The 288,358-nt window shown below is 40.3% G+C and overlaps 1 protein-coding gene and 2 long non-coding RNA genes across 9 annotated transcripts; 2 read left to right on the forward strand and 1 right to left on the reverse strand.

Annotated features, from left to right (window-relative positions):
* Positions 1–43,239: 43,239 nt before the first annotated feature.
* LOC126336147 (RUS family member 1) lies at positions 43,240–152,432 on the reverse strand. 7 transcript variants are annotated; one of them, XM_049999657.1, is made up of 10 exons: positions 151,840–152,040; positions 135,083–135,240; positions 127,695–127,855; positions 113,515–113,707; positions 105,921–106,036; positions 92,536–92,735; positions 71,568–71,824; positions 50,781–50,943; positions 50,589–50,704; positions 43,240–43,449 (listed from the first exon to the last, which is right to left on the reverse strand). In XM_049999657.1, exons 1-9 carry the CDS (start codon positions 151,910–151,912, stop codon positions 50,598–50,600), a joined length of 1,428 nt encoding a protein of 475 aa, XP_049855614.1. In that variant the 5' UTR covers positions 151,913–152,040; the 3' UTR covers positions 43,240–43,449; positions 50,589–50,597. The 7 variants fall into 7 exon arrangements, with proteins under 7 accessions (XP_049855614.1, XP_049855622.1, XP_049855607.1 ...); XM_049999650.1 differs by lacking the exon at positions 43,240–43,449 and adding an exon at positions 45,836–50,372; XM_049999665.1 differs by lacking the exons at positions 43,240–43,449; positions 50,589–50,704 and adding an exon at positions 43,557–43,769 and having other exon boundaries at positions 151,840–152,432.
* An 83-nt stretch (positions 152,433–152,515) lies between these two features.
* On the forward strand, positions 152,516–154,932 carry LOC126336190 (uncharacterized). Its single transcript, XR_007564908.1, has 3 exons — positions 152,516–152,824; positions 153,006–153,109; positions 154,088–154,932. It is a non-coding gene; the product is annotated as an uncharacterized LOC126336190 (long non-coding RNA).
* A 39,512-nt stretch (positions 154,933–194,444) lies between these two features.
* Positions 194,445–196,140, forward strand: LOC126285006 (uncharacterized). The gene is made up of 3 exons (XR_007551592.1): positions 194,445–194,483; positions 194,582–194,614; positions 196,061–196,140. It is a non-coding gene; the product is annotated as an uncharacterized LOC126285006 (long non-coding RNA).
* Positions 196,141–288,358: the final 92,218 nt, after the last annotated feature.

Consider the following 288,358-nt stretch of genomic DNA (forward strand, 5'->3'; position numbering starts at 1 on the left):
GCGGGGTTTGGGGTTGGCGGGTGGGAGATGGAGAAGGAGCAGGGGTGAGGGAAGCATGGGGGCCAAAACGGGTCACGGGGAGGCGGGAGAGGATGTCAGTATGGAGGGTAGCGCTGGGGGAGGAAATGAGAACGGAATCCCGTCTGCGAGTGTGGAGAGAGATGGGAGCACCAGGGAAGTGTTGGCGGAGGAGGAGGGAGAGATTCCGGGCCTCAAGAAGGGAAGGATCGGGATGGGAGAGGAGGTATTTGTATAAAGGGGGGGGAGGTGGAGGAGGAGGCGGCGGGAGCAGGGTCAGGTGGGGAGACATCCATGGCTTCCTGGGGAGGGGGGGAAGGCGATGGGGAGAGTGGGGCATGGGCAGTGGCCCGACGGGCCACCACCCTAGCTGGAGCTGCAGTGACAGTCTGGGGGAGTGGGGGGAAAGGATCAGAGGGAGAGGAGCGGGAGGAAGAAGCTGGAGAGGGGGCGACAAAGAGCGAGGGCGAAGGGAGAGTAAGAAGAGGAGGGATGGAAAGAGGGGGGTGAGACTGGGCATACCATGTAATGGTGGTGGTGGCGGCAGAGGGGGAAGTGTAAACTATGGTTGTGGTGGTAGTGGTCATAGTGGTGGTAGGGGCTGACATGACGACGAAAAAACAGGGAACAGACAGATACGAAGACGGAGACGGAAGAAGACGAAGACGGATGAAGACGAAGACGGATGAAGACCAGAGTCCCTAGTTGCTGGCGCTGGCGCTGACGCCAACGACGGCTGGCAGGAATGCCGCCGCAGCTGCTGCTGCTGCTGCTGCTGCCGCAGATGTGCCCGGGGCCGGGACCGGGGCCGCCGCCGCCGCCGCTGCTGCTGCTGCTGTTGTTGCTGCTGGAGGGCTGGCTGGCTGGCCGGCTGGCTGGCTGGCTGGCTGGCTGGCTGGACCGCCGCTGCGAGAGGGCTGGCTGGTTGCTGCCGGCTGGACCGCTGCTGCTGGCCGGGACCGCTGCTGCTGCTGCTGCTGCACGGCTGGACTGCTACTGCACAGCTGGACCGGTGCTGCTCGGCTAGCTGGCTGGCTGGCACCTGAAACCCTAGCGTTTCGATTAGTGCGGATACTGCACAATTTAAGGGCGGTAACCTTGCGGAATACCCCCTGAGATGCAGGCTGAGCGACAGGCAGGCGCTTAAGTACCCTATCGGGAACGCCGTTCTTCGCTGCTGCAACCACGTGATCCACTGTGGCGCCCTTACTCTAAATGCGGGCCAGGAGGCGCGCGCCGCCACAGCTTACGGCGCGATGTTGCAGAGACCTCTAGGGGCCTTCGACGTCCATGCCATGTGGCGCGGGTTCAAACTCCGCGGCGCGCGGTACCACGGTACCAGACCATATCCTGACCTAATGAAACTACGATCAGCTCCCACTCTGAAACAATGAGATCCGCCCCAGTATTTACGCTTCGTACCAAATTTAACTCTTTCCCACCCATCACACTCCACATCAGGACTCCTTCCCTCTCCATCCACCCCCATCCCTTTCCCTCTTGAAACCATTGCCCTACCCACACAACACACGACCCCTCACTCTCTGTCTTCCCCACCGACTGTCTTCCCCATTATCCATCCCAGCCCATACCTCTCGTCTCCATAGTTCTCCTATGAAACAGACGCCCGTTTTTCTACTCACACGCTTCACCTCTGTGGAACATACTCTCTCTTCTCATCCTGGTCAGGTACCTCAGATTTTAAGTAAAAGTACAGTGCTTCGGTATTTTTATCACTTTCTTGTGACGTGTTTTTAAAATGTATACAGATCGGTTTTTAAAATGTACGTCTTTGATTTTTAATTTAAAATATAAAATAATCCCAAATTTTGTATTTCTGTAATTCACTTGGCTGAAGAGGAGAGAATTGTACTGCCGACAGCCCATCCCTCACCCATTTTGGGACGAGAGGGAAGAACAAACAGTAAAGAAAAAAAAGTAATCAATTTTCCAGGTTTAGTCACAATATTAACGTGATCATTTAATACAGAATCGAACTTGGCCAAGTTTCTACTTGCCCTAAAGCTTTCCAAAATGGTTTAAATGGCGCTGAGCACTATGGGACTCAATATCTGAGGTCATCAGTCCCCTGTGACTTAGAACTACTTCAACCTAACTAACCTAAGGACGTCACACACATCCATGCCCGAGGCAGGATTCGAACCTGCGACTGTAGCAGTCACGCGGTTCCGGACTGAAGTGCCTAGAACCGCACGGCCACCGTGGCCGGCCCAACATTACATGGTTGGCTCTTAATGGGAGGGTTCTTTTGGCAAGGAAACATACTACGGAAAATACACTTAAGAAAACCAATCTCCGAATCTGTTCTTCCTATACTTGATAAGTATACGAATAAGCATCAGATGTATAAGGGTATGACGACAATGAAGATTTGTGCCATATAGGGACGCTGTTCGTGAGCGATCGCCTTAGTTGCTTTGGCTGTACAGGAGTCACAGCCAAAGCCAGATTTCCATATGTCGGCCTTTTCTGTGTCACAACTTGTACTCATACACACATTATGTAATTCCCATACAGGGGAAGACAGTGCCCATACCTTTGGCCATGGTCCATAGGTACTTCCATCATTCATCTTAACAACACAAGCACTGCAACATCATATTTATCCGCCGACACCGGACAAGCGACTTTCAAGTAAAATGTCTCCCTTATACGAAATATACATAACGTATGTACGAGTATAGGCTATAGACACATGGTCGATGACGTACGGAACTTTGGGATTGGCTGTGGGTCTTGTTCGGATAGCCAAATGGCAAGGCAACCGCTCACGATAGGTGAGAAATCCGGGTTTGGGTCCCGGTCGTTCACAAGTTTTTACTGTTGTCATGCCGTTACACAACAGATGGATGTCCATATTTGCAACTGCGAATACATTTCATTTCATCAGTTGTTTGTCTGCATGCAAGAATATCGTCGTGGCAAAAAAAATCGGACTTTGTCCTCAAGTAAGTAAATAAATATGTAGAAAGTGGCAAAATGTTCTTAAACCTTGGTGGCAGGAGTCTCATTCTAGCCTCCAGCAATTTCTTATAATCGTGCGTACACTGCTTGACAAAAAAAAAAAAGAGAGAGAGAGAGAGAGAGAGAGAGAGAGAGAGAGAGAGAGAGAGAGAGAAGAAGTATACTGAAGACATGGTCGGATGTCAATGTACACTCATGTTCAGAAAAAAACAGAACACCTTGGACAACTAGAGATAAGACGTTCATATTCACGGAACGCGTACATTAGTATGTTCTGCAGGAATGATTAGCATTTCAGTCACCTCGGTAACCAAGTAAAAGGTGTTCTTATTTTGTGTTTCTTTCCTTTTATCCCTTCTCTTTTTTTACAGACATTACTAAGTAAAGGAAACGTAGGTTATTTATTGTTACGACGCAATTCGGAAGTTTATACTCATTTACTTACCGTGTAATATGGCAGATTTTTTTGTACTGCTCTCTGTAATTAACCAGCGGAGTCCGAGACACCGCTAAATAAAGTAGTATATCTCACCTCAATATAAACACATAATTTCTTCATTTATGTGGCCATAGCGTCCGTAGTTGCTTTATAATTCATAAGGGTATTTTTGTTCCGTCGTTGCAACTACTTCAAGTATTCCCCCCCCCCCCCCCCCCCCCCCCCCCGCTGACTCCCAGTTTCATTTTACTCCTCACCTTCTCCTTTAACACAAACTCCATCACACTGCTCTATACTTATGTCCACACATCATGGTTTTCCTCAGAAAAAAAATAATAATCTCCATCGCTAATCCTTCACTACTCTTATACAGTATATAAATACACAGAAACATACTTAAACAGAATCACACACACACAATAATCTAATTTAAAAAAGAATATTCGTAAGTCAAAGACAAAGTAGTGGAAAGGTTATGTTGGGAACACTAAAAAACACAAACATCAACACATACTTGAAGTACGGAAACAAACAGAATATAGTGGTGTGCTTAAAAGTGTGTTGTGAGAAATGCATAGTGGTGCAGAACATCTAAAAACTAGACCAACATTATTAGTGTAAATTATTAGTGACTAACACAGAAAAACAACGATGTGCTAGCAGACGGCATTTCCCGATGTAAGCGAGAAAGCAGCCGAAAAATCACCGTAAGTACAAACCAACCTATTCTTAACGAACTGTTAACTGTTTTCCGATCAAAAAAGCAAAGCAAAATATAAATAAACGTAATTACAGATCACTGGTGATCCTTTACCTCAGTAAAGCGAAACGAGTCTGGTGAAAAAGTCACGCATTTTTGTAGTTGCAACGACGGATCAAAAATACCCTCATGAAACACATAATTGTCGAGCGGAATGAAAAGAATATTGCCTGCCATAAGCAAGTCTCTAACCCTGAGCTCCACGCGCTGAGGCCGCACACGTAGATCGGAGCCATGCCTCAGGGAATTCTTGATTTGGGATGATCATGTACGACATACGTACACTTGCGGCGAAGTACTTCTTCTTGTTCAACATTTGTCATCTACTTTTGTGATATTTCCCGACATTTGCGGACACATGGGTCTCATATTAAGCTACTTGTCTCAACGTCATCTGCATCACTTCAGGGGCTTTTAAGGTGAATAACAATCACTCTCTGTATGTTCCATGTTTCATCACGCCGGCCTCTGTGGCTGAGCGGCTCTAGGCGCTACAGTCCGGAACCGCGCTGCTGCTACGGTCGCAGGTTCGAATCGTGCCTCGGGCATGGATGTGTGTGATGTCCTTATGTTAGTTAGGTTTAAGTAGTTCTGAGTCTAGGCGACTGATGGCCTCAGATGTTAAGTCTCATAGTGCTCAGTGCCATTTGAACCATGTTTCATCGAGCTACGTTGTCTGGTAGTGACACACCATGGGAAAGTTAATTTTGTCCTTAACATTTACACACCAGAGTGTTAAACAGGCCAAATGTAACTTAACATCGTCTTCCTCGTTGTTTCACTGTGTTTTGACACTTCCGCTAATTTATCAGGTGAATAGCACAACAAAAACCTCCTCTCCAGACACTCACGAAACGGTAGTTGAAAGAATTTAAAGAGGCCTTGGAAGCACAAAAGAGCAGGGAATGTGTGGCACGGATTAATTCTCAGCTTGGAGATTTCACTGAAAGCTTTTCTCAACGTTTTATTGCTGTCGATCACCGTCCTCTGTACTCCATTCTTTGCAGCGATTCTGAAGGAATGGGATGGGCTCCGAAATTATCTCTTCTGCGGCCCAGTAGGAAACGACTTATAAAGCTGCAGCGATGAGATGAGAGTCAATAAAACAGAGCGAATTGAAGCCGGTGAAATTTCTCCAGCAGATTACTGTTTGCTCCGCCACAATTGACTTCTCGGTTTATTGCTGCCAGCTCTGAGATGAGAGCCTCTTCTGTGTGGCTGATTAGGGAATATGCCGTCTGCTGTCTGCCCATCAAACGGGATCTAGATTTAACGTTTTACCAAATATTCCTCAGTGGTCATTTTGTGACGGGTGTTCTGTGCTATTCGTAATGTTTGCTCATGGAAGATAGGATCTTACAAAAGCCATAATACCATTTTTATGTCGACAAGCTCCTGTTTTACACAAGTGCCAGATCTGAATATATCGATAATGCTACTGACGAGATGAATGATATGTCTTCAGTGGTAAGATGGATGCAAAACGTGAGACTTAAACTAAATGCGGGTAAGTCCAAAGGAATGTTTGTATCCCATCAGAAGTTAATTCACTACTGGCCATTAAAATTGCTACGACCAAGAAGAAATGCAGATAATAAACGCGTATTCATTGGACAAATATACACTCCTGGAAATTGAAATAAGAACACCGTGAATTCATTGTCCCAGGAAGGGGAAACTTTATTGACACATTCCTGCGGTCAGATACATCACATGATCACACTGACAGAACCACAGGCACATAGACACAGCAACAGAGCATGCACAATGTCGGCACTAGTACAGTGTATATCCACCTTTCGCAGCAATGCAGGCTGCTATTGTCCCATGGAGACGATCCTAGAGATGCTGGATGTAGTCCTGTGGAACGGCTTGCCATGCCATTTCCACCTGGCGCCTCAGTTGGACCAGCGTTCGTGCTCGACGTGCAGACCGCGTCAGACGACGCTTCATCCAGTCCCAAACATGCTCAATGGGGGACAGATCCGGAGATCTTGCTGGCCAGGGTAGTTGACTTACACCTTCTAGAGCACGTTGGGTGGCACGGGATACATGCGGACGTGCATTGTCCTGTTGGGACAGCAAGTTCCCTTGCCGGTCTAAGAATGGTAGAACGATGGGTTCGATGACGGTTTGGATGTACCGTGCACTATTCAGTGTCCCCTCGACGATCACCAGAGGTGTACGGCCAGTGTAGGAGATCGCTCCCCACACCATGATGCCGGGTGTTGGCCCTGTGTGCCTCGGTCGTATGCAGTCCTGATTGTGGCGCTCACCTGCACGGCGCCAAACACGCATACGACCATCATTGGCACCAAGGCAGAAGCGACTCCCATCGCTGAAGACGACACGTCTCCATTCGTCCCTCCATTCATGCCTGTCGCGACACCACTGGAGGCGGGCTGCACGATGTTAGGGCGTGAGCGGAAGACGGCCTAACGGTGTGCGGGACCGTAGCCCAGCTTCATGGAGACGGTTGCGAATGGTCCTCGCCGATACCCCAGGAGCAACAGTGTCCCTAATTTGCTGGGAAGTGGCGATGCGGTCCCCTACGGCACTGCGTAGGATCCTACGGTCTTGGCGTGCATCCGTGCGTCGCTGCGGTCCGGTCCCAGGTCGACGGGCACGTGCACCTTCCGCCGACCCCTGGCGACAACATCGATGTACTGTGGAGACCTCACGCCCCACGTGTTGAGCAATTCGGCGGTACGTCCACCCGGCCTCCCGCATGCCCACTATACGCCCTCGCTCAAAGTCCGTCAACTGCACATACGGTTCACGTCCACGCTGTCGCGGCATGCTACCAGTGTTAAAGACTGCGATGGAGCTCCGTATGCCACGGCAAACTGGCTGACACTGACGGCGGCGGTGCACAAATGCTGCGCAGCTAGCGCCATTCGACGGCCAACACCGCGGTTCCTGGTGTGTCCGCTGTGCCGTGCGTGTGATCATTGCTTGTGTCCGGAGCAAGTATGGTGGGTCTGACACACCGGTGTCAATGTGTTCTTTTTTCCATTTCCAGGAGTGTATTATTCTAGAACTGACATTTGATTTCATTTTCACGCTATTTGGGTGCCTAGATCCCGAGAAATCAGTACCCAGAACAACCACCTCTGGCCGTAATAACGGCCTTGATACGCCTGGGCATTGAGTCAAACAGAGCTTGGGTGGCGTGTACAGGTACAGCTGCCCATGCAACTTCAACACGATACCACAGTTCATCAAGAGTAGTGACTGGCATATTGTGACGAGCCAGTTGCTCGGCCACCATTGACCAGACGTTTTCAATTGCTGGGAGATCTGGAGAATGTGCTAGCCAGGGCATCAGTCGAACATTTCCTGTATCCAGAAAGGCCCCTACAGGACCTGCAACATGCGGTCGTTCATTATCCTGTTGAAATGTAGGGTTTCATAGGGATCGGATGGTGATACGCCAGAATGGCGATATTGAATACACGCTTCCAATGTGCGTTCACCGCGATGTCGCCAAACACGGATGCCACCATCATGATGCTGTAAACAGAACCTGGATTCATCCGAAAACATGACGTTTTGCCATTCGTGCACCCAGGTTCGTAGTTGAGTACACCATTGCAGGCGTTCCTGTCTGTGATGCAGCGTCAAGGGTAACCGCAGCCATGGTCTCGAGCTGATAGTCCATGCTGCTGCAAACGTCGTCGAACTGTTCGTACAGATGGTTGTTGTCTTGCATACGTCCCCATGTGTTGACTCAGAGATCGAGACGTGGCTGCACCATCCGTTACAGCCATGAGGATAAGATGCCTGTCATTTCGACTGCTAGTGATACGAGACCGTTGGGATCCAGCACGGCATTCCGTATTACCCTCCTGAACCTACCGATTCCATATTCTGCTAACAGTCATTGGATCTCGACCAACGCGAGCAGCAATGTAGCGATACGATAAACCGCAATCGTGACAGGCTACAATCCGACCTTTATCAAAGTCGGAAACGTGATGGTACGCATTTCTCCTCCTTACACGAGGCATCACAACAACGTTTCACCAGGCAACGCCGGCAACTGCCGTTTGCGTATGAGAAATCGGTTGGAAACTTTCCTCGTGTCAGCACGTTTTAGGTGTCACCACCGGCGCCAACGTTGTTTGAATGCTCTGAAAAGCTAATCATTTGCATATCACAGCATCTTCTTCCTGTCGGTCAAATTTCGCACCTGTTGGACGACATCTTGGTGGTGTAGCAATTTTAATAGCCAGTAGTGTAAGTTTTGAATCCCACAAACAATTGGTCCACATTGTTCTCGACAATATTCCAATACCATGTCAGGAAACAGTGAAGACCTTCGGTGTACTTCGGATGAGCGTCTCTTTTGGGTGCAAAATACACTGACGAAAAAAAATTGCAGTACCACGACGGAGTTGCACAACATAAACGAAAGATGGGTGTCGTGTTTCAACATCTGAAAGGTGGCATCTATTCAAATTTCGTGCTTGTCGCATAAGAGAGGCGGTAGTAACGCCACTATGAGGCTGCAAATCAGATTTGCTTTAAATACACGCTGTAATGGTCGGGAGCGTTAGTTATTTTTGAGATAGGACGTGGTGAGCTGATGTCAGAGAAGAATCCCTTTAAGACGACAAAGAAACTATTACCAACAGCTAACTGAGTTTGAACGAAATCTTGTAACAGGGCTACGAGAAGCTTTCCTTCTGCGATATTCCAGAAAAACTTAGCAGAAATGTAGCCTCTGTACATGATATCTGTCATCGGAGGTCACGAGAATGTACAGTCGCAGGAAGGCAGGGCTCCAGACGGCTACGTGGGACTATAGAGAGAGAAGACCATTGTGTTCGGCTTATGGCTCTGGCGCAACTTGCTGCATCTGCAGCGGTAATTGGACCAGCAGTTGGTATTACGTCGGCTATTGTGGAATTCAACCGCCTCTCCCCGATGTTATTCAATCTGTATATTGAGCAAGCAGTAAAGGAACCAAAAGAAAAATTCGGAGTAGGTATTAAAATCCATGGAGGAGAAATAAAAGCTTTGAGGTTCGCCGGTGACATTGTAATTCTGTCAGAGACAGCAAAAGACCTGGAAGAGCAGTTGAACGGAATGGACAGTGTCTTGAAAGGAGGTTATAAGATGAACATCAACAAAAGCAAAACGAGGATAATGGAATGTAGTCGAATTAAGTCGGGTGATGCTGAGGCATTAGATTAGGAAATGAGACACTTAAAGTAGTGAAGGAATTTTGCTATTTAGGAAGCAAAATAACTGATGATGGTCGAAGTAGAGAGGATATGAAATGAAGACTGACAATGGCAAGAGAAGCATTTCTGAAGAAAAGAAATTTGTTAACATCGGGTATAGGTTTAAGTGTCAGGAAGTCGTTTCTGAAAGTATTTGTATGAAGTGCAGCCATGTGTGGAAATGAAACATGGACGATAAATAGTTTGGACAAGTAGAGAATAGAAGCTTTCGAAATGTGGTGCTACAGAAGAATGCTGAAGATTAGATGGGTAGATCACATAACTAATGAGGAAGTATTGAATAGGATTGGGGAAAAGAGAAGTTTGTGGCACAACTTGACCAGAAGAAGGGATCGGTTGGTAGGACATGTTCTGAGGCATCAAGGGATCACCAATTTAGTATTGGAGGGCAGCGTGGAGGGTAAAAATCGTAGAGGGAGACCAACAGATGATACGCTAAGCACATTCAGAATGATTTAGGTTGCAGTAAGTACTGGGAGATCAAGAAGCTTGCACAGGATAGAGCAGCATGGAGAGCTGCATCAAACCAGTCTCAGGAGTGAAGACCACAACAACAACAAGAACATTGTGGAATTCAGCACCGACAGAAACAAGGAAGGAGAGAAGTTGCGATAGCCGGTGGCATTAATCCAAAATGATCTGCACATTAAAGTTAGAGGTTAAACGAACACTATTTCCTGAAAGAAAACATATGTAACTTGACACCTGTGCTTCCAGTGCCTGCTACATACAAGTACTTCTTCCACTATTATCACTCGCAGAACGCAGCCTAAGTAATGTCATCCTATTACTCAGTACTGACGAAACTGGGCCACCCAGCGATGGGCGTTTACAGAGGGTGTTGAACGCTGTCTTCCTGGAGGTGTGCCGCTGCCCGCTCTTTCCACTGGCGAGCGTGTTAGCATCTTCTTGATGCCGTTTCGCATCGCTGCGCTGATCGGTGCGCAGTCGATGCCTTAGGACTGACCATCAGTAACAATTAACTACTAGTTTTACCGGTAATTCCCGGCAGTCACTTGACTTGTCCAAAGCTGTCCATCTGCAGTTGACCCGTTTGATGTGTCCTCTTTTTTTCTTTCTTTGTTCTCCTTTTTGAAGCTGTTTGTCCTCCTTTTTAAACAATTGCATCTGGTCACCCTACTTAGGACTGCACAATCCTTCCCTCTCTCCCTCCCCCAAATGTCGCACCGTCGTCGTCTAGGGAGCGATCTTACGACAACAGGAGGGTAGGCAGAAAGCTGTGTCGCGTGAGGAACTGCGAGCCACAACTGGGACTGGCTCCTAGTCCCAGGCTGCGCTCCGACATGTGTCCTGCGCTCCGAGGGGAACATCGGTCGGAAAACCAACGGAAAGGCGCCCACCCTCTTCCTGAGCTTCCGACGAAAAACGGAGAGGGCGGCGATGACTGCGGCGACGGCGCTAGGTCCTTGGCAGGTGCCGGGACGAGCGCTGGCAAGATGATCTGCTACGGCGACGAAGCCGATAGCTCCAGCTCCATTGGTTCCGCGCCCACCGGAAGATCTCAGTAGGTTGCGAATGTGGGGACAGAAAATGTGCGGAAGAATCTTACAATCGACAAGCACGACTCTGGTTCTGATGGCAGCGCAGCAATCCAACAGCGCGTTAAATACGTGCAGGCGTCCAAATTCCGGCGAATCGCCCCTCTCTCCCAGCGCCTGGCGCCACCAAAAACACTGAAGAGAATAGAATCATTGGGCGCAAAGCGATTCTTGAGGAGCGTATGAGGCAGCCGAGGATGAAATGGAACACTGGTAAGGTGAGTGATACCACTGACAGTGCAAAACTGGTCGAAGTCCTGAGCCGTAAGCTATGGTCCTTTGTCTGTAGCCAACACTTTAGGCAAACCTTCCAAGCAGAAAACAGCTGGCAAAGTCTGAATGGAACCATAGGACGTAGTCGAGTTAACAGGCACTTCGAACTGACATTTACTAAAAGAGTCCACAACAATAAGCCGACTAGTGTTCCAGAAGGGAGCAGCAAAGTCAATATGCTCTCGCTGCCACGGCAGTTGAGACTCTAGCCAAAGCGACATTGTGACGTCATATATTCTACGTAGGCCTCCACACCCGGCCAAATGCAGTGCCGACGCACAGACTGTTTTGTGCGTACTATTCCCCAATGTCCTTCTTGGAGCAATCGCGAGACATATTTTCGCAACACTTAAGGAATAAGCACACACAATTGTCCAGAGTCATTTTACAATAAAATCACACTCTGCCGACGAGCAAAATATCGGCGCACAAAAGAATTCTGCGTGTGTTTCACTGAAGGAGGCCAAGCAATATGGATGTAGTGCTACAAAATGTTGAAGTCAGGCTCTGCATCTGTGGCCCGTGCAATCATCCCCTAATTCAGGGAAAAAGTCTGTAAAAGTTCAGTGTCGTGTACACCAGTCTGACAATAAGATGCGGCTGGAGCATCCAATTCGGAATCAGGACCAACATGAAGGAGAGAAAGGACGTCACCATTCATATTTGACGTGGGCAGGTACAATATTTCGTACTAATACACCCTGTAATACTGAAACAATAACAAAGCCCAGCTTTGCAGCTACTGAGCTGTTCATGTCGGAACAGATTTGGACGGATGAAACAAAATCTGAAGTCGCAAATGGCCTGTCGCTTGGAAAAAGTTCCGACCAAACATCGAATGGTGAAACTTTGTCACGCCATAGATAATAGCGAGCGCTTCCTTCTCGATTTGAGAATAGTCACACTAAGTCTTGGTCAATAAATATGAAGTGAAAGGAATCGGCCTGTCCTGTGAACCAAAGCTGTGCGAGATCACAGCTCCGATTCTGTACGAAGAAGCGTCCACTGGCAAAACCACAGGCTCAGCAGGATCGAAAGGAACATGGCGTCTGTCACTCAACAACGAATTTTTAAGTTTCTTGAATTCATCCTGACCGTCTTCGATCCAAACAAAAGGCACATTCTTCCGGTGCAAACGATGAAATGGAGCTGAGATCTGTGCTGCGTTGAGTTAAACCAGATGTACTCGTAGTATGTCAACTTCCGGAGAACTGACTGCAATTCCGTCACGTTCAGCGGGGCAAGGAGGTCCCGAATGGCCAGTAAATGTGATTGAAGAGGATGAACACCTTGGCTGTTAGGAACACGGCCTAAGTATTTAATTGCAGAGTGAAAAAAGGCACATTCGTCCATACGACACTTCAAACCTGCAACTGAAAGTACTTGAAAAAGCGTACAAAGATTATTGATATGATCCTCCAGTCTACATACCGAAACCACAATATTGTTCAAGTAATGTGAAAAGAAAGGAACTTCTGCACGAAGCTGTTCTACGTAGCGTTGGAATAAGGCAGGTTCAGAAGCGCTGCCAAAGGATAAGCGCAAAAATTTGAACAACCCTAACCGTGTGTTGGCCACAAACACTTCCTGAGACTCCTCATCTAGCGGAATTTGCAAATTCGAATCGCGTAAGTCGATTTTTAAAAAATAGCGGCCTGCACCAAGCCTTCCATTAATTCCTCAGCAACTGATAAATATCAATGAGTGTTGTTGCTTCACAGTGGATTTAAAGTCGGCACAGACAAAGTCTTCCAGAAGGCTTTAGCAAGATAACGAAGAGAGAATCCCATTGACTAGCCTGGATAGGAGCAATAACACCATTAAGTCTTGCCATCCTTTAAGTTCATTTGTAGCTTTGTTTCTAAGTGCATGAGGGATGGGATGTTGTCCTTCTTTGTAAACGTGTGCCACAAAATTATTTGCACCGCCAAGTCAGCCAGAAAACATATCAGGCAACTCACCAATCAACTGAATAACACTATCTTTTGGATTTAAAGCACAAACAGAAAGTAAATTGTGCTGAGTACGATGACCAAAAATAGAAATTAATCTAACCCAAATATATTTCCACAGTCTCGAAAACACAAAATTGTAAATATCACTTTTCTGGTGTGAGACTGGAATGTGGCAGGCAAACTACATGTACCAAGCATCGAAATGTCTTGACCGTTATACACAGTACGTTATGTGCAAGATTTTGTCAACTATTGCGAGCCCAACTGTTCGTAAGTGGCACGATTGAGCAATCTAATGGAAGCGCCAGCGTGTAACTGAAGTCGCACACAACGTTCATCAGCTACTAAGATTAAAAGCAGTTTGTTTGACTGTCGTTGCACAGCACTTGGGCAGGATGACGGTACATCCTGAATTTGGTTAGTACTATTACCAGTAGCCAGCCAGTGTGGAAAAAACTACATTCACAGAGTGAGAAGGTGCTCTGTACTTATGAGAGCAAACGTGGGGCTTGAGTAGTAATGGGACAAGGGCGGCGCCACCCCACATTCCACTGTTGGCAAATTAATTTAAGATGGTGCAGCAAAAACTACATTCACAGAGTGAGAAGGTGCTCTGTGCTTATGAGACCAAATTTGGGTCGTGAGTAATAGTGGGACAAGGACAGTGTCATCCCATGTTGCATTGTTGCCAAATTTATTCAAGATGGCGGATCCAAGATGGCTGCGATAGATGTGACAACATCGCAATGACGTCATGGAGGGAAGTTGAAATTTTGGCGGGAAAATAGGTCAACTAGGCTACCTCCACTAACCTAACCCCTCCCTCCCCCAGAAAATGCTGGGAAAATATTGGTGGGAAAAAAGGTCAGTTTGGCTACCTTCACTAACCTAAGAAAATGGTGGAAAAATTTTGGCAGGAAAGGGACTCAATCTGTGCAGGGCTGCTGGATAGGATGGACATAAGTCTTTATTTTTCATGCAGTGTTTATTTAAAGAATTTGAGTTGTCAGGTAGTAGCTCCATCTAGTGTGTTCACCATGATATCCAAAGTCCAATTGACCTACTCAGTACTGCCACAAACGGGTGTGTCGTGCCTCCCAGGATGTAATCCAATATGGCGGTCTGGAGAAAAAAGGGCAGGAATCAACAGGAAACCCGAATCCAGTCACATGTTAGACTTCAACCAGTAGGATGGCGGTATATGGCAACTTCACTGGAGGGGATATAGGGCATGCTCAGCCTCTCTGTGACCTCAGTCTCGTTCAGTCAGCCAGCAGCAACAGCAGCAGAAGAAGGAGAAGAACCATGAAGTGTCAACAGTAGTTGCAACCCAGCACAGCCCTGCAGAAGAGGAAGAAGCTGAAAAATAAGTATCCCTTATCACATCTTTGTCTGTGGTTAGCATTATTATTACTGTTGGTTGTTTTTGCATCTTGGTCTGTATGTAGTGTTTCCTCCTATTTGTTCAGCAGTAGCACTTGACACGTCCAAGCCTGCAGGGTCAGCCGCCAACATGTCGGCCTCTGCGGCCTCTGGACCTGCAGCAACCTCAGCTGCCATCTTGTCAAGACCTGCAACAACCTCCAGCATGTCTGAACCTGTAGCGACCACGTGGGATTTTGTAGCACAATATGGTCCAAATGGCTCTGAGCACTATGGGACTTAACTTCTGAGGTCATCAGTCCCCTAGAACGTAGAACTAATTAAACCTGACTAACCTAAGGACATCACACACATCCATGCCCGAGGCCGGATTCGAACCTGCAACCATAGCGGTCGCGTGGTTCAAGACTGTAGCGCCTAGAACCGCTCGGCCAAACCGGCCTGCCCTGTAGCACACATGGCTCACTTGCTGGAGCAGGACAAGGAGCTGTTACTGTCTGCACCACTCATCGATTTGTGTGATGAGGATATGCAGTCTACTGCCAACACATCGAACACTGCTGGTGGTCTTAAACAACAGTCGAGTCTCCTCCCTAGAGCATGGACATGTGTGTTGTTCTTACCATAAATTAGTTTATGTAGTGTGTAAGCCTAGGGACCAATGACCTCAGCAGTCTGGTCCCTTAGGAATTCATACACATTTGAACATTTTTAACTCCCATTGGAGGGAAATCCGTAAATGTGGGTATAGAAGCATAACTGAGGCTTACAAGCGAGAATAGAAATTGAAAATGCGTCATAGGGTGTTAAAATCACTCTTTCTGATTTCGACTGGGACGAAATATGTCGTGCAGAATCCTACATCAATCATCAGATGACTACAGAGTATTATCCAACTCGTACTCCCCCCCCCCCCCCAACCCCAGACATTCGCCTTACTGGTGTGACACTATCTATTACAACAATGTATGATGACTCTGAACTACGTGTAAAACAGAGTGACAAGTGTGTTTATCTACATCAGACCACAATTATGAACTTAAACGATCTGTATGCTGCACTATGCCTTGCACCGGAGTGATTGAATCGGTGGTTGCTGAGCATAGACTCTGCATACAATGATGTTGTAAACTTCCTACGTGTGCATAGCGTACATGTTGATGATTTGGAGCAGTACCTTTGTTTGCACATGAACGCTGAACCAAAAGAGAGACAGATTAAATGCGCATGTAAAACCCGAGTACTGTGAGGCACCCATTGACTTGAGGGAGATACGTGCGATATTTATTGCATATCAAAAAACTTTATTTGGGAAACATTGTACAGGTGCAAAGAAGAAGATAGAGAAAGAATCTGATGATTTTTTTTTAAATACTGCATCCGTTTAATTATATTTAAATAATGTATGTATATATAATCTCAAACTATGTTTGTGTTTTACTTCATACCTCTCTCATTATAGTCCAAGTATTACGCTTATTAATAGCAATAATTAATTTCACTGCTACACCTATAATGATGCCGCAGCAGCAGACAATTGCCCCAACATCTCCTTACCAGTCGTCGATGATATGAATGATGAAGTTACTCTTCATGGGTGAAATATAAATACCCGATTTCTCTGTGTAGCCAATAGAACTCAGCTGGTTAAATGATGGAGCTATAGTGGCTGCACATACTATTGCCGTCCCTTCAAGTGTATCTTTCTATATATGCCAACTACTTGTCAGTACCTTATGTAGTTAGTATCATGGCAGGGGGGGGGGGGGGGTGAAACACCCTCATCACAAGGACTTTGTTATCGGTGACTGGTCCTGTGAAGACACAAAAGAAGATCTGAAGAAGAAGAAGAACGGAATACTTCTTCCTGATAATATAAGAGCAATTATTGTACGTCAATCCAATTGTGGCAAGACTAATGTCCTCATGACGCTGCTAACACATGTAGATGGAGTCCGATTTGAACATGCTCGTGTATTCTCAACAACACTGTTTCAGCCCTACAGGAGACATTGCGCGGTGTAAAGGGTGTCACATACACCTCATTCAGTGAAAGTGCTGATATCTCCCCACCTGAAACAGCAAAGCCAATCACTGTCATCATATTTGACGATACTGCTTTGGAAAACCAAGTCCAAATTCGAAAATATTTCTGTTTCGGTCGTCATATGGGCGCTGATGAATTTTATGTAAGCCAAACACATTCGAGAATCCCGAAACAGTTGGTTAGGGATACTGCAAGCCTCATTATAACCTTCAAACAAGACAATCTGAATTTGAAACACATTTACCAGGCACATGTAGGAAGCGACATGTCGTTCAATGATTTTGTAAAGATATCAGCTGATTGCAGCACAGTTATTCACATTATGGGTTTCTCATTATTGATAAAACAAGAAAACTGGATGATGGTAGGTACAGGCGAAACTTTCAGGAGTTTTTTGTACATATATCCTGGCAAGAGAGGTGGCTACATCAGTACACTCTGCACTATGAACAAATTCGGGCGGATGTCTAGCTCTCAATCTGAGAGAAAGAGTGTACACAAACAGAACATTCGCTTGTACATGAATGCGAAAATTCAGGCTTTTGTGTATAAAGTTGGAGGTATGGGCAGCGAACTAGAGACGTACTACGAGACTCTTCTGAGAACTGTCAATGCATTAACTGAGCTAGTTAATGAAATCGGTAATAAAGTAACCGACTTAACTGAAAAGGTCGAAGCTATTGAGGGGGAAATATTTGTAGAGGCTCTTGTTGTTGAGAAGGGGGAGCAGGCTCATAATAAGAGGAACAAGAGCGGATAAATAAAGCCTCATGCTGCGGAGACATCTGATTAGTATACACCGAGGTGTCAACGAAGCATATAGATATTCACGGGCGGAAAGCGCTTCGAGAGAAATTGCGGCTGCTAAGTTTAGGGCATATGGATTGACAGCAAACACTACGAGAGACCTTTAAGCCGGTTACTGAATCTCTCAGGCAGCCTCCCAGCAAAAACAAAACCACACGACAACGATGGTGTTGCCATTGACGAATTCATTATCCGTCACACCCCTGGACAGGACGATAGAATGCAGTTTTGTCATATGGTGACATGGTTGGAGACCGTGGGTGTTATTTGAAGACAAATGTTGATGGTGTTGAGACAGAAACCAGCCACAAATTTATTTTCAGTTCCTTTATTCAAAGGGCACCGTTATCGGTTTCGAATCGTTATGATTCATCTTCAGATGTTTCATGCTTTCATTACAACGTTTCTTCCACAGATTAATTGTCCTAAAATATAAATAATACATAATTATAAGCACGCCACACAGTTGGTTGCGTTATGGATTTTCAGTGGATTTGACTTACGTGAAATGTCGGTTTGGAGTCTTTGATTTCATTACATTCGTCCAATAGACGTGAATACATTTCCACTGCATTCAGGCCGATAGAACATTCGGCGTTAGCAGGGGAACGCCGTACATGGTGGGCATACACCCTATAAATGTAACTGATGACACAATAAAGATTGGAGATAGGCGGTTTGAGAGAACACCTGGCTTAATGAATCTTATTTTCCTAAGTTAATGATAGGGAAATATACCGTGAAAAACTGCATTTGACTGATGCACATAAGATCGCAAAAAGACTGAGCAACAAGAAGTATAAACCATTGTAATACCAATACTTTATGGTGAAAACAACAACAGCGGCGATAGTGTTGGCATTGAGCATATAGCGGTGAACAATCGAATCTCGCAGTAGTTCGAGAAATGCACAAACTAGCACGCAAAACACACCTTCGTAGGCATGCTATGACTAAACGTTTGGATGATTTATGGCTAGCTGTTCTTGTGGATATGAGGGAATACTCACATGAGAATAATGAATTCAAATATATTTTAATGTTTATCGATACATACTCCAAATTTGCCTGGGCATTACCTGTTAAAACAAAAACGGGTAGAAATGTCGCGGATGTTTTTGAGTGTTTGCGACAGACAGGGGCGAATCGATGCCCAGACAACCTCCAAACTGATCATGGTGGAGAGTTTTACAATAGGTATTTCAAGACTATGATGCAGCAGTATGGTATATCACTACTCAACATTCACGCACCTGAAGGCAGTATCGTGGAGAGTTTGAACAGAACAATAAAAAGTCGAATGTGGAAACGTTTTAACCTTCGCAGCTCATGCAAATGGAAAGAGATAATTCCTCACTATAATCGAACCAAACACAAAAATGGTTCAAATAGCTCTGAGCACTATGGGACTTAACATCTGTGGTCATAAGTCCCCTAGAACTCAGAACTATTTAAACCTAACTAACCTAAGGACATCACACACCTCCATGCCCGAAGCAGGATTCGAACCTGCGACCGTAGCGGTCATGCGGTTCCAGACTGAAGCGCCTAGAACCGTACGGCCACACCGGCCGGCGAACCAAACACAGCACAATAAAAATGAGACCAAACAATGTTGGTGATAATGGACCCATGTATACGGTGTACTATCGCATTAAAATGCTGGATCCACGCAGACAGAAATTTAATGTAGGTGATTTAGTACGTATCTCAAAACACAAGACAGCATATGAGAAATCATACCTATCGAACCGGTCAGCAGAGATATTTACAGTTTCAAAGGTGCAAAGAACGAATCCTAGAACTTATATATTGAAGGATAGTAAAGGCGAAGAAATTGCAGGCTGCTTCTACACCGAGAAGTTACAGAAAACCTCAGAACAGGATGTGTTTCTCGTGGAGAGAGTCGTAAGACGTCGGGGAAATAGAGCACTGGTCAAATGGCTTTCTCTTTCCTGCAACACAAAACAGTTGGATTGATGCTAACGATTTCCTATACAGGGTGAGTCGCCTAACATTACCGCTGGATATATTTCGTAAACCACATTAAATACTGACGAATCGATTCCACAGACCGAACGTGAATTTAATTGGTTAATACAAACCATAAAAAAATGCACGGAAGTATGTTTTTTTAACACAAAATGGAACCCCGTTAGTTTTGTTAGCACATCTGAACATATAAACAAATACGTAATCAGTGCCGTTTGTTGCATTGTAAAATGTTAATTACATCCGGAGATATTGTAACCTAAAATTGACGCTTGAGTACCACTCCTCCGCTGTTCGATCGTGTGTATCGGAGAGCACCGAATTACGTAGGGATCCAAAGGGAACGGTAATGGATTTTAGGTACAGAAGAGACTGGAACAGCACATTACGTCCACATGCTAACACCCTTTTATTGGTCTTTTTCACTGACGCACATGTACATTACCATGAGGGGTGAGGTACACGTACACACGTGGTTTCCGTTTTCAATTACGGAGTGGAATAGAGTGTGTCCCGACATGTCAGGCAAATAGATGTTCAATGTGGTGGCCATCATTTGCTGCACACAATTGCAATCTCTGGCGTAATGAATGTCGTACACGCCGCAGTACATCTGGTGTAATGTCGCCGCAGGCTGCCATAATACGTTGTTTCATATCCTCTGGGGTTGTAGGCACATCACGGTACACATTCTCCTTTAACGTACCCCACAGAAAGAAGTCCAGAGGTGTAAGATCAGGAGAACGGGCTGGCCAATTTATGCGTCCTCCACGTCCTATGAAACGCCCGTCGAACATCCTGTCAAGGGTCAACCTAGTGTTAATTGCGGAATGTGCAGGTGCACCATCATGCTGATACCACATACGTCGACGCGTTTCCAGTGGGACATTTTCGAGCAACGTTGGCAGATCATTCTGTAGAAACGCGATGTACGTTGCAGCTGTTTGGGCCCTTGCAATAAAGTGAGGACCAAATAGGTGGTCGCTAATGATTCCGCTCCATACATTTACAGTCCACGCTCGCTGTCGCTCTGCCTTTCTGAGCCAGCGAGGATTGTCCACGGACCAGTAATGCATGTTCCGTAGATTCACTCCCCCGTGGTTTGTGAAACACGCTTCATCGGTAAACAGGTAGAACTGCAACGCATTCTCTGTTAATGCCCATTGACAGAATTGCACTCGATGATTAAAGTCATCACCATGTAATTGCTGATGTAGCGACGCATGAAACGGGTAAAAGCGGTGACGATGCAGTATGCGTATGACACTATTTTGACTCAGACCACCGGCTCTCGCAATGTCCCGTGTACTCATGTGTGGGTTCATGACAACAGCAGCTAACACACCAACTGCTTCTCCTGTGACGGGTCTGTTACGGACCCGTTTGCGTGCTACGACCATACCTGTTGCATACAGTTGGCGGTAGATGTTTTGCAATGTGCAGCACGTTGGATGCTCTCTGTCCGGGTACCGTTCTGCATACACCCTGCAGGCTTCAGTTGCATTTCGTCGACACTCGCCATAGATGAGTCTCATCTTCGCCTTTTCAGAGTTCGAATACACCATTGTCACAGTTCCTACAACACTACACTATGACAGACGTCTGGTAACACGGTGTACTACAGTTGGTCTGCGTGCGGAGACGAATGCAGAATAACAATAGCAGCAAGCGCTACATGCGGACACTGCGACAGCTAGACCAAACCACAACAGTGCACTAGAGCCACACTCGTAAACACGGTCGTCATCGTAAACATGTCCCTGCTTGCCGACCATGGCCCGTGTTCGTTACAACACGAAACTGAACGTCGGAGGTTTCAAGCGTCAACTTTAGGTTACAATATCTCCGGATGTAAGTAACATTTTACAATGCAACAAACGGCACTGATTACGTATTTGTTTATATGTTCAGATGTGCTAACAAAACTAACGTGGTTCCATTTAAAAAACTTAGGTTTGTGGTAAAAAACATACTTCCGTGCATTTTTGTATGGTTTGTATTAAACAATTACACTAGTCCCTCTCCTCCCGTTCGGTCTGTGGAATCGGTTCGTCAGTATTTGATGTGGTTTACGAAATATATCCAGCGGTAACGTTAGGTGACTCGAGCTGTATAATGGGGGGTAGCATAATATGTGTGCTAGGAGACGCATTAGAGGAGGTGATGATATTGCACACAAACTGCCAGTGGAATTACACATTCCGGGAAATAACTGTTGTTGACCTGGAACAAAGCTACAGAAACGCTTAGCACGAGCTGATAAGGGGGTTAAACTGTTCGACGAAGCGTGTATAGAACATGACATCGCATACGCTGCAAATAAAGATGTCTCAAGTCGTCACATTGCAGGTAGGATTTAAGCTGATAAGGGCAAGGCGATACGCAGAAGAAAGGATATTGGTATAGGTCAACACACCGTAGCATTTGCAGCTGATAAAACCATGCCTGAAAAGTTGAGTTTACAAGTGATGAATTTCAAGTAAGTTATGAATGGTGTAAGTTGTGTACGAAAGGAGGAGGAGAAGGGCGGGAAGCAGAGCTGTTTGAAGAAATGTATCCTGACAGCGATGTATGCAGCTAAAACGCTCTGAAGAAGAACGATGCGGGAAGAAGAAGAAGAGGATCGGTTAAAGCACCACGAGTTCTACGAATACCCAAGTCGTCTGTAGTTTTCTTCCCAGCCCTCTCCGCGCTCTCGGCGGTAGGGTCCCTCGCTGGTGATGCTTCAGCTATTGCTCCAACAGTCAAGAACGCGCATAACTCCCAAGCGCAGTTAGAAGAGGCAAGAAGACGTAGCCGCATGATGGAAGCCGCAGGCATCAGAGAAGTACTAGGAAAGGGCTTGGCTTATTCATAAATTTAAAAAAAGCTCATTAGCGGTCCTACCAGATCGACCACTCACAAATACTGATCTTCTTAAGTTCGTTGGGAAAAAATTCAACATTCCAAGATTCTGTGGTGTGTTTATGCGCGATACATAACCGACGACTGTGTGAAAAACTAATGAATGTGATATTCTGAATTTTGATGTTGCTGGAGGTCCCGGCACCCACTGCGCGTCATGTGTTAAGAAAAATGCGGATACTGTCTGCTATTGCGACTCATTTAGTGACCTGCAATCACCAGAAGAATTACAACGATACTTCACTCGCAGAAGACGTGTGTTCTACAATTGTCGGCGCTATCAGGTCTTTAATTCACACCTCTGAGGACATCTATGCATCATATTTATCTTGACATTTACAAAGAAGAAGAAGAAGAAGAAGAAGAAGAAGAAGAATTTTAATGAGGAACTTTAAACATTCCTTCATCGGTTGAGGTTCACATGCAATGTGGTTCGCTTTTACGTTAAAAGATCGATCATCTGTATTGCGTGCAAATTACTTCCCGCCAATTTATTTGAGCATTCGTGAATGGAGTATTGCATTGATTTGAATGGAGACGCACAACAGCGTCCCAGATATCACCGAGACTAACAACAAACTGCATCTGTATATTAATGGCGAAAAAGACATTGTGGAAATAGAACCGGGTGCATACGATATCGACGATTTAAACGAAATCTCTAAACAGTCTGGAAAAGTATTGAGCTACGTGCAAACATGAATACACTTAAATCTGAAATAAGGACTGTAAATGCAAAGATTGACTTTAAACAGAAAGGTTCAATAGGGCGCCTATTGGGTTTCACAAAAGGTCATGTTTTGAAAAAGGATCCTAGTAAATTTTACAAGTCAGATCATACTGCTCGTCAGCACAATCGGAGTCAAGTGTGTGATTCATACCATTTGCAGATTATTCACCTCAGTTGCAACAGGGCATAAGATTGTTGAGACTCCTATCAATGCAGTATACCTTCCAATGAAAGTTCAGGCATTGGACTATTCGGAGTTGCGTATTGTAGACCAGAATAATCCATTTGTTGACTTTCGTGATGAGGAAATCATTGTACGATTAGATATAAGGCAGAATGGACGTGCGGTATAAAACCAGTGCATGTAAGCCACAGCATGTCACTTCACTGCCGAACCGCAAAGTCATAACACGTGCAAATTACGAGTTTCTTAAATCAGTTGGCTTGAATCCTCGCAATGAGATCCTCACTCAATATAACCAGTCCAGTAGAGTGTGATGAGCAAATTATATGCCAGGAATTCTTCTCGGATGAACCTTATGCTTCAACCACATTTAACAAGATTGATGGAACTAGGACTGGCACCCAGCACAAGGAGTTCCATGCAGGAGTTCTGTACATTTGGAGGGGTCATTCAAGTAAACTGAAGGCAGTGATGTAGTGGGATCCAAGCTTACACATAACTCTTTACCATTCCTGTTTTAAGAGATACGCTATGAACTCAGTGGGTCTGAGATCAACCGTACATGCAATGTCAGCATAATGTCAACCCTTAAAATATATGTCTCTGCATCACCCACGGATTTGAATGGTTTAGAAAATGTGGGATTATTAATAGATGATCCAGAGGATAGAACAGTTGCGAAGTACAAGCAATTTTCAGTATGCATACCTCTAAAAAAGATTGTGGGCTACTTTGAGGACACCAGGCAGGTTATTAAGAATGCTAAACAGGAACCCATTCGGGTACGGAGTGTGACAGATAATTATTCATACATTCAAGGAGATCAAGAGGAGGATATGATCATAATCAGACAGATAATATGGAAAATGTCTCATATCAGTGTATCAGATGAGGAGCGTCTGAAGTTTTTAAAAGTTCTGAATTCTGGTACATTTCTATCACTAACATTTCACTTGTGGGAGATTTTCAAATACTCAGTGCTACCAACTGCAGTCAGACAGAGACGGGCTATTAGTAGAACCTCTTCGCAACTTGGGACACCTAGATTCATCACACTTGCTTTTCAGACTGAGGGAAGAGGGAATATAGCAAATGATTCCACTGTGTTCGACAACTGCAGATTAACTAATGCCAGAGTCTACTGAATTCAGAGTTCTACTCATATGAAAATTTACACCTGCAGTGGGATGAAAATGTATACAGTCTAGCATATGACATGTATGCGAGATTCCATTCTCCTTGCTATGGAAGTGCTGAGGAAGAAGGAGGTGGGTGTCAATTCATGGAAGTTCAAGTAGCTCTCACCGATCATTGTAATAGACTGCTCGAAACAGAACCTCTAAATGTGCAAATTGAATTTTAATCTTCGGCATATTTCCCAGAAAACACTGCTGCATATGTTCTAGTCCTAAATGATGTGTGATAAACTACTGCCTGCTCACTGGTGTTGTGCAATGAGCTGTATAAATGGACAGGTACTATGCCATGGTGCATTCCACAATGGCATCACAAGGTGTGAACATCATTGCAGGCGCTCAGGGTTTCTTTGATGGTAAGTGCAGTCAGTTTTTATTTAAAGATGTTGCATTCGTGATGTACACAGAAGATGCAGGAATACTATAGACATTCTCCGCAAACATTGCATTACCGATGTCTTTCAAGTATGTGAAGTGTGCTAAGATATGAAAGAGTGCAAAGTGGTTAATGCATTTCTACCATGGAATTCACTGGGATGATCTTGGCATACTCTATATAGATATGGTGACGTCAGTTCAATTATTGGACCAAACAGATGCCATCAGTTTTTGATTGTTAAAGGATTGTTGTCAACAACAATTTTCCATCCTCAATCATGTGGCAACTCTTGCAGTGTTCTTATAGTATATCATGGTGAAACCAAGCAAGGTGGAATTCAATGCTGAATGACTGGAGATTTGAGGGCATCAAGGCCCAAAAGACATCAGAATTCCACACATATTGACACTATGCAGCTAGTCTTTTGCTCCCTGCAAATGGAGAAGTTTGCTGTAATCAGCCATGTGGGAGGATCAAAGCACTCCAAAGCAGTTGCAGCAGTCAAGAAGACAGTGGACATTCATCTTTTTTGTTAGTCCTTGGCATGTGAAGTGTTACAGCTGTTGAGTAATACATAAACTCTTAAAGCCTGCACAACATATCACTGACCTTAATTGGATTTTATTTTCAATGACTGCATTGTTTTTTACCTTGTCATTTTGGTGGTGCATTAGATCATTAAAAGGGTGTTACAATAATGCTTTAAAACATAAGCAAGCAAAGAGGAAAGATCAGGCCGGCTGGGAAACATTGCTGGCACTCAGAAGTGACCAGTAGACTTTGGCATTATAGGTGTACTCTTGCGCAGCTTGATGTAACCTATCCTTTTCTAATGTCAGTTCCGGCAGTCATTATAGAAACTTGCCAATGGTTTTTCAATGAAGAGGGAGGATCGACAAGATATGCCTCACTGTCTTGTTTCCTCTTTAGACGAGGGGGCTGATTTCGTTAATAGCTTTTTCAAAACACATGTGTTTGAAACCAGACATACCGATCTGTTGACAGCCACTGTTCTTCCCCTGGTAATACATACCTGCCAACTCTCCTGATTTAGGTGAGAGACTCCCAGTTTTCAACTTTTTCTCCCACCTCCCAATTATTGCATTCCAATTTTTAGCTAATGATAGTGAAACCTAATATATTCTTTTGAAAACCCATCATTTTAGTTTTTGGCCAATTGTGAAAAGCCCTTTTATCATTAGTCTTTTCAGTTGATGTACCTCTCAGAGTTTGTAAAAATCAGGAAGTTGCACATGACCTGTTGCAGACTGTACATTTTGTAGTACGTATACCGTATTTACAGGACTCTAATGTGTCATTGAATGTAAAGTGCACCCTAATTTTAAAAACTAAATTAATAAAAAAAGTAATTTCAGCACATTACTGGTAGAGTATTTCTGTAATGCTCCAATTTTTTTACAATCCTAACTTCATTTCAAACAATAGTGAATGTATACTTGAACTATGAAAAACAACAATAATTTATTTTTAAGTTACTCATTTGGTAATAAGTGACATTTTCATTATTAAAAAAGAATGCCTAACTTGATTACCTACATGGCATACAAAGAAACACACTGTAAATTACAGGCATTATGCATGATTATTCACTATTATCATCATTACTGGAATCCTTGGAAGAGTCTACATCAGAAACAGATTCATTTCCTCCTTCCCTGCCATCCTCGGTGTCATTCCAGAGCACATCATCTTCACTGTCATATGAAGTATTTGAAATACAGAGTTTCCTGAATCATTGGTGCTTCGATGTGTTTCCAGGCAGCCAAAACTCAGTGTGCAATAATGTTGGGTGCAGCACATTTAATTCTTCCTGTCAGAGTCAGTTCATGATTTGGTTCGCAAAACCATTTTTTGCACTGTTCCTGAATGTAAGCTTGGAAAGATTTATTTATACTAATGGCCATGGGTTGTAATACAGAAGACATTCCTCCAGGAATAATAACAAGGTCACTGGGTAGGCTGTGGATCTTATTTTTTACATTGTCAGTGACATGACCATGAAATGCATAAAGACAAACTATTGATGGTTTCTTGGAAAGGTCACCAGGATGGAGTTCCCAAATGTTTTACAGCCAGCCAAGCATCAAAGTTTCAGTCATCCATCCCTTCTCTTGATTCCAAACAATGACATCATCAGGGAGTAGCTTTCACTTTTTGAGGAGTCTTGGGACTTGTTTTTCATTTGAAGATTAAAAAGGGGAAAGGGTGTTCCCAACTGCTGTGATTGCCACCATTACTGTTATGCACTGTTTTTCGCACCCAGATGTTTTGATGGTAACTCCTTTTCTACCATTCTCATCAATTGTGTAATTATGTGATATATTACACCAAACTGGACTCTCATCAGCGTTGCCTATTTGGCCCATCGAAAAATTCTTCTCTTTCCCAAGTGTGATAACATTCCGCTGAAATTCCTGAAGTTTCTTCTATAAATCCTGTGGAAGCTTTTGGCATATTGTTGTACGGTTTCGCAGATATATGCCCACTCATTTCTTACAGTGATCAACCCATCCCCAGGTAGCCTTACATTTTTGCTTCAGTATATTAAAAGTTTGAGCCACTTCTCTTGCTTTTTTTTATTATGGTGTCACAGGTCACAGGCTGCCCAGTCTTCCTTCTTTCGCGGATGAATTCCAAAACATTTACTGCATCGTCAGGATGTCTTCTTTTGCAAGGTCCAGTGAATTTCTTTCTAGTAGCAGTAGTTGCAAATAATCCCAATTTCTGTTTCTTCCATAAGCAAACATTACTCTCATCTACATTGAGCTCTCTTTGTGCCCTTCTATTAACATATTTTACAGCATAAAGAATTACTTTTGCTTGAAAGTAGCTTCATACAATATTCTTCTCTGCTTGCCTTCCATTTCGTGACTACCTAATGCAAACAGAATGTGAAGTACTATAGTAGGTGAACAAAATGAAACTAGGTTGAGAAGTACAGGAATGTGTTGTAATGTATGGGGCAGTATATAAATTTCAATGAGCAAATAAAAAACAAACAAACAAAAAATAAGAAACATTCCAATGACTAAAGAAAATTTCATCTCTCGGGAGTAATGGATTTTGTTCTGATTCCTGCGAACAGAATTCAGAACTGGAAATATATACCAGCTCTTTTAAGTTTATGACATCTTACACGATTAATTCGCAGATACCATATCTATATTTTCTTGATAGAGTTTAATAAATGTTTTCCTACTTCAGATCACTTAGGGTAAGAAATACCGGTGCACGATTCACATTTGTACTCGAATCTAATGTGCCATCAAATCTTATGCGCACCTAATTTTGAGTACTTTGTACAGTAAAAAATGTGTGTGCTAGATTCACATAAATATGATACTCATATTGCTCAGTTTTGTGCAATGTTTGAACTTGCATTTGTGTGTTGTCACTGTGCCAGTGCTGCCAAATTGGTAGTTTTCCCACAAAATCTGGTGGTTTTGAGTAGTATATGTCTAGTGGCTAGTGGGAATTATAATAAATTTTGAGCATATTATGGTGGCTCTACAGCAAAATTACTTTTAAAAATCACTTGATCAATTCAACATACAGACAATAGAACTATTTAATTTATTAGCATCTACTACCTCTTGATTTTATATCACCTAAACTTTTATAATATACAGTATTATGTTTTCATTTCTGTACTGTTAACCATTCTAGTATTAAGAAATCATCAGCTGGGCACTAAACATGGGGAAAGTAAAGGCACAGTATGCCCAGAAATGTCATGCGCAATAGCTACATGATAGTAAATTTAAATTTCAAAACTGGTTAGAATGAATTTTTGGTGATTACAAAAGAACATCTTGCAAATTTTGATGTAGTACTTTATTAGTATCTTATGCCGTCATATAAGGCATAGTGGCAATTAAAAAAATTAAAATAAAAAAGAACCAATCCAAACAAGACAGCTGCAGTACCCTAAACAAAAATACCTATCAAACTATCAAAACTATGAAAGAATCTTTGAAAGTGAATCAAGCTGAGGGTTCCCTTGCATTTTTGTGCCATTATGCGATCATATCAAGTGGTCAGTTAAGTGAGTTGTACATGAGTTAATTCAGCCTGATGTTGCCTGGAAACTTCAAATACATAGAACAAAGTGTAGTGCAGTTATAAAATACATACTAAGGCCCTATTTTTTGGAAAATTTGAGGCAAGATATCGTTGTCAGCAAGTATATCTTTGTAACTGATGAATCAACAGACATTAGCATGATCAAATTTTTAGGAATAACAATAATATATTACAGTGTTTCAACCAATGTACAATCATTTCAACATTTCTGAAATCAATCGACCTCAAACATTTTCATTCTGTTTTCTTGGAGCAATATTGCAACAATTTCTGTGCATTATTATGTCAAAAAACATCCATTGTTTGCATTTTATAATCTTTATCTGTATTTTGAAACTGTGTGTGTTGTGTGAAGATTTTTTTGTTTAATGATTCATGGTTAGGACATGTTCCCAGTCGAGAATGGAATGGGAGCAGAATACAATGGACAATATTCAGTCAATTGAGTGGTCCCTTCCATTGATAGTTCAGCACCTGTAATGATCACAGCTCGAATTGAGGAGTTTAACATTAAAGATTTTTTATTTAGTATATCCCAAGAGGGGCAGACGTTAACCGCAGATCAACAATCAATGTCTGCTAAAGTGCAATATGTAGCAGCTAACAGTCTATGATAGCTTCCGCATAAGATTAAAAGGCAGTGGAACAAGACAAAATTTCCACTATAGTTCATACTGTAGCAGTAGAACAGGCAAGTTTCTCTGCTAAACAAGACCGTCTTGTTAAGCAGCAGGAGGCACTAGTAACTGAACAAGCAAATATCAGGCTAACTATGCAAGATATTATTGCTATGGTTGAGTCATTGCCTACCAAACAGGATTTTGAGAGTTTGAAGTATGAAGTGCATCAATTAAGCTTCAGCAAAGTGATCTTGCTATGGCAATGGTAGATCTTAAGCTGCCAAGGAGAAATTTCCTGAGAAAATCTCTAAAATCCAAACCAAAGTAAAAGATGTTACTGCAACTGTAGATCCTCTTGTGTCCAAATTGGAACTTGTTAAATCAGATTGTGTCAAAGTTATAGATTAGATCAGTACTTGTTCCATAGATCATGAATACGACACTTCTCAATGATATGGAACGTGTCAGGTTAAAAAAAAAAGGTGTCTACACAAGATATTACATCACAAAAAATATTACGTGACACTTTTTCTTTTTGTGGCCAGGGGGGAGGGGGGAATTACCCACTTACAATATCAAAAAACTCATCTAATGAGTAGTAGAAGGAGTTGCCATTCAGAAATTCTTTTAATTTCCTTTTAAATGCTATAAGACTATCTGTCAGACTTTTGATGCTATTAGGTAAGTGACCAAAGACTTATGTGGCAGCATAATTTACCCCCTTCCGAGCCAAAGTTAGATTTAACCTTGAGTAGTGAATATCACCCATTCTCCTAGTGTTGTAGCCATGTACACTGCTATTACTTTTGAATTTGTTTGGAAGAAGAGAGGGTGACACAGTGTGTTAATCAACAACTGAAACAAGCTGTGCACAACATTCAACTGGCTAATGTATTGGATTCCACAAGGATACAGATTGATAGTGATGTGATAAGCCAACAATTTGGTGAAAAGCTCTCCAAGTGGAAAGACAATACAACCAAATTGATTGAAGAATGTTCCAAGTCAATAAAGGAAATAAGAGCATGTGGTCCTAACACACATTACATTTTCCAATGAACTGAAGCAAAATGTGATGAATTTGGAGTCAGTGATGAGTAGCCTGATGCCTAAGATAAAAAGTGTATATGTGGTGTCTGACCCTATTTATAGTAATATAACACCCAACAATGTATACACCCAAATTTTAATGGAGGAAAAGCTCCTAAAGCATCGGCAGTCCCAAGACTTCTGTCTGGAGAAGAAAACTGTTAACCTCACCATTTTCATTTGCGGGTTCAGAGGTGTTTTACCCTGTGTATGGAGTGATATGCGAAAGATTTCTTTTGTCGCTGGGTATGCATAAGGGGAAGGTAGTTTATGGTGCTCGCATATTATGGAAACCTGTGGTAGCTACAAGGATTCTGAATGAGTGTTCTTGAGTGGGTATTGGTCTAAGGGAATCCAAGAACGACTGAAAAAAAGAGGTTTGTAATCCAGAACCATTTTCAGTCAAGAGTGGGAACTTGTGTCCGTACTTTGAGAAGTGCTTGAAGAAAAGTAGGTATTGAGAGACTCCAGTCCCATAGGTGCATATTTTGAAGATTATTAAGGCAAAGTTACTGGTTGAGATAAGTGAAAAACCCATATATACTCCCAAAGACAATGTCGAAGACTTTGTCTCTGTCGTTGACACCATCAACCTATTAAATGAAGACTTAAGAGCTACAAATAGTGAGAATGGGTCATCGGCTGGTGTAAACTAGAACTTTGCATATCACCCAAAATTGAGCGGCAATAACAATAGTAGAGTGCATCAGAGCTTAGGCTTCCAAGCTCAGCATAACAAACAAAAGCTGAATGGCAGCCAAAGACTGAATGCCAATGTGGTGCAGTTCCACCTTCCCATGGTGAAAAATAAATCTAACAAGTGAAGATTCAACCTGATGCAAATACAAATCAAAATAAGCACAACCAACATAGCCAGAATAATCAGCAGTTCCACAGGAATAATCCGAACTGGCAACCACAAAATATTAACTGGCATCTCCGAATACAAATGACTGGAGAGGGAAACTGCCCATGATTATGGATGACACTGACAAACCCAAAACCAATCCACTAAACTGAAGATGACTGTATTGTGCTCCAGAGAATCAGTCAGGTGCGATGTAAGGGGCCTGGCAAGAGAGTTGTCATGCTCCAATGCAATGACGGACAAAGACTAATAGATGAACTTATGCATGACGTTCAGTGTTGTATAGCCAAGATTATGATCGTTCCTTTATCTGCGATATATGCAAAATCCATACCTTTAAAGTAATTCTTGATACAGTTAAAATGTTAATGCAATCTCTGCAGCACTGTTTGAGACACTGGAAATGACCAGTCATTCCTGTGAGTAATTGTATAGTTATAGGTGCAGTCGGTACCAGGGCACAGAAGGTAAAGATACAGACACTCATTTAATTAAGAATAGTAAATGTAGCAACATTATGCACATTACTAGTAATAAATAAATTAATAGAGGACTGTATTTTGGGTATTGAGAGTATGCGGGATATGGGCATAAAATTCAGCTTCTCTGTGATGAGAATGTGTGTGTGTGTGTGTGTGTGTGTGTGTGTGTGTGTGTGTGTGTGTGTGGAACTGATCAGAGAAGACTGTAGCCACAGAAGATATTGTTAGGGCTTAACAATTAAGCTTGTAAGGCGTTTCAAGAAGAGTGGGAGATCAAATGCAGAAGAGGTTTATCAAGTATGCACATTAAATAATGTTGTGTCTCAAAATATGTCTGAATCTAACTGTTTGGAAGATCTGCAGCACAAACAATTATCAGACTTATTGCAGCAGAATATCAATGTCTTTAGTGAAAAACTGGGTATAGCAAAAGGCTGTGTGTGTAATTTAGAAGTGTACCCACATACTACATATTGCCAAAGTTTCTATCCAGTACCTTGGTGACTTCGACAATCTGTTGATGGAGAATTGCAATGACTGTTGGATTGGAAGCTGACTGAGCCATCCACAAGCACATACTCTAGTCCTTTATTGGTTGTCCCTAAACCAGAGGGCAAAGTTTGGCTAGTTTTGGACACAAGACAGATAAATAAGATTATAGTTCCTGTCTGCACTCATCCAGAAAATATCAATGGACGCATACAGAAATTTCATGGCAAGAAATTCTTTTCAACTTGTGATCTCAGACTTGTTAGTGGCAGATAATGCTTAGCTCTGAATTGCGTAAGTACACAGCATTTGTTTATGCAGGGAGAAGCTATAATTTTAAGGGTCTTCTGTTTGGTTTAAATGTTAGCTACGGTGTGTTTATCCAGGTATTGGATACTATTTTAGGACCTGAACTGCGTAGTCAACTTACAGTTTTTGTTGATGATATTCTCATTTCTACATCTTCTTGGGAAGAACACATTAACCTCCTGGCCAGTCATAAATGCATTTAGTAAACAGGTGTGTCAGGTAACCTGCAAAAACCTCATTTCCACTTGAATGGATCCATTTCCTCAGGCATATGCCAGATTCAGTGAAGATGAGCACCATCAAGAATTTTCCTACACCATCAAACAAGCAGCAGTTAAAATCTTTCATAGGAATGACCTTCTATAGGTGATTTTTAAACAAACAGGTGATGAATGCAGAGCTCATAAACAAGCTTCTGCGAAAAAAACGTACCGTGGATGTGGACAAATGAGTGTGAAGTTGTGTTCCAGCTCATCAAAGGCACTCTTGCAGATGGAAAATTGTTACACCACCTGGATATGACTTTTGAGTTTGGTTTCATGGCTGGTTCATTGAGCATTGGTTTAGCTTGCTGTTTGTTTCAAATCAAGGACATCAATGATCAGCCAATGTTCTGGTCCATAGCTTATGCAAGTCGCTTTTTATCATGTTGCGAGCGCTCCTACAAAACCACAGAATTGGAACCTTTGGCAGTTGTATGGGAGTTTCAAAAATTCCACTATTACTTGGTTGGAGCATGCACTACTGTGTACTGCGATCATCAAGCTCTGACATTCTTGCAACAATGCAAATTACTTCGCACTCATCTATGATGCTGGACCTTGGGTTTACAAGAATATAATTTCACAGTTGTATGCATAAAGGGACAACATAACTAGATTGCAGATGCTTTATCAAGACTACCTGAAGTTTAGAAAATTACCACTGTGGAAAATGAGAGGTAACACAGGATCTTGCTGATGAAAGATTTGGAATCTAGGAGATATTATTTATACAAGTGTAGTTACCTATCTGTCCTGCAGTAACAAGATGATCATTGGACTATGGTTTTGAATAAACCGAGTCAGCTAGACCAAGGGCAGCTCCGAAGATTTTTCAAAGTAGTTCTGCAGAAGGTCTGATACTTCAGATAAGTGTTGCTAATGTATACCACAAGATTACATGGAAAAGCTCATTCTGCTCTCTCATTATGTTTGGGGACATTTTGGCATACTTAAATGTGTAAGCAAGATAGGCAGCTGTTGTTACTTTCCAAATATCAGGAAAAAGAGTTCAGCAGGTTTTAAAGGAATGCAAAGTTTGTCAGCTCACTAAGCCTTGTAACAATGGTACACAAGTTTGATGCACTCCATCATTCCACATAAGCCTCTGTGGGCCAGTTCCAAGGGCAAAAAGAGGTAGTAAATACATAGTTGAGTTTTGGATATGTTTTCTAAGTACGTAATGTTGTATCCAATTCAATCAGCCGCCAGCAAATCCATTATCAAGAAATTGTTTTCTGATTTTATTCCATCTGTTGGGAAGTGAAGAACAATTCTAACAGACAATGCAATGATTTTCATGTTTTATACTTGGAAGAAGGCTTTACAGGAAGCAAATATTACACATGTCATAACATCATGTTACAACCCCAAAGCGAGTCCTATCAAACTTGTATTTAGAGAGTTAAATTGTTTTATGAGACCCTACTGCTCAACGAAGCAAACCAAGTGGATTGATCTATACGAAGACTTCACTACAATTGTAAATAACCTACCGCATACAACTACTGGTTATACTCCGGAAGAATTACTGCTAAATAACAAAGAAAATAATATATGCGGGCAAACATTACTGAAGATACCATGAAATAGGATTTCATGGGAAGAAAAAATTTGTGATGCCTAGCTCAACATGAAAGAGAAAGCTCTTATGAGAAAGAAGAGTCACGATGAGGGATTAAAGAGAAGACAATATTGTAATGTTGGAGATTTGGTACTATTGATATCTCATTCAAGACCTTCACTTCTGGAGAAGAGGACCGAGAAGTGGTAAAGAATATACCATGGAACATATGTATCTTATTATAAAACTGCCACATCCAGGTGCATATCTGGTGGCACATTCAAAGATATAAAAAATAAAGGGTGTGTACCCTCATAAGGATTTAGAAATGTTCTATAAATAATTCTGTGTTTAATTTTTTATAGGTATGTCATGATCTGTGTAACTATATGAGCTGTAAATGGTAGTTAGATAAGTTATGTAATTTGTTTCCTATGATATGTGTTGACAATATGTCACCAATGTGTGCAATGCACTGGTGTTCTAAAATGAGTGAATTTTCAATCCATATGTAGGGATATAACCATGTTATTTATTTATGGTTACTTTCATCATGCTTGATTTTCTTGTTGGTTGTCAGTACTTCTAGGATAATCTACAAATTGTTCTTTTTTGATTCTGTAGGTTATTCCATTTTTTGCAAGTTTCAGATTTTGTGTCTTAGAATTAAGTGAGTTTCATGGGCTCTTTCGTCTCAGTAGGGTATCCTAAGTCTTGCGTTCTTTTTTTTTGTTTTTGTTTTTTGTTTTTGAACCTTCACATCTTTAGACTTTTTTTTCCCGTGCTGCTCAGGTTATCTGCATATATACATTGTTGCTGTTTGACTGCAAGGGTAAAGCTTCAAAATATTATTATATACACGTAATCGTTCTGTAACATTGTGTGTTGTGTTTTGTCGTGATTACTGTCTCTCGTCCTAACCAGTGACTGTTCTGGACAGTAATCTTCAGAGTTGTGTGAAACTGCCTTCAGCAATGTAAAGACTGTGAACTTTGTTCCTGTGAGTTGTTTGAAGCCTGTGTCGCGTCTGTCAACGAAACTTCAATGGAAGTGTCGTCGATTGACAGTGATGTTATGTTTGTTGTGTTAGGCAGACTTGTGTTACTATGCAAAGCCAGTGATCCATCTTGCTCAATCGCTAGTACACATCTGACTGTTTGCAGCAATGTTCTCTGAGGAGTTCTAGAGTCATTTTTGAATGTAACCGTAGATACTCTGGACAACGTATCTGGTGTCGCGGAAATATCTCAGTGTGCATTGTTTTCACTGTGCTGTGACTGTTTTTTTTTTTTTTGTTTGCTGGACACTCTTCAGTGTAAGGAAAAACATGAACCGAAGTGGACTGTTTATACACAGGAACGAGTTGGGTAGAGGTGAAGTTAGCCCATTTTATTTCAGATAGGCACTGTAGTTAGCTGTTTTATCCTTGCTAAATCTTTTGTACCTTGTTATATGTCATGAGAACTTCTATCCTGGTGCTATGAGGCCTTAGTTGTTCCATCCTGCCCTCCAGTCCTTCACTAACAGCTATCCATCTACCCACTTGACCAGCCATCACGACTGACCACCATTCCATCCCGATGTCTTGCAGTTTCTCACCATTCTGCTGTACCATTGTCATAGCACTGTTGACAGCGTACCATTATCACTGCAACATTGACATAAAATCCATATGATTGTCTGTTAAATGAATCTCATATTGTCTGAATAACTCTGTTTTCAAAGACTCTAAACAGTTCTGTGAACTTTTAAAGGATTTTCTGTATTTTTTGTTCCGTACAAACTGATTAACATTTTTTTCAGTATTCATGCTGAAAACCAATATGTTTCATTCAAATTTCCAATGTTTTTGCTAAATATAGTAATTTCAACCAATCTGGTGAGGCCCATTGGGGAGTTTCAATCTCGTGTTTCCCCCGTCAACTGCAGCCGAATGGGTGGGCCTCAATTCCCAAGAAAGTTATTATGATTATTTACGCCAGCTGGTAATGAGAGTTGCTAAGAAAGTACATACAACTCATTGATTTAATGTATAAATACAATATTCATGGACAAACCGTTTAGAAACTTCAATACTTTGAGAATTATGTTATGCCAATTTATGAGTCTGAATAGATGTTGTGGTCACATAAATGTTTTGAAAAACACTTTTGTGACCAAGAGGGGCCTTGTAATGTCCCTACATACTGTGAACTGATGGTTCTATCATGTATAGTAATGTGCTTCTGTTATTTGCGTCGTATCTGTTATGTGAAGTGAAAAGGATGCTTTATTTATTGAATGTGCATAGGCAACACAGACTCTTTTTCTCTTGTTGTGAATGAAAAACACATAAATCTTAATAATGCAGTGGAGCGCTTAACTAATATTATTGTAATATTCTATCTGTGAGTACCAATGGTGATGCGCTACCACAATTGAGACAACAGCGCTCACTTAAATCTTGATTACTTGCCATTGCAGCAGCAGTAACTGATCTAACAACTGTTCTAGACACTTGTTGTCTTATATAGGCGATGCTGCCCACAGCACGGTATTGTGCCTGTTGACATACCTCTCTATTTGAACACGCATGCTTGTATCAGTTTCTTTGGCGCTTCAGTGTAGTTGTTCCATTTGCTTAGTTCTCCAATCTCAGATGGTAATTATTGGGACTGCTTGTAATTTCTGGGTCTGCAGCTATGTACAAATACACACTATCATTTAAGATTCAAAGTAATGCGTGAATATGTTCACTGCTCATTTTATACATGCAATATGTTTTCTCACAGCTTAAAATTTGTTTGAATTTTACACAAAAGGACTAAAAATGTCACCTAATTTGCTGGAAATTACTGAATTTTCACATATTGTAACACCTAATGAAAAGGCAAAACTTCTATTTAATTTTCGTTTAATCATAAGAGTGTCGGTGCTTTTGACATAAAAGCAGTTTTGACAAATTTCAAATTTGTTATTAATTTTAATCTGAAGGACAGTTTTCTATTCATTTCTTTTCATTAGGTGTTACAATATGAGAAAATTCAGTAATTTTCAGCAAATTAGGTGACATTTTTAGTCCTTTTGTGTAAAATTCAAACAAATTTTAAGCTGTGAGAAAACACATTGCATGTATAAAATGAGCAGTGAACGTATTCACGCATTACTTTGAATCTTAAATGATAGTGTGTATTTGTACATAGCTGCAGACCTAAAAATTACAAGCAGTCCCAACAGTTCATATGATGATGTGATGCTATCACATGTGTTTAAAAGATTTGATTCCATGAAAAATATGTTTTATCTTTAAAAGCATTGACGGAAGCCATCACGTGGTCTTAATACAAACACCTTAAAATCAATGTATTTAACACGATTATGAGGTGCCATAAAAGTTTCTTTTAAATTATGATTTCATAATATGTCATTGTCATAGCTATTAGATGAAAACCAATTTTAGACAAAAAAATTTTCTGTACACACTTTACTTCTTTGCTTTAATAATTTAATGTTTTTAAGGATACATCATAGACTTACAGATGTGTGTCAGTATTTGTTCTGCATTTGAAGAGGACTGATATTTTTGTAGCATTTTTACCTGAGTGTTTTACATTGTAATATTCTCCATCTGTGTATTTAAAAAATTGAATAAAGTGACTAAAAAGTTAGCTAAGAGTAATAGAAGAAAATTTCTTGAATAAAATGTTTTTGTCTCAGTTTTTTCTGATTTAGTGTTAGCAATTACAGGATTGCTGTTAATTCAAAGTTAAGAGTCAATGCATTAATAACAACAGAAATCCTTCATCTAAAAATAGCTTCCATTTCCACAACTTATCTGTTTACACACACTTCAGATCATGAATCTTGTAAAGGAGACAACTTGCAGTTCATTTAAAACCAGAAGATCAACAACATGTTTAGGAATACAGAAATCTGTATCCTCTTTTTTTTGTCAACTTATGTCTTTACTTACCCTTGCAATCTTCATAAATCTTGCAAAGGAGACAACTTGCAGTTCATTTAAAACCAGAAGATCAACAACATGTTTAGAAATACAGAAATCCGTATCCTCTTTTTTTTTTGTCAACTTATGTCTTTACTTACCCTTGCAATCTCATAAGTTGTCAGGGAAAATGCTAAAACTTGCCTAGAACTCTGGGAAGTATCAGGGAATTTCACTTGGGAAAACTTGTGGCAACCCTGATATGCTAGAAGCTACAAAATAAATCAATTAAAAAAAAATAGGCACCCTAAGTGGTGGAAGGCATATGAAACCATTGAAAATGAATATGGTGCCATCCCCTGATGGATTTCCAATTAGTGTCAATGGTCCCTTCTTAGTTTGAATTTGCCATGCACCGAACATTCCCATGCAACTGAAAAAAGCACAGGCTACTTCAGTATATCAGAACGCAAAAAAGAGAGGTGCAAAATGATATCTAAATCTACATCTAAATACTTATTCTGCAAGCCATCACACTGTGTGTACCACTACTAGTGATTTCCCTTCCTGCTCCACTTACAAATAGACCACCTATGTCCCTACATGGTGCCAGCTGGATGAACAATGCACTGCAGCATTTCAGCAGACTAGGCTGTGGTGGGAGTTTTGTCAGGTGGGATGGGTAGAGGGGGGTGAAAGGCTGGAGGCAGGGTGAAGGATTGGGTGACTAGCACCTTGGAGGGAGGCAGATTGTTTACCTGGTAGGAATGCATGGAGGGAAGTACACAGTCTGGGCAAAAGATGCATGGTTGTTGGATCCAGTGTTGGGAAGGGCAGACACAATGTACGTGATGTGAACTGGGAGGGAGCGACAGGCTGGAGGAACAAGAAACTGTTGGACTAAGGGTGTGGGCACAGGGGTTACAAGAGATTGGGGCCAGGAAGATTACGGGAGTAGAGGATGTGGGGTAAAGATAACTTCTGCCTGTGTAGTTCAGAGACACTGGGCGTGAAGGGAATGTGCTCAGCTTCATGTTGTCCCACTGGGTGGTCAACTTTGTTCTGGGCAAAAATTTAGTGGTGGCCATTCATCCTGGTGGACAGCTTTTTGGTAGTCATACCAACGTAAAAAGCTGTGCTGTGTTTGCAGCAGAGTTGGTCTATGACATGGCTGCTTTCAAAGGTGGCACTGCCTTTGATGGGGTAGGATAAGCCTGTAACAGGACTTGAGTAAGAAGTGCTAGATGGGTGGATTGGGTGGATTGGGTGGGTCTTACATCTTAGTCTACCACAGGTAAATGATCCCTGAGGAAAGTGGTTGGGAGTGTGAGGATATTGTGTAGGATGGGTGGGTGGTGGAACACCACTTTAGAAGAGGTGGCAATTATCTTAGGTGTGATGTCTCTCATTTTAGTGCATGATGAGAGACAAAGACCTGAATAAGGGTACCGTACAATTGTTCCTGTCCAGGGTGATATTCGCTGATTTTTTTTTTTTTTTTTTTTTTTTTTTTGGGGGGGGGGGGGGTTCCTTTGAAGCTGATTCTTGGAGATGGTGGGAGTATTGGGCATGTGAGGATATCTCATGTGACATCTGTTTGTGGACTAGGTGACTAGGTCAGGGGAGTAGTGTCTGTCTTTGGTGACCTTCATGAAACATTCCACATACTACACAGAGGAATCCTCATCACAGAAGATATGTTGTTGACTGGTGGCTAGGCCATATGGGAGGGATTTTCTGGTGTGGAAAAGATGCAACTGTCAAAAAGCAAATACTGTTGGTAGTTAGTGGGTTTAATGAGGACAGAAGTGTATATGAAGTCATTAGGGATGTGCAGGTCAATGTCCAGGAAGGTAGCATGTTGGGTGGAGGAGGACCAGGTGAAGTGGATGGGGGAGAAGGTATTGATGTTGTGAATAAAGAGGATAGGATATCTTGACCTTGAATCCAGATCATGAAGACATTATCACTGAATGTGAACCAGACTAGGGGTTGTGTGTTTGTGGAGGCTAATAAGGTGGATGTTTTGGGTATTATTGGAATGAGGACAGAAATGGACTCAGAGGAGAAGTTCTGGGAAGGGCCTATGGATTTCTGTAGTAGCTGTAGGCTATGTTGGCCTTCTGGGATGGGATCACTACAGTGCAGCTTGTATGTGAAGGAGTCAGACAGTTGGGCCTTCTGTCAAGTTGTTATTGTGACTCACTGTTACAGTTATAGAGCCTTTGTCTGCAGAGAGGATTATTAGATCTGGATCTGTTTTCAGGTTATTTATGGCCATTCTTTCTTCTTCTGAAAGGTCAGTGTTGCTATGAAGGAACAAAGGGAACGATTGCGAGGCCAAGTTGGAGGTAAGGAATTCCTGGAATGTGACCAGGGAGGTTCAGTGGAAGGAGGGAAGGGTCACAGTTGGATAATGGTATGAACTGAGAGAGGCAAGGTTCAGTTTTGGGATTTGATTGGCTTTGGTTGGAGGGTTTGGTGGCAAAAAAGTGTTTTCACTGTAGGAATGGGGAGAAGGAGAGTAGTTCTTTGACAAGCCCAACATGGTTAAACTTGGGTTTAGTGATGAAAGTGAGGCCTCCAAATATGAATGAAGCTTCTGTAGTACTGTGGTTTTTGATGGGAATGTTAACAATAGCTTTTTGGATTTGCTTGGGTTCCGGGTATTGTGGAGTGCTGGGAAGGAGACAGTTTCGAAGGACGTAATATAGGGGATGCATCAAGGTGGGAAAAGGATGTCAACAGTTTGGACAATTTATGGAGGTGGTGTTTGGAATGCTCCTCAGACCACCCCACCACCTCTGCCTGCTTTTGCTTCTCCCCCCCTCTACCCATCCCACCTGAAACAACTCGCACCACAACCTAGACCACCCAGCAAACTGCAATCCTCTCACTGTGCAGCCTGTCAGCACTATACAGGGGCACAGGTGTGTGTGTGTATGTTTTACTCTGGCCCAAAAAAGGAGTACTCCAAAATCTAGCAAGTTTTCTTTCTTGTATGCATTTTGATGACTCTACACTTCTACTTTTTAGTGAGTGATCTCCTTTCATTCAGAAGTATTTCAGATCTACTATAACTTTCCTACAACCCTTCCATAATCTTTGGGATAGAGTGGGTGGCAACTTAAAACTGTCTGATGATGACACAACTGTGTGCAAAAAATTATCACTGTTGAATGACTGAACAGGTATTCAGGATGTCTTCGTCAGAATTTCTGTTTTATGCAATAAACTGTAGCTTACTTTAATAGTGGATAATCTTAAGTTTATGCAGATGGGTAACAAAACATTCCTGTAATGTTTGAAAATAGTATTAACTGCATGCTGCTTGACTTTGACTAAATTCCTTGCTATAATATTGTGAAACAGCATGAAATGGAACAAACACAAAACATCAGTTCTAAGGAAGGAAAATGTCTCATTCTGATGTATTGGGAAAATTCTGAGACAGTGTAGCTCACCTGTAATGAAGACCACTTACAAAACATTTGTGCAACCAACTATTGAGTACTGTTGGAATGTTTGGGATCCTTCCAGGTGAGATTAAAGGAAGATATCAAAGCATTTCAGTGGTGTGCTTTTAGATATTTTATTTTAATTTTTTTCTACTGGCTTCTCCAATCAGTATGAGAGTACTATGTAAGTGCTCCATGAATTTACATGGGAATCCTCAGATGGAGAAAAGACAAATTTGAAGCAAATCGCTATTGAGGAAGTTTGGAAAACCTGCAAATGTGACAAACTGCAGAATGTTTCTACTTCCTCTGACATTCATCTCGCATAAAGAGATATAGAATGACAAAAAAATTTACTCAAATGACGACTGTACTGAATCAGCTATCACGTTTTACAGGTAGCAGGAAAAAAATTAAAAAATAAAGACTGCAATTTTTAATTGCAGTTGACAAGGAATTCTGCTCCCAAACGAAATATCTTCCAAATCAGTGTAGGACAACTTCCTAAAGATAAATGTGGGTACCTAAGTAGTTTGGCAACTACTTGTAGCACTGATATTTTAACATTGCAAGAAACTTACCTACCACCAGAAACTCCCACAACAAGAATTAATAGCTATTCCAGGATACAAACTGACAAGCCAAACAGCAACTGTCATGATACCCTGAACTTAAAAACTTTCCAATCTGCAATGCTGAACACACATACCAACCCAGACTTGTGTATCATTAAGAAAGATACTAATAGTATCCCTCTACCACACACAAAGAAAATACCAAAGAGCTGGACAGATGATGGGTGGATTTAAAATTGTTGGGCACTAAATAGCATGGACACCAGTGCTCTTTCACAAGATTGTTGTGCTGGTGAATGAGCAGTTACTCTTGCTAAAATGAAATCATAGGTCATATAACTAAAGCTCATAGTTTACAAAGTTTCACATTTAATCTCCAGTAAATCTATTCACACTGTTATTACACATTAAAGGAATTAATAAATCATTGCAACACATTAAGATGGCTGATTGATCGTGGAACTAAGAGAATGATCCAGCCACTCACAAACGCATTAAATTGTTGGTATTTCATGTGACCCAGTTTAATTGAAATATCTGATAATAGTAGAGGGTGTAGGTAATAGTTTGGCCGATAAACTTAATTATATGAGAATGACATAAGACGCAATGCTGAGAATGAACCTCACACTAGTACAGTACACGAGCTTTGCTTTTTTTAATGACAGACTGGAGGATTCTCCAATACTGGTGGTAAGTATTTCACAGAATCACAAACAGTGACCGTCATAGTGTTGAGAGTGAAATTACTGGAACAATGCTGGAGAGAAATTTATAAAACAGACAGGGTTGCTGGAATATTTGGCTCTTTCTTGAACATATTTCTACGACACTTTGAGTCTTGTTTTCCTGTAAAACAAATAAGAGCAAAATTGAAGGCAATTAATGATAAGGCATGGATAAATTCTGGAATTAAAGTGTCTTGTGCTAAGAGGAAAGAGTTTTACATAATTCACAAGCACAACTGCAGTAAGATTTAAAACTTCCAAAAATAAGGTAAAAACTAAGTGTAACATTATTAAACAAGAAACAAACACATTATTTCTTTGTCCTTTGTTTATTTACTTTTTTATTTCAGTCATTTTTAGAGGATTTATCCCAAATAAATTCATTATTCTTGCTATTTGTCCACTGCACTACAATCAAGTGGTGGTTAGTTGTGGTCCAGCCTGTGCACAATTAGGAATTGAAAATTTTTCTATACCTGTATCTGAGTCATAGCATTATGCTGCAGTAGTCAAGTCTTGTGGAGAAAAGGTTCTATAGAAAGTGAGAAAAGTGGACCGACTTGTTCAAGTGGACCGACCTGTTCGCCAGCCCTTACTGCTAAGACATTTTAAGCTGTTTAGTGCCTTTAGACACCTGCATTACTTATCACGTGGGTGTCACAGCCTATTAACCTCTCATGAAAGGTGAGGCCCAAGAACCACACTGAGGTCTTAAAATCCAGGATGGTGCCCCTCAATTGGAGTTCTGTATAAGTAAAGGATTAACATGAATGATTAAAATACAGATAAACAGTTTTTTATGTAGAGCACTTAAAACTAGCTGTACCAGCCCAATCCTCCAACCAGTTAGCTGTAGTTGACATGTAGTATTTGTGAGACTGGAGAAAAGGCACATTACTGCAAAGTTGTCCACAAATAAGGAATATTTGCCCGAGTTCCTTAGTGGGGAAGAGATACTACGGATTGCACTAATAAAAAGGGTGACACTCACAACGCTATCCTGAGGAACACCAGGCTACTGAGGGAAAGGGTTGGAGTACGTAGCATCAACTTGCTAATGGTAATATTGTTTAGCGAGGAAGGACTGCAGCAAGATGGGGAGATACCCATGACATACTCATTCAAGTAGATGATGGAAGATATTGCATCTCCAGGTGGCAGCACATACTTTCTCCAGATTGATAAGGATACCAATAAACTAATGTTTATATAGGAATGACTCTCATATCACTCCCTCCAATTGGAAGAGCCTGTCAAGTGTCGACCCGTCTTTTGGAACCAGATTGGAAATGACTGAGCAAAACTTGCTTTTCAGAATCCACACTAGGTGTTCGTTTTACTATCCACTCGAGGATCTTTCCTATGTGGCTACTGATCTGGCTACTAACCTTCAGCCCATATCTGATTACAGAGGCACAGGAGTTCTCTCACCTCCATGCTTAGACATAGCAGCATGCCAAATTAAATCTCATTGGGTCCTTGAGCCATATCATGTGCAGCAGTTAGTGGAGACTGTAGTTCCCATAAGGAGAAAGTGCAGTTATAAGGCTCTGAGTTGTCATATGAAAAGTCTACTCTGTGTTTCCATGTGTTCCCCCATGTTGCTGGAATTAGTGTTTTGCCATCATCTGCACTATTTTTCTAGGTGCTGTTTGGAAGACATCATTATTTAATATGCCACCTTTGTTGCTGGTGTGGAATGGTTAATGGATGTTAAAAATTCTCTCCACAATCTCCATTTTCTCTCCTTGATTACTCAACTAGTTTTAGTCCTCACTTACTAAAAGGATGCAAGACTGCCTAACCTTGTTCTTCTCCTAAAGTGACGTAACACAGTACGTCTGTCCCTAATTGTTAATTGACATTCCTCTTTCCACCAATGAATGGCATTTCTTTTAGACTGAATAGATTATGTAGGAATGGAGTAGTTGTCAGCATGATGTATTTTATGTATATGGATCTGATGTGGCAAATCCCCTGACCATTCTTGTTACTCTATTACATCAGTGTGCACACCAAGTGTCTGTATACTTAATAGTGGAGAAATGACGCAACTCTGCATGGGTACTGCATCATTCTCCATTATGGATCCCACTCTGTGCTCTCTTGCCCTTGCAAAGCCTATTGCGTGGGAAGTGGTCAACAATTCACACTCAAGTGGCCAATTTCAGCCATGGTGCACACATCCCTTACTGTCAGACAACAATCGCTGTTTGCGTAAGAGCCACCTCGATATCATAGTTAAGGAGACATGATCTTGAACAATGAGATGCATAAGAAACTGTGTTATCTTGCATGACATTTAACTTTATTACTCCTTTGCTGATAACTATACTCACAGCACATTTTGCAGACCGTATCTACATATGCCATTGAACATACCAACAACACTATACCATTCTACAACACATAGTTAAAAAGATATGATGTCATAAACACTGAGATGCATGGAAAAGTGCTGCATCAAGCATGAAGTTTTCAAACATTTATTGTTTAGACATTCCAACAGTCAAGTCAACTTAAGGAAATCTCCGACATCTATCTGTGCTTATCACAGCCTTCAACTGAGACATGCAAATGGCTGTAGGCTAAAACAACAGCTGTCTACAGATCTATTAAGAGGTGTTACCATAAACATATTTACAAACTGCATTGTAGACATGTGAACAGCTCCACCCAGCTACAGAAATACTGTGTTTCTTAATTTGGATTATATACTTATACATCTGTAAAATATGTATGTTTCTTTGCATGACTGTTTCATTCTTTAAAAAGTGTTTTCACAAATAAATGGAAATGAATTTTTTCAGTATTACAGTACAAACATATTTAATTTTTTGTTTTCATCTCTAATACAAAACTGTCAAAATGAATACCCGGGCAATGCCAGGTTTTTCAACTAGTTCTACTATACAGTTCTACTGTACTGTACTGTTGATTTCAGTATTACAGTACAAACATATTTCATTTTTTGTTTTCATCTCTAATACAAAACTGTCAAAATGAATACCCGGGCAATGCCAGGTTTTTCAACTAGTTCGACTATACAGTTCTACTGTATTGTTGATAAATTCAAGAACAAGGGGATGTTATGAAGGAAGATTTGAAAAAAACCAAGAAGTAGGAAACTTGGCAGTAATTTAAGATCACAGTGAAATATTGTGTTGCATGTGTGAAGAGAGGCACTTGGAAATATCGTAAGTGAATGTAATTATTGCACCTAAGGAGACGAAAAGCAATTCTCTAAGCAGTTGACAGGAAATAGAGGAATTAGCCCTGATAACATAACATTGAAAAGTACAGGTTATGTGACAACCCAGTAAATGTTATCTAAATAATTCATAGAATTCACATTGTTTGTGACATTTTATTTGCACAGGTAACCAACTTCAGCTTTGTAGCTATCATCAGGTATGTATAAGAGAAATTAAATAGCTAAAAGTATTTTATAATTTATGAAACATGGACATCAATGTGTTACATACAAACAAGAAAAAGAAGGTAGAGAAACAGAGAATGTGTAGCCGTTAACTAAGCACCTGACAAGTGTTTGTGATACCATGTTTGGTCACTAGAGGAAGAGGTGGTCACAGATCTTAAAAAGCAAATTTTTATTGAGAGTAATTACATGTCAGAGAGCTTAGTCAAATACATTTTTCAATTACATTTAACAATCATGACCAAGACTGTGAATTCTACATTTTGTTTAGGTATCAAGGCCATCAATCTCCTTCAGAGGTCTACATGACCTTTTTTTCAAGTAGTACCCAAGTTCAATAAGATGAAAGCTCTTGAACAGAAAATTAAGATACAATTAGTTATTCAACAGGCCTCGATTCAGTACTTTTGGTGCAAACTGCGATGAACCAAAACTTTATGACCACCTGTTTAATAGCCTGTTGTTCCACTTTTCAAACACACCACAGCAGAGCATGGATGCTACAAGTCCTTCCAGAAGTATGTGGTACCACATGTCTGCACACAGGTCAAGCAATTTTCGCAAATTACAGGATGGTGGTTTACAGGCACACAGCTTGCGCCTGGTATGTACTCCAATGGGTATGGATCAGGTACATTTGTTGGCCAACACATCAATGTGGTTTCTCTACGATGCCCCTTAAAACACTGTAGCATGATTTTGACCTTGCAACATGAACACTTATCATGCTAGAAGATGTCATTGCTGTACGGGGAGACCTCAAACATGAAACAATGTAAGTGGACTGCAATAATGTTCATGTACTTTGATTACCACCACAGATCCCATGGAAGCCCAACTCTGTGTATCCCATAGCACAATCCTGCTCTCACTGGCCTGCATCTGTCGTGCAGAGCATATTTTGTGCAGAGATTCACCTGGGTCATGGAGTATAAGGACTCAACCATCAACATAGTGAAACAAGAGATGCTATTCATTCAACAGTTGACTCATTTCTATTGACTGACAGTGAAAATTCAGTGATGTTTGCACACTACAATCATAACTGATGATGTCATTGGGCTAACACAGGAACATGTAGGGGTTGTGTGATGTGGAGCTCCATGTTCAACAATGGCCTCTGAATGGTGTGCTCAGAAACACTTGTACCTGCAGCAGCACAGCACTCTGTCATCAGTTCTGCCACAGATCACTGTCTATCCAGAATTACACAGTGGGGGCTCCTCTGCCCTCTCTTTTGTGATGAAACATTATCGTCCAATACCAAACAGCCTACTCGTTATTTCAGCATCCATCAACCACTTTCCATAGGTGTTCACAACAGTAGTATGCCAAAAAGCAACCAGCTTTCAGAGATTCTCTTTTCCAGCCATAGTGGCACAACAATATGCCCTTTGTCAAAACCACTTTTGTCAGTGGATTTCTGCACTTTTGCTATAATGACTGCCCATTCATCTCTCTTGGACTTACATTCTTTCTTTAGTGCATCACACTCCCGCAACACCACCATGAGACATTCAACCAAGTGGTGGGCAGTGATCATAATGTTTTGGCTCATTAGTGTAGTTTTCATATATCGGTACCAATTCAACATGTGAAAAGGAGAAAAGCCAAGTGCCAACAATGTGTCACATATGTTTAAATTGTACCACTTTTTTCAGTACCAACATGTCTTTTTCCTATGGTCTGCACATATGCATTAGAAACAGGCACAGACGCAACCATCAGAAACAAACTGAAATGCAGCCAAACATTTTTTTTTCACAGCCACATAGTAGAAATAGAAGTAATTTACTTCATGTCATATGATAACATATGGTTCGTATTTATTTTTTTATATTACTTTTCTTGGGCATCTGATTATCTGATTTAATATTTTTTAAATAAGTTTTACAAAAATATTTAAATTGGTTGGTGAGCAATAAACATTTTTAACTGGTTTTCTTTGCATCATTGCTTAGTAGATCACTTTGCACAGCTTCAAAGAAATTATTCAGAGAAAAGTATCATTTGAAAATTACTCATCCAACAATTTGAGAACAACACATAAGCTGTAGTTATTTTAAGAAATGTAGCATCAAACTCTCAGAACTTCAACAATGCCATATTCTGCATGTTATAAAATTGAAGTGTGAACTTCACACAATGATCATGAATATATATGTCTGCAAGCTGTGGCAATCTGAGTGTATGATAAAAGTCTGAGAAAAGTCAGCCTTTCTATAATTTTCTTTCTTCCCATATTGCATTATTCAACTTCCTGTGGTCAGCGGGTTCTACCTGTGGACTTGCGGACCACATGGGATTTGTTGTTCTCAGCAGGTAGGCCTATCATCAGCCATCAGCTTTCAAATGGGCATCATTCCCTAATGGGAATATCTCCCTTAGCCGGTCAAGCTGCAAGGCTACCCATGTCTGCTAGGCCTCAGATGATGAATAGAGAAGCGTCCTATTTTAAATGTAGCTTGTAGTCCCATAGTATTCTCTGCCTTCAAGGCTCACAGATTTCATGTATGTTTAATTCTCCTAAGGTTGGCTCAAAGCTTTGTACAGAAATACTTTGAGTAAATTGCTGTTTGGGAAGGGGGCAGTTTAATGACTCCCATAACACTCCCCCTCCACAAATCCATGCCTGGTGGCATGACAACACTACAGCAGACACGACACATTTCCACATTTCTGGCTAATGTGACTAGTGATTACTATGAAAGTACAATAAAACCCAGACGTTTAGCTGCTTACAGGCATGAATAAATATCAACAGGGGCAGTTGAAGATGTGTGCCACGACCGGGACTCGAACACGGGATCTCCTGCTTACATAGTGGGCAGGGGCACTACAAATGTAGTGTGTGGACAGACAGTTGGGAATGTGGATCCCACGGGGAGCGTGCCTTCAATGGCTCAGACGGTTAGAGCATCTGCCATGTAAGCAGGAGATCCCAGGTTCGAGTCCTGGTCAGTGCAAACATTTTCAACTGTCCCTGTTGATACTTCAGACATGTCCGAAAGAACAGGTACCATCTTCACATAGTGATTATTATGGTTAAACAAGCATAATACTGGACTCCTGCAGTGTCAAATGTGCATAGTGTTCACAAATTTTGCAGCCTTGAGGTAGCAAACTCCAATGTGCATAATATTTTTGGTATTCTGGACAGAAGTCTTATACAGAACTAATTCAGAACTCTGTGGGAAGTGATTACGAGGTAAATGGCGTTTTCAACCAAACGCGTGGCTCACTGATGTTCCCTATGATTCAAGCTCTTTGGTACGGATATTTTACAAGAATATCTGATAATAGTAGAGGGTGTAGGTAATAACTTGGCCAATAAACTTAATTATATGAGAATGACATAAGACGCAATGCTGAGAATGAACCTCACACTAGTACAGTACATGAGCTTTCCTTTTCTTAATGACAGACAGGAGGATTCTCAAATACTGGTAGTAAGTGTTTCACAGAATCACAAACAGTGACCGTCATAGTGTTGAGAGAGAAATTACTGGAATGATGCTGAAGAGAAATTTATAAAACAGACAGGGTTGCTGGAATATTTGGCTCTTTCTTGAACATATTTCTGTGACACTTTGAGTCTTGTTTTCCTGTAAAACAAATACAAGCAAAACTGAAGAGAATTAATGATAAGGCACTGATAACTTCTGGAATTAAAGTATCTTGTGCTAAGAAAAAACAATTTTACATAATTCACAGTCACAACTGCAGTAAGATTTAAAACTTCCAAAAATAAGGTAAAAACTAAGTGTAACATTATTAAACAAGAAACAAACACATTATTTCTTTGTCCTTTGCTTATTTACTTTTTTATTTCAGTCATTTTTAGAGGATTTATCCCAAATAGTTTCATTATCCTTGCTATTTGTCCACTGCACTCTCCATTCATCTACAATCAAGTGGTGGTTAGTTGTGGTCCAGCCTGTGCACAAACAATGGAAATTAGGAATTGAAAATTTTTCTATACCTGTAGCGAGATAATTGTACTATGCACTTACCTGAAGCATGGAGTGCTTTTAAAAAGTGCGCAAATTTTTCACTATGGACTTCATTAAGCTTCTCAATGGCTGCTGCAGTGAACTGATGTGAATCAGGATTAGGTGAAGTAAAGAGGTAACAAAGTGGCCTTTTATTCTTTCCGGGAATCATTCCATGAGGAGGCTGTACAGAAGTTAAACAGAGAAAACTTAATGCTGGTGTACAAAATCTCACTAAAATGTAATGAACATCAGTACCATTGTAAATACCTGTTCATAATTTAATGACTACATCTTACACACAGCTGAATTAAATAATACAGAAAATGTCACTGGTGTTGTGATATAGTGCAATGTTTGAAGGCAACAACCTACATCAACATCCACACACTCTAAAAAGAAAGTGAAGAACAAGGTAGACAGCCGACGTCTGTCTAGACAAGTCTAAAGTTCAGATTTCTCTGGGTTTTCATGATGACAGTCTCACATGGGACAAACTAACATGTGACCATTCATGCTTCATTTCTTTGTATATGCTCAGCACTCCCTATTAGTCTTGTTTTGTCTGGATCCTTGCACAGATGAGCAATATTCTAGGATGTGTAACAGAAGCAATGCCTTCATAGACAGACTGCATTTTCCCATAAGCTCATCAATGAACTGAGGTGTCACTTGCGTTACCTATGACTATGCATATGTGGCCATATTGTTTCACATTGCTATAACATATGATTGTGTGGCTACCATGAGCTGGTTGAACACACTGCACTACGAGTCTAATTCTAAAAAGAATGTGTCTGTCAATAAACCTTGCTGTGGTACCAAGACAAGACCTCACTGTCTGGTACATCGGGAGGTGATGTCATAAAGGTGTATATATAATTAAGGTGAGACAAACAATGACCTCTGCAGAGCAGATGCACACCAGGCTTGAATTATTAAGGGAATTGGCAAAATGCCACAAGTAATAAGGATAATGGGTATAGGGCACTGCATTAGTAGTGCGTGGATAAATTGTGAATTTGGATCTGGTAGGAGGCGTGAAAGGATAATCCATGCAGTTGGCTCAGTGGTCATAGCATCTGCCCAGTAAGTAGAAGACACAGGTTTGAATCTCAGTCTGTCACAAATTTTCAACTTTCCCCACTGATTTCAATCAATGCCGGCTCACAGCTGTCTGTAATACCTTTGTGTCTTAATTCATAATGGCTATTCTTCCAGACATGGCCGAAAGAACAGATGCCGTATATATATATATATATATATATATATATATATATATATATATATATTAAAAATAAAGATTCCAAGACTTACCAAGCGGGAAAGCGCCGGCAGACAGGCACATGAACAAAACACACAAACACACACACAAAATTACGAGCTTTCGCAACTGGCAGTTGCTTCGTCAGGAAGGAAGGAAGGAAGGAGAGGGAAAAATGAAAGGGTGTGGGTTTTAAGGGAGAGGGTAAGGAGTCATTCCAATCCCGGGAGCGGAAAGACTTCCCTTAGGGGAAAAAAAAGGACAGGTGTACACTCGCACACACACACACATATCCATCCGCACATACACAGACACAAGCAGACAAGCAGAAATATGTCTGCTTGTGTCTGTGTATGTGCGGATGGATATGTGTGTGTGTGTGCGAGTGTACACCTGTCCTTTTTTTTCCCCTAAGGGAAGTCTTTCCGCTCCCGGGATTGGAATGACTCCTTACCCTCTCCCTTAAAACCCACACCCTTTCATTTTTCCCTCTCCTTCCTTCCTTCCTTCCTGACGAAGCAACTGCCAGTTGCGAAAGCTCGTAATTTTGTGTGTGTGTTTGTGTGTTTTGTTCATGTGCCTGTCTGCCGGCGCTTTCCCGCTTGGTAAGTCTTGGAATCTTTATTTTTAATATATTTTTCCCATGTGGAAGTTTCTTTCTGTTTTATTTTTATATATATATATATATATATATATATATATATATATATATATATATATATATATATATATATATAAAAACTATTTCTTATTTAAGATGTGATGCACTCATTGGCCATTGACATGTGCTTGAATATGAGGCATGACACTAGTGCCAGCAAACATTTTCTGGTACTACTGTTGGCTATATTTGCTACAGTTTGAGCATAAGTATAATGTGGCATTTATCAACCTTCACTGGGTGATGCAGGTATTGCCAATTTTAGGTGATCTTCATTAAGATCAGTGCAGGTATGTGTTAATCAAATAGTTAACTGCTGTCCATATTTGTACTCTACACTGTTCTATTTTTACATGGTAGCCCCAGCTGGTCAGGACTGAGAATGAAACAGTTGGTTCAAAACTAGTCACCAAAATGTATATACTGCAACTGTGTCAGATTTGTAATAAATACTTCATGAAACGGAAATGTTGCTTGTCCTACATCAACAAAATGTAGAAGCTGCAAAAATGTAAAAAGCACCTTTTTTTAAATTTATTTTTAAACGTCAATTAGTAAAATGCCTATTTCCATAATTTTTTATAACTCCGATTAATGTGACAAATCCATAACAATGATGGACAATCTGTAACACTTGGCAGCCATGCTACAGTATGGAATCAAAGTCTGAATATTAATCATTCTTCCAGCATAGGTAAATGGAGCAAATCATTTGATTCTTTTTGCATTAGATGTTGTCTATGGTGCACCCTAAGGGGCTTATGTAGGTGCCAATTAGATCATGGGCAGTTCCTGAGAAAACCTGCTAAAAGTGTTTTTCACCATTTTTTGTCATAAGCATATCTAAATAACTAACCACAGTAAGTTGCTCAGTATTTTATGGTATACTCGCTAGGCATTTATCTAGAAGTGTCATCTTCTAGTTCCCAAAAATTTTTATCCATCACTGAGAAACATCCCAAAACCATGGTTTTCAGCTGGCAAAACTGAGCCATGGATTAAAAAACAATCATGCACAGTAAATGGCTGAAATTTTTACGATATAAACCTAAGATCCCAATCTATAAAAAACCTTGAAAATTCCATTTCTGAGGTACGAGGACATCTAGTGAATATCTCAAAAACTAAATGCAGTAGCCACCAGAAAGATCGCGGGAGGCGCACATCAGCACGGCGCGTCATGGACAGTAGTTGCCGCAAATAGAATCCCGTCCACCAGAGGGCACGCGAGAATTTGGCCGCGACCTCTGCCAGCAGAACAACAACAACAACAACAACAACAACAACAACTCAGGCAGCACGGGCCGTGCCCAGTCAGTTCACATTGGGCATGCCTATGAGACAGTTCCCGGTATACTCTGAAGTGCGACATAAAATGTGAACCGTGTTACTGCACTAAATATGAGTTGTTTGAATTAAAATATCAAAGATGACATTAGTAGTACTGCTAGGCAGACAAAACACTTTTTTAATTTCGCCTGTATCGAAATTTTATTCCCCTAAAAATTTTCCCAAGGTTTCTGTTTTCCCCAAAAGTTCCTAAAAAAGATTTTTCTGCAAACAAAGGAATGATCTGGAGTCAATGAGCATAGGAACATAATTCCTGGTTTGCTACCACTAAATGGTGGTATGCAGTGCTAGCATTTATTTCTGCTATGTCTGTAGAGTTCCTTCACCAAATGGAGGGCACTGACAGCAAAATTTATGAATTTGTCACACACTATAAATCAGAGGAGTGGCTCTGGGATGATCTGAGTCACAGTTACAACAGGATTCGTTATCCGACTTTGGAAAAATTTGTCTTCAGCAAGTTACACCAGTTGCTGCCATACAAAAGGGTGGATGGGAAAAAGCAAATTTACAATGCTTTCTACAAGGCAGAAATGAATGGTTGTAGGAGACAGCAGTCAGTAGTAAACATGGATGTGGCAGTGAGATGCCCTCACTACATTCATTAGAAGTGGAATTGAGAGGCTGAAGAAGTTTTATTCATTGGGAATGGTACTTTGCTTTCATTTTAATATCAAAATAAAACTTAAATATAAGATCAATTAAACCTATCTTGATTATTTAGTCTAGAAAATATATAAACTATAGTGTTTGAAGACTTAAATCAGGCTTCTAATTTTTAAAATTTCCTGGCAGTGATTACTGAGACAGCCTCTTATCAAGGTAGGCAGCTGTACTGTAGGATAGTTCCAGTAGCCCTAGGATTACCCAAACCACTAGACCCTATATCACAAGTTGAACCTGTGGTATGAGCCCTCGAAAAATCCTGCTTTTATGCTGTGCAGGGTGGATTGGAACATATTGGTAGCACATGCTGTCATATGTATGCTTTGAGTACTGATTTTTGTTGTATTACTTTGACAACTCCACAATCATTGAGAGATGATCCTTGCATCAAATAAATAAATTAATAAACAACTGATCAGACCACTGTCGGATTGTTCACAGATGATGCTGTTGCCTACAGGAAGGGTATTGTTGTAGAAATGAAAAAGACTTAGACAGAATTTCCATTTAATGTAATGGAGGGAAGCCCTCTTTAAATGTGTAACAAAACACTCATAAAAAAAGAAAGTACCTAACAGAAGCAAGTTTCAAAATTAGAGATAACTTACAGAGCTCATCAAATTGTTTAAATATTTATAGATAATACTAAGAAGCCATATGAAATACCTGAAATGGAATGGAGACATGAAATTAGTAATAAAAAAATGAATAGAAGACATGGATTTGTTGGTAGGGTTCTGAGAACGTGTTATGCATCAGATACTAGAGTGAATGATTCTAGAACACTGCTCAAGCACTTTTAGCAGACATGAGAGCAGATATCAAACAAATTCAGACACAGACTGCTTTGATTATAACATGTTAGGACAGACTGTGAAAAAGTGTAACAGCAATGCTCAAGGACATTAAATGGGAACCTCTGGAACAAAAGTAATGTTGTTCTCAAGAGTCCCTGCTGGCAAATTTAGAAAAGGACCAATATTTGAGAAAGAATGTGCACTTATAAGCTGCCACCATCATATGTCTCTCATGGAGATCATGATAATATGATAAAGACAGACAAGAGCACTTCCCAATGCAAATAAACATACTTTTTCTTACTGAATGCACAAATGTAATATAAAAATTATTAATATTGGTACAAAGTATCCTCCAGCAGGCACTGTATAGAGGGTTGCAAAATATTGATTAAAGAAATAAAATATAAAACTGTGATCTTAAAAAAACTCGTGACTGCATTTACAAGCGCACGCGCATATATACACAAACACAAACAGAAACACACACACACACACACACACACACACACACACACACACACACAAGCGGCATCAGAACACACACATAAAAGAAGGTTATAATTGTGCAGCCTTTCAGAGCCAGTGGCTCCTCCTTCTGGCAGATTGGAAAAGTTGCCCAGAACTGCAGCTGAAGATAAACTAACCGAACAGAATGAGAAGGAAAGACCAAAAGAATCAATCTTTCCTTCTCATCCTATCTGGTAAGTCTTCTCTGACCTGCAGTTCTGTGTGACTTTTTAAAAATCTACAACTTTTCCTAGACCTCTCCATTCCTTTTCCTTCACCCCTCTTCCTTCCCCTTCAACCCTTCTGCCCGAAGGAGGAGTTACCAGCTCCGAGAGTTCACCAAATTATAACCACCTTTTATATGCCTGTTCTGCTGCCACTTGGTGAGTAGATATTTTATCTCTCCAATTACATTATATTGTCATAAATTGATTGTTTCTGTTGTTATAAGTTGTAGATGAGTCTTACTGAAATCAACTGTAACATAACCACATTAAATGCATTAAAAATTAACAAACTATTTGCACTGAATGTTTAGTTATAACTTTCTAATGGTTGTATACAGGAACATGACAGAGGTGAGAGTGGGGCAGCGGGAAGCAAAGGAAGCAAGCCCAGCCGCCATATAGGCTTACGTAAGGAGAGGAGCTATGCAGGGGAACAAAGGCATACCTATCTGTGCAGTACTGGAATTACAAACTGCACATCATACTTCTATGAAAACAGTAATCATGCACCGAAGTATACATCAGTTTAAATGTTGTTCATAAACAAAACTGAAATTCCTTACGCATTAACATGGTTAATAAAAATCCTAACTGCAGCAATAAAGTACACTTACTGGAAGGAAAGGAAATAGTATTTAATAGAAATAAAATTTGCAACACAATAAACGACAGACTGTTTTACATATTTACTGAAGATGCCATACTTTTATAAAAATATTTCAAACCACAAGGTCAATTGGTTTCACTGTCCTGATCTTCTGTTTATGCGTCCGATTCTTCCTCACTTACATCTGATGAGGTTGAATTAATGATACTTTCATAAACAGTGGGACTTTTGTGCAACACGAATGTGATGGAAGTTGAAGTAGTGAATTAAAATTTGTGCCACAGCTGGGACTTGAACTGGATTTCCTTGCTTACTAGGCAGGTGTGACATTCGTTATATCACTGAAGCAATATAGTTAACACAGCTGCATGGACTAACCTAGTCCAATGCCCTCCCTAACACAAACTTCAAATCACATCTTCATAGTGTTTTTCAATACTGGAGAGCCTTGGAAATAGTGAAGATTTAAGAAGAGGAAATTAATCTGAGGACGTGTTGCAAACTATACTGCTACAGTGGTGTACTGGCTAGCACATCTGCCTAGTAAGCAAGGAGACCCAGGTTCAAGTCCAGGCCGTGGCAGAAACTTTACTTAATTTCTCCAGCTTCTATTTTTATCGTAGACAAAGTTGAGACTCATATGTCTCAAGAAAAATTTAATTATAACATGAATGTGTTCTTAAATAATACAATAACCAGTTATGTTTCCATACAAAGCAATACAGCAGTAATGAAAGATACAATATAAAGTACTCATATTTCGGATGAAACAGAGGGCACCTTCAAAGAAATCTCAAACTAAATATCTGAAATGAAAAGTCCTCTTTTTCTTCTCAGGTGTTTTTGGCAATTCACCAGGACTATTTTTGAAAACATTATGATCCACCACCTACCCCCATGGACCATGGACCTTGCCGTTGGTGGGGAGGCTTGCGTGCCTCAGCGATACAGATAGCCGTACCGTAGGTGCAAACACAATGGAGGGGTATCTGTTGAGAGGCCAGACAAACGTGTGGTTCCTGAAGAGGGGCAGCAGCCTTTTCAGTAGTTGCAGGGGCAACAGTCTGGATGATTGACTGATCTGGCCTTGTAACAATAACCAAAACAGCCTTGCTGTGCTGGTACTGCGAACGGCTGAAAGCAAGGGGAAACTACAGCCGTAATTTTTCCCGAGGGTATGCAGCTCTACTGTATGGTTAAATGATGATGGCGTCCTCTTGGGTAAAATATTCCGGAGGTATAATAGTCCCCCATTCGGATCTCCGGGCGGGGACTACTCGAGAGGGTGTTGTTATCGGGAGAAAGAAAACTGGCGTTCTACGGATCGGAGCGTGGAATGTCAGATCCCTTAATCGGGCAGGTAGAGTAGAAAATTTAAAAAGGGAAATAGATAGGTTAAAGTTAGATATAGTGGGAATTAGTGACGTTCGGTGGCAGGAAGAACAAGACTTCTGGTCAGGTGATTACAGGGTTATAAACACAAAATCAAATAGGGGTAATGCAGGAGTAGGTTTAATAATGAATAGGAAAATAGGAATGTGGGTAAGCTACTACAAACAGCATAGTGAACGCATTATTGTGGCCAAGATAGATATGAAGCCCACGCCTACCACAGTAGTAGAAGTTTATATGCCAGCTAGCTCTGCAGATGACAAAGAAATTGAAGAAATGTATGAGGAAATAAAAGAAATATTCAGATAGTGAAGGGAGATGAAAATTTAATAGTCATGGGTGACTGGAATTCATCAGTAGGAAAAGGGAGAGAAGGAAACGTAGAAGGTGAATATGGATTGGGGGTAAGAAACGAAAGAGGAAGCCACCTGGTAGAATTTTGCACAGAGCACAACCTAATCATAGCTAACACTTGGTTCAAGAATCATAAAAGAAGGTTGTATACATGGAAGAATGCTGGAGATACTAGAAGGTATCAGATAGATTATATAATGGTAAGACAGAGATTTAGGAACCAGGTTTTAAATTGTAAGATATTTCCAGGGGCAGATGTGGACTCTGATCACAATCTATTGGTTATGAACTGGAGATTAAAACTGAAGAAACTCCAAAAAGGTGGGAATTTAAGGAGATGGGACCTGGATAAACTGAAAGAACCAGAGGTTGTACAGAATTTCAGGGAGAGTATAAGGGAGCAATTGACAGGAATGGGGAAAGAAATACAGTAGAAGAAGAATGGGTAGCTCTGAGGGATGAAGTAGTGAAGGCAGGAGAGGATCAAGTAGGTAAAAAGACGAGGGCTAGTAGAAATCCTTGGGTAGCAGAAGAAAAACTGAATTTAATTGATGAAATGAGAAAATATAAAAATGCAGTAAAGGAAGCAGGCAAAAAGGAATACAAACGTCTCAAAAATGAGATCGACAGGAAGTGCAAAATGGCTAAGCAGGCATGGCTAGAGGACACATGTAAGAATATAGAGGCTTATCTCACTAGGGGTAGGATAGATACTGCCTACAGGAAAATTAAAGAGACCTTTGGAGAAAAGAGAGCCACTTGTATAAATATCAAGAGCTCAGATGGAAACCCAGTTCTAAGAAAAGAAGGGAAAGCAGAAATGTGGAAGGAGTATATAGAGGGTCTATACATGGGTGATGTACTTGAGGACAATATTATGGAAATGGAAGAGGATATAGATGAAGATGAAATGGGAGATACGGTACTGCGTGAAAAGTTTGACAGAGCACTGAAAGACCTGAGTTGAAACAAGGCCCCCGGAGTAGACAACATTCCATTAGAACTACTGACAGCCTTGAGAGAGCCATTCCTGACAAAACTCTACCATCTGGTGAGCAAGATATATGAGACAGGCGAAATACCCTCAGACTTCAAGAAGAACATAATAATTCCAATCTCAAAGAGAGCAGGTATTGACAGATGTGAAAATTACCGAACTATCAGTTTAATAAGTCACGGCTGCAAAATGCTAACACGAATTCTTTACAGACGAATGGAAAAACTAGTAGAAGCCGACCTTCGGGAAGATCAGTTTGGATTCCGTAGAAATATTGGAACACGTGAGGCAATACTGACCCTACGACTAATCTTAGAAGCTAGATTAAGAAAAGGCAAACCTACGTTCCTAGAATTTGTAGACTTAGAGAAAGCTTTTGACAATGTTGACTGGAATACTCTCTTTCAAATTCTGAAGGTGGCAGGGGTAAAATACAGGGAGCGAAAAGCTATTTACAATTTGTGCAGAAATCAGATGGCAGTTATAAGAGTCGAGGGACATGAAAGGGAAGCAGTGGTTGGGAAGGGAGTGAGACAGGGTTGTAGCCTCTCCCCGATGTTGTTCAATCTGTATACTGAACAAGCAGTAAAGGAAAAAAAGAAAAATTCAGAGTGGGTATTAAAATCCATGGAGAAGAAATAAAAACTTTAAAGGTTCGCCGATGACATTGTAATTCTGTCAGAGACAGCAAAGGACTTGGAAGAGCAGTTCAACGGAATGGATAGTCTCTTGAAAGGAGGATATAAGATGAACATCAACAAAAGCAAAGCAAGGATAATGGAATGTAGTCGAATTAAGTCGGGTGATGCTGAGGGAATTAGATTAGGAAATGAGACACTTAAAGTAGTAAAGGAGTTTTGCTATTTGCGGAGCAAAATAACTGATGATGGTCGAAGTAGAGAGGATATTTAATGTAGACTGGCAATGGCAAGGAAAGCGTTTCTGAAGAAGAGAAATTTGTTAACATAGAATATAGATTTATGTATCAGGAAGTCGTTTCCGAAAGTATTTGTATGGAGTGTAGCCATGTATGGGAATGAAACATGGATGATAAGTAGTTTGGACATGAAGAGAATAGAAGCTTTCGAAATGTGGTGCTACAGAAGAATGCTGAAGATAAGGTGGATATATCACGTAACTAATGAGGAGGTATTGAATAGGATTAGGGAGAAGAGGAGTTTGTAGCACAACTTGACTAGAAGAAGGGATCGGTTGGTAGGACATGTTTTGAGGCATCAAGGGTTCACAAATTTAGCATTGGAGGGCAGCGTGGAGGGTAAAAACTGTAGAGGGAGACCAAGACATGAATATACTAAGCAGATTCAGAAGGATGTAGGTTGCAGTAGGTACTGGGAGATGAAGAAGCTTGCACAGGATAGAGTAGCATGGAGAGCTGCATCAAACTGGTCTCAGGACTGAAGACCCCAACAACAACATGATCCACCAAAGGCTACGCATGATTTTTCCTGTGTATGCAGCAGTGCTCGCAGAGGATTTGTTGAATGCAGTAATTCTTTTTGCTCCCATTTCATTTTGCAGCACGCAATCATACACAATATACTTTTGAAATCAAACAATGGGAAATCCAGATGGAATGTAACAATACCAGAGAAGGAAGATGCTACTCACCATATAGCGGAGACGCTGAGTCACGATAGGCACAATAAAAAACTGATCATGGTCTCTGTGTCAGTTCCCGTATTTTTGCATGTTCTCTCCAGAACTTTTCTGATCTTACATCTCGAACTGCGAACCCCTCCCCCCCCCCCCCCCACCCCCAATTTCTCCGTACGATCCCTGTTCACTACCACTAAATCCACCTCATCCAGTCACATCTGCTGTCCCCCTTCTTTACGCTTATCCACCCTCAAACCTGCTACCCACAGTAATATACATATATTTATCAATGATTAGTTATTCTCTACTTTGACCTTTGTGACTTCTCGCCAATTTTAGTGAGTTTTTGCCTTCCACTATCGTCATCTTCCTCAGATTGCATTCCTTTTTCCACCCGTACATTCATTTCGCCCTTTTCGTACTTTTCACATGTATTTGGGTGTTTTTTTTGCATAATTTTTCAGATGTAATTCTACCTTCTTATGTAATTTTTCGCATTTTTGCACCACCATGGATCCTTGCTCCTTCCATCTGTGTCAATACAGAAAACTTTCCTTATCCCTAGGCAGATCCCAGTCCTACATACTGTTCCTGCATTGTTGCTTGGCTCATGAAATCCTCTTTAATGGCCTTACCATCAAATTACCCATCTCTGGTTGCCACCCCTCCTTCCACAATGACCTCCAACTTTTCAGATTCCGCCAATCCTTAGCCCTCACCAAGGTAGTCCTGCAAAACCATATCAACCAAGCCCAATCCTCCTTGCAGTACCTTCTCTCCACCTGCAAAATTCTTTGCTACGTAATCCCAAATTCCTGGAACCCATAACACACATTGAAACTCTTGCCCAGCAGGAACTTGAGCAACATGCACAACGCCACCTCAAAAAGCTCTCCATCCTGTTCACTTCCTACTCCCGCCTTGGAGTACCACTGTCCACCACTTCTAAAACAACCTCCAAACCTCCCCCAGCCCCCTCACAGCTGACAAACCCTGTCTGGCAGACCTACTACACTTACTCCACCCTCCAAAACTCCCTCCCACCACCACAAAGAACCCAAAACCTAAACAGACCTGCAACACGGTCATGAAACTTTCCTCCAGAAGCCTTAGTCCCACAGAAATATCAGTCCTTTCCAAAGGACTCACCTTTTGCCCCACTCCCAAATTCAACCATGCTGGGCTAGTTAAAGACCTTCTCTCTTTCTCCCGGTCCCTACAGTGGAAACATTTTTTCGCCACCAACCCGACCAATCAGACTCAACCAAAGACCAATATTGAACCTTGCTTAACTCAGTTCACTCCCTCATCCAACCATGATCCACCCCCACTGCCTCCAAACCACCCCCTGTTACTTTCCAGAATTTCTTATCCTCGAACCTTGCCTCACCATCATTCTCCAAATTCCTCAACATGCATACTAACCTTACATCTGCAGAAAGAACTGCAGTCCACCATCTAAAAACTGATCCTGATCTTATAATCCTACTTGCAGACAAAGGCTCCACCACCGTTGTTTCGAACCGCAAGGATTACGTCGCAGAAGGATGCTGTCAGCCGTCAGATACTTCCACCTACAAACCATGCCACAGTGATCCCATTCCAGCAATCCAGCAGGATCTCTAGCCACTACTAAAATCCTTAGGCACATCCCAGAACCTCTCCCCAGAATCCATCTCTCTACTTACCCCTACCACTCTCTGCACTCACACCTTCTACATGCTTCCTAAAGTCCATAAACCCAACTACCCAGGACACATCATTGCGGGCGGTTACTGTGGCCCCACTGAGAGAATCTCTGCTCTCATAGACCAACACCTTCGACCTAGTACCCAGAACCTAACCTCCTATATAGAGATACCAACCATTTCCTCAACTGACTCTCCACAGTTCCTTTCCCTTTACCACACGGTGCGCTGCTCATCACTATTGATGCCACTTCCCTGTACACTAACATTCTTAATGCCCATGGCTTTACTGCTATTGAACATTAACTTTCCAGACACCCTATGGATTCCAAACCAACAAACTCCTTCCTAGTCTCCATGAGCAACCATATCCTCAGCCATAATTACTTCTCCTTTGAAGGCATTACCTACAAACAAATCTGTGGTATGGCTATGGGCACCCGCATGGCACCATCCTACGCTAACCTATTTATGGGCCATCTAGAGGAATCCTTCCTAAAAACCCAGAATCCTAAGCCCCTCACCTGGTTCAGATTCATTGATGACATCTTTGCTGTCTGGATTGAAGGTGAGGACACCTTATTCCTTATTCACATTCCTCCAGAACCTCAACAACTTCTCCCCCATTTGCTTCACCTGGTCCTACTCAACCCAACAAACCACCTTCCTAGATGTTGACGTCCACCTCAGAGATGGCTACATCAGTACCTTCTCATCCATATCACACCTACTAACCACCAGCAATACCTCCACTTCGACAGCTGCCACCCATTCCATACCAAGAAGTCCCTTCCGTACAGGCTAGCCACCTGTGGTCGTTGCATCCACAGTGACGAGCAGTCCCTCTCTAAATATACTGAGGGTCTCACTGACCATAATTATCCCCCATCCTTGTACTAAAAAAAATCTCCCGTGCCTTATCTTACCAGTCTCCCATCACCTGCCAAAGCCCACAGTCCAGCCACAGAGGAGCATTCGCCTTGTAACTCAGTACCATCCGGGTCTGGTGCAACTGAATTACATCCTTCACCAGGGTTTTGATTACCTCCCGTCGTGTCCTGAAATGAGAAATGTCCTACCCGCTATCCTTCCCACCCCTCCTAATGTGGTATTCCACCATCCACCGAACCTACATAATATACTCATCCATCCTTACACAACCCCTGCTCCCAATCCCCTTCCTCATGGCTCATACCCCTGTAATAGACCTAGATGCAAGACCTGTCCCATACATCACCTACTCCAGTCCGGTCACTAAAATCACCTATCCCATCAAAGGCAGGGCTACCTGTGAAACCAGTCATGTGATTTACAAGCTAAGCTGCAACCACTGTGCTGTATTCTGTAGGCATGACAACCAACAAGCTGTCTGTCCACATGAATGGCCACCGACTAACTGTGCCCAAAAAACAAGTGGACCACCCTGTTGCTGAACGCGCTGCCAAACATGATACCCCTCATAACAATGGCTGCTTCACAGCCTGTGCCATATGGATCCTTCCAACCAACACCTGCTTTTCTGAACTGTACAGGTGGGAACTTTCCCTGCAACACATCCTACATTCCCATAACCCCCCTGGCCTCAACCCTTGGTAGTCACTGTCCTCACCCACCCAGCTAGGAGGTGGAGATATTCAGACAGTCATATTTTGTATATATGCAATAGATTTGATCAACTGTCAGAGTAGAGTGGAGAAGAGCCTCTTGTAGATGTGGGCATAGTAAAAAAGGAACAGTCCTCATCAGTTACGAACCGTATGTCAGTTGCAAATTCTAACAGAAAGAAGAAGGTTCTGCTGCTAGGTATGTCACATGGCAGAGGCATGGACCAGCAGTTGCAGGAATTGTTGGGGAATGAGTACTAGGTCACCAGTATTGTGAAGGCTAGTGCAGGGTTAGCTCAGGTGACTGCTAACATAGGGGAGTTATGCAGGAATTTTATGAAATAGGGTCAGGTGGTGATTGTGGGTGGAGCAGGGAATAGTATTGATAGAGATGGGGAATACGATATAGATAGGGCCTGGTAAAGATAGCTAGTCAAACTGGTCGCACTAATGTGCACCTCATGCAAGTGTTTCAGTATCATGATTGGCCTTAGCTTAATGCTGCTGTTGGGCATGTTGACATGGGGCCACAGAAGGCACTGATGAAGGAAGGCATGGATCACATTGCAATACTACCAACTGAGTCTATAAACAGATCAGGTTTCACTAGGCATGGCCTGCACCTCAATAGGTCTGGGAAATGGGAGGCAGGCAAAGCTTACAGGTGACACTGTGGTGGATGGTGGTGGGATCACTCATGGAAAAATTCCTGTAGAATTTGGTGTTAGAGCTGCAGCTTTTTAGACTGAAGTCAAGTAATAGGTGTCCCTGTTTAAAGGAAGTCCCCCTAACAAAGGAAGTACCTTCAGAGGAAGTCAGGTACCCAAGCAGAGAAGGAATTAGCATATTACACCAAAATACAGGGTGTTACAAAAAAGTATGGCCAAACTTTCAGGAAACATTCCTCACACACAAAGAAAGAAAATATCTTAGGTGGACATGTGTCCCGAAACGCTTACTTTCCATGTTAGAGCGCATTTTATTACTTCTCTTCAAATCACATTAATCATGGAATGGAAACACACAGCAACAGAACGTACCCACGTGACTTCAAACACTTTGATACAGGAAATGTTCAAAATGTCCTCCGTTAGTGAGGATACATGCATCCACCCTCCGTCGCATGGAATCCCTGATGCGCTGATGCAGCCCTGGAGAATGGTGTATTGTACCACAGCCGTCCACAATATGAGCACGAAGAGTCTCTACATTTGGTACCAGGGTTGCATAGACAAGAGCTTTCAAATGCCCCCATAAATGAAAGTCAAGAGGGTTGAGGTCAGGAGAGCATGGAGGCCACAGAATTGGTCCGCCTATACCAATGCATCGGTCACTGAATCTGTTGTTGAGAAGCATACGAACACTTTGACTGAAATGTGCAGGAGTTCCATCGTGCATGAACCACATGTCGTGTCGCACTTGTAAGGGCACATGTTCTAGCAGCACAGGTAGAGTATCCCGTACGAAATCATGATAACATGCTCCATTGAGCGTAGGTGGAAGAACATGGAGCCCCATCAAGACATCACCAACAATACCTGCCCAAACGTTCACAGAAAATTTGTGTTGATAACGTGATTGCACAATTGTGTGCGGATTCTCGTCAGCTCACACATGTTGATGGTGAAAATTTACAATTTGATCGCGTTGGAATGAAGCCTCATCCATAAAGAGAACATTTGCACTCAAATGAGGAGTGACACATTGTTAGATGAACCATTCACAGAAGTGTACCCATGGAGGCCAATCAGCTGCTGATAGTGCCTGCACACGCTGTACACGGTACAGAAACAACTGGTTCTCCCGCAGCACTCTCCATTAAGTGACGTGGTCAATGTTACCTTGCACAGCAGCAGCTTCTCTGACGCTGACATTAGGGTCATCGTCAACTGCACAAAGAATTGCCTCATCCATTGCAGGTGTCCTCATCATTCTAGGACTTCCCCAGTCGCGAGTCATAGGCTGGAATGTTCCGTGCTCCCTAAGACGCCGATCAATTGCTTCGAAAGTCTTCCTGACGGGACACCTTCGTTCTGGAAATCTGTCTCGATACAAACGTACTGTGCCACGGCTATTGCCCCGTACTAATCCATACATCAAATGGGCATCTGCCAACTCAGCATTTGTAAACATTGCACTGACTGCAAAACCACGTTCGTGATGAACACTAACCTGTTGATGCTATGTACTGATGTGCTTGATGCTAGTACTGTAGAGCAATGAGTCGCATGTCAACACAAGCACCAAAGTCAACATTATGTTCCTTCAATTGGGCCAACTGGAGGTGAATCGAGGAAGTACAGTACATACTGACGAAACTAAAATGATCTCTAACATGGAAAGTAAGCGTTTTCGGACACATGTCCACCTAACATATTTTCTTTATTTGTGTGTGAGGAATGTTTCCTGAAAGTTTGGCCATACCTTTTTGTAACACTCTGTATAAGAGGTATTAGAGATAAAGTTAGTGAACTGCTTGTAGATGTTGACTCTGATGTTACTGGTATATCGAAGCATGACTTAAATAATTTGATAATTCGGAGGCTTCCTTCACAGATTAGCTGGCTGCTTTTCAAGGAGTTCTTTGCACATGGTGACATCAATATAAATTTTTTATGTGATTGTGCAGGAAAAAGGATATTGGAAGGTCTCCTAAACTAATATGATCTGATGCAGCTGTGTTTTTTCCAACCAGGGTGCAGGGGAACAGTAGCCAGCCGCACAGAGTAGTTTTTTTGCATTGTTCGTAACTAGATGTGCATTAGGGTAGTAAAAGGGTGAATGTCCTTTCAGACCATGATGCACATATTTTAACACTAAAAGGTTTCTGTACTCAAACAAATGTTTTATATAATTACAAACTATGTGGAAAACCTAATCCAGTGCCAATAGAGAGGTTTTGAAAACTCATTAAGGAACAGGGGTGGTAGGTTGTTTATAGTGATGATAACATAGATGACAAATATAATGCATTTCTCAACACATTTCTCATGCTGTTTGAAAGTTGCTTTTCATTAGCACTTTCTAAACAGGGTACTAGCAGAAAAACACAGCCTGTGTGGCTGACTAGTGGGATAAGGATGTCATGTAGAACAAAGTGGGAATTATATCAAAATGTTAGAAGTAGTCACAATTAAGCTACAGTAGACCACTACAAACAGTATTGTAAGGTGCTAAAAATGTTATTACAAAGGCAAAGAGTATGTGGTACGCAAATAAAATAGCTAAGTCACATCATAAAATTAAAACCATATGGTCAGTTGTAGAGGAAGTGTGTGGTCAGCACCACAAGGTTGGCAATGTAATTTCAGTTCGTAGTAAAAATATTTCTGTTAGTGATAGTCAGATATATGTACAGTATTTAAAAATCATTTTCAGAGCATTGATGGTAAATTAAATAAAAATTTAGTTTCTATGGGGAATCATATAACTCTTTGGGGAAATGTCTTTCTGAGATTGATATCTGAAATACTTCTCTGTAATACTGACAAGGGGAAGATTGAGTCAATAATTAAATCACTGAAGACTAAGGACTCTCATAGATAAGATGGAGCGCCTAACACATGTTAGCCCTGTACTTAGCCATATTTGTTATTTTTCCTTTAAAAATGGTCAGTTTCCTGAACGATTAAAGTACTCAGTAGTAAAGCCAGTTTATAAAAAGGGAGAAAGGTATAATGTAGACAATTTTAGACTCATTTCTATGCCACCGGAGTTTGCTAATGTTATTGAAAAGGCTGTGCATGTAAGGCTAATTGGTCATTTTACGTCACACAATTAGCTATCAAATGTACAGTTTGGCTTTAGAAGTGGTTCAACAACTGAAAATGCAACATTATCTTTCCTCTGTGGGGTACTGGATGGATTAAACAAAAAGTATGGGGAGTAGCTCACAATTGGTTCATCTCTTACTTTCACAATGGACAGCAAAAGACCTATATTGACAGTGTTGAGAATGGCTGTGATGTGGGGTCTGAGTGGGGCACGGTCAAATGTGGGGGTGCACCAGGGATCAGTGCTGGAGCCACTCCTGTTCCTTATTTATACAATGATATCCCGTCTAGTGTTACACGGAATTCTAAAATACTTGTCTGCTGATGACACTAGCTTGGTGGTAAAGAATGTTGTCTGAAACATTGGCTCTGCTTCAAATAGTGCAGTTCATGACACAAGTTCAAGGCTTGCAGAAAATAAGCTAATGCTAAATCACAGTTAGACTCAATTTTTACATTTTCTAACACACAATTGAACAAAACCTGACATTTTAATTTCACAGAATGGGAACATGGTTAGTGGAACTGAACAGTTCAAATTTCTGAGTGTTCAGATAGATAGTAAACTGTTGAAGAAAGCCAATGTTCAAGATCTTGTTCAAAGACTTAATGCTGCCATTTTCACTATTTGAATGATATCTGAAGTTGGTGATAGTTCAATGCGAAAAATACTCTACTTTGCTTATTTTCATTCGCTTAGGTCATATGGTATTGTATTTTGTGGTAACTCTTTCCATTCTCAAAGTATATTTTTGCCTCAGAAATGGGCAGTTCGGGAAATATTGGTGTAAGTTTGCAAACCTCTTGTGGCCCATTTTCACTAGTCTGGGTATACTGACAATGGCCTCTCAATATATATATATATATATATATATATATATATATATATATATATATATATATATATATATATATATATATATATATATATATATATATATATATAAAACAGAAAGAAACTTCCACATGGGAAAAATATATTAAAAACAAAGATTCCAAGACTTACCAAGCGGGAAAGCGCCGGCAGACAGGCACATGAACAAAACACACAAACACACACACAGAATTACGAGCTTTCGCAACTGGCAGTTGCTTCGTCAGGAAAGAGGGAAGGAGAGGGAAAAATGAAAGGATGTGGGTTTTAAGGGAGAGGGTAAGGAGTCATTCCAATCCCGGGAGCGGAAAGACTTCCCTTAGGGGAAAAAAAGGACAGGTGTACACTCGCACACACACACACATATCCATCCGCACATACACAGGCACAAACAGACATATTTAAAGGCAAAGAGTTAAGGGCAGAGATGTCAGTCGAGGCGGAAGTACAGAGGCAAAGAAGTTGTTGAAAGACAGGTGAGGTATGAGCGGCGGCAACTTGAAATTAGCGGAGGTTGAGGCCTGGCGGATATCGAGAAGAGAGGATATACTGAAGGGCGAGTTCCCATCTCCGGAGTTCGGATAGGTTGGTGTTGGTGGGAAGTATCCAGATAACTCGGACGGTGTAACACTGTGCCAAGATGTGCTGGCCGTGCATCAAGGCATGTTTAGCCACAGGGTGATCCTCATTACCAACAAACACTGTCTGCCTGTGTCCATTCATGCGAATGGACAGTTTGTTGCTGGTCATTCCCACATAGAAAGCATCACAGTGCAGGCAGGTCAGTTGGTAAATCACGTGGGTGCTTTCACATGTGGCTCTCCCTTTGATCGTGTACACCTTCCGGGTTACAGGACTGGAGTAGGTGGTGGTGGGAGGGTGCATAGGACAGGTTTTACACCGGGGGCGGTTGCAAGGGTAGGAGCCAGAGGGTAGGGGAGGTGGTTTGGGGATTTCATAGGGATGAACCAAGAGGTTACGAAGGTTAGGTGGACGGCGGAAAGACACTCTTGGTGGAGTGGGGAGGATTTCATGAAATGTGTGTGCGAGTGTACACCTGTCCTTTTTTTCCCCTAAGGGAAGTCTTTCCGCTCCCGGGATTGGAATGACTCCTTACCCTCTCCCTTAAAACCCACATCCTTTCATTTTTCCCTCTCCTTCCCTCTTTCCTGACGAAGCAACTGCCAGTTGCGAAAGCTCGTAATTCTGTGCGTGTGTTTGTGTGTTTTGTTCATGTGCCTGTCTGCCGGCGCTTTCCCGCTTGGTAAGTCTTGGAATCTTTGTTTTTAATATATATATATATATATATATATATATATATATATATATATATATATTCCTTACTGTTGTTTCTTTTTAACAATATCAGCTTATCCCCAAGAATTAGCAGCTTTCATTCAGTTAAAACTATGCAGAAATCGAATCTGCATTTGGACTGCACTTCCTCAACTCTCATGTAGAAAGATGTGCAGTATACTGCTGCATCCATTTTCAATAAGCTACCACAAAAATTCATAAATCTTAGCATTAATCCACTTGGTTTCAAATTAAAACTAAATAGTTCCCTCATGGGTCATAGCTTCTATTCTGTCAAGAAGTTCCTTGAAAAATTAAGCAGATTCTAATGTTATGTACTGTTGCTAGTGTTTACATAAACTTACATCTTGTCTATTTTTGGGTTCATAAACATTTTATTTTATCTGTTATTACTTTTATGTTGTAATTTCATATTTTGACATGTTCCATGACCTTGGAGATTTGCTCCTCAATTTGATCCTATGCAACTAGACATGTAAAATATAAATAAAATAAATAACAAATCAGATGGCAATAGGTACCTTACACTACACAGTCTGCCAACTGTGTAGCAAAAAAACATCTATTGACTTCAATTCAGCATTCAGGATTAGGAAGCCATCTGCCAACTAAATGTTAACACACTGTACATTAAACTTCTTACTATTACTGATATGCTTGTCTACTGAACATAAAACATATTCAAAACTTAAAACAGTCTTGTGTACATAATGAGCCACATTTCGTTTCACTCTGCAATATATAACTATCATGTAGTACTCTTACACATACAGTTCAAAGGAATTTTCTTCACTATGCAAAAAGTCAAAAAAATAAATAAATAAATAAATAATTATTAAGTGTCCTATTGCGTTTTATAAATGATCTCATATTTGATTTTGACAATAGAGGTTTGTAGCAACAGCAGCAGCAGTAAGAGTAGCGTGTTAGATAATCACTACACCCAAGCACTGTTTTTAAATACATACAAACAGAATGTGCTGAATTTGGTGAACACAGCTCAGGTTCTGATGTAACAGCAATGAGTTGAAACACAAAAAAGTCTCAGCACTGTTAAAACTATGAACACAGCAACAACAGTAAATTTAGAAATAATGAAAATAAACTTACCTCATTATCATAATTAACATTAACCATACATGTTAGCAAATTTGCATGAAAAAATGCCTCTATTACATCACATGGGTTTTCTTTTGGCTTGAAGACAACACTGACTGTTCTGGAGTCTAAATCTGGAATCAACATGTACTTTTTATCATGGAAACGATCTTGCAGCAACTTTATTTTCTCGTAAGTCACTATCTTTCTAGCTACCAAAGTGCTTAAAGATGCACCAAGAATTATCTTGAATCCACACATGTACTGTTCTGAAACAACAAACAAAATTAGCATTAAATGAAAGTGGTTATGTACACTGAGATGACAGAAGTTAACAGGAAGTATCCTATACGTTTTAATGACTGAGTTTGTAATAAAATGTGTGAGACAAATAGCCACATCTTTTGACTGCACTGACTCACAAGCTTAACTTTTTTACAGCACCAACAGACCACAGACCTTAGTATGTAACATAAATTTCAAGTTGATACATCTGCTTGTTCCTGAGAAGCTGTGTTTGTAACAGTTGGACAGGTAAACAGACAAAAAAGGGATCCTGTAAGGCCGGCTTATCCAAGAATTGTGCCTGGCGGGCACCCACAGGGGCGCAAGGTAGTGTAGTTCAGCACCCTGTCCACGACCGTGTGTTGCCATAGGAGAGAGAGAGAGAGAGAGAGAGAGAGAGAGAGAGAGAGAGACAGAGAGAGAGAGAGAGAGACAGAGAGAGAGAGAGAGAGAGAGAGAGAGAGAGAGAGCTGCGGAGTGAGCGAGACCGCACAACACTGCTCTGGACTGTCCCGCGGTCATATCCAACGTAAACAAAATAACAGAGGAAGCGCACCTCTGTGATGATCGGTAAAACAAGCAAACCATTTACTGTCTACGCAAGAACTAATGTTTGTGTGGCAGAATTACTGCGCAAAGCTTTAGGAAACAATATCTAGAACAAGAATCGAAGTACAACTTCTAGTTTTCTGACCCACAGGTTGATTATATTAGTACTGCACATGCACACTCGTCATATGTACAATAGACATCCTCTGAAAAATATATCATTCTCTTAAATAATCTACAGTCATAAATATTCTAATTTAGAAATAATTTTATGTAAGGGATATAGAGTCTCATTCTTATTGTTAGTAGTTACAAGTAAATATTTTTTGTTGTATTTTGTGCTACAGCTTTTTGTATCCCTTTTCAGAGTTTAGAAATCGGATGCTTAGTTTGCTGTTTGTACGTAATAATTTTAACTGACTAAGTTTGAAAACTTATTGAAAATAGAATTAAGGTTATAAAGCTCTTTAATTCTTGCAGTAATTTTTGTTAAAGAAGACAGTTAATGTTTTACACGTTTTTCTTTTTCAAGGAAATGATTTTGTCTAGGTTTGGTACAATATTCCGTGAGACTGCTAACCTCAAAGAATTAGTCAAATTTTTATGTTTCTCTTGTGGAAGACAGCTGTACAAGTCATCCAAAGTTAAGTTTTACACATAAGAAAGCGGTCCTTCAGGCGGATATCGCACTGCAGGTCGATCAACTCTAGTTCAAGTACTTGTGAGATGTCCTCTGCCCGAAGGGAAAACGATTGAACAAATATATCTAAGGCTGGTTGAACCTCACTTATCTCCAAAAATCTGTTTTAAAACTGTTCTTGTAATTCACAAATGATTTGAACATAATCTGAAAAATATACATCTTCTTCAACGCTGTCTAGTGCAGGAGAGTGTCTACAATTCTTCTCCCACAACTGTTTTTCCCATGAAATAAGTTGGTGGTTTTAATGCTTGAATCGACTGCACTAAATCAACAACAAAGTGATTCTCACCTTGGAGTAAAATGTACAAAGTATTTAAATGACCAGTAAGATCACTCAAAAAAGCCAAATTTGCCACCCACTTAGGATCACAAAGTGGTTCTTCTGGAAGTGCTTTCATTTCCAAAAAGGTATTTATTTCGCCCCTCAAGGAGAAGCACCGATGAAGCACGTTTCCTCTGCTCAGCCATCTTACTTCAGCATGGTAGGGGATGTCTGGGTATTCCGCTTCGATATCAGCCAGAAATTCTTTAAATTGGCGATGTGTGAGTCCTTGCAATCGCAGATAATTAACCGTTTGAAGAACTGTGCCCATAAAATTTTTTACGTTGACTATCTTCCCAAAAAGTGCCTGGTGGTGTATCAGACAATGGACTGCCGTGAATTAGGAACAGCCAACTTCAGCTATTTTTGACCTGACGAAACTCAGAAATCCAGTGCTTATACCCCATAGTGCAAGGGCTCTATCCGTTGTTACACTGGTCAGATGTTCCCATTTAAACCCATTTACTCTAACACGTTTCTACGGCTAGAACAATATCCAAGCCCGTGTTTGTGTCTTTTAATGGTATAAGGTCAAGAAATTCTTCTGTGACACGCACATTGTCATCGACACCTCGAATGAATATGACGAGCTGAGATGTGACCGCAACGTCCACGAACTCGTCATGAGCGATAGAAAATGAAATGATTTTGCCACTCTCTCCATTAATTGCTGCTCCATATGTGAGGCCATATCTTCAACTCGGCAAGCAACATGTTTGAAGCAAAAGAGCTATTTTTTCAAATTTTTCAATGAGGTCTGCTGGACAAATACAAGCCGCCGAGTCGACCAGGCAATCCTTGATGAGATTCCCAGCCGCAAAGGGTCTCTCTGCTTTCACAATTCTCAGCGAGCATTTGTAGCTTGCGCGCAAACTTTGCTCACTCGTTTCCTGCTCCTACCACGGCAAAAAAGAACAAATAATTAATTTTGTACAGTCCTGTTTTTTAAAACACTTTTATCATTTTAACAATTGTTTCATTCATTGAAATTCAAATAAAAACTAACACAAAAAGATTGGTTTTAGGTGTGTTTCCCCCAGTTCCTCTGACAAGCAGCCTTAGACACTGGCAAGGACAGCGAAAAGTGGTCGCAAAATATATATTTATCTATTGGAATATTTGCGTTTTAATTAATTGAAAACATAGATCAAACTACAACATATGTTTTCCCATCCATAAAAACACAAATATACAAAAACAAAGAATGACTCTTAATGACACTTTGCTGTCCAAGAGAGCGTTTGTGAAGGGTTTTCAGAAAGTGGCAAAAAATAACGCACCTGAAACTTATTCTTATGTCTGTGCGACGAGATTTAATGCTACCCAAATATAAAAATTAACCAAAAAGAAATGTTCCTTGTTGCTGACAATCTGATATTCGAGAATTGGCACATTGCTAAGTGCCATATCAGCCGGCCGGGGTGGCCTAGCAGTTCTAGGCGCTACAGTCTGGAACCGCGCGACCGCTACGGTCGCAGGTGCGAATCCTGCCTCGGGCATGGATGTGTGTGAAGTCCTTAGGTTAGTTAGGTTTAAGTAGTTCTAAGTTCTAGAGGACTGATGACCTCAGAAGGTAAGTCCCATAGTGCTCAGAGCCATTTGAACCATTTGACATATCAGATTGTAAAATATAGTTTTATTTGTCATCTTTATAAATAATAAATAGTCATATGATAGGAAACACTTAGTTCACAGTGGTTAAACTTAAAATTTTATTTCAGCTCTTCAAGCTTTCACTGGCGGTCCTCTTGCGACAAATTTTCGAACTGATATTTGTGACGTATTAAAATGCCATTCAGTAGAGTACTTTTTTAAATACATGAGGTTCTGAGGACATACTAAACGTTTGGCATGATTTTCGACAGCAGTACAAAGGAAATTAATTTCCCACTCAGGTTTAAATAGTGAGGACACACCGCTCCTCTTTCTTTTTGTCTGCTGCTGTTGACCATCGATCTCGATCCACTGTCGCCCTGACACCTTACGTCTGTTGATCAACGGCTCTGTGTCGTATTAATGCTGCTTGCACAGCGGTCTGTCATCTGCAAGAAGCACGTGTAAAGTGGCATGGCGAGGCGCGGCGGACGTTCCGTAAGGCCAGCTGATCGACACGGCGCGGCCACTGTGACAACATATGAATTCGCCCGGGGTGCTGGCCGTGGGCATTCGTGGGTGCTAGCGCCCCAGGGGCACAGTTTGGACAAGCCTGCTGTAAGGGTTTTTACCAACTGAAGTACTGAAACCTAAAGAGGAAACAATGTTTTTTATGTGGAGAGAAATATAACAACTAAGGGAAAATAAAGCTGAATTTAAAGTTTAATCTAGTATTTGTAACTAAAACTTAATTTAACAGAGTGGAAAAAGAGAACTGAGTCTGGTCATTTATTACTATGCTGACATTCTGTGTCATATATTTGTTGACTACCAGTATGGCCATCTTCCTGCTTTTCATTAAAGAATGTAAAATTTTACATTCTACATTATATGTGTGGTTTTCAGTTAAATGATGATTGGCATAGCCTGACTCTTTCTTTCCTAATCTCCATCTTCTCTTATGTTAAAATAACCCAACTGCCACAGCTCTACCTGACTCACCAACATATACTTTTCCATGGTGCTTGCATGTGATTTTATACACATCCCTCTGTGCCAATGGTTGTAGCGGGTTTGTACTATTGAATAAAAATTTTGGTATGCTATCAGTACTATAAAGTGCATGTCTGTTATTGTGAGATTTTACCTTTTTTCTGTGGTTATCTAACTTTTTAGCAATATATGGACTGATGTACCAGTTTTCTTACTACCGACTGAAAATGTATTGCACTGCTGTAAAATTACACTTTTCTTTTTTTCATAGGATGCTATCAATCAGGGCAGAGCTCCACCTTACAAAAGAAAGATTCTACTTTTGCCAACCATCTTTTAACTGAAGACCACTCATATAATGTAGAATGCGAAGTTTTACATTCAGTTAAGAAAGCAAGGAAGCTGACCCTTCCATAAATCAACAAATACATGATGCGGAATTCCAGCTTAGAATTAAGTGACCAAACTCAATTTCCTTTTTTTTCCTCCATTAAATTAAATGGCTCTGAGCACTATGGGACTCAACTGCTGTGGTTATTAGTCCCCTAGAACTTAGAACTACTTAAACCTAACTAACCTAAGGACATCACACACATCCATGCCCGAGGCAGGATTCGAACCTGCGACCGTAGCATCCATTAAATTACATCTTAGTTATACATACTGTACTAAAATTGAAAATTCAACTTTATTTTTTGTTATTTTTTAAATCTATATGAACATCAAAAGCTTCAATAAAAAGTTTTTGATGGTGCTGAGCTATGGTCATACAGTATTTTTTGAAATAATACTCCACGCCGTTTGACTGTATATTACTGTCTTTTTCTTCTGTACAATCTATATTATTTTTCTTCTGTACAATCTATATTACAGCTGCACACCATCATTGAGTACAACGTTTTTAGACCGTTAACATCATATTGTTATGTACTGTGCAAGATGACAAACACACACTTCAACACATGTGGTTAACATTGATATAAATGGTACAAATTAATGTCTTGCAACACATTGTTGTACAAACATATCATAGCTGGTAAAGTCAGCCACAGTAGGCAAACAAAAGTGTCAGATTTTCTTTTTTAGTTAATGTAACTATTTCTGTGTAACAAAAAACAATGTAGTACTTCTCTATGTAAACACTCTACATGTCATCATTTTTTCCACCTTTTGTATCTTTTGTATAAATTACATCTGTGTAAGCTGAAAATCATTTTACCTGTGTTTGGAACATTTAGTTGTTACCTGACAATAGCTTAAGAATGTGAAAGCCAGTTTGTGACCAAAAAATATAATCCTCAGAAAATTGGCTTATTCTATCTAATATCATAAAAAATTGTAATATATTCTGATGGAACTGTGCTCAAACTAGAGGATTTCTTTGATATGCAACTCTCCCACCATGGATGTGAAATTATCCTGTGTATCATCTGTGACCATGAATGTCAGATCTGCTTCAGAATCAACATATGGCCAGTATGTTAGGAAATAGTATCTTGGACCCCCTACATGTTGCCAGACCCATTACTCCTATATGTTGCCAGATCCATTACCTGTGTGAAATGATTGTGCATTCTCACAAACAAGTTTCCAAAGTACTAGAAAATATTCCATTTCATGTTTGTCAGAGGTTGTAGTTCTGACATGATGATGCAGCTGCACACCTTGGTAGAAATATGCAATGGCATTTACATAGAGCCGTTCCCATGTAATGGACTGGATGCAGCGGTTCAGTTTCATGGCCTGTCCAAACACCTCTGAATTTCTTCCTTTTGGGGACACTTGATAGAACTTCTTTTGTCTGTTTCACTGAGGAATGTGGAAGAACTGGCAGCACACATCCATGATTTTCTTGGAACTGTGGATGCAGCTATGTTGCTAAAGGTTCAGAGAGGTATGATCCAGCGAGTCACCAAATCTTTGAAGATGCAGAGAGGTAGCTTTGGGAATTGACACTGAAGACTATGTATGTTTCTTGAAAAAAATGCTGTCACTGGTAGCATATACAAAATATTAGAAATGGCTGCTCTTACTAGATGTAATACATATATTTAACATCTCCAAGTTATAAAATTGTGTATTGTTTCAACCTATGGCATGAAATTCATTTTTAGCTGATTATTACACTCCATGAATACTTCTGACATGTCCGACCAACAACTGTTATGTCCAGCACCAAAAGAACTATAGTCATAGGATATGTATCATTTAAGAAATAGTGTATACTACACAATTATTGTGCAGACCAGAATTAGAAAAAAATAAATTAATTTCTCTCAGACACACTCAAACTTGATTACTGAAATGCAAAACTCTGCCTGTTGCACTAAATACATGGCTCAGCCACACAGTATTCAATGAAAATTCATGTCATACATGTGATTACTGCAGAAGAATCTAGAAGTCTCCATAAAACTGGATGAATAAAAAATGGCATTTTGCAGAATGCACGGAAGAGTCAACTGGTCACCTTTTCAAATAGCAGGAATTTTATAAGATATTAGTAAAAGCTGAGACCAGACAACATCCAGACAGAACAACAATGCCAACATGCCAACATTGTGTGTGACACTGAGTGCTGGGAAACTATAGTCAGTGTGCTAGTATATAAGGAATACAGATCTATGTGTATGTTAATGAAGGAAATGAATGGATGGGAGGGAACACAGTGCAAAGGAGAAAGCCTACATGTCCACTGAAAGATGCTAGTTGGAATATTCTGTAGAAATATCGGATCACTTGCAAAGATACTGGTCAAAGCACATAGATGATGTACACCAGAAGCCAACCAGTTATGTAATGGGGATCAACAGAATGACAGTATTACATAAACAATTAGTACACTTCCTTAGGAAAATCTTGCACAAAGAATGGTAACAGCCAAACTAGGGAGAATTTACCACCTTGTATGGGAGGAGATACATGGGAAGATATAGGACATAGGCTTGTCGCTGAAGGGATGTATAAGGAAAGGAAAGATAATCAGTACAATAGAAGTGTGAAGTCAGAACAACCAACAACTGAGATAAATACTCTTATGTCAGAAGAAGACTAATTACAGTGCAACAGTTTAGCAAGGACAAACTCAGTTCATTTCCAGAAACTTTCCCTAAATTTTGATACCTCATCCAGCACTGGAAAAATCCTAAAGAATTTGGAAAATAGGATAAGTCTAAATTTAGTTTCATCTACTGCAAAGTAAATTGTATAACAACATTATAGATGTAATGTAATTATGTGATGTACAAAAATCAAGTTCATACATTGGCAACAATTATTTTTGTTAGCAAATAAAATATCTATACCTATACTGAGTGCATGTTTGACCCTGGCAGATTTGGCAAAAAAGCCACCACTGTAGTCTTCACTGTTTACACTTACTACATTGGTTTTCGCTTCAATACAGGCTTCAGCATTAGCATAAACTTTAACAATTGCATAAATCTCACATCCAGATGCACTCACTCACCAGGTACAAAAGCAAACTTGTGTACAGAAAAGCACACCCCTCCCCCAAGCGCATACACAGAAAGATCTATCCAATTATTTTTATAATGAGATAATTACTATGGTAAGATAGAGCAGACTGTTGGGAACACTGGAAAGGGGAAATTAAAGTTTTAATCAACGAAAGCGGAGGCACTGTTTGGTGCACAACACAGGTTACTGAAACATGTCAATATCTCTGGTCCCATATGGAGATAAGGATAACTGTCTTGATTGAGAGCTGTATACAAAGACTTGAAACCTTTATCAATAAATCAGAAAGCATAAAGGATGATTCATGAAAGATGTTTAGGAGATAGCAAGCAATTAAAAATTCAAGCAAAGGCTTCAGACAGACAAAATAGCACAGAGGACAAATTTAAAGGCGCTGATAAAATGTAGGAGATATGAGCAGCTGGTTAGCCACTGCCATTAAAATATTAAAAATAAATTTGATATCTAAAGTCACCGGAAGGACAAGGAGGCCACGTAGATCTAAATTTCTAAACTGAATGCAAGTTGTGTAACGTAAACATGAGAGGACATAAGCATTACAATAAGAGAGAATTACATTAGGTGATACAGCAAAAGGTAAAGAACCTGGAACTAAATTTTAATCTTAAGTTACTGAAATTGTTTCTGGATGTCAGAGAAAAGTAATGGAATATTAACACTAGGATGAGGGTTACTGATCCAACATCTGCCTTTATGATGACAGATGTAGAACAGCTGCCCACAGAAGTGAAGGACTTCACAGTGAGATACAATGAGTCACATAAGTAAGCTTCTGCTGTGCATGAACTTGCAAATAAATTAGGGAGAGTGTAGAACTTCTCCAGATGAACTTGGAGATGGTACAGGGAAAAACTGGAACGCGTTTGAAAGAATGCCAGAAGAAGAAAAACAGGTGGGAAGAGCTTAAATTTTGCACAGAGGGTCCCCACCTTTAAACTCTATGCTGACGTCCACTCAGTACTATTTTTAAAACCATTTCATATGATATTATCGGTGACATGGTAAGAAAAATTAAAAATTAGATTTTTGGTAAGCCACCTACAGCATGAATTCCAGTAGAGCTGGCTGCATAACAAGATATCAGTAATTCAAAGAATCTGACAGGCTCTTCAAAGCAGAGTCTTGGTTTGAAGTCTTCAAGGAAAAACTAAGGTCCCAAGGGTACAAGGCCAGCATTGGAGTGGCCTATGTCCTTCCTTTGCATTGGAATCTCAATCATATCAATTAGTTGTAAGAAGAAATTTAAGAAAGTCATTTGTTCGGAATTCTGATGAACTCTGAATTCTGAAATTCGATGGAAAAACTGCAATCAAGTTAGTTCTCTCTTGGACTACCTTGAGTAGTTACTCAGATTAAAAAAGAAATATAACAGGCAACATGGAGGGGCAGTTCGTATGAAACCCGTATATCAACAATAGCTAATGTGTTAAATTTAATCAATCAATAAGGAAAAGTGGAATACTGAACTTCCCCAACAGTCATTGGGAAGAAAATATAATAGTTTCATAGATGAGTTAAAACCAAGTTCAGATCAAAAGACATCATTGTGAGTTCACTAGCATTCTCCTTGCATCACTGTAGCATGATTATGACTTTGTGACTGGACAATTGCCCTACTGAAAGGTGCCGTCACTGTCAGGGAAGGTAAATGGCATGAAGTAATGCAGGTAGTCCATGATAATGTTCACACAGTCCAAACTGTTATGGTATCTTTTGATTACTACTACAGTTCCCATGGAAGTCCAGGTGAATGTCCTCCATGGTATGGTACTGCCTCCACTGTCCTCCATCATTGGAACATTGCACAGTTAAAAATGCCATTTATGTGGATGATGGTGCGTGACCATCGACTTTGTATAACACAAAACTTGATATATCCGACCAGGCAACCTGTTTCCACAGTCAACGTGGAGTCATCTCCTGCTGAATCCCACATTAAACAGTTTACACTGAATGGTATGTTCCAAAAAACATATGCCTGCATCAGCAATGTACTCTGTTGTCAGATCTGTCACAGAACACACTCCTGCTTCATAGAGTGGGTGAGTCTCTGATCTACACATCTGCATCTACATCCATACTCTGCAAACTACTCTACAGGCCTTCTCCCTGTTCCATTCATGTATGGCTTGTGGGGAAAAAATATTGTTTAACTGCCACTGTGGATGCTGTAATTAATCTATTCTTATCCTCACTTGGCCACACCCACACCCACATGCACACCCACACGCAAACCCACACCCACAAGCAGAGACAGACAGAGAGAGTGAGAGTGAGAGTGAGAGTGAGAGTGAGAGTGAGAGAGAGACCCCTAACCCTTCATGCTGCCATTCTCTGTATATGTGTAATATCTATGCTAGTCCTATTTGGTAGGGGTACCACATACTCATTCAATTTCAAAACCCTACAGTCTGTTACACCCACTCTTTAATACTGTAATCATTGCATTCTACTTTTTTTTTCATTGTAATGTGCACAAATTTACATTTCTAAACATTTAAAGCAAGTTTCCTATATTTGTATCGCTTTCAAATCTCATCAAGGTTTGATGATTTTTGCATCTATTTTTAGACAGTACTTCATTTTAGATAACTTAACCATCTGCAAAAACTCTGAAGTTGCAATTAATATCACCTGTAATGTCATTAGCACGCAACATGAACAGATAGGATCACCACACACTTCACTGGGACACATCTCTCAATGACTCTCCATCCATGATAACACGCTGCAGCCACTCTATCAAGAAATCTTCAATCTAGTCATGAACTTCACTTTGTATCCCGTATGATCATACTTCTTATAATCAGTATAGATGCTGTACTGAGTCAAACACTTTTTACAACTTGAGAAATACTGCCTCTACCAGACTGCCTTTATTCATGGCTTTCAGGATATCATGTGAGAAAAATGCGAGTTGGGTACATATGATTTATTTTTTCTGAATCCTTGTTGGATGAGATGGATGTGGTCATTCTGTTTGATATACTTCATTCCATTTGAGGGCAGAATATGTTCTAAGATTCTACAGCAAATGTGTGTCAAGGATATTGGACAGTAGTTTAGCACATCAGTTCTACCATATCGACAGCGTTTATGATGCCTGCACACCGGGCACATCGCACACTCCCCTTATCTCAGCAGAATATGTGGCACTTAAACATATGGTCAGTAGATACCTCCGTGAGGCGCTCTCCACTAAGGCTTGCCATATTCATGTGGATGGTGCCAGGAGAGTATACCCTCTTCACTTCTACTGACTGCATGCAACTGTACCAGTCTTTTTAAAATGCCACACACCTTGCTCTGCCTCGGATCTCCAAAGACTCACAGTGAGAATACAACTATGATCATTGTACAATGTTACTGATATTCAATGACAATACAGAACTATTTCTGAAACAGCGTGGAACAGACAACCAGTGACACTAAAGGTACGAATTAGTTTACTTTGTCGCACATGTTGTGAATACTGTGTTGTGTTTTAATCATTTATTACATGTTTGGAGTGTTCAAGGACTGTCCAGCTACCTCAAACAACCTATGGACACAATAGGCATTTCTCATGATGAGGACGGGATAATGGTTTTAGGATGCACAGGATAGAATTAATCATCAACCACTTCAGACAACATCAATTTAGTCAAAATGGCAGCATTAGAAAGTAACTAATTTTTTCCCTTGGGTGCTTAATTTCTGTATACAACAGCAACCACATGAGAGTCATCACTCATAAGAGTTATTAAGGTTTCATTGCCAGCAAATACCAACATTACTGTTGGTCATTACTAGAATCCTGGATGCACAACAAGCCAAGTAACCAACTTCAACTGAAACACAAAATTCTGGGGGCCAGGTGCCGCCTCCTTCCTTCATTCCCACAGTGCAAAGCACGAGGACTGGACCAGGTATGAACAGCAGATGTAGTAACACTTCTCAGTCTACAAAATCTCAGATGACTCACAGCATTCTTCCTTTTTTGTGGACAGGGATTGAAATAATGTGCCTGTGTTGAAAACTGTTCCCCCTAGAAGAACCCAAATCCTGTTGCAGCCCACACTCTCATCGATGGACCTTCTGTATTTCTAGGATGTTCACTGAATTTTAGCTTGGATATTAACGACACATTCTCACATGGAAACGGATGGTTCACTGTCGCCATAGTAAGAGGTGGTAGTGAAGTTTCAAGTGTACCTGGACTGACACTCAGAGCACTTGGTTCTTGACTAAGATTACCAGGGCCTAAATATCTATGGGAACTACAAGCAGTTCTACGAAAACTTAACTAATACATTAAATTTATTTTGAACACAGTACAAGTTGCTGCTCCTTTCCATTGTTTCTGACATAAAAATGTTCCTTTCCAATCAACTGGATAATATGAATGACCATTTCATAAGTTGGAAACTGCATTGTTTAGTTACCCATTTCTTATTCATTTTGATCAGCAGAAACTGGTAATGCTTGCCATTGATGCATCATCACATAGATAAAGGGAAACTTTATTTCACAAGGTTTGGAAACAATGACTGCCCCACAAGAATTATGTCTATGACATTGAACAAGGCCCAACTCAACTAAAGTCAGCTGTCAAAGGGGGCCTTATCCACTATATATGGCAACACAAAATTTAATCAATATTTGTGTGGCAGAAAATCTTTTCTTGCACTCATCATGTCACTGACTCTTCTTTTCCATCCAATGAAAATAATGCCTGATTGTACAAAAAAGAAACTGCAATGTCAGTCTTTATTCTTTTTACTTACCAATAGAAATTCTTAATTTCCCTATGGCATAGCATACAAATTGTATACACTGTCTTGTTTACCTATGGGAAATGATGTGAAATTTCAGAAGCTTCTTTTCTTTAAACTGCAATCTTTTCCCACTGACCGTCAAGGGCTGCACAAGCTACTGCAAAGGCCAACTTATACAAATACTTGGCTGTAATACTTTGAAGGGTTATGAAATGGAATGATCACATAGGCTCAGTTGTGGGTAAAGCAGGTGGTAAACTTTGGTTTATTGGTAAAATACTGGGCAAGTGCAATCAGTCTACAAAGGAGACTTGCTTACAAATCAATTGTGTGACTGGTTCTAGAATATTGCTCAAGTGTATGGGACCCATACCAGATTGGACTAACAGGAGATACTGAATGAATACAGCCGTTGTGTAACTTGGGCAAACAGTTGTGCAATGGAGTGTGACAGTGTGGAAAACGTTCATGATACAGCCAACTAGCAGCTCTTCCTTTGCGAGAAATGCGTACCTTCAGTGTGAGGAGGCAGAACTGTGGTGCTCCATGGTGATGCCACACTCCCGAATTTGAAGAAGGTGTACTGCGTCACTTTGAAGATAACCCATAAACGAGTTCACGAACAATTGTGTGTGCAATGGCTGTTATTCACAATACCATCTTGGACGTCCTGCATGAGTAACAATTACATCTGTACCACTTACAAAGGGTACACGCTATGGGTCCAGCAGACTTTCCACAATGCGAAGAAAGTTCAGAAGGCTTTTGACACTGTTCCTCACAAGCGTCTTCTAATCAAGTTATGTGCCTATGGAATAGTTGTGCAACTGGATTTGTGATTTCCTGTCAGAAAGGTCACAGTTCGTAGTAATAGATGAAAGAGAAATGTGTCACCTTCTGCACGTGGTTCCTGCACCGCTGCATCAATGCGCCCCTGTTTCCATGTCGAGTTCTCTTCACAGATGAATGTAGGTTCACAAGGGATTGTGTTCTGAATGCTTCAAATAGTTATGTCTGGGCAGATGAAAACCCTCATGACACGCATATTCAGGGATTTCAAGACAGGTTTGGAATTAATGTGTGGGCAGGTATTCTGCACGGTCATATGATTGGACCATACCTACTCCACTGCAAATGCGTAAGTAATAACAGAACGAGTCAGTATTCTTTTAAAATGGATTGCAATAATTGTACTGGGTCATACCTAAGTACATTCCTCATGTGGGTGTGGATGAGATAATAATCTGCATTGAAACTGTAGTAGAACAGAAACGATACGTTTCCGGACATGAGTTCCTATTCAAAATGTTATGTGTTCACCACCCACTACATGTCCTGAACATTTGTAACAGGAATTTCCGAACACCCTGTAGATCGAGAACAATAACAGGCCTATAACACTTCCTTGGGGAATGCTGGATATCACGAATCCAGTTGCACAACTGAGGTGCTATTCCATAGGCACACAATTTGATTAGAAGACACTTGTGAGGAACAGTGTTGAAAGCCTTCTGAGCTTTCTTCCAACCACCAGGCATAGTTTTTTTGTTCGAGGGATCCATAGCACATTATAGTTAAAAGGGGTTTACCTCAACAGTAAACCTGATACAGAATTTGATAGGGATTCCTGTGGGTGCTTCGGCTTTGTTCAATTTTAGTGATTTCAGCTGTTTCTCGACACCTCTGCAACTAATGTCTATACCATTCATCTATGCAGTGGTGCGTGACTTAAACTGGCGCTATAACTTTGGATTTTAGTTTGTCAGGAAACATTTGAAATCGAGTTCAGCTTTTATTTCCCTGCCCTCAGTTTCAGTCCCTGTCTCCTCCGTCTGTGTCTGGACACTGACTTTGATATCACTAACAGCCTTTACACACAAGCATATTTTCTCTGGGTTCTGCAAAAGATCTTTTGATAACATTCTGGTACTGTAATTGTTGAGAACTTCAGCAAGCCATCCTGACAGCCAAACATGTTTCATTTAGCATCCCTTCTTTGTTTTTAAACCTATTATATAGTAGTCTGTCTTTCTTTAGAAATTTCTTTACAGTGAATGTATAGCATGAAGGGTCCACCCCATCACTAACTATTCTACTAGGTTCATATCTATCAATTGCATGGTCAACTATTCTTATAAACTGAACTGCAGTTGTTCTAAGTGCTCCTCTTGGTAGCTAAATGTTTCAAGTTCCTTATCGAAATAGGAGTCTACTGCCTCTTTATGTAGATTGCTGAAAATATAAAACCATCTACTTGTTTTAGTTGCCCTCTGTACTTTGGTAGTCATCAATGATACAACTGCCTTATGGTCACTGACATCAGTTTCAATGAGGTCATATCTATTTATTACTATTAGATTTAATATCTTTCCATAAAGAGTTGAATTTCAAACAATATTTTCTAGATAGTTCTCAGAGATCATAGTAAGTAGTTTTGCTGGTTGTCTTGCGACTACAACCACTTAAAAAGCTGTAATTCTCCCAACTGATGTTGAATCATTAAATTCTCCTCCAGTAATGACAGGATTATTCGGAAACTTGTTTAGGAGCACACTTAGATTTACCCTAAATTTTTTGTTACATCTGGGGGTGAGTGGTGGTTAACAGATTGTAAGTTTATGCCCAAACAAACTCACATGCAGTTTCAAATTCTATCTTGGAGGATTTGAGCTTCTTACCAACTGTGGCAAATACACCAACTTCATTTAACATTAACCTACCCTTTAGATATATGCTTTAGTTGTTCCTCAACATCTCGCTGCTTTTAATTTAGAATTTTAAACAGCTTCCTGTATCTAATACAATGTGAGCTCTGCAACAGTTTAGGAGCACTTCAAACTCATACACTCCTATTTAAAGGGAAAGATTTATAGACACAAATTCTTTAGGAGGAGGAGTTACCAGCATAAGTCAATACACAGGAGCTGACACATCTCTACTGTATACTGAAATAGTCCAAAAGAACACTGAAATGTGATGACTTTAAAGAAGAAAAATGCCTTTCATAAGTGCATGTGAAAAAGCGTATTCACTGAGAACAAGCACAATAGTGAAGTATGTATGCAAGCTACAAATTAAAGATCATCAGCCTTTCTTTAAAATTCCTTATGTGAGACCACTGACATTTTGAAAAGTTGGTAGAAGAAGAAGAGGGAGAACAAGGGGGGAGAAGAAGAAGAAGTTGCTTCCAACAATGCCCAGAGCTTAGTGATAGCAAAAAACTTAAAGATTTCTTGATCTCGACAGGTGTCAGCAGAAATATACCAGGGACCAGGTTATAAATTTCTGAAATTAAATTAATTTGAGTAAACAAAATAAATCATGGTCATCAAGCAGAGAATGTACGAGTGAATTTCAGAGTATTAAAGACAGCTACACAAAGAGCCTGATGTGTCACCTTTATTCTGGACATGGGACAAGGTACAAAGTGTTTCAAGAGACAAAGTGGCCAAGAAATGAAATATGTTTGGCTATAGATTCCACAAGCAAAGTTCTCAGTATGTGTCAACACAATTATTTAATAACAAAGTACTACATACTGGTGGTAGTATCGGCTTTTTAACAAGTTAAAATGGCATTCTCACCATGAGGAAACAACTGCTATGCAGGCCATATGCCAATAACATCTCTTCCGAGCAATAAAACTGTTAAGCAGCAAATTTACTCACAGGCCTTCTATTTGCAATAATTTCACATTTAAGTAGCGTAAATAGTCGGTTTTAACTAATTAACAGTTGCCCTATCTCACAAAGACAAAAAGTCTACCCTTATGAAGTGAAATACACAAAAAAAGTGATAACATGTCTCCAATCATTGTCCAAACTGTTGAAAAGATTACACAAGATAGAATTGACAATTTACAATTATGGGGATTTTTTTTTTTTGATTTCTGAAAGTTGCATTTATCAAACGGAAAATGAAAAGCACATTTAAATGTTAGGTACCTGTCGATATGGAGAAAGTAAAAGGATTTAAAGAAGGTGATAGGAAATTATAAAGAGCCACTATCAAGCTGTGAATGGAAAATATGTTCCCATATGAAAGAGGGACTGCTGTTTAACATAAGTTAACCCTCAAGTGGGTGCACCAATTTTCGTAACACAAGCAAGTCTGTGGTGTGCTTTGTACATGTCTAAAGAATTCCTGTTTTTATATTACCATGATTAGGATGTGTGAGCTAAACCACAGTTTAATCTTAGTTTAATTAAACAAAGATTAAATAAATGTACATTATATGAGCTAAATCACTGTTTAATTAAACATTAATAAAATAAATTTTTGTTGTATCACTTTGTTGGCATGTCCAAGTGTTACCCCCCACTAGTGACCTACATGGAGCATTAACAAGCGCAGCTGCATCAGATCCCCACCAAGTGCTTATTCAATTACTAATTATCTCATAGACAACTAATTCACTGTGGTGTAGTGCTGCTAGCTCAGAATCTGCAGCATTTTCTTATAAGGATCTTAAATTTTTCCTCACCTGGCTCGCTGTTTGTATTTTATTACAGCTGCTATCTAGGATGCATGACAACATAAACTTATCACTGCACTAGCTGAAGCAATAACGAAGGAATAAGTATGGACTCACAATTGTAAAACAACAATGGAATTGTACAAGACAGTGTTATTTGTGATTGGCGCACTTTATATGTAGGAGCATCTGCTCAGAGTTAAGACTACAAAGTGGTGTTTTCAAACTGAGGATTTTATGGAGAAATTATTCAGATTAGGTATACAACTGAACAACTCCACTAATCATTAGCCTAAGCAATCAATATTGTTTGTACAAGTCAAAAATAAATAAATAAAATAAAATAAAATAAAAAATAAAAAATTGAAAAAGTTAACAGAACAGAGAAGGCCACAGACTACATCAAAATAAAGGTAAGAGGCCTTTACAAATGTCTGCTTGTGTCTGTGTATGTGTGGATGGATATGTGTGTGTGTGTGCGCGCGAGTGTACACCTGTCCTTTTTTCCCCCTAAGGGAAGTCTTTCCGCTCCCGGGATTGGAATGACTCCTTACACTCTCCCTTAAAACCCACATCCTTTCGTCTTTCCCTCTCCTTCCCTCTTTCCTGAAGAAGCAACCGTCGGTTGCGAAAGCTAGAAATTCTGTGTGTGTGTTTGTGTGTTTTATTTATTGTGCCTATCTACCGGTGCTTTCCCGCTTGGTAAGTCTTGGAATCTTTGTTTTTAATAATTTTTCCCATGTGGACGTTTCTTTCTATTTTACAGGTAAGAATAAATATACACAAATTCATTCCACAGTTCGACAAGAATATGCTCCACTATCTAAAGATGCAATTGACTTAAAACCAGATAAATAAAATGATCTGTTTTCACCTCAAATAGTGCAGAAAAAGGTTGCTTTTTTTAAGTGAACAGAATATGATCGCAACCTGTCGCACAACTCCACAACCAGTAACTCCATTAAAAATATAGAAAACAGCAAATGACAACAAGGATATGTCTCCGACAAATACATCCAAACTTCTACACACAAGCAACTTTTGCAACCAGAGAAGGTCAGCCTTGCATACAGCCTGCATAGCAACTGGACAAGACATCTGTCAAGACCAACAGCACAACATGAACTGCTAATCTTCTATATCTGATTTTAGACTTCTCTTTACTTTATACTCAAAGAAATATGGTTTGTTCTCTGTGTTACCCCTTCATTAAGAATGGTTTAAATCACACACACACATGGAAAACCATTTAACAATGAATGTTAATAAAAGCTCTGCTCCATGGGTGGAGAATGATAGGGAAGCGGAAGGAAAAGTGAAGCAGAATGGAAACTTACTTCATCCCATGGTATGGTTCAAAAGTGGTTTACTAAATTTATTTCTCTGGATACAAGTGTATCTGCGATGCTGCCAGTGCAAATGTCACAGCTATCATCTTAATTTTTACATAGCTAGCACCTGTCACTGTTGTGGTGGCAATACAGTAGTGGTGACTGACGGAAGCCACTTTTTTAGTGCTTCTTATCATAGCAGTCATCCCTTCCTGATGTGTCATCCGTCCCTGATGTTGAGGGATGGTGGCACACGTTTTAAAATATTGCACTGGACTCTTCCATGGCACTACTACCCCTGAAGGACAAGCGTTCTTGGCAAAAACCACAACTGAAGAAATGATGATCCACAATATTGTGTTGCTGATCAGGGACAGAACACAAGCTCTAATCAGGAGAGGATGGTGAAGTAAAATGGCTGTGTACATAAAAAAAACCATGACGTTTGATTTAAGCAATTTTGGGAAACAATGGAAAACCTTCATCTGAGTGGATGGGCAAGGATTTTTAACATCACTGCCAAATGCTAGTCCAGTATGCACACTGTGAAGGATAAGTGCCAAGAAAAAAAAATTCAGCTCAATTTATCCTGTAAACATCTCCTGTTCAAATCTGTAAGAAAGTTTCACTGGAGTTTATTCAGTATTTCCAGAGAGAGGGAGGGACGGAGGGGAGGGGGAGGGGGAAGTAATGTTGTCATACCAGTCATTTTTATCATAAAATCTCTCCTGTCCATGTACATCACCATTTACTGCTGTAAGTAGTGCTCCAACTTATTTAATTTAGCTTCTTTTATACCATTATCTTTCTGTCTTAGCACCATGGTTATGCATGGCTCACAATGAGGTGATACAATATGTGATGTGACTTGCTGAAGAACAAGAAATAAGACAGCAAGAACCATGTTTCTGCTTCTGGTTCATTTGCAATCATGAGCTCTTCCAAAAAGGATATTATTGTGGAATATCATAATTTAAAGCTTAGAAAACTTAGAAAGTGATGGAACTAGTAGAGTGCGCCCATACAATGGTATAAATATGAAACTTAATTCTGCTATGGTTTCTTGTGAGGTCTGTCAATACGAAAATTATGCGAATTCTTCAAAATGATTCCAGACCATTTCCACTTTTTGAAGCAACCTCCCTATATAATAATACTCTGACAATATAAGATACAAATTTTTGCTTTACTCTTTCTCCTGTTGAGAAGTCACTCATTACAAGAGGATAAGTTGTATGTGTGAATTTCATTAAAAGTACCATCATGAAAATTTTATTTTTTGTATTACCACCTAGACTGGTGCTTTATTCCATGTCATACATTTATAAATTATGATTGCAAATTAATAAAGGTGGGATAGTATTTCCACAACTGTTCAATTTTGCAAAGTAATATATGATTATCTTGGGGATAATTCAGAAGAAGTGTTACTGGATCTAAAGTGAGATCAGTCACTACTGATTGTGTAGCAATAAGTGGTGAACTCAGTGGAGACATAGACAATGTGTTTAAAGAAATAGAAGAGGCCCATGATGATAAGAAAAATTCCAGTGTGTCCTCCACGGCTTCATCCAGCTGCAAATTCAGTAACATGAATACAGCTTTCAGATCTGTTTTACACCTGTCACAAAATTTCCTGAAATCAGAGAGCATAGACTGAAAAAACATTAAGTCAGCATCATCAGCTGATGCCTCCCTGTGTCTATCATTTCCAGCTTAGGCTTGTATCAGCAGCACTCGGAAAAGAGGAACATGAAGCAGCTACGGACTCTGCATAGCAAACATGCTACAGCAGGTGGCAATAGTTTCACACATCTGCCAACCTCATCAAGGACAACCTTCAACATGTGTGTGTGTGTGTGTGTGTGTGTGTGTGTGTGTGTGTGTGTGTGCGGGTGTGCACCTGTCCTTTTTTTCCCCCTAAGGGAGGTCTTTCTGCTCCCGGGATTGGAGTGACTCCTTGCCCTCTCCCTTAGAGCCCGCATCGTTTCGTCTTTCCCTCTCCTTCCTGGGGGGGGGGGGGGGGGGCGGCCATCGGTTGCGAGGGCTGGTGGTTGTGTGTGTGTGTGTGTGTGTGTGTGTGTGTGTGTGTGTGTGTGTGTGTGTGTGTGTGTGTGTGTTTGTGTGTTTTGTTCATTGTGCCTGTCTGCCGGCGCTTTCCCGCTTGGTGGGTCATTACAAGTCATGTCGCATATCGTGTCACCTCAGTGTGAACCATGTCTTATGTCTGACATTATCCCAAGATCAACGTCAGTTAACACCAATAAGCAGTTCAAAAGGTTATGTTAACATTTTACTGTGAAATGTCTGCTGTTAAGTTTCTTTTACTATCGACAATAATGAAGTTCTGTATACATGTTTTCATATATGAGATCTTGATCGTGACAACTTGTGACACATGGGACGGCCCTAATGCCACCGCCTTGCACATTGCCCATGATTAAAGTATGCACAAAATAACTCTTTACTCACCATTAATAGAAAAGCTAAGTTCCCGTCTGTTGACATTTTTTGGCGAGTCAATAATAAACTTATTACCCTCTTCTTTCAACGTATCAAGAATGATGCAATATCTGGTATGGTTCAGTGTTGTCAGTGTCAGGGACTGTACAGCTTTGAAGTTAGCATAAATGTGGATGATGGTTAAGAGAGCAAACATCACCCACACAAACCTGTAATAATATGTTACACAACAGTTTATTCATCTCTCTCCCTATATTAAGATAGAGCACTAATTAAATTCAATGTTATAGCCAATGACGATATTAGATACACAATCCCCACCACAAAAAGGTTATCAACAGACTTCTAAAGCAAGTTACACGTCATCCCAGCTATGACCATTGTACAACTGTGGCACATAGTCAGAAGAGAGTAAAAGTTCAGAGTGTCCTGCACAGACATTTCTGCTGCAGTGTGAATAACAGTGTGCATCACAAGGAGTGAGGAAAAGGATGCTGCAACTGGAAACATATTCTAAAGTTGAACTATGCCAGACAGTAACATTCTTGTAGGCAAAACTTATTTATTACACACAGATTCACTGTGAAAATCTGATAGTGAATCAAGGAAAGGCCATAGTGACAAAGGCTGCACAGACATGGGTGAGGCTTACCTGGACGGAAGGACATTGACAGTGACCACAGGCAACAATGTCCAGTAAGTCTTTTCTTAAGCTGAAAGAACATCTAGGAGGAAAGAGATTTTGCAACAATGAGGATGTTCACACAACAGTTCTCGAATGGCTCCCTGACCAAGAAGCAGTTTTCTGTCATCGAGGAAACTGAGGAACTGAATGAGTGGTAGTGTTTCCCCACTGTGACTTTGTTGAAAAATGGTGTCAAGTATGTCATGTCATGTAACTGTGTCACGTTGATATGTAGTGCAGCATTCAGTAAAAGTTACTTGGCATGCCATAATATTGAGTAATTACTTTTTGAAGGTCCCTTGTATTATTTATTTTCCTATATATAGTGCCTCCCACAACAGTGTCTGGTCAACATGCCATTTCAGGTCTTATGAATGATAATACATGGTTCCTTCCTAACCTGTACATTTACTCTGCCTGTTTTTGGGGTTCAAGTGGTTTCACTGTATGCTAGGAAATCTTTATTTCACTTCAAATGATTAAAATTTTATATACATTTTTGTAACACTGACACCTTAAGCATTTTAAGGACGTCAAATCTACAAAAACAGTATGAAACAGGATTAGGTTGCTACTCATCACATATTGGTGCAGAGCGATAGAGAGGAACATTGAAAGAACACTGTTAGATATTATAAGCTATCTGACAGAGTCCTCCTTCACATATAGAAACACACACACACACACACACACACACACACACACACACACTGTCATCACCTTAGCACCTCGAGAAGACAAGGACTCTAGATGAAAGGTGGTAGTATCTAACAGTCTTCTTTCAATGTGTGTGTCTGCCATTCAACACCTTCTCTGTCTGGTGAGTAGTAACCTAATTTCTTTCCTATTGTTCTTATTCCATCACAGATTATCCACTGTTTAAATTTATCTAATATACAGCTTTTGACCGAAGGAAAAATAGTGGTATCGGTGACTTAATCATTTCACTGAAACCCACAAGACAATGACTACAACACTTATTATTATGTTTTAGGTTATTAAAATTACATTCAAAACTTGTGTTATTTTCTCTTACAGACTATGTTCACATATTACGGAAATCTTCAATCAGTCACTAAACACTATGAAACACTAAACACTGTGTTATTTCTGTTACATTTTGAACACATCTTTAAGTTACACTTGTCAGGTGCCTATATAAGCAGGAACGCGCTGGTAGATAGGCACAATAAAAAAAAAAAAAAAAAACACACAAACACACACACACACAAAATTTCGAGCTTTCACAACCCACAGTTGCTTCAACAGGAAAGAGGGAAGGGAAGGGAAAGATGAAAGGATGTGGGTTATAAGGGAGAGGGTAAGGAACACACACACACACATATCAATCCACACATATACAAACCTTCAAATGGAAATAAGGGAAAGGGGAGGGTGGAGGAGTCTATAAACACTGTCATGAAACAGGAGCTATTGTTTATTTTCAGATAGAGCACAAGAGTAACGAAATTACAAAGTAGCAACACCTCAAAATTATTCATTGAAATTATTAAATCCTTGGCAAGCTATTTTATTAATACTTGGAAAAATGTAGCTCAAAGTTTCCCAGTGGAAACAAAAATAAACATTGGATTGTAAGGAATATTTCAGTGATCCCAACATATTGTAACTGGCGATAATCTCCTGTCAGTGTGATACCCACAAGGTGCTAGGCCCACTGAAACTGACAAAATGGTCCATATGGCTCTGAGCACTATGAGACTTAAAACCTGCGGTCATCAGTCCCCTAGAACTTAGAACTACTTAAACCTAACTAACCTAAGGACATCACACACATTCATGCCCGAGGCAGGATTCGAACCTGCGACCGCAGCCGTCACGTGGTTCAAGACTGAAGCGCCCAGAACCACACGGCCACACCGGCCGGCTGAAACTGACAGCAGCAACAAATTTTCCCACTATCATTAATAATATTCACACACAGACATCCTAAGATAAAGGAATGATGGACCACAAAGGAATTATCCAAAAGTGGATGGACATCAGTAGATGTGATCTACATGTACAGACAAACAAATGATTATAATTTTCTAAAACTGAATGATTTATTGAAGAGGAAGAGCTTCAAAAATTAAGCAAGTCAATAATGTACTGGTCCACCTCTGTCCCTTACGCAAGCAGTTATTCAACTTGGCATTGATTGACAAAGTTTTTGGATGTTTCTCATTACAAAAAGAATAGTTTTCTATGTCTATTTGACTGAGTGGCCCTGAAATAGTCTAGTGCAATATATGTTTTACCAGTGTATATTAACAGGGACAGAAAAAAACACTAAGAATAACCAGTACTCCAGCAGCGACAGCACTGTCCTGGCCTGCACTGACCACTACCAACATGCAGAGGTGCTGCTCAGTCACTTCTGATGTACTGATTATTTTTTGTGTTTTGCCGTACCTGTTCATATATAAAAGTTTTCTGGGTATGGTACCGCGTCACAACATATAAAACTATTGCTGGGTCTAATCATGACCCAGAAGAAGGCCACTGCAACTGTGGCTGAAACATTGGTTTTTCTCCAACAGCAGCAGTTTTATACACTATGACGCGCTACCACACACAGAAAACTTTTAAGTCGACTGTTCATGCATATTGATAAAACGAATAACACACTACATTAATCCAGGATCAGTCCATTGGATGGGCATGTAAAATTACAATTTAAACATCATTTTGTTTGAGAGGCAGGATGGTTACTCAAACTTAGAAAAAAAATCACTGAGAGTTCCAAGTATGGGGAGCAAGATGGCATTAAAAGAAGTCCTTGAAAAATTAAGGTTGAGCAAGGAAAAGGGGGGGGGGGGGGGGGTGAGAGAGAGAGAGAGAGAAGAGTAAGTTTTTGTTTCCTCTTGGGTGAGATGTACTGACAATTAGCAGTAGCTTGAACACAGTTTTTAAAACACTTATAATTTGTATGGAATAACATTCACATAATTAACACACTTTGGAATATGAAGTATTTTAAAATTTGTGATTTATAAAACTCACTACAATTAAATTCCTATGGTACATTAAAAATGCAGAATCCCGAGATTTTGTGAAATTCCTGAAATTCTTTGAGATTTCGAGGTAAAATATAACTCACGGTTTTCCAAGTATTCTACAAGAATCGTCATCCTGGTAAGAGGAAACAAATAGTTACTTTCTGTCAGTTCTGGGCATTGTATGCGAGATGTGATAAGCAGGATTTGTTTGGGCTGATTCCAGCTACACATTGCAAGAAACAAATTGCAAATATCTGCAAAAATAACAAATAAAATGTGGCTGACAATCTGTAGGAGAGACACCTCGTATATTTCTAGTTCTTCTAAGATGTCAATTTTCTTGCCTTTGTTAATGGTATGTAATACCTGTAAGTTATCTTTAATGTTAGAAACAGATTTTCCATGACAATTCATCTGAATGACTATTGCAGATTTATTCAAATCTTTTAGTCTAAAGGTGTCCGTGTGTTCACTATTATCTTATATCAAAGCTTCTGATGGTCTGGTCAAGATAAAAACTGGAACAACTGTCCACACAACATTGTAAATTTCTAATTTTTCAAGGAACAGGCTGGTTGTTTTGGTACTGAGGATTATGTTATGTTACACATGGTAAATGCTGCAGAAATGTATTTGAAATCTTGTCCTTTGAAAATGATTTGCAACTGGGTGAATGTGCCCAGGACAGGAATGCATACAAATATTTCCTTTTCTGCTGGTGTTTGTGAATTTACGGAAGGTTATTATCTATCTTTAATTTTATTATAGAGGCAGGTAATTGCTTGTGGCTTATAGCGATTAGTTTTAGCAAATAAGAGGAATTTTATGTTGTCGTTGTTGTTGTTGTGGTCTTCAGTCCTGAAACTGGTTTGATGCAGCTCTCCATGCTACTCTATCCTGTGCAAGCTTCTTCATCTCCCAGTACCTACTGCAACCTACGTCCTTCTGAATCTGCTTAGTGTAGTCATCTCTTGGTCTCCCTCTATGATTTTTACCCTCCACGCTGCTCTCCAATACTAAATTGGTGATTCCTTGATGCCTCAGAACATGTCCTACCAACCGATCCCTTCTTCTGGTCAAGTTGTGCCACAAACTTCTCTTCTCCCCAATCCGATTCAATACTTCCTCATTAGTTATGTGATCTACCCATCTAATCTTCAGCATTCTTCTGTAGCACCACATTTCGAAAGCTTCTATTCTCTTCTTGTCCAAACTATTTATCGTCCATGATTCACTTCCGTACATGGCTACACTCCATACTAATACTTTCAGAAATGACTTCCTGACACTTAAATCTATACTCGATGTTAACAAACTTCTCTTCTTCAGAAACGCTTTTCTTGCCATTGCCAGTCTACATTTTATATCCTCTCTACTTCGACCATCATCAGTTATTTTGCTCCCCAAATAGCAAAACTCCTTTACTACTTTAAGTGTCTCACTTCCTAATCTAATTCCCTCAGCATCACCCGACTTAATTCGACTACATTCCATTATCCTCGTTTTGCTTTTGTTGATGGTCATCTTATATCCTCCTTTCAAGACACTATCCATTCCGTTCAACTGCTCTTCCAAGTCCTTTGCTGTCTCTGACAGAATTACGATGTCATCGGCGAACCTCAAAGTTTTTATTTCTACTCCATGGATTTTAATACCTACTCCGAATTTTTCTTTTTTTCCTTTACTGCTTGCTCAATATACAGATTGAATAACATCGGGGATAGGCTACAACCCTGTCTTACTCCCTTCCCCACCTCTGCTTTCCTTTCATGCCCCTCGACTCTTATAACTGCCATCTGGTTTCTGTACAAATTGTAAATAGCCTTTCGCTCCCTGTATTTTACCCCTGCCACCTTCAGAATTTAAAAGAGAGTATTCCAGTCAACATTGTCAAAAGCTTTCTCTAAGTCTACAAATGCTAGAAACGTAGGTTTGCCTTTTCTTAATCTAGCTTCTAAGATAAGCCGTAGGGTCAGTATTGCCTCAGGTGTTCCAACATTTCTACGGAATCCAAACTGATCTTCCCCGAGGTCGGCTTCTACCAGTTTTTCCATTTGTCTGTAAAGAACTCGCGTTAGTATTTTACAGCTGTGACTTATTAAACTGATAGTTCGGTAATTTTCACATCTGTCAACACCTGCTTTCTTTGGGATTGGAATTATTACATTCTTCCTGAAGTCTGAGGGTATTTCGCCTGTCTCATACATCTTGCTCACCAGATGGTAGAGTTTTGTCAGGACTGGCTCTCCCAAGGCCGTCAGTAGTTCCAATGGAATGTTGTCGACTCCGGGGGCCTTGTTTTGACTCAGGTCTTTCAGTGTTCTGTCAAACTCTTCACGCAGTATAGTATCTCCCATTTCATCTTCATCTACATCCTCTTCCATTTCCATAATATTGTCCTCAAGTACATCGCCCTTGTATAGACCCTCTATATACTCCTTCCACCTTTCTGCTTTCCCTTCTTTGGTTAGAACTGGGTTTCCATCTGAGCTCTTAATATTCATACAAGTGGTCCTCTTTTCTCCAAAGGTCTCTTTAATTTTCCTGTAGGCAGTATCTATCTTACCTCTAGTGAGATAAGCCTCTACATCCTTACATTTGTCCTCTAGCCATCCCTGCTTAGGCATTTTGCACTTCCTGTCGATCTCATTTTTGAGACGTTTGTATTCCTTTTTGCCTGCTTCATTTACTGCATTTTTATATTTTCTCCTTTCATCAATTAAATTCAATATTTCTTCTGTTACCCAAGGATTTCTACTAGCCCTAGTCTTTTTACCTACTTGATCCTCTGCTGCCTTCACTACTTCATCCCTCAAAGCTACCCATTCTTCTTCTATTGTATTTCTTTCCCCCATTCCTGTCATTTGCTCCCTTATGCTCTCCTTGAAAGTCCGTACAACCTCTGGTTCTTTTAGTTTATCCAGGTCCCATCTCCTTAAATTCCCAACTTTTTGCAGTTTCTTCAGTTTTAATCTACAGGTCATAACCAATAGATTGTGGTCAGAGTCCACATCTGCCCCTGGAAATGTCTTACAATTTAAAACCTGGTTCCTAAATCTCTGTCGTACCATTATATAATCTATCTGAAACCTGTCAGTATCTCCAGGCTTCTTCCATGTATACAGCCTTCTTTTATGATTCTTGAACCAAGTGTTACCTATGATTAAGTTGTGTTCTGTGCAAAATTCTACCAGGCGGCTTCCTCTTTCATTTCTTTGCCCCAGTCCATATTGACCTACTACGTTTCCTTCTCTCCCTTTTCCTACTACCGAATTCCAGTCACCTTCACTACCTGAATAATTTCTTTTATTTGATCATACATTTCTTCAATTTCTTCGTCATCTGCAGAGCTAGTTGGCATATAAACTTGTACTACTGTAGTAGGTGTGGGCTTCGTATCTATCTTGGCCACAATAATGCGTTCACTATGCTGTTTGTAGTAGCTTACCCGCATTCCTATTTTCCTATTCATTATTAAACCTACTCCTGCATTAACCCTATTTGATTTTGTGTTTATAGCCCTGTAGTCACCTGACCAGAAGTCTTGTTCCTCTTGCCACCGAACTTCACTAATTCCCACTATATCTAACTTTAACCTATCCATTTCTCTTTTTAAATTTTCTAACCTACCTGCCCGATTAAGGGATCTGACATTCCACGCTCCGACCCGTAGAACGCCAGTTTTCTTTCTCCTGATAACGACATCCTCTTGAGTAGTCCCCGCCCGGAGATCCGAATGGGGGAATATTTTAACTCCGGAATATTTTACCCAAGAGGATGCCATCATCATTTAATCATACAGTAAAGCTGCATGCCCTCGGGAAAAATTACGGCTGTAGTTTCCCCTTGCTTTCAGCCGTTCGCAGTACCAGCACAGCAAGGCTGTTTTGGTTATTGTTACAAGGCCAGATCAGTCAATCATCCAGACTGTTGCCCCTGCAACTACTGAAAAGGCTGCTGCCCCTCTTCAGGAACCACACGTTTGTCTGGCCTCTCAACAGATACCCCTCCGTTGTGGTTGCACCTACGGTACGGCTATCTGTATCGCTGAGGCACGCAAGCCTCCCCACCAGCGGCAAGGTCCATGGTTGATGTACAAGTTTAAAATGGATCTGAAATAAGCCATTTTTTGCTGTTTAGTACAAACCACAACAAAAGTTTGGAATATCAGAGAGTTTATTATGATGACTTCTTGTAGCACACCCTTCAAAATTTGTACAATATCATATTAACAAAATAAACATATTTTCCATTTGAAAACAACAACAGTTTTGGTTAGTTACAAAAAATAATGACAAAACAAAGTGGGCTCTGTCCTGAGCGTACATCTCAACAACAAAAACAGGGAAATTTTTATCTCGTGATGATGATTACCAGTCTTTCGCAGTATGTATGTCCTCCCTGCACAAAGATGAGCTCTTACATTCTGTGAGGCAAGCACAGGATGAGACCATCAAGTTTATCTTGGGGTATTACACCCTAATCCTCAATGGCAGCTTCAGTGAGGCCTTGAAGATTGTCAGATGGATTTGAATGCTGTACAACGGCATCTGCAACAGGTTCCATGCATGCTAAATTGCATTCATGGCTGTGGACTGCACTGGCCAATGCATTCGACTGATATTGCATCTTTGAAGATACCGAGGCACCGCTAGAGTAAGGTGTGGTCTTGCATTGTTATAAACTAGGATGAAGCTGCCACCAACTTCATGTCTGTAGGACCTTACAATCATTTGTAGGGCCTCTTGGAGAGATTGTGCACCAATCAAATTGCTGTGGATTGGAATTAGTGGGGTCTGTCCCATCATTATCGCCGCCTAGAACATTAAACTTTTGCTTTCAAATGGATAGACTTCCTAAACATATCAGAGCTCCTGGCGTCGTCTAGTGCTTCTCCAAACCCTAGCACATCTAGTGTCCAGTCATAAACCAATCTTGGCCTTGGCATCCAACATGACATTAATCCAGTTTACAATGATTGAATGTTAATGTGCTAGAGCTCAGATCCTTCAATTGTGTCAGCTCTGTTGGCTCACAAAACTTCTTGTTGGTCTTCTGAAATGAAGACCACTTTGATGCAGTCTTCTATGCATTCTTTGGTCTGAGATATGAATCCTCATTGCCCGGGATAACTAATTTCCAATATTTCTGACAGCTGATGTTGGGTGCGTGCAAGTGAACAGCTGGAGGAAATGATCCTTAATTGGTATTGTTATAAGAGGACAACCACCAACAGGTCTATCGTTCACATTTCCCATTTCTCTGTACTTTCCCCGCACCATAGATACACCACTTTGAGTGACATGTAACCAATCGGCAACATCTTGCTGTGTATGACCTGCTGAAAGGAAAGCAACTATCCTGGCTCTATCAAAGCGTTGTATGCCTCTATGTGGCATATTACTACAGTACGTGTGCTGCTGTGGTAGCAGTATGTTTACATGACTGGGAAATGGCCACAAGGCATGCTAGTAGTGAACACTGTCCAGTATATGGGCTCTAACAGGGGAATGCATAAAGTGCCTAGGTCAATGTGACCTCTAGTATCACAGACCACATTTTATGACAGTGTTCAAAACTTCAGTTGAGTAGTGTATTATTTATAATTACATCTCTGGTGGCGGGCTTTCTACGAATTTCAAAAGTACGCTTTTGATTCAACTTTTTTAATTCTAAGATCAAGAAAATTGATAGTCTTATCTGTCTGATGCTCAGTGGTGAATTTGATATTTGAGTGTAAATAACTCATTGGATTTGCAAACAATTCTATTTCATCTAGCTTGCCACAGAACATGATTACTGTTGTCAGCACACCTTTTGTAATAAATCAGTTTACCTTTTAAATGGGGATTTTCCCCCAAACAATTACTTTCCAAAAGGTTAATGTAAAAGTCAGCTAAAAGACCTGCACAACTGTTTCCCATTGCTACATCATTTGGCTGCCTATAGATTGTCATGTTGAATGAGAAACTGTTATGTACTAGGATACTAGACATAAATCTAATATCTCTATGAATTCATATATCTCTGTCTTACAGTCTTTTTTAAAATTTTTGTTTTACTAAAATGCACTGAATTATTTCAATAGTGTCAGTGACAAGTATATCGTGTACAGGTTCACGGTGGCTGGTGTGCAAATCTGGCACTATCTATGTGCACATCAGTGATGTCATTACAATAATAAGTACTTGGTGATTTCTGATGGAAAATTTGTGTTAAAATGTGTAAAAGTTGCTATGCATATCTTTAAGCCTCTTAGAGATGTAATATGCAAGACTGTTCCTTGAATCAACAGTGGGACATATTGGGCAATGAGGTTTATGATTCCTTTGCTGAGATCTTTGTTTAGATAGTAAGGGCTTTATAACAAAGATGTTCAGCATTAGCATCTAATAAAATGTAGTTGGAATTCTTAATTGGTATCCTAAGCTGAGCTTGATATTTAGGTGTTGGACCAGTCTTCAGTTTTTCTTTTCTTTTTTTTTTTTTTTTTTTTTTTTTTTTTTTAAAAAAAATCTTATTATGAAGAAAGAACTGTAAGGTTTTGTTGATGTAATTCACTTCATACATGACTACTGCAGTGTTATCTTTATTCTGGCTTAACAACAATGGCTTTGTTGTCTGCAAATATATCATTAATGCATATGAGTACTTTTGAATCAGTTTCATGACAGATGTGTGTTGATTGTAGATCTCTTGCAATAATTTGTTTGCATTTTGAATTTACAGTATTCTGCTCACTTGGACTTACTAGAACTGTGTCATATGCAGTTCTTTGCTGACAATTATTTGGTTATAGGCTTTCGTGGTTGACATATGTGTTACTGCTGCTTTTTGATTTATTGATCTGGCACAGTCAAAGGCATAATTCATTGCCTATGTTTTGTCTTCCAGTGCTGGAGACATCATCAGAGGCTTTAATGATTCAGAAAGCTGCCACAGACTCAAACAAGCAACTTTTTATCTACATCAATGCAAAATAAATAAAACAAACAGCACCAACTCTTCCTGAATACAAGCTCCACAGCAAACATCAGTGGCTTCCACAATCTCAAGCACCAGTTTGATAACGTCACAAACCGATTGATGCAGGGATATGTGTAAGTAGTTTCACATGCTGAGCTTGTTTGAGTCTTAACAGCTTTCTGAGTTGTTAAAGCCTCTGAATGATATCTCCAGCACTGGAAGATGAAACGTTAGGTAAATAATTATGCCCTTAGGTGTGATTTTATGACCATACATCAAATATCAGTAATATTTCTTTGATGTTTTTGTCACTGAGTGTAGGTGCAATGTTATGTGTGAGATTTTTATTCAGTAAACTAACCTCAGCTTCATCACATAAAATGCTGGTAAAGTTCACTACTACTCTTTTGTAAAATTCAAATTCTGAGGTGTTTGTGGTGTCAGCAGGATAATGTGTTAATTTTGAATTAAGGGACTGAACTTTCTTTTTTAATTCTTGTGAAGATGATTAGCTCCTCTCCATATAGCGGTGATGCTGAGTCACGATAGGCACAATAAAAAAAATTCACAGAATCATAGCTTCATAGTTTTTGGACATTAAGGCCTTTGCCAGTAGTAGACACACACACACACACACACACACACACACACACACACACACACACACACACACAAACTAACTTTCACACACGTCTGCAGTCTCAGAGAGCTGAAACTACACTGTGAACAGCAGCAGCAACAACAACAGAGTATGATGGGAGTGGCGACTGGGTGGTGGTAAGGAGGAGGTTGGGGCAGGGAGGGGGAGGGATAGTATGGTGGGAGTGGTGGACAGTGAAGTGTTGCAGTTTAGACAGAAGGCAGGAGAGAAGGTGCAGGGAGGGGAAGTGGTAAGCTGCAGAAAGGAAAGAAATAAAAACAAATTAAAAGACTGGGTGTGGGGGTGAAATGAAGGTTGTGAAGTGGGAATGGGGAGGGGGCTGGATGGGTGAGGAAAGTGACTAACGAAGGTTGAGGCCAGGAGGGTTACGAGAATGTAGGATGTATTGCAGGGAAAGTTCCCACCTGTGCAATTCAGAAAACCTGGTGTTGGTGGGAAGGATCCATATGGCACAGGGTGTGAAACGGTCTTTGAGATGAGGGGTATCATGTTTGACAGCATGTCCAGCAACAGGATGGTCCACTTGTTTTTTAGCCACAGTTGGTCAGTGGCTTGTAAATCACATGACTGGTTTCACAGGTAGCCCCGCCTTTGATGGGATAGGTGATGTTTGTGACTGGACTGGAGTAGGTGGTGGTAGGAGGATATACGGGACAGGTCTTGCATCTAGGTCTAATAAAGGGGTGTGAGCCATGATGTAAGGGATTGGGAGCAGGGGTTGGGTAAGGATGGAAGAGTATATTGTGTAGGTTCGGTGGACGGCGGAATACCACGGTAGGAGAGCTGAGAAGGATAGTGGGTAGGACATTTCTCATTTCAGGGCACGGCGAAAGGTAATCGAAACCCTGGTGGAGAATATAACTCAGTTGCTCCAGTCCCGGATAGTACTGAGTTACAAGGGGAATGCTTCTCTGTGGCTGGACTGTGGGACTTTGGGAGGTCGTGGGACACTGGAAGATAAAGCATGGGAGATTTGTTTTTGTAGAAGGATGGGAGGATAATTAAGGTCCGTGAAGGCTTCAGTGAGACCCTCGGTATATTTAGAGGAGGACTGCTCACCACTGCAGATGCGACGACCATGGGTGGCTAGGCTGTCTGGAAGGGACTTCTTGGTACGGAATGGGTGGCAACTGTTGAAGTGGAAGTATTGCTGGTGGTTAGTAGGTTCAATATGGATGGAGGTACTTAAGTAGCCATCTCTGAGGTGGAGGTCAACATCTAACACTACTTTCAATTGCAGAAATTTCAGAAATCTACCATTAACTTCAGATCAGTTTAATTTCAACTTTTTTTGCCACTGAAACACTATCTGAACAGCAAACTTAACGAGAAAGGGAGCAAGGGAAAAAAATCATCAGCAACAAAACAGAATCTGTTTTCGCTGATGGGATGACAGTTATCAAAACATTTGTGGGGACTACTTGTTGACAGACACAAAATTTAAGAAAAGTATAATGATATCTGTTAGTGGAGGGTGGTACTGAGTCTTACTGCAGCAGCAGTATAATCATTTCTTTCACATTCTCCTACTGAGCCAGCAATTTTGCATTGCCAATTTGACATTTCTTGCATTGGTACTGGGAATGATTAATCCTAATCGAACTTCCAAAGAGTGTATATTCACAACCTAGCTTGGGATTCAATAACATTGCATATAGAAGTCTACAAATCTGATAAAGTGTCTCCTGTGTCCTTGTCCTTCTACTCATCATGTCATAAAAGCTTCCTCATGCATCCCTTCACCAACATATATGACAGAGCATACTTTATTGTGGGTAGAAACTTGCCAGAAATTTCATAAATTTTATCAGTACCACAATCGTACCCAACAAAATCTTCAGAACCAATGCAGAAATGATTTTGGAAAATACCAGTGCCATATCATGTCTGACAGTAAATCTTTGATTAATTAGTCCTGAAAACACAATCCTACAAATCACCTCATGGAAATTTACTTGATAAACGAGTTACAAAGCAGGATAATGTTTGGAGCATGTAAATGAAAAAAGTTCAAAGTCATGCAAAACAATTACAGGTTTACACTGCAAGAGGAAACGCAAATTGTGCTGCCTAAACTTACCAGCCTTCTGGTATTGTTGAAAGTAAAAAGATACCAACAAGACATGCAGTGAGGTTCACAAACCTCTCCTGACTTCCATCTTTGGCTGAGACATCTGCCATATTATCACGTATAGCCTGAAACCACAAAGTAGCCAAATGAAAACCCATTGTTTGACATTACTAAATTTCTCTTTAAAGCTATATTAAAAACAATCAAAATAAATTTTCACATCAGTTTTTATTGTCCTCCTAGATGTACAATTCTTGGACTACCTCTCCCCCTCCTCTTCAAAACAATAAATAAAATAAAAAATCCAATCTTAAAACACACACACACACACACACACACACACACACACACACACACACAGAGAGAGAGAGAGAGAGAGAGAGAGAGAGAGAGAGAGAGAGAGAGAGAGAGAGAGAGAGAGAGGGCACCATATTGTACTTGAGCAAAAAAATTTCCACCAGTCTGTATGAAATAAAGAATTATTTACTTATTTCTCATTTCAAACCTTATGCAACAGGCTGACATGGGAGTGGAATCAAAAAGTATTTTCATTTTATATTCTAGTGAAATTTTGTAGCAGCCGTGTAGCACTTAGGCAAAGAAGACCTAAGGACATCACACACATCCATGCCTGAGGCAGGATTCGAACCTGCGACCGTAGCGGTCGTGCGGTTCCAGACTGAAGCGCCTAGAACCGCTTGGCCACATCGGCTGGCTTAGAATATGTTCATCCCTTTTTCAGGTTGTAACAATAATTATTTAGCATGATAACTAATATATTACTTACTTAATTCAGCAACAAACATCTTGCCTATTTATCACTGCAACAAGTTTCCTAAACTGGAAAGTTTCATATATTAATTATTTATAGAGCCTTCTAGATGCATTTATTACACTATTGTGTGTTCTACAAATGCTTTTTTTTTACTCGACTCATTAGAATCTGCTAGTCATACATGGTGAAGATCATATTTGTTTTACATGCACATTTTCTGCACAGTGCTTTTCCACACTTCACATAGTTGTTAATGGTCTTGTTGTCTTTGCAGAGACCTATATGGCTCCTCTTTTATTTTCCAGATAATTTTGATCATATATCCTCTTCTTTTGTCTGTTCTTCTTCCTGCTCTTTTCCTCTGGGCCCTCGAGTTCACTTGTCAGCTGAAGTAGAAAGTACTTCCTTTCCATTTTCTTGTTCATTACTATTTTGATTTTGTAGGCGATCATATCCTACTTACAACCTTTGCAATACATTTACAAGCCATCTGATGAGCCATGTCCATTCTATTCTCTGTTGCACTGAAGAATGTTATAGTTTTTAAGTGTCCTTCATTCATTCATTGTTTACTGCCACTTAACAAGCAATTGGTGAGCATCATGATGCAGCCCATGTTGCTAGTTTGGTGCAGGAAGGTGGTGGTGCATATTTCTGCATTTGGCTTCTTTACCTCATCAGAGTTTTCATGACAGATTCTGTTCACTGTACAAACTAATGAAGTTTTGTTTTATTTGAACTTCTCAGCTAGTTGAAGAGGTGTGATGAAATTGTCTGTCGTCATGTTTCTTCCTTGATGTAGAAATGGCTCCACGAGACACAGAATGATGTACTCTCCAAGTAATTGATTCCCTTTATGCATATCCTCTTTTCCAAGGTATGGGAAAGAATTACCTATATTCTGTGTCATAACACTCTGGCAGCAGTGCACAACAAAGACCATATCTGTTGGGCATGAAGTGAGTGAACCTGCACTTTGTTTTCCTTTGTAACAGTTGCTTGTCTATGGTTGTATTTTTGCCAGGGTGATAGGAATGTATACTGTTTATCTTGAACTTTCCCCAAATGACAGATAAAAGAGGGAATTTGCTGACTGGCAGGCAGTCAGCTCAGGTTGATTTTTCATCAAATTGGAGAAATCTGAGAAGCTTCTGAAATTAGTCTCTCAGCATAACATCTTTGATTAAGGTGCACACCCATGAACGCAGCCAAAAATCATCCACAGACTTATGTTTTGTACAAATGATCCCTGAGCGTATGTAACAGATATCATTTTTTCTAGTTCCTCAAGTGACACAGTCCAATCATTATTTTTAGTGGTTTTTGAACATTTGATTCTATGTATTTCTTCACGAGACACAGCACTGCTTCACCGAAAATAACACCGATGACTGAGTCATCAACTTGTTGGCAAGTGTAAGAAGTGGGACGTCCTCTCTCCTTTAGCACATTCCCATCTTTCAGAAGATAAAAAATTGGCAAGCACACCACTCAGTTCCATACCTCACGACTGTCTTTGTAGAGGCACTCTACTCAGCCAGCTGTGATGAATGGGCGAAGATTGAAGTAGATCTGCATTTGAATCTTTCTCGACTAATTCCCCCTCAATCACAAATTTCTTGATCAGGAAATCCATGCTGACAAAACATGTTCGAAAATGTTTTTCATTGAAAAAAGAATATGACCTGAATGGCACAATATAAACTGTGGCATGCTGGAAAGTGCACATACCAAGATGTACCACTTCACTGTTGGGTTGTTTCCATATATCCAGAAGAGAAATTACAATGCTGTATTTCAAATAAATATCAAAGAAAATATAAATGCATTGTAAATCCTAATACATCACCACAAAGAGGAGAAATAAATTAGGAAAAGTCTCATGGTTTCATGAAAGTAATAAAGAAATTGATATGACATTTAAGAAAAATGTATGACAGTGGTCATTTGAGCATCTTCTGTCACACTAACACTAAGACTGAGTGAGGTGGCACAGTGGTTATGACACTGGGCTTGCATTCAAAAGGACAGCGGTTCAAATCCATGGCTGGTTATCCTGATTTAAGTGTTCTGTGATTTCCCTAAATCGCTCTACGCAAATGCCAGGATGATTCCTTTGAAACGGCAGGCCAACTTCCTTCCTTAATCCAATGGGACCAATGACCCTGCTGTTTGGACTCCTTCCCCATATCAACCAACCAACTAGTGGTAACTGAAAGTGACAAAAGTTAATGTAACTGTAGCAGATACCCAACACAATACTTATTTACCGAATGCAAAACATTAGGTACGAGGCACAGAATGCCTCATCAAGCTGATATCTACAGGGTGGTCAAAAATAGTCTGAAAAGTTTCAAGGGAGTTCCAGGGTACGTTGTACTGAGATATGACTGTTAAAAAATATTCAACACATTATGCCACTCTCAAGTTTATTAGCATTGGAGTTAGCCAATCAGGCAGTTGCACATGCATATTCAAGTGGGCCACTAGAGATGGTGTAACTCAATGTGTTCTCTGTTTAGAATCCTAAACTCAAACAAGATAGAGAGCAAAAAATTGGACATAGGATGGTAGTATGGATCAAACCCAGGTAACTGGCTGAATAGTAATGTACCTGGCATGCTGCCTGAATTTTTTGTGCCTAGCTACCTGACTGGCTAATATCAATGCTAATTAACTTGGAAATAGCACAACATACTGAATTTTTTTCCTTACTTTTTTTCTTCACGCAATCTATCCTGCAACATCCTTACAAGCTTTTCAGGCTGTTTCTGATCACCCAGTATATCAACACACAAAATATTTCAAAATCTGATATTTTAAATTCTTCTGAAATTTATCTGAAGTCAAGACTGCAATTTTAAACACCACTATAAAACCATGTGAAGTGTACACCTCTCATTCCACTCATTGTTTTTTGTGAAGTATACAGTTACAGGAATTTGTGATATTTAACAGTGAACTGACTATGAACAGACAAACACCAAACAATGGAAAATCCAGGATGGAATGTAACAATATTATGAGAAGGAAAGTTGCTACTCACCATATAGCGGAGATTCTGAGTCACAGATAGGGACAACAAAAATACTCTCACAATTATAGCTTTCAGGCACTAAGGCCTTTGTCAACAATAGACACAAATATGCACCCCCCCCCCCCCACCCCCGCCCCCCACACACAAATGCAACTCACACACATATGACTGCAGTCTCAACAACTGAAACCACACTGTGAGCAGTAGCACCAGTGCATGATGGGAGTGGCAACTAGGTGGGGGTAAGGACGAAGTTGGGGTAGGGAGAGGGAGGGGCAGTATGGGGGGGGAGGGGGCTGACAGTGAAGTGCTGCAGATTAGACAGAGGGCAGAGGAGAGATGGAGAGGAGGAGGGGAAGGGGGAAGGGGGAAGTAGCGGAAAAGGAGAGAAATCAAAAGACTGGGTGTGGTGGTGGAATGATGTCTGTGTAGTGCTGGAATGGGAACAGCGCAGGGGCTGGATGGGTGAGGACAGTGGCTAATGAAGGTTGATGCCAGGAAGGTGACAGGAATGTAGGATTTACTGCAGGGAAAGTTCCCACATGCACAACTGAGAAAAGCTGGTGTTGGTGGGAAGGATCCATATGGCACAGGCTGTGAAGCAGTCATTGAAATGAAGGATGAAGTGTTTGGCAGCGTATTCAGCAACAGGGTGGTTCACTTGTTTCTTGCCACATTTTGTCAGTGGCCATTCATGCAGACAAACAGCTTGTTGGTTGTCATGCCTACGTAGAATGCAGCACAGTGGTTGCAGCTTAGCTTGTAGATCATATGACTGGTGTCACAGATAGCCATGCCTATGATGGGATAGGTGATGTTAGTGACAGGACTAGAGTAGGTGGTGGTGGGAGGATGTATGGGACAAATGTTGCAGCTACATATATTACAGGGATGTGAGCCATAAGGTATGGGATTGGGAGCAGGTGTTGTGCAACAATGGATGAGTATACTGCGTAGGTTTGGTGGACGGCAGAATACCACTGTGGGAATGGTTGGAAGGATAGTGCGCAGGACTAACACTGCAGTATGGTTTCAGTTGCCTGAGACTGCAGTCGTGTGTGTGTGTGTGTGTGTGTGTGTGTGTGTGTGTTTGAGAGTCTTTTTTTTGTACCTATCTGCAACTCAGCATCTCTGCTATATGGTGAGTAGCAACTTTCCTTCTCATAATATTATTGACAATGAACAAAAGTATTTTCTATAGAGGAAGAGAAGCATTTTTAACAACAATCACTTTTCATATGTGAATAGTTAATAACAGCTTAACTAATGCTTTCAATAACACAAAAACCAAACAGCACTGCTGTGATGTATTCAGCTATCTGACATTCTCGCAATAAATTTGAAACTGGTAGCAAATTAAGAAACTTTATCACTTCTGAGACACCTTATGAATATGATAAATAGAGACAAATTTCAGTACTAAACACACAAAGAAAAGGGTAACATGCTGATAACAGGTATCACAATAGCACAACTATGACTAAATTATGTTTGAGTTTGTAGAATGAAGCCTAGTTTACATGACGACACTAGCTACTGGCCAAAGTGCAAGCGCACTACACATTTACGCAACTCGTTGGTGGAACTAAACACTTTCAGCCTATTCCAACTTTGTTGAAGCTCGTAGCATGAGACTTGAGGTTAGGTGTGTCATTAGAGTGCAAACACACAGAAATATGAAGTGAGGAATGGAGGATAATGTTTGGTTTTTGGTAATCTATGCTTTGCATAGATGTCTGAGATATCAGTCATGTTGGTTACAAAAACAAGCAGTGACACGTTTCTGAACATGAGGCTGCCCCACAAGATCTGAACATAGAAGGGCTGACAATAACTAAGATACAGCGCAAAATTCATTAGATAAGGAGCACGTATACAAATGAATTAAGTAGCAGGAGGTAAGCAAAATATCTAGCTGCAGAACTGCTCGTATCTACAACATGTGATTTAAGTTGGTCAGTTCTCTTTTGAGGAAAACTGTTGACAGAAGGAAAGCTACACAAATCTGGAAAGCTGAATTCTTTATTCAATATTCATTTATTTAAAATCCCATAGCAGTGCTACCCATTCACAAATTGTAGTATATATGTTTAAACTTTGAAATACTGCCATGTTTGGAAACCATCATCATCCTAAAGTGGCCTGCATCAACAACTAATGCTGTTAATTTTAAGAATAATTGGTGTTAATGGAAATGAAACATCACCAACTAAATCTTCTAGCAGGCTAAGAGATCTGTACTGTACTGCACATAATGTGATTGTAATTTCAGTTCTGCCAACAATGCTTCATATTTGACAGTATCTTTATTTCTTTTATTGCATTATCAACTCTATTTAGGAGAAATATGAACTGTGCTAGTCCCATTGTAATATCATTAAAATACCTTCTAGAGTCTTCCACCACAATTTCTTTCAGCACGGTACTGAGGAACAAAGCTGACATGTTTTCTGAGTATTAACTCTGCCTCAACTCATGCAGCTGCCAAAACTTTCATTTCAGACATAACACAGGCACCCACAAAACTGATGTGTACACTGGTGTCACAGTGTATACAGTATATATGTAAACTAGGCTTGAGGAGGAGGGAAATGGGACATCAAATCACTAAGCACATTTGATAGTGAATTAAACATAAAATCTGGGAGGGGGAAAGAATGCAGAAGAGGACTTACACACGAAAATCAGATACTTACTGTCCTCACTTTTCTCTTTTTTTACATTTGTTATGCACTGTCCGTGGTGCTTCATATATGTCACTTTTTGTACATAATAATTGTAAACTCAGGAATTTTTTCTGGTAGCGGCAAATCAGGGCACTGAAACTAATCAATGATGACAGCTGAAAACTTGTATCGGGCTGCGTCTCGAACATGTATGCTTTGCTTCCCTAGAACAGTAGCCTTTACTGCCTCAACCATCTGGACACACTTCTCAATTGACCCAAATTCCCAACTTGTCATACACCAATGCAGCATCCTTGTCCATGTACTTCTTACTCACAATGTGATCTATATTCCAATGAGAGGAAACAAAATCTGTGTTCTGAAGGTTGAATGTGTGGATGTCAAGCCTATAAAAATATTACGTGTGTGTATGTCTGTTCTGTCAGACATTAAAATAAAAAAATAAAAGCCACATGGTTGTAAAAGTAAAACCAAAAGTGAAAATCTGATGAAGTTTGGTGCAGTTGTGTTACATTTTGCTTCTAGTAAGCCCATCAATCGCATCACATTGCTCTTACCAATTCTGAGAGTGAAGTGTGCACATAAACATACTTAGAACAATAGAGTCTCCTGAGAAGCATGTACAGCACGCCATCATTTAATTTCTTCCTGCTGAAAGGTGCAATGCAGCCAAAATTCATTGACAAATGAGTAACGAGCACAGTGAAACTTTCACGAATGACAGAAAAGTGCTACTATGAAGTAGAACATAAAGACATTTATGAGGTAAGCGATCAGAGAAGGAGATGAGTATCAACCGATGATCTTGTTCAATGGGTGAATCAAGCAGTTTGAGAAAATTATCTGTTCACAATTTCTCTGTAGAATGATTTGTTTCCAGTAATTTCCAGGTTAGCTCTCTATACCATCACGACAGAGGCACTACAGTACCACAGACATAGTGTCATTTGTAGCCTGAACCACATATTAACAAGACTCTAAATTAAGTTCCATTCTTACCAAAGATACAGAGAACACAGTTACATGATATCTTTCAACATAACTTACTGGCTGGTGTACTGAGAGGGAATTACACACAGTAATGAAACAAAAATTCCAACAAACCTGGTGTTGTGTAATGGCTGCCCTCGTTGCACCTCCTGCAACACCTACAACTGCTTTCAAGGTTGTGGATACACACAGAACAAGTGTGGACCAATTTCTGAAGAATGGCAAAAGTAGTTCAAGACAAAATGCTACATCATTCAGGACATCAGCTGTTAGCCTCCATTTTTTGCAGTCTGCGTCCAGTGAGGTCCTAGTGAATGAGGATGCCAACAAAAATCCCAAAGCATAATTAGATAAGCAAAATAGTTTAAATACACTTACAAAATACCTAGAATGGCAACAAGAAATATATAATACACTCCTGGAAATGGAAAAAAGAACACATTGACACCGGTGTGTCAGACCCACCATACTTGCTCCGGACACTGCGAGAGGGCTGTACAAGCAATGATCACACGCACAGCACAGCGGACACACCAGGAACTGTGGTGTTGGCCGTCGAATGGCGCTAGCTGCGCAGCATTTGTGCACCGCCGCCGTCAGTGTCAGCCAGTTTGCCGTGGCATACGGAGCTCCATCGCAGTCTTTAACACTGGTAGCATGCCGCGACAGCGTGGACGTGAACCGTATGTGCAGTTGATGGACTTTGAGCGAGGGCGTATAGTGGGCATGCGGGAGGCCGGGTGGATGTACCGCCGAATTGCTCAACACGTGGGGCGTGAGGTCTCCACAGTACATCGATGTTGTCGCCAGTGGTCGGCGGAAGGTGCACGTGCCCGTCGACCTGGGACCGGACCGCAGCGATGCACGGATGCACGCCAAGACCGTAGGATCCTACGCAGTGCCGTAGGGGACCGCACCGCCACTTCCCAGCAAATTAGGGACACTGTTGCTCCTGGGGTATCGGCGAGGACCATTCGCAACCATCTCCATGAAGCTGGCCTACGGTCCCACACACCGTTAGGCCGTCTTCCGCTCACGCCCCAACATCGTGCAGCCTGTCTCCAGTGGTGTCGCGACAGGCGTGAATGGAGGGACGAATGGAGACGTGTCGTCTTCAGCGATGAGAGTCGCTTCTGCCTTGGTGCCAATGATGGTCATATGCGTGCTTGTCGCCGTGCAGGTGAGCGCCACAATCAGGACTGCATACGACCGAGGCACACAGGGCCAACACCCGGCATCATGGTGTGGGGAGCGATCTCCTACACTGGCCGTACACCTCTGGTGATCGTCGAGGGGACACTGAATAGTGCACGGTACATCCAAACTGTGATCGAACCCATCGTTCTACCATTCCTAGACCGGCAAGGGAACTTGCTGTTCCAACAGGACAATGCACGTCCGCATGTATCCCGTGCCACCCAACGTGCTCTAGAAGGTGTAAGTCAACTACCCTGGCCAGCAAGATCTCCTGATCTGTCCCCCATTGAGCATGTTTGGGACTGGATGAAGCGTCGTCTCACGCGGTCTGCACGTCCAGCACGAAGGCTGGTCCAACTGAGGGGCCACGTGGAAATGGCATGGCAAGCCGTTCCACAGGACTACATCCAGCATCTCTACGATCGTCTCCATGGGAGAATAGCAGCCTGCATTGCTGCGAAAGGTGGATATACACTGTACTAGTGCCGACATTGTGCATGCTCTGTCGCCTTAGTCTATGTGCCTGTGGTTCTGTCAGTGTGATCATGTGATGTATCTGACCCCAGGAATGTGTCAATAAAGTTTCCCCTTCCTGGGACAATGAATTCACGGTGTTCTTATTTCAATTTCCAGGAGTGTATTTATCAATTCATGTGCATTTCTGAATTAATTTTAGAGGCAGCATTTCCGAAAGTAGCCACTTAAATAGCAGAGCTATGGAAAATAGACAGGTAACTGCTAGTATTAGAAAACTGTTTCTGATATTCGTAAATACACTACACTAATCCACGGTTCCTAGATTACCATCACAGGCATAAAGGGATATACAGAAGGGTACTGCCTGTTGCAAACAAATCATTCAATGAGAAAATAATATATGACGTAGTAAATAAAAGCAAAGTAGTATACAATGTCATAGAACATGTAACTGGAAAAGGCAGACAGAAGTATAACAACATATACATCAAAGATGGGAATAGAGTCACAGAATATCCTCAGCAATTGGCAAGTTTTGTAAGTAACTATTTCATTGGTATTGCAGAGAAGCTACAACACAATAATGCTAAAATACATGCAGCACATATAATGAATTATAAAACATGCACAATGGTGATGTTCCCCACAACAGAGCATGAAGTCAGAACTATAATACTGAAATTAAAAATTAAAAAGTCACAGCAGGCATAGATGATACGCCCAGTCTCTGTTCCAAAGGGATGCATAGAGAGCATACAAGCCCCATTAACAACTAATAAATGAGTCCTTTAGTTCAACGATATGGAAAGGACAGATTGCTACTCACCATACAGAGGTGGGATTGAGCCGCAGATAGGCACAATGAAAAAGAATGTTGGACATATTTCAGCTTTCAGATGAAGTCTTTCTTCAGAAATAAAAACACACGCAAAAGCACATGCATGCAAGTACACGCACACTCACTCACTCACACACACACACACACACACACACACACACACACACACACACACACACACAACAACGCATACACAGGTGGTTGCTGCCCAACTGGAACTGCATATGCTGGGATGGGCAGTGGAGGTGAGGTTGGTTTGTTGACTTGAGGGAGGGGACCCAAAAAGCAACGTCATCGGTCCCATCGGATAAGGGAAGGATGTGAAAGGAAGTCAGCTGTGCCCTTTCAAACAAACAATCCAGGCATTTGCGGATTTAGGGAAATCATGGAAAACCTAAATCAGGGTGACTGGACGCAGGTTTGAACCATCATCCTCCTGAATGCAAGTCCAGTGTGCTCACCCCTGGCAGGAGGTAAGGAAAGGGCCTAGAGTGGGGAGTGTGACGACAGGGAAGATGATGCCAGGTCTAACTGTGGGAGTGTGCAGGGATGTGATGGGGACAGGATAGTGCCACCAAGTGTAGCATCAGGGGGGAGGGAGTGCTATGTGTGAGAGAGGATGGCGGGAGGAAGATGAGAGAGGACAGAAGTAGAGAAGAAGAAAGGATTATGTCAGTCTGTTAGTAGGAAAGAAAACATGTGAAGTAAAGGAGCAAGGAAGGGAACAGGCAGGTGGAAAACAGTGACTAACAAAGGTTACTGGTGGGTGAGGAGGGGGGTGGAGTGTTACAGAAAAGAAGGATACACTGCAGAGAGAATTCTCACCTGCACAATTCAGGAAATCGGGTATTGGTGAGGAGAATTCTGATGGCTCAAGCTATGAAGCAGTCACTAAAGAGAAGCACATCATGTTGTGCTGCATATTCAGCACCTGTGTGACCCATTTGTATCTTGGCCACAAGTTGGCATGGCCAATCATGCAAGCAGATGGCCTGTTAATTGTCATGGCTGTTTTCTCAAGTAGTCTGTGTTTTATGAGATAGTAGATGCCAGTGACAGGACTGCTCTAGGTGGTAACAAGAGGATGTATGAGACAGGTCTTGATTCTCTGTCTATTGCAGGGATATGAGACAAAGTGCTGGGAGCAGGAGTGAAGTAGGGACAGAACAGAATATTGCGTAAGCTGGGTGGGCAACAAAATACCATTGTTGGAGGGGTAGGGAGGATATTTCTTATTATAAGGTACAATGAGAGGTAATCAAGAGAGGTAGTCAAAAGCCTGGCAGAGAATGTGATTCAGTTGCACCAATCCTGGGCAGTGCTGTTCACAAGAGGAGAAATCCTTTGTTGTTGGGCAGTGGTTATGTGATAGATGGTACGTGACCACTGAGACAGTCCTTCAGTTAAAAGTATTTTTCCTGAGCACCTTAAGCAAGTGGAAGTTGTGACCTTACCAAGAAAGGTAATGTGGAGAGCATAGAAAACTACAAAATTCTCAAAACTAACTGAATCGATCATGACAGACTAAAATGAGTTATGAATGAATGCAACCTTTTAATGGAGCAAAGTCTTGTTTCATAAGTGGGAGAAGTATAGTACCAGACATTACAGAGTTCCCTTTACTGAAAATAACAACTTCATAGCCAGTGATACAACACTAGTTCTCCTAACACAGAAAGTAAATGAAACCCTTGGGTTCTTTCAATAGTTTATAACAGAAAATGTCTTGTGGTGTCATACTACTCGTATGTGAACACAGTTCTTAGTTTTGGTATTCTTTTCCACAGATTGAAAGTACAAAACATGGACTCTATTTTCAAACTGCGGAAAGGTCTGTAAGAATAACAAAGAGAAGTAGTAGACAGCCTTATTGTAAAGAACTACTTCAAAAACTGGGTATCCTTACTGCACCAAGTGAATACATAAACCGGCTGTCCATATCTGGACAAACATTGATAGTTCTTTACTTACTCATGGAACAAGAGCCAATTTGGACTTACATTTAAAAGGAAAACACACACATAAAATTCAAAACACTATTTTTATTAGGGAATAAAACTGAAGCACTGAGAACCATAAGGACCTAAAACATACCTGTAATTTTGAGACTGTAACATGTATACATGCTACTGACATCTGTTGATATTATAGTGAATGATCTTATCTGTGCTCAAGGCCGACGTTGTATATATGAACATTCATGAAAGGTTATCTCTCCAATATATCTGATATTCACTACCCTATGGGCACTTTATGTCTGTATTTTAACCTTTTATGGTTCTCAGTGCCCCAATTGTATAATAAATTTCCCAAGGAGGCGACAACAATTACTGCAGTATACGAGTTCAAAGAGGTAACAGAAACATAATTTACAAGTAATGCATACCACACACTTAAAGATTACTAAGAGGATTCACAGTAGTGCTTAAAAGTGAAATGGCACTACTATAACATCCCGCCACATTAAATACATGATCGCAGATGTGACCAAGCAGTTCTAGGCACTTCAGTCTGGAACCGCGCAACCGCTACGGTTGCAGGTTCAAATCCTGCCTCGGGCATGGGTGTGTGTGATGTCCTTAGGTTAGTTAGGTTTAAGTAGTTCTAAGTTCTAGGGGGCTGATAACATCTGAGGTTAAGTCCCATAGTGCTCAGAGCCATTTTTTAAATATATGATCACACTGTAATGTTTTTACAAGAAAATTATGTGCCAAGATCTATACTGCATGCCTGTAATCTCTTGTCATTCTCCTAAGCTCAACAGCTCAATCATCATGAGAGAACATATTTTTCCAGAAAGAGTGAAGGGAGGACATGCAGATTTGCATGAGGCATAACTGCACGTTAACATGCCTGGGGTCAGTTATCTGATGAGACTCATGGGAAAGCAATGGCCTAACAGCACATTTGTGGTCTTGCACAGTGTGTGCAGTGATGCAATGCCAAACTATGTTTCATAAGTTATTTGGCGCAAATTGTGTATAATCAAAAGAACACAATAGGAATCAACTGAACGAGACAGTGCAGTTATTAAGATACTGACCTCTTATTCGGATGATGGGTTTTGCTCTATGCGCCCATCCCACTTTAGGTTTCCTGTGACTGTTCTACATTGTTTAAAGGAAATGCCAGGATATTTCCTTCAGCAAGGTGAAAGCCAACCACCTGTAATAACCTCTTCTTGTTTCACCAGATATTTGCAATTTCGGTTTCAGAATGTGTAGCTGGAGTCTCCTCAACAAATACCGCTCATCACATCTTTCAAGCAATGCTCAGTGTCAACAGAAGGCATCGGTTTTTTTCCTCCTTACAAACAAAATTATTTTTAAAGCCAAATTTTATGTGCCCATTCAATAGAGCGGTCCCAAATTAGGCTGCTTCTTCTTGTTCCTGAAATGTTTCTGCTTATGCACATCACTCATCACAAATTAGTCTAGTGTGACATTTGTTTTATTGACATGTATCAACACAGAATGAAATTTTCACTCTGCAGTGGAATGTGTGCTGATATGAAACTTCCTGGCAGATTAAAACTGTGTGCCCGACCGAGATTGAACTCGGGACCTTTGCCTTTCGCGGGCAATTGCTCTACCAACTGAGCTACCGAAGCACGACTGACGCCAAGATTCGCAGGAGAGCTTCTGTAAAGTTTGGAAGGTAGGAGACGAGATACTGGCAGAATTAAAGCTGTGAGTACCGGGTGTCAGTCGTGCTTCGGTAGCTCAGTTGGTAGAGCACTTGCCCGCGAAAGGCAAAGGTCCCAAGTTCGAGTCTCTGTCGGGCACACAGTTTTAATCTGCCAGGAAGTTTCATGTATCAACACATTCAAGATCACGCCCATGTCTCACTCATGCACTGGCATAACCAGGATGTGAGTGATATTAGAGTTAACATTGTGACAGAATGAATCATTTATAAGAATAGAATCACTTTCATTGTTATCATCAGAATCACCTGAAAACACTGCCACTTTATGTTTCTTTACAGGTCTAATGATAATGCTGTCACTGAAATTATCCTTAAGAACCATAAAAACATTTATTCATACAGTCATCTGACTCTTCCTTCTCACTAGGAACATGTGAATAATCATTGACAAAAACCTAAAGAAGTACATCGGATTCATTCATTTCCTTCTGTTTTCTGAACAGGGCCACCTCTAACAAGAGGACTAACTTCAAGATGAAAATATTAGTAACTATCTGAAATATCAAAGTACAATCAAAATGCTAAATAAGCTAATTTATTTGAAGACAATCAAGTTTGATACATTGACTACTGGTATAAACAACTAAATAGATGAATTACTTGAAATATGTCATAGTAGATGGCAGCTACAGACAAAGTGTAGAACACGTGAAATGAGAGTAAACTCGGAATCTGTCTGCAATGGGTTAAAAGCACAGCACAGCACAGCACTCCAGCAGCAACAGCACCACCCTGGCACGCACTGATTGCTCCCACCACACAACAGTGTTGCTCAGTTGCTGCTAGAGTACAACTTAATCTTTGTTTTTTACTGTCCCTATTAATACACCTCAATAAAACAAATATCACTCTAGACTAATCTGGAACCACTCTATCAAACAGGAACATAAAATTTTGTGTTAAAAATAATTTTGTTTGCAATGGGAAATGGACCAATACTTTCCATCGACACTGGGAGTAGTATGAAAGAAGTGATGAGCAGTATTTATTTGGGCTGATTCCAGCTATACATGAAAAACTGCTTATAGTATGCACAGTAGAGCCCCTGTTTACTAGACATTTTTCCATTATTTTGGTCATACTATCACTTCCCAAAATACAGAACACTTTTTTTAACACCATGCATATGAGTGATAGCAAGAATGGCACAAAAGAGGGAGGAAGGCAGAAGGACATACAAATACAGCACTGAGAGACACTTTACGGAGACCATGAGGAATGAGGCACAGATATAAGAAGACAAAGATTTCTGTCACAGGTCAATGAATGCCAAGACAACTGGGCACACAACAAAGCAGGCAAGGTGGGCATGGAAAAAGATAATAAATAACTAACAAAAGAGAGGAGTGATGTTAACACTCTATGCAACGCAACTCCACCTTCCTCTCCTTTACTGAGATTTTCTTGCAAGTACTGTAATCCTCAAACAAAGGAAGGAAGTATTTAGACTGCAATGTGCCTGAATCAATTTGTACTCGGAATCTAACTGACTTTAAAATTGGACTAACACTCAATAATAGCACACTTTTCTGTGGGAAATGCTAAAAGTCTACATTGGGGCCACTGACCTACTTACATATTTTGTGCAGCAATGTTGTCGGAACTCACTGTGAGTTGTGATGGGGACTATGGAGGGGCAAGGTAATTCTATAAGAGGTATATCAGCTACTGCTGCATCCACACAGTCAATGAGAAGGTGAAGGGAAGATGGACATTGGAAGCTAGAGGCTTCCTAATATTCTCACATCAGTAGAGAAGTGAAATCCGCTATGTGGTCAGAAAAAAATAACTGTGTTCTCAGGTCCCATCATAACCACAGCTTCAGAAATCACAACATGTTCAGAAGAAATAGCCAAATATTTGTTACAATGAATATATAATTTTCACGGCTGTCCTGTTGGGATGATCAATAAAAAAAGTGATATGACAGATGACAGGTTGAGTAAACAAAACAGACAGTGAAGATAAAAATTAATGTAAACAATTCTTTTTTGCTTATTTTATTTCTTCTTGTATTATCAAAATGTAGACAATTAATAAATGGCAAATGTTTAGAATAGGCATCATATTAATTGGTTACACAGATACTTTATGTCAATAAAAGTTTGTAATTTCAGTTAGACACGCAGCATCTTAAAGAAAAGGGGTGGGGGGGGGGGGGTGTTATCTTACATTCAGGGTCATTTTATACTTAGGTAAATACGGTATATTGCTCTGATAAATAAGGAAAACAAGATTTTGGCAAGCTGTCGTCTTAAGTTTCTTACATGTCACTCAGCTTCTTATCTTAATGCTGAATGCTAGTCTCCATTCCCAATCAAAATTAATATGCTGTAACACATTGCACAAGGAAAGCAGGCAAAGAATATATGTAATACAAAAATTAAAAGGAACTGGTGCATGAGGGTCATCTGGGAAGGAAGTTCCATTACGATGTAAAAGTAACATACAAATGGCAGTAACAATGATGTTTACATTCAGTATAAGCAGCTGTCTTCTGCTACTTTTGTCCATATTTCTCTCAACTATTGAAACATTTATCGTACGAGAGACCAGAATACATAAACCATCAGTCCCAAATATTTTGAGACTGGATTAATAAGAAACAGAAAGGTTAAGATAGTTGTTCCATTGCTTCAGGAGTTCTACGTAATGACCCCCCGCCCCAGTCACCCACTTGTGTACAATGTAAAGAACACACATACAACAATGTGAAATGGTCAGAAAAATTCTTCTTTGGGATGTTGGGATGTTCAACTCATGTGTCACACTGGTTTGAGAATCACTTTTGTATCAATCTGTACGTGCAGAAACATTTCAGAAAGAAGACTGAGTCAGTTATATTGTCAAATTATTGGCCCTACACCCAAATTTCTGTACTTTGTTGTTTTCTGGTTGGTTTGTATTGGTAACACAAAGTCTTATCGCCCATTGGGGTTATTTCTAGAGAAAAAATTGTCTGAATTTTGTGTTTAAATCAAGTCACAACAGGTGTCCATGTGTTGTAATTTTTGTTCAAGAGTCGAGGTGCGCAGGATATACTCTGAACTTTGGTCTTACATATCAAACTAGCACTGTGATGTGTAACCCTACATCTACCTATCTGATAAATAGTTCCACTCACCAAACCATGTAATAGTCTAATGGTTGAGAATAGAAAGTTGCTTGAGGGGCTTTTTACTATCTGTTTTGTATGTGAGATGTATGTGGGTGGCACCACATTTCTTAAAGATGGGATGGCAACCACAGTATTACTGTGAGTTGTGTTATCTTCAAGGACTGTGAGATTTTTTTCCTTTGGTCAGCGTCATCATAGACATCATCCTGGGCTTGAAGTAGTGCAGCTAACCACTAGTAAAAGCAAGTGCTGTGACAATGTCAGTTTTCAAGAGGTTAATACAAGTAATGTTCCCTGTTACATACTGTTTTAACACAAGAAGCTATTGTACAATGGAATACAATGTGTGGATTTGGTAACAGAAGGAATACTTCGTATTCATTTAGAGATAGTTAGAATTTTGTAGAAGTTTATTAGTTTCCACACAAGCACAATTGCATAGGTAACAAGAACCGTCAGCACTGCAATGGCATTGTTAGAAATAAATTTGAATTTATGTAAAGATGTTCAGAACGAAGAGAAGACAATATATTCCAATCTGAAGATACATATATTTAAAGGGAAACACTGCATTTTGGAGATTGTGACAGAAACCAGAATAATTATGCACTGGGGTGTGATAAAAATTGACAAAGAAGATTTACTGTAAATTAGAAGTGAGAAGAAATTGAAATTTAATTGAAGATTTTGTCCCCAACAACCAAGTCAACAGCAGAAAATTCGATGAATTGCAGAAGTGACTACATGCACTACAGACTAGTGTTTATGAAGGCATAGTCTGCAGTCGAGGTGGTGATGAGCTACTTATGGCGTAAGGCCCTGAAATAAAACCTTGCAGGTGTCCAAGCCATAAGGTGGCAGTCCTACCAACACAACTGAGGGATGTGGACTGATAACCTGCACCACCAAAAAATATGTGAATAAATAAATAAATTCAAATACAGAACCTAAATGGAGAAATAATTGGATGGATATTAAGGATATGTACTCTGGTCTGAAAAGGAAACCACATGTTGTATTTTGGAATGTAAGAACATTCAGAGAGGCAGGAAGATTAAAACAGGAAAAGAGAGATGGAGGACTACCAATTGGGTATACCGGACCTTTGTGAAACTAGGTAACCAGAGTATGGAAAGCTCATACAAAATGTTGGAGTTCTGTTGTATGTATGACAGACGGGTGAAGATGCATTTCCCAGGGTTAGTGTGTGGCTCTTACAATCTAAGAACTGCAAAAGGAGCTTACTGGAGTGGAGTGGAAACCAGTCTCAGAAAGGATAATAATCATGTGCTTTAAAACAAATGTGCAAAATATCACTGAAATTCAATGTTATTCAGCAGCTGAAGTGGATGGAGGAGAGTTAAAAGATGCATTTCATACAGAGCTAAATGGAGTCCTTGGACAAAATAATTGGAGATATAAAAATTTTAATGTAGTGCTTGAACTCAAAGGTTGATTCGGAAAATGAAGGGTTTGAACACATCATGGGTGACCATGGCATTGGAAAAAAAACGCAAATGGTGAACTGCTGTGTGCTGCGCATGAATTAATCATTGGAGGTACACTGTTTCCACATCATAACTGCCCTAAGACAACATGGGTCACACCACACAATGTTAATGTAAATCAAATAGATCACATAGCCACAAACCATTTCAACACACACTGTTCTATGTGGAAATAGAAAGGGAGCAGACACTGGAAGTGACCATAACCTAGTTTTGATAGAGTTTTGATTGAAGAAGGGCAAATAAAACCAAGTTCATTCATAGGAGCAAAAAAGAAAAGAAAAAAAAACACACACACAGATAGGTTAAAAACCAGTGCATGAATGAAAGATTTGCTGTTGAACTACAAAACAGATTTCAGGTTCTCCCTGGAAAAATAAAATTTAAAAAAAATTACACAAGAAGGAACTGAAATAGGTTGGCAAACACTTACACACAGATATCTAGCTGCTGGAGATAACAGCTTAGGATTTACGAATATCAAAGGAAAGAATGGATTTTTGATGACACGTGTAATCACAGTGACAGCAAGAAAGAACTAAAACTAAAACTAGGAACAAGGTGAGTAAAAGGAAATGGATAGATAATCAGGCACAATTAGCAAACAAGGCAGCAAGATGGGGGCGGGGGCAAATTATAAAAGAGCTCCACAAAATCATCTAATGGCTGTCAACGAAAAACTTTAAACAGGAATGATCAGCTAAGATGAAGCAAGGTGTGGTGATTAGGACTCAACAGGCACAGCTACAAAGATGGGAAGAGCATTTCAAGGAGATGTTAAATTTTGAAGACAATTTTCGAGCAACAGGTGAGAGGTGTTTCTACAACAGATGAAATTAGGATTATTGAGACGCATAAAAATGCAATGGCCCAGGTGTACAAAACATAGCAACAGAGTTCTCAAAAGCCAATCTTGCAATTACTGCTATAATCCACCACCCCCTGTTGCTGTTGAAGTATATTTGGCTCTAAGAAAAATCCACAATGAAGTGGAAAGATGGACTGGGAGTAAAGCTCCCACAAAATGGGAAATTTGACAGTTCACAAAAACTGGTGTGGGACCCTGTATTACAGTGGTGTTAGTGTCCTGCAAGGACCTCACCAGAATTATTTTAATCATATTTAAAGATTTACTTGAAAATCAAGTGCAAAAAGAACAGGCTGTTTTATGACATAACACAGTAGTGTTGATCTTATTAATACTCTAAGGATCATCTTACAGAAAAGTAAAGAATTCCAAGCAACCATGAACCTGGCACTGATTGATTTCAAAAAGGCCATAAATTTTGTAAAATCATACAGGTGTTGCAGAAGTATGGTATACCACAGAAGATTCTGAACATCATCAAAGATCTGTATGATGGCTACAGATGTTGTGTGCTCTGAACTGGAAATTTCACAGATCCAATAGAGGCAATAACCGGAGTCCCGCAGGGTTATATTTTGTCACCAATGCTTTTTCTACTTGTCCTTGACTCAGTAATGAAAAGATTGACTGCAGATGGCAGAAGAGGAATCCAATGGCAGGTCCATGAATGAATGGAGTATCTGGATTTTGCAGACAACATAGTTTTGCTAGCTCAAAGGCCGACAGATATGAAAATTAAATTAAACTTACAAAAAAAAAAAGAAGCAGAGATTGCTGCCTCAAGATAAATGTACATAAAACAAAGGAAATGAGAGTAAATTCTGGGAATATGGAAGTGTGTCTCTTTATATGGGGGCAGCTGGCAGAGACTGTCAATGCATTCTTCTATCTGTGTAGTGTGGTGACAGATGATGATGGAGCTGGAGAAGATGTGGTGAACAACATAAAGAAGGCAAATGCTGCATTCATATAATCATATCCAATGTGGAAAACAGAAAAATCACATGCAAAACAAAAATTGCTATTTTAAGGTGCCCTATAAGCAGTGAAAGTCAGAAAGTAGACAAGAAAGAAACATCATCACAGTTACAGAGCTTTATAAATATGTATCTCCACCACGAATATCTAGTGGCCTGAAAAAATAATCATGAGCTACGGAGGAAAGCAAACCAGATAAATAACAAAGACCACATATGGGAAAGTGAATATGCCTGGGGCACACACCGGGAAAGCCAGACTAAGCAGTTGCAAAGGTACTGCTGTGGAATCTCCAAGGAAAAAGGAAGAGATGCAAGCCTAGTTCTACATGGAAGAGGATGACGGAGGGAAAAGCAAGGTGAGTTGAAAGACCTGGGTTGAATTGAGAGAAATGGGCAAAGATTGAGATGGATGGCGAGTACTCCTGAAATGCCCTGTGCCCCCTTAGGGGCCAAAGGAGTTAAGCCAAGTAAGTCACAGGCACAACTGCATCAGTGTCAAGGTATGTCAGGTCCCGCATGGGCACTGTCAGAAGTAAATTTGAGTTAAGGTGTGTACATCTGGAGCAAGAGTAGGCAATAAATCCCAATGTGAATACATATATATTCAACAGGGAAAAGTATAGCATAAACTTTTCTCTTCTTCAAAGAATTCTGGACAATGTCCAGAGCACTTGATTAAGAGATGTTGCTCTACTGCAGTTTGTGACACAACATAGGCACACTACCACTGCACGTCCACCACCTGCCTGCCCGCAACCAACTGGTTGAATGCACAGCTGTTGTTTACAGTTGTTAGTTCAAGCTGCCACCATAGTTACTGCACTGACATTGCTTATATGCTTTGAATAAAATCAGTCATGGAACTTTTCAGACAGACGGCATGTGCCCTCGTCACTAAAATTTACACTAGTGATGACCGATTGTTGAAAGCTCTTTCTTTTTTTTAAATCATTATAATAATAGAAGAATAATTCAGAAATAAACAATTCGAGGTGCAGAAAGAAGTAAAGATAACTAGCAGTCAGATAGGGACAGCAAGGAGGAAGAGGAAATTGCCCATCAAATCTCCCTGCCATGCATAGTCGTACTGGCTACATATTTGTTTTGTAAAATAACAATAACTTCCACTCTCCTGACTGCCATTCTGTTTCAGTTTAAGTGTTGCAGTACCTTGTCCTCTGTGATGACAGAGCTTAAGATGTCATCACATTCAGCTCGGTATTAGTTCAAGAAGCCCCTTACAATGTGATGTAATTTCATTTTTTTATTCTTCTGTTGATACTATCAATAACCTGTGATCACATACTTTATTATGCTTGAAACTGATAATCACAATTTCATGTATAATTGTCCATGAAACATTTCCAAACTGAAATACAAATGTTAACATCGTGAAACATTCATTCTCTTTTGCTATGGAACTACTTAAACCTAACTAACCTAAGGACATCACACACATCCATCCATAGAGGCAGGATTTGAACCTGTGACCATAGCAGCAACGTGGTTCCAGACTGAAGCACCTACAACTGCTTGGCCACAGAAGCCAACTCTGGGAATGCACATCACAGTTAATTTTACTATGACTAAGAAAGCTTACCCCTTCCACCATGCGAAACATATACTTCCAACCATACCAGTGCCATCTTTAAATATCCAGGTTATGGCGGCTGCCAGTGGTGTTGCATCAGCACTACCAACCCCAATACCAGCCATGATGGCACGTGCTGCCAAAGTACCTGTCAGCGTGCTGCAAAAGGCCTAGCAGCAAAGAAAACAAAACTGTCAGAAGATCTTTGTCAGAGAATTCTGAATATTTTAAGAGTTTCAGTCATGCATTACAGTTGCTTCTATTTTTAGTTTTTGAAATCAAGACATGTCAAAGTGTTCCATGCTATGAAGTCCCTTCTTATAATTACACAATAACTGGCTGTATTGCAAGCTTTCAATCATTTCCAAATTTACATAAAAAAACACACCTTTCTGGGTACGCAGACAAGCTGTCACTTTCATTTTCATGAAATATTTTGACAACTGCCCTTGTCTTTTCTCTCTTTTTTTATCTAATGCTTCTGCTGCTGTTTGATACCTGGATTCAACACAGGCAACAATGCAAAAACTAGGTGCCAACTTTTATACATACATTTAATTAAAAATTTTACAAAAAATAAAGGTAACCACTCATCTAGAGTGAATCGATTCATGGAGCACAGGAACAACTTACAGATAATAGCATTCACAATAGCTTTTGAGAAATAGATCTTTTTCTAACCAAAGTGCACACACACAGCCAAGCAGACACCCAAATGAATACTTTCATGACCATGGGAGGACTAATTATTGACTGATTATTGAAAGCAGTTATCTGAACTGATGAAGGTGGGGAGGGGATAAGGAAGGACACAAAGAGGGGGTAGCAGAAAAGAGACAGGTCTTTGGCCAGATGTCTGTGTGGCTGTGCAATACGAAAAAAGTACAGAAGGTATAGCGAAAAGCAATGTAGGAAGGAAAAACACACGAACATTACAACCATGGTACCATCCAAGAAGGCCAACATGATCTCAAGCACCTCCTCAAGGCCTTAGGTCAATCCGAAAACCTGACACCTGAATGCATCTACCTCCTCAAACCAGGAATTCCCTCACACTCCCACTCACACCTACTTACCAAACTCTACAAACCCAACCCCACAGGCCTCTCTACCAGTTGTGCCCAATTGTGGTTGGGTACAATACTTACACAACCTTCAAACAATTGTCCATACCCCACCACCTACATTCAAGACACTGCTCACTTCCTTCACCGCCTCTCCATATTTCCTGTCCTGTTACCAACAGACTCCTTGTTAGTCAATTTGGACACAACATTCTTGTACACCTTGTGGCCATGGAACACTACCTTTCCAATCACTCTTCTGATACCAAACTCACCACCTTTTCCCTAATCCTCCTAACCAACCACATCCTGATCCAAAACTATTTCACTTTTGAAAGACAAATCTACAAACAAATCCATGGTACTGCCAAGGGTACTCTCATGGTGCTATCCTATGCCAGCTTGTTTATGGGCCATCTGGAGGAATCTTTTCTATACAGTTAACATCTAAAAACTGCTTACCTGGTTCAGATTCACTGATGACAGTTTCATGATCTAGACTCACATCAAGGACATACTTTGCTCCAAATCCACTTCACCTGATCCTTCTCAACACAACAAGCCACCTGCCTCGATCACCACCTCTCACTTGGCTCAACAAACATGTACTTCCATCCACATCAAGTCCACCAACCTCCAACAGTGCCTCCACTCTTACAGCTCTCAACCATTCCATGTTAAAATATCTTTCTTGCAGCCTTGCCATCCATGGATGCTGCATCTGCAGTGGTAAGCAGGAGTAATTGAAATATAATGGTTACCTTACCAGAGCCTTTACTGACATACAACACACTACTAAGCTCATTTGCAAACTAATCTTCCATGCCACCTGCTACTCTGACACCTAAAAATTTGTTAACCAGCCACCATACAACTCTGGCCACCCAATATCACCCTGGCCTTTTAGATCTCAACCACATCCTACAGCAGGGCTTCAACAACTTCTTTTCATGCCCCAGCATGAAGGCTACCTTACCTAAAATACTACCCACAAATAGTGCTCCACTGCCAACCTAACCTACAGAATATCCTTGTCCATCCCTATTACAATCCTACTCCCAATCCTGCACCGCCACGGGACAGTCCCCTGTCGTCGGCCCAGATGCAAGTCCTGTCCCATACATCCACAAACTACCTCCTACCACAGTCCAGTCACAGGTGTTTTCTACCTAATAAAAGGCAAGGCCGTTTTGAAATCAGCCATGTTATATATTAGCCATGCTGCAATTACTATACAGCATTCAATGTGCGCATGACAAATAACCAACGGTCAATTTACATGAATGGCCAAAGCCAAACTGTGGCAAGCCACAAACGTGACCATCCACACAACACAGATGACTTCAACAATGGTTCCACTATGCACATCATTTAGATACTCAAAGGCCCCTGGAAATACCTCTGCTAACTTTTTCCCACTCCCTCACCTTACCTTTTCCCAACTGCTTTCAATAATCAAGTATCCACGATTAGTCTCACTGTGGCTACAGGAGCATATGTTTGGATGTCTGAGTGGTTGTGTGTGTATGTGCGTACTTTGGTTAGAATAAGAGCTCTTGCTCACACACTAGTGTGAATGCTGTTTTCTGTTATGTGTCCCTGCATTATGCATTGATCAGCTACAGATGAGTGGTTCCCTTTCTTTATTTTATGTATTGCTCCATCCATGAATTTTCATAACTGTTATATAATTACTGAGTTTGATAGCAATTCTGTCCTGAGAATGAATCATCTCTGTGCAGTGATGTACGCATAGATTTAAACTTTTCTGTAAGATTGAAACTGTGTGCTGGTTCAGATCTGGAACTAGGAACCTTAGTCATTCATGGGCTATTGCTTTCCTGACTCATCTATCCATGCACAACTCACAACCCACCCTCACAAGTTCACTTCCACTGGTAACTCACTCGTATCTTCCATACTTCCCAGAGGTACTCCTGCATAATGGTTACTTCCTGGTACACAACAAAGCTGTTGTTTACATTTTATGTACAATACTTTGCCAATCAACCCACTCATCTTCTTCAGATGCTGTTTTGCTGTTAAGTGTGCTCACTCACTGGACTCCAACTCGACTATGAACTACTTTTGGCCCAGTGTCACTGTTTATAGCCAAGTGACTACCAATGCAACCTACATGATAGGGTTCTCTTTTGTTATTCGTAGCCTTTACTGATATTTCTTGAAACACACATTCCCTTAGTGTCTGCACGTTAGGAAGAAAACCTTGACATCTTGCACAAAATGCTAAGCCACAGTGCACACAGCCCAACAGTAATTAATCTCACTGGCAAACATTTGGACAAGGGTTTAAGGGGGTTCAATTTTGCACCTACTGCAAAAATGCTACCAACAGAAGATTATATTAGCTCTGTTGAGCATGTTGCAGCTTTACTACCATCAGAAGCAGTAGAAGAGGTATGCCCTGAAACTTGTAGAGCCCTTAACCAAGGCACCAATGATAAGATCCAACATCTCCAAGAAAGAACGAGTACCACTGTAAAACCTGTGAGAGGACAGGGAAACTAATTCTGCTGCTGACAAGGGCAACACTATGGCCCTAATGTCACATCTGGACTACAATAACAAGATTTTTGATCTTCTGAATGACACTGTCCAAGAAAGATAAATGCCGATCCTACAAATAACTCAACTTATCAAACAATGGAAAGTACAGGATGGAATGTAACAATATTATGAAAAGGAAAGTTGCTACACACTATATAGCGGAGATAGGCACAACAAAAAGATTGTCACAGATAAATCTTTCGGCCATATGTCTTTTGTCAAAAATAAACCACACACACACACACACACCTGCAGTCTCAGGCACCTGAAGCCACACTGCGAGCAGCAGCACCAGTGCATGATGTGAGTAGCAACTGGTTGGGGGTAAGGAGCACTCTGGCATGGGAGGGGGGAGGGATAGTAGAATATGGGTGGCTGTCAGTGCAGTGTTGCTGATGAGTGCACAGGGTTGAGGTGGAGAGAGGGTGTAGGGCAGTTATGTACAGTTGGGAAGTTAGACAGAGGGCAGGGGAGAGGTGGGAAGGGTAGCGGAAAAGGAGAGATGTAAAAAGACTGGGTGTGATGGTGGAACGAGGGCTGTGTAGTGCTGGAATGGGAACAGGGAAGGGGCTGGATGGGTGAGGATGATGACTAATGAAGGTTGAGGCTGGGAGGGTTATGGGAACATAGGATATATTGCAAGGAAAGTTCTCACCTGCGCAGTTCAGAGAATCTGGTGTTGGTTGGATGGACCCATATGGCACAGGCTGTGAAGCAGTCACTGAAATGAAGGGTGCCATGTTTGGCAGTGTGCTCAGCAACAGGGTGGTCAGCTTGTTTCTTGGCCAGTTTGTTGGTGGCTATTCATGTGGACAGAAAATCTGGTGTTGGAAGGTGCGGAAGTTGAATGTGCGCCATAGGGTATGGACCTGGATACCCACTAGGGGTATATGTGCTCCGTATGCATCTGTGTTGCAAGCCGTGTAAGTGTACCACTCTCCGCACCACGTGTAGTCCACAGCCAATCATGTTTCCCATGATCATGTATTTAGGTGGCCGCGTGGTGCTACCCCAGCAATCTGGTACTCACTGCAGTTTGCGTGTGCATCTCGGTCGTACTGCATTCTAGTTCTGTATGCTAAGATACATATTGTCATTGTTTGGAGTGTTCCTGCATTGTTGTTGTCTCGCCATGTTTATCACCTTAGTTCTTGCTTGCTTGCTTTGTGTTCTGTTCTGGTCAGTCGTAGTGTCTGCTATGCTCTATTTGTTCATCTGTCCTGTCTGTTCATTGTTAGCAATACCTCCAGTGACTCCCCTGCCTGGTGGCTACTCATCTCCACTCTCTGCCGTGCATTGCTCGCCTATTGCTCATAGCTATAACGGATAGCTTGTTGGTTGTCATGTCCATATAGAATGCAGCACTGTGGTTGCAGCTTAGCTTATAGATGACATGTTTGGTTTCACAGGTAGCCCTGCCTTTCATGGGATAGGTGATGTTTCATTACTGGACTGGAGCAGGTGGTGATGGGAGGATGTATGGGACAGGTCTTGCACTAGGCCTATTACAGGTGTACGACCCATGAGGTAAGGGGCTGGGAGCAGGGTTTGCATAGGGATGGACGAGTATATTGTGTTGGTTGTAGACTGGAAAAATAAGGCACTGGAGATTTGTTTTTGTACAAGGTTGGGAGGATAATTACATGCTGTGAAGGCCTCAGCTAGACCATTGGTATATTTTGAGAGGGGCCAATCATCACTGCAGATGCAATGACCAAGGGTGCCTAGGCTGTACAAATGGGACTTCCCTGTATGGAAAGGGTGACAGCCATTGAAGTGGAGGTATTGCTAGTGGTTAGTAGATTTGATGTGGACACAGATACTGATGAAGCCATCTTTGAGGTGGAGGCCAACATCTAGAATCATGGCAGGTTGGGTTGAGTAGGAACAGGTGAAGTAAATGGGGGAAAAGTTGTCGAGGTTCTGGAGGAATGTGGATAGGTTGTCCTCACCTCACTCTCAATCCACATCACAAAGATATCAACGAATCTGAACCAGGTGAGCGGTTTAGGATTCTGGATGTTTAGGAAGAATTCCTCTAGATGGCCCATGAATAGGTTGGTATAGGATGGTGCCATGTGGGTGCACTATCCTATGCCCACTTATTCATGGGCCATCTAAAGGAATCTCTCCTAAACAGCCACAAACCTGCAGTGACAAGTGGTCCCACTTGAAATATACTAGGGCTTCACTGAAGCCTTCACAGACCATAACCTTGTACAAAAACTAATCTCCCATGCTGACACACCTATACACCAGCTAGCAAAGTACCTAAAGTGTCTTCTCTGCAAATATGTGGGGAAGTGCAAGCATCACATCTGCAACCCTGTTTACATTCTACACTGCCTCTGTCAACTATGGATACAGATATTGAAAGAACATACACCATTCCTATATAATATATATACGCCAAATGGCTTTACAATATAACTGTATGGAATGCAATTAAGCTGCAAGCAAGTGGATTAATGCATAATGGGGGAAGTGCTCGGATACTGAGGCAGTCAAGGCGACTGTTTGCGTAAGGCAGGAAATCCAGGTTCGACTTCAGTCTGGCACAAATTTTCATCTGTCACTGTTGAGTTCATTCAATGCCCCATTGCAGCTGAGTATCTGATATTTCTTTCGTCATGATTCAGTACAGCCGCTGATCAATCAATAGTGTCTGCTCTTTTGGACATACATGTCAGAAAGAAAAGAGACCATTCCTATATAATACCACGCAAATCTGTTCTATAGCAGATGATACCATTTTCATTTCAAGTGTAAATGACAGAGGACTTAAGGGAACAAAGCAAAGCCAACCTAATAATTTATAGTATCTGGTTTAAAGACTATGAATTAACTGTAAACCAGAATAAAGCTGAAAATTTAATTTTTGGTTTAGGTAATATTAACAATGATTGTGTGTCAGATAAACATCTGAATGGACCCTTGGATTCCAAATTAAGTTGGAGCCTCCATAAAAAGTCTATATGCAATACATTATCAAGATACGTATATCTTTTACATAAATTTAGAGCATGTGTGGGTCAAAACATTATGTTCAACTCCTATTATGCATTTTTTCATAGCTACATAACATACTGCATACTACTTTGGGACAACTCCACTGGAAAGAAAAAGAGTTTGTAGGTAGCAGAAAAAGGCTCTTAGATATGTAGCAAGTATTTCCAAAAACAATGTATCATGAATGCCAATTTTCAAGAAACTGTGTGCCATGACAATACCATCATTGTGTATCTTTAGTTGCATAGTCTACACAAAAGGAAACCAAGACAGCTACAAATTAAGGCAACAATTTCACTGACACAATATACGAAACAAAGTACAGATTGACCAACCCTTTACAAGACTAAGCAAGACTCACAACAGCTGTATATACCTTCGTATAAAATTGTTCAATGCACTGCCACCAAAAGCACTTACTACCTCATTAAAAACCTTCAGAAATCTTCTACAAAACTGGCTGAAAAAGAAGGCTTTTAGTGCAATAGAGGAATTTTTTGATTGTGCAAAAAAAGACCTAAAATTTTAACTTATCACACTGCATATATGTAAATCTACATGATTTAACCCTTTTTTTTACTGTTATTATATGTATCCTATCTATTGCTCAATTTGCACAAACCATAACCATCAATAGCATCAAAACTCTCTAAAATGAAATAAATAAATGAATAAATAAATTACGTGTATACTCAAAATTAGAGTCATCTGTAAAGTAGCCTAAAAATTTACAAGCTACAGAAATTGTCATCTCACCTGAACTGTATCCCATATCTGATAGTTGAAGTAGTCACTGCTAACACTATCGGGGTAGCCTTGTGGCAGAAACACTTGGCGTAGGAACTCCAACAGACGGACACGATAAGTGTGAGTATAAGAAACTGATGATTCCACACAAACAATGTCGTCCCGAACTGAGGACATAAAGAATATTGTTACTACCTGGAACGCTTTGAACAGTACAAGTTTTAACAATATGAATGCAGTATTGAATGTTTCCATGTTTCAAACATATTTCAAGGAGACTGAAGGTCAGATTCAATACGTCAGTTTGGTTCACATTGGAAAAAAATGCAAAGACTGTTTTGACAATGCTGTCATCATGGAAGATTTCTGTCCTGCAGCTATCCAAACAAAAAACAGAGGTGATTGCTGCTGGAAAATATAGGAATGATACAGCTACTAAGCATTTCAGGAGCATAAAATATCCTCAGTCCATGGAGTCTGTGCCTCTTTTTTTTAAGGCTGAGCTTAATCTGTGTGGGTTGAGTAGAGGGAGGGGATGTATCTTACATTATTTTTTCAAACGGAATCACTTCTTTTCCATTTCTACATTCCATGCTATTTACCTCAAAGATGATCTCATCTGCAAGAAGTAATTGCACAAACCTGAACACACTGTGGTGACAAAAATTATGGAATAGTTATATGCACATATACAGATTGCGGTAGTACTGCATACAAAAGGTATAAAAGGGAGTACATTGGCGGAGCTGTCATTTGTGCTCAGGTGATTCATGTGAAAAGATTTCCATGTGGTTATGGCTGCACAATAGACATTAACAGACATCGAACATGGGATGGTAGTTGGAGTGATGCATGTTTGACATTCCATTTCAGAAATTGTTTGGGAAATCAATACTCCAAGATCCATAGTGTCAAGAGTGTGCTGAGAACACCAAATTTCAGGCATTACCTCTCACCAAGAACAGCGCAGTGGTCATTGGACTTCACTTAACAACCGAGAGCGGCAGTGTTTTGACAGAGTCACCAGTGCTAACAAACAAGTAACACACTGTGAAATAACAACAGAAATCAATGCCCGATGTACAATGAACGTATCCATTAGGACAGTGATACAAAATCTGGCATTAATGGGCTATGGCAGCAGACAACCAACGTGAATGCCTTTGCTGACAGCAAAACACTATCGGAAGTGCCTCTCCTGGGATCGTGACCATATCGATTGAACATTACATGACTGGAAAATCATGGCCTTGTCAGATGAGTCCACATTTAAGTTGGTAAGAGCTGATGGTTGGGTCCGAGTGTGATGCAGACTCCATACAGCAATGACTCAAGTTGTCAACATGGCACTGTGCAAGCAAGTGGTGGCTCCATAATGGTGTGGGCTGTGTTGACTTGTAATGGACTGGATCCTCTGGTCCAAACGAACTGATCATCAACTGGAAATGGATATGTTTGGCTACTTGAATACCATTTTCAGCAAACAATGGAATTTTTTGGATGACAATACGCCATTTGGATGACAATGAGCAATGCGAACAACTGTTCATGACTGGTCTGAAGAATATTCTGGACAATTGGAGCAAATAATTTGGCAATTAAGGTTGCCTGACAAGAATCTCATCGAATATTTAATGGACATAATTTGCTCTACATCCACGATCCCCAGTAATGCCCATTCCTGTTTAAGTTTGGCTACGCCGACGTCCGTAATCTCATGGCACGAGATCACACCCTTGCGTGAGTCATGGGAGTTATGCAATTCAACAATTACAACATTTTCACCCATTTTTTTGGACTTCCTAAGTAGTTACACCTGCTTTGACTTGTTAGTCTCAACCAGTAGGGACCCATTCCTCAGCCACATTATACACTTCAGGCTACCACCAAGTTCATCCAAGCCTTTATGGATGTACAAGAGTGACACATTTTCAAATGTTGATAAAATCTCCTCGGGTTGACAGCCGAGTCAATGCGTTGTTCTCCAGCAACGTTTCAGCAAGTTTCTTACTTGCCATCTTCAGGCGAAGTGTCTGGTTCACGTCTCGTCCGGGTTTTTATAGCCGCTAGACCACGGGCATCTCTGCATCCTTGGTGTGGGTCGGGCCAATCAGGCGCGAGCGAATTCGGCGTGGCAGCGCGTGGTGGGGGGGGAGCTGCGGGCGCTGGGTCCTGGCGTCTCGTCACGGTGCGGCCTGTTTATTCCATATGCCGCCACCGACCTACCTCCATCAGAGCACTTTCTCTCATTCTTGATAATGTTGTATTCCACGCGCTGCTGAGTTGGAAGCCACTGTCCTGATTGACCAGGTTGTCACAAACCCGTATCTCTACTGCCTCTTTAAAAATTGAGTCCCAGAAACCTTTCGCTCTACCCCGTCTCTTGGTTTCTTCAAACTGAAACGTGTGTTCTTCACTGAGGCTGTGCTCCGCTACCATGGATTTTTCTTTTTGTCCGAGGCGGACGCTTCTCACATGTTCAGAGATGCGTTGCATTATGCAACGCTGCGTCTGCCCAATATATTGTTGATTTTATCAGAAATATGATGGGCTCAATGAAGGACAACTTGGGTCTAAGAACTCCGGGTGTCTACAGTATTTCCTGTGAATGTGGGAAACAATATATAGGGCAGACGCAGCGTTGCATAATGCAACGCATCTCTGAACATGTGAGAAGCGTCCGCCTCGGACAAAAAGAAAAATTCGCAGTAGCGGAGCACAGCTTCAGTGAAGAACACATATTTCAGTTTGAAGAAACCAAGAGACTGTGTAGAGCGAAAGGTTTCTGGGACTCAATTATTAAAGAGGCACTTGAGATACGGGTTAGTGACAACCTGGTCAATCAGGACAGTGGCTTCCAACTCAGCAGCGCGTGGAATACAACATTATCAAGAATGAGATGAGAGTGCTCCGATGGAGGTAGATTGGTGGCAGCGTATGGAATAAACAGGCCACACCGCGACGAGACGCCAGGACCCGGCGCCCGCGGCTCCCCCCCCCCCACCACGCGCCGATTCCACTCGCGCCTGATTGGCACAACCCGCGCCAAGGATGCAGAGATGCCAGTGGTCCAGTGGGTATAAAGACATGGACGAGACGTGAACCCAACACTTCACCTGAAGATGGTAAGTAAGAAACTTGCTGAAATGTTGCTGGAGAACAACGCATTGACTCGGCTGTAAACCCGAGAAGATTTTATCAAGATTCGACGAGAAAGCCTGCATTCTCATTTTCAAATGTTAATTACGAAAAAAGAACATTTTGATTTATGAATTCTTGAGCTCTGATACTATAGTTTAACTGATCCTGATTATCCTTCGTTCTCGGACTGAGTGTGCGTACTCCCAGGTGGTACAGACTTTCTGCTGGGAGGAGGAGCAGAAGAATTCAAGGGCTCCATTTTCATCCCACGAGCAGCTAGGGAATTTATGGCCCACTCAGACGGAGCCCCGTGTGCATGAGCAAGCTTTATACAACTGAGGTGCGCCAGGTTCCCCAGAGGTTGCCCGTTAACAACTGTTCTACCTCAACATCCATGCATCTCATCAGCATGCAGCACATCTTGAGATGAGGGGTTTGAGATTTATTCCATCCTTGCAATCCCGATGATCAAGCCAATATCCCTGTTCACTGAGACAAACAATGTCCCATCCCGCACCACATGATGCTCACTAAAGCATGCCCACAGCTTACGGTGACAGGGGACTGGTAGTGCATACCAGTCTCCAGCACATGAACCTCAGTTTCGCCAAGCCATTCTCAGAAAATGAAAGCTGAGTCACTGAGGGCAATGTTGCCTCAGGTCTAACACTCCCCTCATGGATCTTTTCTAAACCAAATATTTAAAAATATTCTGAATGATTAAATACTCACCCCTCCCTCTTTCCCCCTTGAACCACGGACCTTGGCATTGGTGTGGTGGCTTGTGCCTGAGCAATACGGATGATACCATAGGTATCAAGAGCTCAAATGTAAAAGCAGTACAAAAGCAAAGATGGGAAAGGTGTAAGAGTATCAGGAGGGTCTACACAAGGGAGATGAACTTTGAAAGCAATATTATAGAAAAGGAAGAGGACATAGCTGAAGATGAGCTGGGAGATGTGAAACTGAAAAAAGAATTTGACAAAGCACTGAAAGGCCAAAGTAGAAACAAGACCCCTGGAGTACACAAGATTCTGTCAGAACTATTGATAGATTTGGGAGAGCCAACCATTACAAAACTATTCCATCTTGTACACAAGACATTAGAGATAGGCAAAATACCCTCAGACTTCAAGAAGAATGTAATAATTCCAAATTTAATAAGTCATAGTTGCAAAATATTAACACAAATTCTTTACAGAAAAATGGAAAAATTGGTAGAGGCTAATCTTGGGAAAGATCAGTTTGGATTCTGGACCTATGTAAGAAAACACAAGGCCATACTGGCCCTACAACTTCTCTTAGAAGACAGGTTAAGAAAAGGCAGACCTATGTTTATAGCATTTGCAGACTTACAGAAAGCTTTTAACAAAGCTGACTGGAATACTCTCATTGAAATTCTGAAGGTAGCAGGGGTAAAAAACAGAGAGCAAAAAGCTATTTACAACATGTGCAAAAACCAGAAGGCAGAGAGGTATAAAAGAAAAGTAATGGTAACGGTAATGAAGAGAGTCACACAGGGTGTAGCCTATCCTCAGTGGTATTCAATCTGTACAATTAGCAAGCAGCAAAGGAAACCAAATAAAAATTTGGAGTAGGAATTGAAATTAAAGGAGAAGAAATAAAAAACTTTTGAGGTTTGCTGATGATAGTGTAGTTCTGTCAACGACAGCAAAGAACTTGGAAGAGAAAAATCACTTTTACCGAGGACACTGAGGACCAGTTCAACCATTTGTGGATTGTCTGCTAATATTAAATTTAAGGAACTGAGAAGACTATACTTAACACGAAGGGCCAAAAGAAGGGGACATTCCACCAATATGTGAGATATCATCAGTCTGGCTCCATAACTACATTGTGGAGATGGCTCATAATGTATGAGGAAACAATGGGTAAGCCAGGTATGACCGATTTGTAAAAGGCATAAAACAGTGGACTGCTTCTGAGAGGAGTGGAAGGAAGAGTGCCAAACTGCAGTAGACTCCTTGATTGTGCAGAGTTTATTACTATGAGTAGTAATGATCCAGATGGCATTCCACTATTGGGCAGAGAGAGATTTGACATAGATCCGCATGTCTGCACCTGGAATCATGAAAGGAAATGGGTGGTAAGTATCTACTTCTCTAGCCAAACAGTCAAACAAAAAGGAGGGCCCTGTAAATGGCTAGAAGCTCTGCTGTGAACACCCTACATGATCCCGGCAATAAATGGTGTTCAAAGCCAGTAGGAGACATGAAAGCGTATCCCACCTTATTGACTGTCTTAGAACCGTCAGCATAAAAGATGGTGGAACCCTAGAACTCTGCAAGGATGGCACATACAAGATGCCGAAAACCACAGGAGTGACAGAAACCTTAGGATCCTGGAATAAATTGGTCCTAATCCATGGTCTAGGCACCATACACGGGGGGGGGGGGGGGGGGGGGGAGGGGGGGGGTATGGGAGGAGAGACATGGGGTGCAGTGGGCGGGTGTTAGGACGGAGACATCCCTCATTGGTAAAGAGCACAGGGGCACAGGATGGCCATGAAATTGGCAAATTGCAATTGTGCAAGAAACAAGGAGTTGGCTCCATTGGATATGTAGAGTGGGAATCCCCACTTCTGTGAGGAGACTATCAATAGGACTAGTGCGAAAGGCACCAATAGTCAGATGCACCCCATAATGACAGACAGGGTCACGGAGTTTCAAAGTGGAAGGAACTGCTGAGCCATAAGCCTGGCTACCAAAATCTAGTCTGGACAAGACCACAGCAAGGTAAAGATGGAGAAGAGTGGAACGGTCTGCACACCAAGATGTATAGGCCAGGAGGTGGAGAGCATTAAACTTTCGCATATGTGTAGTCTTTAGGTGGCGAATGTGGGGCAGCCATGTCAGACTGTTATCAAAAATCAGACCCAAGAAACAGGCCTGTGCTACAACATTGAGGAGCTGGTTGCCTAAATAAAGTTCTGGATCGGAGTGTACAGTGAGTTGATGACAAAAATGCATAACCCGCTTTTTGGAGGGAGAAAACTTGAGCCGTGGGCGGCAGTCTATGGAGAGGCCCATCAGATGGCACCTTGGAGCTGGCGCTTAGCTGATGCTACCGATTGGGAGCTGCATCAGATGACAAAATCGTTAACGTACAATGCCGGGGTAACCAGAGGACCAACATAGGTCACACACCCATTGTTGGCAATGAGGAAGAGTGTGAGACGTAGCACATAATCCTGTAGGATGCAATTCTCCTGAATGTGAGGGGTGCTGAGTGAAGTGCCAATCGAACCCGGAAGCGCCAGTGAGATAAAAAATAGCAGACAAAATTCAGAAGGGGACAATGGAAGTCCCAGTCATGGAGGGTAACTAATGTGTGATGGCGCGAAGCCATGTCATATGCCTTATATAGGTCAAGAAGACCGCGACAAGATGCTGGTGGCAAGTAAAAGCCTGTCAGGTGGCTGATTCCAATTGGAGTACATGTTCAGTTGGAGATAGCCCTGCCCGGAATCCACAGTGATATGGGGACAAAAGGCCCCGGGACTCGAGTACCCAACATAATCTGAAGCTGACCACCTATTCGAGCAGTTTACAAAGTACATTGTGATGGAAAAGCATCCATGAGCAAAATGTGGTTGAAAACACTGAGGAGCTATTGCCTCTGGGGAGCATCCAAATGTTGCATCATCTAGCTATGGAAGGAATCCGGGCCTGGAGCTGTGTCTTCTGGGGAACTAAGAGCCTGCACCAATTCCCGTTTAGTGAATGGTGCATTATTCAGCTCAATGCGGTGTGGCATGAAACAGAGGTGGGTCAGTTCGACTCTGCGTTTCTGCTGGAACAAGGTGGTAGGCTAGGAAGAGGATGATGATGCCATCACAAATGGTGTTGTAAGGTGTTCTGGGGGGACAGATCAGTGCACAGAGCACCTTGGAGGTTCAGGCCCTGGACAGTGTGCTGTTGCTAGCAGCCCAGAAGGCTACGGAGCTTGGACAAAATCTGCACTGAAGAAGCATACGTCCCCTGGGAGAAAACATAGTGCTCCCAGAATTCCTTTTTACTCCGCCTAATAAGGTAACGAGCCTTAGCACGGAGATGCATAAAAGTGAGGAGGTTGGTCTGTGAAGTGTGTCACTTAAAGCGCTGCAGTGCCTGTCAGTGGTCCAGTACAGTACCGGTCGATGATGAGGGCTACCTATGGATAGGGGGACAGCAGTGCCAGCAGCATGAGGAATAATGGTAGACATGCCTTGTATGACTACACATCAATGGGATTCGAGAGGAAGGTGTCAAAGTGCACAGAAGATGTATATAAAGGCCAAGTGGCCATGCAAAATGCCCAACATGGGGGCCTGTCTGCCTGACGACAACATGGTAACAATAGGATCACTGGAAAGTGGTTACAGTCACGAATGTCATTATGGAATGACCAATGTAGGGGAGCCACGAGGGCAAGGGAGGAGATCGTGAGATTGATAGCAGCGAAGGTGCCATGAGCGGCACTGAAGGGGGTAGGGGTACCATCATTGAGGAGACACAAATCGAGGTCTGTGATAAGTTGGTCAATTAGGATACCCCTACCCGTTGAAGTGACACTCCCCCACACTGGATGTTGGCCATTGAAATCCCCAAGGAGGAGAAAAGAGGGCGGGAGTGGCTGGATTAAGGTAGACAGTGCAATATAAGGAAGTGGCCTACCTGGAGGGAGGTACACATTGCAAATGGTGATTGCCGGAGTTGTTTGCAATCGAACCACTATTGCTTCCGAGTTGGTACGTAGGTGGATCCAGTCACTAATGACATCAGAGCAAACCAAAATGCAGACCACCCCAGATACTACCCCGAGGCCAGCACAGTTCCAACAGAATGCCTGATAACCATGAAATGTTGGAGAGCAGTCATCACGGAAGTGTGTTCCTTGAAGAACAAGACAGAACGCAGAATAGGAGGAGACAAGATGTTGCATTTCCGGTAGGTGATGATAGTATCCGTTGCAATTCCACTGGATGATCGTGTGGTGAATGTCCAAGGTAGACATGAAGAAGCCAAGGAGGAGGTCAGGTCACTTGGTTCATAGTAGTCACCGGCAAGGATTAGGTGACATCTATAATCTTCTTCTTCTCTTTCTGAGGTGAAGGAGGGCAAGGCACAGGGGTTACAGGCTTCTGCAAGATCTGGAACCAAAAGAGAGTGGGTGACCTTGGGGTGCACAGATGGTGCGTCTTGTGGCCAAGTGGTAGTAAGAGTCTTCCGGCCTGAGAGATGCTGGGGGTCCCAAGAAGGAGTTCGATCACCGGCAGATGCTGAAGAAGGGTGGCATTGGTTTATGCCTCTGAGCAGCTGTATCAGTAACAGTCACAATACATTGTTAAGAATGTCACTTTTCTTGGCCATCTAGCAAAAAGAGATACTATGACGCTAACACTACCAAATTTGTTTGCATTCATTATCCAAGCAGATGATTTGCAGTTATATGACACATATAAAATTACATTTTTATTTGTTAAGGGAAAACAATGAGCAATATATTCTGTATTTTAATATGTGCATAAGCAAACATTTTCATCCTATTCTCAGTCGTAATTCATTTATAGTTTAGGGTTTTCAGTTGGAAATCTTCAAATTACAGAGTTCTGCTTTGAACATACCAACCAATATTCTTGTTCCACTGTTTGTGAAGGTATGTTGTATTTATTTCTTTTTCCCCAAAAAGCAATTATATTTCTCTTTACAACTGTTTTTATTAAGTAGGCCTTCATACTGGGATGGTTTTTGTATATGTTTAGATACTCTGGTGGTATGTCCTCTTGTAGTTGGAACGAGTTGAGAAAGGGCTCAAAAGCTTTTCCCATCCTGCACTGCGGGTCTTGTTAATTCTTGGATTCAATCTCTGCTGAAAGAGTAGTTATTTATCTGCACTACAGTTGTTACTTCCAATTACTGATATGATTCAACACTTATGATAAAATTAATTAAACTGCATATAATTACCATTTACGTGAAGTCATAACAGTAATCATTGTTGTGATGGGTCTGAGATCTGTACTCTGCACCATTTGTCTGTGAAACTGAATATACATATGTGAAGTGAAATGGCTCTGATTCTCATCATGAACAGATTGATGGCAGTATGTAGTAACAGTATTATTTACATGTCACTTGATCATATTACAAAATTCCAGACATATCAAATTATATGAAAACAAATAAGCACTTTGCACACATTATGAAACTGGAGGTAATTTACAGCATTTAAATGATTCACCTTAGCACATGAAGGCTAAATATATTTGTTGCCTCACTATCTACAGAGGAAGTATATTTGACTGATAATGTGTAACATATATCAGGAGCAAGTAGTCATGTGAATAAAAAGCAATATTCATTTATTGTAGCCTCCAGTCACTGAAAAGAACTGTCACTACACAAAGTACAAAGCTAAAGCTCAAAAGTGATGAGGGGTGTCCCTGCAGTGGTGTAGGGCGCAGTTACTATTACACTGTTCTTATCAATGTTCCCCATGAGAAAGCAATGAGCATGGATTACACAGATACTCTTGGTTGTAATAATTACACTTGGATCAGTCAGTTACTTACTGTTGTTACAGGTGTTGCATAAGAATGTAGGTACAAGAATGCAATCTTTCTTTTAAACATTGTTCCAACAGTACTTTTCATTGAAGTCTTTCAAGTACCCTACATAAATAACTCTGTAAGTGAATTATCTTGGCAACATTAGAATCTTTCAACAGGTTATGGGCAGGCATCAAAAATTGCATAAGCGACCGTTCACCAGATTTTATAAAGTAATACATGTACATGTCAGTGATTAATTCCTAATCAACAAATAGAGAAAAGCAGCACCAGTAAATAAAAGTAGCAGAATTATTCTACCAGCTGTCAGACAAAGTGCAGTCAGAAAAATCAGTTACATGTTTCAAGGTCCACAGTAAATTTTTGTTTGTCACCATTGGATTTTATTAAGTCATAATTAGAACTTTTAAGCTAGGACCAATACGGAAATGTCATACATATTTCCTGGCAATTTCAAAAACACTGAAGTTAAAGATGTTATAATTAGTAACACATGGACAGAAAGTTAAACTGACAGGAAGAAAAACTGAACAGCATGTGGCTCTTTGGATTGAGAAAGATCTTAAGGCACGAAATTTTATATGTTTGAATAGCAGAAGCAACATAGGCGGGACAATAGCAAATAAAAGTTGGGTAGTCAACTGCTTAAAAAATTATACAAGCTGTGTAGCAAGAAATTAAATTTAACAAGTTATGTTTTGTCGAGAAATTTCTTCAGTTATAAATACAATACTAGTAAGTCAGCTACTAAAAACTGTACATAAACTCAAGAACATGTGGAGGATTTAGCAGCAGAAGATGAAGCTGTGAAGGAGAGCTGGATTATGTTACAAATTCTTGGAATGTTACCATCCATACTGCAAGGGATAATAAAGTAGCAGCTGAAAATAACCTCAACATATTATTTGAATGTTTGTATCTGGATGGAGAGAGATTGAATGACACAGAATAGTCAAGCAAATCCTGAAATGCTTTCACCTCAAAACAAAACAAACACTTTGTCAAAGCAAGTCAGCAAGAAGAGTCTACAGTTCATTGTTTCAAATGTGGCAAACATAAACATGTGAAGAAACACTGTAGAAATAAACCACGTGCCAAATACTTGGTATACTGTAGAGGCAATTAATCATGTAACAACCATAAACAAAAGGGTTATTTCACAAGCAAACGTGTAAATGAAACATAAGACAGAAATGAGACAAGAGGAAAAAAAGTCGTAAAGAATTAAGAAGTTTCAAGCAGCAAGCATTAGTTGCTGTTAGATTATCAACTGAAAACATAAATGTCATAAATTTGTGATTGACCGAGAAAACATTTCGTAGAAAGACTGAACCACCATGCAACACATGACAATTAGAAAAGTCTGGTTAACAAATTACATAAAACTGAATCAATGTACGAACGTGTTGATTTGTGTTGCTGCTGAGATAGAAAGAATTTCAGTGGCAGATGTCAAATTACAGAATTCCAATGGGAGCAATGATACAATTTAATTCCAGAGAATGTTTTGTATTTAACAATACACGTTTCTGCAGCAGAAGTCCGTTAACACAAAGATTTATGGGTATGAAACCACATCACAACATAAAAAAAAAAGAAAAAAAATAGCCCTACTGAAGAAAACAGCGCATTTTGCCCTTATTACACAGGCCTTCTTAAGAGTCTACTACATCTAGTCCCAGGAGGAGGGCACTTTAAGTGTGGCTGAAATGTTAGTTTCTTACAGCGTAGTTTCTGGGTCAATGGAAGTGCCAATTCCACCCATATTTTGACCTGTAACATAAGGGTGTTGTGGTGTGCAACATCATTATGGCAAGGAGTTTGAGTTGGTTGTGTTTGTACAGATCATTTGAGCCTTGGTGTTGGATGTATGAAGTCTCTGGCAGTGTTTGTAGTTCCAAACGTAAAGTTTGGAAATTTTTTCAGTGAGTTACCATTTTTTTGTTTACGCATTTGGAATTTTTGTTAAGCATTATTGGTTTGATGTTTGTGGTGCAGTAAGACATTTAATTTATTGTGTGGCTTCTGTTGTTAGGTATGGATACGATTAAATATAACAGTGCTATGTCGCGGTCGGAGATGGGGAGGACATGTTACCCATTATTAAATTCATCTAGTTATTTTGAACGATTGCTGGGATTGTTAAGTGTAGTATTTGTCACAAGAACATGAGGTTGACCAGAGTTCTGATGTCTTGGGGCAGGAACGGGTACATATGGTGGTGGTGGTGGTGGCAGAGTGTGTGTGTGTGTGTGTGTGTGTGTGTGTGTGTGTGTGTGTGTGGAGGGCGGGGGGGGGGGGGGGGGGGGGAGGAGTTGGGGTGGCCGATGTAGTTTGCACTGCCGGAATTTGTTGGTTGTACTTAATTGTTTCTTTTGGGTCTATTCTTCTTGAGTTGCGATGTTTTGTATATTTATGGTGTACTGAGCGTGTTTTAATTTACGTAGGGATGTTTGGTTTTTGGATTTTTGAGGTGTTGTGGTTTTGCTTTTATTTTTCATAGTTGTAGGTGCTGGTTTTCTGGTATCAATAGTTGTACTTGGCCTATACAGGTCAAGAGAAATGACCAATTCCAATTTTCATAGTTTTAGTTATAGGTGTTTTGGTAGTGCCAGCTGTGAGTGACCCACATAGGTCAAGGGAGGTGTCAATATTCATGTAGATTCTGTTGGTGTAGTGGAATGTTGTAATCTTTTTTTCTTTTCTTTTTCTTTTTTGGTCATGTTATGTGTTTATGGATTGTAGTGTGCTTTTTGTTACTGTTCTATTTAGCTTGTCCCCATCCTAAAACGGCCGATTTCCCACGATTGTCCTGTTAGTTTGATAGTATTTTTGGAGGGAGATGTTATTGTCTTATTTACATGTATTTTCATGTTTGTTTACATGTGTATGTAGTGATGTTATAGGCAGCATATTGGAGACACTTAGAATAACCATTTCTGCCATACTGATGGTGTCATGGGTTAAAGCAGACATGTGGAATCGAACATTTATGTAGTCCTAGTTTTTTACATTATGTCATGGTATGAAACCCACAAAACTTTATGTTAAACATTTTATATGCACCAAATAAAACTTTTAATTTATTTCCTGTTTTTGAGATCGTACATAAAGGCTCAGACTGTAGATATCTCAGTTTTGAAAACCATTGACAATCTGGAATCTGTTGCAACAGGCAGACACAAAAGACAGCTGTATAAAATGTTTCATACAACAGAATTTAACAAATGTGTGGTAGCAATCTCAATTAAAATGTGGCATGAAAATTTAGCACATCAAAATGTCACATACATCAGAGACATGATAAAATGAAATACCACTAATTACATGAAACACTGGAATGAATACCCATATTCTGGTACTATCTACAGCAAACACTTAGAAATCTTATCCAACAAATGCAGGCTTAATTAATGTTGACATAGGTGAAATGAATCTCATGTCGTTGAGGGATATTTTTTGTTGGTTACAGACGATTTTTTTCATACTTCAACAATATAAAATCCAGGACGGAATGTAACAGTATTATGAAAAGGACAGTTGCTACTCACCATATAGCAGAGGTGCCAAGTCTCAGGTAGCCACAACAAAAGACTATCAGACAATGAGCTTTCAGTCAACAAGCCCTTCGTTGGAGATAGAACAGACAACAGCCTCAGCCGCATGACTGTGGTTTTTTGTGTGTGTGTGTGTGTGTGTGTGTGTGTGTGTGTGTGTGTGTGTGTGTGTGTGTGTGTGTGTGTGTGTGAGTTGTGTTCGCATGAGTGCGTGTTTGTCTGTTCTATCTCAAAGGAAGAGCTTGTTGACTGAAAGCTCATTGTCTGATAGTCTTTTGTTGTGCCTACCTGCGACTCGCACCTCCTTTATATGGTGAGTAGCAACTGTCCTTTTCATAATACTGTTACATTCCGTCCTTTGGATACAGTCTCAGAAAGTCAGTTTTTGACAAAGTAGCATATCTGGCAAAGGCTCTTTTCATTGTTTTTTCCATTCTTTCTTCATCTGTGAACCTCAAGCAAAACATAGCTGTCATATCCAAATTTTTTCAAATGAGTAAGATCAATTTTTTGTCCAAATCACAATTCATTGAGTCTTTTTCCTCCTCCTAAACTCCTTCCAGTTTGATTTAGCATAAAGACTGCATAATTTATTGCTATACCCCACAGATTCTCATTCAGGTTTCATGCATATGTTCTTACTCAATAACTATGTATAATTCTCTTTCAGTTTTTTCATTTCGTTAAAGTGTGTACATTGTTGTTTTGATATGAAAAAAACTTCAAGTTCATAAAGATCTCTAGAGAGAGCATATTTGATTTTGATACAATTTTCATGAAAGTTACCAATTTGGTTACAGCTTTATCTTCAGAAAAGGGAAAAAATATTACGAAAACGGTAGGTGCTTCTCACCATGTAGTGGAGATACTGAGTCGCAGATAGGCACAACAGAAAGACTAAGAAAATGAGCGTTCGGCCAACAAGATATTCATTGGAGACATAACATACACTCACACAAATGCAACTCTCTCTTTCTCTCTCTCTCTCTCTCTCTCTCTCTCTCTCTCTCTCACACACACACACACACGAAAACAGTAGACCGTGTGTGTGTGTGTGTGTGTGTGTGTGTGTGTGTGTGTGTGTGCGTGCGTGCACGCTATTTTTGTCAGATGTTATAAAGCCAGACTAGTTACAAGAGGTTTGGAGCAAGAAGGAAGACTAGACATTCAGAATCTTTTAGTATTATAGCTCATTATGAATCAATTAGAATACTTTTTTACTCTTGCAGTAACAAATAAAGTGAAAACAACAGCTTTGATGTCAGGACAGCATTTCATTGATCTTCATAAGGAATTCTACATGATCCAACCTGACAAATTCAACTGTCATATAAATAAGAGTTTGTAAGCTGAATAAGAGTTATATTGCCTAGAATAAGCTCCATAAAACTGGAACAAGAATATCTCAAATTATCTGATGACACCTGGATATGTAAACACTGCTGATGATCCTCATATATAGTATAGAGTTAAAAAAAATATGAAAGCAGAGTTTGATGGTGAGGAAAGGCTAGTTATTGAACAGAAGACAGACAACATTATGATGTTGTGAAGAAACTGAATCAAAATTTAAAACAATGCTTATGAGGACATTTCAAAATCAAATATCATATCTTAAAAATTTACCAAAATAAGTTCACAGGTAATTTTAGTATACAAACTAGGCCTACATGTCCAAAGAATATCTTATGAGATTTTTAGTTTGATCATTTAAATCCAATAGGCCTAGACACATCCACAGAATGTGGAATGGTGATCGACGAAGAAAATTTTGTCAATGATGAGCCAAATGAAAGAACTGAATGCTATCAAGAAGCTACACAGAGTCTACTGCACCTTGAAACTATATAGGCCTAATTATTTTGTTATTAATTACTTAAACAGATTTATCAGTAAACCATTAGACAATGGAAAATAGTAAAATGTATTTTTCTGCACCTAAAAGGAACTATGTAATATGGTGTATTCTTTGATGGGGGCTCAACACTGCTTTCTGGAGTGATTCTGATTATGAAGGTGGTATCACAATTACATGCTCCACCAGCAGAGTTCCTTTCATGTGAGGACGACCGATTATTTGGTAAGAGTAATGTCCTGTGAAAAATTCAACAGCCAAAACAGACTACAGAGCTGTTGTCTCTTCAGTGAATGGTATAATGCTGAATACAACATCATGGAGAAGAACTTAAACTTTCATGTTGAACCACGCAACAGAACTGTGTGTTGACAATTAAGCTGTCATATATATTGAAAAGGAAAATGACGTGAGGCAAGGGACATACTGAAACTACATAAAAGTTCATTTAACAACATTCATGGAATGACTATCAATTTAAAACAAGTTGAAGGCTGACACACTGACCAAGCAAGACTCATAGTGTTTGAATAAATTATAAACAAAAATAATTGAGTAGGAGTGTTCAGAGTTATTTTTTTTCTTTATTGAAATTTTGTTGCTACTTGTCATGTATGGTGTTCATATATACGTTCCCTGTCTTTTTCAGGCAGTATTATGATTACTCATTAACCACTCAGTTAGTTACTCTTGCTAACCATGTCATATGAGAATGTGATCTATTTAAAGTCCTATAATCTTTTAAACATTGTTCAAATTATTATCTTTTAAAAGTTACAATCTTTGAATAAGCATAATTCAAGGGAGATGAATAGGTCTATGTGTTCTAGAGAAATGAAGAACATGAAAGGACTTACTGACATTACAATTTAGTTCAGAAGATGGCTTAAAGGAACGATAAACAAACGTTTGCAGCATTTATAAATTTAAAGAAAGCTTTTACAATGTTGACATAATTACACTCTAAGAAATTCTGAAGGCTGCACGTAAAAAATGCACGAATCAAAAGGTTAAATTTGTAATTTGTACAGAAAAACAGCAGTTATATGGGTCAAAGGATATGGAATGTAAAGTGGTCGAGATGGCAGTGAGGTCTGGTTGTTGTATATCCCCAAAGTTGTTCAATCTGTACATGGGCAAGCCATAAAGGAAAACTTGGTGGAATTCGGAAACTGGCTTAAAGTTCAATGAAATGAAATAGAAACAGTGTGGTTCGTCAATGACAACGTAATTCTGAAAGAAATGACAAAGGAATCGGGAAAGCTGCTGAACAGAATGGTTACTGTCTTGGAAGGAAGAGCATTGCACCTATTAGTTCGTACGCTTTACAGGTTATTTACGAACACGGTCTTATTATTCTGCTGACGTTATGTGTATTAACTCGACTGCCTTTGTAAATTTGCATGTTTTGTGGTGTAAGAATCTGACAAAACTATTTTTGATACATGCTTTTGTAACACGCCACCGACTAGGCACAACCTAGACCGCAAAACATCAACGCGTGACAGTAGGACGCAACGAATAACTAATACAGAAGCAAAAACAGTAAGAAGGTAACTTGACATGATTTTATAAAGGCGATGCTAACAACAAAAAGCGTCAAACAGTATTAAATCCCAAATACACGAAATTAATATCTTACATTCTGGTTTAACATATATTTTTTCTCGGCCGAAGGGACCGTACTTTTCTCGCAGCAAAATCTCCTCGGGCATGGTAATGAACCGGATGGGCAATTTATTAACTACACTTCAAACATCAAAGGAAAACAGTCGGTATCCACATCATCAAAACACTGAACACGCTGTTACGTGTTTACTTATGGCGACAACATAACACACGCAAAGAACTCACACCTGTCATACACCAAGGGGGCTATTTTTATTTTTGCTTGTAGCACTATTTAGCCACCATTATCTAAAAAAAAAAAACAATTACAGCAAGGTAACTTTTAGCTTTGAACAGAAATACTCTGTAGAGGAGACATTCGTAAATGCTAATACGCCTTCGGAATATATTGTAATATATAGTCAATGGGGAGTATAGACACAACTGGCAGCAAGTCACTTGGTTTGTGTAAGCACTAAGCAGGTAATTCAGTTCTTATTTGATCGGCGGTCATTATTCCTTTCCACACGCTTGCCAAACCTCGACAAGCCATCACAAATTCAAACGTGTGGATAGGGCGTTTGGCTTGACTTGCATAGGCCTTCTAGCGCTTATGGCCGATCCGGTCGAGTGTCGACTTTTTGGCACAAATCAAAGGAGGTTTGCGGCAAGCGCTTGCGACACGGCCACACATCTGTTGTGGACTTTAGTATTGTTTGTGCACTGGCGGCGGACGGAAGTGCATTCCTCTTAGTATAGAAGTAGGCTACAGCAGGGAAAGTGAATACCGGTAACTGGTCCAGGAAATATTACAATTCATCGAATGTTATCAAGCAGAACCCTGCATTTGGGACCCGAGGAATAAAGACCATAAAATTAAAAAAAATGTCTGATGAGTGGAGTCGTCTCAGTGAAGTTTTAAAGAAACCTGTAAAGGACATAAAAACAAAAGAAAATTCTTATCGTCACATTTCGTAAACATTTAAAGAAGAAACAAGATTGCATTCGTTCTGGCTCAGGTACAAATTTATTTATTTATTAATATGTACAGGATATATACAATAAATTTCATAAATAGATGGTTGGAAGAAAGTGTATATTTTTCAAAGCTCTATATTTATTTTTGCTAAAATAATTGTGTTACTAACAATGTAGGTATGTATATGACATAAATAATAAGTAGTAATAATTTTCTCTCAGGAGTCGAAGAAAATATTTAGGAACCAGTTTGGTTTGCATACCAGCTTATGGGATCGTTTCTTCTGCCAGTATATAACAACAAGATGGGTTTGAACTCAGATATGGTAAGCAAAAACATTTCAGTATTTTGGAATCTATCAATTTTGATTTTTACTGTTTCTGTAATATGAAGTAGATGCTCTAAAATTAAGAAGTCAGAACTCCTCATTCGTACGCCTACAAAAGTATGAAGTAAATTCGTCCCTAATCTTGACGTCATTTAAAGTTGATCTTCGAGGTACAAGTGGCAACTTTTTTATTGCATTATATTCTTTTATAATCCGCCATGCTCCAGGTATTATCAGATTCCCATTACTATCCCATACATCCAAAGTTCCAGGGGGAATATATCTTTCTGAAGAAGATCTACTTTTTCTGAGAAAGTTACGTAGTAGTACACAAGTCATAGTAATTTCTTTCGCAGTTTTGAGGTCTAAATTAATTGGTCTTCGAAAAATTCTGAACACTGAAGTTAAAATGCCAAAAGTATTCTCCACTCCAACCCAGATTCTAGACAATTGTTTGTTAAATATTATTTTTGGCGATCCAATCTCATGATGTCCAGGGTAAAGCTTCATAACGTGCATACTGATTGTAAAGGCAGCATTTGCTAAAAATACATATGGCATGTTCACATTATTATTCGATCCAGGAAGTGGGCATGATGTGGGGAAGTTCATTTCGTTTCTACAGATTCTTTGCCATAATAATGAATTGTTAAAAACACCACCATCACTAATCCTCTCTTGACATCCTATGTCAAAAAATATAAAGTTATAATTGCTGTCGATTAATGCCAAAAGACTATACTGAACGTTTTCATGTAGTGAAATATTCAGTTTCACTATGAGGTGGACACTCAATAACTATATGTTTGCCATCCAGCGATCCCACACGTGGGAATTTGCTGCTGTATCCCCTTTATATATTAATCCAGTCTTCCACTGTAGAGGGCATCTCAAAAGACAATGTTGAAATAATAATTAAAATTTGAAATAATTTATTTGTACTACAGAATTATTAATAAAACGCAATTTTTTCAGCAATCAAGATCTTCAGGAACAGCTGGCAACGAAATGGTGAATGAAGCCAAGGAGACAGAAAGTTATAATAGTGTGGTGGGTTCCTCGACTTCTGCATCTACGGTTTTTTCACCATCTACAAGTAAATCTAAGGAGAAATCTCATCGTCACACTGCTTCAAATATAGCGGAACAGCTAATGACCAGGGCATTTCGTCAATTAACGAATGTACTTAGTCAACGTCCATCATGTACAAAGGCTGAAGATGATGAATGTGATATGTATGGCAAGCTATTAGCCAAAAAGATGCAGGAACTTCCTCAAGACGACAGGAAATTAATGATGTATGAAATAGATGGTTTATTTATCAAAAGAAGTAAACAGAGGTCATTTTCATGTGAAACACCATCCCCTCAATATTCATTTCAGTATTCTAGACTATCATCAGTGTCAAGCGGATATATAGTAGTACCAAACTGCTCAGCATATGTTCAGACATCATTTTCTGAACCTTCTACCCCAACTCATGACCCCTGCACTACCAATCCCATCTCCAATTTTGAAAGATCCTCCACTCCTTTACCACCACCACATATCCTTGAAATAGACATGACAACATAACTATTTACTCAACCAAATCCAACCCTTCACAGCCCACCTCTACAATTACTGTAATACTGGTACCGGTATCTGATGGAATAATCGTGCTTCAGAGACAAAACATTATTAATGAAGCATTCGAGAAAGCTTACAAAGATTTTGAGCAGTATGATACTAGAGCATAAGTAATAACAATTGTACAGATCACTGATTAATATTTTTGTACACCTAGCTCTTCAAACTAATAAAAAATATCAAAAACAAAATGTCAAACATGTTTCACATTGCCTTTATTTCCTCTTTCAGAATGTTATTAAAGCTCTGCAGACTTCAGGTATGATTTTTGATATTGCCTGTCTGGATACTTTAAACAAATAGTGTAGACTTTTGTAACTGTCTCCAGATGCTAAATATCTTAGTGTTATTGCCAGACGATGTTTAGCTGGTATAGCTTCTCTGAAGTCTGTAGTTTTCTTCGAAATCATAGGTGAAATTTCATGTAGGTCATCCTGCAGAAGTTATCAAACTGTCTAGATGGTTCATGAAGAAGCTCATTAGTTTTTCTTCCATAAATTCTCTGCAATCACAAATTGTAAATCAATAATTTTTCATAGGCCTAATTATATTAAATGAAATAAACATAAGAAACTATATAATGATCATAGATACATGAATGAAGCTATAATGTAATAATTTAACAATTACCTGGTGTGATTTCTATGAATTTTTAACATCCACCATCTTCTTTGCCATATTTTTCGTTTTCTTTCCTTTTTTTTTTACTTTTATAATAAAGATAGGTTAAGCCAAAAGTTATGGCCAACACAACCTCTATGTCCGCCATGCTTGCTTCTCCAGAACAAAGAAGTGCACTCACGAGCATGTGGATAGTTCCCCAAACGTAGCCAAGCGTTTGTAGAGGCTTGGAGTTTGCGGCAAGCGCCAAGCATGTGGACATGGCGTTAGATTTTAATATCTTCTTGAACTATAAACTTGGTTATGGTATTGTATGTACTTTGGGTTGTATCTCCAAGAACTGGGACAGTATAGAGTAGTTGGCAGTGAAAAATTAAGCCCCAAAAGCTCCTGCAAAAATTTGACTCTACTAGTTGGTTGGTTGTTTGGGGGAAGAGACCAAACTGCGAGGTCATCGGTCTCAGCGGATTACGGAAGGACGGGGAAGGAAGTCGGCCGTGCCCTTTCGAAGGAACCATCCCGGCATTTGCCTGGAGAGATTTAGGGAAATCACGGAAAACCTAAATCAGGATGGCCGGACGCGGGATTGAACCGTCGTCCTCCCGAATGCGATTCTACTAGTGTCTTAACACAGTATGGTTCACTAAAGTCATACTTGAACCCCTAGGCTGGGTGGGAATGCAACAGCCCTTCTTTGGGATCTGTTAAAGAACCCTCTGCCAGGCACTTAAATGTGATTTGCAGAGTATCCATGTAGATGTAGGCGTAGGTTTGACACAGATGATCACAAAATTTTATTAGACAAATTAGAACTGTTAGGAAAAAGGGGCATGGCAAAGGATTGGTTTATGTCATACTTGGGATATTGCATGCAAATAATTGAAATTTCACATAGTTCGAAAAGGTGTCTACAACTGGTCGTGAAAGGATACAATAACTTCAATGTGAAAAAGATACACTGTATAAACTTCCAGTTAAATAAAAAACGCATTGGTACTACACTGAAAACAAACAACGATGTACGGTACTACTAGATTGCGTAACTGATGTCAAAGTCTTGGGGGTGAATACAGACCTTCGATTGAAATGAACAGGACACGTGAAAATTTTGTCTAAGAAGCTATCCTCAGCATGTGACCCCTATGAAACTTTGCACCAGTGTGCAATATTTTACGCCTCAAAGTAGTCTACGTTGGATACATGCATTCAGTCTTAAGTTATGACAAAATGTTTTGTGGAATAAGTGCTGGGAACTAGCAAACTATTTTCAACATACAGAAAAGAGCTCTATGAATAATAATAACTGGACACTATTGAAATATATAGAAACTCCCAGTTCTGTTTGAATACATCAATCAGAACATCATGCATATAGGTAAAATATTTAATCCGTTCAGCACAATCCATGACCAAGGAACATAACCCAAACACTGTTTACATAGAAACAGAAGAAACAAGTCACAAACCCAAAATAGTGTATTACACTATGTAATAAAGTTGTACAATAAAACGCCCCATACATCATATATTAATACTTGTTCCATAGCTTATGAATACAACATTTTGTAATAATGTGGAATGCGTCATTTTAACAAAAGCTTTCTTTACACAACTTATTTTGTTTCTTTTTTCTTACAGTTACTACCTCATATATAAACATTCATTTATTGAGTAGGAGGAGTTGTCAATCAGAAATTCTTTTAAGTTGTTTTTAAATGTTGGCTGGCTATCTGACAGACTTTTAATGCTATTTGGCAAAATACCAAAGATTTTTCTGGCAGAATAATTAACTCCTAAGAAATATAATATGTAAGTGATACCCACACCTTTAGCAAAGGACTGAAAATATTTAGTAAATAATAGCTATTACGCTGTAAATGAATATTTAAACTAACTATGGATAATAACTGTAACAATTTATGTCATGATTAGGAAAGTAGGACTTAGTATAGGAGCTCTGTAAGAGGCTTGTTTATTTTGATAAGAAATATTGTACAAACATTTGATGATATCATACAATGTGTATTGTTCTATGGATGAATAAATAAGGAAATAATATGATGAGACTTTTATACTTGCTAGAGTGATTTTGCCCATAAAGAGATCAGAATACAAATGAAATTTTTACTTCAGAGTGCTAATTGCTCAGGGTGTGGTAGACTCAAGTTAATAATACAGTAAAGTGTCAGGAAATAGATCAGAAATGACTAAGACTAAAATGTTAAGGTTTTGTGTAGGATAATGTAGTTGAGTGTGTTGATGTTCCATGTGTTGTACTCTGAAGAATATTGTATTAGATTGCTAACAAAATGTGGAGTTATCAACTAGTTAAGTATTGTCTGTGGTGGATGTAATAAATTCCCCAAAGAGGTGACACCAACTCTGAACAATACTTGAGAGCGACATAATAGATATAATAGTTTTACGAAGTATTGTCTACAGCAAGACATGAAGAGGTACCATAATTTGAAGATAGATGAGTAATAGTGATTATGTTAGTATGTATCAACAATTAATTTACTGTTTTACTGAAATATATTGGACCAAACTTTGAGATACATATTTGACATGTTATCAATTGCCAAAGTGACCATAAACACTGTCTATTTGTTTTTGGTTAATATAACTCTCATCCTATTACCACCCCAGCAGCAGGGTGATTCCATGATGATGTTACAAACTTTCAGGGATGATAGAGAAGAGTAACTGTATTAATTTGAGGTAGGGGACACTGGTCTGGAAGTGAACAAATGAAAACTTATAAGTGAAAATCTTTCTGATACATCTAAATGTGGACTTCCTCTTTGCTCTCCACATCCTGGCTGGAGGTAGCATGGGCCAAAACAAAAAAAATTGGCTGGGCCCTGAAATGTGTACCTGAAGAGCCATGTGCACTCATTCAGTAGAAGACATGTGTTTCACAGAATCCAAGATGAATAATTGCTCACAACACTTACGGTATGGACTTTAGAGTCCATGTTTGCTGAATTTTTTTTTCTTGTTTTTGTCTGTACTATTGCCTCCCCAAATATGGAATGGAAAGAGCTTGCAGTAGAAGAGGACGACAGGTCCACCGTTGGAGGCATTAGAACGATTTTCACTTATAATTTTCGATGCAGTCATTTATGGACCAGGCTCCCTTACCTAATTATTGATACATTTACCCTATTCCATCAGCACTGAAAGTTTTTAACATCATCACACTGTGTAACTGTGCCAGGACAGTTGCACACACTCACAGTAATTTTGTCTATGTGGTGCCTAGTGGTAATATGCGTAACAAATCAGGTGAAATTACGGCAGGTCTTCAGGAGATACACCCAAAATGTACATGCATGCATTTGTTCATGGTAAATTTCCTCATGTTTGCTTTTAATTCTCACAACTTATGCATTATTTCCATAAGATTTTTTTCACATATGAACAAAAACTAAGGATGGAAGGAAGATAAGACACTGAGGTCATTAGACATGGAGCACGAGGGCAGATTGTGTGAAGGATGGTGAAGGAAATCGGCTGTGCCCTTTTGAATGAACCACCCCAACATTTGTCTGAAGTGATTTAAGGAAATCACAGGAAACAATACACATATGAACAATACAACAAATCCGATATAGGTTGACACTATCATTCTGGAAAAGTTCGGAGATGTACTTATAACATCATGTATTAATATCCATACCCACACAAGATTCGAACCAAGACCTCTGTTGTAAGAGTAACTGATGCTACACTGGGACAAAAAATGCCTACCGATCTGGGCTTTTGCCACATGCACAAATAACAATCTAACCACTCTGGCCTTTCCTGGCAGCTTTTAGTCGTATTTGCAGTTTTCCCACAGAAATCGTCGCAATTTTCCATACCGTTAAACAACTTCATTATTTTCATCACAAATTGTATGCAAAATATTTTCCCCACATACATTTTCACAATAATTTTTGTAAAGCAATGAAACATTTTGTTTCATAATTCTATGTATCCAGTGTTATATTATTTTTAATGCATATTTCAGTTCAAAACCCTAATTTGTTTAAAAAATAAAGGTATTAATGACTTTGTATGGCTGGCCGGAGTGGCCGTGCGGTTCTAGACGTTGCAGTCTGGAGCCGAGCGACCGCTATGGTCGCACATTCGAATCCTGCCTCGGGCATGGATGTGTGTGATGTCCTTAGGTTAGTTAGGTTCAATTAGTTCTAAGTTCTAAGCGACTGATGACCTCAGAAGTTAAGTCGCATAGTGCTCAGAGCCATTTTATTTGACTTTGTATGATTCCTGTAATAAAAAGCAGCAGCCACAAAGTGGAAACAAATAAAAATGTGGTAACTGGTACCCTTCGTCTGATTTTGGTCAGTGGAAACGAATACACAAGATATACCTGAAAAGATACATCTAAGAAGCGAGAACCATGAAGTGAGAACTTATAAACGAGACCTGAAACCTGAGAATTAATAAGTGAGAAATAAGGAACGAAAACTGAAAAGCAATAACCAAAAACTGATAACTTAGAAGTGAGAACTAAGCTGCGAGATCTGAAAATCGAGACCCAAAATACTGAGAACTTTTTATAAGTGAGAACTAAGAAAAAGAGAGCTTGAAATGGTATCCAAAACCTAAGAACTTAAGTGTGGTAATCCCCATACAGACCTTTAAAACACAAACTCCTGTTGCATTTTGGACAAGATAATGCAGATAAGAATTTAAATGAAACAAAGGATTATAAATAAAACAATGTTCAAGTGAAAAGTGAAATTTAAATAATGAATGGAATAATATGGACGAAAACATGAAATGATAAAACGGAAGAAATTAAACAGAATATATATAAATACACAAAAAATTATTAAAAGAATGCAGACGAATATTACAATGGAAAATGGAATGATAAGTAAAAAAGGAGAGCAAATAAAGTTAACTTGACGATTAATATGATGCAACAATGGATTAGAAGTAATAAAATATATTTAAACTAATTAACTGAATAAAAATAATGATCAGTGTTATTTCGTGAATGATTTGCAGTTCAGATTCAATAGCGATTTGAAAACAATATTTTTAAAGAACCAAGTAGGACGTTAAACCACAACCTTCAGTTGGCCACAGGCACAGTTTAATCCCCTACAGTGCATGGTAATTTACCACATTACTATTTAATTTATTATATCAACACAAAGCCTAGTTAAATGGCATGTTACCTATAATTGTGTCAGTTGCAGGAGTGTAAATGTTGACATCATCAATTTTCTGACACTACAGAGCGAGAACTGAAAACTGATAACCAATGTCAGTTCTAAAGAACAACGAGAACTCTTTGGAATTGAGAACTTAACAGTTTTCAGTTTTCGGTGTGGCCATCTCTAGAGCAATTTACTTCAATCATTTCTCAATTGGACTTAAACGTAATTAAATGTGTTTAAACAACTGGATGACATTTTGCACAAGCAGTCTTATGCTGCATTTAAAGAGGCTGATCGCCAGCAGTTTGTGTCAATACAAGAACCATGCCTCCAGAAAATCACTGACAGTGATACATAATCAGGTGAATCCACATCTCCGATCCTTCGGTCACTATGCAGGGTGATGGGTACGGGACTTCTGGCACAGGCAGCTTTAAAAGTACTCTGGAGGCTGAGGCTCCCAAAAATTCTGAGGGCAAATTGCAGACCTTTCGATTAATGAATTGGCTAGGAAAGCTGATGTAAGGGCTATTGCAAGTGTGGACAACAGTCAATGAGCAGCCATAAAGGAGGTTATGGATGGAGGCTTTGATCTTCAGATTAATGCTACAGGGTGCATGGAGTCATGCATTAAGCAGCCCGCAGTGACAGAGCTGTTTGTGGAGAGCTTAGTCAATGAGTTCACACAACTGAATTCAAGACTGAACAGACAGCAAGAGAAGGCTGATAATTAGGGACAAAGCAGAGGACAGCGAAACAACCCTTGGTGCTGGTATCAGAAACGCTTTTGAGCAGCAGGAAGGCAGAGCACAAGGCCCTGCCTTTACTCGGAATCGGTCACAGCACCTACAGTACAAACTGAAAGCAAAGGTAATTACTGTCACTGGTTCTGTGAGACATTTTGTCGGAGACACAAAATCTCACTCATTATTCTCGATTGACACAATCTAAACGTGGTGTAATTCCATGACCAGAGGACAAGTACTAGAGCCGAAATAGTAGCCAGGTACCCATCTTCAGGGCGGCAAACAATTCGCCTATCAAAAAGTGTGGTAAACAAATGTTGGCATTGGGACTTGTAGACGTTTTCTTACTGACATGGACTTATATTGTGGTTGATGTGACGGGGCCAAAAATAGGGTCCGATTTCTGAAGAAACTTTTCTGTTGTACCTGACATAGTTAATAAGTTTTTCCTTAGAGAGTGTATCAATCTACAACTCACTAAATGTCCGGCATGATACGCACGATGGCCATGCAGTGGACCACGTGAAGATATCCAGGCAAACTGCATCTTCCATGTCGGTATGGCACCTCTGGCGTCTGTGTCTGTGTGAATGCGGAGTGCGCACGCATGCATTAAGTGAGAAGCTATCGAAGTCTCCTGCATGCATTCCTGTAAAGAGGTTAGCGTTGAAGGATCAGTGTAAGGCAATTACGGTTGAGCTTTATGAGTGCAAAACCATGTGGGGGAGACAACAAAGCAGCGACAGACTGATGGGTGTATAACCAGGATTTGAGATCGTGGACACAATATGCCAACACTGAACTGGAGCAGACACACTGGGAGATACGAGGCTTCCAAGATGCAGGAGACTCACAGGACGTGGGCCAGGCATTTCCCCTCTTCAATCACGAAGTCCAGGCAAGCGGTGGATAATGATCCTGGGCATCTGTTGCTAAAAGTATTGCCAGCATTGAAAAACACAGTGATGGGAAAAGGCAGGCATTATCTATTTAGCACCATATCAGGACGACTCCAGGACAACCTATGATGAGTTACTTAGACATCTATGTGGGGGTAAACTGTGGGCAGACGAGGAGGAATTTGACAAGATGATGGTAGAAAGATATGTATACTGTTTTCGCAGTGCTTGCTCATCTCCAGTACAGATGGTTGCAAAAGTAATGGTAAATGGTGAATGGGTGATGACTACAGAGAACTCTCCCGCAATACCTGTTAGGTACTCAGTACCGAATGTAAGAGATCTTACCAACAATTTGGTGGGTGTGCATTTCTTTACTTTGATCGATTTTGCAAAAGCTTTTGCACAAATTATGATGGCCCTTAAAGACAAGAAGACAACTGCTGTAACAATCCCATTTGGACTATCTGAGCACATCTTCCAATGTTTGCTGAGATTCAGGAGCCTCTCAAGGGCAGAAACACATCAGGCAACAGAAGATTTCTTGAACTCCAATGGTAACGAGAACTTAAGAGGATTTAGGAAGTGCACTGGCTGGGGGTTCATTACATCCAATTCCTAACGCTTCTATCGGTGGATGGTAGCTAAACAGCAGCAGAGCTGCCTTGCGGCAGTCGCTATGTGGGGAGTGACAGCTATTTTTCTGTTTCCCCCGATCATAAGATGCTGATATCTATCTTCAAACGAGTCATAGAGTTTAATCCCCCACTGCAGGTGTGCCACACGGAATTCATTGTACAATTTTCCACTGATACTCTTCATGAATGGGGGTAAGACAATGTGGTGGCAGACAGCTTGTTCAACAACTGCGTGGTGGTTACACCTACTGATCGGGTGGGCATGGCTGCAGAATAGGAAATGGACCCATTCGTTGTCTGTTGCCAGGAAGACCTGGCCTCAGAGAAGTTTACACATCAAACGGTGCCTCTGAATGGTTCAAATCAAGGTATCTGGTGTAATACATCTGGAAAAAAGGCACATCTGTCATGACTGCGAAATATGACGTTTTATTTTTGAGTATTTTCACATTTTGGGGCGCCCTGGAATAATGAAAAATGCATGACGAGGAATGCAGAAGAACTGTCGGAATACCTACAATGTGAAAAGTTCAAAATTAATAGGCACATCTCTGTTCCTTTCGGCGATTTACCCTGTCCTTTTGGGAGACTTTCTTATTTTCATGTGAATATCTCTATCTGATTGGTACTATTTCCTGGTTATTATGATAGACCGTTTTACTAGATGTCTGCAGGCAGCGATGTGCAGGATATTTCGGCAATGTCAGTAGCTCGCGTTTTGGTTTCTGACTGGTTTTCTCGTTTTGGCACCTCACAGATAATAAATTCAGACATGGATCACCAATTTAAGCGATAATTATTTGCAGAGTTGTTGTGAATATGTAAATGTAAGCACATCTACACTACGAACTACAATTCCGCCAGTAACGAGATGGTGGAACTTACGTACCCAACGTTAAAGACAGCGTTAGCTTGCTGTGTACCATTAGTTTTACAGGGATTACACGCAGTTGAGAAAGAAGGGCATGGATTGCTCTGCTGTGCAGTTGGTGTACAGTGAACCGTTGAAGGTACCTAGCGATATCCCCTTGCTCTCATCCCAATCTGGGTTGCTGGTTGGAAAATAAGCAAAATTTCTGCGCAACCTACAGACACATACGCAATCCCTGACGCCAAAAGACGCTGTAAGGCGTGGAGTAAGGCTCATCTTTTTCTGTAAAGACTTGAATATATGTCACTTAGTTTGATCAGAGACGATACAGTCAGGTTGCCACTTACTCCACGTTATTTGGATCCTTTTAATGTTATTCAGCATGCAGACAAAGTGTTTATAATTGGCAAAACTGGCAAGACGGACATAGTATGGGTAGGTCACCTAGAATGTGATTATCATGAAGGCAATTCAGAGGCGCTGAGAGCAGTCCCTCATAGTCTTTCTGGATAACTGCAAGAGGATGCTGCTGAATTAATGGGTTACTCCCCATCTGTTATATGCCGAGCCCTTGTTGTACACAGGCGTTCAGCTAGAGAAGTCCAGTATTGTCACCTAGAAGTACCTGCAGCACCTGGATTTATTAGTCGTGCTCTGACGATGTAAATGGATTTTGGTGAAACTGTGTATACAAAGTAAGTTATTTGATGAGATTCAGCTCTCCGTAAAAGGGTGGTGGGGAGATGTGATGAACTCAAGTTGATAACCAAATCAAGTGTCAGAAACTCGACCAGGTATGACTAAGCTTCAAATGATATATCCTCATGTATGGTAACTTAAGGCCCTTTATTCACTCTGAGCGTGTTAATATTAGATGTTTTGTGTGCTGAAGAATATTGTATTAGATTGCTAATAAACTGCGGCATTAACACTAGTTTATTTTTTGTGGCAGATGTGATAAATTCTTTTATGGAGATAGAATACATTGCAAAGATTACAGTGGGAGCAAAGTTGGTCATGTCTAGTTTGGAATTAGGATAGGATTCAAACAAAACTCTACACTGAACCAGAAGCTGTTGTTTATTACCCGTTAAATTTCCTACTATGATGAAACTAGGCGCAAATATCGTGTAGGAGTGCGATAAGTTAGGTAATGGTGGACCATAATAATATTTAGTACATGGTGTAAAAATACACTGGAGTATACAGTAAGACTAATCAGGGTTTTTCTATAAAATAATTTAGCCAGCAGGTTCTAATAGAAAGGACGCAAATATGCATGTGATAGCAGATGACACATAATCGATACATCACCAAACTGGCGCTTCCCAGCGGAAATAAGCTGCTGTAACATGAAATAAATCTGTACAAAAAAATTAGTGCTGGTTTATACACATGCTCAATAAGGTGACAACTCATTTTGACCCAATATTAACATTATTATTCGCAATTAACTCAGAGGTACAAAAATAGCGATCTTATGTTTATAGTGACAGAAGGAGAACTGGAGCAAGAAGGAATCCAATAGAGCCTCCTTTGTTTTATACAAAATAACAACATAATAATTCCATTGAATCCAACATATTGAGCCAAAGGATATATCTATTTCTTAGCATGCTACTTTATTACAAGATAAAATTTAACTTGTTACATTGACCACTTGGATGGCTATAGCAGGGGCTGGAATAACTTTGAACAGCTATTCAACTGCACTCTCAGGGGTTGGTTGGTTAGACTTAGAATGGTTAAATATTTGTTACAGTATAATACACTGTCAGAAAAATATAGTACACATGGAAAGGCGACATCGATTTTGATTCGATATTGGTATATGTCTCCTAGGGGATAGCAGATTTACTGATAATGGTTTCAACATCGTCTGCAAACAGGCAGTGTAGTGGCGTAGCTGGCAGAGCGACATTTGTGTCTACCCTTTAATAGGGAATCCTCACAGCCAGAAGCTTCAGTGCAGTGCAAACATGTAAAGCAAGCAGGCAACCATGCCACTGAGATGCGCTTGTGCTTCCTGCAGCCAAGTGAGCGACTTGGAAAGAGGTCAAATTGTAGCCTTCTGGGTGGCTGGATGGTCCTCTTGGAGAAATGCCACACAAGTTAGATGTGATGCATCAGTTGTGCAATAATGCTGGTATCAGTGGTCACATAAACATTCTCACACCATTGATGAGGACATCCACACAGCACCGACACCCACCAGGATCAAGATATAGTAAAGGCAGCAGTGGCACATCATACAGCTATCACACTGCTGGGGCAAAGAGGGTACAAGGACACTTTTGATATTAAATTGATGGGAAAATTATTAAATTGTGACAACTGATTGATTTATGACCTTAACCTATTGTGCTGCTGAGAGGTCTTTTACGTAACTCCTACCCCTCCTCATCGCAGGAGACCCTTAACCTACTGTTTTACTAAGTGGTTTCTGTCCAACCCCTTGCCCTCTGTTGGCCTATTCTTCTGCTCTCCCCTTCCCATATGGGAAAAGGGGCACTTGTTCAGTTCTGAGCCACTTGTCCTCCTCCTGGGAAATCTCCCAGCCCTCATCTCCCCCACTTCTCCTCTACCCTCCACCACTTCACCTCCCCTACCCTACTAGTGGATTGGTGGGGAAAATACTTAGTCTGTGCTGGAGAGGAAGGATCTCACAATATGTAGTTCAACTCAGTGTCAATAACATTGCAGTGGATGTATTATAAAATTAAGTTTACATAGATCTCACAATATGAAATTCAACTCAGTGTCAAGTACAGCACAGAGTATGTATTATAAAATTAAGTTTACATATTCTTTATTTAATCACTTTACGGGGGACAGGGCTTCCCAACTTCTCATGACATAAGCATCATGAAACTTGATAAGTGCGACATATTAGCCGCCATTTTGGATCGCCTACAAATGTGTCTGCCGGCTGCACTCCAGGTATGTTGTCGTTTGCATCTGCTGTCCATGTCCTGGAGCACCGAGTGTGCACATCTACATCATGTGGATGTCAGGCTGCTACTGAGGCTGTAGTTCAATGTGCTGCAGACTAGTGGCACCAGCGTTCCACTTCACTCACGTCCCTAAATCGGTCAGTTTGTGTCGAGCTGCCAGACAGGAAAGATCTCACTATGGAGCGCTTGTCTGACGATATTTAAAAAAAGGGAGACATTGTGGTGTAGTACACATTTTGCTGGATATTTTAGCTCATTTCAGAACTATGTTACTACAGTGTCTGAGTATGTAGTGTCCTCCTGAGATGGTACTTTCATAATGTATTCAAATGAGGAGATGTTGGTCTTGGACAGAGAGAACTTTAATAAATGTATTACCTGTAAGCACAGAGCTGAGAACTGCGTCCATAGCCTCCTACACAAGGAAAGGAAGGTGGGGATAGTGAACAAATACTTTTCAGCGCGTAATTGCGAAGCAGCAGGATGGGCTGAAGATGCATTTCAAAGTCATAAAGACTACTGCCTGTGCTGGAGCTGTTTATGTTTTCTGCAATGATCAGTCAATCCTCAGTGCAAGAGACTACCTCACCATATTCCACTACCTCAGACAGAATGAGCCAGAGGAGCTCATCTTTGTGTGTGGGGCTCAACTGAAATGGCTTTTGTTCCCTAGGAACCAACAGGAATCAGCATTTCCCCTGTTCCCATTTGAAAATTGGCGGGAACCAATAAGGATGATGTATCCAGTCGAGTGAACATGACTTTGGAGGATATAAGGCGAGTGAACCAGCTCGCCGGCCTCTGCCACAATCAGTCACTGAAAGAACCATGAAGTGCAAACAACAAACGAGATCCTCATCCGCCTCTGCCCTGCAGAAAGAGTGTAAAAGTAAGTACGTGTCGTTTAGTGCCATGTCTTTGCTCAACTCCATGTCTTTGTCTGTGGATGCTTATTGTTTCTCCTTCTTCTTCTGTGTTCAGCGACCTCCTCTCATGTTTGCAAGCAAGCAGCCTCCAACCTGTCAGAATCTGCAATGATTGATTTGAAAACAGTCAGGACCAGCAATGGCAGCAGCAGCGCAGCGCTGTGAGATCCTGTAGCGCACCTGGTCAGGATGTTGGACCAGGACAACAAGCAGCTATTAACCATTCCACTCATAGATAAAGACACTCAGCCAGTCCCCAACTCTCAGATGAACTGTGCCAGAAGCCCTACATAAAATGATGCAGATCAGTACTGGTCTCCCACATATGCACCATCCCAGAACTTTACTGTGTTACTGCAAGGACATAATGTTAATGTGGTGGATGAGAAACTGGCCATTTCTCCCAGTGCTCTACTGCGTTTTGCTTCAACTTATAATTTAACTGGTGGAGTTTCAAAACGCTTAAATACTTGTATAGAGGCACCAGTGAATAGCGAATGGCGTGTTTTGTTGGAGTTGGAAAATACAGTGAGAAGTGTTAAAATGCTGTTTACAGAGTTTGATTGAGCTGAACTGTGCCGTGCAGTACCCTACATTAATCAACAGATGACAACCGAGTATTTACTGTGCTGGCCTAACGCTATCTACAAAATCACTGTACGATGGCACGGTACTCAAAGTGAGATCTGGAGGTCGATCCATTTATCTTCAACACTCCACCAATAAGAGCTTGTTTGGCATACCGATGGACTATCCTTTGTGTTGGAAATACTGAACTGTGGAAGGCCACGAGTTCAAACTGTGCATGAAGACATTATGAACTACCTCAATCCTTGCAGTGTGCATGCAGATGATTTAGAACACTGTATCAATATAGTACCAAAAGAAGAAACTAAAGGAACAACCATTGGATTGAGAAAAATATGCAGTGAATTCTGTGAATAAGAGAAACTTTTATTTGAAAAATACTGTACTGTTGTGAAGACTGAAAACGTTAATTTTTACTGATGTATACCATTGCTAACGTGCAAATAAAAAAATTATCACAAAACTTCTTGTTTTTCTTATGTAACTATCCTGTCATTATGTAAAGTAAGGTGCAGCCATCGCAGCTCAGTCTGTAAGACGATTGCGCTATAGTGGCTACACATATTGTTATTGTTATTATTATGATTATTTATTGTTACTATTACAAGTGTTCATTTTTTTATAAAAGCTCATTGCACACCAAAACTTGGTGTAGTCAGTATCATGATAGGGTGGGTGAAGCATCAGCACTTTGCTTTATGTGAGTGGTCCTGTGATATTGTAGAAGAAGACCAGAAGAAGAGGAATGGGATAGTCCTACCTGACAATATATGGCTGATTATTGTATGCCCATCCAACTGTAACAAGACAAATGTTCTCATGTCACTGGTAACACTCCCAGATGGAGTCCGCTTTGAGCATGTGTGCGTATTTTCACAAGCGATGTTTCAACTCAAGTACCAACTGCTGCAAAAGATACTGCAGGGTGCTGATGGCTTAACAAACAAATAATTCAGTGAAAGCAGGCAAATCCCTCCGCCAGAAGTAAAACCAAATACTGTATTCAATTTTTATGATGTTGCTGTGGAAAACCAGGATCAAATTTTACGATATTTCTGTTTTGGTCGTCATGTGAGTGTTGATATATTTTAATATTTTGTTTTAGTCAGACATGTTCCAGAATCCCAAAGCCGTTGGTGAGCGATAATGCAAATCTCATTACAGCCTTCAGACAAGATAACTTGAATTTAAAGTACATTTACCTGGCTCATATAGGAACTGGCATGTTGTTCAATGAATTTGTAAAAATACACACAGTTTGGGAGATTGCTGGAGACATGCACAGTATGGGTTTCTTGTCACTGATAAATCATGAAAACTGAATAATGATAGAAAAAATATCAGTCTCCCGAACGTAAAGTTAAGGGGCTAGAGGCGTATATCGAGACCCTTCTGAGATTGATCAAAGAATTAGATGCCAAGGCCACTCCGCATGTAAAGAATGTAAATGACTTAACCATAAAGCTTGACAGAAATGTATATAAGGTGCAGCCTGTGAAGTAGCCTGCTGAGAATATAACGAAATGCTGAGTAAGCACAAGGTCTTCACTGCAAGTTGGTGTTCAAAACAGCCATTTTCGTACCAAAGCTGTGGACATTTTTCTGAAAAGTTCTACACGTTTTTTGGGGTGTTGAATTCCGAATTTCATGTTTCTGCCTCCTAGGAGGTCGGTTTCATAACAAAAAGGCGTAAAGCCTCAAAAATAAGACTAAATATCCAACAGAATTCTTCGACGAGCGCGCTGAAGAGCAGCCATATACGACCCTATACGACCCTTCTGCGAACATAAAAGAAAAAACCCACTTTCACGCCATACAACTCGAAAAATATACATGTCATCAACGAAAATTCCTCTTCCACGTTCAAGTACATTAAATTTCCTGCAGGAGATATCTGTAACATACAGTTTTCTGATGAGGGCCGAGGGAGCAAAGTGAACATTACGAAAAATGCTTCTACACCCTAGAGCCAAACGACCCCAACCATCTCCCTATCTCTCATTCGCTGCATTACGCTTAAAATACGTTGTTTCGAATGAATCGATTGGATAATATGTTTGATTAAAACATTAAAAAGTTATAACATTTCAGGTGCTTGACAGTGAATAGAAGGATGATTATGAAATTTGTATATTGTAATATAAGCATGTCATGATATGAATAGATGTCGAGCCCAGGATTGATCCATTACTTCGAGTATGTTCTCCATCTAGAAAAGAAAGAAGGCTTTTAGTGACAGAATATGGATACATAAGTAGTTTATTGATTGAACAGTCGATATACCTGCGTACATCTAGTGATGTCAAGTGTGCAGTTTTATATCCGTCTTCATTTGGCTGTTAGTGACGTAGGCAATGTTTTTTCGGCACTAGAAGGTGCACTTGGAGGGGTTTTGGTTAATGGAAGATCCAGGATGAACAGTGAGTTGTTGCTGCTCTTCAGTTGAAAAAAATAAAATATAATTATTAATGTTATGACACATAAAAATTGGTTAGTGAAGACGTGGAATGTTGCAAAATATAACATGAATTAATAGCATCTGTCGTCTCAGCTGCTTCAGACACAGTTGCTCCAAAGGGGCTCCCCTACGTCTTCTGCATCCAAACTGTCATCGATGTTGGAGCGTCACCTTCCACATTGATGGCACTGCTTCGTCCAGAACAGTCTTGCTCGTATATACCCACACCGACCTTGGCAATCCGTCCGCATTCGCAAGGTATAAGGTGGAGAATCATCGCGGGCATGAGTTTACGCCCCTCCCCGCCCCCATCCCCCACCCACTGTTCTGGCTCCAAGCACTCGGCACCCGATGGAAAATTCTGAAGATGTGTTGTTGAGATGCAGCTTCAGTGGGAGGTATGGAAGCCGTGCATGCTGATGCCTTATAGGCTGATTTCACATATTGCTTATATCTCAGTTTATTGAGTGTTGTGGTTGGGTAGTTAACACCATAACTGACAGTCAGAAATTCCCCATCAACACCTATCATTTCGCTTGGATTGGCCGAAGGATCAGTGAATTTAGTAATATATAATTGGAGATCTGGATTTTTTGAGAGCGTTTCGAAAAAATTAATCTTGCTTTGGCTGAATAATGCAGACGTAGAGTCACAACAACTCATTGCACGAAAAGATCAGCATATAGTTGGCAACACTCTTCTCCACTGCACTTCCTGGATGACAGGGGAGCTGAGGCCCTGTACATCGCCGGCCCGTGTGGCCGAGCGGTTCTAGGCGCTTCACTCTGGAACCATGCGACCGCTACGGTCTCAGGTTCGAATTCTGCCTCGGACATGGATGTGTGTGATGTCCTTAGGTTAGCTAGGTTTAAGTAGTTCTAAGTTCTACGGGACTGATGACCTCAGATGTGAAGTCCCATAGTGCTCAGAGCCACTTGAACCATTTGAGCTCTGTACACCTACCCTGGTTGAGGAAACAGACATTGGGGGGAGTCTGCCAAACCTACCATTATGAACAGAGGGTCGGCATCTTCCCCCACAATTGCGGCATTCTTTAGAGCCGAATCCAGGGATTCTGCCGTCCGTACTGTCATGGTATCTGCATCACTAGCTGTCTGCGTGGAGGCGATGCTACTTTCACTGCATTTTGTCCTCAGCATAGTGATCCTACAGAGTGCAGTTTTGTCGACCTCCCCAAGCGTTACATGGATTTGGTAGTCTCCTGCCTGCCTGACTAACCATCGAGCCCAATTATCAAGCTTTTACTATATTACTTCCTACATCATGGACGTACGATACATATATTTATTTGATGGTGTGTCCAATCGACCACACTAATCTCCGCAACAGGAAGTCCCCATCAATCACGTATACTGTACTGCTGGCGTCCAGAGGAGCCTGGGAGGTGGCTAACAAAAAAATGTTTGGCTACAACTACCACACTTAAACCCCTGGCTCGCGAGAGGCTTCTTCGGCTTCTGTCTTGCTTTTGCAAGACAGATTGCTAAGGTCTGTGTATGTGCAGATGAGAATGACTGTTCTGCACTAAGCTATGTCAGAAACGTGAAATGTAGTGCTCTAACAACAACAATTTTGATGCACAAGACGTAGACGAGTCCCTTGCAATACCTCCATCTGAGACAGCTGAGGCGACAGAAGCCATTAACTGATATAACATTTCGCAGCATTGTGCATCTTTATTAATCAATTTTTCCCTTTCATAACATTAATCTTTCAGTTAACAGTTATTTCAATTGAAGAGCAGCAAAAATTCATTGTTCAGCCTAGACCTCCCAATGACCAAAGCGCTTCCAACTGGGCCTTCTAGAGCCCAAGAAACACTGCCATGGTCACAATGAGCCAAATGGAGATGAATGAAAAACTGCACACATGACATCAGTACAGCTATTTCTTCATACTGACACTGACTAATTTTCAGTTGATCTGTCTTTCGTATCCATATTCTATCATTAAATGGTATCTTTCTTTTCCAGATGTTGAACCTGATCGAAGTAATGAACCAGTTTCGGGCTCGACTTTCATTCACTTCACTACATATTCATATTTCTATTCAGCCTCAAGCACCTATTATGATGCAAATATATTTGTTAACGTTTTGATCAAACGTAATTTTCCACCAGCTCATTCGAAACAATCTCTTTTAAGCTTAACACGCTGGAAGTATAGCGCCGTTGAAAAAGACAGGTGGGGGTTCTGGGCTGTAGAGAGCAGAAGGCATTTATCGTAATTTCCGCTTTGCCCCCTCCCCTTGAAGAGAAAGTTATATATTACAGACGTCTGCTCTAGGAAATTTGATGTAATTGCTCATGGTGTAGAAATTTTTGTTGATAATGTGCTTAATTTTAGAGTTGTGTGGAGTAAGAGTGGGTGTTTCAAAAGGGTCAAAAAATGGCTGCTTTTCAGCTCGCTCTAGCGGAGACACCGCTCGTCAGAAAATCAAACTTCACTAGTGCATTTTCCAGGAAATTTCGTTTACTTTAATTCTGCATATAGTGGTCACCTTCTAAAAACGCATACTTGTCGAGCTTACGCGAGAAACTTTAAAAAATGGGAACCAAGGTTTTTCGCATTTTTCGTTTGAATCTGAAGTCCTACAATGTAGAAAACAAGAAATTCGGATTCAGCACTCCAAAAAACGTGTAGATCCTCTGAGAAACCATCTCCCGCTTTTTTTATTTTTTTTTTTTTAAACCACGACCTGACTGGGCTAAAGTTTAGTTTCTTGATTAGGTACTGTTCATTGAAATGAATTGCTGCTATAGATGACCTGCGTATTCAGTCTTAGACCGAGTATTAATTACAGACACGAAATTTGACAAGGGGTGCTAGTTACTGTATTCACGACGTTGGCGTCTGTCAAAAAGTCGTGTGCTCACAACCATCAACGATGTATAACCCACAAGCAAGATAATCCACGTATGTTACGTGAGGTGTTAAATAAATATTACAGCACATTTTTTTCTGAAGGCAGATTGGCTTTATTCAAGATTCCAATAACCTTTATTATTTCCCACTCTCTTGGCAACAAAACCCCTAAATTGTAATTATTATTGTAGGTGTTATTATCATTAGAATAATTAGCCGCACAGCATTAACAGCCTGAAGCTGTCCAATTTCTGCCAGTTCGGGATTAAGGAGTGCAGCAATGAAGTGATTTACGAAAAGTATAGTGCACGCATCTGAACTTGGTTGATTTTAAATGGGGTTGTAGTCTGCAGGTCAAGCAAGTGCTACAGTGCAGAAGAATAATGCAGGGGATGTGTGTTTTGTACCAAGTGTGTACCCTCACTGGGAAAGAGTTGGGGTTGTGGGCAGCACTTACGATGCACCACAAATCCATTCGTCATTCATTCTGACACACACACGCACACACACACACACACACACTAAATACCATTCAGCTTTCATCATTTTGAAAATAGATATGTTCCAGAAAAAGTCTTTCAATCTACAGTTTAGTTAGGTGCTAAAATTGATGATAATGTGGTGGAGGGGGACAACAGATGGCAAGGGGGGGGGGGATGGCGGGGGTACTAATATCTGATTGCACTCAGGAGCAATGGTCTAAGGAAGGTGGGGAACCACTGATCTAGGGGATTAGTGTCCAACTTTTTTGGTACTGAGTAACTCTGACGTCTGTGTGACACTCTTCTGTTTGGAAACTTTATACCTATCAGTTATCTCCCATTGCGCCTTCAGTTTTCTAGAAAGTTGGTTAAATAACTATAGTTGTTCCAATAGCTTCAGTGATTTCAAAATAGTTCAAATGGCTCTGAGCGCTATGGGACTTAACTTCTAAGGTCATCAGTCCCCTAGAACTTAGAACTACTTAAGGGGGGTAGGACGTCAAACAGGCCGACATGGAGCAGGAGAGGCACCACAGGACATTTTAATTTCCTCTGTCTATACTTTTAGAAATAAATTCATAAAACTTTGTCAGGATGACCAGGAAGGATTCAGAATTCACACTCATTGCAGTGGAAGTTCGAAAACATAACGAAGTAATTTTTTTTACATGTGAAATTTCATCTTTTTGCACTTACTAATGGCAGCATTTGTTGCTATATGTACACTTTTCTTCATAATTAAGAGAGATGGTTCGATGAATTTTGCACAGCATACAAACCATAACTAAAGGTGTATGAAAGTCCAGTTTTCCAAATCTATTAAAAACTGTGGTAAAAATTGAGGTAATTAACTATAAAATTTGTGTTTTTTCTAAACATGAAGTTTAAAATACAACAGATTATTCGATTTTTCATAAATTAAATAAATTCTAGAGTTTCATACACCTGTAAGTATGTTATGTGTGCTGAGCAAAATTCATCGAAGAATCTCTCTAACTTATGAAGAAAAGTGTACCTATAGCAACAAATGCAGCCATTAGTGAGTGAAAAAATGATGAAATTTCGCGCGTAAAAAAATTATTTTGTTATGTTTAGGAACTTTCACTGCAACGAGTGTTAATCCTGAATTCTTCCTGGTAACGCAGACAAAGTTTTATGCATTTATTTGTAAAAGTATAGACACTGGATATTAAAATGTCTTGTGCTGCCTCTCCTGCTCCAAGTCGGCCTGTTTGACATCCTACACACCTTAAGCCTAACTAACCTAAAGACATCACACATATCCATGCCTGAGGCAGGATTCGAACCTGCGACCGTAGCGGTCGCGTGGTTACATACTGAGGCACCTAGAACCGCTCGGCAACAAAGGCCGGCTCAGTGATATCATCCTTATTTGATTTTCCCGATGTTGTTCTTCATTAAACATGCAAAGGCGCTGAGAACCATGTCGTCGTCGCAGCCAAGCAAATAACACACGCAGCAGCACTGTTGGCACAAAGCCTTGCTGTACTGTGTGCCTTTACTGGAGGCAAATGGATGTGAACCAGGACTGCCGTATGGAGCGGTGAATGCGGTAACTACACTGTCCAGCCACATTAAAATGACCACCACCTAAGTTCAACGTAAACTTGCAATAACCATTCACACACGACAGGTGGTAGCACTAGCAGTGGGGGATATATGAAAGTGTGTCGGGGGGACTCAGAAGACAGAGCAGTTGTTGTCACAGTACGGAAAGGAGCGATTTGTTAGAGGTCCAGAAGGGCATGACCATTGGCCTCCGGGCCAAGGATGGAAGCTTTTCTAAGACCGCTAAGTCTGTAAACTGTTCGCGTGCCGCCATGGTTAGAGTATAATGAGCATGGCAAAATGTCGTTATCCAAAATCGGCGCCGAGGCAACAGTGGTGCAAAAAAATGGTTCAAATGGCTCTGAGCACTATGGGACTTAGCTGCTGAGGTCATCTGTCCAATAGAACTTAGAACTTCTTCAGCCTAAGTAACCTAAGGACATCACACACATCCACGACCGAGGCAGGATTCGAACCTGCGACCGTAGCGGTCGCGCGGTTCCAGACTGAAGTGCCTAGAACCGCTCGGCCACTCTGGCCGGCTACTGTGGTGAACCACAGGTCATAGATCACAGTGGCGCTTTGGATTTTGTTTTCCCCTCAGCGTGATGGCATCTACCAGCAGGACAATGGAACGTGTCACACAGCTAGCAGTGTATGTACGCGGTTCGAAGAGCGTCAGGATGAGTTTACCATTCTCTCCTGCCCACCCAACTCCCCGGATTAAAACCCAGTCGAGAACTATGCGACCACCTCAATCGGGTGGTTACTGCCACGGACCCTTAACCCAGTAACGTAGCACAGCTGTCCACGGCACTGGAGTCAACATTACTCCACATCCCTATCGATACCGTCCAGAACCGCACTGAGTCACAACAGGTGGTTATTCAGGCTTTTGACAGGTGGTCAGATTAGTGTGACTGGATAGTGTATCTTACTATGGTGTTATGGAGCAAAATGCCGATTTTCTACCATTATGCACGTCTGCAGAATTAAGCTCTGGGCTGCCACGGTGTCTCACAACTATACACTACCTATGAAGCTTCAGACACATAACCCCGACTTTTGCTGCCGTAGTACCGTAATTAACGTCTATCGGTGCTAACCTTAAGCAGTTCGGTCTGCGGTTTGTTGCCTTATTATTCTCTAAAAGCAGGTCCACATGCTACGATCTGTCTGCGCAAATATCTGTGCACATCACATCTGCGCAATGAGATCGTTGCGCGTGACCACTATTACACGATGTGAGATGTGCGTAAACCTGGCAGTTGAAGTTCGGGGTTTGAGCAAAACTGCTCAAATCTATTGTTTCAAATCACATCTGCGCACCCAAGTTGAAATGTATGGGCAGGAGATCACCTCCCGGCTTCTGTATTACAGTTGGCCGACACCTCAACAACATCTACCCCGGACAGTGAATAGGACGCGAAGGTCCTATAGCATGGCCTGTTAGATTACCAGACTTAAAACCCTTGGACTTTCACCTCTGGCCGCAGCTAAAAGTCATAGTTTACGTTGAACCAGTTCTTGATGTGCAGAACCTTCAACAACATGTTCACAGCGCCTATGGGGCTATTTGGAGAGAGGCTGGGACATACGAAAGAGAGTGGCAATCCATGTTGCGACGTGTGAACGCGTACATTGCATTCCACGGAGACCACTTTCAGCATCTGTTGTGACGTGGATGTGATGCAGCTCTGTATTGTGTTCCGCAACGCTTTGTCGTTGTTGCATGCACACCGTCCATTTCCGGACACATGTTCATAGGACCTTTTCGCCTCCATTTCTGGCCAGGAATCCATCCCTGTAGATTATCGGTTTTATTAATGTTCACCATCTATTATGGTGCGAAAATCTGTATTAGATAGCTGGTAGAATTTAGACAGGGAACTGAAAACTCTGACTCAGACATGAACAAAGCTATAGCTCATAAACTACGTATCTAATTACTAAGCATATACGGTGTTTCGAGCACATGTAAAACTGTAAAAAAGCTACCTGTAAGACCTGAGCTTCTCCTGGCGTAAACTATGTTCAAAGTACTTACGGGCATTCAGCCAGGTTGAATTTTCGACAACTGCCGATATTTCGGCGGATGCACACTCCGCCATTTTCAAGGCTTAACTGCAACGACCAGACGAAGTGCAGACAACACGAGAGCTCGGTTCTGCGAGTCTAACAGAAAAGATAACACACACCTAAACAAAAGCCACCAAAGATGAACGAAGTCAGAGCTATCGATAGTAAGAAACTATGGACTGGTAGTTGAGGAACCGTTAGCTCTGTCCCTATGTTTTTTAACAAGTGAAAGAGCAGGATTCCAGGCCGAGTTTAAACAAAAGCCTCCATCCCTATTCACAAGGTTGCTAGCCAATTTAATGTCAACAGACTCCTTAATCACACTATCCCAATAGCGGGACGTGCATGCTAATATCTCGGTATTATTATACCACATGGGGTGACCAGTGTCCAAACAATGTTCGGCAATAGCAGATTTGCTAGGCTGCCGTTTATGTTCAATACACCGGTCCTCCACGGTCCTGATGGTCTGACCAAAGTATGCCATGCCACAGCTACAAGGAATGCGATAAACACCTGCCTTACGTAAACCAAGATCATCCTTAACAGACCCCAAAAGCGCTTTAATCTTAGATGGAGGTCGGAAAACACATTTCACATTGTATTTCCGTAAAATACGACCTATCTTGTTTGAAGTGCTTCCTATGTAGGGCAAAAAGGCAATAGATTTAGGAGTCAACTGAGAATTATCATCAGTCACCTGGCGCACAGTTGGTTGATATCGCAACGCCCGTTCAATCTGTCTTTCACTATACCCATTGTGGCGGAAGGTAGCCTCAAGATGGGCCAGCTCAGCAGGCAAAGTCTCAACGTCGGAGATGACATGTGCCCTGTGTACCAGGGTACGAAGTACCACTTCACGTTGGGCCGGATGATGACAACTGTCCGCCTGCAGATACAAGTCAGTGTGAGTACGCTTCCTATAAACTGCATGTCCCAACGATCCATCCATCTTCCTCCTAACCAAAACGTCAAGAAAGGGAAGGCAACCATCCTCTTCAACCTCCATGGTAAAATGAATGTTGGGGTGGATCGAGTTTAGATGTTCTAAAAAGGCATTCAAATTCTCCCTGCCATACGGCCAAACAACAAAAGTATTGTCAACGTATCTGAAAAAACAGGCAGGTTTCAATGGCGCCGACTCCAATGCACGCTCCTCGAAGTCTTCCATGAACAGATTTGCAATCACAGGAGATAACGGGCTGCCCATCGCAACTCCATCTGTCTGCTCGTAATACTGGTCATTGAATAAGAAATACGTGGACGTCAACACATGTCGAAACAAATTAGTTAGTTCCAATCCAAACTTCACTTCAATTAACCGCAACGAATCAGACAAAGGAACACGAGTAAAGAGCGAGACCACATCAAAACTTACTAACATATCAGAGTCATTCAACTGCATTCCCTCCAAACGCCGTAAGAAGTCAGCTGAGTTCTTAATATGATGTTCACAACGTCCAACTTGTGGGCTTAACATTGAAGCAAGGTGCTTAGCCACACGATATGTTGGAGCACTGATATTGCTGACTATGGGGCGGAGAGGGACCCCCTCCTTATGTAGTTTCGGAAGGCCATATAACCTGGGGGGAACAGCACTATAGGTGTTAAGACTCTTGATAGTGTCCTGTGGCAAACCACTTTTCTTTAGGAGGTTGTTGGTCTTCCTCTCAACGCTTTTCGTGGGGTCAGCATCGATCCTGCGATACGCTGAGTCAGATAATAAACAATTCATCTTTTGTACAGCTACCTGTAGCTTGTCAGACATAAGATCAGTACTTTACTTGCCGTCCTGAAATCATCCTCCACGGCAGCGTAAATAGCTTCACTCAATATTCGTTTCGAAACTGCAGTAGAAAATTCTCGATCCTTGTAGATCCGTCGTGCTGCCAAGAATCTTAAAGTCATAGTCACCTGTTCTTGTGGAGAAGTTGCTATCCTCGAACGTGTGTTTCTCCGTATTATAAGAGGAGTTATGAACGTCAAAAGATAGTAATACGTTTTCAAATCCATTCGAAAATAATTAGTCCAGTGGTCGGGTTTACCCTGCAACTCGTTAAGTAAATTTATGTGTGAAAACTGCCTTCGCTGAAGTGGGCACTGTGTAGATCACTTTGATCGGTCTTTCTGTCTCTTGCATTTATTTTGCATCTCTTTTTTCAACACAGGGTGTGAAGACAGGCCATAACAGAATCTTCTCCATTTCTAAATAAATGAAATTAACTTTGAGGTTATGAGAGCGTAATCACTTGCCACTGAAATTTCTTTCATCCATCGAAAGGTAGCGGGAGAACAGCAGATTTAAACATGTGTGGTGTGAACACTCCACTTATGCAGCGATCTGTTGCACGCTCAGACATTGCGCAGATATCTGCGCAGACCGATCGCTGCTTGTGAACGGGCATTAAGGAAAAGTCGAGGCCCCATGTGTTTCACATGTTAACAAAAACACCAAGTCACACCCATCACTGCTCACACCGTATTTGCAATTCTATGGCCTGACGACATATTAAAAGTCAGGTTTCCTTAGGATTTTATAATGACAATTTTTGCAAAATTTTTGGTGTTAATAAGAGTACTGTGTAATTAAACATTCAGAGGACGGGGATATTATAATCTGTTATTGTTGTCATCCAAGCGTGTATGTTACTTAGAACGGGAATTTCACAATTTCGTTAAATCTTCTGAATTTGCAAGGCTAGTGCTGCTAAAATTGTCACTCATATCGTTTTCAAGTTTTATTCTCCTCATTTCGTTGTTCGCCCGTAATCCTAGAGACAGAAATTCATTTGCAAAAATGGCATTGGCTTTTCAGAATGTGCTGTTATTAGCGATTTTCGCTTCACGCTACACCCGAGAACCTTCCAGAAGATGGCTGCCTCAACTCCAACAATCAATGTCTCATTGTAGACGTTTCCGCGGGAACGCATATTCTACAGCTCTGTCAAGAAGGTAGGCGCTATGGCGTTCGTGATGGTTCCGTTGATTGTGCTTGGAGCTGTACTCTTCCAGGGGTAAGTAACACGGCAGTATTTGTATCTGTGAGTCTAGAAATATACGAAAAGTATATACCTAATTTACCAGCACATAATTAGCGTCGGTATTAGAAAAATGGGCGATTTCAAGAAATGACTGCTTATCGGAAGCGCGAGCCCCAAACGATATATATCGAACGTGCGACTTGATGTCGACCAAACGACTCGGGTGGAGCGAATTATGGCAAATGTTTAGTGCGTTGCCAGGGGAGCATAGTTAATCGTTTTTGGTTGTGAATAGCAATGAGTTAAAGCATTGCAGTTTCGAGTAATAATATTGTCATGGAGAAACCTAATTCCTCCATTATGTAGTGTAGGAAGTTGTTTCAAATGTTGTTGGGACTTCGAAATGAGGATATAAGGAATTATGTAGACTGTCACGGACTCACCTCCGTGAAACTTCACAAGAAATGTGTGGATGCTGATAGTCCTTTGAAAATGTACTGCGCCCAGTGCCACAAGAGAGCATCTATAAGAAATAACACATGGTTTTGCAGTTCCAAGTTATCCATCAAGAAGAGCATCATTTCAGTTTGTTTTTGGATTAGACCATACGCTACAAGCCATAGTTTCTGAGACTCAGAAGTCCACGAATAACATATACGACTACTACAGTTTCTGCCAAGAAGTCTGTTACGTCGTAACCGTGAACGAGAGTGTATGAATCGGTGGACAACAAAAGGTTGTCGAAACAGACGAATCGCGTATAGGCCTAGCTACTAGAAAATACCAATCTAGACGGCCGTTGAAAAATGGAGTTGAACGTACATGGGTACAGGGCGGCATTCAAAGAGGATGCCGTAAGTGCTTTATAGTCTGAGGTTACTCACGAGGAAAGAAAACTTTAGTCTCTGTGATAAAGCACTTCATTTTTCCAGGCACGGAAGTGATAACACATGGCTTTAAGTCATTCAGTACCTTAAAGAAGGGAGTTCAACATGAATTTGTGAATTATTTTGTGTATTTGTCTCATCGGACGATCCATCTCTCCACACACAGAACATTGAACGCTTGTGGAAATCTATCAGATCGTTGATAAAGGTGAGGGGCGTCCAGGAGATAGAAACGAACTTTATTCCTCTTCCAGTACCTATATTTTCACAGCTTGAGGTTTCGTGGAACAATTTTCCCCGCTGATACTCTCCCAATTTTCTGACTGACATAGCAAGAGTGAGCCGGGTTATGTGAAAAAAGGATTGCTGCCCGCGGCTCAACATGAGGAATAGAGCATGAAGAAGACGCGGCTGACGAGTAAAGTAAGTTACTACTTTCATTTGTATTTAACTTCAAGTAAACGTTGGTCTTTTGTCGTAGCTGTAGTGAACGCTACAAAAGACAGCTTTATATCACGGAATTTATGACAGAAACTAGAAATAGAGTGTCTACTTCACTCGAAATAAAGACTATCAAAACTTATGACATCATATCGGCTCGTTATAATTGACAAGAATTGTAACTTCCAAGAAGCGATTCAGTTTCTGTTCTGCAGACAAGCAGAAGTCAGTCTCTAGTATTTTCTGTAGGTTTGTCTCTGATGCCTTTTAATTTAGTTGTTGCAACACATTCTTCATCGCTTTCGGTCTCATACTGTCTTGTAATTAAGTCTCTGCTGCTTCCATTCTTGGTAGAAAACATTTGTATTACTAATTGTGAAAAGCTCACTTACATTCATCATCAGTTGTGCTCAGATTTACGTCCGTAACCGCAGTCTAATAAATACAAACACGATGCACTCTGGTGCGAAAGTCGTAACAGTTTGACAGCTGAAGCGACACACGCTCCAAGTGGTGAGAATGCAGAAAGTCATATGTGTCATAAGGATAATGTCTATTTTTTCATTATTTTTTACTTAATTAACGAAATATTTGTTATGTTTTGCGTTCCATGTATTAGTAAATTACCGAGAGACATGATTTATCGTCAAATATACGTAAGAATAGCCAACTCGCACTGATTCTTTGAGATAAGATACAACTTATTCATGAAGAAATGCTTTTGAATATGCCTATATTTGCAGCTTAGCCCGCTGTAAGCAAGACAATATAAGCATATTTCACGCTTGAGAAGCATGTATTTCTGTTGTTATTATCATAGGCACTTTTTTTGACATTAATTTTTTTTAAATGGAACCATTGATTTACCGTTTCTTACACTTCACTCGTGTTTCTGATACACAAATATTTTTCTAATTGTAATTACTTTTGCTTCCAAAGCGAATGTGTTGAATATTCTTGCCGCTTGTGGCTTAGATTTAGCAGCAATTGTGGAAATGGTTTCTCCTGTGTTGGGAAGCAGTTTTATTGCTACTGACGATTATTATCACGTCTAGGTGGTTTTTCCTGAAGCTACTGTTGTGATGACTTATTTGATAATGTTAAATAATATAGATGTTGCATTCCATATAGATTTTCTACGTTACACATTCAGATTTGGGGTTGAAGTGTAGCGAACAAAATTCTACTTTGTTGACAGATATACGACGTCTTGTAAAAGGTCAGGTCTTTTGGTGCTTACTAGCAATTTGTTGTTATTAAAGGGAAAGGGTATTTTCAGTAAACGTCTGTGCGTTACAAAGGAATCGTAAACAAACTGTCTTTAGTACACCGTTTCGTATCTTCCAGGGTCCTTAAAAAACTAAATAATCCTAAATATGGTGTAATTTTTTGGTTATTACCGATTTTTATGGCGCTGCATACACCCCCTATTGTAAATACTTTGTTACAAATCAGTATAAACGTTAGTATTCGCACTCATCCGATATCGTATTCCGAAGTATCACTTGCTAGCCACGTGGGGCGCTACTGTCGCTGGAGGTAACAAATGCGAGACGGAGTGTCGCGACTGTTACGTTAAGACTGTGTCCACAACTTCAGTGTCACTAGAGATTATTATTGTGCTAACACTCATCTGTAAGACTGCATCTTTGTAACACAATTTTATTTCCGCCTGTTGGATGCTATTTCGGATCTGCTAAGAGTTTTGTAACGGACAACAGCAAACACTTCCTTCTTTTATGGAAACCAATATTCTTCAAATAGCCAGCTTGCTTATTTCCTAACATCGGTACACAGTGAACCCATTTGTAACCAGGAAACCTTTGATCTTTTCCTCCTGTCCACAAGAGCAGTTTGATTGCGATACACCTAGGCCTATTTGAAAATTATCTAGCGACCACAACATTGCGTTTCTCCCTATCGCATCCAGAAAGTAAACACCAAGGTCCGGTATTTGGTGTCTCTCCAGTTTCTTGCTATGCATATTTTAAAGTTTCCAGTATTTTAAATATTTCCATTGTCACAGCTGATGGCACCTGAGATAGCTTGCGAAGCTCAGCCTGCTGGTTGATCGAGTAATAGATTCATAACGGGAGTCAAGTTCATTTGGCGTACAGTGTAGACTACTACCACTGACTAATTTAGGAATGGTTGATGATTAGGTTTGAAGATACGCTGTCAAGATACTTTTTACCCTTATAATGTTAACCTCTAATTTGTCCTGAATATGGTGTGCACATCGACATCATCTGTGAACTTTTCAAATCTTGGTGACTATTAAGGTATGTCTGCTTCGATCCCTAAATAAGACTAGTAGCTGAAAGACAACGATAAGTTTTACTGCATTTTTTTGATCGGAATATAAGGAAGAAATCCTCTCTGATCTGAGTTACGTACCGTGTGCATTGACCGTGGTTCTTTTTATGTCTAATAGGTTAAATTCGTCATTGCTACAGTAGGTCTCATATCTTTCTCATCGTAATTGTATTCGTTGCTTATAGTAAGATCATATCTTCAGGATTTAGCTTTCGACTCTAGCCGCAGAAATTTAGTAACACATGTACTGCCTATCAATATGCCAATGAATGCTTCTTTTTAAATTTCTAAAAGACTACCAGGTGTACTGAACAAAATGTCTGACAGTTGTGGTACGTATGCAACAAGCATTGTGACAAAATTATGAAGCCTCATGAATAGATACATTATTTGAAAGCCGTATTACAATAGTGGCACAACTCTAATTTTGTTCATTTCGGGATACTGAGCTTCAACATGACTGTGTGATGACAATAGAAAAAAACGGTGATCCCTTGCAACAGGCAATAAACTATAATATTTCAGGTATCTCATTCAGAGAACTGTCATCACGCAGTTATTTTTAAGCTTCAGTATCTCGAAATGAACAGAAATGGAGGTGTGTAACGTCTTAATTTGTGCTTGACTGTTATAAGGGTTTTATTAGAACTTACATTCATCTGTGTGTCTGATACCTGTCGGATTCACACAATTTCACATGAAGTACCCATTTCTTGTTATTTTAGTTTAGGATGAGAAATAAGATTCAGGTATTTTTCCTAAGAGCATTAGCGTGTTATCCTACTGCCTCACTCCAAATAAGCCCGACAATAGCATCCCTGTAGCACTATGCTTGTGGTAGACTAAAATTCTTAGGGATGACAATTGGATTTGTTGGTGACGATGGATGCAAGTATACCTTAAGCGTCAAAAAGGATCGCTATTGAGGAAAGCTGGTCGATTGACCTATTATTAAGTTTTTATCTAACAGAAAATGTATACAGGTGTTCGAGGAGGAGTGGTTAGTATTCAGGGATATGATTGGAACGATCATCACTCGGAGGAAAAGTCTCTTGTAAACACAGATTCTAAAATACATACCTTAAGAACTATATGAGCACTCCTTTATCTTTGATACTGAGAAACAAATCTCTTCTCCTGGCAGCTCTTGGGTTATCATATTTTTGGAGGAGATAGTATGGACAAAGCAAGAAATAATGTCTATTAAGCATGAGCTCTAAAATGTATATCTTAAGAGTTAGGAATACTTATTCATTTTCGCTACTGCTAAACACATCTCATCTTCTGAACAAGTGCTCGTTGCTTTTATTATGTGCAGTTTAGATCCCATATTTACTAGACTTTGTTTGCTTCGAATGACCGTATCATATCCTCGAATTTTATTTTGACCATTCCTCCTGGAATATTCTCTGTAGAATCCGAAATTCAGAGACGTTTAGTCTACACTGGCCTTAATTTTGGAAGATCGTCGAGACTACTACTCTTTCTTAACAAAAACGTCCGTTGCAGAGAAAAAAGGCAAATTTTTTGGGGGGAATGCAGATTTTCGTACTAAGCAGACTTTCTGTGAAAAACGTTTTTCATTTTTTTTAGAATTGTTATTACTACAGTAGGAGTAAATATACCTAACATCTATGTACATTAAATATTCACGTCAGTCTTGCACAATTCATTTTCTGTATTAACTTTTATCCAAAAATAAAACCATTCTCAAAATAATAAATACTTGGATCACTATTGGAATTTGAAAGTCTGTATTACCGTGGCGTGTTTTATAGCCCTGTATAATTCGGTTATTAAAAAAACGTTTAAATTGAACGGAAATGATTCAGATATTTTTTCTGCAAATTCTTTTGTTGGTTGTGTTTCACATCTCTGATGAATCTCAGAAATTACGTATGGTAACACGTGAAGCTGCTGTATAATTTGTTCTTAACTGTAAAACCGGTTTCAGTCAGAGGCAGTTTCAATGTAATATTTGTATGTCATTATTATTAGTATTTGACATTTGTTTTGTACTTTTGTAGCATCTGCTATTACCAAAAATTTGTACTGGAAAATGGTCTGTGAATGTACGTTAATTCTTACAAAGAAGAATTAACCTACATTAACTGTACACAGCCACGGTCACACCATGTCAGTTTTAGACAAAATAGCAAATGGTCTGTGACCGAAACCGATCGTACAATCAAAACTAAATTATACAGCACCGCCACTTCTTACAGTATATCAATTTCTCTCAATTAAATTACAGTCTAGGTTGGATACGGCCTCCCGCTGTTCAGTGTTGACCTTTTACTCTCCTTTCTTAGTCTTTGGGATGTTGTGTTCAATGGTCTTTGTTTGTTTAGCCTTTCGAGTGTTTTGTTCAAATATCTTTGTCTGCTATTACATCTTCCCTTAGCGATCGGTAATGTTTTTTGTATTGTTACTTGTTTTCTATTGACAAGTTGTTTTTGCTAATTGGTAAAGGGTACAGGAATATAATTATAATTTGGTACCCATCTGTCAGATTTGCGTTGTATTGTGTTTTACTGTCCTTATACCATACCTCAGAATTTCTACGTAAGTTCTCTTGTGTAATATTAACTCGTGATCCTGGTACTGGGAAAGTGCTCTTACAGGGCAAATGTTCATCTACAGAGGATTCTCCTTGCTACAAGTTGCGCACGAAGTTTTTTCATCGTGCTGACTCTGGAGAATACAGGAACAGTTAGAGCACAAAGCTGGTGAATACCAGGCAGGCTTCCGCCCCGGCCGTTCGCGCACAGAACAAATATTCAGTCAGAAAATAATTCAAAAATACAAGGCTATCAGGAATATTCCAATCATTTGCACTTTTACACGAAGAACAAGGACCTGAACTACAAACGCTACGTCTAATCAAACAGATATTGGCTGGCACAACATCAAAAGTTAGCTTAATAGTTGAAATCTCTGACCACATAATGATCGAAACCGGAGTTCTCTAAGGCGGTGGATTGTCTTCACTATTGTTCAATCCAGTCCTGAATAAAGTAATGATGGATTGGGAAAAAGAACCGAAAATCCAAGAACCCTGGAAACCTACACGACTAGAGCGATCCTGGAACAATATAGAAATTTCAAACCTAGCTTTCCCAGACGACCTGGCTATACCCCGGGATAACGAAATCACAGCTGCCAAACAAATAACAGTACTAAAAGAATGTGCAGAAATCTTACCCTCCAAATCTCTTTCTAGGAATCTGAATTATTCTGTTCATAATCAAATATACATAAAATTAGACACAAAACACAAGCTCTCATAGGAGACTCGACTACAAAAAAACAAAAGACAGCTTACGGCAGAACGCTAGACGTGTATAAGAAGAAACCCCTTTCCGTTCAAACTGCAACACAGTAATCAAGCCTGAGATACTGCATTCAAGTGAGACACTAACAGTCTATACGAAAAGCGACTTGGAAAGCACACTGAAGGAAGAACGCAAAATCATGAGAAAAATTTGCGGCCCAAAGCCGACAGAAGAGAGGTGCTGATTAGGAAAACCACAGAAGCTCCAGAGGTCGGAAGAAGAAGGTTACAGTTCCACGTGCACATTAGCAGGTTACCACCAACGACACTAACCAATAGAATTCTGACATACATACGAGTAAAAAGGGTCAGATCAACAATACCATGGATAACACAAGTCACAATTTAAAACTAGAAAATGCACAAATCGACGCAATGGAAACTGAGAAACAAGTCCCAAAGAAACCAGGGATAAAATGTACAGAGGCTCGGAAGACACCCAATGGAGAAAAACTGAGAGACTCGTGAATGATCATAAAAAAATCCTCAAATGAGAACGCTTTGCGTGATCCTACAGGATCTCGTCGCAAATAATAATAATAAAAATAATACTGATAAAAAGTACAGTAAGCTGTGATCCCATGCGATACTGCTTCTGTTTTCTTACACCTTCTGATAATTCAAGCAACTCGTCCGTTTACAATTGTGACGTCTACGTTGTTGATCTGTGAATTGACTGCATACATCTTTCGTAATTAATGGCTCCCGGCATGTCTCGTTCTGTACTGCACTGTCGCAGTGACGGGATGTGGGAAATCTTTGTATTAAAAGATTCGTTTATTAAATGCAACATAGATCATGAAGTACATTGATGTACTGATGTACGGCGTGGCTGAAGTAATAAAAAAATTTTGCAACGACTCAACTTCTTGTGACTGTCAATATTTTCACGCAGAATACGTGATCGTTACGTTATCACTCTGCGTGCCCACTGGTGGAAATTGCACTGAGTTTGATAAGCAGTTCCATTGTTTTCGAGTTCTGCGTTGCCTCTTATGTTGTGGGTAGCGTTAAAGGATTTGTACTGACTTTCATGTTATCCTCTTGTCGTCACAAAACGTCAGTTTATATAGCCTCAACCAGTTTTTGAATTTCGTTTATTACATTGTGACTTTTCGTTTAATGTAGCTCTCCCGAGCCGTATCGATTCCATCTACTAGTAATGGATAACACAGCCGCAGCTACCGAGTATAAAACGCTATAATCAATTCTTCATAGATACAAGTACTGGTATTATTGATTCAGTTTCTTTGTTCCTCTTGATACGTCTGCCTGCTGTTGGCAAGACCCATGTTCTACCAGTTTGGTGGAACGAATTTCCTGTTCGTATTCTTCATGAACTATCGTCTCGGGCACAGCCAGAGCTGACTATAGTACTAGCGAAGTAATTGTAATGACTACATCGGTAAAGTAATACCAAGCCGCTGGACTCGTTTTCTGGACTTCCGTATGCTTAGGCACTAAAAACTCTAAAGAAGCTTTAGGTTGGATTTGTTATTCAGCTCTCGGTGTACTGCTTCTCCCCCTGTTCACACGATTTAGTGGTCTTTCACTCATTATCTCGCAGTTGAAGTAACATGAATCTTACTTCTAAAAAAGTAAGGAGAAACAGCGCTGATACATCATCTAGAACGGAAAAGTCAATACTTTTGATCTCACATTAGTCCAAAAAATATCCCAATTAATTTCTAACTTTCACAACGCACTGACGTAAGTTCTAAACTGGCAAGCAAGGTATTGGAGAGCTTAAGTACGAATATATTAAAGCATGGGCAGCATCCTATTTTCCAATGAATCTGATATGCAACTGACTTAACAAATATTTTCACACAAAAGTTTTGCTGTACCTGTGTTTTATCTTACATGTGCCGTTGTCAAGTTAGGCTGTGTGCAGTTCTGCGACCCAACATGTCGTCAGTCGCCAAAGTTCAGTGTTTGTAATTGAATACATGTAAAACCTCTCAGCTGACAGTGCTGTGGCTGCAAGTATGTCACATATGGTCAGGTTCTCCATCAAATGAGCAAAAAATTGGCAGAGTTTGGAATTTTTTGAGATAATGAAAAAATATACAAAGGATCTATTTGGGAATAATGCTTGCTCACACTTTGAACTTTATTTTAGGTTTCTAATGCAAAAAAAATGTTACCCATAATTATGGTTTGATAAAGGGCCTCCGAGTTTGAACTACACGGTTTGCGTGCAGTGTAGCCCCTAAGGAGCTATCTGAAATCAAAAATGGATGACATCAGTCGATACTACATTAAACTTAATGGAGCTTGTATCTAACAATGAAATGACCTTAAATGTAATGATATGGTGCTAACTCGAACTTTGAGTTCGATTTTTGTTTTTTCCACTCTTTATGGCTTTACAAGAAATAGTTGATGTTAACAAATGTCGTATATTGTAGGTATAAGTGTGCAAAAAAGTGTTTACTTTTCGAGGGTCAAAGGTCTAAATTAATAGGACGAGCCGTTTTTATTTTATGCTGCCCATAGTTTTGAAAAATCGAGAAAAACCTTTTTAAAGTTTTGTGAAAACTTTTATATGTATTATTAGTTCCATTTGCATAAAACTATATGTGATCTTATATTTTTGATGTCGCTGAACACAAATCTGAAGTTAGATTTTCAAAACTCAAAATGGCTAATCCAATACGGCGAACAAAAAATTATGTTTTAAGCAATTTTAAATAAAATTTGACCAAAGAAGTATTTTTGTTACTTAAGTTTAGTATGCAATTCCAAGACTGAATTCCAACCGTTCCTCTTAAACGAAATATTGCTGGCAAGCAATTCCCTCATCCTTGGCAGAAAAGCTGACTGTCTGAACTGTATATGCTGTGTTCGGCAGACTGCACACATTGTCCGTCAGCTTTTTCGTCGAATATGTCTGCATACATACTGCAATATAAATCATTTTCTGAACGTGCGTCACGCAAGACGAGTTTTCTCCCTAAGCCGGGGGTCTCCAGCTGAGAGCGTCGCACGGCGGCCGCGACACTGCATCGGACAAAGGGCTGTAGAAACTTTTGTGACGCACGGATTAAAAAACCTTTTGCCCCAACGTTCTACACACACACGCCCTTCAAAAAATGCAATAAAAATCGATTTCAACCATTTTGAACGAGAACCTGGCCTTAACACAGTTGTTTGAAGAGAAGCAAATTGGTATTTCTAGAGGGTCAGGAATTATTCATAAAATGTTGTTCTATATGTATGCACCAATCCATCATGTCCTAACACTGAGTTAATATTCTCTATTTTTCTTTGCAGATGTTGCCTGGCTCTGTGCGCATGGATTATGTGCAGTAGGCTGTAAGTACACATTTTATTAACATAAAATCTTGATATGTCTAGTTGTGTATTTTTGCCAGTTATGATATAGGTGTGTGTTTTCTCTCATGTTAATTATCAGAAAATTTCTCAAACTCGTACTACATTGATACGTTCATCTATGTGGCAAGGCAGCACGCAATTGACGTTTTTGAATATCGTTCTATATTTGTGCCTTCTAATCTCCTCCCCCCTCCTCCCCCACTTTGCTGGAAACGCTCATGTAAATGCTTGTAATTATTGAATAAATTTCTAAATAGTGTCTCTACCAATACGTAATTGTTCACTTTCTCTGTTCTATATATTTCAACACAAGTATCTCATTACTGCTAAACTGTTCCTTGACGATTCTTGCGTTTTATCTTTTAAATGGAGATAGGTGATGTCGTCTTAGGTCACTGGATGTAATGTGGTATATCTAATAATTGAGGTAAGCTTAGTAACAGGTACTCATGTTTGTAAACTATAAACTGTACATCTATGTTAAAATCAATACTTTTGTAGTCATTTATTCCAACTACGAAATAGCTAACGATTTGGCAGGTATGGTAATTATACATAAAAATAGTCATCTGGCTGTTAGGGAATAGCAACGTTACAACATTTCTCCCAGTTCCGTCGCTCTTAACGCAGAAGTCGCCTGTCAGACAGTAAATATTATTCGTGTAACTGCTAGCCTGCAGTTCGACCAACAACCACCACTTTGGACAAAGATGTGCTGCCCCCTGGAAATAGCCAAAGAAACGGTACCTCATGATATTTCTGCGCACTGTTTACTTGCAAATATCCGCCAATTTCCGAGCGTGTGGTTAGGCAGGAAACTAATTGTACGGTTTAATTTCTGCAAGTAGAACGAGCTGCAGAGACATTTATAATTACCCGCTTGTTACAAATATATGGTTGTTCACTTTGGGTTATGCCCCTGTATCCGAGGGCTTGGTAAGGCAGGAAACTAACAGGACTGTTTAAATTGTTGCGAGTGAAACAAGCTTCAATTACGTGTACATTCTTCGTTGTCACGAATATTTAGCTGTTTGAGCAGGGGAAAGCAGGTATTACGCATGTCTAGGGTGAGATGCTTCTTACGTCACTTCCGTTTGGAGCAGATGCCTTTTGTAGGTATAACGACTTCGCTGTCGGTTGGAGTACACATAGTATAGTCTGTCGGTCCGTCGACCAATAAATTGGTGCGTGCAGCCTGCAGCTAATTGTTTGTATCTAATCTGACAAGGTGTCTATTAATCCGAAGCATACTGATTCATTTATTTTTGTTGCAGGCAACAAGCAGAGCAAAGGATGGCGCTGCCTGTCACATGTGAGTACAATCCGACCAACAGCTTTTAACACAGCAAAACTGCAACATTTTTGTTCCCATTCTAGGAGCATATGCTTATCTTCCTAGTCCTAACAAGAATTTCACATTTACAATGGCTTTCCTCGCGCTTACATTAACCTGTGATTTTGCAATGTTGATTACTTAAACGCGTAACCTAGGCAAATGTATTCGGAAATTTCATTACTCTACATTAGTTATTTCTTGGTGTTGGGATTTTTCCCGTCAGTGCATCTGAAAGATGAATCAAAATAAAAACTGTCAAATTCGACGAATGCAAAACAATGTTATCGTTACAACTTAAAGGCAAAGGTCTAGACGAATATGTACCTAGACGAATGTGTACCAAGTACAGTATCTCGTGTTTATCTGCGTAACTGGAGGACTCTGTAGGCCATTCCTTATCGCAAAGAAGAGTTAAACAATGGATGCACAATATTACAGACCAATGTCGCTGACGTCCAACTATTGCTGGATCTTACAGGATAAAGTGAGACCAAACACTGTGACTTCCCTGTAGAAAAGGATTCTTTCGAAGAAACACTATGGAAGCAGGAAACTCATTGTTGTGACATGTGGCTTTCTATTTCACACACCGTATGTAACCCCCCCCCCTCCCCCCCCCCCCCCCCCCCCCCACACACACACACACACACTCCCCCGCCGCGGACTGAACACATGCTTGCGGCATATACATGCAGATAGAGATGCAGATATTCTGATAGCACGGATTACACGGGATTCTGTATTTATACATGAGTCCTTTAGTCTAAGACGAAGCCATGCTCATGTTTCGAGGTGATTCTTCTCTTCGCCCAGGCTCGCCCCCGAGGCAGTCCTGGTGGCTGTCGCAAGCTACGCCCCCGTCGGCGGAGATGTCGCGGCCTCCGCCCCCGTCGCCGCTGCTGCCGCCACCTCAGCACAGTTCGTCTATACCACTCAGGCGCAGGTTAGTAGCATCGTCCGAATACTACGTGGATGCACGTTTTCTGTGTTTACTTACCTTTAGTTGCTGGGCTCGATTAAATATCTCCGAGTTACGTTGCAGAGTGATATGAAATGAAACGAGCACGTAAGGACGATAGTGGGAAAGGCGGATTGTCGAGTTCGATTTGTTCGGAGAACGTTAGGAAATTGTGGTTCATCTGTAAAGGAGACCGCCACCCATTCTTGAGTACCGTTCGATTGTTTGGGATCCCCACCAAGTCGGAGTGAAGGAAGCCATCAGGGCAAATTCCTGGCGATTTGCTAGATTTGTTGTAAGTAGGATCGATCAGCGTGCGAATTTGATGGAAATGCTTCGTGAACTCAAATGGAAATCCCTGGCGGGAACACAAAGTTGTTTCCGCGAAAGACTATTGAGAAAATTTAGAGAGAGGGCATTTTAAGTTCACTGCAGAACGATTCTACTCTGCCGACGTACATTTCGCTTAAGGACCACGAAGAAATTAGAGCTCCTACGGAGGTATATAGATAGTCGTTTTCCCCTCGCTTTGTATCCCAATGCGAAGAAAAAGATAATGACTATTCATGGTACAGGATACCTTCCGCCTTACATCACCCTTCAGGAGTGTTTATGTAGATGTAGTTGCTTTCCGTAAAAGCTTCAATATACAAGGCGGTCAGAAACAGTCTGGAAAGTTTGTAAGGGTGTTGTACCGTAGGTTGCGCTGGGAAATTCTATACGATGCGCTGTTTCCGAGATAATTAGTATTGAAGTAAGCCAGTCAAGGCGTTGAGCGCGCAAATTAAAGCGGCGGACCAGAAACGGTGACGCCAGACGTGTTCTTAATTGGATTCTTAATACTGAACAAAAGAGCGATACAGAAACATGACAGGGACAGGGCAAGGCACCTTGGGTGACAGCTGAATTCTTAGCCCTTAGAGAAGGAGATGGTGTTGAGCCTTGGTATAATTCTCAGCCTTCAGTCTGTAGCAGAAGTTTAATGCATTTACTTCTTCCATTTTGAAATGATGACATTGGCTTTACGTGTTCTACAATATTTTTCTGAAATTATAGAAATTATTCTGGAAAAGTAAAGTTTTTCTAAATGTGAAAAACTGTTACACATCGTGTGTTCCTAGGTATACTACTCTCCAGGTACAGCATTCTTCTCTATTTCACTCACAGAAACAGACCGTGGTTGGCAGGTTACTAATTGACTCGCCCTTTTCTTCTTACAGGAAGGCTGGCGGCCCCAACTTCGCCATGTATACAGGGTGAGTACAGTACTCTCTTAAATATTTTTCATGTTTACTTTTGTTTATCCCCGACGTGATCATTATTCATTACTTCCTTTTTATTCATTTCCTCACAGGGAAGTTGGTGGTGGTGACATACTGAATATAGTGTAAGTACAACTCTCTTCTATAAATCATAGGGTACTGAGAGATTTTGTAGAACGAAAGACTTTTTTAATTTCCATACAATGTTCATATTTATAATGCTTCTTGTACTCAAGGGAAGAGGCTTAAGTTTCTGAGGTTTTCTTCTTGCCCATGTGTGTGTGTGTGTGTGTGTGTGTTTGAGGTTTACGGGCGCTAAACAGCGTGGTCATCACCGCCCATCTTGTCCATAAGAACGATTTACCTCATTACTTAAACCTGATATAGAGCAATACCCAGTTCTTAAAACGTATTAATGATAATAAATATGTAAACAAGCAGCCAAAGTTTTTGTTCATTCAACAACTCACGGATTTTCAGGAACTCTTATTTTACAAACTTTTAACATCCTGGTAATGGCCTTACTGAAGAGCGTTATTATAAGCTGAGACAAATTAGTTACCTCTTCTTATTAAATTCATACGACATATTCATATCTTTCTTCTGCACGGTAATACGATACATTACTTTTCTCTCATTTGAGTAGTACCCTATAACGTTGAGTATTCGAGAAACAATCTAATGGACTCCAGAAGCAATCTGACCGTGTGCACCACAGGATAAGGAAATCTCAACAGATACCAAACAGCTCTTACAGTGTTCAGAATGATTTGTTAGGTAGTAAAGTGTACAATCATCTGCCAAATTGCTTGTTGTCAGTCTACAAACTGCTGCAGTACGATGTGTCCGGCCACTTACAAACTAAGGATCCTGCGCACTTTCGGAGATGGAGAGCCTATTGTCTCAGAAGTCCTGTTTAAGTCAGTTGGAAGTTCTATTGCCACTGTCAGTTCCCAGTCTCTGTTGCCACATCGGCAGCCCAAAGCGTTCTTCCTGCTATTTTTCACATAGAAAACTTTTCCAAAAACGAAATTTTTAGTTTCTTTCAAGCTCAAACACAACACCTTTTCTAACTAAATTCAAGAAAAGATTTTTGACATGGTTAGAGACATTATAGAGATCTATACCACAAATGAATTTCAGATTTTTTATTTAATTTTTGTAGCAGAGAGCGCGTGAAAAGCGCTGTAGTGACTTTGCAGACAACAACACTTACCGAGAAAGGATGTCACCTTCGGATCTAAAACGACATTGCCAGATAATTTCTGTCAGAGTGTAGGGTCGATGATTTGTCATCAGCCTGACGCACTATCTCACGTTGACCCATTATTATGTGAATGTTAAATTACAAATGGAATTTGATGGTATTACGAGTGTGCCAGTTTGAAATATTCCAACCCAGAAAACGGCAGAAGCACACTGTCTCCCATCGGGCGACTGTGTAACTCTATCACCCCCTTCTCTGCATGTGTCATACGTGATTCTGTCCAACAAAATAAGAATCTAACATTTCTTAGAATTTTAGCTTATTCCATACACCAAGGGTAACACAGCTCCTCTTCTATTTACAGGTGATTCACTAAACTGAATCACGGATTCGTTTGCTCTAAATTACCAGTACACGCCTAAATTTACAAGTTGAAAGAGCGGCCATCGAGCGAAGATATTTTTTCGGTAAGTACTTCTATTTATGCATTTTCAACTTTTTCCAGTAAATATAAACTTTCTCTTTCACTCTGAGTGATACGAAATAAGTAAATGCCTGGGGATAAAATTAATGAAAAAAAGCAGTAAAGTGATATGGTATCAGTGGGAACTATTCAGGAATGTCGAAGCTGGAATGTAGTGAATGTGTTATGTCAACTGAGTCTGCCTAGTTGGCACGATCAGACGGCCTGATGGCTAAGGTCGCTAATAGCGAAATGCAGAAAAGAGTTGGAGTCCCAGCCTGGAAAAAATTCTCATGTGACCTCATGTAGAACTCTCTGAGTTCTACTATTTCCGTTTCTGCTGTACATATGAGACCTCAGAAATAACAGATCACCTCATGCCAATTACTGAAGAAAATTTAAACTACTTCCTGCACGAAAATGAAGCGAGCATCGAAATCACAATTGTCAAGTTTACCTTTCTATTCTATTGGGAGGAAGTATTTTTTTTTCCTTTTCTAGTAACGTAATGTTTACAAATTTCTAATGTTAATTCTAAAATGACTATAGTGCTAAACCTTTTTCATGAATTAGTATACAACCACGTCGTTGTTATTGCGCTGGTCAGTCCGAAGACTGCTTCGATGCAGCTCTCCATGCTACTCAATGCTGTGTAAAGTCGTTTCACCTACATCCTCAAGAACCTCTCAGCTGCAGTCAGGACTGTGTTCTCTCTACAACTTTTACCCTCTAAATATCCCTCTATGGAGGAACCGACTATTTCTCCTCAGCATGTGCACTACCACCCTATCTCTAGAAACTAAATAGGTCTTCAAAGAATTTATTTAAGCAACGAACTGTTACTTCGTCCTGGCATTGTACGAACATTCTCATGATACCAACTTGGCGCTGATACTGTCAAAGTATGCTCATAGTACACACTTCGACAAGGCTTTGATGCATTTTAGAAATCACGATGCACTAATAGAGCTATTCATGCTACTCGACAGAGGTCATGTCTTACGAAATGGGCTACAATCACTGAAGATCATATACTTTCAGTCTCGACTTTTATTTGGTATGATAAAAGAGTCCTCTAAAACTGTTCTTTAGAGGCACGTTTCATCACGAGAACTTAACTCCTTTCAACTAGTGGCTAACATTTCCATGAAACTCATCGAAAAGTCTCGTACCTTGGAAAACCACAACTGTTCAGTATAAGCCTTCCAAGAACTTTCAAATGGTATCCTGTCTTTGTCCTCCACAGTTTCTGAACACCCCGTTTCCCTCAACTGTTTAACGAAGTTTTGTGCCGCAGTTTCTTTCCCTATCTCTGACGTAAGGATTTCTCACAACTAAAATTAATGTAAAATAGCCGTTGTGGGTTTTAATGAATTACACTCATTTATCTATAGTAGTTTTCACAGTTACATCTCTACTAACACGAACAGTACATTTATACCGCCAAATCGAAATTGGTGTCTGTGGTCATGAGCATATCGTGAACCAATACCTCATCCCCGACAGCTTGCCACACTGGTAGGTGGTGCACAGTATAAGAGAATGTTAGTAGGTCCCTGTGTTACTTGAAATTTCTCTCATGTAATCCATATGACTATTTCATGACATATACTTGAGAGCACGAAATATGTTGCTTGATTCTTCTTGGAAAGTGCGCTCGCCAATTCAATACTGTTAGCTTCGGCTTGGTGCACAACAACGCTCTTGTGGTGTCTGCCACCGCAGTCAGACGTTCATCTAGATAACAGTCTCTTGTTGACCAAATGAACCCATGAGGCAACGTGCAGCTGTTCTTTGAATCGTCCCAGTCTCTCCTTTTAAAACTCCACGACATGTGTACTTAGACTTCCCAGGAACTAACGGCCCATGGTTTTGTAAGCTGCTTCCTATTCGGATGCACCACATTTTCTTTGAATTATCCAGTCTGGCATATGCGATTCTTGATAGTAGTTGTAAGTGGTCGTTCCAAACTAAGTAGATCCAGGCATGTACGCCTTGGTATTTGTCAAGTTTGTTTCGGCAGTGCCTGTGTTGCCTGGCAGATTAACGGCGAGAACAAGTGTGCCGGCCAGCCTGGATATGGTTTTTAGGCGGTTTCCCGCATCCGCCTGGGTGAATGTTGGGCTGTTACTCACGTCACGCCTCAAATACACAATACACAAACGTTTAGAAAGCCGTTCGACCACTTTCATCTGAATAACACTACAAGCAGACAGTTGGGGCACACAAACTGCGTCCTCGTGGGTACAGGGGTGGTGACAGGATCGGCATCCGCCCCACTCTAACATTAACAACGCCAAACCCGATACCAACCACCACGCCATGAAAGCAACACAGTTTGGCCGTAGTACCACGAAAGTTTCTGATGGTGTATCAGTAAACAGGAGACAATCTGACTTACAAATGTTATACACTGCTAAGTGCCATTACACTTAAAACTTAAGAAAAATATCGTTTAGATTTAATAAATAATCCACAATTAAAACGATCTGCCAATAATAATTTGTACGGAAACTGTGGGTGCAATACTCCACTTCGTAACAGAGCCATAAGACTAATGGACAAATCTGTCATGTGAGAATTCCCTTCCTCTAAAGATGAGCTGACTGCTTGAATCAATTGTATTTTGAGCTAATTGTATTTAACCCTTTTTTTTTCCTCCGCAGGTGCGTTCTGGCCGCGAAAATCCAAATTCTTTGTATACATCTACATCTATACTCTGCAAAGTACTTGGTCGACGTTACTTCTCCTTGCATCAAGACGACCAGTTCTCTGCAGTACACACAAGTTGGCCAGTGAGGGCGACGCCATTGCCGCGTTGCTCATCAAGTGAGTACAGCTACCAGTCCTTACTTTAACCCTTTCTCAACATTGTACTTGAAAATTCTAACCTCGCTCTTAAGTTTCACTACAAGTGCTAGTCGCTTAATTAAAGCGATTTGATCCTCGATAAAAGTAGATCACGTGTTTGTACCTACAGAGCTGTGTGCTTTTATAAACTGCTCTGTGGTGGTCTGGTGGTCTACACTGGGTATCATACATGTGGGAGACGGTTCATGTAACTTCTTGTGTATAAATCGCAGTGATTAATTCTTCTCTGCACCCTCTCACCATGGTAGCCTGTAGCCCTTCAACTTTACATGTCCCTGTCTTTAAAATGAAGAAGCATTAAGATAGAAATTTACTGAATGTAATCATTAATGCAGTCATTATTCGTATACGTCTCGTTCTGAGTATGTAGACAGTGGAAATAATATTTCGTTACCCACTTACATTGACTGTGAATTAAATCTGCAAGAAAATCACTGAGGTAACCAACACATCGACTAGGATTTCAGATGTCATGTAGTAAGTTCTTCAAGAAAAACACAAAAAGTGACAAACGAGGCTCATTTCCTATAAAGAATTGTCATAGTGAATCGTCCGCTTGAAGTGAGCGAGAAGTATTCGATGTTCCATAACACAAGCGGGTACTGGCTTTTCTTTATCACAATCCACCGTCCAGTTTATTCATATAGACAGCATATTCCAGGATGAATGGGGCCAGATAGCGTCAGGGACATGCAAGAATTGTCATCTCCAAACAGTTTCTGTCAGTGTACTCTGAAAAAATTCAGGAGAATAAGAATGGTACGTTAATTTGCATGTGCAGGACTCCAGATAGTATCTGAAGGGTAAGAAAAGGATGTCCCCTGTCCTGTCCGAGGGTCATGTTGGCATATGCACAACTGAGCCCACAACATCTCACGTGGTTTCTCAACTTGCGATTATGTCACATTACTCGAAACAGCTATTCATAGCATTATGTTGTCTTTCCTGGAAATTTGAGCGCCCAGGTGTTCACCCTGTCTTCATTATTTTCTCATTCCTTTGTGGTTAGGTCTTAAGGGAAATACTCGTGAGGAACAAGTTTCTAACTACAGATATTCGTTATTTGCCCTGAAAACGTCGCAGTTTCAGATCTTAAAAGACGCTATCTGCAACTACCTCTACATCTATACTGCTGTGTTTAATCTAAACTTGTCCTCAAGACCCCTGCGGGGGCGACACGTGGGCGCTTGAAGAATATTCTTAGATTCATAATTTGAGGCCGGCTCTTGAAAGTTTGAAAGCAGGTTTCCGCGGCATATTTACGCCTATAATAAATATCTAAACAAGCAGCCAAAGTTTTTATTCATTCAGTTTTTTCAGTATCCCTGTGACACTCTTTCACGAGTCAAACAGATACGTGACAATTCGGGCTGCCCTTCTCCGTACACGTTCAATATCCCTTGTTAATCCAATACGGTATAGTTCGCACACAGTTAAGTAATATTATAGGATATGTCGCACGAATGACCACTATGCAAACACCTTTGTCTACTGATTGCATTTTCTCTGAATTCTACCCATAAACCTGCTGTACCCACAACAGTGCCAACATCATCAATCCACTTCACTCAGGTATTTGTATGAGTTCGCACATACTAACTGTGACTCGTAGTCATGGAATACTGCGTTTCTTAGTTTTGTGAACTGCAAAGTTTTACATTTCTGAACATTTAAAGCAATTTGAGAATCTACCAAGTAATTTAGACTATAGTACCGCTGTTTTCTTAGCAATGTAACGGACTAAGTCGGCTTGTGCTCATCCAGCCGTGATTGTTGCAGAGATCACAAGTGGATTTATTACAGTACTACAAGCATGGCAGTTCGAACTATTACATCCAAGAAACCGACAGCAGTACAGCCTCTCCCACATTGCTATCATCTATTTAATTTGCTCCCCCTGTACATACAGCATTTCATTCTATCTTAACATATGGATGCATCTAACACTTCACAGCATTTTAGCGTGTTTGGGAGTAACAGGAATAGTAAATATTTGTTTTTTATCTTAACATATGGATGCATCTAACACTTCAAAACATTTTAGCGTGTTTGTGAGTAACAGGAATAGTAAATATTTGTTTTTTATCTTAACATATGGATGCATCTAACACTTCATAGAATTTTAGTGTGTTTGTGAATAACAGGAATAGTAAATATTTGTTTTTTCTCTTTTCAGGCGATTTGCTGAACTGAATTATGGAAACATATCCTCTAAATTGCCAGTGAAAACGTAAATTTACAAGTTGAAGAAGCGGCCATCGAGCGATGACTTTTTCGGTAAGTAACTTACTTCTGTTTACTCATTATCAACATTTCGAAAAACCCGTTTCACTCGCAGTTGAAATTAGTTATTTGCACTGGAGTGAAATAAGTGAAGAGCTGTAGACCGAGTAAAGAAAAACGCATTGCAGAGATACGATGTCAGTGAATGCCGAAGCTGGAATATGTGGCTCATTGGAACCCAAACCAGGTTTTCTTACATCTCGCGAGCAGTGACAAAGTAAACCACCATCACCAAATAAATCCGTTCGTCAGCGGTACCATAACACTCCCTATGAGATAACATCTTGTTGTAGTGGTCAGAATACATAGGTTGGCCCAAAAGTGATAAAGACTGAATCAGATAATGAATAGAGTATCTAAATCAGGATTTTCAAGCCTAGCTGTCCATAGTATTATGGGAAACAATTTGTTTCTTCTTATATAGATGTGAGAGCTACATATTTTATAATGTCAATGGTAAAACCGATTCTAATGCTAAACATTTTGAAAGTAGGTTTCCTCGGAATGTTTACGCCTATCTTCAAGAGTCTGGCAGTTCAGTTTTTTCAATATCCCTGTGACGCTCTTCGTTGTTATTGTGGTCCTGGGTCTGAAGACTGGTTTGATGCAGCTCTCCGTGCTGCTTTATGCTGTGAACACCTCTACATTTTTGCAAGCAAATATAACGAACATCCTAAAGAGCTTCTTAACTGTAGCCAAGACAACTTTTAATCTCTGCATCTCCCTCTGTAGCCGAACTGACTACTACTCAGGTATCAATACGTCAGTATGTGTCATACCAACCCACCTCTTCTGTTGGTCAAGCTAAGTAGATCATCAAACAATTTATTTAAGCGATAGGCTACTATTTTTTTATTGGCATTGTACGAGAATTCTCATGATATCGATATGGCACTGATAAGATCAAGTTAGAGTATCACATTAATCGCTACGGCATCCAATGCACGCAGTACATACTGCAACAGGATGTCTGATGCCATTTAGAAATCACGATCCACTAATTGGGCTATTCATCCTAGTCGATGCAGGTTATATTTTAAACAGTAGGTTAAGAATCACTGAAGATCATATGCTTTCAGTCTAGATTTTTATTTTGTATGAGAAAAAGGTAAAGTTTCTAATGGTCATCTAAATGTATGTTTTTTCGAGGCAAGTTTCACGCCGAGAATTTAACTCCCGCCAGCGACTGGGCAACATTTACATACGAGGGTCAGTCAAAAAGTAATGCCTCCTATTTTTTTTCTACATTTAATTGTCAGGAAATTTAAATGCAATTACATAGGTTGAAAACCACAACATTAAGGATCATTTTGTCATTTTTCAATGTAATCTCCGCCCATCTCTACAGTTTTGGTCCATCTTTGAACAAGGGCATGTATCCCAGCACGGTAAAAATCACAGCTCTGCTTCCTAAGCCATTGACGCACGGATGTTTTGACGGCCTCCTTATCTTCAAAATGAATCCCACGATGAGCTTCTTTTGTGGCCCGAACACATGGAAGTCTGATGGTGCCAGGTCAGGGCTGTATGGGGGATGAGGCAAAACTTCCCATCCAATTTTGACAATCTCGTCAGAGGTGTGACGACTGGTGTGTGGTCTTGCATTGTCATGCAAAAGAAGAACATCTGCCATTGATTTTGTTGGGCGAACTCGCTGAAGACGTGCTTTAAGTTTTGTGAGCGTTGTGACGTATTGAACAGAATTTATTGTGCATCCCTGCTCCAAAAAATCAACCAGAATCACACCCTCTGTATCCCAGAAAACTGTTGCCATAACTTTCCCTGCCGATCGCACAGTTTTGAATTTTTTCTTCCTCGGCGAGCTTGTGTGACGCCACTCCATTGACTGCCTCTTTGATTTGGGTTCAAAAAAATGCACCCATGTTTCGTCCCCGGTCACAATTTTTTTCAGAAACTCATCTCCCTCCAAACGGAAGCGCTGCAAGTGTTGGGAGGCTATTGATTTCCTTGCCTCTTTATTCTGATCGGTTAACATTCTTGGAACCCACCGTGCACAAACTTTTGAGTACCCCAATTGTTTAATAATCGTGATCACACTGCCTTTACTAAGAGAAATAATGCGACACACTTCATCTGCAGTCACCCGACGGTCACCACGAATGATGTCATCAACTTGCTGAATGTTGTGTGGAGTCACTGCACTCACCGGCCTGCCGCTCCGCTTTTCGTCAGTCAACGGTGTTTGCCCTTCAGCTTCCTTACAACGACGAACCCATCGTCTAACAGTGCTGACATCCACTGTCACAACACCATACACCTTCTTCAGTCTTTCATGAATGCGTATGGGCGTTTCACCTTCTGCATTCAAGAATTCAATCACACAACGCTGTCTCAAACGAACATCGATGTCGGCCATCTTACAAACTTCTGCTGTGCTGCCACCTGTTGACACAGAAAGTTACTACTGCAGTGGATTGCAGAAGAAGGTTTGAGGAATGGCGCCAAATTCAAATTTTTCACTTAACTTAATTTTTTTAAGTAGAAAAAAAATTGGAGGCATTACTTTTTGACCGACCCTCGTAAAACCCACGGGAACGTCACGTACCTTGGAGTTTCCCAGTTATTCCATATAAGTCTTCCATAGACTTTCACATGGCAATTTATCTTTGTCCTCAGCAGGAACGTCTCATAAATCAGTTCCTAAAGTATTTCCGTTTCCCGTAACTGTTTAACAGAATTATTTATCGTGCTTGTATTCCCTGTCCATCTTGTAAGTTTTAATTACAGCACACAATTAAAATGAGTAAGAAAACACATTTGTGGGTTTTGTGAGTTAGACTCGCATTTGCACTAACACGAATAGTTGCATTTATACCGTTCTATCGAAATTACTGACTATGGTCATGAGCAGATCGTGTACTAATATCTCGTCCCCGACAACTTGTCCCACACGCAAATGGCGGAAGAGAAATGCCGGTGATGGTAGGGCTCTTAACTGAGTGATTCCATGATGATGTTCTGAGCTTTTAGGGATGATGGAGAAGGATAAATATTTCAATTTGATGTAAAGGATACTGGTCCGGAGACGACAGAGGCATTAGTTATAAGGGAAAATCGTTCTGATACCTCTGACAGTGTAATGCACCTACCGGTGCTCTTGTTGCTGAGACTGTAATGTAGGCGACTTTCAGAGGTGGTAGTATGGGCTGGAACTAGAAACAAAAAGACTAGTATACATGGGTTCTAAAATGCATACCTCAAGAGCTATGACCACTTGTTCATCTTCAACACGTCTGTTCTACTGGAAACACTTTGGTTACCATTTTTTTTTTTTTTTGAGGAGAGGGTTTGGACCAAAAGAAGAATAAAGTCCATTAAATATGGGCTATGAAAAGCGTACCTTAAGAGCTACAAGCACGTAATCAGTAGAAGAACGTCATTCGCTTCAAATTTTTTTTTCAAGTTTCACTTTTTTCCCTCAATTTTTGTTTCAATTGTGGATTGTTTTGTGTTCCATCACAGTAAGCCTATTTGTAAAGTCTATCTGTAAAAGGTCTACGATACCCCAGGATTTTATAATATTTATCAATATTTCTACACTCGTTCTGAGCAATACTTGTACTTCATTGGTGTTACTTGCGTAACATGATAATATTGGAAATGCTATAAAAGCAACAAATTTTACCTTTAGACTCCAGAATGTACCAGTATCTAATGCGCTTATCAATAAAATTGACACAATCTGACACACATTATACACTCCTAGGTGGGATAACTTATAAAGTTAAGGAAAACTTCTCAGATCTGTAAATAATTCACAATTAGAAACAACTGCCAATAGTAGTGTACACAGAGAGTGTATGCATAACGCTCTGTTCATAACAAATACCCTAAAATCTATGAATAAAATAAGAACAAAAGATGTTAAAAACGCAAATTAATTTACCATGTGAGAACTCTCTTCCTTCAAAGATGACCAAACATGACTAACTGCTGACCATTTTGTGGTAGTTGTCAGAAAAAGCTTATCAATCTTTTTTTTTTCTCCGTAGGTGCGCTCTGGCCGCGAAAATCTAAATTCTTCGTCTACATCTACATCTATACTCTGCAAAGTAATTGGTCGACGTCCGTCTTGTTGTATCAAGACGGCCAGTTCTTCCAGGGACTGAAGGAGCTGAACGGAGAGAGCGGCGACATTGCTGCGTTGTTCAAGTGAGTACGGTTACCGATTCATATTTCAGCCCATTTTCAAAACTGTACATCAATACTCTAACCTCGCCCTTCAAAATCTCACTGCACGCGCTAGCCGTCCAATTATACTCCCTTTACCCTTGGAATATTCATTCAACATCAGGCCTATACTTACACAAATGTACACATCACAGTGTGATTTTATAACCTGCTGTTTTCTATTGTTCATTGGTTGTCACAGATGTAGGAGGTGGTTCGTGTCGTTGCTTACGTATAATGCTCACAGATGAATTCCTCTCCGCACTCACCGACCAGGATAGCCTATAGTCCTTCAGCTTCACATGGTTCTGTCATTAAAATTAGGAAGCATTAAGATAGTAATTTACTGGATGTGATGACAGGACAACTTGTAATCGTATATATCTTTTTCTCACAATACAGTCAGTGCAAATAACATTTGAATACTCGGGTCACTTTAACGGTGAAACACATCAGCAAGTAACTCACTGAGGGAATCAGTACACTGACCAAAAATTTAAAATTCAGTTTTGTACATTCTTTAAGTAAAGCACAAGGAAGAAAGAGATATACACGTACTACGTCAATCAAACGACTGTCATAGATAATCCTCCATTTGTCGTGAGCAAAATGTATTACCTATCTTATAAAACTTTCAGACAGTGACTTTCTTTGTCGCATAGTCCATGACATCTCTTCTTTCGTGAGAACTCGAGCGTGTACATGGCGATCCTCCCTCTATCATACACTCTTTTTAAGTGTCTGCACATCTGCTAGTGGTCATTAATATGGGATTTGTAGTCCTTTTTGCCTATATGAATGCCTGAACTCTGCTGAGGAGTCTTTCAGTGAGATGTGGGAATGCCTGTGGAGGAATGGCAGCCCTTTCTTCCTCAAGAGTAGACGTCAGAGAAGGTCCTGATGTTGGACTATGGATTCTGAAGTGTAGTCCACAGTCTAACGCATTCTAAAGGTGTTCCATTGTACACAAGTCAGGACTCTGAATCGGCCAGTAAATTTCAGGGTAGTTATTGTCCACAATCCACTGCCTCACAGATGTTGCTTTATGACAGGTCGTATTGTCGTGCTGATAAAGTCATCGTCACCGAAACCTTCCTTGACGCAAAGCTCTTAAACATGTATCATTCTGCATGTTGCAGTTCCTTCATCGCAATAATGATATAACACCCGAAACATCGAAAACAGACGTAATTGTAACGCCACCTATTCGGTACTTCAGTGGTGGCAGTACGCTTGATGGCGGGCAAGTTCTCCAGGTGTTTTCCAATCCCACATCCTTCAAAAGGAATGTTACTACTCCTAATCACTCGTTTTCAGTCATCCACTCTTCAGTAGCGTCGCCCTTTACACCACCGAAAGCGTCGCTTGGCAGACTACATAAATATTCGGCTTTTTAAGAAGCTTATCAACCATTGTGTCCCATTCTGTTCACCTCCCTGCGCAAAGTCATTGTGAAAACCGGACTGTTGCTAGTACTTGGTAACTCAAGAGTGATTCGTTCCGCTGTTTTCATGCGATTCCTTTTTAGAACCGCCTCCCGCCATGCTCCACTGTCCCTACCCTGTCTTGGTTTAGCCCTGTTTCTCCTTTCGCGTCTCCACTTCACTATGACGTCACCAGCAATCAACTGTGGCAGCTTTAGAAGAACTGAAATGTCCCTGATGGAGCTTGTAGTCATTTGACATCCAATGACTAGTCCACGTTCCAAGTAACTGAGCTGTTCTGATCGTCCCATACTGCTGTTACTGCACCTCTACCGACAACTTTACGTTCATCGCCTAGTTTTATGCTGGCGGGTTCACCTCGTGAAATCTTGTGGTAAGTTCGGTGTTAGATAAGAATGTCCGGATACTTTTGGTAGGATACTGTAATCATTGTTCTTTGTGGTGAGGTCCAAAGTGGCGTACCTGCGTGCAACGCGTGTTTCTGTACTCCATAGCTGGTATCTTTTGGATTTTAGTCGCTTATCTGTTGTTGATGTCGTCGCCCTTGAACTTGTCTCTTCTTCTGAATTGTGGCACAGCACTCTGGTTACACATTTCGTACAAAACAAAAACAGAGTTTAATCCCATCTGCCTGAAGTTCATTAGGGACTAATGTTTTTTAATTTCCGCAATTGTTGACGAACTCTGCGATGCACGTATTTTTGACTACAGTTGTTATGCCATCTTACTCTTTCTTCCCTCTGTCTGAATATACCTGTATAAGGATTCCGTGCGACGCAACCTTTCATCTGATTACAAACTTGCCCCATCAATAGCTACTTACAATGCAACATATAATCTGCGTAATCTTATTTACGTTGCCACGCTCAGTTAATATAACATTAGTTTTCTGCGCAGGTTTACACAAACACCCCAGATGAAAGGAGACGCAAGTTCTGACGGAAAACTGCATCCCTGCCCAATCCACACCACCCGCAGCTAAGAATCATCACACTGCTGCTGTTTCGAGCAAATCGCCAAACAAGAAGACAGTTCACCGCTGCAGCCAGCTTTTATGTACCAGAAGAAAAATGTTATTAATAGAGCTTGAAATAAGTTGCATTAAATAAATTTGTCTTGCCGTTAATAGCCAAACTTTCTATGTTATATGTTATCTACCTCGCATTTATTTCTGTAAAAATTGATTTGCTATTGATTGTCAGAGATGAGCGACAATTTATTCATATTATGGGATTTGTGGGGGTAGGACAATGAATCTGCTCGGATTATTCGCTACCCATTACTGCTTCACGATTTTAACAGTGTCAGTGAAACACATCGGTAATCTGCTGTAGTCTTGGTCTCCTAGCCTTTGATATCAGTTAATGGGGATTATTACAAATTACTGACAGTTGTTACATATCGTACACAACGTTCTGTATTGAGGAACCATCGTAAATATCTATAACAAATCAGTCCTGAAAATAGTACAAACCTATTGCCAAAAATGTGTCACTCTTTTACCACAATATCATTCTAGACTAAACACGTTACCCCATTATCAATTTCTTTAAATCAAGGATGCTCAAGTCATATCTGTTGTGAAGAAATACGTGCATACTGGTGCCTAAATTAACGACAGGCACATCATATGACACGAAGATTACGGTTAAACGTCGTGTGAGCGACAGGATGCTTAGCAACGGGTCGGATACTTAGATTCAGAAAGGAGATTTAGTAGGAACTCACCATTTGCCTCAGGTGATTTAGAGAAATCACTGAAAACTAAAATATGTGTGGCCTGGCGAGGATTTGAACCACTGTCTCCCAGTTGAATTCAGTGCCATACGCGCTAACATGTGACAGTGTTAAAATGGCAACATTGTCACTGATATATTCGCAGTAAGCAGTGCGCGCCTTGGAACGGGATACTTATAAATCATTACAACTCACAATCATAAAACGTATGATTAAACAACGGACATGAACCAGATACTCTGTAAACAGTCAGAACTACAAGAGCTACGCTCGAGAAAATCTCTTGTCTTTGTGTGAAACGCATTAAGCTCACGCTTTACGGTTACACGAAAGAGCACCACACATATACATCTAATTCTGCTGAAATAATACCTGATGAAAAAATTAAGTGTTGCCAACTTTACAGAAGTAGTGAATTTGAATATGTATAATGTGCAGAAATAACGAATACTTAATTAATTGACGCAAAGGCGATCAAGTTTTAGACAGAGGTATTTCAGTATGCTAGTTAAGTGGATAGAACGACAGTAAATGGTGAGGAGGTAAAAGCAGAAGTTGCTCATTAGCCAAACGATTTTTAAAAATTTAAGAAATATTGAAAATAGTACAAGATGGTAGAAAAAATGAATGTTTCACACAATGGAAAGACAGAAACTCTTCAGCATAAGTTAAAACATAAAAAGCCGATGTGTTGACTAATTAAAATAGATGCAGAAATGACTGAAATAATGAGTGGATGTGGACTGTCAAGAATTGGGGTATCATGGAATTGTTACATTTGGGGTAATGTGTAGCAGGGGTCTGTGTAGGCAGATATTTGAAGGAGATATTTGGAAAGAGATAAGAGGAATGCAGTTATACAGTTTCGAACGAAGCTATATGTTGTCGATGGGGAGGGAGGGGGGACTGGTGAAGAAGGGTCCCATGGCAGGGGAAAGACGAGTTGGTTCTCCTCGATCTGGTAGGATGTGTGTATCTCAGAGTGTATTTCATGGTCGGTAAGCGGAGGCAATTAAAATTTCTGTGGGAGAAGACGCGGACAGGGCGGAGGTGTAGTGTAGTGGGAGTGTGGTGGTAGAGGTGCGCCAGAGTATAAGGTGCCGTGAGCAGGAGAGAAGCTGGGGGTGAATAGCGTCGAGTTTGCTGGTAACGTGGGATACTCGGATATGTTCAAGACGGGGTAGTGTGTAGAGTTCCAGTACCCGTAGGGCGTGTTAAAAAGAGGGAGGAAAGGAAGTCCATGCCCAGTTGCATAGCAGAAGATATTACGGGATCAGGGATTTAAACGTATGGAAGAATGTGGAAGGATGCAATCCCCATATTCAGCTGGTTAGTAGCTTTAGTGATTTTTGTCCAGTGTGGGATTTCTGTTAAATATTTTACTAGATGGAGCTTCCAGGCTAGCCAGTGATTAACTTCTAGTCCGATGTATTTTAGTATGCTTGTTAACTGTCTAGAATGATAGTAAATGTTGATGTAAAAGTTATGGGGGTAAAAGCTGCAGTGTTTCGGCCTATAATTTTTTCCTTAGTTTTGATAGGGTTGATTTTGAGGAGCAGTTGGTGTAGGCTCTCCAGTATACTTTTCTCTACGAAATGTATTGGCCGGCTGGGGTGGCCTAGCGGTTCTAGGCGCTACAGTCTGGAATCGTGCGACCGCTACGGTCGCAGGTTCGAATCATGCATGCCTCGGGAATGGATGTGTGTGATGTCCTTAGGTTAGTTAGGTTTAAGTAGTTCTAAGTTCTAGGGGACTGATGACCTCAGAAGTTAAGTCGCATAGTGCTCAGAACCATTTGAACCATTTTTTGAAATGTATCTCAAATTTACCTCCAATTCTATAAAATATCTACGTATTTCCAAAATTATGTACCCACAAACCGTTGTCCAACTTAAATTCGTTCACTAACCTTTGATTAAAAAGAACCTAATCTGAACTGTACTGTAACTGGTTTGAAAACAACTTGTCTTTATATTAAATGCGCCACTGCAGTAAAAAAAAAAAAAAAAAAAAAAAAAAAAAAAAAAAAAAAAAAACCTGTCTGGTTCTAATCAAAATTTCCACTTATGTCACGTCTTTACAACATTGTTACAGATTTCTCGAAAGCACAACAGCAAACAGCAAGTACTCAACAGCAAAGCTAGATTTCCAACTGTTGCATACCACACATGGTAAGGCGTGGGAGAGAAACTAACTATAACTATTCCTATGAAATGATATTCCAAGATAAAGATTTTAGAATGAAGTATGTATTCAAGAAGACAGAGTAAAACTTCGTGCGTAACTTCACACATAATTTTTGTCTGAGCAATACAATGCTTAACAAAGTGAACAAAGATTTAAAAATTGTACAACGTTACCAGAGAAGTTTTATGAAAACCGAACAGCTTAATCACTTGATATCTTAATACATGATACAAGAAAGTGGTGGGGTCTTTCTCTCAGGTCTGAGCAAGTTAACTAGCTGACATCGTTCCGATAAGCCAGCTGTGCAGTACTGCAACCTTACCTCAAACTTCTACCCTTCAAAAACAATAACATTATTCAATAATTTATATTCTTTTCACCTTCCAATATAAACATCATATTCATCCTTGCTGTCCTTTACATTTAATTTTTCTTCAGCTAGAAGATACCATCACAAGTCAACACATCACTACTGAATACGCCTTCCACCTCCACATTTCAACTAAGAATGTACGAGCCTACGCAGAGTCAAAGATTTTGCCACTACAGGACCAAAGATTGTTTAACAGTAACGTAACTCGCTATCTCTCTGACGTGCACATCGATAACTGACGAATTCATACTGATATGCTCACCTTGCACTGGTTGAACCATGGGGTGAACTGATTGAGATGGAGCTAGAGGAATCGTTAGGATTCCTGGAGCATAGGCTAGAGGCCAGGTGTCATCTGCGTACTGGAGGAGCTGAACTGGAGGAGGTGGCTTTGCCGCATCGACAGTATAGAGAACCTGTAGGAGAAGACAGAGAACAGATCGCAGGGGCACACCTGTTTATGTTCTATAAGTATATAATTTGATATCCCCCGTCGCAGTGCCTGTCTGTATGTTCAGGCTAATCTCTGGAACTACAGGTAGGATTGTGGACGCGGAGGACAGGCATAAGGTCACCTAACTGCAATGCCTGGCCAGCGCAAGATACAGCTACTGGCAGGCCAGTTCAAGGTACCGCCGATTTTCTAAATGACCTGTAATGCAGGATATATCGGATATTAAACTGATAAGAGTAGATGAAAGGAAATGCAGGAAAACGTCACACAAAAAACGTAGCTAGATGGAGTCGACTGAGCGTCAAATGGCTGTAGCCTGCGCCAAACTGACGCTGCAGTCAGGTGGAGCAGGTGTCTCAGTAGCTAGCAGCTCTCATCATCGGCCTGAGATGCCACTCAAGAAGCCAAACACGTGTCAAAGAGATAATATACGTGATTCAATCCTTGTGTGCGCTGCATAATTCGTTTGAGTTATATGAGAGTAATGATGTTCAGTTAACTAACATTGCTCTCTGAATTTTAATCGTAACTATGCAGTGGTACATTAAAGAAAAGTCAGCACACCATAAATAATTAGTGCTGCCCTTGTAAAGCAAGGGCATATTGCAAGCAAGTTTTCTAGACCCAAGAAAATAATTACTATTTTCTCAGACCACCTACATGTAAAATTCACAAAAAATACAGGTTATTGACTGGCAGTACTGTTTGATGAACACAAGAAACTTAAACACTACAACGATTGTAAAATAAGATAAATGAAAGTGAGCAAGAGAGGGATTTTGTCGATTCGTCGTATCATGGCCACAGTTAGTGCTACCTGTGCAACAGCATGCGTAGTTCGTGATTTGGGTGCGAACATTCTCCACCCATTCAAAAAGACTAATTTATTTCCTTGCACATAAGAGATGTCTGGACAGCCACTATGGTGACAGCTTGAACAGCTGCGAACAACATACTTGCATTCGAATAGTCAGTTGAGGGCAGACAGTGTGAAGTAGTGAACGAGCGGCTTTAGTATGTCTCCGTATTTGTGTCAGAAATCGCAATGGCAGCTCATTGCCTAGACAGTAATCCAACACTGCACAAGTTTATACCGTCCGGCTGCGCAATGACCATACCTCCTCAGTTGTGTAATTTTTGATTTGGAGTAGAAAACCATCAGAGCCAAAATGTAATTAATGAATATCATTTTACGTAACGTCCTGGTGCCGTGCGAAATCGTTCCGCATGATATCTAGAAAACAATACATGTCGCCCTACTTTATCAACAGCTGTAGCCTGATAGCATACAATGAAGCACCCCTTGTTACTAATGTCTGGTGTCTCTTAAGTTTATATGCATTAAAAAACTACATCTGTGGTGAGGCGAACCCACAACATAGCACAAAATGGCTGCCATGGAATAAGACACGATCAAGTATCTCAGTACAAAGAATCATATGGTAGACAATGCGATCAGAAACTATTTGAAAAATCTGTAAGAGTGTCGCAGGGTAGGTTGCGCTGAGAAATAATTGCTAAGAAAAAAAAAAAAACGACATGTTCCGCCGTTTCCGAGTTGACCAGCATTGAAGTTAGCCAATTAAGTGGTTTTGGGCTCGTACTCAAAAGGCCTTCCAGAGACGGTGTCGTCAAACGTGTCCCTCGTTTAGTTTCCTGAAGTTTAACCAGCAGCGAGCGATACAAACTTTGGACATGCGACTATAGTAAGGACCTAACCCGAACCAAAAGCTGAGCAGTTTCGCGCGCTATCATCTACCCCAATGAGAACAAGTGACTCTAACTGTATCCTGCGGGCCGATTCAAAATGCGTGTTCAACGGTCAGATTGGCTAAATTCAATCCTTGTTAACTTGGAAAACGGAGCAAAGTATCGAATTTTTTTCTTAATTATTTCTCGACACAACCTGCTCTGCAGCGCCGCTGCAAGCTTTTTAGACTGTTTCTGACCACCCTGTATATAAAAATAAATCCAAAGGAAATACATTGATAAGCAGTTATATTGTAACTGAACACAAAGAAATTATTTTACAAGCCTGCAAGAGAACTGAAACCTACAAGTACACGATTCAGCTACATGACGAATGATCGGTAGATCATTTTCTCATATAACGGTTTTGAACAAACAAAACCCCATTTTATAATTATGGACAGATTAAAAACTACGAATTTATGACAGAACGAAATGAATAGTTAATATTCAATGCAGCAGTCAGCTTCATTCAATGAAACATGAGAAGCTATGAGTTTCCATTTTATTACGAGCAAGCACATTACCGCATTCTTTTTTTCAGAGTAATAGTGACAAACCGATATCTGTATAGCCTCACAACTTTAACTAAACTTCATCACAAGTATACTGAAATGGCCTCAGCCAATTCTTTATTTGTTGTAGAATCTGTACAATAACACAGGCCTTCTCGAGACAAAGGCAGTCTACTCTTGTAACACGACTCTATCATTAACCCTAGCATTACCAACGTATTTTTTGTTACATGTAATACCAACGGGGGAACTCAAAGGCCCATAAAGAATACCACAATTTATTTTATCATAAATCAAGTTTATTTACTTCTGATACCTCTAATAACAATTCAAAATGCTTAGACATTGTTTTTGTATACTGGATAATAAAATATGTTATTATAATAGGAATAAAATGAACAAATCACGAGATTCCGTTTATATATTTTTTGGAGTAATGTTTCAAAATAGTGTTTTCTTATAAAAACGACTTTTTTAATTCGATACACTGCAACGCGTTTTTCACACAACACTGTCTTCCTGCAGTGTTTCCCACAGACGTGTGTGTGGCACTGAGAGCAGGTAACAGTGGACTTTCCCAGCTTGTTGTACTTGATATTTTTAGATGCAGCTTCTTGGCAGCATAGGTGGCACCGTCCACGTTTCCTGGTTCTGCTGTTGAGGATGATGGTTCTACAGAGCAGCTGAGCTTCCGTTGTGTGATGATTTCCATTGCCATTATTACTGGCTTCTGAAGTCCATACAAATTTTGTGTCCGTTTATCTACTTGAGATCTTATTAGTTCGAGACCTAAGTTAGTGATAAAAACCCTTCTGCGGTTTAGCAAATTCTTTTTCCAGTTCGGAAAGTTGAGGAGGAAGAGTGAATATGCATTTATTGCTGCTATGTCAATGAGTGTGTAGAAGAGGGACAAAGGCCATCTTCTTGTTCCTCTCTTTGTGCTGTAGTGTCTTGCCATCTGGTCTATGGTGTCCACGCCTCCCTTTGTAGAATTATAAAAAAGATTTATGTTAGTCTTTTTTGAGTCTTCATTCAACACCCCTTCTGAGTGATAAGTTGAAAGCATCAACAGCAGTCGCTTTGGCTTCTCGCGGACTAGCGTTGATGCAAGAGTAACTGGTGGCCTCTGTGTCTGAGGGTCAGTATAAGCAAAGATGGAAGAGTGTAAACTGCGGCCAGTTGTAGTTTTCAGCTCTTCAGGTATGTGTCGTCTGCTAGACTGTAGGGTGCCAACAAGTGTGAGGTGAAAATCATTCCATAGAGTCTCAGCAAGCTTCACTGAAGTATCGTACCTATCTTTGGTAACATTACGGCCTGATTTTTCAATAGGTTTTATTAGTCTCTTTACAATTTCCATCGGTCCATTTGAATGCTGTGTATTTCCTGACTTGCCTGTATAGATGTCCATGCTGATCACATATCTAGTCTCAGAATCAGACAGCATTCGAATTAGAATGCCGTATTTTCCAGGTTTTTCTTTTAGAAACACCTTGAATGGACAGCGACCACGGAACAAAGACAACATCTCATCCACTATTGTATGTAGACCAGGAATGAAATACAATGGAAGTGAAGAATTGAAGCTTTCAAAAATGTCCCTCATTGGAGCAAACTTGTCAGTCTGGCGACGAATTTCTCTTGTGTTCTTATCATCAAACCTCAATATTTTAGTCAATTCGAAAAATCGGGTCCGACTCATTGATCCATAGTACACTTGTCGGCCCTGAAGCAAAGACCATAAATCTTGGACAGGTATCTTATTGTCATGATTTGAACCCATGATTAGCAAGAGTCCTATATAACAAAATAACTCATCTTCATCTGTGTGCTGAATACCTAGTCGAGAAGCCTCTTCATTTGAGTGTAGTTTTATTAGATTCATAATTTCAGTTGTAAAAAAGAGCTCTATAGCCTCTTTCGGAGACGCAATTCTTCCTTGTTGTCCTAGCCCCATTCTTTCTCGCACTATATTTTGTACAGAACGCCGATATTGTCGAGATGGCTTCGTAATATACTCTCGTCCACTTTTTGCAATGAATTTATCATATTCCGTATCATTATCATCTGGTGGATTGGCTTCAACCTCATCCTCATTCTCAGACTATGAATCAGTTCTAATTTCTTCCACATCATCATCCACTTCACTTTCCTCTAAATCTGATTCGTTCAAAACTTCTTCTAGCACTCTTTCAATGGAACTATCACGTAAACGTTGTCTACTCATGTTGCTGGTTCAACAGCAGCAGAAACACTGAAAATAACAATGGTCCGCTTCATAATAATATGTCTGAAGGCAACAATGCCAAAATTCGTTTCATGGTAAGAATTTGAAACGAAAGACTGAACCTCGTAAATCTTTCCTTGCTATTACCAACGGGTGGGCTTCTAAGGCCCACAGAGAATTAAGTCAAGTAAATGAATTTTAATTACATTTTTATTCCGAAATTCTGTAATGACTCAATAGTACATTCAATAACGAACAATTACCTTTGCTTTAAAGTTCATATATCAAAGGGTGTGGATACAACATAGAAAAACTGAGTCAGTGGGCCTACGAGCCCCCCCCCCCCCCCCCCGTTGGTAATGCTAGGGTTAATGTCCAGAACAGAAAAGAGTAGAACGGCAAATACTCATTCAAACAGAAAGGACTTCGTGGGTTGTAACCTACGTCCGATTCCAATGGATCGAAAAGGTGTTGAATGTCCAAAAGTGTGAAACTACTTCACAGACCACGCAGATAGCTTGATACAGTCCTCATATCGATTAATCGAAGCAGATTACAGCTGACTTGCATAAAGTATTGTCAGGACTAATATTGAGGACTACTAAAATCAAAATATAATGGGAAGAAATGAAAGTGTTGAATGAGTAGGCATCCCTGAAAGTGTTCAAGACATTCTGAAGAATGTTTTGAAAAAGGAAGAAGTGTGAGGAATGTTTTTCCCGTCCACTTTCACTTATGAACAACTACAACGACTTGAGACACCTGTTACAACTTGACTGAAATGCAGAACACATACAGTTCTCCCATAGAAATGATCATCATGGATGATGAGATTTGAAGTTATCAATAGGAATCTACCACAAAACGACGAAGTGCAGAAATTCAATGAAGTTTCATAACTTTGATGAGATAACCGGCATTCAAGGCAATGTGATGTGCGAGTTGAACAACATCCCAAAGAAGAACTTTTCCCACTGCTCCGCATGGCTATATGAACTTTCTGTGAGTTATACTCAAGCGGGGAGACTGAGGAGAACACTTGAAACGTTTAAACTATTGTCTTAACGTTTCTCTATTTTTTATTAATCAACTCTCGAAACTTTTGGACTGATGAGAAATTTTCGCACTATCATTGTAACAATTACTAATGTAGTAATCACTAGTGAGGAACACCATACTTAAATGATATTTTTGCCGAAAACCAGCAGCCTTCCCTAAACTGAAGAACAGTCAACATTCAGGAACACTGCCACACTATGGCACCAAACTGCTAGTCCATGTGTCCTTAGAGCCGTCTGTGCCCATTGTGGAATCGCGTGGTCACTTCTCCATAGAAGTCCAAAAAGTAAAACATGCTGTTCACCTTGGCTGCTATTTAAAACCTCGGCTCTTAATAAAAGCAGTCTTCCGATGAGTACGACAAACTAGAGAGTGTTGACAAACCTGTAACTTCTTCAATAGTTCTGGAAGGAGCACTCCTGAATATTAAGTCGCCATATCTTGCACCTTTCTTAAAGCCAAATTCACTTTTCATGAGAGCTGACCGTGAAATCGTTCAAGTTTGTACAAAGACTTGGTTTTAATAGAAATCGTAGTCTTGACGATAATCTGAAGTTTTCAATGACTCACAAGAACGTGTGAATAATTTCGCTACACGTACACACCATCGTTACCTAAATATATCTAATGGTCGCCGTTGCACCAGACACAACTTTTATAATCAGATTTTTACTTTCGTAACTTATAAAAATTTCAGAATTATTCTTAGCCTCAAATGCTTCATTTTTTTAAACCTAAGCCATATAACGCATAACAAAAAATAGCACCTGATGTTCATAATACCCCAATGTAAGATTGATAGTAGGCGTGGTCCAGAATGAAGACTATAGCGTAGGAGCGCTGTTCAGAACAGCCATGGACAAATAGCAGATCATGCTAGTGAAGTTCTTAGTGGAGAGGCACTTGAAGAGGAAGGAGAAGAAGAAGAATACGAAGAGAATGATGGAACAGAAGAAGAAAATAAGAATAATGGTAACATATCGTTGCCGTTCCTTGAGGGTCACAAATTCATAACAGCCGTAGACAAATAGCAGATCATAGCAGCGATCGCCAACGTTCTTAGTGGAGAGGCACTTGAAGAAGAAGAATACGAAGAGAATGATGGAACAGAAGAAGAAAAGAAGAATTATTGTAACATTTTGTTGCCTTCCCTTGAGGTCACAAACTGATACGCAAATTTCATGCTGAGACTGCAGGAAGCATGAGAGTGGGAGAGTGGAAGATTATGTTCGTTTTACTGGACAGATTTAACTTCAGCATTTATTAGGAACTATAATCTGAACTTGACACATCATAGTAAGAGCGGTTCATCTTCTCTGGTCACAACAGTTTGAACTCTACACATTTTTTGATTACGTTTTGCTGGGTACAACGATCTTTAATTCTATAACGGGTGTCAAAATGTATGACTGTAATGTTTGGTGCACGTTATATTAATGCACCAGTAAATTCTGGCACACATACGTTATCAAAAAACAATGATACACAAAAAGTAATAAAATGAGTGGTAATGGATAATATTAAAACTCAAAATATTAGAAGAAATATTTCAGAAATTCTTTAAAATGAAGTTTTTAACAGGGAAATATGTACTTATTCCAAGAGCTCTGTGTACATTCATTACGTTCCTTTGTCTTCTATGTCGGCCGGAGTTGCTGTGTAGTTCTAGGCGCTACAGTCTGAAACCGGACGACCGCTACGGTCGCACGTTCGAATCTTGCCTCGGGCATGGATGTGTGTGATGTCCTTAGGTTGGTTAGGCTTAATTAATTCTAAGTTCTAGGCGGCTGATGACCTCAGAAGTTAAGTCACATAGTGCTCAGAGCTATTTGAACCATTTTTGTCGTCTATAAACCACATGGAGACACCAGATATGTATATTGTGGCACATCTCAGGAAAAAAATGTTATCATAATCAATAGGTTTTGTACATTTTATCACAAATTTGTGAATTCATCATATAACATAATTCACTCACACATATGTTTTCTTCACAGAAGGTAAGATTAGACAAGGTTCTTTGCCCTCTCCTAAAGTATCAGTCTGCTGGTTCAGAATCTGCCCATCTCATACCATACGTAAATCAATACAGGACATATGCAGTTAATTTTTAATTTGATCTCATGCCTACAACTTGCGAAGTTAGTGGTGTTCATGAATGTCAACAATAAATATTTTCACCTTGTATTCCCAATTAGACTAAATTCTAACAAATCAATTGATATTTCAAATCAAGGTAAGATCAGTACGCAGTACTACGTCTCAACAAAACATGATAGTCCTTTGCTGCAGATAAACACATGATGATAGACATAAATGAACGACAAACAACACTTAACATTAATTTTAACAAACAGGGGTGAACAAAAACGAAACTTGACACTCCCTGGCTTGAGTGAAAGACAAACCAAATGACATACACAGTTTAATATGACACTAGTTCATGTGCAGTAAGTAACATCTCCATAACTAGTTGAACATGTTACAGAAGACAGGTCAAATCCCAAAAAATGCAATTCTGTACGATGTACAATGACCGCCAGAGCAACATCACTCACGCACATGGTCAACATGTAACAACCACAGCTGAGCACCATTCCGATGTCCTCTGGGGTGGCGTAATCTGGAGACTCAGCAGCGAGAAAATGGCAAGCCGACAGTTTACACCGGTTGCTAGCGAATCCACAGCGTCCATCTGTGCGTAGTAATTGGCACACAGCATCGAGGTAACGACAGGCCATCAGCCTGTACCCGGTGCCTGTCACTCCATAATCCCCATGCGGCCCCCGTCCTCCATGCTAAAAACAGAGAAGTGGGAGACAACCAAACAGCTTACACTCGGAGCACAGAGATCAGAACTTCCGCCCATGCTCAAAGGTCGCGGACATAGCTTCAGTACACAGCCTGGCCACTACCCAAGTCACTGCAGTGGAGCACGTGTCTCCTTCCTTGTTCATAGGGAACTCATGACTGTGATACCACAAGGCTGTAAGTGGTCTACTGTGAACAGCGTACTATTTGAAACGCGCCTAGACGGCCACTGTGGTGGAAAAGTTAGTCGCCTTTGGTTGTAAAACATCTTCCTTTGAATTAAGTCACAAACATAACACTTTGATTAATTATGGACCTACAAGACAGCAGTTTAATTTATGGAAAAATGGAACTCAGTCACCGTTTACCGAAATTCTTAGTGTATTATAAGAAATTTGACCATAATCGTTAGTTTGCAAGTAAATGCAGCTTATCACGGTAGTATGACCGCGAATTGTAGTATTTTGTTGTTTTGTGCTCCACATTTTGAGGCGAAATATATTTAGCACGACATGATTTTTCACCATGTTATTACCGTTTTGTGCCATATGCAATACGCAGGTGAATCCCGATGACGGACTGTGTGGTGTTCTCACTAATATCTTCCAATTTCAAAGCACCACAAAATGAAGCGTTTTGAGCCTCATGTCCACCACTACTATCAAAAATATCACCTGCTGTTTAAAAGAAGAATGTAAAGTCAGTGATGTATCCCTTCTAAAAACGTTAGTGCAATGACTGAAAGTCCCTAAAATAAAACATCTGAACATATCCATATACATGTGAAGGGTAATATTGGTTCTTTTCCCGAATTATTCGTGCAATTCAACGCTGCACAACTCTTCACCACTTTTCTTCACATACACTAGTATGAGTAGACAGTTCAGTTACAATTACGAAGTATTGTATTTATGCACCAATAAATGTATAATGGTCGATATGTGTACCTGCAAGTCACAGTACACTGCATCTTACCGAACACTTTCCCACCACAATGGCGTCCACCCGAAGGCTAAAAATAAACTGTACCTGAAGCGCCCTCGGTGAATCTAGTTGCTTTTACAAGGTATTTGCTCGCGACCAAAGCCGATGACGAGCCATCTCTGATCGACGTCAACTTCGGTCTCAGGTTACCCGTGCTACAGCGTACTCATGACAACGACTCTGATGTCGACTGCCAAAGACATGCAGGCTCGGCTCAGATGCATTTCCCCAACATCTACCCCAATCTCAGTTAGGAAAACAAAGTTACCAATCACTTCAAGCTGGCTCGCAATTTTGATAGTACTGTTAAGAAATGTTTCCTTTAATCTTTTAGACGAGTTTCATTATTTACATTCGTGTAACAGAAATGAATACTAGTCACGGTCTAGCATTTTCTAAAATAACAGACCTCATTCTTTACATTGTCGTTGTTGTGATCTTCAGCCTAAGAACTTGTGTGATGCAGCTCTCCACGCTATTCTACCCTGTGCAAGCCTCTTCATGTCCGAACAACTACTACAGCCTACATGCCTAGTCACATTGTGCTACAAATTTCTTTTCTCTCGAGTTCTATTCAGTACTCCTAATTAGTTACATAATCGAACGGTCTAATCTTCAACATCTTTCTATAGTACCACACTTCGAAAGCTTCTATTCTCTTCTTTGTTTTCTCTATGTTTCACTTCCATATATGACTACACTCCATAAAAATACTTTCAGGGAAGACTTCATAACACTTAAATCTAACGTACCTTCAACGTTAGCAAATTTCTTTTCTCCAGATACGCTTTTCCTACCATTTCCCGCCTACAGTTTACACCCTCTCTAGTTCGGCCATCATAAGTTATTTTGCTGCCCAAATAGCGAAACTCATCTACTAGTTTAAGTTTCTAGTTTCCCAAACTAATTCCCTTAGTATCACCTGATTTAATTCGAGTGCATTCCATTACCCTTGTTTTGCTTTTGTAATGTTCACCTTATACCCACCTTTCAAGACACTGTCCATTCCATTCGATTGCTCTTCAAAGTCGTTTGTTCTCTTTGCAAGAATTATAATGTCATCGGCAAACCTCAACCTTTTTGTTTGTTCCCCATGAACTTTAATTCCTTCTCCAAATTTGCTTGATTTACTGCTTGCTTAATGTACAGGTTGAACAACATCAGGGGTAAGAAACAACACTGTCTCACTCCTTCTTCGATCACTGCTTCCTTTCATGTCATTTGTTCCTTTCTTATAAATGCCATCTGGTTTCTGTACAAATTGTAAATAGCCTTTCGCTCCCTCTATTTTACCCCTACTAACAACAGAATTTCAAAGAGAGTATTTAGGTCAAATTTGCGAAACGCGTTCTGTAAGTGTGCGAATGCTATAATCGTAGATTTGCCTTTCGTTAACCTATCTTCTAACGTTTAGTATTGCTTCACATGTGCCCAAATTTCTCTGGACGTCAAACTGATCTTACCCAAGCCCGTCTTCTGTCAGTTAATCCATTGTTCTGTGAACGATTAGTGTTAGCATTTTTCAACCTGATAGTTCGACAGTTTTCACACCTGTCAGCATCTGTTTTCTTTGGAATTGTAATTACTACATTGTTCTTGAAGTCTGGTGGTATTTCACCGTCGCATATATCTTACACACCAAATGGAAGAGTTTCGTTGTGGCTGGCTCACCCAAGTCTGTCAGTAGATCTGACGGAATATCGTCTACTCTGGGGCCTTGTTTCGACTTGGGTCTTTCAGTGTTCTGTCAAATTCTTCTCACATTACTATGTCTCCCACGCCCTCTTCATCTACATCCTCTTCCATTTCTACAATACTGGCTGCAAATTCACCTCCCTTGTACAGACCCTCTATATTCTCCTTCCATCTTTCAGCTTTCCATTCTTTGCTTAGGACTGGTTTTCCCTCTAAGCTCTTGACATTCATGCAGCTGCTTTTCTTTTCTGTTAAGGCCTCTTTAATATTCCTGAAGGCAGTATCTATCTTTCCCCTCGTGACATAGGCTGCTATATCATTACATTTGTCCTCTAGCCATTCCAACTTTGCCATTTGGCACTTCCTGTTGATCACGTTCAGTATCTTCTCTGGTTCCTTCAACGTATCCAAGGCCCCTCTCCTTAATTTCCTATGTTTTTGCAAATTCTTTCCATTAATATTTTCTAAGTTCAAAATAACAACAATACAGTGGAACCCCGGTATTACGAACTAAATGGGAGTATGGTCTGTTCAGATTCGGAGAAGTTGATATTATTGAGAAAATAATGTACTGTATATACACAAACAGAGCCACTTGTTAGTATTATTAGTCACATGATAACGTAGAGTAGCGATGGTAAAAGTGGCAGCGTAGCGACGTAAGGAAATGGCAATGTTACGAATACCACACACAATGCTTCTACAATACAGCTACATAGCCGATCTCACGCAGTGGTGTTACTACCTTGTTCACAACAGTTTGTTTGGCCGCTGTTAACGGATATTCTTATGTACAGTATACAGACTAAATTGGGGTGGTCGTACATAACTGTGTTCATGCTTTTTGTTCATAAATACTGCGCTTATAAAACAGTTTCATACCATGCACTGTAGTGTCAAGCAAACGAAAACATAGTTCTTGTACATTAGAAGAAAAAATGGAACAGCTTAAGCGGGTTGAAAATGGAGAACGAGCTACAATATTGTCTACTGATATTGCTACTGGGAAAGCCACCACCACCAGTGCTCGAAAAAATCGGAAGAAAATTGAAAGCTTCTACAACACAAGAAGTGAAAACTTTGGAACAATAACGGAACTGCACCATGTTGTCATACGATGAAACTGATGAAGCGACTTTCTTCTGGTTTATTCAGGAAAGACGAAATGGGGTTCCTTTTAGGGACACTTTGATTCAAGAAATGGCGTTGCAAGTGAAGAAAGGTATGAAAGGTGATCTAACGTTTACTACCAGCAATAGTTGCTTAGACCATTGGAAGAAGAGACACAGGATACAATTAAATATAAGTGGAGAAAATTATCAGCTGATGTTGACGCCAATGATGCATTCTTAGACAAGTTTGCAGACTTGATACCGCCAGAATATTACTAGCCACAGTTAGTTTATAATGCTGATGAAACTGAACAGAATTTGAGGGCACTCACTGCAAAAAGTCTTACTTCGGAAGGAGAGTATTAGCCTAATCATGTTTTAAAGTTAATAAAAAACACATTACAGCATGCCCTGTTACCCTGTCAGTCTAAAAACAAACTACCACTCATGGTAACTGAGAAGCCTGCAAAATCACAAGTCCTAAAAGACATGAATATGAACACTCTTCATGCTGGTTAAAAAAGACAAAGGAAGTCTTCGATGACTGGTGTTACTGTTTTTTGACTTCTTCAAGAAACAATTTGTTACCTCTGTTGGCAGACTCAGTAAAGAAAATGGACTGCCACCCTGAACTCTACTTTGGACTGACAATGCTCCATCTCATCCTTCAGAGTTGCATTCAGTCAAATGTTTTTTCCACAAAGTATAACCTCCATCTTGCTATCAGTGGGCCAAGCTTATTACAGACCTCAGAGTTGAATGACATAAAAACACCTACGATTTCTAATTGAAAGAAAGGGCTGTTCCATCCTGGAAATAGAGAAAAAGAGAACAACAACGGATGTCAGCTACTGGGTATGTAAGGCTTAGGACAATCTGAATAAACATTTAATACAAACTTCATGGAGGAAATTGTGGCCAAGTCTCGGGTCTAAAGAAACCACATCCATTCTGGCGTAAGATAATAGTCATTTTCTCCAGCTTGCTCAAGAAATCATAAGGTGTGAAGATGCAGGGGAATGGATCTCAGTCGATGATAATCGTCATCAAGAAATCAGTGCAGAAGCCATTGTCTCTATAGTCCAGAATCTACCTGATGACAACTCTGACAACAAAGACAGTGAAGGAGATGACACACCTAAACATATTGTTGCAGATACCTTTGAATTGGTATACGCTACATGCAACAGTACATTATTGCTGCACAAACCAATGTGATGTTCATGCAACGATCAGAGTTTGCAAGTTACTAGTAGAGATATGGGAATACTGGCACAAAACGCGTTTAAGGCTGAAATTTTAGGTTTCCATTCCATAAATTTCTTGTGTCTACAAATAAAAAATTTCGTTCCTCCTACCCACCCCAATATTAAAAAAAACTCGTTTGGCCCTTTTGAATAAATAAAAATCGAATTCTACATAAATACAGTGGAAAGAAATCTAATGGATGAAGTTGAACTGTTTAAGGGCTTAGAAAATCGTAGTAAGGAAAATTTTAAAGTAATTAGAAGCGAAAAAATTAAAAATGTTATTCAAAATTAAATAACGTGAAGTGTCTCACATTTGTTTTGTTTTTTACCTTGATACATAAATTTTAATACAACAATTTTTTCTAATTGGTCTTCATCTTTAAAAAAGATTTTAGTCTAATGATCATGAAGAGTAGTTTTATATTTTTCTTACAAAAGTAATAAAACTAATTTCTCGAAACTTAGTTACCAAAATATCAGCTTCTCAAATAATGTACAGTTTATGTTTTTTCAGGTCTAATAACTTTGTAAAAACTTCTGAACAACCATAACTAAGATTGTTAAGTTTAGATAATAGATCTTCAATGCTATGTTTCATTGACATTTTTATTTATACAGAAAAGAATAAAAAATAAAAAATTGAATAAATTAAGAATGAAAGAATTGAAAAAACGAAAAATGTAGAATGAAACAAGTGAAAACACAAAGAATAAAAAAACGAAAATATTCTCCAAATGCATCCATTTGGAGAGGATTTTCATTTTTGGAGAAACCAAATTTTCAGTTTAAAAATTTGTAGTAAGTATTCTCTGTTGTGAATTATAAATCAGATTCTTTTTACCATGGATAATAACATAAGCAATTGTAACAGTTGGAATATTTTCATTAAATAATGCATTAATTTCATTGTTGTCTTTTGAGTAGTTACAACATTCTTTCTTCCAGTCATATTAATCACATAAATAGGATAATTTTGAATAAAATTAAATGTAGTCACATTAATATCATTATTTAATTGTGATATTTGTTTAAAACCTCTAAAAGAATCATAAGCTTTCAAGAAGTTATTTGGTGGATCAAGATTCAACAATTCTTATGGAAAAACTTGATTTATTCCATTTATAACATAGATATTTTGTAATTTAACATGCTCGAATAAAAAAGAATCAAACAGTTCATTATTTTTTTGATTAGTTTGAAAAACAACAAAAATAAAGTAAGGCATATCAAATTCAGTAGAATTATAGTAATTAGTAATATTCAGTTCAAAATTTCGTTTTCCCTGTAATCCAGCAAATTCAATAGTTTGTAGTCCAAATAAAAAAATAGGCATTTTTGGATTTTTAATTCTTTCTTGTTGTAATTTGAGTGAATATTCTGCATCATATCTAACAACAGGAACACGAGTTTCCATCGATTCTACAACAATTTTTCCTTCTTTTGGAAGAGTATCTTTTATTTCAACTCCAGCATCTTTTTTATCAACCCATCGAAGAACTGAATCTTCAGAACTTGAACTCCAAGTACAAATTATAGTTAAATCAGCTACAAATGTAATTTCTTTATAATCTTAAAAAAACACCAAATAATTCTAAAGGATAAAGAGCTACATTTTTCTTACTTTTTATCTTTCCATTATTAAGAATATAACCTAGAATAGCCAATTCATTTGAAAGAGAAGAAGTTAACCAAATTAGGGCTGAAAAAGAAATGAAAGGATGTTCGCTTCTAGATAAAATATTATTTCCTTTCTTAATTGTGATAATGTCATTTAGTTTTGTGACATAATTATTGATTAATTTTTTATTGGACTTTCCATCAGAAGTTGGATAATCTGTTCCATCAGTTCCAATAATACTGAAGTTCATGTCTAAGTGAGTATGATATGGATGAACCCAGCCATCGCCAATATTAATATTATTGGTAACTCTCGATTTTCTTCGTGATTTATTTCCACAAAAATTCATTAAATCATTTTTAAAATTACTGTTACACAAGTACCATTGGAGTCAATCAAATTACCATTTTCGTCAGTTAGAGTAATTTCTAAATTTTGAACAGTATTGAAAATTGGAATTTGTATTTGATGATTTGGTTTATAAATTATTGGACCTTCGAATTCAGAATTTGATTTGAATGAAGCAATAATGTTAGTTTCTTGATGAGTGTTTCGTTAACAGTGTTCCATTAGCCAAATTAATTCTTTTGTTTATTAACTCCAATGGAATAATTTTAGGAACATCTTTAGCAATTTTTTATTAGGATCAATACTTTAATTATGAAAACCCAAAACAGGTGAGATATTGTTTTCTTTAGTGTTCATGTATAATTTTTTATCACTTTTGATAGTAGTTCTATTTAAGATTATATCTTTTATTAATATGAAAAATTGGATTTTTCGAATGAATAAATTTTTCTAACTTTTTAAAACTATTTTGACCAACAGAAATCTTTATTTTTTCTCCATCACAGCAAAGTTTATTATTTTTTGTTGTGATATTTGGAGTTAAAAAGTTGAGTAAAAGCTAATCAATGAGACAGTATATTTTTATTCACAGAGTTTAGATCAAACAAAATACAGGAATTTATAAAAAATTATGAAAAAATAGGGATAAATTAATGAAAAAAATTGTTAGTTTTATTGAGAACAACGATGAAATTATTCCATTAGATAAATGTCATGATAATTCAGTAAATATTTTTGTTGACTTCATTGTCGAAAGTTAAGACTATGATAATATAGTTTTCCTCACATGTGCCACAATATACATATCCGGTGTCTCCATGTGGTTTATAGACGACAAAGGAATGTAATGAATGTACACAGAGCTCTTGGACTAAGTACATACTTTCCTGTTAAGAATTTCATTTTAAAGACTTGCTGAAATATTTGTTCCAATATTTTGAGTTTTAATATTATCAATTAGCAGTCGTTTTATCACCTTTCATGTATCTTTGTGTTTTGATAATGTATGGATACCAGAAATTTATTTGTGCTTTAATATAACGTGCATCATACATTATGGTCATACATTTTGACACCAGTTGCAGCATTGAATAATGTTGTAGCGAGGCAAACGGAATCAAAAAAATTACTTAGAGTTCAAACTGTTGTGACAAGAGAGGATGAACTGCCCTTTATAGTTCCTAATATATCCTGAAGTTAAATTAAATTATCCTTCTTTTCTTCTTCTGTGCCATCATTCTCTTTGTATTCCTCTTCTTCTTCTTCTTCTTCTTCTTCTTCTTCTTCTTTAAGTGCCTCTCCTCTAAGAGCATTGGCGATCACTGGGATGTCCTGTTATTTGTTCATGGCTGTTATGAATTTGTGACCCTCAAGGGACGGCAACGAAATGTTACAATTCTTATTCTTCTGTTCCATCATTCCCTTCCTATTTTTCTTCTTCTTCTTCTTCTTCTTCTTCTTCTTCTTCTTCTTTAAGTGCCTCTCCACTAACAACGTTTTGGATCACTGGCATGATCTGCTATTTGTTCATGCCTGTTCTGAACAGCGCTCCTGCACTCACACACAACCTCCAATGTAAGTTCCTTAGCGAGGATAGTCTTCATCCTGGACCACATCTACCAACAATCTTACATTGGGGTATTATGGACATCAGGTGGTATTTCTTGTTAAACGTTATATGGCTTAGGTTAAAAAATTGAAGCATTTGAGGCTAAGAAGAATTCAGAAATTTTTATAATTTACGAAAGTGAAAAATTTGTGTATAAAAGTTGTGTATGGTGCAGCGGCGGCCAAGAGATATATTTAGGTAACGATGATATGTACATGTAGAAAAGATTTTCCCAGCTCTCCTGAAAGGTGAATTTGGCTTTGAGAACGGGGCAGGGTCCGGCGACTTAACATTCAGGAATGCTCCTTCCTGAACTACAGAAGAAGTTACAGGTTTTTAAACACTCTCAAGTTTGTTGTCCTTCATCTGCCGACCGCTTTTAATAAGAGCTGAGGTTTTAAATAGCACCAAAGTTGAGCACCAGGTATACTTTTTGGACTACTATGGAGAATTGACCAAGAGAGTCCATAATGGGCACAGACGGCACTAACAACACATGGACTAACAGGCTGCTGCCATATTGTATCAGTGTTCCTGAATGTTGACCATTCATCAATTTAGGGAAGGCTGAAGGTTTTCGGCAAAAATATCATTAAGTATGGTGTTCCTCACTAGTGATGACAGCTAGATTTGTAATTATTACAATGATAGTTCGAAAATACCTCATCAGTCCAAAAGTTTCAATGACTGATTAATAAAAAATAGAGAAACGTTAACAATGGTTTCAAACGTTTCACGTGTTCTACACAGCCTCTCCGCTTGAGTATAACTCACAGATCGTTGATACAGCCATGCCGAACAGTGAGGAAAGTTCTTCTTAGAGATGCTGTTCAACTCGGACGTCACTTTGCCTTGAATGTCGGTTATCTCATCGAAGTGATGACGCTTCATTGAATTTCTGCACTACGGCATTTTATGGTAGATTCGTATTGATAAGATCAAATCTCATCATCCATAATGATCTGTTCTGTAGACGAACCGTTTGCATTTTGCATTTCAATCAAGTTGTAACAGGTGCCCACAAGTCGTTGTATTTGTTCATGAGTGAAAGTGGATGGGAGAAACATTGCTCATACTTTTTCCCTTTTTCAAAACATCTGCAGAATGTCTTGAACACATTCAGGGTTGCGTACTCATTCTTCACTTTCATTTTTTCCCATTATATTTCGTTTTTAGTAGACCTCAATATCTGTCATTACAATGCTTTATGCAAGTCAGCTGTAATACGCTTCGATTTATCAATATAAGGACTGTAGCAACCTATCTGTGTGATCACTGAAGCAGTTTGACACCTCTGGACTTTCAATTTCTTTTCGACCAGTGGGAATTGACATACAGCTCAAGAAGTTCTTTCTGTTGAAGGAGACTTTGCCGTTCTACTCTTTTCTGTTCTGGACATTAATGATAGAGATGTGTTACAACATAAGACTGCCTTTGTCTGGAGAAGGTCTGTGCTGTTGTAGAGATTCTACAACAAATAGAGAATTTTGCTGAGGCCATATAAATATACTTGTGATGATGTTTAGTTAAAGTTGTGAGGCTATACAGATATCGGTTTGTTACTATTACTCTGCAAAAAGAATGAGGTAATGTGCTTGCTCGTAATAAAATGGAAACTCATAGGTTCTCATGTTTCATTGAATGAAGCTGATTGCAGCATTGCTTATTATCTATTCATTTCGTTCTATCATAAATTCGTAGTTTTTAATCTGTCCATAATTATAAAATGGGTTTTTCTTTGTTCAAAACCGTTATATGAGAAAATGATCTACCGATCGTTCGTCATGAAGTTGAATTGTGTTCTTGTAGGTTTCAGTACCCTTGCAGGCTTGTAAAATAATTTCTTTGTGTTCAGTTACAATATAACTGCTTATCAATGTATTTCCTTTGGATTTATTTTGATATACAGGGTGGTCAGAAACAGTTTAAAAAGCTTGCAGTAGCGCTGCAGAACAGGTTGTACCGAGAAATAATTAAGAAAAAAATTCGATACTTTGCTCCGTTTTCCAAGTTGACAAAGATTGAACTTAGCCAGTCTGTCCGTTGTGCACACAGTTTCAAACGTCCCGCCGGATCCAATTAGTGTCAGTTGTTCTCATAAGGTAGATGATAGCGTGCGAAACTGCTCAGCCTTTGGTTGGTGTTAGACACTTACTATCGTCGTATGTGAAAATTTTGTATCGCTCGCTGCTGGTTAAACTTCAGAAAACTAAACGAGGGACACGTTTGACGACACCGTCTCTGACAGGCTTTTCAGTATGAGCCCCAAACCACTTGATTGGCTAACTTCAATGCTGGTAAAGTCTGAAAGGGCGTAACATATCGCATTCTTATTTCTTAGCAACTATTTCTCAGCACAAACTACTCTGCGACACCCTTACAGATTTTTCAGGTAGTTCCTGATCGTCTTATATGTACTGAGATACTTGATTGTGCCATATTCTATGGCAGTCATTTTTGCTATGTTGTGCGTTCTCCACACCACACATGGAGTTTTTTAATGCATATAAAACTTAAGAGACACGTGACATTAGTAACAAGTAGTGCTTCTTTGTATGCTATAAGGCTACAGCTGTTGATAAAGTAGGGCGACAGGTGTTGTTTTCTAGATATCATGTGGAGTAATTTCGCACAATATCAGGAAATTACATAAAATAATATTAATAAATTACATTTTGGCTCTGATGGTGTAATAGGATTTTCTACTCCAAATAAAAAATTACAAAACTGAGGAGATGTGGTCATTGCGCAGCCAGACGTTATAAACTTGTGTAGTGTTGGATTACTGTTCTGGCTATGAGCTACCATTGCGATTTTTGACACAAATACGGACACATACTAAAGTCCCTCGTTCACTACTTCACACTGCCTGCTCTCAACTGAGTAGTCGAATGCATGTATGTTGTTTGCAGCTGTTCAAGCTGTCACCATAGTGGCTGTGTAGACATCTCTCATACGCGAGGAAATAAAGTAGTCTTTTTGAATGCGTGGAGAATGTTCGCATCCAAATCAGGAACCATTCACGTTGTTGGTTGGTTGGTTGGTTTTAGGGGGAAGAGACGAAACAGCGAGGTCATCGGTCTCATCGGATTAGGGAAGGACAGGGAAGGAAGTCGGCCGTGCCCTTTCAGAGGAACCATCCCGCCATTTGCCTGGAGCGATTTAGGGAAATCACGGAAAACCTAAATCAGGATGGCCGGACGCGGGATTGAACCGTCGTCCTCCCGAATGCGAGTCGAATGTGCTAACCACTGGGCCATCTCGCTCGGTTCCATGTTGTTGCACAGGTAGCACTAACTATTCTGTTGCCATGATACGACCAATCGACAAAGTCTCTCCCTTGCTTACATTCATTTATCTTGTTTTACAACGGTTGTAGTGTGTAAGTTCCTTTTGTTCATCAAACAGTACTGCCAGTCAATAACCTGTATATGTTTAACGGTTTAAGCACGATTCGCCACTCATTTCGCTTCTATTACATTAACAGATTAACTGAACTTGAGTATTTGCATCTACGGGCTTTATATACTTACGCTGCCAATGTTAAATTAACGAATTTTGTGACCCATTATCTTGGAAACTTTTAAAGACACCAACTAACAATTTTCCATAATTATTGAATGCACTTATTTAGATACACTGAACTAGAATTATTACTAAAATTTTAATGTGGGAAATTTCATCTTTTAATCAAGAACTCAATTTTTTAACTGAATTTTATAAATAAATGAACATATAAACAAAACAACTCACGATATTTTAAATATTCTAGTTCCATATTTGTTGAATCTCACAATTGGCATGCTGTGAAAATTTCCTGTCCCTTTGTGCACTAGAATTGCCCTGGCCCATAGTCTGTGAGTTTTTCAGTGTCAGAACATCCCCGTGCTTTCCTCCTACTTTTCTTTCTTGCTTCTTTTGTAATTTTCTGAGCAGCTATCTCTGGTTCACATATACAAAGCTCATCGAGTTCCCTCAGTCCTTTAGTTGTTTTCTGTCAAAATCTTAACCCCTAACTTCTCCAGAACCTTAAGTCTTTCATAGTTCCCACCATTAAATGTTATTACAGCATCAGACACTGCTAACTTTAGAGTCATAAGGCCAACAAATACATTTTCAAGGACACTACACCACATAACATTATTGAAGGACACTTTCACATTCAGGGTCTTCCCATGTAAACATGTCTTTAATAGCTCAGGATTTGCCAAATCTCTGTAAATAGGTTTGATTGCCTCTATTACTGCCAAAGGAAGAGGATGTTTAAGTGTAAATTTATGCAGGGTGCCAGAAAATTCAGCTTGCCTATATTTACGCCAACTGTTTGGTGGAGGTGGACGCAAAGCATGACATGGCTTTTCATCGGTTGATATTCAATGAAAGAATGTGCTCCACACAGCTTCAGAAGAAAATCCAGTTCTCACATATATGTTACCAGCAAATCTGCGTTTCTTGAAGTTACTTTTACGCTTAGTCATTTTATTTACATATTAAAAGCCGATAATCGCACTACTTCCAACGAAAACCAGTATCAGAAACAAAGGACTGACTTGTTTATTTGTGACGCCAACTTCTGAGACTTAGCAGTAGGCACAAAACAAAGCAATTCACAGCCTTCTAGACTGTGTAGTTCCTAAGATATGACTGCTGAACTGTAGCAGTATATGCATAGTTTCGAAATTTGAGAGTCACATATCAACATTGAAAATATTATTTGAAGGTTTCACAATTGTCTGATATTAATGTATTGTACACCAAAATGTTCAAGAAAGTCCTAAGTTCATTATAAAGCAGAAAACGTCAAATTTAAACGAGTTCCATGTACAATCTCCCGTTAATGGGTTTCTAATCCCACGCCTACCGCAGCAGTACAAGTTTATATGCCAACTGCCTCCACAGATGACGCAGATATTGATAAAATGTATGGTGAGATAAAAAATATTATTCAGATAGTGAAGGGAGACGAAATTTAATAGTCATGGGTGACTGGAATTCAATAGTAGAAAAAGGAAGAGAAAGAAAAGTATAAAGTGAATATGGAATGGGGGTAAGAAATTAAAGAGGAAGCCGTCTGGTAGAATTTTGCACAGAGCATAACTTAATCATAGCTAACACTTGGTTCAAGAATCATAAAAGAAGGTTGTATACTTGAAAGAACCCAGAGATACTAAAAGGTATCCGGTAGATTATATAATGGTAAGACAGAGATTTAGGAACTAGGTTTTAAATTGTATGACATTTCCAGGGACAGGTGTGGACTCTGACCACAATCTATTGGTTATGAACTGTAGATTAAAACTGAAGAAACTGCAAAAAGGTGGGAATTTAAGGAGATGGGATCTGGATAAACTGACAGAAGCAGTGGTTTGTAGAGAGCTTCAGGGTGAACATTAGGGACCTATTGACAGGAATGGGGGGAAGAAATAAATTAAAAGAAGACTGGGTAGCTTTGAGGGATGAAATAGTGAAGGCAGCAGAGGATCAATTAGGTAAAAAGACGAGGGCTAGCAGAAATCCTTGGGTAACAGACGTTGTATTGAATTTAATTGGTGAAAGGAGAAAATATAAAAATGCAGTAAATGAATCAGGCAAAAAGGAATGCAAACGTCTAAAATATGAGATCAGCAAGAAGTGCAAAATGGCTAAGAAAGGACGGCTAGAGGACAAATATTAGTATGTAGAGGCATATCTCACTAGGGATAAGATAGATACTGCCTACAGGAAAATTAAAGAGACTTTTGGAGGAAAGAGAACCAATTATATGATTATCAAGAGCTCAGCTGGAAACCCAGTTCTAAGCAAGAAGAGAAAGTATAAAAGTGTAAGGAGTTTACAGAGGGTTTGTCCAAGGGTGATGTACTTAAGGTCAATGTTATGGAAATCTAAGAAGATGTAGATGAAGATGAAATATGAGGTATGATACTGGGTAAGGAGTTTGACAGAACAGTGAATGAACGAAGCCGAAACAAGGCCCCATGAGTGAATAACATTCCATTAGAGCTACTTATAGCCTTGGGAGAGCCAGCCTTGACAAAATTCTACCATCTGGTGAGCAAATTATGAGACAGGCGAAATACCCTCAGACTTCAAGAAGAATATAATAATTCCTATCCCACAGAAAGCAGGTGTTGACAGATGTGAAAATTACCGAACTATCAGTTTAATAAGCCACGCCTGCAAAATACTAACACGAATTCTTTACAGACGATTGGAAAAACTGGTAGGAGCCGACCTCGGGGAAGATCATTTTGGATTCCGTAGAAATGCTCGAATACGTGAGGCAATACTACCCCTACGAATTTTCTTAGAAAATAGATTAGGTAAAGGTAAACCTATGTTTCTAGCATTTGTAGACTTAGAGAAAGCTTATGACAATGCTGACCCGAATACTCTCTTTCAAATTCTGAAGGTGGCAGGGGTAAAATACAGGGAGCGAAAGGCTATTTATAATTTGTATAGAAGCCAGATGGCAGTTATAAGAGTGGAGGGGCATGAAAGGGAAGCAGTGGTTGGGAAGGGAGTGAGACAGGGTTGTAGCCTCTCCCCAATGTTATTCAATCTCTATATGGAGCAAGCAGGAAACAAAAGAAAAATTTGGCGTAGGGCTTCAAATCCATGGAGAAGAAATAAAATTTGAGGTTCGCCGATGACATTGTAATTCTGTCAGAGACAGCAAAAGACCTGGAAGAGGAGCTGAACGGAATGGACAGTGTCTTGAAAGGAGGATATAAGATGAACGTCAACAAAAGCAAAGCGAGGATAATGGAATGTAGTCGAATTAAGTCTGGCGATGCAGAGGAAATTAGATTATGAAATGAGGTGTTGACAGATGTGAAAATTACCGAACTATCAGTTTAATAAGCCACGCCTGCAAAATACTAACACGAATTCTTTACAGACGATTGGAAAAACTGGTAGGAGCCGACCTCGGGGAAGATCATTTTGGATTCCGTAGAAATGCTCGAATACGTGAGGCAATACTACCCCTACGAATTTTCTTAGAAAATAGATTAGGTAAAGGTAAACCTATGTTTCTAGCATTTGTAGACTTAGAGAAAGCTTATGACAATGCTGACCCGAATACTCTCTTTCAAATTCTGAAGGTGGCAGGGGTAAAATACAGGGAGCGAAAGGCTATTTATAATTTGTATAGAAGCCAGATGGCAGTTATAAGAGTGGAGGGGCATGAAAGGGAAGCAGTGGTTGGGAAGGGAGTGAGACAGGGTTGTAGCCTCTCCCCAATGTTATTCAATCTCTATATGGAGCAAGCAGGAAACAAAAGAAAAATTTGGCGTAGGTCTTCAAATCCATGGAGAAGAAATAAAATTTGAGGTTCGCCGATGACATTGTAATTCTGTCAGAGACAGCAAAAGACCTGGAAGAGGAGCTGAACGGAATGGACAGTGTCTTGAAAGGAGGATATAAGATGAACGTCAACAAAAGCAAAGCGAGGATAATGGAATGTAGTCGAATTAAGTCTGGCGATGCAGAGGAAATTAGATTATGAAATGAGACGCTTAAAGTAGTAGATGAGTTTTGCTATTTGGGAAGAAAAACAACTGATGATGGTCGAAGCAGAGAGGATATAAAATGTAGACTGGCAATGACAAGGAAAACGTTTCTGAAAAGTAAATTTGTAAACATCGAGTATAGATCTGAGTGTCAGGAAGCCGTTCCTGAAAGTATTTGTATGGAGTGTAGCCATGTATGGAAGTGAAACGTGGACGATAAATAGTTCGGACAAGAAGAAAATAGAAGCTTTTGAAATGTGGTGCTACAGACGAATGCTGAAGAGTAGATGGGTAAATCACATAACTGATGAGGAGGTATTGAATAGAATTAGGGAGAAGAGAAATTTTTGGTACACCTTGACTAGAAGAAGGGATCGGTTGGTAGGATATGTCCTGAGGCATCAAGGGATCAACAATTTAGTAGTGGAGGGCAGCGTGGAGGGTAAAAATCGTAGAGGTAGACCATGAGATGAATACACTATCAGATTCAGAAGAACGTAGGTTGCAGTAGGTACTGGGAGATGAAGAAGCTTGCACAGAATAGAGTAGCATGGAGAGCTGCATCAAACCAGTCTCTGGACAGAAGGCCACAACAACAACATAATTAATGTTTTAGCACTGGCATCTGTGGTGATGTGTTTATAACAGACCTCTTCAGAAGTTGGATGAGCTGTTGAAGTGGTGTGTCTAGTATGATTCTTTACCTTCCAGATATCTATGATGAGTGAGTATATTTTGAGTACATTACACGTAGGAAGCCTGGGAAAATAGTTAATTGTTTTCTCGTATTTAGCAAACTTGCAATATACCCTTGCTTCACAAGGGCAGCACTAAGTATTTATGGTGAGCTGACTTAAAAAAGTTTTCTTTTATGTGCCACTGCATTGTTATGATTAAAATTCAGAGAGCAATGTTAGATAACCGAACATCATTACTCTCATATAACTAAACGACTTATGCCGTGCACATCAGGATAGTTCTCAGGAATCATGTACCTTATCTGTTCGACACTTAATTGGCTTCTGGAGTGGCATCTCGAGCCGATGATGAGAGCTGCTAGCTACTGGCCAGCTGCTCCACCTGACTGCAGCGTCAGTTTGGCGCAGGCTACAGCCATTTGACGCTCAGTCGACTCCAGCCAGCTACGCTTTCTGTGTGACGTTTCCTGCATTTCCTTTCATCTACTGTTATCAGTTTAATATGTGAGATATTCTACATTACAGGTCACTTAGAATATTGGCGGTACCTCGAACTGGCCTGCCGGTAGCGGTATCTTGTGCCGGCCAGGCATTGCGGTTAGGCGTCCTTATGCCTGTCCTCTGTGTCCACAAACCTCTTTTATGAATCAGCCTATATATCAGTGAAATTCGTATGAAAAACTCTACAGTAGTTCCTGAAATTAGCCTGAGCATACAGTCAGAAACTGCGATGGGGGATATCAAATTATAGAATATAAACAGATGTGCCCTGTGATCTGTTCTCTCTCCTCTCGTGTATGTCCTCTATACTGTCGATGTGCCAAAGCCGCCTCCTCCTGTTCATCTCCTCCAGTACGCCGATCAGACCTGGCCTCTACCGTATGCTCCAGAAATCATAACGATTCCTCTAGCTCCTTCTCAAACAATTCACCCGATGGTGCAACCAGTGCAAGGTGAGCATATCACTTTGAATTCGTCAGTTACCGATGTGCACGTCAAGGAGAGAGCATGTTATGTTACCGTTAAATAATCTTTGGTCTTGAAGTGGTAAAATCTTTGCCTCTGCGTAGTCTGATACATTCTTAGTTGTAATGTGGAAGTGGCAGGCGTATTCAGTAGTGCTGTGTTGACTTTTGGTTGTGTCTTATAGGTGAATAAAAAAATCGTTGTAAAGGACAGCAAGGATGACTATAATATTTATATTGGAAGGCGAAAAGAATATAAATTTTTGAATAATGTTATTGTTTTTGAAGGGTAGAAATTTGAGGCAAGGTTGCAGCACTGCACAGCTAGTTTGTCGGAACGATTATTATCAGCTAGTTAACTTGCTCAGACCTGAGAGAGAAAGACCACCCCACTTCCCTGAATCATGCATTAAGATACCAAGTGATGAAACTGTTTGGTTTTCATAAAACTTTTCTGGTAACGTAGTGCACTTTTTAAATCTTTGTTGAGCATAGTATAGTTTAGACCAAAATTATGTGTGAAGTTCGGACGAAGTTTTACTCTGTCTTTTTGAATACGTACTTCATTCTAAAATCGTTGTCTTGGAATATCATTTCGCAGGAATAGTTGTAGTTATTTGCTCTCCCCACCCCACTGTTTATCATTACACGTTACCACGTGTGGCATGCAAGATATGGAAATCTAGCTTTGCTGCCGCCTGCTTGCTGTTTGCTGTTGTGCTTTCGAGAAATCTGTAACAATGTTGGAAAGACGCGACATAAGTGGAAATTTTGTTTAGAACCAGATATTTTTTTTACTTCAGTTGCGCATTTAAAATAAAGAGAAGTTTTATTCAAACCAATTACAGTTCAGTTCGAATTAGGTTCTGTTTAGTCAAAGGTCAGCATACGAGTTTAAGTTGGACTACAGTTTGCGGGTACATAGTTTCGGCAATACGTAGCTATTTTATAGAGTGGGAGGTAAATTTGGGATACATGTCGTACAGAAAAGTATAGTGGAGAGCTTACACCAACGGCTCCTCAAAATCAACCCTGTCAAAAATTATAGGCCGAAATACTGCAGCTTTTACCCCCATAACTTTTACCTCACTATTTACGATCATTCTAGACAGTTAACAAGCAAACTAAAATACCTCGGACTAGAACTTAATCACTGACTAGCCTGGGAGCTTCATCTTGTAAATTATTCAACAGAAAACCCGCAATAGACTAAAATTACTAAAGTTACTAACCAGCTGAATGTGGGGATTGCATCCTTCCACATTGTTCCACACGTATAAACCCCTGATCCGATACATCCTCTGCTATGCAACTGAGGCATGGGCCTCCTCTTTTGTTATCACGCCCTACAGGTGCTAGAACGCTACACAATCCACCTTTCCTTCCGGATCCGTTTACCGTACTCCATCTTGAACATCTCCGAGTATCCCACGTTACCCGAAAACTCTACACTATTCACCCCCAGCTTCTCTCCTGCTCACAGCACCTTATACTCTGCGGCGCCTCTACCACCACACTCACCCTGCACCACACCTCCACCCTGTCGTTGTCCTCTCCCACATAAACTTTAATTGCCTCCACTTACCGACCATGAAATCTACTGACATATACACATCCTACCAGATCTAGGAGAACTAACTCGTCTTTCCCCTGTCATGGCACCTTTCCTCACCAGTCCCCCCATCCCTCCCACCTAATCGACATTCTAATGCTTCATTCGGAACTGCATTTCTCTTATCTCTTCCCAAATCTCTTCTTCAAATATCTGCCAACCCAGACCCTCCTAGACACTACCCCAAATGTAACGATTCCATGATACCCCATACCCCAATCCCTGGCAGTCCACATGAACTACGACTCCAGTCATATCGGTATCTATTATAGTCAGTCAACACATCGGCTTTTAATCTTTTAACTTATACAGAAGAGTAACTGTCTTTTCGTTGTGTGAAACATTAATTTTTTCTACCATCTTGTACAATTTTTAATATTTCTTTAAATTTTTATAATCGTTTGGCTAATGGGCAGCTTCTGTCCCCCACAACTTTTACGTCCTCACCATTTACTATCGTTCTATCCAGTTAACTAGCATACTGAAATACCGATCGCCTTTACGTTAATTTGTTAATTATTCGTTATTTCTGCACATTATACATATTCAAATTCAGTGATTTTATAAAGTTGACAACTCTTCATTTTTTCATCAGGTATTATTTTAGCAGAATTATTGGTTAGCAACAGATGACATCTCCCCGCACCCAGATGTATGTGTGTGGTCCTCTTTCGTGTAACCGTAAAGCGTAAGCCTGATGTGTGTTTAGTTTCCGTTTCACACAAAGACAAGAGATTTTATCGAGCGTAGCTCATGTAGTTCTGAGTGTTCACAGAGTATGTTGTCCATTTCCTTTGTTTAATCATACGTGTTATGATTGTGAGTAGTAATGATTTATAAGGAACCCGTTATAAATTGTCCCTTCCATAGCGCGCAGTGCTTAGTGCGAAAATATCAGTGACAGTCCTGGCATTTTTAACACTGACGCATGTTAGCAGCTATGGCACTGAATTCAACTGGGAGACAGTGGTTCAAATCCTCGTCAGGCCATCCAGTTGCTACTTTTCTGTGATTTCCCTACATCACTTGAGGCAAATGGTGGGACGATTTCTTTGAAAGCGCACAGCTGAGGTCCTACCTCATCCTTTCTACATCTAAGTATCCGACTCGTCGATAAGCATCCTGTCGCTCACAGGACGTTTCACCGTAATCTTCCTGTCATACGTTGTGCCTGTCGTTAATTTAGGCACCAATATGCACGTATTTCTTCACAACATACGACTTGAGCATCCTTGATTTATAGAACCTGGTAATGGGATAACGTATGTAGTCCAGAAACATATTGTGGTAAATAAGACACACCTTTTTGGCAATATGTTTGTACTATTTTCAGGATTGATTTGTTGTAGATATTTACAATAGTTTCTCAATACAGAATGTTGTGTACGATATGTAACACAACTGTCAGTAATTGGCAGTAATCACCCTAAATTGATATCAAAGGTTAGGAGACCAAGACTGCAGCAGATTACCGATGTATGTTTCACTGACACAGTTAAAATCGTGAAGCAGTAACGGGCAGCGAATAATCCGAGACAGCACTTACAAGCAGATATGGGTGGATTCATTGTCCTACCCTCCCAAATCCCACAATATGAATAGATTGTCGCTCATCTCTGACAATCAATAGCAAATAAAGTTTTACAGATATAAATGCGAGGTAGATAATATATTACATAGAAAGTTTGGGCTATTAACAGCAAGACAAATTTATTTAATGCAACTTATTTCAAGCTCTATTAATGACATTTTTCTTCTGGTTCATACAAGCTGGCTGCAGTGGTGAACTGTCTTCTTGTTTGGTGATTTGCACGAAACAGCAGCAGTGTGATGATTCTTAGCTGCGGGTGGTGTGGATTAGGCAAGGATGCAGTTTTCCGTCAGAACTTGCGTCTTCTTTCAACTGGTGTGTTTGTTTAAACCTGCGCAGAAAACTAATGTTATATTAACTGAGCGTGGCAACGTAAATAAGATTACATAGATTATGTAATGGGGCATGCATGGGAAGTAGCAATTGGTGGGGCAAGTTTGTAATCATATGAAAGGTTGCGTTGCAGGAAATCTTGATATATTCAGAGAGAGGGAAGAAAGAATAAGGTAGCATAACCACTGCTGTCAAAAATACGTGCATCGCAGAGGTCGTCGACAATTGCGCGAATTAAAAAACATTAGTCCTTAATAACCTTCAGGCTGATGGTATTAAACTTTGTTTTTGTTTTGTACGAAATGTGTAACCAGAGATGCGAAGATGATGTAAGTTCAAGGGCGACGACATCAGCAACAGACAAGCAACGTATATCCAATAGATACCAGCTATGGAGTACAGAAACACACGTTCCACGCAGGTACGTCTCTTTAGACCTCACCACAAAGAACAATGATTACAGAATCCTACCAAATGGCTCTGAGCACTATGCGACTTAACTTCTGAGGTCATCAGTCAGAGAACTTAGAACTAATTAAACCTAACTAACCGAAGGACATCACACACATCCATGCCCGAAGCTGGATTCAAACCTGCGACCGTAGCGGTCGCTCGGTTCCAGGCTGTAGCGCCTAGAACCGCACGGCCACTAGGGCCGGCCAGAGTATCCTACCAAAAGTATCCGGACACCCTTATGTAACGCGGAATTGACCACAAAATTTCACGAGGTGAACCCGCCAGCGTAAACCTAAGCGATGAATATTAAGTTGTCGGTAGAGGTGCAGTAATGGCAGACTAGGTCGGTTAGAACAGCTCAGTTACTTGGAACGTGGACTAGTCATTGGATGTCAAATGACTACAAGCTCCATCAGGGCATTTCAGATCTTCTAAAGCTGCCACAGTTGATTGATGGTGACGTCATAGTGAAGTGGAGACGCGAAAGGAGAAACAGGGCTAAACCAAGACAGGGTAGGGACAGTGGAGCAGTGCGGGAGGCGGTTCTAAAAAGGAATCGCATGAAAACAGCGGAACGAATCACTCTTGAGTTATCAAGTACTAACAACAGTCCGGTTTTCACAATGACTTTGCGCAGGGAGGTGAACAGAATGGGATACAATGGTTGATAAGCTTCTTAAAAAGGCGAATATTTATGTAGTCTGCCAAGCGACGCTTTCGGTGGTGTAAAGGGCGACGCTAAGGAAGAGTTGATGACTGAAAACGAGTGGTTAGGAGTAGTAACATTCCTTTTGAAGGATGTGGGATTGGAAAACACCTGGAGAACTTGCCCGCCATCAAGCGTACTGCCAACACTGAAGTACCGAATAGGTGGTGTTACAATTACGTCTGTTTTCGATGTTTCGAGTGTTATATCATTATTGCGATGAAGGAACTGCAACATGCAGAATGATACATGTTTAAGAGCTTTGCGTCAAGGAAGGTTTCGGTGACGATGACTTTATCAGCACGACAATACGACCTATCATAAAGCAACATCTGTGAGGCAGTGGATTGTGGACAATAACTACCCTGAAATTTACTGGCCAGTTCAGGGTCCTGACTTGTGTACAATGGAACACCTTTAGAATGCATTAGACCGTGGACTACACTTCAGAATCCATAGTCCAACATCAGGACCTTCTCTGACGTCTGCTCTTTAGGAAGAAAGGGCTGCCATTCCTCCACAGGCATTCCCACATCTCACTGAAAGACTCCTCAGCAGAGTTCAGGCATTCATATATTCAAAAAGGACTACAAATCCCATATTAATGACCACTAGCAGATGTGCAGACACTTAAAAAGAGTGTATGATAGAGGGAGGATCATCATGTACACGCTCGAGTTCTCACGAAAGAAGAGGTGTTATGGACTATGCGACAAAGAAAGTCACTGTCCGAAAGGTTTATAAGATAGGTAATACATTTTGCTCACGACAAATCGAGGATTATCTATGACAGTCTTTTAATTGACGTAGTACGTGTATTTCTCTTTCTTTCTTGTGCTGCACTTAAAGAATGTATAAAACTGAATTTTAAATTTTTGGTCAGTGTACTGATTTCCTCAGTGTTACTTGCTGATGTGTTTCAGCGTCAAAGTGACCCGAGTATTCAAATGTTATTTGCACTGACAGTATTGTGAGAAAAAGATATACACGATTACAAGTTGTCCTGTCAGCACATCCAGTAAATTACTATCTTAATGCTTCCTAATTTTAATGACAGAACCATGTGAAGCTGAAGGACTATAGGCTATCCTGGTCGGTGAGTGCGGAGAGGAATTCATCTGTGAGCATTATATATAAGCAACGACACGAACCACCTCCTACATCTGTGACAACCAATGAACAATAGAAAACAGCAGGTTATAAAATCACACTGTGATGTGTACATTTGTGTAAGTATAGGCCTGATGTTGAATGAATATTCCAAGGGTAAAGGGAGTATAATTAGACGGCTAGCGGTGTGCAGTGAGATTTTGAAGAGCGAGGTTAGAGTATTGATGTACAGTTTTGAAAATGGGCTGAAATATGAATCGGTAACCGTACTCACTTGAACAACGCAGCAATGTCGCCGTTGTCTCTGTTCAGCTCCTTCAGTCCCTGGAAGAACTGGCCGTCTTGATACAACAAGACGGACGTCGACCAATTACTTTGCAGAGTATAGATGTAGATATAGACGAAGAATTTAGATTTTCGCGGCCAGAGCGCACCTACGGAGGAAAAAGAAAAAGATTGATAAGCTTTTTCTGACAACTACCACAAAATGGTCAGCAGGTGGTCATGTTTGGTCACCTTTGAAGGAAGAGAGTTCTCACATGGTAAATTAATTTGCGTTTTTAACATCTTTTGTTCTTATTTTATTCATAGATTTTAGGGTATTTGTTATGAACAGAGCGTTATGCATACACTCTCTGTGTACACTACTATTGGCAGTTGTTTCTAATTGTGAATTATTTACAGAGTCTGAGAAGTTTTCCTTAACTTTATAAGTTATCCCACCTAGGAGTGTATAATGTGTGTCAGATTGTGTCAATTTTATTGATAAGCGCATTAGATACTGGTACATTCTGGAGTCTAAAGGTAAAATTTGTTGCTTTTATAGCATTTCCAATATTATCATGTAACGCAAGTAACACCAATGAAGTACAAGTACTGCTCAGAACGAGTGTAGAAATATTGATAAATATTATAAAATCCTGGGGTATCGTAGACCTTTTACAGATAGACTTTACAAATAGGCTTACTGTGATGGAACACAAAACAATCCACAATTGAAACAAAAATTGAGGGAAAAAAGTGAAACTTGAAAAAAAATTTGAAGCGAATGACGTTCTTCTACTGATTACGTGCTTGTAGCTCTTAAGGTACGCTTTTCATAGCCCATATTTAATGGACTTTCTTCTTCTTTTGGTCCAAACCCTCTCCTCAAAAAAAAAAAAAAAAAAAAAAAAAAAAAAATGGAAACCTAAGTGTTTTCAGTAGAACAGACGTGTTGAAGATGAACAAGTGGTCATAGCTCTTGAGGTATGCATTTTAGAAGCCATGTATACTAGTCTTTTTGTTTCTAGTTCCGGCCCACACTACCGCCTCTGAAAGTCGCCTACATTACAGTCTCAGCAACAAGAGCACCGGTAGGTACATTACACTGTCAGAGGTATCAGAACGATTTTCCCTTATAACTAATGCCTCTGTCGTCTTTTACCTCAAATTGAAATATTTATCCTTCTCCATCATCCCTAAAAGCTTGTAACATCTTCACGGAATTACTCAGTTAAGAGCCCAACCATCACCGGAATTTCTCTTTCGCTATTTGCGGGTGCGACAAGTTGTCGGGGACGAGATATTAGTACACGATCTACTCATGACCATAGTAATTTCGATAGAACGGTATAAATGCAACTATTCGTGTCAGTGCAGATGCGAGTCAAATTCACAAAACCCACAAATGTGTTTTCATACTCATTTTGTGTGCTGTAATTAAAACTTATAAGATGGACAGGGAATACATACACGATACACAATTCTGTTAAACAGTTACGGGAAACAGAAATACTTCAGGAACTGATTTATGAGACTTTCCTGCTGAGGGCAAAGATAAATTGCCATGTGAAAGTCTATGGAAGACTTATATGGAATAATTGGAACACTCGAAGGTACGAGACGTTCCCGTGGGCTTTATATAAATGTTGCCCAGTCGCTGGCGGGAGTTAAATTCCCGGCGTGAAACTTGCCTCGAAAGAACATACATTTAGATGACCATTACAAACGTTACTTTTTTCTCATACAAACTAAAAATCTAGGCTGAAGTATATGATCTTCAGTGATTCTAAACCTAGTGTTTAAAATATAACCTGCATCGACTAGGATGAATAGCCCCCTTAGTGGATCGTGATTTCTAAATGGCATCAGACATCCTGTTGCAGTATGTACTGCGTGCATTGGATGCTCTAACTTGACCTTATCAGTGCCAGATCGATATAATGAGAATTCTCGTACAATGCCAATGAAAAAATAGTAGCCCACCGCCTTAACAAACTGTTTGAAGATCTACTTAGCTTGACCAACAGAAGAGGTGGGTTGGTAGGACACATACTGAGGTATTGATACCTAAGTACTAGTCAGTTAGACTACAGAGGGAGATGCAGAGATTAAAAGTTGTCTTGGTTACAGCTAAGAAGCTCTTTAGGATGTTGGTTAAATTTGCTTGTAAAAATGTAGAGGTGTTCACAGCATAAAGCAGCACGGAGAGCTGCATCAAACCAGTCTTCAGACCCAGGACCACAATAACAACGAAGAGCGTCACAGGGATATTGAAAAAACTGAACTGCCAGACTCTTGAAGATAGGCGTAAACATTCCGAGGAAACCTACTTTCAAAATGTTTAGCATTAGAATCGGTTTTACCATTGACATTATAAAATATGTAAATCTCACATCTATATAAGAAGAAACAAATTGTTTCCCATAATACTATGGACAGCTAGGCTTGACAATCCTGATTTAGATACTCTATTCATTATCTGATTCAGTCTTTATCACTTTTGGGCCAACCTATGTATTCTGACCACTACAACAAGACGTTATCTCATCGGGAGTGTTATAGTACCGCTGACGAACGGATTTATTTGGTGATGGTGGTTTACTTTGTCACTGCTCGCGAGATGTAAGAAAACCTGGTTTGGGTTCCAATGAGCCACATATTCCAGCCTCGGTATTCACTGACATCGTATCTCTGCAATGCGTTTTTCTTTACTCGGTCTACAGCTCTTCACTTATTTCACTCCAGTGCAAATAACTAATTTCAACTGCGAGTGAAACGGGTTTTTCGAAATGTTGATAATGAGTAAACAGAAGTAAGTTACTTACGGAAAAAGTCTTCGCTCGATGGCCGCTTCTTCAATTTGTAAATTTACGTTTTCACTGGCAATTTAGAGGATACGTTTCCATAATTCAGTTCAGCAAATCGCCTGAAAAGAGAAAAAACAAATATTTACTATTCCTGTTATTCCCAAACACGCTAAAATGCTATGAAGTGTTAGATGCATCCATATGTTAAGATAAAAAACAAATATTTACTATTCCTGTTACTCCCAAACACGCTAAAATGCTATGAAGTGTTAGATGCATCCATATGTTAAGATAGAATGAAATGCTGTATGTACAGGGGGAGCAAATTAAATAGATGACATCTATGTTGGAGAGCCTGTACTGCTGTCGGTTTCTTGGATGGAATAGTTCGATCTGCGATGCTTGTAGTACTATCATAAATCCACTTGTGATCTCAGCAACAATCACGGCTGGATGGGCACATGGCGAGATAGTGCGTTACAGCGTTACATTGCTGATCAAACAGCGGTACTATAGTCTAAATTATTTGGAAGATTGGCAAATTGCTTTAAATCTTCAGAAATGTAAAACTGTGCAGTTCACAAAACTAAGAAACGTAGTATTACATGACTACGAGTCACAGTTAGTATCTGCGAACTCATACAAATACCTGAGTGAAGTGGATTGATGATGTTAGCACTGTTGTGGGTACAGCAGGTTTATGGGTAGAATTCAGAGAAAATGCAATCAGTGTACAAAGGTGTTTACATACTGGTCATTCGTGCGACCTATCCTAGAATATTACTTAACTGTGTGCGAACTACACCGTATTGGATTAACAAGGGATATTGAACGAGTAAGGAGAAGGGCAGCCCGAATTGTCACATGTCTGTTTGACTCGTGAAAGAGTGTCACAGGGATACTGAAAAAACTGAATGAATAAAAACTTTGGCTGCTTGTTTACATATTTATTATAGGCGTAAACATCCCGCGGAAGCCTACTTTCAAACTTTCAAGAGCCGGCCTCAAATTATGAATCTAGGAATATTCTTCAAGCTCCCACGTGTCGCCCCCGCAGGGATCTTTAAGACAAGTTTAGATTAAACACGGCAGTATAGATGTAGAGGTAGATGCAGGTAGCTTAATCTGAGATCTGAAACTGCGACGTTTTCACGGCAAATAACGAATATCTATAGTTGTAAACTTGTTCGTCACGAGTATTTCCCTTAAGATCTAACCACAAAGGAATGAGAAAATAATGAAGACAGGGTGAACACCTGGGCGCTCAAATTTCCAGGAAAGCCAACATAATGCTATGAATAGCTGTTTCGAGTAATGTGACATAATCGCAAGTTGAGAAACCACGTGAGATGTTGTGAGCTCAGTTGTGCGTATGCCAACATGACTCTCGGGCAGGACAGGGGACATCCTTTTCTTACCCTTCAGATACTATCTGGAGTCCTGCACATGCAAATTAACGTACCATTCTTATTCTCCTGAATTTTTTTAGAGTAAACTGACAGAAACTGTTTGGATATGACAATTATTGCATGTCCCTGACGCAATCTGGCCCAATTCATCCTGGAATATGCTGCCTATATGAATAAACTGGACGGTGGATTGTGAGAAAGAAAAGCCAGTACCCGCTTGTGTTATGGAACATCGAATACTTCTCGCTCACTTCAAGCGGACGATTCACTATGACAATTCTTTATAGGAAATGAGCCTCGTTTGTCACTTTTTGTGTTTTTCTTGAAGAACTTACTACATGACATCTGAAATCCTAGTTGATGTGTTGGTTACCTCAGTGATTTTCTTGCAGATTTAATTCACAGTCAATGTAAGTGGGTAACGAAATATTATTTCCACTGTCTACATACTCAGAACGAGACGTATACGATTAATGACTGCATTAATGATTACATTCAGTAAATTTCTATCGTAATGCTTCCTAATTTTAAAGACAGGGACATGTCAAGTAGAAGGGCTACAGGCTGCCGTGGTGAGAGGGTGCAGAGAAGAATTAATCACTGCGATTTATGCACAAGAAGTTACAAGAAGTTACAAGAACCGTCTAACACATGTATGATAACCAGTGTACAACACCACATAGCAGTTTATAAAAGCACACAGCTCTGTAGATAGACACACATGATCTACATTTATCGAGAATCAAATCGGTATAATTAAGCGACTAGCACTTGTAGTGAAACTTAAGAGCGAGGTTAGAATTTTCAAGTACAATGTTGAGAAAGGGTTAAAGTAAGGACTGGTAGCTGTACTCACTTGATGAGCAACGCAGCAATGGCGTCGCCCTCACTGGCCAACTTGTGTGTCCTGCAGAGAACTGGTCGTCTTGATGCAAGGAGAAGTAACGTCGACCAAGTACTTTGCAGAGTATAGATGTAGATGTATACAAAGAATTTGGATTTTCGCGGCCAGAGCGCACCTGCGGAGGAAAAAAAGAATGGGTAAATACAATTAGCTCAAAATACAATTGATTCAAACAGTCAGCTCATCTTTAGAGGAAGGGAATTCTCACATGAGAGATTTATCCATTAGTCTTTTGGCTCTGTTACGAAGTGAAGTATTGCACCCACAGTTTCCGTACAAATTATTATCGGCAGATCGTTTTAATTGTGGATTATTTATTAAATCTAAACGATATTTTTCTTAAGTTTTAAGTGTAATGGCACTTAGCAGTGTATAACATTTGTAAGTCAGATTGTCTCCTGTTTACTGATACACCATCAGAAACTTTCGTGGTACTACGGCCAAACTGTGTTGCTTTCATGGCGTGGTGGTTGGTATCGGGTTTGGCGTTGAAACGTTAGAGTGGGGCGGATGCCCATCCTGTCACCACCCCTGTACCCACGAGAACGCAGTTTGTGTGCCCCAACTGTCTGCTTGTAGTGTTATTCAGATGAAAGTGGTCGAACGGCTTTCTAAACGTTTGTGTATTGTGTATTTGAGGCGTGACGTGAGTAACAGCCCAGCATTCACCCAGGCGGACGCGGGAAACCGCCTAAAAACCATATCCAGGCTGGCCGGCATACTTGTTCTCGCCGTTAATCTGCCAGGCAACACAGCCACTGCCGAAACAAACTTGACAAATACCAAGGCGTACATGCCTGGATCTACTTAGTATGAAACGACCACTTAATACTACTATCAAGGATCGCATATGCCAGACTGGATAATTCAAAGAAAATGTGGTGCATCCATATAGGAAGCAGCTTACAAAACCATGGGCCGTCAGTTCCTGGGAAGTCTAAGTACACATGCCGTGGAGTTTTAAAAGGAGAGACTGCGAGGATTCAAAGAACAGCTGCACGTTGCCTCATGGGTTCATTTGGTCAACAAGAGACTGTTATCTAGATGAACGTCTGACTGCAGTGGCAGACACCACAAGAACGTTGTTGTGCATCAAGCCGAAGCTAACAGTATTGAATTAGCGGGCGCACTTTCCAAGAAGAATCAAGCAACATATTTCGTGCTCTGAAGTATACGTCATGAAATAGTTATGTTAATTCCATGAGAGAAATTCCAAGTAACACAGGGACCTGCAACAGTCTCATATACTGTGCACCACTTGCGAGTGGGGTAAGCTGTCGGGGATGAGATATTGGCTCACGATATACTCTTGATCACAGATTCTAATTTCGATTGAGTTGTATAAATGTAGCTGTTCGTGTTAGTACAGTTATAACTGTGAAAACTACTATAGGTAAACGAGTGTAATGCATTAGAACCCACAACGGCTATTTTATATTAATTTTAGTTGTGATAAAACCTTACGACAGAGATAGGGAAAGCAACAGAAGCACAAAACTCCGTTAAATAGTTGAGGGGAACGGGGTGTTCAGAAACTCTGATATGGCCTGTTCCTGCGGAGGACAAAGCCAGGACACCATTTGAAAGTTCATCGAAGGATTATACTGAACAGTTGTGGTACTCCAAGGTATAAGACGTTTCGATGAGTTTTATGGAAATGTTAGCCACTGGCTGAAAGGAGTTAAATTCTCGGAGGTAAACGCGCCTATACCAAGTAAAAATCGAGACTGCAAGTATGCGATCTTCAGTGATTGTAGCCCTTTTTTAAGACATGACCTGTATCGACTAGGATGAAAAGCTCTCTTAGTGCATCGTGATTTCCAAAATGCATCAAGCGCTATGTTGAAGTGTGTACTATGAACATATCAGCGCCAGATTGGTATCGTGAGAATGTTCGTAGAATGCCAATACTAAAAAACAGTCCGTGCTTAAATAGATTCTTTTATGACGTTTTTAGTTTCTAGAGATAGGGTGGTAGTGCACATGCTGAGGAGAAATAGTCGGTTCGTCTATAGAGGGATATTTAGAGGGTAAACGTTGTAGAGAGAACACAGTCCTGACTGCAGTTGAGAGGTTCTTGAGGATGTAGGTGAAACGACTTTACACAGCATTGACTAGCATGGAGAGCTGCATCGAAGCAGTCTTTGGACTGAGCAGCGCAATAACAACGAAGTGGTAGTATACTAATTCATGAAAAAGGTTTAGCACTATAGTCATTTTAGAATTAACATTAGAAATTTGTGAACATTACATCCCTAGAAAAGGGAAAAATACTTCCTCGCAATAGAATAGAAAGGTAAACTTGACAATTGTGATTTCGATGCTCGCTTCATTTTCGTGCAGGAAGTTGTTTAAATTTTCTTCACTAATTGGCATAAGGTGGTCTGTTATTTCTGAGGTCACATAGGTACAGCAGAAACGGAAATAGTAGAACTCAGAGCGTTCTGCATGAGGTCACATGAAAATTTTTTCCAGGCTGTAAATCCAACTCTTTTCTGTATTTCGTTATTAGCGCCCTTGACCATCAGGCCGTCCGATCGCGCCTACTAGACACACTCAGTTGACATAACACATTCACTACATTCCAGCTTCGACGTTTCTGAATAGTTCGCACTGATTGCATATCACTTCACTGCTTTTTTTCATTACTTTCATCCCCAGGTATTTACTTATTTCGTATCACTCAGAGTGAAAGTGAAAGTATATATTTCTGTAAAGAGTTGAAAATGGATAAATAGAAGTACTTACCGGAAAAATATCTTCGCTCGATGGCCGCTCTTTCAACTTGTAAATTTAGGCGTGTACTGGTAATTTAGAGCAAACGAATCCGTGATTCAGTTTAGTGAATCACCTGTAAATAGAAAAAGACGTATGTTACTCTTGGTATTAGCCGTAAATATGAATGAAGCTAAAATGCTAAGAAGTGTTAGATTCTTATTTTGTTAGACAGAATGACGTATGACACATGAAAAGAAGCGGGGTGATAGAGTTACACAATCGTCCAATGGGAGACAGTGTACTTCTGCCGTTTTCTGGGATGGAATATTGCAAGTGGCACACTCGTAATACCATCAAAATTCCATTTCTAATTTTACATTCACATAATGATGTGCGCATCGTTAGATAGTGCGTTAGGCTGATGACAAATCATCGATCCTACACTCTAACAGAAATTATTTGGCAATGTTGTTATAGATCCGAAATTGTCATCCTTTCTCAGTAAGTGCTGTCTGCAGAGTCACTACAGCGCTTTTTACATTCTACAAAAATTAAATAAAAAATCTCAAATTCATTTGTGGTATAGATCTCTATAATTTCTCTAATCAGTTCAAAAATCTTTTCTTGAATTTAATTAGAAAAGGTGTTGTGTTTGAGCTTGAAATAAGCTAAAAATTTCGTTTTTGGAAAAGTTTTCTATGTGAAAAATAGCAGGAAGACCGCTTTGGGCTGCCGATGTGGCAACAGAGACTGGGAACTCACAGTGACAATAGAACTTCCAACTGACTTAAGCAGGACTTCTGAGACAATAGGCTCTCTATCTCCGAAAGTGCGCAGGATCCTTAGTTTGTAAGTGGCCGGACACATCGTACTGCAGCTGTTTGTAGACTGTCAACAAGCAATTTGGCAGATGACTGTACACTTTACTACCTAACAAATCATTCTGAACACTGGAAGAGCTGTTTGGTATCTGTTGAGATTTCCTTATCCTGTGGTGCACACGGTCAGATTGCTTCTGGAGTCCATTAGATTGTTTCTGGACTACTCAATGTTATAGGGTACTACTCAAATGCGAGAAAAGTAATGTATCGTATTACTGTGCAGAAGAGACATATGAATGTGTCGTATGAATTTAATAAGAAGAGGTAACTAATTTGTCTCAGCTTATAATAACGCTCTTCAGTAAGGCCATTACCAGGTTGTTAAGAGTTTGTAAAATAAGAGTTCCTGAAAATCCGTGAGTTGTTGAATGAATAAAAACTTTGGCTGCTTGTTTACATATTTATTATCATTAATACGTTTTAAGAACTGGGCATTGCTGTAGATCAGGTTAAGTAATGAGGTAAAAAGTTCTTATTGACAAGAAGCAAAAGTCAAAACCTTAAGACTCTTCCCTTGAGTACAAGAAGCATCATAAATATGAACACTGTATGCAAATTAAAAAAGTCTTTCGTTCTACAAAATCTCGAAGTACCCTAGGTTTTATATAAGAGAGTTGTACTTACACTATATTCACTACGACACCACCACCAACTTCCCTGTGAGGAAATTAATAAAAAGGAAGTAATGAATAATGATGACGTCGGGGATAAACAAAAGTAAACATGAAAAATATTTAAGAGAGTACTGTACTCACCCTGTATACATGGCGAAGTTGGAGCCGCCAGCCTTCCTGTAAGAAGAAAAGGGCGAGTCAATTAGTAACCTGCAAACCACGGTCTGTTTCTGTGAGTGAAATAGAGGAGAATGCTGTACCTGGAGAGTAGTGTAGCTAGGAACACACAATGTGTAACAGTTTTTCACATTTGGACAAACTTTACTTTCCATAATAATTTCTATAATTTCAGAAAAATATTGTAGAACACGTAAAGTCAATGTCATCATTTCTAAATGAAGAAGTAAATGCATTAAACTTCTGCTACAGGCTGAAGGCTGAGAAGTATACCAAGATTCAACACCCTCTCCTACTCTAAGGGCTAAGAATTCAGCTGTCACCCAAGGTGCCTTGCCCTGTCCCTGTCATGTTTCTGTATCGCTCTTTTGTTCAGTATTAAGAATCCAATTAAGAACACGTCTGGCGTCACCGTTTCTGGTCGGCCGCTTTAATTTGCGCGCTCAACGCCTTGACTGGCTTACTTCAATACTAATTATCTCGGAAACAGCGCATCGTATAGAATTTCCCAGCGCAACCTACGGTACAACACCCTTACAAACTTTCCAGACTGTTTCTGTCCGCCTTGTATATTGAAGCTTTTACGGAAAGCATCTACATCTACATAAACACTCCTGAAGGGTGACGTAAGGCGGAAGGTATCCTGTACCATGACTAGTCATTGTCTTTCCCTTCGCATTCGGATACAGAGCGAGGGGAAAACGACTATCTACACTCCTGGAAATGGAAAAAAGAACACATTGACACCGGTGTGTCAGACCCACCATACTTGCTCCAGACACTGCGAGAGGGCTGTACAAGCAATGATCACACGCACGGCACAGCGGACACACCAGGAACCGCGGTGTTGGCCGTCGAATGGCGCTAGCTGCGCAGCATTTGTGCACCGCCGCCGTCAGTGTCAGCCAGTTTGCCGTGGCATACGGAGCTCCATCGCAGTCTTTAACACTGGTAGCATGCCGCGACAGCGTGGACGTGAACCGTATGTGCAGTTGACGGACTTTGAGCGAGGGCGTATAGTGGGCATGCGGGAGGCCGGGTGGACGTACCGCCGAATTGCTCAACACGTGGAGCGTGAGGTGTCCACAGTACATCGATGTTGTCGCCAGTGGTCGGCGGAAGGTGCACGTGCCCGTCGACCTGGGACCGGACCGCAGCGACGCACGGATGCACGCCAAGACCGTAGGATCCTACGCAGTGCCGTAAGGCACCGCACCGCCACTTCCCAGCAAATTAGGGACACTGTTGCTCCTGGGGTATCGGCGAGGACCATTCGCAACCGTCTCCATGAAGCTGGGCTACGGTCCCGCACACCGTTAGGCCGTCTTCCGCTCACGCCCCAACATCGTGCAGCCCGCCTCCAGTGGTGTCGCGACAGGCGTGAATGGAGGGACGAATGGAGACGTGTCGTCTTCAGCGATGAGAGTCGCTTCTGCCTTGGTGCCAATGATGGTCGTATGCATGTTTGGCGCCGTGCAGGTGAGCGCCACAATCAGGACTGCATACGACCGAGGCACACAGGGCCAACACCCGGCATCATGGTGTGGGGAGCGATCTCCTACACTGGCCGTACACCTCTGGTGATCGTCGAGGGGTCACTGAATAGTGCACGGTACATCTAAACCGTCATCGAACCCATCGTTCTACCATTCCTAGACCGGCAAGGGAACTTGCTGTTCCAACTGGTCAATGCACGTCCGCATGTATCCCGTGCCACCCAACGTGCTCTAGAAGGTGTAAGTCAACTACCCTGGCCAGCAAGATCTCCGAATATGTCCCCCATTGAGCATGTTTGGGACTGGATGAAGCGTCTTCTCACGCGGTCTGCACGTCCAGCACGAACGCTGGTCCAACTGAGGCGCCAGGTGGAAATGGCATGGCAAGCCGTTCCACAGGACTACATCCAGCATCTCTACGATCGTCTCAATGGGAGAATAGCAGCCTGCATTGCTGCGAAAGGTGGATATACACTGTACTAGTGCCGACATTGTGCATGCTCTGATGCCTGTGTCTATGTGCCTGTGGTTCTGTCAGTGTGATCATGTGATGTATCTGACCCCAGAAATGTGTCAATATAGTTTCCCCTTCCTGGGACAATGAATTCACGGTGTTCTTATTTCAATTTCCAGGAGTGTATAAGACAGCGAAAGTGAACAATTACGTATTGTTAGGAAAACTATTTAGAAATTTGAAACTTCCTGGCAGATTAAAACTGTGTGCCAGACCGGGACTCGAATTCGGGACCTTTGCCTTTCGCGGTCATGTGCTCTACCAACTGAGCTACCCAAGCACGACTCCCGTTTCTTACTTCGCCAGTACCTCGTCTCCCACCTTCCAAAGTTTACAGAAGCTCTCTGCGAACCTTGGAGAACTAGCACTCCTGAATGAAAGGATATTTAGAAATTTATTCAATAATTACAAGTATGAACATCAGCGTTTCCAGCATAGTGGGGAAGGGGGGTGGGGTGGGGTAGGGAGGTTCGAGGGTACAATTATAGAACGATATTCAAAAACCTCAATTGCGTCCTGCCTTGCCACATAGTTGAACGTATCAATGTAGTACCACTATGAGAAATTTTCTGATAATTAACATGAGAGAAAACACACTCCTATATCATAAATGGCAAAAATACACAACTAGACATATCAAGCTGTTATGTTAATAAATGGTGTACTTACAGCCTACTGCACATAATCCATGCGCACAGAGCCAGGCAACATCTTCAAATCAAAATGTAGAATATTAACTCAGTGTTAGCAAATAATTGATTGGGACAAACATATAGAACAACAGTTTCTGAATAATTCCTAAACTTCTAGAAATACTAATTTGCTTCTGTTCAAACAACTGTGTTTAGGCCAGGTTCTCGTTCAAAATAGTTGAAATCGATTTTTATTGCATTTCTTGAAGTGAATGTGTGTCTAGAACGTTGGGACGTAAGGTTTTTTTTTAATCCTTGCTTCACTTTGGGTAAGTTTCTGCATCCCTTTGTTCGATGCAGTGTCGCGGCAGCCGTGCGACGCTCAGCCGGAGACGCCCGGCTCAGGGAGAAAACTTCTCTTGCCGTGACGCACGTACACAAAATGATTTATAATGCAGTTCGCATGCTGACATAATCACAGAAAAAGCTGACGAACAATTTGTGCAGGCTGCTGAACGCAGCATATCCAGCACAGCCAGATAGGATTTTGTGCCAAGAATGAGGGAATTGCTTTCCAGGAATAATTCGTCCCTGGAATTGCATCTAAACGTATGTAACAAAAATACTTTTATGGTAAAATTTTGTTCAAAACTGGTCAAAATAAAATTTGTTCGCCATATTGGATTAGCCATTTAGAGTTTTGAAAATCTAACTTCAGATTTGTGTTCAACGACACCAAAAATACATGATTACACATAGTTTCGATGCAAGTGGAACAAATATATATATATAAATATGGGTATAAATGCACAGAAAAGTGTTTACTTTTCGAAGGTCAAGGGTCAAAGGTGGAAGTTAATAGGATGAGCCGTTTTTATTTTATGCTGCATATAGTTTTGAAAACAGGTTTTGATCGAGAAACGATTTTTCAAAACTATATGCAGCATAAAGTAAAAACTGCTCGTCCTATTAACTTCCACCTTTGACCCTCGAAAAGTAAACACTTTTTGCACACTTATACCCTTAATGTATGAAATTTGTTAAAAGCCATAAGGAGAGAGAAAAAAAATCGAACTCAAAGTTCGAGTTTGCACCATATCATTAAATTTAAGGTTATTCCACCGTTGTTAGATATAAGCTCCATTGTGTAAGTTTAATGTAGTATCGACTGATGTCATCCATTTTTAATTTCACATAGCTCCTTAGGGGCTGCACTGCACGCAATCCGTGTACTTCAAACTCGGAGGCCCTTGATCAAACCATAATTATGGGTACCATTTTTTTGTATTAGAAATCTAAAATATAGTTCAAAGTGTGATCAATCATTATCCCCAAACAGATCCTTTGTATTTTTTTTCATTTTCTCAAAAAAATTTCCAAACTCTGCCTACTTTTCGCTCATTTAATTGAGAACCTGACCTTAAGTGACATAGCCACAGCACTGTCAGCTGAAAGGTTTTACGTGTATTCAATAACAAAGACTCAACGTTGGCAAGTGACAACATGTTGGGCCACAGAGCGGCACACAGCCTAACATGACAACGGCACGTGTACGATAAAACAGAGTTAGAAGGAGACTTTTGTGTGAAAGTATATGTTTTGTCTCTTTCAAATCAGTTTCATTGGAAAATAGGATGCCGCCTATGCATTAACATACTGGTGTTTCTACTTACTTTTTTAAAAGTATGATTCAAGTTCTTTCAGCTGCGAGTTGATGAATGAAAGACCACTAAATCGTCTGAAGAGGGAGAGAAGCAATACACCGAGAGCTGAATAACGAATCCAATCTGAAGCTTCTTTGGAGTGTTTCGTACCTAAGGATTCGGAAGTCCAGAAAACAAGACCAGCGGCTTGATATTACATTACCGATGTAGTCATTACAATTACTTTGCTAGTACGATAGTCAGTGAGTTCACAGAATGGAAAGAAGTCTTTGAGCTGTTTGTGCAATGAAGTCTCTGTGGACGTGCGACAGAGTTAAGGCTGAAAATTAAAAACACCAACTTGAATAAAGGCCCATTCATAGAAGTAGGACAATTTTCCCTTATTCGAAACTATAAAATAACTGTCTACGGACGTTGCATAAATTTGCTGGAATTCACATTTTGTAAAAAACGAAAAACATTATTACTGAAAATTGTGTTTAAGAACAATGAAGAAACGATAGAAGAGGTGACAAGAAAACCGCATTGTCAGGGTCAACAAGGGGCAATGAGACTCGTAGTAGCAAGCAAACATAACACCGCAAGCAAAGCGTTGTTCACTTTCCAGGAGAAAATGTGCAGCTGTAAACAGGGCAGGTTCGACGCCATTTTTTCTCAGGAACGACTTATCGTTTGGCGCTCCGCCCCCTCCCCTCTCACTCCCTTTTGTACATTGCCACACATGTCAGTTTCCACTACTAATTATGTTTCGTCCTGTGTTTTTATTCATTAATTTTTGGTTTTGGGCAGCAAAGATAATATAGCCATCAGTGGTTTCAAAAGTGCTATATAACTGAAATTTCCACATTAAAACAATACAAAGAGTTCGCATACAAGTATAAATTCTTAACATAAAATAAAAACACTAAAAGACGAACGCCAAACAGCCAGCAGCAGCTACAATAGTGTCAAGTTAACATTAGTACAGTTGCCACAAAAGAATAATGACAAGAGTGTGAATCGCAGAGGTAAGTTCGTTATATAAACTGAAAAACACAATTTATGATCTAGGGTCGATCCGGGCCATTTCCAGAAGAGGACGACATCCACAGCAACTTCTAATTGAAAGCTAGATAATGCCCATCTCACCGTGGGGCTCCAAGGGGCCTTATGCCAGCCCTGGCTGTGCCCTGCACGATAGTTTATGAAGAATACGAACAGGAAATTTGTTCCACCAAACTGGTAGAACATGGGGCTTGCCAACAGCACGCAGACGTGTCAAGAGGAACAAAGAAACTGAATGATGATAACGGTACTTGTATCTATGAAGAATTGATCATAGCGTTTTATACCCGGTAACAGCGGCTGAGTTATCCATTACTAGTAGCTGGAATAGATACGGCTCGGCAGAGCTACATTAAACGAAAAGTCACAGCGTAGTAAACGAAATTCCAAAAACGGTTGAAGCTATGGAAACTGACGCTTTGTGACGACAAGGGGATAACATGAAAGTCAGTACAAGTCCTCTAACGCTACCCGCAACTTAAGTGGCAACCCAGAACTCGAAAACAATGGAACTGCTTATCAAACTCAGTAGAATTTCCACTAGCGGGCACGCAAAGTGATAATGTAACAATCACGTATTCTGCTTGTAAATACTGACCGTCACAAGAAGCTGAGTCGTTGCAAAAATTTATTATTACTTCAGCAATTCCGTACATCGATACATCAATGTACTTCATGATCTATGTTGCATTTAATAAACGAAACTTTTAATACAAAGATTTCCCACATCCCGTCACTGAGACAGTGCAGAACAGAACGAGAAATGGATCTATAGTAATGCCAGGAGCGATTAATTACGAAAGATGTACGCAGTCAACTCACAGATAAACAACGTAGACGTGACAGTAGTAAACAGACGAGTAGCTTGAATTATCAGAAGGTCTAAGTAAACAGAAGCGGTACCGCATGGTATCACAGCCTACTGCACCTATTATCATTATTATTATTATTATTATTATTATTACCTGTGTCGATATCCTGTAGGATCACGCAAAGCATTGTGCCTCATTTGAGGTTTTTTTTCTGATGTTTCACGAGTCTTTCATTTTTTCTCCATGGGGGTCTTTCAATCTTCTGTCCACTTTGTCCCTGGTTTCTTTGGGATTTCTTTCTTAGTTCCCAACGGGGCGATTTGTGCGTTTTCTAGTTTTCAAGTGTGACTTGTGTTATCCATGGTATTGTTGATCTGACCTTTTTTCTCGTATGCATGTCAGAATTCTGTTGATTAGTGTCGTTGGTGGTAACCTGCTGATGTGCACGTGGAACTTTAACCCTCTTCTTCCGACCTCTGCAGCTATATCTGACATCTTCTGTGGTTTTCCTAATCTGTACCCCTCTTCTGTCGGCTTTGGGCCGAGCATTTTTCTCAAGATTTTGCGTTCTTCCTTCCGTGTGCTTTCCAAGTCGTTTTTCGTATGGACTGTTAGAGTCTCACTTGCATGCAGTATATCAGGCTTGGTTACTATGTTGTAGCGTGTGGTCTTCGTTTGAATGGACAGGTGTTTCTTCTTATGTACGTCTTGTGTTCTGCCGTAAGCTGTCTTTTATTTTTGTAGTCGAGTCTCCTATGAGAGATTGTATTTTGTGTGTAATTTTGTGTATGATTTTGAACAGAATAATTCAGACTTCTAGAAAGAGATTTGGAGGGTAAGTTTTCCTGCACATTCGTTTGATATTTTTATTTGTTTGGCTGCTGTTGCTTCGTCATCCCGGGATATAGCCAGGTCGTCTGGGGAAGCTAGGTTTGAGATTTCTGTATTGTTCCAGCATCGCTCTAGTCGTATTGGTTTCCAGTGTTCTTGGATATTCAGTTCTTTTTCCCAGTCCCTCATAACTTTATCGAGGACTTGTTTGAACAATAGTGAAGATAATCCGCCGCCTTACCGTACTCCAGTTTCGATCATGAAGTGGTCAGAAATTTTACCCAGTAATTTAACTTTAGATGTTGTGCCAGTCAATATCTGTATGACTAGTGGTAGTATTTTTAGTTCAGGTCCTTGTTCTTCTTGTAAAAGGGCAACTGATTGGAATATTCCTGATAGCCTTGTATTTTTTAATTGTTTTCTGACTGAATATTTTTTCTGTGCTTGAACGGCCGGGGCGGATGCCTGCCTGGTATTCACCAGCTTTGTGCTCTGTTCCTGTATTCTTCAGAGAAAGCACGATGAGAAAACTCCGTGCGCAACTTGTAGCAAGGAGAATCTTCTGTAGCCCTATAAGTGCACTTTCCAAGTACCAGGTTCACGAGTTAATATTACACAAGAGAACTTTAGGAGAACTTCTGAGGTAGGGTATGAGGACAGCAAGACGCAATACAACGCAAAGCTGACAGACAGGAGCCAAATTATAGTTCTATTCCTATGCCGTTAACCAAATAGCAAAAAAACTTGTCAAGATAAGTGACAATATAAAAAGCATTACCGGTCCCTAAGAGGAGATGTAACAGCAGACAAAGATATTCGAACAAAACGCTCGAAAAGCTAAACAAACAGACAAGACCATTGAACACAACATCCCAAGGACTAAGAAAGGAGAGTTAAAGATCAACATTGAATGCGGGAGGCCGTATCCAACCCACACTGTAATTTAACAGTGAAATTGACATACTGTAAGAAGTGGAGGTACTGTATAATTTATTTTAGATTGTACAATCGGTTTCGGTCACAGACCATTTTCCAGTACAAATTTTTGTTAATAGCAGATGCTGCACAAGTACAAAACAAATGTCAAATACTAATAATAATGATATGCAATTATTATATTATAACTGTCTCTGACTGAAACCGATTTTACAGTTAAAAACAAATTATACAGCAGCTTCACGTGTTACCATACGTAATTTCAGAGATTTATCAGAGTTGTGGAATACAACCAACGAAAAAATTTCAGAAAAAATATCTGAATCATTTCAGTTCAATTTAAACATTGTTTTAATAACCGCATTATACAGGGCTATCAAACACGGCACGGTAATACAGACTTTCAAATTCCAATAGTCATCCAAGTATTAAATATTTTGAGAATGGTTTTATTTTTGCATAAAAGTTAATACAGAAAATGAATTGTGCAAGACTGACGTGAATATTTAATGTACATAGATGTTACGTATATTTACTCCTACTGTAGTAATAACAATTCTTAAAAGAAAGAAAAAGAAAAACATTTTGTACAGAAAGTCTGCTCAGTACGAAAATCTGCATTCCCCCCCAAAAATTTGCCTTTTTTCTCTGCAACGGACGTTTTTGTTAAGAAAGTGTAGTAGTCTCGACGATCTTCCAAAATTAAGACCAGTGTGGACTAAACGTCTCTGAATTTCGGATTCTACAGAGAATATTCCAGGAGGAACGGTCAAAATAAAATTCGAGGATATGATACGGTCACTTGAAGCAAAAAAGTCTAGTAAATATGGGATCTACAACGCACATAATAAGAGAAACGAGCACATGTTCAGTAGGTGAGATGTGTTCAGCAATAGCGAAATGAATAAGTATTCCTAACTCGTAAGATATGCATTTTAGAGCTCGTGATTAATGTACATTTTTTTTGCTTTGCCCATACTACCTCCTCCAAAAATATGATAACCTAAGAGCTACCAGGAGCGAGATTTGTTTCTCAGTATCAAAGGTAAGGGAGTGCTCATATAGTTCTTAAGGTATGTACTTTAGAATCTATGTTTACAAGACATTTTTCCTCCGAGTGATGATGGTTCCTATCATATCCCTGAATACTAACCACTCCTCCTCGGACACCTGTATACATTTTCTGTTAGATAAAAACTTAATAATAGGTCGATCGACCAGCTTTCCTCAATAGCGATCCTTTTTGACGCTTAAGGTATACCTGCATCCATCGTCACCAACAAATCCAATTGTCATTCCCTAAGAATTTTAGTCTACCACAAGCATAGTGCTACAGGGATGCTATTGTAGGGCATATTTAGAGTGAAGCAGTAGGATAACATGCTAACGCTCTTAGGAAAAATACCTGAATCTTATTTTTCATCCTGAACTAAAATAACAAGGAGATACGTCATGACAAATTGTGTGAATCCGACAGGTATCAGTCATGCAGATGAATGTAAGTTCTAATAAAATCCTTATAACAGGCAAGCACAAATTAAGTCCTTATTTCGATATTCATACACCACCATTTCTGTTCATTTCGAGATACTGAGACTTAAACATAACTAGGTGATGACAGTTCTCTGAATCAGATACCTGAAATATTGTAGGTCATTGCTTGTTGGAAGGGATCACCGTTTCTTTCTATTGCCATTAGACATTCATGCTAGAGCTCAGTATCCCGAAATGAACAAAATTGGAGTTGTGCAAATATCGAAATACGGCTTTCAAATAATATATCTATTCATGGGGATTCATAATTTTGTTACAATTGTTGCATACGTACCATAACTGATAGACGTTTTGTTCAGTACATTTGGTTGTCTTTCAGAAAATAAAACAAAAAAGTTATCATCGGCATATTGATAGGCAGTACATGTGTTACTAAATCTTTGCGATTAGAGTCGAAAGCTAAATCCTTAAGATATGAGTTTAGTATAAGCAACGAATATAATTACGATGAGAAAGATATGAGACCTACTGTAGCAGTGATTAATTCAACATATTAGACATGAAAAGAACCACCGTCAGTGCACACGGTACGTAACACAGATCAGGGAGGATTCCTTCCTTTTATTCCGATCAAAAAAAAAAAAAAAAATTGCAGAAAAACTTATCAGTGTCTTTCAGTCACTAGTCTTATTTAGGAATCAAAGATTCACCAAGATTTGAAAATGTCACAGTTGATGTCGATATTCATACCATATTCAGGACAAATTAGAGATTAACGTTATAAGGGTAAAAAGTATCTTGACTGAGTATCTTCAAAACTAATCATGAACCATTGCGAAATTAGTCAGTGGTAGTAGTCTGCACTGTACGCCAAATGAACTTGACTCCCGTTTTGAATCTATTACTCGATCAACCAGCAGGCTGAGCTTCGCAAGCTATCTCAGGCGCCATCAGCTGTGACAACGGAAATATTTAAAATACTGGAAACTTTAAAATATGCATAACAAGATACTGGAGACAGAACCAAATACCGGGCCTTGGTTTTTACTTTCTGCATGCGATAGGGAGAAACACAATGTTATGGTCACTAGACAATTTTCAAATAAGTGTATCTGAATCAAACTGATCTTGTGGGCAGGAGAAAAAGATGGAATGTATCCTGGCTACAAATGACTTTACTGTGTACGGAAGTTAGGGAATAAACAAGCTGGCTATTTGAAAAACATTGATTTCCATAAAAGAAGGAAGTTTTTGCTGCTGTCCCGAAATATCATTCAACAGGCGGAAACAAAATTGTTTTACAAAGATGCAGGCTTACAGACTTATGAATGTTAGCACAATAATAATCTCTGGTGACATTGGAGTTATGGACACAGTCTTAACGTAACAGTCGCGACACGCCGTCTCGCTTTTGTTACCTCCAGCTACAGCAGCGTCCCGAGTGGCTAGCAAGTGACACTTCGAAATATGATATCGGATGAGTGCGAATACTAACGTTTATATTGATTTGTAACAAAGTTTTTACAATATGGAGTGTATGCAGTGCCATAAAAATCGACAATAACCGAAAAATTACACCTATTTGTGATTATTTAGTTTTATAAGGACCCTGGAAGATACGAAACGATGGATTACAAGACAGTTTTTTACGATTCCTTTGTAACGCACAGACATTTACTGAAAATACCGTTTTCCTTAATAACAACAAATTGCTAGTAAGTACTGGAAGACCTGGCTTTTTACAGAAAGACGTCGTATATCTGTCAACAAGGTAGAATTTTGTTCGCTCCACTTCCAGCCAAATCAGTGAATGTGTAACGTAGGAAATCTATATGGATTGCAACACCTATATTATTTAACGTTATCAAGTAAGTCACCACAACTGTAGCTTCAGGAAAAACCACCTAGACGTGATAATAAATCGTCAAGAGCAATAAAACTGCTTCCCAAGACAGGAGAAACATTTCCACAATTTCTGCTAAATCTAAGCCACAAGTGGCAAGAATCTTCAACACAGTCGCTTTTAAAGCAAAAGTAATTACATTTACAAAAATATCTGTGTATCGGAAAGCCGAGTGAAGTGTAAGAAAGGGTGAATCACTGGTTCCCATAAAAAAATGTCAAAGAAAGTGCCTATGATAATAACAACAGAAATACATGCTTCTCAAGCGTGAAACTGTGTATATTGTCTTGCTTACAGCAGACTAAGCTGCAAATGTAGACATATTCAAAAGTATTTCTTCATGAATGAGTTGTACCTTATATAATGGAATCAGTGTGAGTTGGCTATTTTTACGTATATTTGACGATAAATCATGTCTCTTGGTAACTTACTATCACATGGGACGCAAAACATAACAAATATTTCGTTAATTAAGTAAAAAATAACGAAAAATAGACATGATCCTTATGACATGTGACTTCCTGCATTCTCACCGCTTGGAGGGTGTGTCGCTCCAGCTGTCAAACGGTTACGACTTCGCACTAGAGAGTATTGAGATTATATTTATTAGAATGTGACTGCGGACGTAAATCTGAGCACAAAAGATGATTAATGTAAGTGAGCTTTTCACAATTAATAATACAAATGTTTTCTACCAAGTATGGAAGCAGCGCAGACGTAATTACAAGACAGTATGAGACAGAAAGCGATCAAGAACGTGTTGCAACAACTAAATCAAAAGGCATCAGAGACAAACCTACAGAAAATGCTAGAGACCGAATTCTGCTTGTCTGCGGAACAGAAATTGAATCGCTTCCTGAAAGTTACAATTCTTGTCAATTATAACGAGCCAATATAAACTCATAAGTTTGTATATTCTTTATTTCGAGTGAAGTAGACACTTTATTTCTAGTTTCTGTCACAAATCCCGTGATATAAAGCTGTCGTTTGTAGCGTTCACTACAGCTACGACAAAAGACGAACGTTTACTTGAAGTTAATTACAAATGATAGTAATAACTTTACTTACTTTACTCGTCAGCCGCCTCTTCTTCTTGCTCTGTTCTTCGTGTTCTGTAAGCCGCGGGCAGCAATCCTTTTTGCACATAGCGCACACGCTTGCTATGTCAGTCAGAAAATTGGGGATAATTTCCAAGAATGATTGCCTATCGAACACGTGGGCTCCTAAAGACATATATTGAACGTGCGCCTCGATGTCGACCATACGAATCTGGTGACGCGAGTTATGGATATTTACTAGAGCAACGACAAAAGTCGATCATTTATTAATTTATAGTTAATAACAAGTAAAAGTACGAGTAGTAACGTTACTTACTTTACTCGTCAGCCACCTCTTATTCGTGTACTATTGCTCATGTTGTGTAAGATGGCAGCAGCAAATCTTTTTGCCATAACCTGGTTACACTCTTACTGTGTCAGTCAGAGATAGCAGGAAAGTATGAGTAGAGTCAATTTTTCCAGGCAACCTCAAGTTGTAGAAATATAGATACCGGAAGAGGTGTAACTTCCCACGCAGGATAAACGAGGAATTAAGAGTTCGTCATGTAAGGCTCTCGGCATTCGAAACTGCATTCGCTTATTGCTATTCAGACTGAAAACGACAAAATATGTTCCCCTGGCAACGCACTACACGTTTACCATAATTCACGCCACCAGAATCGTATGGTCGACATCGAGTCGCACGTTCGATATATATCGCTACGGGCTGGCGCTATCGATAAGCAGTCATTTTTTTTTGAAATCGCCCATTGTTCTTAATACCGACGCTAATGATTTGCTGCCAACTTAGGTATATACTTTTCTAGACTCACAAATACAAATACCGCCGTGTTACTTACCCCTGCAAGAGTACAGCTCCAAGCACAATCAACGGAACCATCAGGTACTCCATAGCGAATTCCTTCGTGACAGAGCTGTAGAATATGCGTTTCCGCGGAAACGTCTACTATGAGACATTAATTGTTAGAAATGAGGCAGCCATCTTCTGGAAGGTTCTCGGGTGTAGCCTGAAGCGAAAATCGCTAATAACGGTACATTTTGAAAACCCAATGCCATTTTTGCAAATGAATTTCTGTCTCTGGATTTCGGCCGAACAACGAAACGACCTGAAAACGATATGAGTGGCAATTTTAGCAGCACCAGCCTTACGAATGTAGAAGGTCCAACGAAATTGTGAAATTCCCGTTCTGAGTAATATACCCTCTTGGAAGACATCAAATAACAATTTATAATATCCCTTTCCTCTGTATATTTAATTACACAGCCCTCTTATTAATCCGGCCAGTGTGGCCGAGCGGTTTTAGGCACTTCAGTCTGGAACCACGTGACCGCTACAGTCGCAGGCTCGAATTCTGCCTCGAAATGGACGTGTGTGATGTCCTTAGTTTAGTTAGGTTTAAGTTGTTCTAAGTTCTACGGGACTGATGACCTAAGATGTTAAGTCCCATAGTGCTCAGAGCCATTAGAACCATTAGAACTCTTATTAACATCAAAAATTTGGCATTAATTGTCATTGTAAAATCCTAAGGAAACCTGACTTTTAACATGTCGTCAGGCCATAGAACTGCAGAATACCGTGTGAGCAGTGGTGAGTGTGACTTGGTGTTTTTGTTAACATGTGAAACACATGGGGCCCTGACTTTTCCTTAATGCCCGTTCACAAGCAGCGATCGTTCTGCGCAGATATCTGCGCAATGTCTGAGCGTGCAACAGATTGCTGCATATGTGGAGTGTTCACACCACACAAGTTATAATCTGCTGCTCACCCGCTACCTTTCGATTGATAAAAGAAATTTCAGTGGCAAGTGATTACGCTCTCATAACATCAGAGTTAATTTCGTTTATTTAGAAATGGAGAAGATTCTGTTATGGTCTGTCTTCGTACCATATGTTGAAAAAAAAAAAATGCAAAATAAATGCAAGAGACAGAAAGACCGATCAAGGTGATTTACACAATGGTCACTCCACCGAAGGCAGTTTTCGCACATAAATTTACATCATGAGTTGCAGGCTAAACCCTACGACTGGCGTAATTATCTGCGGATGAATTTGAAAACATATTACTATCTTTTGACGTTCATAACTCCTCATACAGTACGGAGAAACACACTGTAGAGGATAGCAACTTCCCCACAATAACGGCCGACGGAGACTTTTAGATCCTTGGCAACAGGATGGATCTACAAGGATCGAGAATTTTCTACTGCAGTTTCGAAACAAATATTGAGTTAAGCTATTTACGCTGCCGTGGAGGATGATTTCAGGAAGGCAAGTAAAGTACTGATTTCAAGTCTGACAAGCTACAGGTAGCATTTTTACAGTTTTGATGTGCTCGAAACATAGTAGATGCTTAGTAATTAGATACGTGGCTCATGAACTATAGCTTTGTTTGTGTCTGAGTCAGAATTTTCAGTTTCCTCTCTGAATTCTGTTAGAGACTTTTGCACCATAATAGAGGGTGGACATCAATAAAACCGAGAAACGAGGATGGACGGATTTCTGAACGGAAATGGAGGAGAAAAGGTCCAACGAACAGGAGTCCCGAAATGGACGGTGTACATGCAACGACGCAAAGCGTTCCGGAACACAATACAGAGCTGCATCGCACCCACGTCACAACATATGCTCAAAGTGGCCTCCATGGGATGCATTGTACGCGTTCACACGTCGCAACATGGATTGCCGCACTCTTTCGCACGTCCTGGCATCTCTCCGGATAGCACCACAGGCGCCGTAACATGCTGTTGAAGTTTCTGCAAATCAGAAACTGGTTCAGCATGAACTGTGGTTTTTAGCTGCGACCAGAGGCGAAAAGCCAAGGCTTTTAAGCCTTTTAATCTAACAGGCCATAGTAGAGGACCTTCGCTTCCTATCCAATTTCCGGGAGATGCCAGCAAACTGTAATGCAGAAACGGGGTGGTGCTCCGTCGTGCAGAAACCACATTGTAAGAGGTCCATGATTAAGGAATTTGTTGCTAGCGCACTCGAGCACATGTAATTTCGATGGATTGCTCACACGCTGCCTGCGATATGTAAGCTATAAGAGAATCTCAGACCAGAGAACAGTGATGTATGCAGTAGAAACTGTGTAGCAGTTGTAGTAGCAGTAGCGAGCGGTCTGATGTATCGTGTTGGCTGGGCCAGTCGTGTGGTGCGATGCCGGTGCTTGGGCGTTGTTGTATAAGGTAAAAGCAGCCTCGCGCATATGTAGTATTGTTATATCAAGTCCCATGTAAATGCTTTTAAAAAGAAGTCTCTTAATTATAATCTTTCTTATAAAAATTAACTTTAGACAATCATTCATCTCAATTTAAAGATTTTACTAATTTCTCCAATTCATGGTCATCCTGATTATTGTAAAGAAAAATCAGTTGTTTCCTTTTATACATGACAAATCTATCGGCCAGCATTGCACTGAGCTGTGCCAGAAAAAATTCTTATAGGAGCAAATATATACGCGTTATCTGGCGACCTTATTGAGGTAAGAATTTTCATTTTTTATTCAGAATGATCTTTTAGGGCCAAGGCGCAGCGCTCCTGACGTCCAAAATTTACCAATTTAAATTCACAGTCAATTATTGAAAGGTTATAGGTGAGCCACAATTTAATTAGGAGGTTTGTCACATTTTTATTATTTGTAGGTTACGGGATTTATCGGTTGTTTAGTTACACTGAATATGAATGATATAAACATTTTTTACTGTTGGGAAGTTATCATATTTTTTACTGTTGGGGGGGGTACCACTTAATGTAAATGCCATATACATATTTTTACTGTGGGGAGGTTACAACATAACCTGTTGTATTACCAAAGGCACATTCTCAAGTAGCCCAGTCAGAGTATTCCCCACGAAGTCGAGGTACGTTTACCTATAGAGACGTTGTGGAATAATAATCGGTCGACGTCTGTGGTGCCAAGAACCTCTACCCACACAATGACGGTGAACCGATGCCGATAAGACGCCTCAACAATTCTCCGAACATTGTCTGTAGCCCACAGATGACGATTATGCAGATTGATGATGCTAGTTCTGGTAAAAGTTGCTTCGTCGGTAATTTTGATGGTCTGGTGCAAAAACTATCGACAAAATCATCTGCAGATAGTTCTTGCAAACGTTGAAGGTGATAGGGGTAGTGGCATTTGTGGTGCAGGGTACACGTAATCGTTCTTCGGCTTACACCATGTTGAGAGGCCAATTGCCAGAATCTTGCACTACGGTTTGTCTCAATATCCTGTAGAATCCGGGCCTCCAGATCTGGTGTACACACAGTCCGCGGCCACCTTGGACGTTCGTCTGCCTGTAAGGACCCATGATCACAAAAAAGTCGCAAAAAAGGCTCGGAATATTGTGCGTGGGAGCTGTTGGTGTTGTGAGGGAACTTGTTTTGCTATAGCCGTGCTGCCTCTCGACCGTTTCCACAATCGTCGCCGTACACAAACACCATCTCAGATTGTTCCCGCTGCGTCAATCATGTAACGAGCAACACACACGGAACGTAACGGCTCGTCGCCAGAGGAACTTTCATTAGTCTGCGCCATCTGCCGTGGCTAAGAAGCATTCCCGGACACGTGTCATAGACCTTTTTTCCTCCATTTCCAGTCAGTAATCCGCCCCTACCGTTTCGTCGGTTTTATTAATGTTCACCCTGTACAAAACTCCATTCTGAACTCTACAGAGGAATTCATAGTCTATCTGGAAAGTTTTGGTTCTAGTCTTGTTGCAGTGAATTATGCGGTTTACCTCTAAATCACTGTTGTTATGAACCACATTTCGTATTATGAAGTACTGTAAAACAAGTGTAATGATTCCTACATCCATGAAAGCACTGTTGTAAGATCTTCCACTACCAGCTTAACACAATTTTCTGACTGCACTTTTCTTTACATATACGGCTACACTATCATATAACATTATGGCATTGGCTAGTGTTGACTGAAGTATGGTAAGCGTTACTTTGCTTAGATCTTTGTGGAAATCATTCCGCTTTTTCTTTTATTACCGTTTCCCTATTTACCGTAAGGTCAGCTACTCCTAAGTCGGCCGGTGTGGCCGAGCGGTTCTAGGCGCTTCAGTCTGGAACCGCGCGACTGCTATGGTCGCAGGTTCGAAACCAAGAAGAATCGCTTCTCGGCTTTTGACAAGATCAATGTGTAGTTTTTATAATATTTAAAAAAAGAATTTAACAGGATATAAATGAAAGTAATCCTTAGGTTAGTTAGGTTTAAGAAGTTCTTAAGTTCTAGGGAACTACTGACCTCAGGTCTTAAGTCCCATAGTGCTCAGAGCCATTTGAACCATTTTCAGCCGCTCCTACTTTCTCTATTACAGAATTATAAGCATCTGCCTTTTTATGTCTGTCGCTGTATTGCTTGCTCTTAAGTTTCCACGAACAAGTGTGACTCCTATATATTAGAATAAATTGGGCAACTAACTTTATGGAGCACTGACGTGTACCTGCCTTTTTGTTTTTAACTCCCCGTGCACACACAGACGAGAAACACTGGACAGCACAAACAGCTGACTCAAACACTTTTCGCGTGCTTTATTTGCGGCGATCTCCTGCCCATACATTTCAACTTGGCTCCACAGATGTGATTTCAAACAACAGATTTGAGCAGTTTTGCTCGAACCCCGAACTTCAATTACCAAATTTGCACACATCTCTCATCGCGCAAAAGTGGTCACATGCAACGATCTGATTGCGCAGGTGTGAAGTGCACAGATATTTGCGCAGACAGATCGTTGCACGTGGACCTGATTTTAGAGAATAATAAGGCAACAAGCCGCAGGGCGAACTGTTGAGGTTAGCACCAATAGACGTTAGTTACTGTACTACGACAGCAAAAGTCTGGGTTATGTCTCTGATGTTTCATAGGTAGTGCACAGTTGTGGGTCACCGCAGCTGCCCGAAGCTTAATCCTGCAGACACGAATGATGGTAGAGAATCGGCATTTTGTTCTGTATCACTATAGTAAGATACACTATCCAGTTACACTAATGTGAGCACCTGTCAAAAACCTGAATAAACACCTTTTGGGACTCAGTGCGGTTCTGGACGGTATCGATAGGGATGTAGAGTAATGTTGACTCCAGTGCCGTGGACAGCTGTGCTACGTTACGGGGTTAAGGGTCCGTGGCAGTAACCACCCGACTGAGGTGGTCGCATAGTTCTCGACTGGGTTTAAATCCGGGGAGTTGGGTGGCCAGGAGAGAATGGTAAACTCATCCTGACGCTCTTCGAACCGCGTACATACACTGCTAGCTGTGTGACACTTTCCATTGTCCTGTTGGTAGATGCCATCACGCCGAGGGGAAAACAAATTGCATGTAGATGTTGACATGGTCCCCAAGGATAGATGCATTTTTTGTGTTGACTCACTGTGTCGTTCAGAATTACGAGATCACCCAGGAAATGCCATGAAATCATTTCCCAGACGATAATGTTCCCTCCGGCTTCGAACATCCCGACGATTCTTCGAGGGTGTTTCCTTCGAAACGTTTCACGTCTCGTTCACGCCAACGGCCATCTGTCATCTGAAGAGGCAACATGTCGTCATTGAGTGGTCATCCAGCTACGGTATTGTGCAAATTCCAGCACTCGTCACTGATGAACAGCAGTTAGTATGGGTGTATGAAACAGGCGCCTGCTGCTGAAGCCCATATGCAGTAACGTACCCTGAACGGTCGTGGAGGACACACTTTTGGTAGCCCCTTGGTTTATCTCAACAGTTTCACATCTACTCGCCCATACACATATCCACAGCCTTTGTACGCCCCTGTGATCCATGACCTTTGGTGCCCCACGTTTGCCTCGGCGCCGATTTTCGATAACGACATTTTGCCATGCTCATTATACTCTAAGCACGGCGGCACGCGAACAGTTTACAGACTTAGTGGTCTTAGAAAAGCTTCCACCCTTGGCCCGGAGTCCAATGGTCATGCCCTTATGGACGTCTGACAAATCGCTCCTTTCCGTATTGTGACAACAACTGCTCTGTTTTCTGAGTCTCCCCGATACAATTTCATATATCCCCCACTGCTAGTGCTACCACCTGCCGTCTTTGAGTGGTTACTGCAAGTTTACGTTGAACACAGGTCGTATTAATGTGGCTGGACTGTGTAGTTACCGCATTCACCGCTCCATACGACAGTCCTAGTTTACACCCATTTGTCTCCGGTAAAGGCACACAGTACAACAAGGTTTTGATCCGACAGTGCTGCCGCTTGTGCTATTGTTATTTGCTTGGGTGCGTCGAGACATGGTTCTCAGCATCTCTGCATGTTTAATGAAGAACAACTTCGGGAAAATCAAATAAGGATGATATCACTGAGCCGGCAGGTGTGGCCGAGCGGTTCTAGGTGCCTCAGTATGGAACCGCGCGACCGCTACGGTCGCAGGTTCGAATCCTGCTTCGAGCATCGATGTGTGTGATGTCTTTAGGTTAGTAAGGTTTAAGGGGGGTATGTTGTCAAACAGGCCGACTTGGAGCAGGAGAGGCATCACAGGACATTTTAATTTTCACTGTCTATACTTTTACAAATAAATTCATAAAACTTTGTCTGCGTCACCAGGAAGAATTCATGATTCACACTCGTTGCAGTGAAAGTTCCTAAACATAACAAAATAATTTTTTTACACGTTAAATTTCATCATTCTTTCACTTACTAATGGCTGCATTTGTTGCTATAGGTACACTTTTCTTCATAAGTTAGAGAGATTCTTCGATGAATTTTGCTCAGCACACATAACATACCTACAGGTGTATGAAACTCTAGAATTTATTTAATTTATGAAAAATCGAATAATCTGTTGTATTTTAAACTTCATGTTTAGAAAAAACACAAATTTTATAGTTAATTACCTCAATTTTTATCACAGTTTTTAATAGATTTGGAGAATTCTAGAGTTTCATACACCTTTAAGTATGGTTTGTATGATGTGGAAAATTCATCGAACCTTATCTCTTACTTATAAAGAAAAGTGTACCTATAGCAACAAACGCTGCCATTAGTAAGTGAAAAAAATGATGAAATTTCACATGTAAAAAAATTACTTCGTTATGTTTTCGAACTTCCACTGCTATGAGTGTGAATGCTGAATCCTTCCTGGTCATGCTTACAATGTTTTATGAATTTATTTGTAAAAGCATAGATAGTGGAAATTAAAATGTCCTGTGGTGCCTTTCCTGCTCCAAGTCGGCCCGTTTGACGTCCTACCCCCCTTAAGTTGTTCTAAGTTCTAGGGGACTGATGACCTCAGATGTTAACTCCCATAGTGCTCAGAGCCATTTGAACTATTTTGAAATAGCTGAAGCTAGTGGAACCACTATAGTAATTTAATAAATTTTGTATAAAACTGAAGGCCCATTGGGAGATAACTTATAGGTATAAAGTTTCCAAACAGAAGAGTGTCACACAGACGTCAGAGTTACTCAGTACCAAAAAGGTTGGGCACTAATCCCCTAGATCAGTTGTTTCCCACCTATCTTAGATCATTACTCTTGACTGCAATCAGATACTAGTACTCCCGCCATGCTCCCTCGCCCCCCCCCCCCCCCCCGCTCTGCCATCTGTTGCCCCCCTTCACCACATTATCATTAATTTTAGCACCTAACTAAACTATAGAATGAAAGACTTTTTCTGGAACATTTCTATTTTCAAAGTGATAAAAAATGAATGGTATTTAGTTTGTGTGTGTGTGTGTCAGAATGAATGACGAATGGATTCGTGGTGCATTGTAAGTGCTGCCCACACCCCCAACTCCTTCTCAGTGAGGGTACACACTTGGTAGAAAACATACATCCCCTGCATTACTCTTCTGCACTGTAGCACTTGCTTGACCTGCAGACTACAACCCCATTTAAAATCAACCAAGTTCAGATGCGTGCACTATACTTTTCGTGAATCACTTCATTGCTGCACTCCTTAATCCCGAACTGGCAGAAATTGGACGGCTTCAGGCTGTTAATGCTGTGCGGCTAATTATTCTAATGATAATAACACCTACAATAATAATTACAATTTAGGGGTTTTGTTGACAAGAGAGTGGGAAATAACACAGTTTATTGGAATCTTGAATAAAGCCAATCTGCCTTCAGAAAAAAATGTGCTGTAATACTTATTTAACACTTCACGTAACATACATGGATTATCTTGCTTGTGGGTTATAGATCGTTGATGGTTGTGAGCACACGACTTTTTGACAGACGCCAACGTTGTGAATACAATAACTGGCGTCCCTTGTCAAATTTCGAGTCCATCAGTTAATACTCCGTCTAAGGCTGAATACCCGAGTCATCTATAGTAGCAATTCATTTCAATGAAGAGTCCGTCATCAATAAACTACACTTTACTCCAATCAGAAGGTGGTTTCTCCTGTAAACAAAATGCGGAAGATAGTTTCTCAGAGGTTCTACATGTTTTCTTGGGGTGCTGATACCGAATTTCTTGTTTTCTGCGTTGTAGGAGGTCGGATTGAAACAAATAATGCGAAAAACCTCAATGTTCCCATTTTTTAAAGTTTTTCGCTGAAACTCGACAAGTGTTCTGTTTTTAGAAGATGATCAGTATATGTAAAATTAAAGTAGGCGACATTTCTTAGAAAATGTACTAGTCAGGTTTGATTTTCTGACGAGTGGTGTCTCCTCTAGAGCGAGCTGAAAAAGAGCCATTTTGACCCTTTTGTGGAAACAAAAAAACTCTTACTCCACACAACTCGATAAGTATGCATATTATCAACAAAAATTCCTGCACCATGTAATATACAATTTTCTCTTCAGTGGGGAGGGAGCAAAGCTAATGATGCAGATCCATGACACTACGGACGGCAGAATCCCTGGCTTCGGCTGTAAAGAATGTCGCGATTGTGGGGGAAGATACCGACCCTCTGGACATAATGGTGGGTTTGCAGACTTCCCCCAATGTCTGTTTCCTCAATCTGAGGAGATGTACAGGGCCTCAGCTCCCCTATCATCCAGGAAGTGCAGTGGAGAAGAGTGTTGCCAACTATATGCTCTTCCTTCATGCGATGAGTTGTTGCGACTCTACGTCCCCATTATTCAACCAAAGCAAGATTAATTTTTTCGAGACCCTCTCCAAAAATCCAGATCTCCAATCATATATTACCAAATTCATTGATACTTCAGCCCATCAACGCGAAATGACAGGTGTTGATGAGGAATTTCTGACTGCCCTTTATGGTGTTAATTATCTCACCACAACACTCAACAAGCTGAGACATAATCAGTGTGTGAAATCAGCATGCACGGTTTCCATACTTCACACTGAAGCTGCATCTCGACTGTTCTGGACGAAGCAGTACCAGCAATGTAAAAAGTCATGCTCCAACAATGATGTCAGTTTTTATGCGCAAGACGCAGGGTAGCCCCTTGGAGCATCTCTTCCTGAAGCACCTGAGGCGACAGATGCTATTAATCCATGTAATATTTTGCAGCATTCCACGGCTTCACTAATCAATTTTTATCTGTCATAACATTAATAATTATACTTCAGTTTTATCAACTGAAGAATAGCAACAACTCAGTGTTAAGCCTGGACCTTCCATTAACCAAACCCCTCCAAGCGCACCTTCTAATGACCAAAAAACATTGACTACGTCACTAACAACCAAACTTTGACGAATAAAAAACTGCGCACATGTCATCACTAGCTGTATTTCTTCATACAGGTACACCGTCTGTTCACTATACTACTTTTGTATCCATATTCTGTCACTAAGTGCCTTCTTTCTTTTCTAGATGGAGAACATACTCGAAGCAACGGATCAATCCTGGGCTCGACATCCACTCATTTCATAATCATCCTTCTACGCTTGGGTCTGGCACCTAAAATGTTATAATATAACTTTTTAATGTTTTGGTCAAACGTACTTTCCCATCGTTTCATTCGAAACAACGTCTTTTAAGCGTATTACAACGGAAGTATTGCGTCGTTGAGAGAGAGAGATGATGATGGCGATGTTTGGATTGTGGGGAGCTCAACTGCGCGGCCATCAGCTCCCTACAAATTCCCGACCTTTTCTCAGTCCAATCGTGCCACTTGCATGAATGATGACGAAATGAAGAGGAACACACAAACACCCAGTCATCTCGAGGAAGGTGAAAAATCCCTAACCCCGCCGGGAATCGAACCCAGGATCCCGTGCTCGGGAAGCGAGAACACGACCTCGAGACCACGAGCTGCGGACCGTTGAGAGATAGGGAGGTGGTTGGGGTCATTTGGCTCCAGGGCGTAGAAGGCATTTTTTGTAGTTTTCGCTTTACTACCTCGGCCCTCATAGAAAAACTGTATGTTACAGACGTCTCCTGCAGGAAATGTTATGTACTTGCACGTCGCAGAGGGAGTTTCGTTGATGACATGTATATTTTTCGAGTTGTATGGAGTGAAAGGGGGTTTTTTCTTTTATGTTCGCAGAAGGGTCGTATATGGCTGCTTTTCAGCTCGCTCTAACTCCGATACCGCTCGTCGGAAAATTCTTTGGGATATTTAGTTTTATTTTTGAGGCCCTACGCTTCTTTGTTGTGAAACTGACCTCCTAGGAGGCATAAAACATGAAATTCGGATTGAGCACTCCAAAAAACATGTCTGAACCTTTTTTACGAAAACGGCTGTTTTGAATAACAACTTGCAGTGAAGACATTGTTATATACTGGGCAGGCTGCTTCACAGGCTGCACCTTATATACATTCCTATCAAGCTTTGTGGTTAAGTCATTTACATTCTTTTCAAGCAGACTAGCCTTGGCATCTAATTCTTTGATCAATCTCAGAAGGATCTGGATATACGTCTCGAGAGATTTAATTTTTTTTATCTATATATAGATGAATTCTCTGTCTATGCATAGCCATCCTCTTCGGCTAAGTGCCTGATGTACATTGGAACGTGTCTATGGTGCGATGTATACTAACGTACCCTCCTCTTTCATAGCTATACGTGTACAGATACACGTAGAAACTGCGTTTACACCTATCATTATTCACAATGACAAGAGACCCAGACTGTGTATGTCTCCAGCAATCTCCCAAACTGTGTGTATCTTTACAAATTCATCGGACAACATGTCAGTTCCCACATGAGCCAAGTAAATGTGCTTTAAATTCAAATTATCTTGTCTGAAGGCTGCAATGAGATTTGCATTATCCCTCGCTAACTGCTTTGGGATTCTGGAACATGTCTTGGTTCAAATGGCTCTGAGCACTATGGGACTTAACATCTATGGTCATCAGTCCCCTAGAACTTAGAACTACTTAAACCTAACTAACCTAAGGACATCACACAACACCCAGCCATCACGAGGCAGAGAAAATCCCTGACCCCGCCGGGAATCGGACCCGGGAACCAGGGCGTCGGAAGCGAGAATGCTACCGCACGACCACGAGATGCGGGCTGGAACAAGTCTGACTAAAATGAATTATGTCAACACTCACATGACGACCAAAGGAGAAATATCGTAAAATTTGTTTCTGGTTTTCCACTGCAATATCATAAAATGTGAATACAGTGTTTGGCTTTATTTCTGGCGGAGGGATTTGACTGCTTTGACTGAATGATGTGTATGTTATGCCATCGACACTTTGCAGTATCTTTGTATCAGTTGGTAGTTGAGTTGAAACATTGCTTGTGAAACTACCCGCACATACTCAAAGTGGACTCTATCCGGCTGTGTTACCAGTGACATGAGAAAATTTGTCTTGTTGCAGTTGGACGGGCCTACAATTATCAGTCGTATATTATCAGGTAGGACTACCCCATTCCTCTTCTTCTTCTTCTTCTTCTTCTTCTTCTTCTGGTCTTCTTCCACAACATCACAGGACCACCTACATACGGCAAAGTGCTAATGCTTCACCCACCATGTCATGATTCTGACTACATCAGGTTTTGGTGTGCAATGGGCTTTTATATAAAAATGAACACTTGTAATGATAACAATTAAAAATAATAATAATAACAATAACAATATGTGTAGCCATTATAGCGCAGTCGTCTGACAGACTGAGCTGCGATGGCTGCACCTTACTTTACATAATGGAGGGGTAGTTACATAAGAAAAACAACGAAGTTTTGTGATAATTTTTTTATTTACACGTCAGCAATAGTATACATCAGTAAAAATTAACGTTTTCAATCTTCTCAACAGTACAGTATTTTGCAAATAAAAGTTTCTTTTATTCACAGAAGTCATTGCATATTTTTCTCAAACCAATGGTTGTTCCTTTAGTTTCTTCGTTTGGTACTACATTGATACAGTGTTGTAAATAATCTGCATGGATACTAGAAGGATCGAGATAGGTCATAATGTCTTTATGCACAGTCTGAACTCATGGCTGCACACAGTTCAGTATTTCCAACACAAGGGATAGTCCATCTGTATGCCGAACAAGCTTGTAATGGTGGAGTGTTGAACATAAATGGATCGACCTCCAGACCTTGAAGAAAATGACTTATTGATAAATAACTAACACGGATTCAGAAACTATCGTTCTTGTGCAACACAACTAGCTCTTTATTCCCATGAAGTAATTAGTGATGTCGACATTGTATCTGAGATAGATTTCCTAGATTTCCTAGATTTCCAGAAGGCTTTTAATACCGTTCCTCACAAGCGACTCTTAATCAAACTGCGTGCATATGGAGTATCGTCTGAGTTGTGTGACTGGATTCGTAATTTTCTATCAGAGAGGTCACAATACGTAGTGATAGACGGTAAATCATCGACTAGAACAGAAGTGATATCTGGCGTTCCGCAAGGTAGTGTTATACGCCCTCTGCTGTTCCTGATTTATATAAATGATGTAGGTGCTAATCTGAGCAGCCCCCTTAGACTGTTCGCAGATGAAGCTGTAATTTACCGTCTAGTAAAATCATCAGACGATCAATTCCAATTACAAAATGATCTAGAGAGAATTTCTGTATGGTGTGAAGGCTGGCAATTAGTACTAAAGAAAGAAAAGTGCGATGTTATCCACAAGGGTACTAAAAGAAATGCGACAAATTTTGGGTATACGATAAATCGCAACTTAAATTGGAAAGACCACATAGATAATATTGTGGGGAAGTTGAAACAAAGACTGCGCTTTGTTGGCAAAACACTTAGAAGATGCGACAAACCCACTAAACAGACAGGCTGCATTACATTAGTCCGTCCTCTGCTGGAATGTTGCTGTGCGGTATGGGATCCTTACCAGGGAGGATTGATGGACGACATCGAAAACGTGCAAAGAAGGGCAGCTCGTTTCGTGTTATCGCGCAATAGAGGTAAGAATGTTACTGATAAGATACACCAGTTGGGGTGGCAGTCACTGAAACAAAGGCGGTTTTCTTTGCGGCGAGATCTACTTCCGAAATTTCAATCACAAACTTTCACTTCCGAATGCGTAAATATTTCGTTGAGACCCATCTACTTAGGGAGAATTGATCATCATAATAAAATAAGGGAAATCAGAGCTCGAACGGAATGAGTTAGGTGTTCCTTTATCCCACGCGCCATTCGATAATGGAATGGTAGATAAGTAGTATGAAAATGGTTCGATGAACCCTTTGCTAGGCTCTTAAGTGTGTACTGCTGAGTAACCATGTAGATGTAGATCTCACCTTGAGTACCATGCCGTCGTACAGTGATTTTGTAGGTAGCGCTAGTCCAGCACAGTAAATATTCTGTTGTCATCTGTTGAGTAATGTAGGGTTCTGCACGGCACAGTTTAGCTCAGTCCAACTCTGTAAACAACATTTTAATACTTCTCGATGCATTTTCAATCTCTAACGCAACACGTCAGCCGCTATTCATTGTGCTTCCATACCAATATTTAAGCGTTTTGAAACGCTAGTTGTTAAATTATAAGTTGAAGCAAAAAGCAGTAGAGCACTGGGAGAAATGGCCAATTTCTCATCCACCAGATCAACAGTCTATCCTTGCAGTAACACAGGAAAGTTCTGGGATGGTGCATATGTGGGAGACCAGTACTGACCAGCACAATGGGGCATCCAGTCAGCAAGTAAGTTCAATGAACAGATTTAAAAAAAAATAAACCTCTTAATTGTGCTTAATACCTCATCACCCTCTCCCCCCACTCTCTAGCCAGTCAGAGTGTAGCATTAACATGATGTGCAAAAAATGGGGCAAGTAGCACTATTTCCGTTATGTTTATATTAAAGTTGCGTGAAGACATACTCCATAATTTACCACCGTCCTCCATCCTCTCCATTCAGAGTCTTGGTTTTAGCATTCACTAAAATGAAACAGACAGTCAAAATGAAGATCCATCTTAACTGTGCTCAAAAGTATCCAGACAACCTACATTAATAATTAAAAAATACGTCATGTGTCTGAATTGCATAAAAGAACCAAAATTTTATCAACGATGTTTCTAGTAGTGACTATAAACTATCGTTTGTGGACTGGCTCAACAGTCGCATAGGTAATTGATTATAAGCCTTGTATCATTCGCAACGGAATAAAACCAATACTTTGCTTATACAATGTAACTGAAGGATTATTAATAGTTAAAGATGACGTTCAATAGTCGAAATAAAAGTGGAAGATTTGGTTCGCATTAAATATTCCACAGAAATTCAAAAAATGCGAAATAAATTTATGTCCCAGTTGCTTGCCTTCACCAACAGACAGCCTCGTTCAACGTTCGATCTGAGTACCGCATTTGCGAAATACAACAGAGCTTTGAATTAATTGTTTACCACATGTATGTTGATTGTCAAATGTGACAGTATTCTAAAAGGTCTGCAACAATACGCCAGCGAGAAAGTTTAATATTCACATTACAAAGGTATCTAAATACATAACGATTGTTCAAACTGACGATGTGTGATGTGAGCACCTAAGCACCTAATGTTTTCCACGACTGATTTAGGAGTGGAGTGAAGATAATGCATCCTAGGGAAAATATAATAGATGACCATTATTGATTTTTATTACGAATGATTGGGCCTCGTTGAACTTAAGTACAAAACGTTATACCATAGTGTAAGCCAAAATCGAGAGGAAAAATATGTAAAAAAATTCGCCAACTATGAAACAATTGGTACTGCTTATGTTGCAACAGTATTAAATATGTAAAGTGTGTTCAACAAGATGATGTGTATTACCATCACAGAACGTTTTTTATTGCTAGATAAGGATCGGACCAAAGATAATGCATGACTGTAAAATGTAATCAATGATGATCATTGATTTTTATTACAAACGACTGTGTCTATTTGAGATTTAGTAAGTACAAAACGAAACTTCTGCAATCGAAAGCATGGTTATCTAAAACTGGAATGAACTACCTGCAACTGTCTCGTGTGTCCTTTTCCACATACTATTAATCTAGCATAGTCGTGATGCAGCGGCACTGTTGTGTTCGTGCATTACCAGCACCTACCTGTGAACTCGTGCAGCAGATCGCCGCTAGGAAAGTCGAGCACAAACCCACTGTACTGCCACTCGCACCAGGCTGTATACAACGTAAGCGTGCTAAGAATCGGGAAAAAGGTCTTAATTTTGAATGAAAGGTGGAAATACTGGTAACACTTCAGTATATTCTGAACCTTGAGATGTACACGTTCGCTGCCAAACCCGTGATAATCTTAACACTGCCATGCACAAACCCTTTCATTCACGTTAGCAAGTTTATGCTAACGTATTTCCCGAAATCTGAACATCTACTGAGCACTGATTATTCTTAAATGAAAATGCTATCCATACTGTTAAGTTTATCGATGGCCAATGCACTCATGTTTTTAGTCACCGATCTGCTCAATATGCCACGCGGATTTGCTGTCTTTTCGCATATACAAAATTGCTTTAAAAAATCCGTACGTAGGACTAAATATGCCTTCTCTTTTACACTTTTGAAACATGTAGCACAACTAAAACCGGCAAATTTTAACTTCCTTCGGAGCTCATACAACACACGACCATACCATTGAAAGTCTGCGCTCCGACTCCCTTACTCTTTTCTGATTGGTCAGTTTTCTTTAAGACCAATAGAAAAACATTACTCTCACACGTTATTCCGCGCTTTTCATTACTAACCAATTAACAAATAACACACTTTTGAACTGTACTTTTTCCCGAAATAAATATTTAACATTCTAATATTTTGTTTATACTTTACTTTATTAACTATTTTCTTTTGCACTCGAATTCGCTTTCCTTTTACCATAAACTAACTTAGCATATTACGATACAAAATTCCCCATCATCTGCGTTCACACTGTCTTAAAACTTTTTCACTCTAGTGCGTACATCGTTCATCAGTAGAACAGTAACCTACATATTTACTTTCGACCACACTCATGCATCATTCGCACTACTAAAAGCATATACAAAAGTGTGCAAACATAAACAAACAAAAAAGCCTTCAATAAATAAACAACAATTCACAAAAACATTCTCTTCACCTGTTTCTTGAATGTCTGTGAATTACTGGACTCTGGTGGTCAAAATTGTTAACTACATTATTTTTCTTCTGTTTAGTCCTGTCCGCTACTGTCCTCTAGCAGATGAAAATTAGAACTACGTGCTGAACTGAACCCGCTTCAGATCATCTGTAACTGAGCATGCGTGAGTCTCTCTCCTGATCAGCAGACTCTAGACAGGAGCGATATAAGGCGCTGCGCTTCAGTGAGATAGTGTTTAACAGGACTCATCATAGTCAGAATGGGACAATACATGAACGGAACAGCATACTGTATTGTGCGGCACAAGCTGATCGTCCGCTGCAGTCCTTGGTGAGTGTAGTCTTTACTTCGTTGCGTACTGACAGCTACCGTTATAATACAACATTGTTCCATTGTACAGAACTGATTCTTGTTGTCATGAGACGGTGATGGAAACAGTATGAGTTACTGTGAATATAATACCGGACCTCTGAAGTCACAGTTCCCATGTTTACAAGTTCAGAGATGCAACTGTTGTATCGTATTCAGCAGTTGTCAGGAAGAGTATGAACAAATATCTCACACGCTCAAATTTAAATTTTTCACTTCCAGTGTAACACCCATCTCTTAACCATTGCCTTTCGTCACTGACTATGCAGTATTAGTGATGGTCTTCCTGAAATCCGTTAGTTCCTCCTATTTATGTCTATTATGAGAAACCAAATGAGCTTCCCAGTGTCCTTTGCAATTCAATAATTGATTTGTAAATAATAGTCTAATGACGGTCGAAGCAATCTTCCCTCTCTCTCGGTCGTCTCGAAATTTGCTTCTCCAAATGCAGTTCTTATTAAAACACTTATTCTTAATATTTTCGAACCTATGGCAGAAATACAATATCGATGCACCTGTTTCCCTTCGGTTCCCTAGCACTGATTGCCATAACTGTGTCTCCTTTATCGTCTCATGGGACAGATTCAAAATCACCAGACTGATACTTAGGAAATGAGCAGAATCCTAGTCTAATCCCATATTCCGTAAAGGAAACATTTCTGAGTGTACTGTTTTATGTAGAGAGTTAACAAATTTGTGTTATAATGTACACAGCCTATTGATTATGATAATATCGTTTTCCTTAGAAGTTCCGCAGCACAGGCTTACTGTATCTCTGTGTGGTTTACAAACGGTAAAGAATCGTAATCAATATATACAGTGCTCTTAGACTATATTCACAAGTACCTATTAATAGCTTCGTTTTAAGGATTTGCTGAATATTTGTTCGAATATTTGAGTTTCAATATTGGTCATTTGCACTCACGTTCCATGTATTACCGAGATTTCATAAAATATGTGTGCTTGTGTTTGGTGGTTGTTGCTATAATATAATGCGCATCAGAAATTAAATCCCAAGGGGTTTTGACAGTTTAAAGAATACGCCACATAGGATCAAAAAAATATTTAGAGTTTAAATTGTTGTGACTGGCAAGGGTAAATAGCTCTTACTATGTGTAAAGTTCAGATTATGGTTTCTAATAAACGTTTAAGTTAAATTTGTCCAATAAAACCACCAGCACCTTCCACGCTCCCACACTTAATGCCACCTCACTGTATGAATCTGTATATAAATTTGTATCTCAAAGAGTTTCCAACGAAATGTAATTCTTCTACCTCCACTGCCTCTCCTCCTAGAACATTCGCACTCAATACAAATGCCGGGACGGTTCTTTTGTAAGTGCATAGCTGATTTCTTACCACGTCCTTTCGAAATCTAAGCTGCTGACCCTTCGCTAAGGATCCTGTCGTTCACAGGACGCTAAACCTTAATCTTCCTGTCATATGTTGAGTGCGTGACGCAAATTAATTACTGTACTGCACACCAGTATGCACGTATTTATTCACAGCAGATATGACTTGTGTTCCCTTCTTTTGCAGAACTTGATAATGGGATAATGTCGTTTCGAAAAATGTGGTAAACAACTTTCACATTTTCGACAGCTACAATAACCTTAGTACAGATTTGTGGTAGAGTTGTCCGATGGTTTCAAAAGAAATAACTTTATAAAAAATATACAACAGAATTTATAGCAACTCGCAACAATCTCCAGAAAGTATTATCAAATGCATAAGAAAAAGGCTGCAGCAGATTCCGGGCGTACGTTTTACTGAGAAAGTCAAAATCGTAAACCAGTGACAGGTAACGAATAGTCAGAGGCAGCAATGGTAAGCAGGTATATGTGGACTCGTTTCGCTACGCTCCAAAATCCCGTAATATCTGTAGAGTGCATTTCATCTTTGAGAATATATAGCAAATAATGCTTTATAGATGTGAATGCGTGATAAAATTTGTGTAACTCAATGTGGTGGTGTTATTAACAGCTATATTGGTTTATTTCAGGTATTATTGAAGGCATACTTTTCCGTTTCATACAAGCCGGATACGAAGGTGAATTGTCTTCCTGTTTGGTGATTTGCACGAAAAAACACGACTGTGGGGATTCTCAGCTGCATGTGGTGTGTAGTAGACAGGAATGCAGTCTCCCATCAGAGTTTGTGTCTCCTTCGATCCAGCTGCGACTGGACGCTGCATATTTGTTTAAACCTGCGCACGAAAATAATATTATATTATTAACTGTGCATGACCACGTTAATAAGGTCAATACACATTCTATTTTGCATAGGAAGTAGCTACTGGAGAGGCATGAAAGGTTCAGTATGTAGGAATTACAGGAAGTCCCGATATCTACAAACAATTGAATAAAAACTAAGATAGCATAACCGCTGTAGTTAAGAATACCTTTATACCATATGTCGTCATCATGTAGGGGGAATTAACAGACAGTGGTCCCTAGCGACCTTGATGCTGACTGAATGTTAAACTCTATCTTTGTCTTGTTCAGAATGTATCACCGGAGTGCTGCGCTCCAGTTCAGCAGGTCATCAAAGTTCCAGGACAAGAATAGCAACATACAAGTAACGAATCTCCAGACGGTTGCTAACTATGGAGTAGAGAAATTCTTGTTCCATGCAAGTATGTCCCTTTAGACCACACCACAAAGAACAGAGACTATAGTTTCCTATGAGGTTTATGCAGACTGCCGTATGCAATGTATAGATGACCACGTAAAAATGTCGTGTGACTAGGGCCTCCCGTCGGGTAGACCGTTAGCCAGGTGCAAGTCTTTCTATTTGACGTCACTTCGGCGACTTGCGCGTCTATGAGGATGATATGATGACGATTAGGACAACACAAAACCCAGTCCCTGAGCGTAGAAAATCTCCGACCCAGCCGGGAATCGAACCCGGGCCCTTAGGATTGACATGCTGTTGCGCTGACCACTTAGCTACCCAGGGCGGTTTGTTTTACTGACCATGAGCTTTCACGAGAGGCTGCCAACCAGTATAAAAGTAGACAGGGAATACGAAGTTGTCGACAGAGAAGCAGTGACAGCAGACTGGGTCGGTAACAAGAACAGTTACTTCGAAAGTGGACAAGTGGACTAGCCATTGGACATCACGTGAATAACAAATCCATCAGGCACATTTAAGTTCTTCCAAAGCTGCCCAAGTGACGTGATGGGACAAACATGGTTAAAACACGACTAGGAAGACTACATGTAGTGATGGACAACGACCGTCAAGCATTATGAATCTAAAAATCGCATGAAAACAGCGGAATGAATCACTCCTGAGTTACTAAGTGCTGCAGCAGTCCACTTTACAGACTGTCTCTGCGTAGGGAGTTGAACAACATGGGGCACAGTGGTCGAGTAGCTCCTTGAATGCCAAATATTTATGTAGTCAGTGTTAAGCAAAGCTTTCGGCGATGTAAAGAGCAACGCTATTGGACAGTGGATGACTGGAAACGAGTAGTTTGGAATAATGAAACACGCTATGGCGGTCCTATCAAAGGATTTGGGTTTACCAAATAACTGGAGAACGTGTACTGCCAACAGTGAAGGACAGAGTAGGTGGTGTTATGTTATTGGGATGTTTTCGATGCTTAGGGTGTTATCCCCTTATAGCGATTAAGGAAACGCAAAATGCAGAATTATACACTACTGGTCATTAAAATAGCTACACCAAGAAGAAATGCAGATGATAAACGAGTATTCATTGGACAAATACATGATACTACAACTGACATGTGATTACATTTTCACGTAATTTGGGTGCATAGATCCTGAGAAATCAGTACCCAGAACAACCACCTCTGGCCATAATAACGGCCTTGATACGCCTGGGCATAGAGTCAGACAGAGCTTGGATGGTGTGTACAGGTACAGCTGCCCATGCAGCTTCAACACGATACCACAGTTCAACAAGAGTAGGGACTGATGTATTGTGACGAGCTAGTTGCTCGGCCACCATTGACTAGACGTTTTCAATTGATGAGAGATCTGGAGAATGTGCTGGCCAGGACAGCACCCGAATATTTTCTGCATCCAGAAAGGCCAGTACAGGACCTGCAAAATGCGGTCGTGCATTATCCTGCTGAAATGTAGGGTTTCGCACGGATCGAATGAAGGGTAGAGCCACGGGTCGTAACAGATCTGAAATGTAACGTTCACTGTTCAAACTGCCGTCAATGCGAACAAGAGGTGACCGAGACGTCTAACTAGTGGCACTGCATAGCATCACGCCGGGTGATACGCCAGTATGGCGATGACAAATACACACTTCCAATGTGCGATAACCGCGATGTCTTCAAACACGGATGTGACCATCATGATGCTGTAAACAGAACCTGGATTCATCCGAAAAAAATGACGTTTTGACATTCGTGCACCCAGGTTCGTCGTTGAGTACACCGTCACAGGCGCTCCTTTCTGTGATGCAGCGTCAAGGGTAACCACAGCCATTGTCTCCGAGCTGATAGTCCATGCTGCTGCGAACGTCGACGAACTGTTCTTGCAGATGGTTGTTGTCTTGCAAACCTCCCCATCTGTTGACTCAGGGATCGAGACGTGGCTCCAAGATCCGTTACAGCCATGCGAATAAGATGGCTGTCATCTCGACTGCTAGTGATACGAGGCCGTTGAGATCCAGCACGGCGTTCCGTATTACTCTCCTGAACCCACAGATTCCATATTCTGCTAACAGTCATTGGATCTCGACATACGCGATACGATAAACCGCAATGGCAATAGG

Source organism: Schistocerca gregaria, chromosome 1 (genome assembly GCF_023897955.1).
Source record: "Schistocerca gregaria isolate iqSchGreg1 chromosome 1, iqSchGreg1.2, whole genome shotgun sequence".
In the NCBI taxonomy this organism is placed as follows: domain Eukaryota; kingdom Metazoa; phylum Arthropoda; class Insecta; order Orthoptera; family Acrididae; genus Schistocerca; species Schistocerca gregaria.

What these genes read in the sequence shown, in the direction of transcription:
- LOC126336147 (XM_049999657.1), bottom strand. Translation starts at nt 151,912, where the DNA reads ATGCCCGAGGAGATTTTGCTGCGAGAAAAGTACGGTCCCTTCGGCCGA. An exon ending in CAGCCATTACACAACACCAG is followed by an intron (nt 106,037 to 113,514) that starts GTTTGTTGGAAT and finishes TTGTGGTTTCAG; the next exon opens with GCTATACGTGATAATATGGC. An exon ending in AAAAGCACTCCATGCTTCAG is followed by an intron (nt 50,705 to 50,780) that starts GTAAGTGCATAG and finishes GTTTGTGCACAG; the next exon opens with GCTGGACCACAACTAACCAC.